Source organism: Monodelphis domestica, chromosome 4, assembly GCF_027887165.1.
Source record: "Monodelphis domestica isolate mMonDom1 chromosome 4, mMonDom1.pri, whole genome shotgun sequence".
In the NCBI taxonomy this organism is placed as follows: Eukaryota; Metazoa; Chordata; class Mammalia; order Didelphimorphia; family Didelphidae; genus Monodelphis; species Monodelphis domestica.
In genome coordinates, this window is record NC_077230.1 from 174,531,497 (window position 1) to 174,819,854 (window position 288,358).

The 288,358-nt window shown below is 35.9% G+C and overlaps 3 protein-coding genes across 11 annotated transcripts; 1 reads left to right on the forward strand and 2 right to left on the reverse strand.

The window, feature by feature from the left end:
- The first annotated feature begins 6,859 nt into the window (after nt 1-6,859).
- On the forward strand, nt 6,860-163,078 carry CSRNP3 (cysteine and serine rich nuclear protein 3). 8 transcript variants are annotated; one of them, XM_007494299.2, is made up of 5 exons: nt 6,860-6,957; nt 52,890-53,060; nt 128,434-128,693; nt 148,658-148,954; nt 151,238-163,078. In XM_007494299.2, exons 2-5 carry the CDS (start codon nt 52,913-52,915, stop codon nt 152,282-152,284), a joined length of 1,752 nt encoding a protein of 583 aa, XP_007494361.1. In that variant the 5' UTR covers nt 6,860-6,957; nt 52,890-52,912; the 3' UTR covers nt 152,285-163,078. The 8 variants fall into 8 exon arrangements, with proteins under 8 accessions (XP_007494361.1, XP_007494355.1, XP_007494356.1 ...); XM_007494293.3 differs by lacking the exon at nt 6,860-6,957 and adding an exon at nt 7,130-7,300; XM_007494294.3 differs by lacking the exon at nt 6,860-6,957 and adding an exon at nt 7,143-7,428.
- Nucleotides 163,079-211,408: 48,330 nt separating this feature from the next.
- On the reverse strand, nt 211,409-218,541 carry LOC130454087 (non-histone chromosomal protein HMG-17-like). The gene has a single exon (XM_056797220.1). The coding sequence runs from the start codon at nt 214,765-214,767 to the stop codon at nt 214,525-214,527; it is 243 nt and encodes an 80-aa protein (XP_056653198.1). The 5' UTR covers nt 214,768-218,541; the 3' UTR covers nt 211,409-214,524.
- Nucleotides 218,542-224,363: 5,822 nt separating this feature from the next.
- On the reverse strand, nt 224,364-254,615 carry GALNT3 (polypeptide N-acetylgalactosaminyltransferase 3). Of its 2 annotated transcripts, XM_056797216.1 has the most exons (10): nt 253,999-254,615; nt 243,314-243,486; nt 240,794-240,943; nt 239,656-239,890; nt 238,475-238,592; nt 234,372-234,572; nt 232,779-232,910; nt 232,398-232,499; nt 226,799-226,951; nt 224,364-225,493 (listed from the first exon to the last, which is right to left on the reverse strand). In XM_056797216.1, the coding sequence occupies exons 1-10, from the start codon at nt 254,505-254,507 to the stop codon at nt 225,371-225,373; spliced, it is 1,896 nt and encodes a 631-aa protein (XP_056653194.1). In that variant the 5' UTR covers nt 254,508-254,615; the 3' UTR covers nt 224,364-225,370. The 2 variants fall into 2 exon arrangements, with proteins under 2 accessions (XP_056653194.1, XP_056653195.1); XM_056797217.1 differs by lacking the exon at nt 240,794-240,943.
- Nucleotides 254,616-288,358: the final 33,743 nt, after the last annotated feature.

Genomic DNA, 288,358 nt, shown 5'->3' on the forward strand with positions numbered 1-288,358 from the left:
TTTAAGTATCAACTCTGCCTTTTACTAGCCATGCGACCACGACCTAGTCATTTAAATTCCCTGAGCTTTCACTTCCTGGGTATGGAATAAGAATAATAATATCTGCAGGGTTGTTTTGAAGAAAGTACTTTGATTTAATTTCTTTTTAAATAATATTTTATTGTCATCAATTACATGTAAAAACACATTTTTAGCATTCATTTTTTGGATAAATTTTGAGTTCCAAATTCTTTTCCTTCTTCCCACCCTCTCTCCTTTGCTTTCTCCCACCTCTCCCTCCTCTCTGTGATGCAATCTGATAACAATTTTACATATGCTAACATGTAAAACATTTTTATATTACTCATTTTGTGGAAGAAGGAGGAGGAGGAGAGAGACAAATAGAGAGAGAGGAAGGAAAGAAAAAAAAGGAAGATATAATAAGTTTCACTCTACATTCAGATTTCATCAGGTCTTTCTTGGAAGACAGGTAGCATTTTTCATCATGAGTCCTAGATTGTCTTGGATCATTGAAATGCTGAGAACAACTATATTATTCATAGTTGTTCAAAGAATATTGCTGTTACTATGTACAATGTTCTTCTAGTTCTGCTCACTTCATTTTGTAATCAGTTCATGCTAATCTTTCTAGATTTTGAGAAAGACACTGTTCAACTATAAAGAGCTATGAAAATATGAACTATAATTTTTAGTTACCATTTTTAATTTTTATATACAACATATAATATATAACCTAACAATAAAACAATATGTTATTCGTTATAAATCTAAAAAAATAAAATAAATCTGATTTTCTTAGAGAAACAAATTCTCACATTAACTATGTCCAAAGATCTGTCATTATTTTTATTCTTTTTGCCCCTCTCTTTCCCTCCTCCACCCTCCCCACCAAGAAGTCAGGTAATATGATATAGGTTGTACATATATTATCACATAATACATATTCTCCCATTTGTCATACTGTGAAATAAGACATATTGCTTGTACTAAAGAAAAAACTTGCATAGGAAATAAAGTGATAAATGGTATATTTCAATATATATTTGGAATCTTGTTTGTTCCTTCTGTGGTGGATTGCCTTTTTTTTTGTCCTGGGTCTTTTGGAATTGTCCTGGGATCTTTGCCTTGTTGATAATAGTTAAGTCATTCACAGTTGATTATCATACATAATTATTGTTACCTTTATTGAAAGGAAATTTTTGGTTCTCTTTGTCTATTCTGAGTTTGCACTTGTGAAAAGGGATTTTGTTCTCTTTACCTAGTTGAAGTTAACACTTTGTAATAACAATACTTAAGTTATGAGGTACTTAAGTACCCTTACTTAGTACCTCACTAGACTGAAAACAAAACTCTCTTTTGTCTACTTCTGAATTAATCAGCAAAAGCCAGTACACCCATACTTAACCCTAAAGTAAGGGAAGTTCACAAACTCTTACTCCTAGGAGGAGAGTTAACACTTTTAAAGGTCAGAAGCCAGCAAGAGACTTGGAAAAGCTCCACCCCTTTTTCTAACTCAAACAGTCAGAAACTTGTGAATTCTTTTAAAAGTTCACACCCTTAGAAATGTGACAAGGAAATCACTTTAAAAGACTGATATATATTAATTTAAGGTCGCCAAGGAATTCAGCTATGTAATTCCTAAATGAAAACTCAAGTCAGCAGTCAACCCTTTATGGAGTTTAATTACAAACAGGATGAAGAAAGGTATTAGAGATAGAGAGAGAGAGGGAGAGAGAAAGGGGAGAGAAGGGAATAGGGCTTAAATACCCCTTCTGTTTAGGCTGGGCCAAAAGGCCCAAGCCCTTAAGATAGCTGGGGTAAAGAAAGGAGATCAGTCCCTATTACTCACGTGACCAAAATGGAGAAACAGTCTCAGGGGCCTCCACCTCCAGCTTCCTTCAGAGCCAATCCTCGAAGCACCACCTCTCAGACCAAAAACTCTCCAACCAACCCCCCTCAGTCCTCAGACCCCGCTATCTTTAAGGAAACCATCCAAGTTCCCTCCCCTCAGTTCTCATATCTACCAATCACTGCCCATGTCTTCCCTGTGCCAATGGTGGCTCTAGCTTAACCCAGGACCGCCCAGAGGTCTGTGGCTTTGCACATGTCTGTTGAAGGTCATATTCTCAAATAATTAAATCTTGATCCTTTGCTGCAGCCCTTCCTAAATCCTGTTAGGACTGAGTGGGGTGGAAATTGTATTTTCCAAGACCTGATTCTGTCATTCCAAGTATCTCTATTGTATCAATTCTAAAATCAATCATGACTCAAAGAACTTCCTGTTCTATGCTTAAGCATAGGTCAAAGCCCTTTCCGTTGTTCAGCAAAAGGTTTCTGTCCTAAAGTAATCTTAAGAAGGGAGGAGGAGGAACCTCCCATGCCAATGGGGTTCACATTCCAATAGAGTTCCCACTATCAATAGGAAAATTTTCAAGTATGAAATTTCCCAATGGTGAAATTTCCAACATTTATAAGTCTAAGAAATTTTAAGGTTTACAGAAACTATAAACTTTTTTGATGAGAAATTGACCTTCAGAGTCCTTTGATAAGATTTGCCACCTTCAGAGGATGTAGCAGGTAAAATTAGTTTCTCTGCTAGAAGTATTATATTTTTAGAGGTTTATTAAAGGTTAAGAAATAAAGGAAATACAAAATAAGAAAGCACCTGTCTAGGCCCAGAGAGCCCATTCACAACCACTCACATCTTGCCTGCTAGGTAGAGAGCTGTGTGTGCTCAGAAGCAGAAGTAGGAAGAGAGACCCAGTAGGCTTTACAGCGAGTTTAAATAGAAATTTTGATCCCACACAGATGGAAACTCAGGTGAGACTAGAGGGCATCCTGGGAACTAGATCAAGGACTTCTGGGGATTGAAGTCCGGGGTTCAAATCTCCATTTTTATAAGGATGAGAGGTGTGACAATATTTGAAATTGTGATTGGCCCCTGTAAAGAGGAATGGGGATAGGAAACCACCATAAAAGTCACAAAATCCTTTTGTTATCAGTCTGGTGAAGTTGAGTCTCATGGAGAGTCTCCTGGAGATAGTCTTTGAGAGAACTTCATTGGAGACTGTAGTATGGATTCTGACTTCAACTTAGACTCTGACTCCTGGACTATTTGGTTGGATGAGTGAAAAGACTGACTCCTTTCCTAGTTTCCTAAGAGACTAGCTTCCATCTTGGAGGAGGTACAGGATTAGTCACTACTGGCCCTCCTGGATGAGGACTAGTATAGGTATTTTCTCTAACCTCTTTCACATTTCTCTACTTTATTGTTTCCTCTCTATTTTGGTAAATAAACTGCTTCCAACCATTAAATTTAACCTTTACAGTGTGCAACATTCTCCCAGATCTGCTCACCTCACTTTGTATTACCTCATTTCAGTCTTTCCATGTATTTTTGTAGTCACCTTGTTTCTTTCCTTTAGCACAAAAGTATTTCATTAGAGTAATATATCACAGTTTTCCAATCATTTCCCAATTTTGGTATACATTCCTTCAGTTTCTGAGCTGTAATTAATTTTTTTTAGTTTTTTAAATTTTTAAATTTTTTTAACAATTACCTGTAATCATAAATTTCCATACTAGTTTTCCCAAGTTATATGCTTGATCTTATCACCTTCCCTCTCTTTTCTTTCCCTTCCTGGTGCTGACAGGTCATTTGATTTGGTTTATACATGTATTATCATGCAAAACACATTTTCCTATTATTGTTGTTCATTTTTGGAAGGGAGTAATCTTATAAAATCAAAACCCTAAAACAAAATCCCAAATAAACAACTGAAAAATAGTATGCTTTTATTTGCATTCTGATTCCAACAGTTTTTCCTCTGGTAGTGGATAGCATTCTTTGTTGTAAGTCCCTCAGAACTGTTTTGGATCATTACCCTTTCAATAATATCCATGTCTATCACAGTTGATCATTCCACAATGTTGCTCTTACTGTGTACAATGTTTTCTGGATTCTGCTTATTTCACTCTGCATCATTCCCTTTCCAGCTCTGAGTTGGAATTTTTGATAAAAGTTGAAGAACTCTTTTGTGCTTGACAGCCACAAAACATTTCACATCTACCAGATAAAGGAAATTGAGGTTGATAGAAGTTAGAATATATGGTCACTCAGAACCACACAGCTAAGTTAATGCTGGATGGATATGACTTAGCTCCAGAGAATTCTGTAGTTGGCAGGTGTGGCATTTATGGGTCTTATGTTTCCTTAGTCTATTACTGCTCATGTATCTGATAAAGTTTTTAGGACACTTTGATGGGCTTAGAAGAATTTCAATATCTATAAAATGTGAATGAGAAGAAGAATGAAGAGACAAAGATGGCAAGTCAATAAGGATTTGTGCTAGGGATACAAGGAAAGACAAAAATAGTCCATGTTTTTGAGAAGCTCGTGATCTAATGAAGAAGACAATATGCAAACAACTATGTACAAACAAGGTATATTAAGAATAAATTAGATATCTCAGAGCAAAGGCATTAAAATTAAGCTTTTTATGACACATGAAACTTTATCTGATGCTTAAAGGAATGCACTGAAGACAAGAGGCATTAATGAGGAGGGAGAGAGTTCTAGCTATCAGAGGCCAATGAAAATGCCCAGAGTCAGGAGACAGACTATTGTAAGTGAGGAACAAAACAAAAATGCCAGTGTCAATGGATCTCAGGGTACTCCAGGGAAATAACACTGGAAAGAAATCAGGGTTAGGAATGGCTTGAAAAATCAAACAAAAGTTTTTATATTTGAACATGGAGATAGTGGAGTTTACTGATAGGAGTGTGACATGGTCAGATTTATACTTTAGGAAGATCAATTTGACAGCAGAGTAGAGGATGGAATGGAATGTTTAAAGAGACTTGAGACAAGGAGACCATACTGCAGACTACTGCAATAATCCAGACTTTAGGCAGTGAAGATTGGCACTATGGTGTTGACAATGTTTTAGAAAAGAAGGAGAAATATATTGGAAATATAATGTATGTAAAAATGGCAAGACTTGGTAATTGATTGGATACAGATGATGAAAGAGAGTCAGGAATCTAGGATGAGTGACTTAGGGGGTAGTGTGGTATCCTCAATAGTAACAGAACAGGTAGGAAGACAGAGGATTTGTGGAAAAGATAATGAGTTCAATTTGGATATAATGGGTTTAAGATATCTACCAGAAATTCAGTGCTAAGTGATAGAGATATCAAGAAGGACAAAAATAGTGTCTACTCTTAAGGAGTTCTTCTCCAAATAGGGAAGGCAACATGTATAAAACTGGGCACAATACAGAGAGTAGATGGAACACAGTTTTTCAGAGTGTTTCCTCACTGGTTGAGCACAGGAAAATTATCTTAAAACTTAATTGAATTAGAGAGGCTAGCCTTCACCCTTATCCTAGGTAAAATTGAATTTATTACTATGCAATACACAACAAAAACACACTAAATAAAGCTGAACATTAAGTATTTGTAGTGATGAATCTTGACCACAAAAAGAGAGAAATAAAATAGGCATTAATGTGTCAGGCACTAGGCTAAAACTTTACAACTATTATATCATTTAATCCTCAAAATAATCCTGGAAGGTGGGTACTATTATTATCCCCTCTTTTTTCCAGATGAAGAAAGAGAGGAAAACACTGAATGCTCAGAATCACACAGCTAGTAGGTATCTGAGTATGGATTTGAACTCAAGTCCTCCTACTCCAAGCCTGGTACTCTCTCCATTGTGCTACCTAGAAGCCACATGGAAGTATTTCCCTCCTTAAAGGAGAGAGGTATGCAGACTGTTATTAACATAGTCACTGTATCATTTGGTTTTGTTGAACTTTTTTTCTTTGTTACAAGAGAGGGCTCATAAAGTGGATAAAGGGATAGATCTGAGAATGACTAATCCAAAAATGAAAGGCATAAATATAAACTTTATTTTTAAAATATGCATTAGGGCATTACTGTTAATTCCCATCCTTAGGGACGGGACAGGTCAAAACAGACAGACAGACAGATGGACAGATGAATAGATAGATAGATAGATAGATATAAGCATGTGTATACTCATACAAGTATATAGAGACATCCTTACATATATACACAAATACATACATACAAACCCATACATGCCACTGGTTCGATGGATGGCTTACTTTGGGGTTCCAGGACTCAGATTCTTATCTCATCTCTGACACCTTTTATTTGACTATAGGCAAGTTATTAAGTCAGAGAGATTACCTCTCAGTACTTGTAGGTAATTCTTGAAGGTGGTGAACTATAAGCTACAGATTTGCATAGGGAGAGGACATTCTATATCCCCACACCAATAACAAACACCATGGGAACTGAAAAATAAATGAATGGTGCAAACCAATAAAATAAGAACAAAGGAAAGCTCACAAGTAGAAAAAGTTACTGGATCTCAACCTATGGTGTCAGGAGACTGATCCAGATGATTGATCAGTTGTATGATTCTTTTAACCAGGTTTAATTAAAAATATTTTTGTCCATAGTCACAATTTCTACTGTTTCTTAATTCGATGCAATTTTGTTTCCTAGGAAGAGATATGAAGCTTAGATTAAACATTGTCCTCATAGCAGTCTAGTAAAGGACTTTGATATTTGTACAAACATATAATTCAAGAATGTGTAAAACAAAGTGTTACAGATAAGGAACAGGGTTAGGATGGGGAAAGGTTTTGTTTTTCTCAGCGGGATTGTGGGAGCACAAAGGAAGATATTTTGGAGAAAGTAGGACTGGTAGAATTTCAAGCAGAATATCACTTACATAAATGTGCTAGTGATGTCATTAATTACTCAGTCTATTGTGACTTTATAGGTCCAAGTCTTTCATAACTTTGTAGGCCCTCAGTTCTCTACCACAGTTCCATTTAGCTTCCCTAGAAAATTTTGCTTCACCCCATTGACTGATGAAGAAAAACGTACACATGACTAGATAGAAGGATTTTCATGCTGGTAAGACCATTCTGATCATTAATCTTCTAATGAAATGTTGATGGCTTCAAGGAATATTCAAAAGTGACTGTTGATAAGGTGTGGTTCCCAGTGACAGAGGATTTGAGCTTGTGGCACATGATGTAACAGTGGCCAGGTGTTACATCTAAGCTACTTTTATTTCCTCATGCTTGCTTCCTCAGATAGTAAAGCTAGTCTATAGTAGCACAACAGACAGGCTTTTAACTAAGTGAAAGATTAGTGATCAATTATTAGTGAGCAGGAAGAGAAAAAATAAACAGTGTGAAGATGAAAAAGGAAAATCATCGACATGGATCTATAACTCAAGAGATGCAGATTATAGGTACTTTCTTCTGTTTTCATCACTTCTTCAATACTATCAGAGGTTTTGTTATCCACCACCTTGACACCCTCAATAAATCACAGACACTGGAAGGGCAGGGAGATGGAATGGAGTTCAATCTGCTGGAGGTAAAAGAAACAGGATCATAGGTGAAACCTGTCAATTATCTCTCTTTATAGATGGAGATCTACAATTGGGATCAAAATTATCAGTTGTCATATTCCACATAATGTTGAGATTTCTTTCAAAAGGTTAGGAAAAAAGAAGACACAGTCAAAACCAACCAGAAATCCTAGAGTCATCCTCAATCAAAGACAAACTTTTAGGGGAAAGGAGGAGAACAATAATAGAATGATAATTGTATTAACAAAGGAAAGAATACCCCATCATCATCACTCATTTTGGATATGGCAGAAATTAACATGATGTAACTGTAAACTTATTAAGAGGCAAAAAGGATAAATAAGAATAGAATAAATGTAATAAATAGGAATCATATCTTACAGTCTACATTTTCTCCTTTTTTCCCATTATTCTGCTTTTTTTGGGAATACAAACCCATGGAACACTCTTTTTAAAGAAAATTCTCAGTTTCCATTTGAATCACCTTTAATCCTGAGAGAGAGGTCCCCATGCTCTAGCACTTTTCTTGGGGGACATGGGAACCTCTTGTATTTTACTGGTGGTTTCCTTTAGTTGGTATTACAATGAATGGAAAGTTTCCTTGAAAATCATTTTAAGTAGGGCTTTCCAAATATCTAAACAGATAAATTAGATACAGGAAGATCATTAGTTAAATTCCCAGAACTCAATTCCTACTATCTGCTCTAACCCAAAATTGTGTAAGAACTGAGCGGTCACATTCTTTTGCTGCCCACTTCAACTCTGCCTAACAAATCACTCCCAGTTTAGAAACATTCTTTACCATCCATCTTCTTCTGTATCCTCTAACTCCATAAAACACTATAACCACTCTCCACCACCTTATGTTCATTTTTCTCCTTATTAAGGCTATCCCATTAGTTTTGTGAACCTTGTTTCCCTTCCCCATTATTTCCTACATCCATCCCATCCCTTTATACTGACCATTCTGTCCTAGTAAGAAAGTGATAGCAAAAAGCCAAATCTCTACATATCCATAAATCATTTCATTAACTTGTTGATCAAACATAAAATACAAATCCTCATATAGAACCAGGTTTTTCTAGTTTATGCACTTGGCTCACAAATCTGCTCTTTTATCAAAGTGCGGTTAATCTCTTCAAACTGTTTGTCTCAATAGTACTCTTGATATGATTTGGCCCACTGAAGCTCCAACATTAGAGACAGGGGAAATATTATTTTTATAGATGGCTAGGGTTGTCCACATTCACAGAATACATCCAGGGCCAGAAAATGGTCATTTGAATACTAGCTCATATACTGAAGTTAAAGTACTTTAATTCCTTATGTTACTGAGGACAAAAACTTGTCAAATACAACTTCTCCAGTTATATTTTGAAAAGGTCTAAATAACTAAGTGAAAACCAGTTTTAGATTAGAAGTTGAGGGAGGCCATTTAAAATCTTTGTGCTTTAGTTTTCCCATCAGTAAAATGGTAGGTTATATTAATTCCATATTCTCTCCTTACAAGAGTCCTGTACAAAGGTAAATTAAAGCTTTGAGTGTTTTCATAAAACAGCCAAAAAAATTAATTTAAACAAAGTGCTAGATAAATAAAATACAACAGGAGACCACTCCCTTCCCAACGTATACCTAATTGTATTTTTATGAGAGGCAGAGAATGGAAAGAACATTTTCCAGGTCTTCCTGTGTAGAATTTTTCCTTTAACAATACACTTATTAGGAGTCTCTTTATTCCAGCATTTGTTGTTCAATTATTTCCAACTCTTCTTGATCCTATGTACTTTAGAACACCGATACTCTCCATGAGGTTTTCTTGACAAATATATTGGAGCTGTCTGCTATTTCTTTCTCCAGTGGATTAAGGCAAATAGGTTGAGTGACTTGCCCAGGGTCACACAGCTAACTCAAGTCTTCCTGACTCTAGTTCCAGAGCTCTATCTACTGAACCACTTAGCTACCTCTATTCCAACATAGTTAATAGAGTCAAGTAAGACTTGGGCTAAAATCCTGCTTTTGACATTGCAGTGGCCATCACTTAAAAACTCTTTGGTTTCCTCAGTTTCTTCAATAGTAAAACCAGTAAGATAAAGCCCTGTGGTACCCACCCACCTCATGGGTTTGTTGTGAGGCTTAGATAACATAAGGTATTTAAAACATTTTTTGCAAACTTTAAGGCATTATAGAGGTACCTATGCTTACTATTATTCTAAAAAATCCTTTCTTTCCTGAATTTTTATTTTGGCAACATAATTGCCAAGCTACTGAAAATGGAATGTTCCTTGGTTTGCCCATATGCAAAAACTTCATTTATTCCACCTTCCCTAAATTTATCTTCAATGTTTTTAAAAGTTGTTTCAACATAGACCAAGTTATACTTTCTTTCTAGCCTTAGTAAGTTTTTTTTTCTATTTTTTTTGTGACTAAACTGGCTTCTTACTGTTTGTGAGGGAACAGGACGTTCTTCCCTTTGAAAGAGGTAAGAAATAGACAGTAGTGATAGACATTCAACTAGCAATGAATTTCTGCTTTGCAAATCAGTTGTTCTGGCCCATCTGTTTTGGGTTTGATTGAGTTGCTTTTCTTAGTCAGTTACATTCTAAATAGGTGCTTCTTTGTTGTTATAAAAGAAAAATAGAATCCATTGCAATTAGTACTAAAAAAAAGTTAAAATGCCTTCTATTTGTAATAGAGACATTTGGCCATTTTATCCAGTTTGAAATAGTTTTAGTTATAGATATCATACGTTGACAGGAAGCTTCTGTTACCCTACATATGTTTTAAACCCTTGCCTTCTATTTTAGAATTGATACTAAGTATCAATTCCAAGGCAGAAATGCAGTAATGGCTAGGCATTTGGGGTTAAGCAACTTGCTCAGGGTCATAGTTGGGACTTCTCTGAGGTCAAATTTGAACCCAGGACCTCCTGTCCCTGGGCCTAGCTCTCTTATCTGCTGCGGCACCTAGCTGCACCCATACATTCCATTTTTCATAAAGTTTCACTTCCATGAAATGTTGGTGAGTGATGATAAGGAATCTTACTTTAGTACATACCTTTAATGACAGCATGCCCAGTATCTAAAAGAAATTAGAATCTAAAGGCAAGCACACTGTGGTCCTCAAGAAACTGTAATAAATAAATGATTTGAATGTCATAGAAATTGTTACATACTAAATGTATTTGTATGTAAGCTCCCTGAGGTCATGGAGTAGGGGTTGTTGCCTTTAATTTTATCCAAGTGTTTGGCACTTAGCAAGGGCTTAATAAAAGCTTTTTGATTGATTGGTTGATAAATGGGATCAGATGAAAAGAGAAGCCTACCTAAAAGAACCTGGTATATGATGGATCAGCCTGGGGAAGTCAGTGGCAAACTTTGATTTTATTTTGCTCAAAAGCAAAAGAGAAAGAAGCAATAACAGGCATCAGAAGAAATGCATTTATAAATGTCAGCAATGCTAAAGCTTAGAATGAATTGAAATTAGTGATGAATATTTAGGACAATATAAAATGGCTTTTTTCCTATATGGTGAGCCAAGAAAAAAAAAATCAAAGAGCACTTTTGCCCACTGTGGAGAGGGCTCTGATAAATGAACTATGATTTGAAGGTAGAAATACTCAGTCCTTATTTTATGTTTGTTTTCTCCTCCAAGGAGGATCATCTTTGGGTCGTGTAATAGCACAAATAAACAAACAAAAAAAAGCATTGAAACCTAAGATAAAGAATGGCATAACAGGAAAATCACTAGGTGGTCTTATTTAGACCAAGTGACCGTAATGAAATAAACAAATATGAGTGATGAAGGAACTGGAATATATAATTGCTGAACTGGATGCCAGTGATCATTTTAAAACTGTGGAAAATGGAACAGGCACAAGCGACACAGAGAAAGGGAGGTGTCATCCTTATTTCCAAAGATAGGAAGAGGGTAGTCTATAAACTGCAGGCTGGTGAACTTGACTCTCTCTTGATGATTTTATGGGCTCTCATGGGATTAATTATCATCTCTATGCAGATGACTCACAGACTTACATACAGCCCCATTCTCTCCCATGAGCTTCAGTTATACATCATCAACTGCCTCTTAAACATTTCTAACTGCATATTCCAGAGACATGTCAAATTCAATATGTCAAAAAGAGAACTCATGATCTTTCCCCAAAACCCACCCCTTTTCCAAACTTCTCTAGAACTAAAGAAGCTACTATTGTTCTTCCAATATCCCAAATTCAGAAATCTTGTCATTATTCTCAGTCACCCCACATATCCAGTCATTTACCAAATCTTTCTTTTTCTACATCCACAATAATTCTTATGTCCAGTTCCTCTCTTCTCACATATCTTTTCTTTAACTTTTTGATAATTTCTTTATTTGTTTATTTTTTATTATCAACACAACTTATTTCCTAGTATCTCAGCCACTCCTCCTCCCTGCACCATTGAAGGTCATTATCTAGTAAAGAGATGTGTATGTATAGATGATGTCATTCATTCTCTGGAGGTGAACATTTGTAAGTTATTCTTCCACTATTAAATCTGTAGCTGTATAATGTTATCTTGGTTCTACTTGTTTCACTCCTTGGTATCTCATGTAGTTCTTTCCAAGGTTTTTTAAAATTAACTTGCTCATTGTTTTCTATGGCACAATAATATTCCATCACAATTATATGCTGCAATTTGTCTAGCTATTCCCCAATTGATGGGCATTCATGAGATTTCCATTTCTTTGCCACCACAAAGAGAGCTTCTATAAATATTTTGGAACATATAGGTTCTTTTAATTTTTCTCTAATCTCCTTGGGAAACAGACTCAGAAATGATATTGCTGGGTCTAAAGGTATACACAGTATTGGAAACCACTGGTTATAATTCCAAATTGCCCTCCAAAATGGTTGGATCAGTTCAGAGTTCCTTCAACAATGTGTTAGTATCTCCATTTTCCCACATCACCTCCAACATTTTGCCCTTTTGTTATTTTAGCCAATCTGATGAGTATAAGAATGCACCTTAGAATTGTTTTGGTTTTCATTTTTCTAACCAGTAGTGATTTAGAACAATTTTTTCACATTCCTATTTATGCCTTTGATTTTTTTTACCCCCAAACTGTCTGTTCTAATCTTTGACCCATTTATCAATTGGGAGATGGCTCTCATTCTTTTAATTTGACAAAGTTCTCTATATATTTGAAATAGGAGACCTCTATCTGAGAGACTATGAAAATTCTGCACCCCCTCTCCACAAATTTCTGCTTTCCATCTCATATTGGCAACATTTGTTTTATTTGCACAAACCTTTTTTAATTTAATGTACTCAAAATTATCCCTTTTTTATCTTGCAATGCTTTCCATCTCTTGTTTGCTCATGAATCCTTCTCCTATCCATAAATCTGATAAGTAATACGCTCCCTATTCTTCTAATTTGCTTACAATATCTCCCTTTATGTTTATTTAAGTCATGCTTAGTGAATGGTATAAGATATGGGTCTACGTCTAGTTTTTGTCAAACTGGTTTCCAGTTGCACTGGTGATTTTTACCAAATAGTAATTTCTTCTCCCAAAAATCTAAATCTATATTTTTTCTCAAAAAAAGTTGCTATAATCATTTATTAGTATTTATTATATGTCTGTTCTATTCCCTGATCCATCTTTCTATTTCTCAGCCAGAGCAATTAGTTTTGATAATTTCTACTTAATAATACAACTTAAAATCTCGTACTGCTATATCTTCTCCCTTTACATTTTTTCATCAATTCCTTTGATCTTTTTGGTCTTTTGTTCTACCAAATGAATTTTGTTTTTATTTTTTCCGGCTCAATAAGATAATTTTTGAAGGTAGCACTTTAACAGTAGCTTTCATCACCCCTTACCTCTGCTATCACAACACCCTCTTAATTGGTCTCCCTGGCCTCAATCTCCCCCTGCCCCAATCTGTCCCCCACACAGCTGCCAAAGTGATCTTCCTGAAGTGTTGATTTGATTGCCATTCCCCTATTTGATAAATTTTAGTGGTTCACTATTAAGTATAGGATAAAATATAAGCTCTTTTTAACTTTTAAAGCATTTCATAACCTGACCCCAACCTATCTTTCCAGTCTCATTGTCTTTTAAGTTCCCTTTCCTCATACTGTGATTTGGCCATATTGACCTTCTTTCTATTCTTGACACTTACATTCTGTCTGCTGTTTCTGTGCCTTTTGAAGAGACTGTCCTTCACACCTGGAATATACTTTATTCTGACCTTCCTCATAGCATTCCTCTCTTTTTTAAAGTCACAAATCAAAAATTACTTGCCACATGTAGTCTTTCCTTATTGACTTCAACTGCTAGTTTTATTTCTCCATGAATCTATTTATTTTGTATATCCAAATATATGTATTTGTCCACTGTGCATTAGATGTTAAGTTTCTGTGTAGGGACTAAGCCATCCTTTCTTTATGTATCCCAATTACCTTGCTCCGTACCTAACATATAAAAAGAGTTTAATAAATTATTTTATTAGGGAGGAAGTGGTGGAGAGAGAGAGGGAGAAGGAGAGTCAGACAGACAGACACACAGACACACAGACACACAGAAATAGAGAGAGAGAAGAGTTACAAAGACAGAGCCTTGGAGATAACCCAAAGTTGGGGACAGAAGTGCATAATATGGATGATGAACCCAGCAAAAGAGACAGAATGAGAAGTCAAGTAGGAGGAAACAACCAGGAGGGAGTAGTGATGCATGCACACAAACACACACACAAATAACAGAAAGGAAAGAAAATCCAAGAGGACATGAATATTGTGAAATTTTACATAAAAAAAGATGACCTTAATAGAGCAACTTCAGTCAAATGAAGTAGAAAATAAAATTGCAAGGGGATAAGAAATGAGTGGGATGGGAGTTAAGGAAGTGGAGCCAAGGTTTGCTTGTGACATTTTTAAGGAGTTGGGCTATAAAGGGGAGTATAGAATGAAAACTGGAAGGGGTAGAAGAATCATGTGCAGTTTTTTTAAGAGTGGTAAGGATTTTGACATGTAAGTTCATGTAGACTTCAGGGAAGGAGTCAGTAGATAAATAAATTGATGAGAAAAATAGTGAATAATTGAAGGGATGAGCTCACAAATATGTGGGAAAGAATGATCTAAAATTATATAAAATGGTCTTCATGAAGAGAAAGTTCTCATTAAAGACCAGATAAAAAGGAACTAAGAAAATATTAAGAAGACTTGAAGTATAGAATTGAAGGGCGGGAAGAAACTCTGTTTTGATAAAGTATTAGACAATCACTTCTGTTGAGAGAGAGAAATATGGGTTGGTAGAAGGAGTTTGAGGGGAAAATAGTTTTTGACCTGTTAGTGTGATAGAACAGGGTTTCTTAACCTTGGGTCAACAGACATTTGTGAGCATCCATAACCTTGAACGGGGAAAATACATTATTGTTATTTTCCCTAACATTTAACTGAATTCTATCATTTCTGTAATTATTTTTAAAATATTATTTTAAAAATATCAAGGGGTCCATAGGTTTCATCAGACTGCCAAAGAGATCTATCACAAAAAAAATGTTAAAAACCTCTGTGATAGAGAATCCATAAGGGAAGAGCAAAGGTAAACAATGGTAAGGGTCCAGTTGAGAATCAATAAAATAATTTTGGTATGGACCTAATCAACAAGATTTTGTTGTGGTAATATAAGTGGTAATAGGACAAAGGCAAAGAATTAAAGGGTAAATGATAACATAAGGTTGCAATTGGTGAATCATAGAATTAAGACTTCAAAGAGAGAAAGACCAAAGGAGGGATATTTCAAATGAAGACTGAATGCTCACTTGGGGATATTCTACTCTCCAGGTACAGTTAAGACTAGATGTCTCTTTTACCTCTTATATATGATAATTCTGGATCCAGTGAACATGTAGGTAAAGGAAGAAGACAGATCATATTAATATTTGTGAACTTAAAAAATTGAACCAGGACTAAGAACCTGTTACTATCTGTGGAATAATCAATTTTGCCAAGATAATCAAATCCATCCTGTCTTTTTTTCTAATCATTTTCTAATCAACAATACAGTTTGCGATAAGCTTGTAAAATAGTCCCAGTCTTATTTGATCTCTTTTATATTTTATAATATGTTCAAGGACACAAGAACCTGGAAGCTGGTATTCAGATCTGCTTTTGGTCCTGTGGGATACTTGCCATTCAACAGACTATGAGCATTATCAAAAGTCCTTGAGACGGTTATCTCAGAACTCTCTAAACACATGGACAAAAAAAGTCACAGAAGAAAAAAATAAGCCATTTTGCAGGTGCATTAACATACTGAGAAACCCCTTCAGAGGACCAAATATTTTTATTGGCATTGCAGGCTAAAATTTGCCACCAAATTCTGCTAGTTGGAAAGACTATTTTCTGCTAATGTGCTTATTAATAAGAATACAAATCAACACAATAACAAAAATTATCACCAGGGGAAGCTTTTCATTTCATAGCCCTGAAGTGGCAGACATTTCTATCCCCAGACTCTTCTAGACTCTGTCAACTGATGAGACAGAAAGAAGGTCGAACCCCTGTCCTTTTATCTCCCACTTCTTCTTGATTGGCACTGTGTCTTAATCAAGGAAAAAACCCCACAGTGAGTATTTGACCATTTAGTCCCACGTTCTCCTAACCTTCCTTCCTCTTGTATGGTTGTATCCTTTCTTCACTGCTTCACTTGGGTTTTTTCTAGGTATCTTTTCTGATCTTTACTGCCCTTGAAATTCCTCCTGGTACCAACTTTTGAAAAATGAAAATACATTCCTTTCGCCATGCAAATAAAAGAATGCATTTTCTAGTATGGTTAACCAACAGGGAAAAAAAGAATTTTTTCAACCCCATATCCAAGCCATATCATTTTCTTTTATTCCCTTTCTCCCCTTTCTTTACTGTCCACTGTAATTTGAGAGCAAGAGATATTTGGGAAGGTAGCTAACAAAAATCTGAACCAAGAAAAAGAGACTGTCTTTTGGGAGACTAATAGATAGAGTAGGACAGCGATATGGCATCCCCACTTCAGATCCAAGTTAAAGGTATCTAGAGTGGAAGTAGTATCCAATTTTCTTTATCACTGTGAGCCTTGTAGACCTAAAACTTTGTGAAGAGTTTCAGCAGCATGGCTTCAGAATCATGCTTAATCTTGCCATAAAATCCTTGGAGTGGTTCCACAGCTTTTATATAGTAAAGTAAAGTGAAAAGATGTTGCTGGCAAGTCGAGGAAGATGAATTTAAGCATACTTTCAAAATACTTTATTTGAGAAATACAAACTAAAATCTTACCAAGTTAATATTGCATAAAATATTAGGGCTGTGCAATTAAGGAGCATCATAGAATTATAGAGATTTGGAACTGGAAGGGAATGTAGAAGTCTAACCTTTTTGTTTTACAGATGAGGAAACTGAGATACAGAGAGGAGAAATGAATTGCCCAGAGTTACATAAGTACTTGGTGCCAGAGGCAAGATTTAAATTCAGGGCCTCTAATTTTAAATCCATTTTTCTTTCCACTATAATATTATGTTTCTTATACAATCAATGAAAAATGAAAATTCTCCTTTTATGAGGACACAAATGGGCAGAATTTCAACATCGAGGACCAAACTGTATATTCCTGGAATAATAGCCATATTTTCCTAATCTGAATCTAACAAATGGAATACCCCTTAGGGCTGGAGATTCTCTACCCTTTTGAACTTACTGTCATCTAAAATTTGCCTGAGGCACTATGAAGCAAGGTGAATTGCTCAAGGTCATCTAGCTCTTTTATATTAAAAGGAAAACTGTCCAACCCCCAAGGTTGGCTTATGCTACATAGTATCTCAGTAGCCATACAGAACAGTTTTAACATAGTTGTCAAAAGTTTGAATGATTGAGAACATTTTCAGTATATCCTATAAAAAATTTTAAAAAGTAGATTTACAGACAGTAACACTTTCCATGTTTTATATAGTTCCCATCTAATAGTAACTAGAGTTTAGCAATTTAGTATGGCCTCGACTTTTTTATTTGTTATTTTTTGCCTTCAAAATTGATGTAATTTTGAGTTTTTAATTAATTAATTAATGTGTTTATTGCATTAAGTTCCCAGGTATTTCCAGCACTACAGAAGGCATTATTTGACAAAATAATATGTACACATATAAAACTGTCTTGTTTGTTTCTATTGATCAATTCTTTCTCTGGAGGTGGGCGTTCACAAGTTATTCTTCCAACAATATTTCTGTGGCTGAATACAATGTTCTCTTGGTTCTGCTCATTTTGCTCTTCATGTTTTCATGTAGGTCTTTCCATGTTTCAAAATGGCTGAAAATGATAAAAAAGGAAACCATCTATGTTTGATTTTTTAAATTTGAAAATCCTATATTTGTTCTTAAACAAATAATTTTTTTCTTAGTTCACAACTGGTATTTTAGGGGGCAGTTAGTACATGAAAATATTATTTTTGACCTTATAATCAAATTAATTCTGGTTGGGTTTTTTTCCCTAGGGCTAATTGTATTTTAATATCCTTTTAATATGCTTACAGAACTGTTGTAGAATAAATTGCTATATGACTATTTAGCCAAAACCATACACATAAAACATCACTACTTTGTAGAAAGGTTAAGAATACACGATGGAGATATTTAATAATCAAAATCACTTAATATGAATTCCTTCTTTTCCCTATAAAAATTAAGTCAAAAGTGTTAAAAATACATGAATCCATAGTTATATCCTTGATAAAAAATAAGGAATGGAAGAAAGTAGAATTGAGAAAAAATTGTCACAGAAACATGGAGGAAAAAAAACATCATTCATGTCAGAAAAATCATACACTGTCATCAACAGAGAACTACATGATATCAGATCCCTGCATACAGGGATTTCACTTATTTCTTGTATTTAGTCATGTTGTATGATTAATATCAAGAATAGAGGTGGGTTTCTTGATCAGGATATTGATTTTTAACCACATGTATAACATTTTTATTTCATTAATGTAAATAACAATTAGTTTCAGTAAAATGTATTTCCTCTCTTGAAGTCTCAAGAAATGCAGACTTTTTTCCTACTCCTTGAATTTTTTTCCCATAATATTGGACTTTTTCTGGTATATGATGTTGATGTTAATGATTAATGAATGAAATTGTTTATAGAACTCTCACACTAAGGAATTTAAGTAAAATAAGTAGAAAATGAAAACTGTTTCTCTAAGTATTCATTTTATACTTTCATCAATCAGAAAATGTTTATGCAATGCCTACTGTGTGTCGACACTACTATGTTAAGTACTAGGGATATAAAGACAAAAAAGGCATTCATTAAGGGAAGAGGAAATATGTATATATTTCAGGATATATGAAATATATGCAAAATAATTATCAGGTAATTTGTGGAAAGGATAACATTTGAAGATGGGATTCAAATCAGAAATTGCCTGATAGTGCTTGATTTCAGTTGACACCATTGTTTCCTAAAATGTTTCTTTCTTCCATATAGGCATTCCACTGATGCAGAGAGCAATCATTTCATATCTTAGGAGTCTTAAAAATTATTTTTCAATTATCAAGTATTTTTTTTTCTTCTTGATACCTTCCCTTTCTACTGGGCCAAGATAAGGAAAATCCCTTGTAATAAATAAGTACAGTAAAGGGGGAAATAATTTCCTATGTTGTCCATGTCTTAAGTTATGTGTCTCATTCTATTTCTCTTGTCATTACTCTGTTAGGATGTTAGTAGCATTCTTTGTGGAATCTGGAATCATGGTTGATCATTATGTTGATCCAAAGTTCTTATGCATTTCAGAATTATTTTTTTATAATAATGTTATAATATAAATTTTACTCCTGGTTCTGCTCACATTACTCTGAATCATTTCCCCAGTGTCTTCTGGCTTTTTCTGAATTCCTTTAAACATAATAATTTCCCATTAAATTAATATATCATAACTTATTTATTTATTCTTCAATAGACAGGTTAAGACCAGAGTTTCCTGTTCTTTGATATTATAAAAAGACTGTTTATGAGTATTTTTGAAAATGGAAGTTGTTTTCCTATTTCTTTGATCTGTCTACTATAAATATATATATTAGTGGTACCACTGGGTCAAAGGATTTTACATAGCAATGTTCTAGTCATAACCCCAAATTGCTTTTCAGAATGGCTATACCAATTCATGGCTCTACCAAAAGCAGATCAGTAGTTCTGTTCTTTCTGAAGTCCTTCCAACATTTGTCATCTTCCACTTTTGTCCACTTTGCCCATTCATATGGTATGAGTTGAAATCTTACAGTTGCTTTAATTTGCATTTTTCTCATTATTAGTGATTTAAGAGTATTCATATGGCTTAGATAGCTTGAGTTTTCTCCCTTGGAAATTTAGCAGACCATCTTTAAGAATTGTGTCAAAGGCAGGTAGGTAGCACAGTGAACAGAGTACCAGATCCTGAGAAGAAGGACCTGGATTCAAATATGGCCCCAGACACTTCCCAGCTATGACCCTGGGCATTCCATTTAACCCCAAATACCTAGCTCTTCCAACTCTTCTGCCTTAGAAGTGATCCTAAGCTAGCAGGTAAGTGGTTTATTTTTTTAAATAACAATAATAATAGAATAGAACATTATTGTGTCCCTCAAAATTCAGCACCAAGGGATCAGCCTTCTGCCAGGAATGAACTTCATTAAATTTCATGGGTTTTTGAAACTGGAAGCCTTTTTCTAAATTAGTAGAACCTATTGGAAATTTGCTGGCATATTCTAGGATCATAAAATTTAGAGGTGCAAGGGTTCTTAGATATCACACAATCTAAACCCTTCACTTTCTAAATGTACAGATGGAACACAGAGAATTTAACTGATTTGCTCAATATCACAGAGGTAGAAAATAAGAGGCTAGGAGTCCCAAAGTAAAATTTGAAATTCAGTACTTTTTTCACTACTCTGAGATATGAGGGTCTCCTAAAATCCACAAGAAAGCATCTGAGCAAGATATTTGTGGAGAATCTATTCCATTTAAAATCTGGAGATAAGAGCTTCTCTAATCATATTGTTGCAAGTGTATGCTCTTGTGCCTAAGCACATAATCACACTGAGTTAAACTGAAATATAAGTGCAGCCACATTTATCTTGAATACCATGATAGGTCCCAGGAAGTAATGGGCCATCAATATTGTCACCTAAATCATTTCATTTAACATACTTTCCAACCCTTCCATGTTATCTTTAACTGGAAAAAAAATAGGGCCAAGTGTGTCTTATCAAAGATTAGAAATCAGAATACACTGTGATGGTTATATTCTTTCAAGAACTCTCCTCTACCTACCCTAAAAGTATCTATGCAACAAATAATCGTATATATTTTGTCTATTCACTTTATAATATATTTTAGTACCATCTAAGTTTTCATTTATAGATAGATTGGTAGATAAAGGATAGGTCTAGAGGCAGGAAGACCTTAGTTCAAATTTAACCAAAGACATTTTTTAAATGTGTGATCCTGGACAAGTCACTTAACCTCTATTTGCCTCTGTTTCCTCATCTTTAAATGGGAATAATAATAGCACCCATCCTTCAGAGTAATTATAAAGATCAAATGTGATTATATTTGTAAAGTGCTATGCACAGTATCTGACACCTGGTATTTGCTACATAAATGCTCATTCCTTTTCTTCCATTGTACTTTTTTATTCTGTGCCACAATTTGTTCCAGATTAGCTCTATCACCTGTTTCCACGTAAAAAGGAATTCTCACCATCTAGTCACTTTTCTGATCTAGTCACTGAGAAACAAGAATTCCTGTGTGTCTTTTCAGAACAAGAGGGCTTGCCTCATCTACTATTTTCTTTACATAGATACTTTTTTTGGATTTCTTTATGCATTTAAAAATCGGAAGAATAAGGACAAAACTCAACATTTTCTTACCTAGGTCATTTTGCATAGTAATTTATTTGAATGACATATTAAATTATTTACTTCCATTTTCAAATGACTTACATAAATTTTTACATATGCAAACCAGAAACTTTAGTTTTATTCATACCATTTAACTTATATCATTTAGAACATTAGTTTTCTGACCTCTTAAAATTTGTCATTTTGCTAAGCTAAATAGCCAGCTGCAATTAGGGATAAAGAGAAATCTATCAGTGAGCTTATTTGCTTTTAAGGTTATATTTTTGATATGATTTTGGAGCCATAGAAGTTTTTTATTTCCTTTTGGAACACTAGTTGTTATCTCATTCATTAAGGCTTATAGAAGCAACGTAAAGAATGTGGTAGGAAAAATGCCAGGTGGTTTTAAATACTTTCTCCAACAATTAAGCATTGTGTGGCCTTCGACCCATATTAGCAAACCTATGGCATGCAGTGCTAGAGCATGCCAAAGATGGCTGTTCCCCTTCCCCTCTCCATGCACATCTGAGAAAAATTCACACATGACCCGCCCTTCTGCCCAGTAGCCCAATGGGAGCTCTTTTTCCCTCCCTATCTGGGGTAAGATGGGGGCTCACATGGCATATGAGGGTTGCAGTTTGGGTACTTGATCTCTAAAAGGTTCACTTTCACTTCCCTAGAAAAATAATTTAACTTCTCTCAGTTTTCCTCCTCTAGAAAATGGAGATATACCCATAGAATTTGATTGTCATAAGAGTAAAAGAAAATGATGTAGGTCAGTTGTTAAATAAATGGCCATCATCATTACTCCTTTTTCCTTAATAGGTCAGGAATCAGAAAGAATATTTTAATTACAACATTACTAACTCATAATATTCTTTTGGGATTTCCATCCAATTTGGTGCACTTTTTTCATATATTCTCATTTACCATTCAGCATTTAGTCTTTTATTGTGTAGGAATTGATGATCTTCATTTTATAGATGGAGATAATTAGCTTCAGAAACTAAAATACTTTTTGCTTAAGTCAGTGTAACAAGCTTAGTTTAATGTTCTCTACTGCTCAAATGTTTAAAAAAATTATAAGATTTTAGGCCTAGAAGAGACCTCAAAAATCATCTAATTAAACCCTCATATCTTCCCATGTGATGTCTGATGCTTGACTTCTTCCTCTTTAATCCTAAAATTAGTACTCTTAGTGTAGCCCCTTGCCTTCAACTATTTCAGCCTTCTTCCAACAAATTCCTTCAACTACTTCCTTAGACTTCCTGCCTATCTTATAATTTCTCCCTGGTCTTCCACTGTAAAGGTCATCATCTCTCCTTGCTGCTTTGGCATGACACTTTCTTAGTTAAAATAAAATAAAATAAAAACTTTTGGCATGTACCTGGTACCCTACCTATATATCAAGACCACTTCTCACCCTCTATTTCAAAGACCTTCAGCAAGGTGCCCTTATTTCTTCCAATAGTTTGAAGTTCATATGAAGCATGTCTCCTTGGGGTACTCATATAATAGCAAATCACATTTATGTATCGCTTTAAGATTTACAAAGAGTTTTCTTCTCAGCAACTCTAAGGTAAGTTTTTAGTGATGGCTTTCCCTTTTTAAGATGTGGAAACTGAGTATCAGAGACATTAATTAATTAACATAATACTTGCCAGAGATAGGATTTAAACCCAAGTCTCTCCTAAATCCAAGTCCATCATTCTTTCCAGTCTACATAGTTGCTATTGTTGAGTCATTTCAGTTATGTCTGATTCTTCATGACCCCATTTGGGGTTTTCTTTGCAGAGACTGGAGTAATTTGCCATTTTCTTCTGGAGCTCATTTTACAGATGAGAAATAGGGTTAGGTGACTTGCCCAGGGTCACGCAGATAGTTTGTGTCTCGGGCGAAATTTGAATTCAGAACTTCCCAACTCTAGAACTGGGGCTTTGTCCACTGCACCACCAAGCTGTCTTTTCCTATAATGATAAGAATATAATAGGATCTTGGAGTTAGAATTAGAATGGATCTTAGAGGTCCAGCTTCCTTATTTTTTAGATAAGGAATGTAAGGCTCAGTAAGAACATGTTGGTTATTTGCCCAAGATCACATAGGTAATAAGCAACAGAACCAGAATTCAAACACAAGTCATTCATTTTGCTCTTAAGTGAATCCTTTATTTATTTATTGCATTTAACTTGCGTTTGTGCAAGACTATTTTCTCTTCACAAATCTCCTAAGTCTCACTCTATTACCCTCTTCCTTTCCTGTATCCAACTCCCTACAATATGCACAATTAGTATCTTTTGGTTTTTTAGATTGCTGAAAAAAGCACCCCCTTTCTCAAATTTATTGTTATTACATTGCACTTAAAGCACAGACTTGAATTAATCCAGGGCTTTAGATCTGGCTAATCTTATGACAGCTAGACTTCATTATTAGCATGGGATTATCCTGAGGGAATCAGACTGAGAAAAAGGGGGATAGGGCAAAGAAAGAGAGGTGGAAGGGAGTGCTAAGAACATCTCATTTAGTCAAGTGTGGCCCTATAAATAAACACCACCAGAAACAGCCCATCTTTCTGGACTTATTTTGTATTACTTTCCTCCATGGACTCTACATAATAACAATAAATTTCTCAATCTCTTACTACCATTTCATACCTCTGTGCATTTGCTTGACCTGTCCTTCTGCACTTGGAATAGACTTCCTTTATATCCTTCTCTTGTGTCAAGGTTCAGACCAAAGGCACTTCTTTCATGAAGCTTTGAATGATTTCCATCTCCTCAAATTTTCCTGGAGTATTTCATCAGGCTTTTTTTCCTTTTTCTTCCACTATATTTAATACCATTTTTATAATAAAATTTCATTTAAATGCCACACCTACTTCTTCTGCCATTTTACACATAGTAAATTCCCTGAAGTTGTGTTCTGTATTGACTTCATCTTTGTGTCCCCAGCTCCCAGGCAAAACATAAATATGCCAATATTTACCATAGTCAACCCTTACTTATTTTTGTTGAATGATTTTGATTAAATTGAATTGACTTGAGAATCTGGATCCTAGAAGCACATGTGATGTCACTATTTACTTTACACTAAACCCTTTATGGAACAATTACTAAATGATCCTATAATGGAGCATGCCAGACAATAAGAACATAAAGTCAAAAAATGTAAAAGAGTTTGGAAGCTCAAAGAATTAACATTCTCAGATTAGTGTAATGAAGGAGGTAATATCAATTTGCCAAATGTCTGTGACTGATTTACTATCAATGATAAGCATCGGGAAAATTTGATAACCTGGAGTTAGCCCAATCCATTCTCTAGAAGTACAAAAAAGGAAATAAAATTAAACTATGGTATTTCCTTGCCACAGGTGAGAAAATATGATTTTGAGAAACAAAAGGGGAAGAATGTCAAGAGACAAAGAAAGAAATCTTTTGTGAATTTGTGTCTTTAATACAATAAGTTACATTGAAAATGTTCTTTTAGTCTAAATTGGAAGTTTCTTCCTTAAACTGTTAGCTTGTGTTTCTCTGTTCATTTCAAATTTAAAGAAGACTTGGCTGATGAAACTGTTATATAAGAGAGTATGAACAGTTGTTCATTATGTAATGTGAGAATCAGAAATACCGCTACAGTCCTCTTGCAGAGTAGCTGAAATACTGTATCTGAATTTTGATTGGAATCATGAATATTTTGTAATTTTCTCTAATCTTGCATTAATTTAGCAGATTTGTGTTAAATCGTATCCTGAATTGAATTTCAAATTTTCCATATGTGCATTTTTCAAAATGATTTCTCATAGTGTAAGGAACATCAGAGACTTGGGTTTTCATGATGGCTCTGCCACCAAACTGGAACCTTGGTCCAGTTTGTTCAAGTCTTCTGGGTCTCAGTTTCCTCATCTTGAAAATTAAAGGTTGGAATAAATGGCCTGTAAACTTCCATTAGAATCTATTGCTCTATCTCTATTTCCCTATTCTGTCATTTGAACAGTGCTTTAATTAAAAGTAATGTAAAATATTCCTTTAAAATAGTCAAATTCCAGATTTTTTCCTTATTTTCCTTAGTCCTGATGATGGTGCCCTACCCTACTGAAAAGAACCAAGGCTCTAAAAAAATAAAAATATGAAGTTGTACTTCTATACCAATAGAAGTTCCAAAGAATTTCCTGTTCCTGTTTTACAGACATTAAAACTTTGGCACAAAGATGTTGGAATTGCTTGTCCAAGGTATTATGAGTCAGTGCTAGAACTAGGAAGAGAATTATGGTTTCATCATTTGCTCTGCTTCTTCTAGCTCCTGGTTCATGCTCTGCTACCTATCTTGAAACACCTTTTTCAGCATCAGTGAATTTGACAGACTGTTCACATTTATAATGTTAATATTGCTCTCTATAATCTCCTCTTTGTGGAAACAATATTTCTGTGATAATTGGTTTGCATTACTAGCTGATTTATATTCACGATATCTGTATGATTTTCTGATTGATAATTTCTTTTCTTACACACATTAAAAACCTACACATATAAATATACACAGATGTATACAAACTTTCCAGTGATTTTTTCCCCAACACCCCACCCCCAAGAACTTGGAAATAACTTTGTGTTTTTGCTGATCCTTTTCCTCCATTTGGCAAGCATTTCATGCCACTGTTTTTGAAGTACTGCAGTAGGGGGAAAAATGGCTGCCTTTTGTTTATTTCTCTGTACATTAGCATGATGACATCATCAATGATATTAGCCAGAATGTATATATCTTTAAGAACCCAGGTATGCTATTCAGCTTGGAGCACAATGTTTTGTTTGGTTTTCAAATAATGCCTAAAGGATTTTGTAACAGTTTTAGCAATTGGGTAGACAGGAAGAAAATGTATAGAAATACTTTGGTGAGAGAATACAAATGCCTAGACACACATACATACACACAAAGTGTCATTTAAAAATTAAAATATTTCTATCTGTGACACAAGAACCCCCCCACACTTTGAAAGATTATAAGACATAGGCATTATAACATTAATATAACAATTCTTTAGTGATAATAATGGAAGCAAATTAATTATTTTGTTATTACCCTTTGACTATTCTGTACTTCAAGAAAAAATTAAAAATCTGGGTGATACCTGAGATCTGGTGAGTAAATTAGACATAATTTTGTAGAAAACAATTTAGTGTTAATGGGAAGGTCTAATCCTAAGGTCTAAACAAGTTGATATCACTTTTCTGGATTAATTATTGCATGCTTTACAAACACTCCTACAAATATATGTGAAAGGACAGACTCTTTTTTTACTTAACTAAACACAGAGGTAATTTGTTCTTTGATCCTGAATCATGATGCTGGCTAGGTTTTTATTCTCATTAAGTAGAGGCTCTAGCTTTTGTTGCACTTCAGCTTGTGTTTGTCACATGATTTTTGCTGAGCTTAATAAGCAACAAGCTGTCAATTACTAATTCAGTTTAGGGAGATTTTGAAAAGGATAAGGAATGGTTTTTCTTTTTGTTTATTAATATTTTTGTTGAATGCAATGTGACTAAATAAACCGTATTTTGGTTTGGTATCTCCATTTCTCAGAATTGTGGAAACAAGAGCTAATTAACCCTTCATAGGCTTAGAAAGACCATTTAATTTTAATTTAATATTTATGAAGTACTAGGCCTCTGTAAATATTGAGAAATCATCACTAAAACCACTTGTTAAAATTGAAATCAGATAAGGAGTGCCATATGTTTTGTAGAGGTAGGAAATAACTGTCTAAAATAAATCACTGCAATTTTAAGAATTGATATTTACCATGTGTCAGATCATTAAATGAGGTTTTCTTTTAAAATTCAATCATTCTTCAGGAAATTGCTCCTTTTTGGAAATCTTAGCTTTCTGGTTAATCATGTAGTTCCTATATTCATCTATAAAAATAATCACAATATCACCTGTTTTCTCAAAAGTTGCATACAAGGCATATGTGTGCGGATATCATACATAGATATACATAATCTCTTGGTTAATGAAGATTTTCAATAAGGAGATTTTTATGGGAAACATTTTTTGGAAAGCTTAGCATCATACAAAAAATAAATATTAGCAGTCCGTTTAACTGTAGAAACAACATTCCTTTATTGCAGAAATACAGAAGTGCTTTTAGAAAGCATGAAACAGTATAGTGCATAATGGAAGCCCCCCTACTCACCCACTCCCCCTTAACTATTATGCAGCCTCTTATTAAAATAAAATCTAGTTAACTTCTTTTGAATTCTAGCTGAAACATTTTCTGTAATAATAAAAAATGTTGTGAAGGGATTTCCATAATTTGTGCTGCATTAATGACTTAAAGCAGCTTCATAATTTGTTATTCCTTCCTCATAGTAGACCTCAGCTGATAAAAATATCCATAGACACAGTGAAATCAGTGGCATGCCTAGCTCTCTCAGACAAAACTCCCATGTGATCACATGTAGGCAGACTCAGTGAGACTGAAGCTGTTCAGCAAGCAGTAGGTAATGAGTCTTTGTGCAGAGTGAAGCTCTTGTCCCTGAACAATAAAGCATATGGTACCAGCAATAAAACACAGTGCTGGGAAATTTAAGAAGATTCCTCTGGAAGCAGGAAGACACAGTGTCTTCGGTGATGATGGCACATATTATAAAATGATAGTCAATGTATTTTGGATTCCTATTAATAAACAGTGCATGGATTAGGACTACAACAATCTGAACAGGTCAGTTATTTTATAGATTGCTGAGACACTTTTTTATGTTTGATTGAATTTAAATGAGGATAGGGTGTTTTGTGCTGTTTCTTTAAAAAAAAACTTTGCATGTAAAATATTTGCAGCATATAAGATGACTGATGCACATGAATTGATCTAACACTAAATAAATTGTTAATGCAATCATATTTGTTAGACAAATATATCTACATAGATATATACTCTTCTACTATACCCAAAAAGTTACTCAAAACATCACAAATTTAGAAGGTGATTACAAATGAAATCTATTCATGAATGTTTAAAAATTTGTTCAAATAGTAATAGCATAATAGAAATCAAATAAAAGACTTCAAACTCATTTTCCCTGGGGCTAAATATATATGCATGTATATAAATGTATGTTATATATGTATACATATAACTACATCTATTATATATAACATACATATACACACATACATTTTTTTAGTTTAGATTTCTAAAGAATCAGGTGCTGTATAAATCAAGGATTACATATTTTTGGTGTTTTTCTTAAATAATATACTTGATTTTTAAAATAATAAACATTTTCCCACATACAACTAGGGCATTATTTTGAAAATGTTATGATCCTAACTGCCTGTTAGAGCAACATGTTTGCCATTTATAGCTTTTATAGCAGTTAAACATTTTTGTCATTTACTAGATCTTTGAATGATATAAGGATTATAAAAAACCTTGCTTCACATAAATTACTCCACATCTTCAGATAAACAAATTAACTTAATTTAAAGGGAGAAATGATTTAATTATGTTAGAAGGGTATTTTCCCATTAATTCGCCAATAAGAAGGACAGGATGTGTTTATGGATACATGAGCATCTATGTCTGCAATAGCAAGCACATTTCTCATTTCCTCTGCTTCTGAGCATTTGAGAAGTTCAATTTTTGAAACAGGGAGGTTGCTGCCTGTAGGAAGGGGAGACACTGGATAATAAAGCAATCTTAATCATATTTCCAAAGACAGATAAGCATTTTCATTTCTGACCTTAGAATTTAAACAAATAATTTAACTTAACATTGCATCTTCATTAATGTATGATTTCAATAATTATCCCAGGCTTTAAATTGTTTGATTTTCATTTGCCTTTTCTCTTTAGAAATTATTTTCACGCTACACATATTAGGTTGATATCACCCTATACACTGAAGCACATATCTTGCTTGTTGTTATCATAACTGCTTATAATATTTACACAATAACTGATAGTCATTTATTCCAGTAAATATGAAAGGAAGCAGATTGAAGCCAGGCCATTTAAAACAAAAACACAAAAGAAATCCTTCATGTACCATATTATTTCTGTACCACAGTGCTGTTAATTTTTTAGTGGAAAAAAAAAATTAGCCAACTGCATTTCCAAAAAAACAGAGAGAAGTTGACGAGAATTTTAAATCGGCCTTTCCATGTATTTAAATGAAGTATTTGACTATTTTGGTTTCCTTGGAAACCACAGCTGTTACAACTAGACTTTGTTTGGGGGTGATCGTAGGGGGTCCTCAAATAAAGAATTTAAAAACGTTTATCCCTTAATCAACATTTGGGGAAAGCAAGATTTTTGACAGCCCTATAAAATGGGTGCCCATTTTCTATAGGCTCTCCAGTGATTCAGGTATTCTGGCTGAACCGCAGCTCTACAATTTCTTACCCAGCATTCCATTTCGACTCCTGGCAGGCCTTCCCCAGCCTTATGCAAATGAGAGCAGCACAGTAGCTTTGACTGCAGAAGGGGAGGGAGGCAGAAATGAGTTCAAAGGTCACAAGGCTGGTGGAAGGCTGGAACGGTTGAATGAAAAAATGAAAAAATGTAGTCGGTGCCGCCGCAGTCTCTGGCAGATAGGCGAGGAGTTAGTTAAATGAAGTGATACCGGCTGCTCGGAGTGAAGATTGCCCAGGACCTATGCAGGCGTAGAAACGTGCCCACAGGTATCGTGAAGCACCAGCGCGCACAGTGCCTGATTTTATTTCTGTGATAGGCATGGCTTTGCTTGCGAGCAGCCGCACTTTTCTGCTTTCTTGGAAGAGGTTTGTGGGTTCTAGGATTTCTGCTCTGACTGAATTGTTTTTGTCTCAAATGCACGTAAACCGTTGGGTTTTGTTTTGGTTTTGGTTTGTTTGGTTTGATTTTTTGGTAATTAGAAACACAATGGCTAGGGCTCTTGAATGGCATTTTGTCCGGATGGAGCTGTTTGAATGAGAAAATTAAATCGAGTTTTCCGTCTCAGGCTAATGTCACTTTTCCAAAGCCTCCAGGTTTGGTGCTTTGTAAGCAGGTAGGTAAAGATCCCAACCTCATTCCTCTAGCTCTTAGGAGATGCTTTAAATTTAAAAAAAAAGAAGAGAGAAAAAGATTCCCCTCTAGACCAGAGATGACTAAGGTTAATTGATGGAGTTGTTTTAATCTGGGGGTGTTAGGGGGAGATAGAGGGGAGCTAGAGGCGGATTAAGGACTATTATACTTGAGAAAATTAAAGGTTTTTTTTCTATTTTATGTTTGGTTGTTTCAAAATTCTATATGTCTTTGATTCTTTTATTTCCCTGGTTCTTATTTTATTAAGTAATTTAAGATCTGTATTTTTATGAACTCAATATGTTAAACTTCCTGGGATTCTTCCTTTTCAGTTGAAATAACTGCTTAGATTGCAGTGATCACAACACATGAAAAGTGCTATAGGTCACTGGACGGGCTCCTTTTATCAGCATGTTTAAGTCTAACAACCATACAGGAATGTATTTCACTATAATGAACAAATAAGACTGACGAGAAGCCTAGAAATGTGTGTGTGTGTATGTGTATGCGTGTGTGTAAAATTCTTTATGAGGGCGTTTTAGGACTTCACCCCCTCTCAGTTCTAAAGTATGTAACTTAAGCTTTTTCTAGACAAGAGTCCAAGTATGGTTATTATGTCAGTATAAATTGAGACCATATGAGGTCATCACTGACAATATTGGTAATAGAAAATGGTATTCTCACTTCTATCACTTTGGTTCCCTACTAATAGTTGTTGGGAGTGGGGGGAGCAGATTTGTTGCAGAAAAGTGAAGTGGTGAAAATAATGTCTGGTCATGAAATGATTGCTGTTTGTTTCTTTATTTGCATAAGATATTTAAAGATGTTTTGCATGCAGATAATATATATATATACACATATATATTTACATACATTTGATTTTTTAATGTAGAAAAGTGTTCATTTCACTGTAATGATTGAGAACCTGGTAATTTGGCATGTTTATGTATATATGTAAAGATAGATAGATGGATACATACATAGAAAGATAAATAGATGTTAGCAAGCTCAGAAGGCAGCATTTAAAGTACTGAAGGACAATTTTGTTAAATGGACCAGATTCTCATCATTTATCACTTTTCTGGGGTATTGTGACTTTTTTCCCCCAAGATCCTAGTATTTGCTTAAAGACACGTTTAATTTCTTTTGTGATGAGAAAACAGTATAATTTCATTTTCTTCTTACACATTTTCTGGTTTTGTAAACTTATATTAATTAAGTTAAAAGTGAATGTATTCTAATAGTCTTTTGAGTTTTTCTTATGTTGGATGGAGTATGACATCTTGTTAAAATTTTTTTGCATTATTATTTGAAATATGCCTAAAATCAAAATAACAACTAATCAAGAAATTATTGTATTCTGTTTTCTTATTTGCTAATCCATATACTAAAGACTTCATATCACTATTTTAGGGACTTCATTTAAAAAATATAACTACTTTGCGCAGTCAATTTTTTTTCAATTTCTATGTAGAGCATAAACATCTGTAACTATACTGATGCTTTTAGTTTCTACCTGCCTTTGTGCCTGTGTGCCTCTGGGGGTGGAGTGTGTGGGTGGACTGTGAATGAATGTGAATACAAATTCACTTAGGCTGTCCCATTACATTAGCCTTGTAAATGGAATTGCCACCACTTTAAGGTCCCCAATAAATAATGAAAACACTGAGGTGGGGGGAGTAAGGGGCAGCAGCTCATTGTGATTCTTGAAAAATGTGATATAGATCTAATTTATGATCTATCATCTATTTATCTATCATCTATATCCATCCATTCATCTAGCTATGTATAAAATTAAGGCATCAATAGGGACAGGAAGTCTGTACATACAAAAGCAAATTTTTGGCCTGAACATCCAGGTAATTTATGTCTCAATGAAAATTCTTTCTAAAGCTTGAAATTTTTTTTTTTCAGAATTGTAAGAAGCTAGAATTTGTGTAGAGGCAGTGAGCTGGGAAAATAGGGCCCTGACTTTGTCTTTTTATTGGTATAGGCAAACCTAAGTGAAGAAACTCCCTCTACCAGTTCAGGCTGGTTACTGTTGTGAAACTAATAGTCTTAGAGTTGCCCAAGAGATTAAGTGACTTGCCCAAGGTCATACCACCTATACCTTTGAATGGTAAAACTTGAATCCAAGTCTTATAACTCCTGAGTCATGCTTTCTATACATTCTTTCACCCTACCAGTATTCAACTCATTTCTATGAGCAATAAATTGGTAGCCCAGTTATCTAAACTTATATGGATAATTTTGGTGGTATCTATAAAAACACAGTGCCTTGCATATAGTGAACATATACAAATATTTATTGAATGCTAACTGTTAAATTTCCAAAATTAAGTCTTTACTGTTTTTAGAATTATACCTTATTTTCCTTTGGACATCTATTTAAAGATTATAATATCATAGATTTAGAGCTAGGAGAATCCATAGTAGCTATCTAGTTCTTATTGATTTAAATAGAAATGTAGGTATTTTCCCCAAAAAATATTTAAGGTAGAAAATTACAATATGTTTTTTTAAAATAATGCAATTTTATTATAAGATATGCTAGTTTATGCAACTGCTACACTTGAGGAACAGATAGTATATCACACTAAAGTAGGGTAGGTATTATTTATTTGAGAATCTTTCAGATTTTTTTCAAAGATAACTTGTCTTACTGTCTTACTACCTGTCTGTCTTTGCCATCATTTGAAACTAGTAACCCTGTCATAGCCTTGGAAAAAAAATGACACTATACCGGTGACACTCACTCATATACCATTAGATGACATAGCCCAACCTGCAACCCACTTATTCCCTTCTCAGAGTCTTGTGTAAAATATTATTTTCTGAGTATTTTTTTCTGAACAAATAGCTGATGTCTCCAAAATCTAGAGATGTGGTGGGGGTTGGGAGGGGGGAAGAAAGAACCCAAAAAAAAGGAAGAAGAAGAAAATCAAATGCCAAATGTTGTTCTTCTGAACCTATACTACTACTCCACATCATATTTATCCATTTCATCTTTCAAAACAAAATTAATAAAACCTCACCATAAAAGCATTATGATGGAAAACTCAGGAGTAGGCTCTGTATACTTTCCTTCATTTTCAGGAAGCCAATTCTTCCTGTTCTCTCCATCTGCAAGCAAAGCTTGTTTCTATGCCCTTGCTTTTTGTTTTTTTCTTTCATTCCATATCAGTTTTACCCAAGGGGCTCTGCAGAATGAAAAGGAGGTAAAGAAATGTAGGTCAGCATATACTTTTGGTAGAAAATATGCCAAATACAAACTTTATATTATTTAAAAGAAGATATAAAATATCTTTTATTATTTATACATTGTACATGTTTAACTAACAAAATTAATCATTTATGTAGCAGTTTAAGATTCACAAAGATCTTTTCTCACAATAGCCTGATGAGATAGATAGTGTAAATATTATTGTCCTCATTTTACAGATGAGAAAACTGAGATGAAGGTCTATACAATAACCGTCAGAGAAAAGCTTCAAAACCAGGTCATCTGTGATTACAAGTCCAGTGTTTTTCCCACTTGCATTATACTTTTTCTATAATAATGAATTATATATTTATGTGAGTGCACATTTGGAAGGCACACATTTGAAGATGCAATAAAATTGGCCATATTCTTTATGTGATTCTATGAAAAGATGAGGTATGTTAAATAAGCTTTAGCCTGTTGAGATTTGCAACTTTATCAATATTTTAAGAGACCTGTTAGTACTTCCACCAATGTAAATCACAACTTATATGACCTGGTAACCAAAAAACATGAATTGCCAGTGGCCAACCATCCTTTTCCACTTAGTATTTACAATGAGCAAAGAACTTATAATTGGCCTCATATTCAATCTTTACAGACTTTACTAGGAGAGCCTATTAGAATTTAGGGCCAAGCCACAAGGCAAAGAAAAGGAGGACAGTGAATTATAATTTTCACAAGTTAATGAAATTAATTTTAACTAAATATGCACTTAATTTTAACAATTTTAGCATTTTATTATTTTTCTGGAATTTGCTTTGTATTACTGCCATATAGTTTTAAACATAAACTGCTAATCAAACTTTAAACTTTTCTCGATGATTGAGTCATCATTATGAACAATAGTACATTTATACCTTTAGGAGCTATTGGAATAGATAAGGTTTTTTGCCCTTATATTAAATGATGTTGAACAAATATTCATTCTTTCTCTTTCCTATTTCTCTTGTTGATACTTGTCATTTCTGATATTTTTAGTACCCTATGTTCTTTTTTTTCTAGTCCATCATAATCTGGAAAACTAGCTATCAAAGTATGTAAAATACAATTTATACAGAAAGCTAAGTAAGGAAGTGATCACTGTAGGGCCTTATTTGGCTTTTTAAACAATTATTTTCTTAATACTTTTGGCTTACTTATGTTTCCTGACTGCTTTTTGAATCCAAAAGGTTGGCAAGAGCCTGCCCACTATATAAGTGAGATATTATTGTATCTATGTACAGATATGAAATGACATCATGTTCAGTCACAAGTTGCTTTGTTTATACTTCTAGGTTATACTAAAGTAACTTCTAGCACCATTTGTTCCAAAGATAAATGATGAGTAAGCAGTATGATGTGTTAAAAAATATTTTACCTGGGGCTAGAGGAGTTGAGCTCACTTTTCCTACTTACTGCCCTGACTCTGGGCAAGTCATTTTCACATGTCATACCTTTCATTTCCCCATTTATAAAAGTATGGAGTTGGACTGTATAGCCCTCCTAGACTCCTTTTATCTTTAGATCTATGATAATAAGATGCTATGAGTACCAAGGGCCCTTCTAATCCAGACATTATAATTTTTTTAGTGTCACATGGTCTCGTCAATGGGTACTAATCATTCATTGATGCATTCATCATTCAATACTTTACAATATCTTGTAATAGACCTGGTCATATAGAGAGAGGGATAAGACTTGTATCCAAAATCTCAAGGAGTCTACAAGCAATACAAACACATGGAAATAGAATAGAAATTTAGAATAAGTGTATAAAGATCTTCCCAACACTTATTAGAATTGTTGTTTACCATAGCCTCTTTCCTGAAATCACTCAAGCATGAATTACTATATGTTTGGAATCTGAATCATGAAGTCACAGAATTAGAGATCAAAGAGACTTAAAAAGACATATAATCCCACCAGTACCTGAATTAGAATCACCCCTATAAAATTTCCATTATTTAAGTGGTCATTAAGTCTTTGCATGAAGACCTCATAGGAGGAGAAAGCCACTGATGGATGTCAAGATTTCCTATTTAATTGGTTTTTCTTTTTTTGTTTGCTTGAATTCTTGAATTCCCTTTATATTCAGCACCTAGGACAGTGACCGACACATATTAAATGTTCAATAAATGCTTGCTTAATTGACTTGAAGCTTAAATCTTCCTGCTTGTGATCTCTATCAAGTGGCTCTGATTTTGCCTTCTAGCTCCAAGTAGAATAAATCTAATCCTTTTAACAAATGATGACCCTTCAAATAACTAAAGACCTCTATTATGTTCTGTCCCCATCTATGTTTTTTCTTCTAAGCTAAATGACATCAAGTTTCACCATCTAATCCTTATGTGGCATGCTTCTTGCAAAGAATGTACACGAGAAAAGGAGAGTTTCATAATAATGAATATATTTCACTGCATTATTTTTAAATGCCAATTAATATTAATATGATGCCTTTACCTTTAATTTAATATTTTACATTTTTTTTTACATTATATTCAGAACAGCATGGCAAACTAAATAAGCTTTATTCAGATGCATTTTCAAATAGTAGAATCTGAAAAAAAATTTGATATCATTTTCCTCTAATCATTTCATCTATGTGATACTGTGTTTCCAAAGAAGATAGGATAAAATGAAATTCAGAGCTTCAGATTCCTTTACAAATCATTTTAAGAATGATTTGGTGTTTTTCATTGTGTAATTTACATGCGTTTATTTGCCCCTATCATGTCCCACATTCAAATAAATGGTCAAATCCACACCATTTTTGTAGATATTGAAAATACACATACAGTAAAACATCCCACACAAGTAATTGTCATTTCCTTTGGGATTCTTAGAGGTTCTGTGGAACTTAAAGGTTTAAGCAAACAGTGGGAATGGAGTTGCTACTGATATTGACAAATGTCACTAGGTACAAGAGAAACAGAAATGTTATTTCAAACAACTTGATCAGGACAGTATCACACTATTAGATATCTAGGTTAGAGTGTAAAACTGTAGCCTTTAATAATCTATAATCTCTTATTAAATAACAATAATAATCAGATCTATGTTTAAAGCACAATAGGTTCTCACTAAAGAATAAGTAAACCTTAGTTGACTAACCATTAATTGACTGAAAAATCTTTTTTCAATTCTAGCTGACCTCATGAAAGGCTTTTGTAATTCATTGAACTTAGTAGATTCTTAAAGTTTTTTATTTTATTCTGGGCATTTATTAATGTGAAATTTTATTGATTGATTTCAAATTGATTTTAAATCTACTGACAGGTAATGTTTCCAACCCAAGTTGTGCATACATATCTAAAAATCACATTTATCTTATTTTGTCCTTACTTGAAAAACATATATATATGTATATATATATGTATATATATATATGTATATATATATATACATATATATATATGCTTATTAGAAAGGAGTATCACTAATTTTCACTGATCAAATGCAAATATTTATTCAGTCCTTTATAGCCACCATTGTCTGAATGTGTGATGTATATAGATGGTATTATTGACTATGGAGGTAGGGATTTAAATTTTTTTTTGGATTTGAATCTCCAATTCCTTAAACAGTCCCTGGCACCTAGTAGGCATTTGATAAATGTATAATGATTGATTGATGCATAATAATAATAATGAAAATTCTATAAGGGATTACTGTGACTCCCATTGTGAAATGGAGGAAGGAAGGAAAAAGGAAAGGAACTAAGCCCTTACTAGGTGCTAGGTAGGCACTGTGCTAAGTGATTGACAAATATTATTTCTTCTCAAAACAACTCTGGTAAATAGATGCTATTATGATCCCATTCTGGGTGACATTGGTTAATTTCAATTCAGTAATATTTATTAAGCGTTTACTGTATGCTATTGTTAAGCACTGGGAATATAAATAAGAAAAAATATTTTCTGCCCTCAAAGAGTTTACCATATAATGGGGGAAGACTACAGGTAAAAGGAAGCTGAAAAGTACAGTGGGGGCACAGACTGGGAAGGTGGGTGTATTATTCTATGAAAGCCAAGTATAGCTGCTGATAGAGAAGGGAATTACCAAAGAGGTCATGAGCCCTCTATAAAGGACGATTTGGGGAAGAGTTTAGTGCCCCATCCTCCAGCCCTTCAAGGCTTAAGTGACTTTTCTAGGTACTTAGCTATTAATTGCCTGAGGCTGGATTTGAACTGGGTCTTCCTGACTCCAGAGTCTGAGCTCTTTGTGCTTTACAGTGCCACTTAGCTGCTTCTAATATGAGCTCTGCTAAGTTCTACCAAGCTTAAAAAGGTGTTGAGAATGGGCCAAGTGATGGAAAGGTTCATAACTTGCAGAATATAAAAGTCATGATGAAATGATATAAAATTAAAGTTGTTCAGGGATAGGGGAGAATTGAAGCTTTTCAACAAATTTCTGGTGTAATGGGAAGAGTGCTAAAGGTAGAATTAGAGAAGCTGGGTTTATTTCCTTGCTCTTCCACTTGTCACCTCTGTGACCTTGGAAAAACCATGTCTTTTCTCTGGGCTTGAGTTTTTTTATTTATAAAATGAAACCCCTATTGTATACGTTGATCTCAGAGCCCTCTTCCATCTTTAAGTCATAGGAACTTAATTTATTTCTTTAGAAATATTATACACTATGTCATAAATTAAAGGTGCAATTTAATAATCTCAGCAGGATTCTTTGTTAGAAATGCACTCAAAAAGTTAGTAGTCTTCTATGGAACTATTCACATTTCTGTTCTGATTTCAGAACAACCTTAGAGAAAACAGTTTTAGTGACTTTTTTTAGCTTTGTCACTTTTCTATGAGGTGTCTAGAAGTGTGTTCTTTGAGCCCATTGCAAAGGATTATTTGCTGCTTAACAGAAAACTTAGAAAAGAGATTCAACCAAGCCTCTCATGTAGATTTCATCATGTGGAAAAATGAGACACAATTATATTAAAGCTTAGTTTGTTCAGTATAAGGAGAAATCCATTTGTTCTCATTACTTTGGGTGATTTAGATATTAATATATAATATTATTCAGTGGAGGCCATTCCTAGAAAATAACAGCTTTCTTTTTTTCCCACTTCATTTGATCTTAATGCCAAGATTGTTCTCTTTATTGAAGAAAGGAGAGGGGTCAGTGTAAACCTTTAAATTCAAAAAAAGTGGGAAACCTCCAGGATTCCTTGCCTTCAATTCTCTAGGTTCAGAACTAGATAGGTAAATGAACTGATTCCAAGTACTCTGATGCTTGTAGAAAGTCACTATGGTTACCCAGGGATGGACTAGGGCTTTTTAATCTTTTTCTGGAAATTTTTCACAGGTAGAGTTAGTCTTTACATAAAATAGAATCAAGCTATATTGTAATAGAGTTCAATTTTTTGAGATTCTTTTTCATTTTAAAAATTCATACTGGAGTCCTTTTCTTTATTATAGTTCAAATTTGATAATATATAATGGGATGATAGGGTTTGGAAAGAATAGATCATTAAATGGGTTAAAAGAAATGCTATCTCTATTTGTGTCTTGTGTATAACATAGTACAGCTTAGAAACACTGAATCAATTTATGTAATATAATTGTGGAAAATTTTTAAAAGCAATTTTCTGGGATCAATATTTTCCTTTACTTTTCTATTACTTTGGCAGTAAGATTCTTGAGAAAACAATTGAATATAAATATATTAGTTGTCTGAGTTAAGTGATTTTCCATAAATTATTTGGGGGTGGAGACTGGGGGGGGAGATCTTTTAATTCTGTGCAGTAGTAAATATGATTTGAAAAGGGAAGCCTTCCTCGCCAATTTTGAGTGTCTCACAACAGTTTGAAGTTGTCTTTCATTTCTGTTATTAGCAGTTTCTAATTTGAACCAGCATAACTTTCCCTGAAAACATTGCTAAATCAAATACATATTTAATCAAATCAAATATATATGTATTTGTTTATTATTGTTTGATATCGACTAAAGATTGAACATAATTCTTTTTCTTCAGTGTTAAAAATCTATAATCTGCTTTTGGTAATAATTCATTTAAAGAACTTCCCCAAAGTGGTATTTTTCCCCATTTTAAAGATTTCCCCCCTATTTTCTTCTTGTTGTTGGCAAAAGAGGCAGAATAGTATAATGGATAGAAAGCTGTCCTTTGAATCAGGAAGACTTGGATCTTAGTCTCACTTCTTGCATTTCCTACCTGTGTGACCATGGACAAGATATTCACTCTACCAAAAATTCTTTCAGACTTTCAATTATGGAAGGGTTGTTGAGTTGCATCATTGGAGATCATTCTCCACACCATTGATAAATCAGACATTTGGATCAACAGCAAAAATCCTTGGCATATTCCTAAATCTTAAATTAGTAAAGTCTTAAAAGCAGCCTTATTTTATTCAAATATACTGTTATGATGAACATCTTTTAAATGGTTTCTTTTATTTGGGGCTTTCTGATAATGGTTTTGAAGGTAAAGAAATGCCATATCTGTTTGCCACCCTTTCATATCTTTTGCCTTTCCTTCTAGAGCCTACATCATTTTTCAGCCAGGTATTGTCTTGTTCCCCTTAGTTGCTAATCAGTAAAATGAACTGGAGAAGGAAATGGCAAACCACTCCAGTATCTTTGCCAGGAAAATCCTAAATAGGGTCACAAAGAGTTGGATATGACTGAAAAAAATGACTGAACACACTTAATAAGTGCTTATATTCTAGGCACCTTACTAAACATTGAGGATGCAGAAATAAAAATGATACAGCCCTCTGCCCTCAGAGTAAAGATTCAGACAGAGTGCTATGAGAAATTTGAAGAGGAAGATAACTGGTTTCCAACACACTTCTGAATAAAAGTATCTGGATGTGTTTGAGATGGTATTCATGCTACTGTTGCCCAACTAGAAAATCTCCACTAGTCATTAGCTGCCTCTCTCCTGCTTTCAAGCTCACTGCTAATACTAGTTGTAAACTTACCTTATGTATAAAACTTTAAGAGGAATAAAGGATTTCCCATGCAAGAATATTATTGGCATTTTACAGATGAGTACCTGGTGGCTCCCAGAGTTCATCCTCCTCATTAGGTGAGGGTTTCAAAGGATTAAAATCCATATATAATGTCATGCCCAGCACCGTTGCTGCTATACTTCATATTCCTTTTGCCCAAGATAAATATTTAAGTCACATAAAAACATACGGAACTCCCTAGAAAAGCCATTCCAAGTCCAAAATACTCTTCGAGTCTATGAACACTTAGGACCAAAAAACTAGGGTTTTGAATTTTTTTAGACAACCAGAAAACACAACTAATTGAAAAAGGACATTTATTGGAATAAAATAAGAGATAAGGTAGTAGTAGAATGTCTTTAAAAACCTGAAACAATATATCATAAAAATATAAACTAACACAGGGAAGACATGCCCAGGGAACATGACTGGAGTGAAACACAAATAGAGAACACTTGTGGCCAGGGCACATGTTTCAGCAATCTTCCAGTGCTGTGGATTCATACATTCTTTCAGGTGATGTCCTAAGGCTGTTCTCATTGGATCTTTTCCTTACTAGGTATGGTTCTCTTATCACCACTAGACCCTACTTGAGCCTCAGCTCAAATTCTTGATTGAGATGCTTCATTCTCTACCAGAGGAATGGGCTCTGTCAATTCGTATAATCTCATCATGAGATTATTCCTCAGTCTTACTCTTTTAGTGAAAAAGTTATGTGGTACTAGGTAGATAAAATTACTTGGAAACTGGACGACCTGAGTTCTGTCGTAAGATAGTTTGTAACTGTGTGATTCAGGGCAATTCGGCCTCTAATTTTTCATTGTTAAAATGAAGACCTCTAAGGGCTGTTGTGGGGAATCTAATGAGATAACGTAGTTTTTTTTGCCAACCTTAAAGTATTATATTTTTGTTTTTGTTTAGTTTCTTGGTCCCATTCAATTCTTTGTGATCTCATTTGGGGTTTTCTTGGCAAAGATACTGGAGTGGTTTGCCATTTCCTTCTCCAGCTCATTTTACAAATGAGGATACTTAGAGTTAAGTCCAGAGTCACACAGCTAGTAAATGTCTGAGGCCATATTTGAACTCAGTCCATCCTGACTCTAGAGCCAGCACTATATCCACTGTGACATCTAGCTTCCTCCCAAGTATTACATAGATACTAGCTAATATTACATTCATTGTGAACCTGGGCCAGTCATTTAACCCCAATTATCTAGCCCTTACTGCTCTTCTGCTTTGGAAGCAATACTTAGTATTGATTCCAAGATAGAAGGAAGGGGTTTATAAAATATACATTCACTATTAAAGTAGTCTTCTAATCATTGAAGGAAAGAAAAAAGTACTCTGTTGTTCTTTCCTTCTCTACAATAAAAAAACAGAGGTCTGTAAGCTTCCAAAATCTTGGCCTTCAAAGGCAAGCTTTTTTGGAATTCATAAATAGCCAGGTGGTTAATTAGCAACCTGAGACAAATTTCATCTGTCTTTGACCCTATTCCTCTTGCTAATAGAATCCATATTATTTAACCAAATACATCTCTAATAGGGTTAGAGTCTTGGGGATTCCCCTTGAATTCCCCTTTAAATCCCATGGTAGTGTTCCTGAATTCCTGAACCCATCTTTGATGCTTCTCATGAAGAAGATATGTGAATCTGAGCTTTGGCATTTCTCCTCCCATCAGTCCTTTCAAGAGTCTTTTGGCCTCCCATAGAAATTAATGGTGTGAGGTGTGGGTTAAGGTGAGGAGGAAGATGACAACTGCAAATGTAACAATTCATGGAAGGCATTGATCTCCAAGTCAGTCCTTTCTTCTAAAGTCGTCCTGCCTTTAGTAAGTTAGTGTGGCTGGTCACCAAACTCTTGGCCCTTTGAGCTATCTCTATAAACTTGTCCTGTTAAAGAGATTTATTAACTGTAAAAAGCTTAAAGAATATTACATAACATACATTCTGGCAGATGAACTGGTATATTCTTCCAAGCCTCCCATTGTTACTTGTTCACAAATCAGTTAGTTATCATTTATTGAGCCCCTACTTTTAGGCATGTGCCACATAGTATTGATCCAAATTAAAATCACAGTCTTACTGTTGCTTACTGCAATTCTTTGATGTCCTGTGCTGTCATTGTTGCTTTCCAACTGAGTAGGCTACCTTAATACCATTTCCTTATAAGCATTTATTTTTCTAGTATATCGATTCCTATATTTTGGAGAGAATTGCTGTGTATTCCTATGTCTGGAATCTGGATCAGAGATATAATCCAGTCTACTGCTTTTTGCATTTTCTTTATCCTTGGGAATCCTAAGGCATGTCCTCCTTTTTGAAAGAATATGGTTAATAAATAAAGAGGAGGATTCTTTTTCAGCATATCTGACCTGTTCACCTGTGGAGACCTAGAGAAGGTATATAAGGCGTTGGACCAATTCTTAATTAGCTATTGTCCATTAAAGATGTCTATGTTCAAGATAGGGACTGAATAACAAGCTCCTAAAGATCTATTTGTTTATTAAGCTGTCTGACCCAGCTCAGGTGGTCCCTGGTCATGAGAAGACCATGGAGATCTATATTGCTTTATTGGTTATGATGCTGGCTGAAACAGCAAACCTGATATGATCAATAAACTTATATTCTTAACAGGAAATCAGTCTCTTGAGTTAATTTTAGTCATAACACCCAGATATTTGGGAGGGGGAAGCAGATACTCTGTAAGTCGAGGCAGCTATTCCTTAGAATAGAGTCTATGCACTGATTTTTGGCTAGGTTATCCTTTCACAACAGTATTGCCTCATTCTCTTCAAGGCTCCTCCAAGTTATATCCTTCTTAACTAGCTCCATTAGGGACTGGGCTTGGGCTGCTAACATACAATTAATTTGCACCAGCCAAAAAACATAGAGCCAGCTTGGGCAGAAATCTCCAACTCCATAGCAATGCTTTGTGTTACTGAAAGAACAGGCACCCATGCTCTTTGTGACAATGGGTAATTCACCTTATCTCTCCGAGCTTCAGTTTCTTCATCTGTAAAATGCAGATAGTAATAGCATTCCTTCACAGGTTTGTTGTAAGGCTTAAATAAGAAGATGGATGTAAAAACTTGCAAATCTTAAAGTGTTATATACTACTATTATTACTACCCTTTTGTCCAATGGGAGGGAAATGAGCAAGAAGTGTGTTTGGCCTACATGAAGCACTCAGTGGCAAACTGTCAGCAGCATCTTTCACAGTGGTACCTTCCCCCACGCAAGCACCCTGGGAGATTTTACCTTGCAACATCACTGACAAATTCATGCCCTGCTGGCAGCAGATACATTAATCTCTTGCCAGATGAGCTTCTGAAGAAGCAGCCATGGTGCTTTTGAAGGGGCTATTTCTTTGTAGAATGAATGGATTTGCAGAACACGTAGAATGCTGAAAATTCAAAGTAGTGTTTGTAGTTAGGTGGTTTGCCTAAGATCTATTTTGGCAAACCATTCTACCATTTGTCCACCGGAAAGTAGTGCATAAGGATTTTCCTCTCATTTCATGGCATTCAGTGTTTTATTGTGCAACAGCCTACAATTTGCCAGAAATTGTACTATTTTTAGACTGTCCTGCCTTCTTGGTCTCTCTCTTTGAGCTTATAGGAGTTTTGCCTTTACCTGTTTTCTTTCTTTGCTTGCTTGCTTGTTTCTTCTTAAAACCCTTACCTTCTGCCTTTTGGTTCCAAGGCAAAAGGGTTAAATGGGGGTTAAATGACTTGTCCAGGGTCACACAGCTAGGAAGGGTCTGAGGCCAGACCTCCTATCTGTAAGCTTGGCTCTCAATCCACTGAGCTACCCAGCTACCCCCTCTACCTGTTTTCTTAATTCTCCTTTTCTCTTGATTCTAAACCTTGGAACTAGAAGGAAGAATACCTGGTCCAATCCCTATAATTTCTAAAGATTTGAGGTTTAGAGGGGATTAAGTTGACTAGCTCCAAACCACATAGAAATAATTTCATATCTTAATATGCCCTTTAGGATGAAATCCTCAAACTTGCAAAGACCCTCCACAATCTAGCTTCTACCTTTCTTTCTCATCTTATTTCATATTTTCACATTTTATTTACTACTCTTCTTTAATCACTCATCGTTTCAGTTTAAATATGGCCTCCTAGCTGTTTTCAATACATGGCATTCTGTTCATCTCTTGCCTATGTATCTTTGTCAAGGTAATCTTGTGTCTACAATGACAATTTCCCTTTTGAGAAATTGGGACTGTTTTTATTTGTTTTTGTTTTTTTATAACTTGCAGTGTCCTGCTTATAGTATGCACTTAATATGTATTTTTAAAACAAATTTAATTTCATTACATGTAAATACAATTTTTAATAATCATTTTCTGACATTTTGAGATCCATGTTCCCTTTCATTCCTCCACTCTTACCCAAGATGACCAGTAATTTAGGTTATACATGTACTGCCAAACATTTCATATTTTTATATTTGTCATGTTGTGAAAGAAAACACATATTACTTATACAAGAAAAAAATTCATGAAGGAAATAAAGTACAAAATAGTCTGCTTCACTTTGTATCCAGAATCCAATAGTTCCCTCTGTGGCAACAGATAGCTTTTTTCTTCCTGGATCCTTACATTGCTGATAAGAGTTAAGTCTTTCACAGTTGATCATCTTGTATTATTGCTGTGTACAATGTCCTAGTTCTGCTCAGTTCACTTTGCATCACTTCTTATAAATCTTTGCAAGTTTTTTGTGATTATCCTATTTATCATTTCTTATAGCACAATAGCATTTGATTTTCATCACATATCCCAACTTCTTCAACCAATTGATGAATATTTCAATTATTTGCTATGAAAAAAAGATCTGCTATGAATATTTTTACACAAATAGATCCTTTCCCCCATCTTTGATTTCTTTGAAATACAGACCTAGAAGAGGCTAAGGTGTATTTTTTTAGTTAAACTTGAATCTATATATTCTGGCATCTGACATTCTCAACTAATCATCTGAGGATGGCTGTTAGCAACATGGTTGTAAAGAATTCTTGGACTGAGATGAGGAAGGCCAGACTGAGAAGCATCAACAAGGAACAGAAGTAGGGTTGCCCAATTCCTTTGGCCACCCTTTGAGCATATAAAAGCTATATGTGACACAGATTTGTTTCATTGTGACTGATATGTAGAAATCATGCAGAATTCCTCCCATTCACACTTAAAACTGAAAGGGAACTTACAACTTTCTCATTTTGCAAATGAGAAAACTGAGACATAGGAATCATCAATGAATTGCCCCAAATCACTCATCTTATTATTGTCTGAAACAGAACTTAAACTTTTAGGAAGCTTTTCCCAATTCTGATATCTACAAATGGCCAAGAATTTGAAGACATTTTGAAGAGAAGCCAGGGAGATTCTTAAAGCAATGGTTCTCAAAGTGTGGTCTGTTGACACCTTGAGGGTTCAAAACCCTATCAAAGACTCTATAAGATCAAAACAATTTTCACAATAATATTAAAATTTCTAAATATACACTTCAATAAATATAAGATACAACCCACATGGCCAAAAGCTTTTTTGCAAACCCTTAATAATTTTTAAGTTCATAAACAAGACCTAGGATCAAGAAGTTTGAGAACTGCTGACTTAAAATGTTCTCAATAAAAGTTCATGAAGAAAAATATTCTGAGGTTAAAATACTCCTCCCTCGTATAGTCATTTCAGATTTATGAATAACAAAAGCGTTATTCTGTGAGAAATAATCATTGAGGTGAGGGAGGGGAAATTTAACTTCCAGTGAGTATAATATAGGTAGGTAGTGAGAACTTGTTGACTATTGGGTGTGAAATGCCACAATCGGGAAAATGGAAAATCATTCTTAGGATACTATTAAAATTGTAATAACTTCATGATTTCAAGGGAGTCTAGATGGTCAAACTTAGTTTCTCTTTCTAGAAACATTAGCAATTTACATGTATATCTGTTATTCCTTTGTGTTGTAGAGTGGAAAGTGATGAAGACTTTGTTTTAAATGGTGTTTCTACTACTTATTATCTAAGTAATCTTGACCAGTCATTTGACCTCTCTTAGCCTTGGTGTCCTCATCTGAAAAAGAAAGGCTTTGGGCAAAGCAAGCCTGGATTCCATGTCCTTCTTAGCCTTTCTTACAAGATATTTCCTCTTATCTATAATTTAATCTGTTTCTTTATTACTACCAATCCCCTTTCTCTCTAAGCTTCCTGATTCTATTTTGTCTTTAGGGAGGCTAGAAATAAATATTTCATCAATTAATTGGACTTTTAATGATAGCGTATCTCTCTTTTCCTTTCAAATCAGTATTTGAGAAGAGCAAAGGGGGCACAAGCATTAATCTTTTTTATTACTGCTCCATGAATGTGCCCAGAGGCTACTGAGCAATGGGCACATCTTATAAAAAAATAAAGAAGACATTCTGTTTGTGAGTCAGAAATAACAATTCAATTTGAGGATGTTTAATAAAGCTTTAAACTGATTAGGACTTGATTAGCATTTTCTAGGAATTGGAAAAAGACACTGGCAAGGTGGCCAAGGGGTGATTTCAAGGAACATATTGCGTTATTGTTGGTAAAAAAAAAAAAGGAAAGATTCTTAAGAGGAGTACCTCAGCTTTCCAAAAAACACAAAGCTTACCTTTGAAATGCCAGCTTGGGGCAGATGAAGTTTTAAGTACTCCCTGGATGACTTTCTGAAGTATAGTTGCATTTTGTGTTTTGTTATGCTCCCTTTGAAAATGAGTAGGGCTGCAGGTGTACCTTGCTTTATTAAGCAAGCATTCTTGGAATGTTTGTCAACAATCAGTGCACTAAGGAAAACTATAAATGGAATCCTTTTGCAGAAAAATCTTTCTTTGTGATAAAGGGACAAGGACTCATTTTTTTCCCCACATGGTCTTACATCGAGATGTTTTTTAAATAGATAGATAGAACTAACTTTGATTAATATATATTTTTTGTTATGCCTGTAACATATTTGTAGATTATATATATTTGGATATATACATACATATATTTGTTGAACTGATTTGGAAATGAATATAAATGCCAGGATTTAACATATTGGTTGTATTTTAAATGGTACATGTGTATGAATATAGGAATATGATTTAACATTACAGAGTCAAAAACAAGAATAATACTTGGAAGTGAACATGGTAGAGGAAGAAAAATGACTTCTTTTATTCAGTTGTTTTCTTGTAGTTCAATGCAGTCTAAAGATAACACATGAAAATTAAATCCTGGAAAGGCTCAATTAGACTATGAAAAAAAAAAGTATAGACTACTTACTCTATTAAAATCCTGTTTTCATGTCTCACTGTTGTGTGGGGTTGACTTTTATTTATTGAAGCTTATATATCAGTGGAGCTCTTGAGCACAAGCCAGGTAAAAGAACAACTGTTCAACAACCAACCTGGTTAAGTTCAGAGGCACTTATCACTCAAGAGTTGGCCAATAGATGGCAGTTAATAGCAATTCATGAAGAGCACTGGGGAGGTGGAATTCACATTGGCACAAAAAGAGCACCTACATCAATGACTCCTTGGAGTATTGAAAGGATTGAATTATTTATTTTATCAAAAATTAATTTAAAAAAGAGTTTTAGTCAATTATTGTGTCTATAATGGTTTTGAAGGTTTTGTTTTTCTGAAGATCCTATTTATTGCCAAGTGACTTAACATAATCAAACAAAAGACCTAAGCCCTAATCTCAGGTCTGTCACAAGCTAACCATGTATCCTTGGTTGGCCTCACAACCCTTGGCCTCCCCAATAAAATGAAGATATCAGATTAGTAAGGCCTCTGCCAGCTTTGAAATTCTTTGAGTCTATAAATCAGTCAATATTTGAGCACTTACTACATATGTAGACCTGTGTGTGTCTAACTAAAATAATGAAAAATTTTCAATACCCTTTAATACTTACTATATATAATCTGTTGGTTAACTATATTGGGCTTATAAAACAAGTGATGTTTCATGGAATAATGAAATGGTAGTATTTACTTATAGGCTAGGTGGTCTAGAGTCAGGAAAACTCATCTTCCTGAGTTCATATCTGGCCTCAGACACTGAACAAGTCACAATGCTATTTACCTTAGTTTTCTCATCTGTTAATAAGCTGGAGAAGGCAATGGAAAACCATTCCTGTGTCTTTGCCAAAAAAATCCAAAATGGGGTCAGGAAGAGTCTGACACAACTGAAAATGATTGAACAATAGTCTCAAAGAAATAAAGTGACCTGGAAGTAAAGTGATTATCCATTATTAGACAACTTATTGGCAAAATTTAATGGCTGTGTGACCTTAGAGAATTCCTTTCACTTCTCTTGACCTCAGTCTCATATCTGTAACACAAGGAATATGAATTTGATGGCCTTTAAAAGGTCTGGAAGCCAGGTCAAAATAGTCAAAAGAGCCAACTGCATTTACACCACAGAAATGAGCAAAATTACAACAAACTGGGGCTTGATTTATTGTTTTTTGATTGTCTGAACTCAAGAAAGTAATGGATAAATACATTGATTAGCAATACAGATTAAATTTTAAAATGTACTTCTTTATGTACTTTTTTCTTGAGAGCTGATTAGTAAGCATTCAACAACATACTACTGCTTTTAGGCTCTCACGTAAGTCAGTGATCCAAAATTCTACAATATTGACAAAAGACTTGGCTTCTCCAAAGACTGAAGAGAGAACCAAAAATTGCACAGCTCTTTCTTGAAATGGTAGAAGATGGATGGGGTTGGGAGTTAAGAAAATAAGGGAAAATCAGTAAAGAAGGAAAAGGCAACTAGGTGGTACAGTGGTTAGAATGCTGGGCCTGAAGTCAAGATTTATCCTTTCAAGTTCAAATCCAAATTCAGACAGTTAATAATTGTGTGACCTTGAGCAAGTCATCCAATCCTCATTACCTCAGTTTCCTCATCTGTAAAATGAGCTGGAGATGGAGATGGTAAATCATTCCACTATCTTTTTCAAGAAAAATCCAGTGAAGTCAAGAAGAATCAGACAAAACTGAGGGACAACTGAACATCAAAGTAAGGACAGTGACAGTGAAATAAATGGTTATGTTGCTGCAAGAGCTGTTAATGTAATTTATAGAATCCGAAGTCAGAGAAACCGGGTTTAAATACTGGCTTTGCTACTTTTTTTTTACCTTGCTTTTGAGTAAATCATCACTTCTTTGGACTTTAGTCTTAGTTTAGTCTCAGTCATCTTTAGAATGAAGAACTAACCAAATATTCTTACATGTGTTCTGTGAACTTAACTTTTTTACTATTTTGATTGCCATATTTCAAAAGAATTTATTTCCCTTGTAATCTTATGTGTGTGTGTATAATAAAGCTTATGTGCTTTAAACTTTTCTTTTTTCTTTTTTTTTTGCAAAGGAGTCTATAGGCTTTGTCAGGCTGCCAACAGACTGTCCATGGCACAAAAAAAGCTAAGAATTCTTGGAATAGATTTTATCTTAGCTCCCTTCTACATCTAAAATCTACAACTCTATAGTCAGGATTTAAAGTGAGTGAAACAGATTACCTGGAAGGAAATCAGAAGTTTTCATTTCAGGTGAATAATTTGAAGAATGCCCCCAAATGGAAAGTAAAACAATAATAGTAATATCTTCTCCTTTTATATTATCAAAATTTCTCCTAGTAGTCATCTCACATAATATTTTAAAGAAAAAGGCAAGAGAAAAAATAATCAAAATGAATACATTTTAAAAAGTCAGAAAATATGTGCAGTATTATAGATCCATGAAAACCTTTGCAAGTCAATCGGGTGAGGGGGTCTTCTCATATATCCTCTTTGGAGCAATTCTTCTTGTTTGTCAATCTGCAACATTTATCTGCAACTGTTTTGTCATTCTTTCTATTTGCATTATTGTAGTCATGGTATATATTGTTTTCTTGGCCCTGTTTAGTCTGCCTCAGTTCATCTAAGTCTTTTCCATGGTTTTCCATATTCATCATGTACATCATTCCTTGTATTACAGCAATATTCTATTGCATTTGCATAACAAAAATTTGTTTAGCCATTCTCCAATCAATATCACTTGTAGTATTTAAAAGAAGAACTTTCCATCTTAACATCAAAACAACTTAAGACCTGGAAAAGGGACCTGAGAAATCTCAACATAATTTCATAGACGAACAAAATCAAGGCAAAGTCACACAAATGGTAGTAAGTAGCAAAGTCAGGATTTGAACCCAGGTTCACTGGTTCCAAACACTTATGACTATATCCCCATCATCAGGATTTTATATATATTTTTTGCATTTTATTCTTCCCATATTTATTGTATAGAGATCAATATTTCTTCCTATGTAAAGTTTTGTGTTAAGTAACCGTAAAAGTTGGGTTTTTAAGGTAAGCTATCTTTGTATTTATTCATCCTATCTCAGTGGTGATATGCAGGCTTTAAACTTCAGCAATTGAAAAAAGATTCTTGCATGTTAAAACAGATCTCAGCAAGCTGGAAAAATAAGGGTAAATATAAATAAGAAACCATTCAGAAGTTACAAGAATAAAACCATCTGTTGTGTGATTGTACTTTAACTGCTAAAATTTAGATTAGTCTTGTGTGCACTCCTTTGGTAAAAATGTATTTGCATCACTTTAATGGATTATTGTGCTTCAATTTTTTTTTAATAATCTTACCTCCTACTGCACCCTCTAGACTAGAAATTTTAAACTTGGCAATATTAGGCCAATGACACTTATGAGTTTAAGTCAAATTAGATTAAAATGAAAGTGGGAGATATTAACAAAATATATAAAAATAAATAAAACAGATAATATGTTTTCTAAGTCATTATGCATCCTGCAGGGATCCTTATGTACAATTTAATGGCTCCCATTTCTGTTTGAGTTTGACATCACTGTCCTACACTATGCTCTAAGGGACTTACCCCATTCAGTTTTGAAAAACTCATGCCTTGGGGTCCATGTTGGACTTAGGGAATACATGAACATAAAGTCACAGGAATCTTGCCAGTAGTTTTACTTCTATAGGTATACTCTCTCCCTTACCTTCCATGCCTCCTTCTACAAACCACAATCAAACCAATACTATCATTATTACTAGGAAGATCATGGCAGTTTAATGCCCTATGCTTCCACTAACCATCCCCTTAACTTTCAATTGTTTCAATAAAATTTGAACAAAAAGAAAAACAGGCAGATCTCCAAGCAAGATAAAAGCAGGGCCATGCTTCCTATCAATAAAGCAGTGATTTGCCTCTATTTATGCTAAAGACCCCGTGAAGATGGACAGTTCCTCTTTTATTGGATTTTGGGAAATATGAAGTATAGAACCAGAGAGAGGATATCATAAAACTGACCACAGAAGGATAGGTTACAAAGCTGAAGTGCAGAAAAGAACATGATTGGTTAGAAGTTTGATACTGGGAGCTAGCAATAACTCCCCTTCTTCTCTCCTGAAACTAAGAATGTTCATTGCTGGAGTCCATGTACAAGACATTTGGAGAGCAAACCCAGCATCCTTGAGAGTTAGCTTGGTGGCATAAAAATATTAGGTCCCAAACTCCCTTTTCATACATTCCCCAAGACTGGCAAAATTTCTTTAGATAAGAATAGATCAGTGAGATAGCAGGAGAGCTAGATCTTTGAATTTAACCTACTTAGACCAGCTGAATCTGAACTAAGTTCAGAAGCAAAGAATCATGACTTTAGCAGTTACAAGACAATCAATTATTTGTAAATAGGATGAATAAATACATTATGTAGAATCCCTTTTTTTCACCATATCAAAATATTCCTCACTGACCACCATTCCCTACATGTGTTGTCTCCCCTTCATAGAATATAAGCCTCTTGAGAGCAAGGACTCTTTTTAAATTTGTATCCCTAAAGTTTAACACACACTTCTTAGTGTTGATAGACAGACATACATACAGACAGACAAATGGAAAGATAGAGATAGATAAATATAAATATGTTATAAACATAAGGAACTTAATAAATGCTTTTTATTTAATCATACTTGCATATAGTTTCTCAAAATTCCACAAATTCCCCTATTGGTTTTCTTTATTTTCCCAAAGATTAAAAACATTGTTATATGATATTCTACAATTAATGCATTTTTTGCTAAAAATGATCAAATAATCATATTTTAAAGTTGTTTTTTTTAAGTGATCCTGTTGATGGAAATGTTCTGCCTAGGTATCATTCCACAGGGGAAGATATAGCCCAACTCATGTTTAAAAAGCCAAATAAAAATGACTTCAGAGACCTTGGCTGTACAGTCAGCGGTCAAATGTTTCAATGCTTCATTGCTTCTGTCCCTGTTACAGGTACATGTGACAGCGTTGCAGCGATGAGTGGAATTTTAAAGAGGAAGTTTGAAGAAGTCGATGGCTCCTCACCCTGTTCCTCTGTGCGGGAATCAGATGATGAAGTTTCTAGTAGTGAAAGTGCAGACAGTGGAGACAGTGTCAATCCATCCACTTCTAATCATTTTACCCGTGAGTACTGAAATCACGTCTGGTGCTGGTTGTTTTGTTCTGCAGTGTTAAGAAATTGTGTTCGAGGGGGATGTATTTTTAACCTACATGTTATTTGAAAAAAAAAATTCTAATGTGCCTAAAAAGATCCACAGAACTATTAACTAAAGTTGAAGTATTTTTTAGCCAGCAATACCACTAATTTCTATAATATGGCTATTTAATCAACTTCTTGGATTTTTTTTCTAAAGGTCAAAAGGAGCAGAAAGGGCTCATTGCTGAGTACCAGTGATCTACATTAGGAGAAAGTGGATTTGTAAGAAATACTGGATTCTAAAAGTCTAGAACCATAGAATTTTCAAAGTGAAAGGGAAGAGCTTTAATATCAACTAGTCTTAATTCCCTCATTTTAAAGTAATTGCACATTTTTTACTAACTTCTAAAATAAACCAACAAGAATAGATGCACTTATATTTGTATCACCTAAACATGCTACCTCAAGTTTAGGGTACTCAAGGACCTTCATCCATCCAAAGACAAGTGAATGAGCCCCCACTAATGTATTTATTTTTAATTGTCAGCCAGAGGACACAATAAATTCAAAGCAAAAGTGAAATACCATATTTTAAAAGTTAACAATAGAATATTCCCCTTAAACTAAAAATACACTCTTTCACCTACCCCCCCCCCCAGTGGGAAGAGTAGATAAATCTAAATAAATATCATGTGGATAAGCACATGGATATGGAAAGAGCACAAGCAGACAGACTCAAAGCTTCTGATGATGTTACTGTTCTTCCTTCCTGACCTTGTTTCCAATTTGTAGCATATGGTGTGTCGTCTCAGCCTAGCAGCTATGCTGTCATGTAGTCAAGTCTTGCAGCATCTGCTGGTATCAGCTGGCTACTCTGTAGCATTTCTGCTCTGTTCTTATGCCCAAAAAGGTATTGGAATTGCTCGATCCTTCTTGGTTACGTAGGCATTTTCATGGGCTTCAAATCTTAAGGGAGTTTGCTGATTGCCTGAACTGCTTCTATCCTCTGAAGTGTGGGGTAGCTAAACTCTTTTTCTCTTAGTAAAGGCTATAGTCATCCTAGGACACTAAGGGAAAATAGCCAATGCCCTTAGGCTAAGATTAAGTCTATCTCTTGAACTCAATTTCTTCTTGATGTTGTCCCAAGCCCCTCTGTCTCTATGAGCAAATTCTTGTAATTCCTGTTTAGCTTTTTATTCTCAAATTGCTGTGTTTCAGAATTCCATAGGGGCTTCCTTTCTGACAAAATGCCAAGGACTGGTTCATTCTGAGGCTTTCTTTTTTTTTTTTAATCAATTCCTTCATGTAAATGAATTAAGGGTGAGGGGTGCTACCCAACCAAAAAAATCAGGTGGTATCCTTTTGAACCATTAGGGTCCTCTTCAATCCTTTCTTTCACACTCTGGCATATATTTTATATGTGTTACAGGCAAAAGACCGTAGACTTGGAAAAAGCTAATGTACTTAAAGATGTATTTAGAAGTAAAAACCCAAGGATAAAATGAAAGAGGCAATATCTAAAATAAAATAGAGGTAATGTGGCTTAGTGGATAAAAGGCTGTAATTGGTGTCAAAGCCTCATTCTGACATAATACTGGCTGTATGACAATGGACAAATCATTTAACCTCTTTGTGCTTCAGTTTCTTCATCTGTAAAATGGGCATAATATTAATTCCAGTACTCACCAGGGAGGGTCAGTACACTCAAATGAGTATTAAAATACTTTCTAAACTTTTAAATCTTATACAATCAATAAATTAAAAAAAATATTAGGTCCCTACTATGTGTCAGCCCTGTGGTGCCCCAAAGGTCTTAGTGTAATTTTAAGCTATTAAAGCTTAAAGTTATTAGAACTGAAAACTACACTGAGACCTTTGGGAGTCCCTGAATTTATTTTTGGGGCAAGACCTGTGATTTATTGGTATAGAGAACTCTTCAGTGAGAAAATTCCCTTTTTAACAATGTAATTCATCACCAGCTTTGCAACTTAGAGTTTAGAACAGTTCATGGATTACTAAAAGCTTAAGTGACTTGCTCAGTCATACATATAATATGCAACAGAAATGGGACTTGAACCCATATCTTCATGACTTCAAGGCTAGCTTTCTATCCACTCTGCCATTCTGCCTCTCATGATAATATATAGGGGCCAGATACTGTTCTTATCAAAGAAGTCCCTGTTTAGCCATGTTTTGAACGTAGTTAAGTCAAATTATGTTGTTCTGTTTTATAATATATGCATTTTTTAGTATAAATGAGACATTAGAAGTCACTTAAGAAAGAGTTATCTATAGGGAGGGAGCTGAACCCATGATTTCAGTGATATACATAAACTCTCAAATGAGGAAACTCTCAGTTCTCTTATTACCTCTGGCCTAGACTGTTGCATAACCTTCTGATTGGTCTCTGCTTCAACTCTTCCCCCATGTCGATCTATCCTCCATTCAGCTAGTAAATTAATTTTTAAAGTTTAAGTTCGACCATGTTACCTCCTCTACTCAGCTAACTGCAGTGGCTCCTTATTATCTCTAGAATGAAATATAAAGTTCTGTGTCTGGCATTAAGAGTTCTGGCTCCTTTCTCCCTTTCAGATCTTCTTGTACATTATTTTCCTCCATGAACTCTGATCCATCCATACTGGTATCCCTGTTATATCTCACACATCTTTGATAATTCTCACCTCATCTTTGGTCTTTGCCCTCACTGGATATCCCCCTGGGCCTGAAATTCTCTCTCCTCACCTTCACCTTTGAGACATCCTGGCTTCCTTCAGATCTCAGCTGACATGCCACCTTTTGCAAGAGGCTTTTCTGGATCCCCCAGCTACTAGACCCTTTCCCTCTAAGGTCACTTTTCATCTACTCCTTTTTTGGTTGTTCATTCTATTTAATTTTATTTTCTATTCTGAATTCTGTCCCTCCCACCCCTCCCTTTCCCTCACTGAGAAAAGCAAAAACAAAAAAGCACCCAAACATAAGCCTATTACAGAGTTGTATAGTTAAGCAAAACAAGTCCCTATATTAGTCATGTCTAAAAACATTTATATGGCTCATTCTCAATTCTGAATGAATCTTATAGGTACTTAAATATTTATGTTTTTCCCCTTCATAGAAAATGAGCTCCTTGAGGGCAGAGACTGCTTTTAACTTTCTTGGTATCTTCAGTGTTTAGCAGAGCGCTGGGCAAATAATAAGCACTTAGTAAATATTTGTTGACTGACTACCTTTTAGAGTCTTGTTGAAGATTAAATGAAATGATATATGTAAGTCCTTTATGAATGACACCTTTTATCATTTCTAGACACACATATTTGCTGAGGTCCTTAAAGCATGGTACTCAGAGCCAAGCCTAACTCTTTAGATGTATTCTATTCAGTGCAGAACTTAGTGGGACTGTTACCTCCCTTGATTCTGAGACGCTTCTTTCTCTTCACATAGTTTTAAGTTTACATGAATATTTTTGTCAGCAACTGATTATCTAAGCTTCCCCCCACATTTTAATCCCTTTATTTTACTTTTTTTTATTACATGTTGTTACCATTTTAAATATTTTCTGGCATTTTGCAATCCATGTTCTCTCCTTCCCTTTTACCTCCCCCATCCCCAAAACAGGAGATAATATGATATAGGTTGTACATATATTTTCATGTAATACATTTTCCATGTTGAGTATATTGTGAAAACAAAAAACATATTGCTTTCACTACAGAAAAATTCATAGAAGAAATAAAGTGAAGAATGGTATGTGTCAATATGCATTTCGACTGTATCTATTCATTCTGTGGCAGGGATATCCTTTTTAGTCATAAGTCCCTTGCAGTTGTCCTGGATTCTTGCCTTAATTGATAGTACTTAAGTCATTCACAGTTGATCTTTATATATTATTGTTGTTATTGTGTATAATTGTGGTTTTGCTCACTTTTCTTTGTATCACTTTGTATAAATCTTTCCAGAGGTTTTTTTTTTTTTGTGATCATCTTCTTTGTCATCTATTTCTCATGAATTTTTTTCAAGCCAATTCCTCTGTAGCTTTACTTATACAGTCGATTTCTTGAAAAACAGAATTTTGGATTTCTGCCTACTAAATTTCATCTAGTTTATTTGTGTTTGGGATTTTATCCTATAAGGAAAGGCAAAGAACAAGAGCATGAAAGAGTAAGAAAAGAAGTATTTGGAAGGGGGTGGTAACTGATTAGTCAACAAACAAGAAATAAAACAAAAGTTAATGAATTAAAATTCATTTTGAAAATATTGTCAGTTAATCCCAAAATCATACCTATAAACTGTATCCAACTATGACAATAGGACAGAAAATACAAATGCATTCATTTTCAAGTGTAGTCAGAATCATACAGCTGGCTATATAAAAGAAACTTTTCCAAAGTCATCCCAGATGGTTGTATGTCCCTCCACATCATAAAGATTTTCAGATAAAGAGCTTCCACAGTAAGCTTCTTACTTATCTTCCAAGTATTATGGTGAGTTAGAGCTTTTTTTTTTTTTTGCTTTAAGAAAGTAATTAATTTAAGCTCATTTTCTTTTGATTGGTCTCCAAGTCACCATCCTTACTTACTCTGTAGGAAATTAAAGATTGACATCCCAATCTTGATAAGTGTGCTAATAATTCTTGCTTTTGTGGCTTAGACATTATGTTCCTTCATAGAATTCCAAATCTTTCCTTGACCTTGCCCTTCATCTCTGACCCATGGAGATATACTCATGCAAACACATTGGCCATCTGCCCTCCCTCGAAGTTTTTACATGGTCTTTTTTCTATGTGGCCCCTGCTTCAGTCATGTCACTCTCAAAATCTTTGCATCTAGCTATATTTTTTTTATTTCCAGCCTTGTTTGTCTTGATAAGTCTCTCGAAAATATAATTTTATAGCATTCTTTCCTTAGGCTCCCTTACCCTTCTTGGCCTGTGTTTTGCTGTCATAGTTAATTATTCCTTTCATTATGCTTTGTTACATTTTAATAATTCTAAGTTTCCATAGCCAAAAGTAATTTTTGGACTATTGAAGTATGCATGTCCCTCTTGAATAAAATTAGACTATATAGATACATATTATATATCTACCTATGTATAAATTCACCATAAATAAATTTCTGAGTGACTATTTACACTTCAAAGGAATTTTTTTGCTATAGAAAAGGAACTTTTAAGTGTTTCTATATAGACCTAAGAATGAAGGAGGTTGTAGAATGTGAGGTGGAAGATGACCAAGATATTTTAAAAATGCTAATTAAGGATAAATTAAGGTGAAACATCTGATTTAATATTATATATTTAGTTGGTTTATAAAAAATATTTTTGTCCACAGCTCAGCAACATATCTATTGCCATTTGCCTGCTAAATCATGGTTATTTGATTTCTATAACTGGTTCCAGTATTAATTATAAATATTTGCTGCAACCCTTACATTCTATTTTAATATCAGTTCTGAGGCAGAAGAGCAGTAGGAGCAAGGCAGTTGGGTTTGGGTGATTTACCCAGGGTTGTAGCAGGGGGATTGAAGGGGTCAGAGTTGAACCCAGGGTTTCCTGACTCTACATCTGGTGCTCTCTGTCCATTGTGCTGCCTACCTGCCCCTCTCACTGTATTTTAAAGACCTAATAAGGATGGGTAAGGAACCCATTTGCCGTGGATTAATGCTTTGGTACTACTCTAGCTAAATAAAAATGTATCCATAGAATTATCTGTCATGGCACATTATTGAAAAAAGTATTTGGAACAGAAAACCTAAGAATGTTTTAGCTTTATGCCCCAAAAGTCCATCATAAAACTGGCCATTTTATTAAGTTATAATCATGAGAACTAATAATAAATTCTTAATTTTATTTGGATAAAAGATGAGCTTAAGAAAGTACTTGCTACCCTTGTCTAGCCTTACCCTCAGGTGAGATTAAAGGAGGTGCACATTACCGAGTTTGCCCCAGAATCTTCCATGGTGTTGCTCATGACCAGTGGGCCTTTCCCCTAATCAAGTAACACAAGGATGTGTGGTCCCAGGAGTTCCAAAGATTTAAACTAATATATATATATCTTATGAGGAAGACACTAAGAAATGTCTGAGGCCATATTTTAACCCATGTCTTACCAATTTGAGGCTCGGCATTCTATATACTCAGCCACCTAAATGTCCCCATGAACTAATTTAATTTGTAAACCACATAGCATAATAAATTGTTTGATTTTGTTGAAATATAATAAGTGAAAACATACTGTATATTGTATAACATGTCTTCAACTAATAGGACCAAAGTAAATTAATTTTTTCAAGCAACTACATTTCTGCTTGGTATATGATGAGAGATCATTTGCTGAGTGCATCCCAGAAATAAGAAATGGCATTACAAAAGAGGGGGTGTTTATAATGAAGCTAATTACTTGTTATGACAAATGATCAACAGAATTCCTTTCTATAGTTCTATATATCATGAATGCTAATGATGAACAATCTTGTACATTGAGTACTTCCTGGTGCCTGTATCCCATCAGAATTGTTATCTGTATGGAATAATTTATGAGCTTTTGGCATTTTACATGGATGTGCTTCAAGAATTTAATAAACATTTATTAGGCACTTACTGCATGCCAGGCACAGTACTTGGACACTAGAAATACAAGGATAAAAATGAAAATAATCCTTGTTCTGAAGGATTTTACATTGTATAGTGAGTAGCAGGGGAATAACTTGTATAAGAGTAAATATGGTTCTTGATCCAGGAATTTCTTAATACATTGGTCTTATATTAATCTGATCGATTCTAGGGACTCCAAAAGGTTATTTTCTTAAATTTCCAAGTATTGTTTGTGTTAGAGTTTCCACAGATGAATGTAAGAGTGTTCCCAAGCTTTCTTACAAGCACTCAAGGTAACAAATGTATATCCAGAGAGAACATAGGTTATTTCATTGGGCAGGAATTCTAGAGAATATAAACAGAGACTTAAATTTAAATAGACCCCTAAAATATACATAATAGCTTTTTGAAGGAATTCACATTCAAATGGATACCCTGTTCTGTTTCAAATTCCCCTAGAAGTGAAAATGTGCTAGAAAATAAGGTTCAATCTTAAGAAATGAAAGTGGCAAAACAACTTATATTATATAGATTCAAGAAGGTTTACATTTTTATGTCATGTATACTTTCTTCAAGAAGAGAGTTGGAAGGACTGGGATATGTGGTATTCACAGAACACCATATCAAAAAAAATGAAAGTTTATGCCTTAACCAAAGGAAAGTAACTGGTAACTCATAATTTAAGCTGTCCATCAGTGGCATGGCTTGTTCTCAGATTTGGTGAATCCTCTGTTACTAGAAAAGATTGGATAATCACTTTCTGAGATGTTGTAGATGGATTTTATTCTGTTAGATTAAATGACTTCCTTCTGGCCCTGAAAATTTTCTGCAAAGGCAACATTTGTTCATATATTAGCTTCATGCTTCCTTTACCTCAGTGCATTCTGAGAACCTCTGGAGACAATGACTTAAGTAGCTTTAATAATTGAAATTTCAACCAGGTGGCAAGAGAAGATATTGGGTTGCAGGGCTCCTACATGTCCAAAAAAGTGTCTATCCATTTTGTCTAAACAATAATAGTTAACATTTAGATAGTGCTTTAAGGTTTCCAAAACCTTCTCCATATATTATCTCTTACAATAATCCTATGACTTAGATGCTGTTATTAGCTCCATTTTATATATGAGATAACTGAGCATCAGAGTTTAAATGACTTACCTAGGGTCACAAAGTATCTGAGTGGGCTTTGGGGAATTCAAATCTTCTTGACTCCCAAGTCCAGCACCCCATAACCTATGCCATTGCCTCCCTCTAAACAAAACTGACTTCTTCATTATTGCTTTTGTACTGACTGTTCCCTTTGCCCAGGGTACCCTCTTTCCCCACCTTCACTTCTCAGAATTCCTGATTTGTTTTAAGACTCAGATCAAGTGCTAACTTCTTCATGATGACTTTCCTGTTGTCCTAGGGCTCCCCCTGCCAGAACTTCTTCATAATGATTTTGTACATATTCCATATGTACTTAAATATGTACATATTATCTCCCATTGAAATGTAAGCCCCTTGGGGACAGGAGCTTCCACTTTTGTCTTTGTATCCCCTGCCCTAATTATAGTGACACAGTAAGTGCTTAAGAAATGTTGTGGATTAATATTAAAATATAGTATCTTGTTTATATCACACATATGTATATATGGAGACACAGAAATGCCAAATATCATATGACTGTGTTTCTAATTAGTGCTTTCTTCATAAATCATTCCCTTTAATCCTTCATCAATTAGGTAGTTCTTTTGAGAACTCTTTAGTTGGCCTATTTCTTTGCAATAATGATATGCCCAGGAGTGAACATCTGTACATTGTAGTTAAAGCAGCTTTGAAGATAGTTTTTTTAAAAAGCATTAAACTCTTAGAGATTCTCCCCCCTACAAATTTTCATTGGTTCCACCACATTTATCAGAGTAACTAATGCCTTCTTCCAACTATTCTTGCCTCCTTTTTTTTTTTTAACTATTTTATTACTGAGAAAGAACTGAGTTTATATGGGGACAATGAATTAACCAAATTCCACTAATTGGTCAGCTTAGCCCCAAATTCATTTGATTCAAATAAATGACTAATATGACGATTAAAAAACTAAATGTATCAGTTCAGAGTCAAATTCGCCTAATTGATTGGTGACTTTGGCACTCTATAGACACAAACAGAGACTATACAGGCATGAGACTATTGAATATAAATTTCCCTTTAGTAAAAAAATTCCAGAAAATCCAACAATTAGGTCTTTAAGGAGGAGACTGTATTAATGTTGTAGCCATTGCCTAATGATTAGCTAGAATTCTAGCAGCATGCAGTATTAGTACTAGGATAGACTCTTAAAAAGAATCTAGTCCAATCCCCTCATTTTGTGGAAAGAAATCAAGGTACTGAGATCTTAAGTGACTTTCTCAAAGTCTCACAGTGAAATTCAGGTCCCTTCATTCCTCTAGTCTTTTTACTCCCTCACAGGAACATTTTTATTATTATTAGGTCATGACAAAACAGAACACTATTTGATTTTTATTAGATGAATTAAAGGATAGTGAAAGTAACTTGGATTTCCAACAATATTTTCCTATGTGTCTGAAATAACCAAATACATAGTAGCTTCATAGTTTCCACTTACCCAGTGATGGGTCAGTCAAGGGGCTATAATGAGCAATATAATCTTATTAAAATATTAGAATGAGGGTCAGCTGGGTGGCACAGTAAATAGCATTCCAGGTCTGGAGTGAGAAGGAACTGGGTTCAAACCTACTCTCAAATACTTCCTAGCTGTGTGGCTCTTGAAAAATCACTTAACTCTGAGTGAGAGAGAGAGAGAGAGAGAGAGAGAGAGAGAGAGAGAGAGAGAGAGAGAGAGAGAGAGAGAGAGAGAGAGAGAGAGAGAGAGAGAGAGATATTAGTTGAAATTACATGTATGTGTGTTAAAATACATGCTCAAGCATATCTATTCATAGTAAAATTTGATATATTGGTTTAGTGTCTCTCCTAGCTTCTAAAACCAATGTAAGAAAGGGATTCATTTGTACATTCTTTTTTCCTTAGGTAGTCCGAGGTAGAGGGGAAATTTTTTTTTTCAAATCTAAAAAATTAGGCAATGTTCCTTCATTGAAATGCTATTGATAAAAACTAGTATATATCATGTATTATGACATATAAAATTTACAACATGGTCATTCATGCCTAGTCATATATCAAGTAAATTTGTAATTCAAATATGGCAGTTAAAATACACACTCCAATAACTACATTATAAACTAGCTCATGATTAAGTACTATCAAAGGAGTAAGGTGTCTCCTAAATCCTATCAAGAAACTGAGATATAAGATAAAATGTGTTCTAATTAATTGTAACATGTTCGGGTAATGTAGTCATTATGTAAGGGTGATGGTCTGCTGGGAATTAGAAAAAAGCCAGTTGGTCCCGATTGTTAAGTGACTCTCATGGCCCACTATATATATATATAAGCTGGCTCTAGTCCTATTTCACTCTACATTCAGGCTGTCTTCTCACCATCTTCCTTTCCACTGCATTCTTACTCTCCACCCCATCCGCAGTTCTTTGCACATAGCAAGTGTTTTAATAGCTTCTTGGTTGAATAGAACATTTCTTCCTTACTATCTTAAGGGCAACAAAATCCAGTAGAACAAACATTGGACCGGTAGTCCTGAAACCTGGGGTCTAATCCCAATTCTGCTACTAATTAGCTTCATGTGACCATGGGCATGCCATACTATTTTCTCTGGGACTTATTTTCCTTATCTAGAAAATGAGGGTTTGATGATTATCCAAGCTCCCATCTTGCTCTTAAATTCCGTGATATTTCACAGCTACTTTAAAAAAATTATTTGACATATGATTTGTACTTGAATGTGACAAATTTTTAAAATCATTATTTTATTGAGAAAACAATAATTTGCCTTTTTTCCTAAGCAGTACATTCTCTGTAGCACATTTTAAAAATGATTGTAAATTAAATGTTATAGGTCATTACAAGCAATTAAATCTTTGCAAAAATATTTATTTAAATAAATTTCCACACATAATATGTTATAACTTTTCAGTTACTCCCTCTGTCTCTAATCCATTTTTATTCATTCATTCCAAATTAAATGTTTCTATTAAATTCTTGTAAATAGAATGAATGTATATTATACTCAACTACATTTTTCCTTTCTATTTTTATTTGTAATCCTTATTCTTCCTTATCATAATTATATTACATTAACATTTGTTTGTGTTGTTCAGTCATTTCAATCGTATTTGACTTTTTGTGATCTCATTTGATATTTTCTTTTTTTTTAAACACCTACCTTTGGGTTTGAATTCAATAATGTATCTTAGTTCCAAGGCAGAAGAGTGGTAATGGCTAGGCAGGGTGATATAACTAGGAAGTGTCTGAGGCAAGACTTGAACCCAAGACATCCGTCTCTGAGCAATCAATCCACTGAGCCACTTAGCTGCCCCTTTATTTGGGGTTTTCTTGGCCAAGATCCTGGAGTGATTTGCCTTTTCTTTCTCCAGTTTATTTTATGGATGAGGAAACTGAGGCAAACAGGGTTAAGTGATTTGCCCAGGGTCAAATAGCTAATGGCTGAATCAGGATTTGAACTCAAATCCCTTTCACTATAGCTATCTATTGCTCTATCTAGCTGTCTTTTACATTAATATGCCAGGATTTATTTACCAACTCCTATTATTAAACATGTAAGTAACATCTAGTTTTTAATTTTATGTTTTTACCCTTATTCTAATTTCCCTTCTCTTTAGCTACTATTATTCCTAAAACATCCAAATTAAGTGCATTGTACTCAAACTTGGCTACAAAGCAAGTCCCATGATGATATTTACTTTCCATTAATTCCTCAATCCTAATTTCATTTTGGAAAAATGGTGAAGACTTGAAGAAAGTGAAGACTTGAGCTGAAAAATTAGCCTTGGGCACAGAACTGCAGAGATTAACTAAGATTCTTGCTAGTAGCAGTAGAAGCAGCACAATTTATTCCACTAATTTCCAAGAGCTAGGAAACTGAAAGGTGAATGAATCACGCTAGTGTCTCTGGGAGTGGAAGGAAAAAAGTACCACTTACCAGTAGGGAAACTGAGCAGAAGACAGCTCTATTGCCCAGGACTGGAATTCCCTGCCATATGGCTCAGAGCTACCCACTTAATACCTGGGGAAAATTGGACACCATAAACTGAGTGACATGGCCATGTTGCTGTAAGTAAATGAGGCTTAGGGATCTAAGCATTTTGATTCCCTGGGCTGGGCTAGCTCTATGGAACTCTGCCATTTGGTGTTTGCTGCCAATTTCCTAGAGGGGTCAGGCAGTCAGGGAAATACTGGGCAGTGAGTGGATGACTAGAGCAGCCAGGAGAAAACATCTACAACAAGCACAACTATGGAAATAAAAAGGATATTTTTTTTTTCTTGAGACTGATAAATCAGGGAACAGACTGTCCTAGAATTTAGATTTTTTTCCAAGTCTATGATCAACACAGAATAATTTATTTCCCTAAATTATGCTCATTTTCCTTCTTAAGCTGTAGTACTTTATTGGTTTTTTCAGTCAGTTAATAAATATTTTTAAAGCTCCTATTATGTATCAGGCATTATGGGAAGGGTTGAGGATAAAAGCAAGGTAAAAGACAATCCCTGCTATCAAGGAACTCATTATCTGATGGAGGAGACTACATGCAAACAATATTGCAAAAACCAACTGTACAAATAATTAAATGGAAATAATTAAATGAGGGCAGACACTAGAATTAAAAAGGTTTTGAGTAAGTTCACCTTTTATTGTGCAGATTGCCACTTATGCATGACTGCATTTTAAAAATTTAAGTTTAATTTTAGATTTTAATTTGATTTTCTTTTATTTTCACTTCTGAATTCTCTCTCCCACCTCTTCCTCCTTCACACAGTTAGAAGGCAAGAAAAACAAAACAAATTACAAATATTATACATAACTTCATACTCCTTGTACTTCTTATCAGTGTCCTCTATAGAGGCAAATCCTTGCAAGTTAATTTGTCTGACCTATTAAGAGGTCTACCTCTAGTTTTTGTTTTTGTCTTTAAAAATTTTTCATCAGAAAGTAGCACAACACTGGGCCATCTATTTTCCTTTGCTCTTACTGTGATTATACCCAACTACATTTTTTAGATAATACTTTCATAGTACTTTTTGCATAGGAGCTGGCACTAATGGCACTAAGCTGCATCCCACTTATATAAATTAGAATCTCTCCATTGGCCTTTGGGTCATTCACAATTTTGATTAATCAGAGATTTAAGTTTTCCATAATTTATAGCCATATGGCATCATGGGAGAATAATAGTGTTAGGAAGAAGGGTTTAGTCGCTAAGTGTAGTATAGGATTATTCAAAGGGTTAATGAGTTTCCCAAGTACAATTCATTTTGTTCTTTTTTTCTTTCTTCTATACAATCCAATTCATTTCCCATCTGATGTGCCTGTCCAAGATATACTGATATATCACTCAGTGTCTGGCATAAATATAAAAATTATATACCCAAATAACTCATAAAACTGAGATCTTAGATCTTTTGTACTTGTATAGAATTAGGAACTTTAACTCAGATATAGTTATGTTTCTTAAAGCTAAAATGATATCTTTAAACTTCATGTTGAATTTCTAACAGGAATAATCCAGTAAATACAGTGAATGCTGCATAAGTAGACAATCAATATATTCTTATTAGGTTATTTGTATATATATATGTTATATATATAATCCAAGAAGTATGTTGGTATAATAAATCTTTGTAATAAATAACCTTTACATATTACAAAATGCAATTATTGACATGGAGAATTTCTACAGTTTTTTCATAGAGCTAATCAAGCCTTGAAACCTCTCTTTGGTGTCAACCATAGCTCCTACTTTTAAGGAAGTGGGATGGTTTTTGAAGTTCCCTGCCCCAAGGGCAAATATTCTTTTCATTTTCCCCTAAAATCTTTGTTATCACCTAGGGATTAGAGGGCATGAAACAGTTAATTATGGATAGTGCCTTTATTAAGGGAATAAGAATAGAATGAGTAACAACCCACAAGCCATGGTGAAAGAGGCATGACAGTGCTTTGAGGTCCAAAACAATCAGTTGAAGGCAGAGACTGTCTCATTTTGAATTTGTGTACTTTGAAACCTCACTTAGAACTGTAGTATTAGGTACTTAATCAATACTTTCTGGTGGTTGTTTAAATTGCAAAAGTTGTGGTTTTTGAACACCTACTGACTGACCAAGTTATAGTATTTGCTTTGTGAATATAAAGGCAGAGAGACTACTAAAAATTATTTGTATTTGTTTGTAATATTTAATAAGGAAGGTTTATTGGAAGAGCTGGGTTTTGAGTTGTCAAAAAGGGGGTGGGAAGCAATGTATTTGAGAAAAGAATTTTTTTCCTCACTCTTGAGGAAAGGATTGGATATAGGAAAAAGAAGATAGTTCTTCCATGAGGAAATCATAGCAAAGTTGGTGGTTTGTAATGAGAATTGTTTGGTACCATGAGACATTTGGTTAGAGGGCCTTTTCAAATCTCCTATTAGGAATTCATACTAAGTCCAAAATATCAGCAAGACTTGCTTTAAATGTAGTAAAAAAAAAAACTTGAGTCAGCATCAAAGACACTCTTTCTTCCTTCCTTCCTTGCTTCCTTCCTTCCTTCTTTCCTTCTTTTCTTTCTTTCTTTCAATTTTTGTGTCACCTTCCAATTTTTACTTTAAATTATATCAGGGCAGGAGCCATGTTTTATCTGCTCTTGTATGTTCCTTTTGGCACGGTATTTTACACAGAGTAGAAACATAAGAAATGTTTACTATTGATTAAACTAGAACATGCATCCTACTATTTTACTGCACAGCTTAAATATCTTAATAGATGAAATGGTCATGTATCAATTTTTACCATAAGGAAATGTTTTCTAATGATCAGTTTTCTTTTCTTCAACTTTATCTCATTGCTGCTATCTATGTTCACCTATTTATTTATTTTTGGCATTCAGCTTTTGCTTTTTATGACGCTATTCTCTTCCATATTGTATGTAGAAACAATTTTTAATAATCCTGACATTTTATAATCCATGTTTTTCTCCCTCCCCCCTTCCAAAGGTGGCAGGTAATATGTTATGTTGACCTATGTTAATGACCTATGTTAATAGGTCATATATATATATGTTATAATACAATGTATACTTTCATGTTTATCATGTTGTAAAAGAATATACATATTGCTTATGCAAGAAAAAAACTCAAGAAGTAAATAAAGTGAAAAATTGTATGCTTCAATCTGCATTCAAATTCCATCAGTTTCTTCTACAGAGATGGAGAGCTTTTTTATCAGGAGTCACTTGGAGAGCAGTCCTTGCATTGCTGATAATAGTTAAGTTTTGCCTAACCATTTAGCAGGACTAAATGGTAACTTCCTTTCCTTTGAACTCTGTAAATGATTAATATTCCTTATCTTAGTCATCACTTAAGGATGATCTAAAAATGCCATTTTCTAAACATATTTGAAGTGACTTTCTGTTCATTTAGGGTTTTTGTTTCCATGTCTCCTACTAATCCTTTTTTATATCATAGAAATATTGAGTCACCAACTGAATAAAGTTTATAATGTTTCTTTAATGAGTAGGCTTGAAATACTTCTGTTTATTTTCTTCCATGAAAATATTCCATGTGTTTTACCTTATTTTTAAATTCTTTTAGCTCCTGTGCAGAATTCTCTCTTTAATATTCCATATTTTAGAGTCAAAAGTCATGGGTACCTGTGTGACCCTGGGCAAGTCACTTGACCCCCATTGCCTAGCCCTTACCACTCTTCTGCCTTGGAGCCAATACACAGTATTGACTCCAAGAAGGAAGGTAAGGGTTTAAAAAAAAAAAAAGTCATGGGTACAATTCCTGACTTTGGTGCTTACTATTTGAGAGTGATGTTAGGTATTTATCTGGGCCCCAATTTCTTCACTTTTAAAATGTGGAGTTGGATGGTTTCCAATGTCCCTTCCTTTTATGAATCTGTATGCTAATAAACATATATGTGTATATATATACATATATATTTATATTCATATTTTGGAGGGGGAGAGAGAGAGAGAGAGAGACAGAGAGTTATAATCGGCAGATTAGAGATACAAAGAAGGAAGCACTAGACTAGAATTCAGGATAACCAAAGTTCAAATCCTACCTTAGACAGTTGCATGATCCTGGACAAATCAATTAACTTCTATATGCCTTAGTTTCCTCAGCTACAAAATAGGGATCATAGTAATATATTTTTTCAGGGGGTTGTTGTGAGAACCAAATGAAATAGCAGATTTAAATCACCTTCAAACCATAAGGCATTATTTAAATGTTAGCTATGATCATTATTGATATTTAAATTGTCAATCTTAGAAGTATATTGCAAATAGCTTTCTGGTCACATTCTCAGTATCATGCCATTCCTTCATCTAGACTTCCATGTAGCCAGACTTGCATGGAAGGAAATGGATGATCATCCAACAAAGGAGATTGAAAGGAATGGTCAGATAAGTAGAATAAGAACCTGCAAAAAGTAGTTTCATAAAAAAAACAAAGGGGAAAGAGAATATTCTGGAGAAAAGGAATGGTTAATAGTACCAACAGTTGCAGAGATCAAGAAACTGAAAAAAGTATACAATTTGGCAATTTAAACAGCTTGGAGAAATCCATTGGTGCAGTCACTGGATATTGCTTCTAATAGTACAGGTTTCAAACATACAACTTTGTAGATGAGTTTAAAGTATCATTATAACTGAAAAATTGTTTTTCTATCCACTGAGCTAGATGGAGAGAGAACCAGGACTGGAGATGGGAGGTCCTGAGTTCAAATTTGACCTCAGACACTTCTTAGCTGTGCGACCATAGGCAAATCACCTAACCCCAATTGCCTAACCCTTATCTTATTACTTGGAACTAATACTTAGTATTAATTCTAAGACAGAAGGTAAGGATTTTTTTAAAAAGCATTGCCTGGCAGCCAGTCTGATAAGGAGGTTCTCCAAACTTCATTCCACCTGACTCCATCTGCCCTTGGAAAATAGACATGGACACTAGGTCTGTACTCAGAGCCTTTCTAGCTCAGTGGAGCTGTCATCTAACTCTGTAAGACATAAGATGATTCATAAGAATAGACCTTTAGTCAGTGTGTTAATTCAGTAGCACTAAAACCATTTCTCCATTTTAAAAATAGAGCAAATGCATTTTCTTTCTTTTCCAAGATCTCTATTTTGTACTTGGAATCTTTTTTGTGAACGTTAATTCTATTAATATTGTATGAAGCAGAGTCAATAAGGTGAATTTAAGTGTAGTCTCAAAATATTTTAAAAATATGAACAATTGCCAGTTTTGTATTTTGGAAACTATGAGTACACTGTGTTTATATATAATTCAGTGAGCATAGAAAGTACATTCTAGGCAAAAAAAATCTATGGAGAATGAATAGCTGAATATTTGTTACTAGGCTTTTGTTGCTAACTCCTCCCCCTCCCCCAAGCAGTGGGACAAACAGAAAATAAATGTTAGTTATTTTGTATAATTTTGTTTATATTCAATACTTTGCCATTTTTCAAATGTTCATTTAGTTGGTTGTGTGTATACAAACTAGCTTTTTTTCCGTAATTGATTAAAATTCTCTTACAATTTAATCTGGATAACCATTAACCAATTAATTTTTTGAAGATGGAAAAATGTCGATGCTTTTTTAGGCATTTCTGCTATTGATAGTCTTAAATAATTTTGATTTTGAGTTCTTTCCATCAACAAATATTTATTAAATGTCTGCTTTATGCAAAGCCTTTTGCTAGATACTGAGAGATATACAAAAATCAATACTGCATAGATTTAGCTTTTAAAGAGCTTATAGTCTGCTGGGGAAGATAAACAATATGTTAAAGTAGCCATAATATCAAATAGAATATGACAAATTCACAAAATATGTGTAAGTTTTACCTTTGTATTTGTATCCCCAGGGCTTAGCACATTCAAAGTGCTTTAATGCTTTTTCACTGATTCATGAGAACTCATATAAAAAAATAATTTTTACCGAGAAAAAGCAACTGCCTGAATACAGAGGTTGAGGGGACATGACAGAGGATAGACTCTAAATGAACACTCTAATGCAAATACTATCAACAAAGCAATGGGTTCAAATCAAGAAAACATCTAATGCCCAGTGGACTTACGCGTCGGCTATGGGGGGTGGGGGGGGAGGAAAAGAAAATGATCTATGTCTTTAACGAATAATGCTTGGAAATGATCAAATAAAATATATTTTAAAAAAAATAATTTTTTTGGTGATGCAAGAAGGGAATAAAGGCTTCGTTGAAAATGTAACATTTGTCCTGTTCTTGTCTCAGAAAGGTAGACAATTTCCAGTGGAGATGACTGAGAAAGAAAATATGAATAAATATAAATAAAATATTGCCAACTTTATGTTTTAGAATATGAACACTCATATTTTAAAAAACAACATATTTAGTAGTTTAGAGCCAAAAGGCAAAGATAGGTAAGAAGGGCATTTCAGGCATAGCAAGCTGCATGAATGAGGGCACTGAACTACAAAACGTGTAGTCTTAAGTCAATAGAAACAAATGTTTGCCTTTCATTACAGTGAATACTGCTTTAGAGATTTACATCAATTCATTTATACCTCATCATAACAACAAATAAATAAAAGTAGCATTATAAAATAAGAAGATTATACTCAAAGTGAAGAAATCTAGTAATTCCAGTATTTGGATGGGGCTCAATGGAAGGAGAAGCAGAAGAGTTATTTGACATACTATGACAGTCTAGAAGTAGAAAGGAACTTCAAAAAACAACCCACTTGTTTGACAAATGAGGAAACATGAGTCTCAGAAAAGTGACTTTTCTAATGTCACATAGGTGAGTGAGGTGAGATTTAAACCCTTGTCATTTCACTTTATCTACAGCTTATTAGCTTTAACTATATTTCTATATATATACATATGCATTCTGCAGGCATAAGTCTCAGTATTTCTGTCTGAGGATCTTTGCTTTTATGATTAGAGTATTAGTAATAATCAAGGGCATTTTGATTTTTACTTCATCTTACTCCTTAGTTTGATTATTGATGCTAGAAGTGGCATGCCTTTTCTAATCTTGTTGGAAGTAATATAATAAATAACTAGAATCTTCTGTCTGTGTGAGTTTTTTTAACGAATTCTAAAGATGCTTAAAGATATAATCTTAAACAAATTATTTAATGTCCCAGGCATAAAAATAAAAACTGTTCAGAAACATCAAAATCTGATAGTGACAATTTTTTTCAATATGACCTTGTCTTAGGAAACTTAGTATCTCTGATTACAGTGTCTTATACATAGCAGAATTGTAAAGGAGTTTAGGAAAAAATTCTAGAGGCAGGGAGGGAAGAGGTTACCATAACAATCTTGTACCCAAAATAGATTCTTTGAGATACTATAAATATTTGTTAAAATATTTGATGATGTTATGTGGCCTGAAGTCTGAAAAAAAAAAAGAGTTAAGCTTTATGCTTAGTCAGAACTGGTGGTACAAAATTTAAATTAACATTGAAACTAACATTAACATTTAATGTTTACAAAGTACCTTTCCGGTCATTCAAGCCATTAGTAGCTCATGTCCCGATTATTGCAGTAGCTGGATGGTTGGTCTCCCTGGCTTGTCATTTCCTACTCCAGTCTGTCCTCTACACAGCTGATAAAGGAATCAGATTTTAATTCCTGTTTGGCATTCTGGCCTTGTTTACTTTTGTTCTACCCTCCTGAATACAATTCAAGTCAAATCAACTATTCTTAATTGTCCCCATCATTGTAACTGCCATTTTTCTCTCTCTCTCTTAATAAGACACCATAAATTCTTTCTTTATAACTATATCTCAGCAATTTTAGCTTTCCTGCTTAATCTTAACTATCTTCAAAGTCTTTTACTATGGTCCAGTGTTGCCATATCATCTCTTTCCCAGTGTTCCCTTGGCAAGTATCTTTCCTTCCCTATTACTCTATGTCATCTTTAATCAAATGTATGCTATATATTACAATCATTTCACATTTATATGCTGCTTTATGATTGCAAGGCTTTATTTCATTTGATCTTCATAACAACCCTGAAGAGTCAATAGAGCAAATATTCTTATCCCCATTTCATAGATGTTGAAACTGAGGTCATAAAGTGAATTGCTAAGATTCACCAAAATATTAAAATTTAGAAATAGTATGAGAACATAGTGTCATCTTTTGAAAATTTGTTCTTTGAATTTTATCATGTCTTTCCCAATTCTTCTTTCATCTTAAGTCTTAAGAAATGAAAGAATATTTGGTAGTGGTAATATAATTGGATGAGAGCCCAGTGTCATCTAGTTCGAAGTCCAGCTCTTAGCCTCTACACTAAAAAACGCCATTCACTGTTAAAACATTCAACATGATATCTCTGAAGCCAGAGGAGGAACAACATTGCAGAGAGGAGGATAGCTAGTGAAAAGGCATAGGATCTGAATAAAGTGCTGTGTGCAAGGAATAGCAAGTAAATTATTGTCTGCCCTGACCTTGGTGACATAATTAAGTCTATGATGCACATAGAGCACTGAGCCTGAAGTCAGGAAGAGGTGCCTCAGATACTTACTGGTTGTCCTGGGAAAGTCACTTAATCCTGTTTGCCTCAGTTTCCACATCTGTAAAATAAGTTAAGAGAAGGAAATGGCAAACCACTCCAGTTTTTTTCCCAAGAAAACCACAAATGAGGTCACGAAGAGTGGGACACAACTGAACAAAAAGTACAAGGAACAGCAAGGGGGTTATCATCTACTTCTGACTTAGGTAACACACAACCAAGTCTATGATTCATGCTCTGTTATTCTTGCCAACCCTTGGAGCAAGAGCCCTGAAAAAAAAAATCAGAATTTAAGTCATATAAGTAACCTCTAATTTATACTCTTCCCCCCTCACTTAGAAAATAATCATTTGGCATAATCACATGGCAATATCCTTTAGCATATGGATTATATTATACTTGGACATATTTAAGTTATTTCATTACATTGACCATTTCTTTTTCTTTTTTTGTATTAGATTGAATATCTTTTTTCCTTTATCCTTTACACCCAAAAGATAACACTTTTTCAAGGTATAGTTGGAATCTCTTTCCCTATTCTATGCTTATAGTCTATAGCTGTATTGTCAAACCTATGGCACACATGTTGTAATGCTTCAGAGAGGGCTTCTTCCCTACCCTCTCCACTGTGCCTGAGGACATTTCTCACTTTACCCACTCCTCTGCCCAGCAGTCCAATGGGAGCACTTCCTCCCTCTTCTGTCTGGAATAAGTGGGCAGCTCACATGTGGCATGAGGTTTGCCATTTGGGCACTCAGTCTCTAAAAGGGTTGCCATCACTGTTCTATAGGAAGATTATCCTCAACTTAAAATTTTCTTCTTTTGTAGTTCTGTAGTTTTGTAATTAGTGTAGTTTTGCAAAATCACTAATCTATTTCCCTTCTTTCCTTTTCACATCTATGATCAGATATAATCCAGCACACATCTATCTCTCTTTAGAATTGCTAGAGTATACATGTCAAACAAAAATCTCTACACCGCACCATGGCGCTTCCCCAATTTGCTAGTCCAAAACTAGTACCTCTCCCTCTTCATATTCAGCTTTGTTTCTTGATGTAAACCCCCCCCCCCCATAAATCTCTATGAATGGCTGCTCTTGCCTTCTGAGCACTTCATACCTCCATCTGACACTCTCTTTCTGCTCATAGATACTTTTAAAAATTTCTTAGGCCAGGCCTTCAAAGCTTCCTTTAAACTTTCACTTGTCTTTTCCTCTCTGATTTCTTTCCCCCCTTACATTAGGTTCACTTACTTACTTCCTCCTCAGTTTTCCTAGGATTTGGTTTCCATTCCTGGTGGATGTTATTCTGATTTTCTTGAGTCTTTTCACTGATTTATCCAATGCTCTCTCTTTCTCTGTCCTCTTTTATAGATTTCCAATAAATCTGTCTTTTCTGTAAAGTGTTCCATCATCTCCTTCAGTCAGTAAAATCTGCCTTTGTCTAGTTTGCCTCCTGGTTCTAAAGATGGCTTTCTATTCATTATTACTTTCTGTTTCTGTGTGGGTATAAGGGATAACCTCACAAAATCGTTTTGATTCTCTTTATGATGCTCCCTATATCTGAAATGATCTTCTTGATTTCTAGTCCCATCATGAAACCTCAGGTGGCTTCCAAACACGAAAGTGCATTTATCATTCCAATAATTTGATTCTCCTTTCTTCCTGAATCCTTGCAACTGTGTATGTTTCATTTGATTTTGAAGGAGTGTGGGGGAAGTTTTTAAAAACCTGGTCTTTTTTTTTAAACCCTTCCTTCTGTCTTATTATTAATACTAAGTATCAATTCCAAGTCAGAAGAAGAGTGGTAAGGGCTAGGCAATGGGGACTTGCCCAAGGTCACACAGCTGGGAAGTGTCTGAGGCCAGATTAGAAACCAGAACCTCCCATCTCTAGGCCTCACTCTCCATCCACTGAGCTACCCAGCTGCCCCCAACCTTGGTTTTTTTTTTTTTTTTGTCATAAAGGTAATGAGGTTTTCCATTTTAGCTGTTCTTTTGCCTTCTACCCATGGAAAACTTTTGGGGATTATACATTACATCTGGTAGATTTTTTTAAACCCTTACCTTCTGTCTTGGAATCAACACTGTGTATTGGTTCCAAGGGAGAAGAGAGTGGTAAGGGTTAGGCAATGGGGGTTAAGTGACTTGCCCAGGGTCACAAAGCTGGGAAGTGTCTGAGGCCAGATTTGAACCTAGAACCTCCTGTCTCTAGGCCTGATTCTCAATCCACTGAGCTACCCAGCTGCCCTCTGGTAGATTTCTTATGCCCTCTGATGTCATATTTTTACTTATCCCTTCATGTCTGTGTTGATCCTTTTTTTAAACTAAAAAACAAGAAATGTGGTCTAAAGAGACCATTCTTTTCACAAAGCCTTATTAAAAGTATAAATATGTATGCATATGTGTAAATTTAAACTATATACACATATACCCTGGATAGATTTTTTAAAATTTGAATCTCCTATCTCATCCTGCAAACAACAAGCCTGTGCCATTTTTTTCTGAACAAAGTATATTGATGCAGGATTGAGAACATCCAATCAGATTTAGCCTTTCTTCAGCTCAGAATTCCCAACCTAAAGGATCCACCAGAATCATCATTTTCCAGTAACAGAGACTATAGGCATTTGGGCAAGCTAGGTGGTGCAGGGATAGAATACTAGGCTTGGAATCAGGAAGACTCCTCCACCCACCTAAAGTGTACCCTAAAAAAGGTATTAATGGTTTTTGCTAACTCTACCTGCATATTAGCCTTGTTTGTCTCCAACATGAAAATCAGCCCCTTTACCAAATCTTGATTCTGTCCATTTTAGGTGAGAAGACTCCACAGATTGTCACTCGGCTAATTGAAGCTAGCCCAGTGTTCTTTCCTCTATACCACAGTCTATTGCAGAGGTAGTTTTATAGTTTTGACTGGGAAATGCACCTGTTGCTTTTACTGGGATTGTTAATGCATCACACAATCCCTTTAACTAAACCACAGCATTTCCAGCCTTCACTATTTTATCACTCAAGTCTATACCTTTGCATTATTAAGTGGAAGCATTCTGTTTTTGTTTTCTTCCCTCTTACAATCCTGACACCTTTTCTCTTCTGGGGGAGAAACATCAAACTTAATCCCAAGGATTTAGACTACTTAAAGTGCACTTCTAGAATTCATTTGACTTTTATGAGTCAGGATGCCTTGCGTGGTGGCTGCTCTCATCCTTTTGCAAAACAGATGATTTGAACAAATCTCTTAAGCATATTTCCTGCTTATTTCCTCCTTCACACATACTGCAAAGGTTTTTCTCTCCTATGACCCTTTTTTATTTCTTCCCTTCTCATTTTAAAAAATCTCTTTTACCCCATCACCATTTTTTTTCTGGCTTCCCTCTCCATCCAAGTTCCTATTTGTGGCTGATATTCACCATGCTTGTAACTAAGGCCAAGAGAAAAAATAGCACTCAGCACACCAGACTCCCACAGTTTGTTCCTTAAGCTTTTGCAGTTTTTCTACCTTTAGATTCATGACAAATGCCTACATCAAGGTTTCACTGTCCTCTGGCTCTTTTTTTTTTTGCCCTCTTCAATCTCCTGCAATTGCTCAGTTCCTTCCTAGCCTGCATGGCCTTGTTGGTTTCTTCTCAGTATCCCACCATTCTCACAGATAATGCTTATTTAGTCCTTAGATTAAGGGAAACAAAATGTTATTGGGAAATGGTAACTGGACTGGTGGTCAACAGAAATGTATTCTAGTCTGGCTCTGCCATAAGATATAAGTGTGCTCATGGGTAAACTAACTTTTTCACTTTATTTCCTTCCATATAAGATCATTTTTGGACTGAATGCTAGAATTTTTGTAGTTAGTAGAGCAATTTATAATTTATATGTAAAATTATAAAATGTTTATATAGGTATATATAAATAATAAAATGTTCCAGCTGTAATAATTCCACCATTCAGTCCAAAGATGATCTTATATGGAAGGAAATTAGGTAAAAAAAGCTAGTGTATGTTGTGTGTTTGTGTGTGTGTGTGTGTGTGTTCGGTTGTTTCATTTGTGTCAGACTCCTTGTGATCCCATTTGGAGTTTACTTGGCAATGATACTGGAGTGGTTTGCCATTTCCTTCTCCAGCTCAATAATGAGGCAAAATTGATTTTAAATGACTTGCCCAGGGTTACACAGCTAGTAAAATGTTTGAGGCTAGGGGGACAGCTGGGTGGCTCAGTAGATTAGAGCCAGGCCTAGAGATGAGAGGTCTTGAGTTAAAATCTGACCTCAGAGGGTTCAAAAAAATGTTTGAGGCTGGATTTGAACTCAGAAAAATAAGTCTTCATGGCTCCAGGCCCAGCAGTCTACCACTGAACCATCTAGCTGCCAAGTATGTGTATAGACATGTATATGTATATGATTTTTTACATATACACACATATGTACCTGAGTTCACATTCTGCCTCAGACACATAAAAGTTGCAGGGAAGGTGCAATCATGTATAAGAAAGAAAATTTCTTCTTCCTATAAATGAAGTCATAAGTCCAGGCTCTATGCCTATTACAGATTTATATTTCTTTCCAAATCAAAATACTCCCCCACCAAAAAACTAAAAACACTCATCCCATGCCAATTCTCCATAAAGAGAATGAGCTCTGCTTTTAATTCCTTTCTTCTGTTTTTTTACAGTAGGCTGCATTTCTGGCCCCCATTTTAATGCTATTTATTTAGCATACTTTCTATTTTGTCATATACAACTTTGTACAGATTTAACTAGTCCCTCCCAGCTTCCAGTGTGATTCTGAGTTCCTTTTCTTTCACCTTTACATCCTTTCTTCTCTCTTCATTTCTCAGGTTCTAAGCCACTATACTGTTCCACCCAAATCCTCCCGCACCTCCCTTCTCTATTGTTTTTAGTAGATCTTATTGGGAGCTTGTTGACCTCTCTCTCTCTCTTTCTCTCTCTCTCTCTCTCTCACACACACACACACACACTCAATTTCTGCAGATGTTTTTTCTTCTCCTGCTTTTCTTTTAAGTCAGACTACCCTGTTTTCTTTCCTCCACATGAGTGCTCTCTCTTTCCCCTCTCGCTGTGGTTTTCTTCCTGCACCACTTATTCATCCTTGGTGACTGTTTTCCTTCTTTTCCCCCTGCTATGACCTGAAATCCATCTTCATTTCCCCACTTGTAGTCCCAAAGCACCTTTTAATACCTTCCCCTGCTCATAGAACTCCAGGTGGCTTTCTTTTATTTTTAGCAGCTGTTAAAATCATAGCTGTTTCATTCCCTCCCCCCCCCACCCCCCTTCACTAGCTCAGCTGCGCCTGCCTCCCTTTTACTGGGAAATGGGCGTGGGCAGTTTTGGTGAATGTGAACTTCCTTGCCACAGAGGTTATATACCACCCCCTTCTGCATGCCAGGGCTGCTCTGTCCTTGTTCTCCATGCTGAAAACTCTGCTCCTAATTACATGCTGCACTCAAAGGTTGCTGGAGGCTTTATAAATAGCCTGTTTTTGGCTGTCCTCTATACCAGCTAAAATGACTATTACTAAGTAGAAAAGCACCTGACAGGTGGCTAACACCATACACCTTACCATAGTTCAGTTTCACACTTTTATTCTCCAATCCAAATCCTAAAATCCTCAGCGTTTCTTCCTGAGGCTGTTAATAACTGCTTTTAAACACGTCACAATTCCTTGGTGTAGAGCAGCCAGGATGGTGAGAGGGTAATGGAGGGAATATCAAAGGAAAAGCAGTGGTAAGAACTGGGGGATATTTTACATGGAGGAGAGAAGATTTAGGGAAAACATGATAGCTGTTTTCAAGTATTAGAAGGGCTGTCATGTGTCAGAGGGATAGACTTGTTCTCCCTGGCCCCAGAGGGTAGGACAAGGTACAAACATGAGAAGATACAGAGTCAGATTTGGTTCAACATAAGGATATGTTTCCTAAGCTATACAAAGCTGGAAAGGAATGCTTTAGGAGGTAAATGGTTCTCCCTTGCTAGAGATTTGAAATGGAGCCTGGAGCCTTTTGTCATGAATGTTGAAGAGGAGATTCCTACTTAGGGGACAGGTTAGGCTACATCACCTCAGAGGGTCCTTCTAACTGACATTTTGTGATTTTCTTTTTCCATTCCTGAAAAGAGTTAAAGCTTCTCTAGCCTCAGTCTGCTCAGTGCAGAAGATTACTTCAAAGTTACTAGCAAGTTTAGTCTCTTCCCCCCTACATTTGGATCAATCCCAGTTCATCTGCTAATACTCATATCAAATTATTTGTCATATCAAGTATAAAAACACATAGCAAGTTCTTTGCTCACAAGTCTGTGAATTATCACAGAAATGTATCATGATTTCAGGTCCAATTGAATTATTAGGGTCACTACGTATTATTTTGGTAAAATGGCTGCACTCATTCTTATTTATCCTCCCCTCAATATTAATGTTCCCTTTCCTCCCCAAAACAGCACTGCTCTTTTTTTGCCTTCTGTCATTTCTTATAGAAAGTAAAACTGACATGTCAGTAGCATTTCTCCATTTCCCTTTTTATAATCAGTCTTCTTGCCATGATGCTCTCAACACTTCAACTTAATTGTTTCTCTCCTTAAAAATTAAATGGTCAACAGCTGAAATTAACTTCAAGCCTAGCTGTTATTCTATCCATATCCAAACTCCCATAGTTTCCATTGCTTCTCTCCTTATCCCTCTTTTTTACCTTTTTTGGTTTTGTATGACTTATATCAAGTATCATAACAAAGATGAGGCAAATGAGGATCTTGACTAAGGCATGAAAACTAGAAGGGTGAAGAAAAAGATAAAAAATATTGGATCTTCTATTTTAAGTGCTGCCTTGTCTCTGTCTTCCTTCAAGTCCTAGTTAAAATCCTACCTTCTACTAAGTCTTTTATGATCCTTAAGTCTGATGACTTTTCTCTGTTGATGCTTTTCAAATTATCTTCTATGTGGATTGTTTCACATAATAGTTTACATATTATCTCTCCCATACCCTGGGAGCTCCTGGAGAGCAGGGACTATCTATTTGCCTTTCTTTTTCTCTAGCATTTAACACAGTGATTGGCACATAGTAGACCCTTAATAAAAGTTTATTGACTGACTAGAATAGCCAGTATAGAAGGAGGAGACAATACAATTATATATTCTTCCCTCATGGACAAAGTTGAGCAGTTATGCCCCAGATTTTGTCAGTGTGCTCTCTCTATCTTTTCTCCTCCATCTCCTGAACTGACTACATCAATTGCTACAGTAAATTCTGTAGTCTCCTTTGTTCACAATGTTTCTAATTCCATCTAACCATCTCTCCCACAGTCAGACTTCTCTTGAAGTTTTTTAAGAATTTTTTTCAGATAGTCAATATTAGATTAATAATTAATTAATATTAGATAGCTGTTAATATTCTTCCCATTTTAGGAATGTCTTAACTTGGAGGTACATAGTGCCTTCTCTATGGTAATATGATTATCTTATGTTAGGTTGAGGATTAACTTCCAGATTTTTTGATACACATTCTATCCACTTCACAATGCTCCCTGAATAGCACAGTAAAATCTCTCTTATCACACATGGGATGCCAAACCCACCAACTTCTGGGAAAAAAAAAAGATTCCTTTCGATATTTTCCAAGTGAGAAAGAAGTCAAATTGGGAAACTGACCACTAGAACTACTGAACTGAAGAACCCATGAAAAACTGAAAGAACAATTTCACTTTGAATCCTATGAGAGCATACTCCCTTTTTTCCCTTGAAAAATTTTTTCCTCTTTATTTATCTTCATTTTCTACTCTGCTCTTGAATGATTCCCTTGTCTATTTCATACTGCCTTCCCTGTTGGATCCTCTAATTTCTTTCTTCTTTTAGAGCTGGGAAACCTCTTGCTGATTTCCTTTGGTTTGACTCTCAGCAGCTTAAAAGGATGGTTGGCTGCCTTTCTCCTTTGTAGTTGGTGGAGTTTATTGTTTAAAACAAGGGTTTTGACAAAGAAATCTCTTGCAGGTCATGCCTTAATCTCCATACCTATACAGAGTTTAAAGTGGCCTAGAATGAGAGAAAGCCAAAAGTGGGTGTTCTATGGCTTTATTTAAAAAAAAACAACACTTTATTTTTGTGCTGGGAAATTGAAATTCCTAATTTTTCAGCTTACAATTTATTCATGATAAATATTTGCACACCATGTCTGACTTTTGTCTTTTTTATCTTATATCCTCTTTGCTTTTTATTTGCATTTATTTCTCTTGCCCTTTAGCTAACTCAGTTTTTTATCTTCATTTAACTTTTGTTCTCTTTCCCTATGTTGTACTACTTCATGACTTTGCCAACCTCTGAAAGTGTTTTATTCTCTGAAAGTTATATTACAAATTCTTGCCTTTTTTTCATTGGATATTGGTAGTGGATTGGCTGGGTGTTGGGTGCCATGGAAAATCTTTCTAATCGGTCCACGGGTGCTATGGTGCCTTTCCTCCCACTGTTCCTGAGTCCAGCCCGTACCCACTGAGGACTGCTGGGAATAAAAAATATCCAAGATGTCTTTGGAAGTCCACAGGGTAGAAGCACAAATCATAAGCATGCTCAGTCTCCTCAAGGGAATCACAGAACATTCATGTATACTTTGTGCCTTTTTCATTTCCAAGATCACAAGAAGTCTGAATGAACATGTTCAGGAAGGATTTGAAAACAATTTGCATTGCAATAATATGGTATAGACAAATAACCTTGAAAAACTCAGGACATCTGATCAACTTAGTGACCAATCAAAATTCCAGAGGACTTATGATGAAATATGCTGCCCATCTTCCCATGAAGAGGTGAGGGCACAGAGGGCAGATTAAGGTATACATTTTTTGGTGGACATGGTCAATGAGGGAACTCATTTCAAGTACTTTACATGTTTATAATAGTTTTTTTTTTCTTTATCAAATGGCAGGGAAGGAAGGAAGAGAATGCAGACCTGAAAATAGAATAAATTTGATTTTTAAAAGTTTTCATTCACACAAGGTCTTATACATTTGGTTAAATTCTAATAAATTATCCACTCTGGACTTCTATTCCTTGCCTTTGTCCCTCCTTGTCTTGTCCCTCCTCTACTTTTTTCAGCTTTCTTTTATGTGTCTTTGTCCATTAAAATGTAAGTTCCTTGAGGACTAGGTCTGCCTTCTGTTTATATTTGTATTCTCAGCGCTGTCATAATGCTTGAAGCATAGTAACCATTTAATTAGTAAATGCTTATTGACTAACTAAATATAGAACTTTACATTTTTCTTATCCCAAATGCATAATGAAGTTAATTTTTAAAACTTTCTTTTATTGTTACCTATGTGGTTCCTAGGTAGTAAGAATTTATCTGATTTCTATGGGAATACCATTAGAATACATGTCTTCATAGCACTGGATTCAAATGGCCTTTTGAGATTACCCCATTGTACCCAGATGGAAGTAGCAAGATGTAAGGATATTCATCTTCAGAAACAGGAAAACCTGGGTTCATATCCAGTCTCTGGTCATTTAATCGTATAGTGGCCTAAAACAACTTTAAATTGCAGAACAATTTCCAGTCTAAATTGGTAGAAGGAATTTCTTCACTGAGAGATTCTCTATACCAATAAAATCCCGTCAAGATCAAACAAAGTCTGTCCTATAAATTGTGTTAACCTTTTTCTAAAAGGGAAAACACTCAAATGCAGCCAGTGACCCAGGACTTCCCAAGCCTAGGGTTCACATGAACCAGGTTTGCTCCTGACCTCAAAGGGAGAGTTTCTGTCTCTGGCTCATTGCCCCCATTTGGCTTACCCCAGGAAAATCTCCCAAATTCACTGATGGTCTAGTGCCTATTATTCATGTCTTTTGGATGAGGTAAGGGTCTGACCCAAGGCCAGAAGCAATTAGTAAAGGAGATAAAGCAAGCTGCAATAGCACAAAGACAAATAAACAGAAGAATGGGGGGAAATGCTCTCCTCATGAGAGGGGAAAACTAGTCTCAGAAGAACTCCCAAGGCATATAGGCCTCTGCCTTGTATTTTTGGTTGCTGAAATTCAACACATCTTCAAAAGTGAGAAAAATCAATTTTCCAGATTTAATAGGAAGCTAGGTGGTATGATGGATAGAGTACTGGTCTTAGAGTCACAAAGACCCATGTTTGAATTCTTCCTTGAGTACTTACTAGCAAGGTAACCTCAGGCAAATCACTTAATGTCTGTGCTTCATTCACTTTCTTGATCTGTAAAAATTAGGAGGTTAGAATTGATAGCTTCTAAGCTCCTTTACATTTCTAAATTTATAATCATATAATAGGGAGCCTCTGGTATTTATTGAGCACTGAAGTGGCATAGTGAACCCTGTGCTTTAAGAATAATACTTTGACAATTATGAAAAGGATAGATTGGAGAGACGACAGACCTGATTCAGGGGGACCAATTAAAAGGCTGCCTTGTTCAGGTGAAAGCTGAAAAGGCTATGAACTAGGGAGATGGTGGTGTTATGGGAGAAAAGTAGATGAATGCAAAAAATGTTGACATAGGGTTGATAAGACCTTAGAATTGACTGGATATGTGAGGAGAGTGAAGAATAAGTTGAAGATGACTTCAATTCACCCACATGCAACACATATACCTAGAAGTATGGTGGTGCTCTTGGCAGAAATAGGGAAATTCAGAAGAGATGTGAATTTGGGGGGAAAGATAATGAGTTCTTCTATGTATGGGTTGAGTTTTAGATTTCTATGTAATATTTAGTTGAAATGTTCAGTGAGCAATTGATGATGTCAGACTAGATCTCAGAGAAGAGATCTCAGGAGAGATATATAGATCTGGTGATCTTCTGGTAGGGATAATTGGACTCCTGGGAGCTGAGGAAGTTACCAAGTGAGAGAATTCTGAGAGAGAAGAGACCTCTGGACAGAGCCTTGAAGGACACCTACAGTTGGCTCAGTATGGACAATGATCCTGAAAAGGAAACTGAGGAGTAGTCAGACTATTAATAGGACACAATAGCACAAGAGAACATTGTCACAAAAACCCAGGGAAGAGAATCAAGGAGAAAAGAGTAATTAACATTGTCAAGGTCTATATAGGAGTCAAGAAGGGCAAGATTTTTAAAAGCCGTCAGATTTAGCTATTAAGGGATCATTTGTTACATTGGAGACAGCTGACTCAGAGGAGTGATGAATTCAGAAGCCAGACCTAAAAGGGGGGAGAAGTGAATAATAGAAAAGGAAGTGTGGGCAACAATTGTAGATAGCTTTTTCTAGGAGCTTGGCTGTGAAATCAGAGAGAGAGCTCTAGGATGAGAAGAGGGTATGCTGGTTTTTGTAAGATGGGGGCAGACAAACCTGGATGCAGGGTTGTACTGGGGCTGGCTGCTACTGGCTTGCAAGGGCCAATTATATTTAGTATGAGCATATAAACCTGGAAACCAGCAAATGCTACAAAAAAAGAGTTTGATTTGTTGTTTTGTTGATAGATTTTAAAAGTGAGAAAATATTAATAATGCAGATTAAACTTAGAGCTTAAAGATTCAACTTAAAAGTATGCTCTGTGCACATTTTTTTCTGAGTGTTGCTTTATCAGGATACTTCTGCATGGATGAGTTTGTAGACAGCAGGGAATGAACCAGTGTAGAAGGAGAATTAAAGAGAGAGAACGAAATGGACAGAGGTGGAAACAGACACTAAAATATGCTTAAAGGAAGCAGGACCATTTCAGTGTGTCATACTATAGGAATGAGGTAGAAGCTGAAATTGACCAAGCTGATGCATTTTTTTCTTTTGATTGTACATTGTAATATAAGTAAGTCACCTGTGTGTTTTACATTAGGATATAACTAGTATAAACCTGGAATTTAGTAAGAAAATGACCCGCACATCACTTCTCATACTCTAGAGGTATTTAAACTATATAATGATCAAATAATAATAATACTTTTGAAGAAAGGTCATCAAATGTTATGTTACTCTTATCTTCATTAGTATTATATCTATCCAGTTTAAAACATCTAACTTACTTGATATTTTTATAGCTATCTAAGAGCAGAATGCTCAATCTTTGAGTCATTAATGCAATGGAAGTGGAATGGAAGTGATTCCCTCTTGGGATATATATCAGACATTTGCAACACAGCAAGTAATGAAACACTTTATATTGCTTTTGTCCTTAGGTGCTTCATTCACTCTTGTCCATTTTTTTCCCCTGCCACTGTTTAAAACACTTCTTTCAGATAGGAGAAATGGTCCTAATCTTAACTCATCACTTGATATACTTTGCTATGCCATAGTTAACAAAAATGTTATCTCCTCCTTCCCCAAGTTCTTTCCTCTCTGCTCCCCACCACCACCCTAGCCCTCACCAAAAAGAAAATGGTTTTGGGAAAAGAACTATTTGAGTGAATCAGACATTGATTTGCAGTTAAGAATTTAAAGCCACTTAAAACATGTATCCCAATTGTTGCTTAATGATACCAATTTAAGTGATTTAAACCATGTGATACCCTGCATTAGGGCACTTGAAAGATAATGCTAAAAAAGCAAAGCAACCAGGGTTATTCTTTATGACTTCTTTCAATCATTTAAATTACCTGTAACCTTGTTGGGATATTGATCATTAACCTTCTGGAGCCCACCAGTCTAAGTGGCTGTCATTTAACTTGGGAGTAGGGGTAAAAAAACACATAGAGATCATAAAATGTCAAATTTCTCTATCCATTTTTATTATATTTGCTTTTACAGGTCTTCTACAATTACATTTCAAATGTTTGTTTAGGTTCTCCTCCCTCTGGACTAAAAAAACTTTTTTACAGAGATAAGGTAATGTTCTGAGATACAGTATCTTTTTGTCATTCATGTTTGAACTTTCCAATGACTCTTCTTGTTCTCTTAACCAGTCATAATTTCTTTCTCAAGAATATTGAACTCTGAATGAGAGGATTCCTCCCCTTCTCTCCCTCCCCCATTCCATTTCCCTTGCCCTCTCTCTTTTTTGTCTCTTTTTCTTTGAAAGAAGGCAACAAAGATGTGATGTCATTAAACAATTTGAAGTATGATTAGGTATGCTATAGAGAAATATCTCTCCTGTGAACTTGAATTTGTCAGAATTATAAAAATTCAATTTTTGTCTCCAAAAAATCTTTTGAGAGATATTCAGGATGGGGCACATATTTGGTTGATTCTACCCTTTTTGCCTATCCCTTTATGGCCAAACAGAGGGAAGAATAGACTAGTAGCCCCTGGCAGCTGTGCTGCTCCCAGCAGAGAAGGATAACTATTCTCCCCCTGTGAGTTTGTATACCCAGCTGAGGAACCACAGGGGCAGAGCCCTTAGCAAGTATTCCCCCAGCTGTGCTCTGCAAGACCGTAGGCCCCTAATTGTCCTTACAGCCATAGAACTTTTCAAGTCTGAGAAGACTGGAGAACAGATGGCTATAGTACCTTGGGGGGATGGCAAGGAAAGGAGACATTCAAATAATTTTCTCTTCACCTCCTGATCACCTTCCTAAAAGTACTGAGGAAATTCTCATGCATCTCTATCCAAACCTTCTCATGAAGTACCAGCTAGGGGACAGAAGGCCCATAATGGTGGCTGCAGATTAGAAAACTTAAGAACCTCTCTACTTCTCTCCTACTTTTTCCTCTCTTTGCTACTACTACTACTACTTTTGATTTAATAAAGCTATTAACCAGCCTTATAATTTTAAATATTGCAGTAAGAATCTGGTATAGGAATCGAACCCAAAAAATTCAATTGGGCAAACATTTTTTAAAATCCTTATTCTGTATAATAAATATTAAGTGAGCTGTTTTCCCTTAAATAACAAGTTGCTTTAACATTTTTGTTATTTAAAAATCTGCATTTTATCCCAAGTTCTTTTCCACTGAGACAATTTAAATCTTTCTCCATACCTTAATAGATGACTTCATGAGTTATTTTAATGATGATAAACCCTACATATCATTAGTTTTCATGCTTATTGAAGTAGGAATTTAGAATGATTGGAACTTAGAGGTGATTTATCTCAAGTAGTCCCTTTATTTTACATTTGAATAAACTGAAATCCCCCCAAAAAGTAACTTGTCTATGGTCATACATTATCCTTGGCAGTATTAGAAATAGCCCTTCTGACTTCAAGTTTAAAACTTTTTTGAGACTAGTCTGTTTTGGAGCAACCAGAATAGAAGTTTGGTTTGTTTTTAAATTCTTTATGTCAACTGATTGATAATGAGTATTTGTTAAGCACCTCCCTTGTATTAGCACTATGCTAGCCGCTGGGACACAAATCCAAAGAATGAAACAATTTCAACTGGAAAGGGATATATTCCAATGGGAAAACAAATACACATGTGATTATATACAGCATAAATGTAAGATGACAAATGCAAATATACACAATATGGTTAACTACAAGTTGGTTTTGGAAGGAGAGCACTAGCTTTGGGAGTGTGGGAGTGGGGAACAGAAATGGCTTCTGGTACTTGAGTTGTATCTTAAAGGATGTTATCACAAGCTGAAAGCCCACTTCCATTAACCTTGGAGCACAAATTTAATGGGACCTAAAGGCTTAATTGCCCATATAGGGACAAAAAGAGACTCTACACTTAAGGTGTATGTCATTAATATCACAGAATTCAGAATCAAAAGACCTGACAGGCTCTCTCATTTAAATGACTTCATTTTACAGATTAATAAACTGGTCCAGTGAAATTAAATGACTTGCCTATGGCTATCTAGGGAGTAAGATACAGCAGACTGGATATAGGTCTGTGACGCTAATGCCTATGTTCTTTACACTTCTCTACCCTCAAAGAATCCCAGAATTTTAGGGTTGGAAGATGTATTAGAGGTCATCTTGACTGACCAGAACTTAGATAAATGATCCCTCCTCCTCTAACATACTTTACAAATGGTCATCATATAGGCTTAAATACCTCAAGTAAGGAGAAACCCATCACTTCTCAAGATGGTCCATTCCACTTTTGGACAGCTCTAATTGTTAGGAAGGTTTCCTGGCATCAAACATAATTTGCTGCATTGCAAATTTCACCTGCTGTTATTAGTTTCAACCTCTGGGGCAAAGAGGACAAGACTGATACCTCTTGATGTCTCATGATAGACATTCAAACCCTTGAAGACAGGCATCATATCCTCCTAAATCATCTTCTCTCTCAACTAAATAACTAAAATACCCCTGTTTCTTCAGGTATTTCTCATATACTTGAAATTCAGTTAAAAGAATGTAGAAAAAATAGAAAGAATCACTCCTAGACAGCATGTGCTTTAAAAGCCAAGAAACCCTGGGAAACTTTGGGATCTTTATTATTTTTTAAATTATCATTTATTTTAATATATAATAATATATAACAGAATATTTAGTATAATTATATAATAAATTATCATAAATATGATTAACCAAGAGACAAATTATTACATTAGCTATGTCCAAAAATCTATGGCTCATTTTTTCCCTCCCTTTCCTCTTCCCCAAGAAGACAGGTAATATGATATAGGCTGTGTACATATTATACTTTAATATATAGTTTATTTTTTTAAATAGTATAGCTGCCCAAATGCAAACTTTAGGTACTGTCTAGACACAAGGTTGTAGATTAAGTAATCTATTCAAATGGTTGAAAGTCTTGTGAATATTTTCAGAAATGTCATTTTTGAGATCTGAGAATATCTTTATTAATTTTTATTTTTTCCAGATTACAGGTTGATGCAATTTTTAATAATAATTTTCTGACATTTTGTGATCCATGTTCTCTCCCTCCCTTCCATCCCTTTGCCCTCCCCAAAAAGACAGAAATATGATTTAGGTTGTACATGTGTTGTTATACAATATATATTTCTACATTTGTCATGTTGTTAAAGAAAATACATACTGCTTTCACTAGAAAAAAATATATGGTGGAAATATTATGAAGAATGGTTAGCTTCAATCTGAAATCATATATCATCTGTTCTTTCTATGGTATTGGATAGCTTCTTTCACCATGAGTTCCTTGGAAGGTATTAATAGTTGTTATTCGCAGTTGATTATCATACAGTGTTGCTGTTACAGTATACAATATTCTCCTGATTCTGCTCACTTCACTTTGCATCAGATCATATAGGTATTTACAAGTTTTCTGTTGTTTTTGTTTTTTTTTTCTGAACTCTTTTTTGGTCTTTTTTAAGGCAAAATAGTATTTTATTACAATCATATCCCAGAACTTATTCAGTCATTACTCAATTTATGGACATCCCTTCAGTTCCTATTTCTTTCTCATCATTATAAAAAATATGCTATAAATATTTTTGTACAATAGGTCCTTTCCCCCTATTTATGATCTCTTTGGGATGGAGACCTAGTATGTATTTCTGGGTTAAAGGGTATGTATGCACATTTTTATGGCCTTTGGGGCATTATTCCAAATTGCTTTCCAGAGTGGTTATATCAGTTCAGGAGAGGTGGAGATATTGTGGATGATCAAGTCAAACAGTACAATGACTGTATCAGAGATGAGAGATGGCACACTACTGCCTAAGAGGTTCAGTTTGGCTTGATTGTGGTTTGAATGAGAGACTAATATGTTGTAATCCTGGAAAGGTACCTAGAAACAAGTTGTAAAGGTCTTTAAATGCCAACAAGAAGATTTTTTTTTATCTGATGCAAAAAGTAAATAGGGAGTGATTGAAATTAATTGAGTTAGGAATTGAGATATTTTGACCTCTGTTTTGGGAAAGTCATTTTGTAAGAAAACTAGTATTCATAATTAGGTTCTGACCCTTAGTAGCTGTGGGAAAAGAAACAAGATACTTAATTCACTTTTACTTGGTGATTTAAGGTTCACTGACATATTTTTCTCATAAGCAAGGTAAGTAGCATAATTACTTATTATCAATGTATTCCAGATACAAGTGACTTTTTAATAATCACAGAGCAAGTTAGTGTGTGAGGCAGAATGTTAAACTGGTCTCTTAACTCCAAGGCTAGCATTCCTTCCTCTATAATATGCTTTCTCAACATTGAAGAGCCTTATTTTCCTCATCTAATTAGAGAGAAATAGGAATCCTAATACCCTTCATCAACTTCACATAGTGTTTAAAGGAAAAAAAAACTTTATTAAATATCTTTTTAAATGATAAGTTATAGAAGAGTTATTGATTTACATTTGGGAAAAGTTTACATATTGGACTGGTGCTACTTAAGTGGCAAAGAAAATTCTGTATTTTCTTCTGTATTCTGGTAAGATTGGGCAGCTCCTGGGCTAGTCACTTAAATCTGTTTGCCTTGGTTTCCTCATCTGTGAAATGAGCTGGAGAAGAAAATGACAGACCACTCCAGTATCTTTACAAGAAAACCCTAAAAGGAATCATAAGGAGTCCAACATGGCTGAAATGACTGAACAACAATAACAAATTCTAGTAATATGGTAAAAACTCATCTAGAATATTACATTTAATTTGGGTACTGCATTTTAGGAAGGGCACTGATTAGCTGGGGAATATTCAGAGAGCAGAAAACAAGATATCGGTAAGGTCCCCAAGATCACATCACAGGAGAATCATTGAAAGGAATTGGAGATGTTTTGCCTGGAGAAGAGATTAAAAGGAGACTTGTTATCTGCCTATCAACATTTAAGGGCTATCTTATGTATTAGAAATTTGGCCTATTTTGCTTAACTTAATAGGTATAAGTAGAAGCAATGGTTCAAAGATGTAAATTGACAAATATAGACTTGATGTAAGGAAAAAATTCCTCCTAACAATTAGTGATCTCTAAAAGTAGAACAGGCTGTTTGGGGAAGTAGTCGTTTGCTCTCATCTGAGGGCTTTAAGTAAAGGTTGGAAAACCATTTTTCCAATTTATGTTAAAGGGGTTATTTTTCAGAAATGGACTAATGTCTCTTAAAAACTTGGTTTTTGCAACTTCCAATCTTAGATGGCAAATGAGTTAGGAGCCTTGTGACATTCATCCATTTGGTTCAATTCAACAAACATTTATTAAGTATCTATTGTATTCAAAGAACTATAGTAGATTCTGAAACATACAAGGAGAGAATCCTCTCTTCAAAGAGCTTACATTCTCTAATATTTACACAAATAATTTAAAAATATTTACAAAATAATTTCAAAAGAGAGAGAATACTTTCCAAGTAAAGGATAGAAGATCATTTGACAGTTATTTTGAAGAGGGGGTTCTTTTCCAAGTAGAGTAGATAGCCCCCAATAGCCACTTTAGTTCTGAAGCCCTAAAATTGATTTTATTAAGGTATGAAGGAGCCCATAGTAGATCAAGAGATGGGAGATAGAACACAGAGCTTTGAGTACCACATTTAGCTAGAATATAGAGCATATAAGGTGAATAATGTGGGATAAAACTGGAAAGACAGAGCTTTGTCAAAACATCAAGAGCTTTAAGGGCCTGGCTGAGCAGTTTATATTTTCTCCCAGATGCAGTAAAGAGTTAATGAAGACTTTAGAGCAGGGGAATGATATGATCAGAAGATTTTTTTTCAACTTGATGGAGGATATTGAGAAAAGAGAAAGATTAGAAGCACTATAAGAAGCAGCTCAAGCACAAGGTAATAAGAGCCTGAAGTAGGATTGTGGTTGTACAAGTCAAAAGAAGACGATAAATGGGAGAGATGTGGAGATGGAATCAACAATGTTCAACCACCTATGATGTGATATGAGGATTGGGAAAAGGAAAAAGAAGAGTCAAAGACGCATCCAAGATGGTGAATCTAGGTGTTTGGAAGAAGATTGGTATCTTAATAGTGAAAGGGAATTTGGAGAGGAATATTGGGATCTTAAGAAAAGACAAATGCTTTCCATCTTGGACTTAGGTCATTTCAATTAACCAGCCCAGACCCCTCTGGGGCTGAGAAAGTTTTATATCCACTCCCCTGAGGCTAGAATGAAAAGTATTAACACAGCTGGGTTTTCTCAATGAGGCCAGTTCCCACTGGGTGAAGAAGTGCTGCTGAACCTCTGATCCTGCCTAGGGGCTTTATCTCTCTCCAGGTAGGATTCTCCCAGGTTGGCCTTATACAAAATATAATTAAAGAGGGAATCAGGAGTGTGGGACAAGCTGGTTTCTGGGAAACAAAAACCTCAGCAGAAAAATAAAATTCTAGATGAACACTAAACTATCATCCAGGCAGCCATGAAGTCAATATAGGATTGTGGCCTAATTAGACAAAGCAGGCTAAGAATGCACTACTCCCCTCCACAACATAATATAAATGTGAGTAAATACAGAAGGAGGAATACATGAGTAATTCGGACAACGACGAATGATAAATTATAAAGAGGAAGTTCAGGCAAAGTGCTGTGAGAAATCTGTAGAAGATATCTTCACTTTTACCTGAGTATGAGTTTGGAGGAGTGTGTCAGAGATTAAGTGAAACTTGGTGGCATTTGAATTAAGCCATGAAAAAATGAAAGCACATCAACAAATGAAATGGTTTGAAGTAGGGAGAAGCCATTCCAGGCATACTGGATAGCAAAACTGAATAAATAAATAAAAACAGGAAATACAGAGTTTGCTGGAGCATAGATTATGTGAAAAGGATTAAATAAGGCTGGGTAGGTAGATTTGGAACCACTAGGAAATAATAGGGAGTCACTGATGGTTTTTGAGTTTAAAAAGTTACATGATTTTAGAGGTTCATTAAGATTATTTGAGTTTCTGGAACAATTCCTTGTGAACTGGAACGACCTCCAGGAATTGATGAAGAATGAAAGGAGCAGAACCACAAGAACCTTATACACAGAGATGGATACACTGTGGCACAATAGAATGTAGTTGACTTCTCTACTAGTAGCAAAGCAATGATCCAGGACAATTCTCAGGGTCTCATGAGAAAGAGAAAGAAATGTGGGAGTAGAAACACAGAAGAAAAACAACTGCATGATCACATGAGTCAATGGGAATATGATTGGGGATGTAGACTCTAAATGATCACCCTAGTGCAAATATCAATAATATGGAAATGGGTCTTGATCAATGATACATGTAAAACCCAGTGGAAGTGAACATTGGCTACGGGAGGGTTGAGGGAAGAGGGGAGGAAAAGAACACAAATCATATAACCATTGAAAAAATTTTCTTAATTAATCAATTAAATAAACTTTCAAAAAAGATTATTTAAGTTTCTGTTGAAGTTAGATTGGAGAAAACATAGACTAAGGATAGAAAAACCAAGTACATAGATTGATGCTTTGTTCTGTTATTTGAAATAATATAATAAAACATCTATTAAATGCTATATTTTGTGTCCAGATCTGTGCTATCCAAGGGGGATATACATAAAATAAGCCAAATAGTCCTTGCCCTCAAGGAGTTTATATGCTAATGAGGGAAGATAAAATGTAAAAAGGAATTATAAAGAGATAGAGAAGTTGAAAGGGAAGTTATTATGACTTAGTGAGTTGATGGCCTGGCAAGAAAAGATAAAAGCTCACCTATAAAAGTCTATGGTCTATAGGTGGATTCTGAGGTTGGGGAGAGGAGGAAAGAGTGAGAGATGGGAATGATGGCCATATTGCAGACAGCATGGTGATGAATTGACCAAGAAATTATTCTAATAATCAATTTTTGTTTTTTTAAATGAGGGGATGAACTAGGGCCCAAGTAGAAAGAATAGGTAATAGGTAAGATCAACAAACCTTGTTGGTTGTATTGAGTGAATGAGACAGAAGAGCCACCAGTTGACCGCTAATTGTTAACTAAATTGAATTTAAAGTTCTTGTGGAGCAATCCATGTGGAAAAGTCCTAAAAACTGTTGGAAAGACAATATTGGAGCCCTTATGAGGAGTTGGGAATGGAGACACTTGATTTGGGAATCTTTTGCATAGCTAGAATCAATAATTAAATCCATAAAAGTGAATAAAATCAATCAGAGAAAGGGTAGAGACAAGATAATAGTGTCTATGAAAGAATCTTTTAAAACACAAGGATATATATATTGAGGTTTTTTTCCTTGTCTCAGCCCTCTGTATTGTGAGATTTAAAATGGTTGAGGTCTTAAACTGTAGTGAGTTAAAATGGTGGAAGATATAAATTATGATAGATATAAGAGAGGGTGAGTAAATTTGACTGCAGAAATATGTTTCACTACAGTGTCTTGGGTTTTAAAATCAAATATAAGGTGGTCGCCAGGGAAATATTCCCAATTATTCAAATACCCAAGTCAATTGGGTTTTATAGAGATTTTAATTAACAATACAATGAGTATTCAAAGAAAGAGAGAGAGAGTAAGAAAGGAATAAGTATGAAGGGCCTCAAGCCAATATGGCCTAGACCTGAGTCTTAAAAGAGAAATCAGTCAGTTTTTTAACACTCACCACAAGGTCTGACTAAACAAGGATATTAGTGACACCAGGCCATCGTCCTTCCTCAAAGAGTCTTCCAGCCAGAGATTGTTTCAAAGGGCCTCTCTCAAGAGCCTCCAGAGCTGCTACCGCAGAGGGACAGAGCCCCTCAGAGGAGCTCCTCAAGGAGCTCTCCTTCAGAATGAGAATCAGAAATCCAGATCCCTTGCTCTTCTCTGAGCTCTTATTTTTAAGGGCAAAATCTCCTCTGTCACCTCCCCTAAGTCCTTACATCTACCAATCACTGTAGATGTTTCTAAAGGACCACCCATTTTGAATTCACAGCTGAGTAGTTTTCATCTCTTTAGTAAGTAAAAAAAAAAAATGCTGCTGTGTTGACTATTTTCATTAAGAGAAAACCTCTGAATAAGTTATCACCCTTTTAGGTTTAAGTAGTTTACAAGTTGTCCCACCTTTATAGGTACTTAGTATCTCATTGTATCAATTCTAAAACAGTCATGACTCAAAGAACTTCCTGTCCCTTCCATAAGCATGGATCAAAGCACTTTCATTGTTCAGTAAGGCCTAAAGCAGTCTTAAGTAGGGTGGAGTAGGGATATTCCCAAGGCAAGGAGTTCTCACTATCTGCTAGGGAATTTTTTAAGTAGAAGATTCCCCAATGGGGGAAAACCCTAACATTCATAAGTCTGAGAAATTTTGAGGTTTACAGTATCTAGATGGAATAGGTCATGTTTATACCTATTATACAATTTGATCTCTCGTTGCACATATAGCCCATTCTCCACCCAAGCATCTATTCATTTCTTTTTCAGGAAGCAATAATCAATTCAATATTCAATCAGTTGCTATTCAGAAAGGTATTCCAATCTCCTGCCCTATATCTCTAAATCACAATTCTTATAACTGGCAAACCAAAGCTCTCCTCTCTGGCCATTACTCCCCAATGTGTTATATACGCTTAAGAGAATGAATCCTTATTGGGGGCAGGTACAGTCTTACTTTCATATTTGTGTCTCTAACATAATGCCTGCTATAAAGAACTGGTTGATTGATTATTTAATGGAGTTAGATTTTTGCTTACCCAATACATTTTCTCTCATTTGATTTTCTTAATGATAAACAGTGTGTGTGTGTGTGTCTGTGTGAATGTACACACAATATATATGAGGTTAAGAATTACAGAATACAGATAATAAAGCTCCTCCTATTCATGAGCTTAGTTTCATTCGTAAGCAGCTTGTTCCTAATTGTTCTGTAAACAATTGAGGAAAATAGCATTGTCTAGGGGCAGCTAGGTAGCACAGTGGATTGAGAGCCAGGCCTATAGATGGAAGGACCTGGGTTCAAATCTGGACTCAGACACTACCTATATATGTGACTCTGGACATGTCACCTAATCCCAGATGCCTAGCCCTTGCCTTTCTTATGACTTAGAATTCATACTACAACAAAAGGTAAGCATTTTTAAAAAAATATCTACATACTTGGACTTTTATGCACATATTGCAAAGTAGAAATATTCAAGTCACAACATACTGCTGGGGAAGTATACTTTCATTTATATAATGACTATGTATAAAGCAAATGTAGTCTTTTTCCCTCCCAAACAACTTCTGTTGATTTCCACAGATTCTAGGACAAAAATCCCCAAATGATTTGATATAGCAGATGTTTTCTGAAATCTTTGTTATATGGGATAACTGTTATGTGGGGAGAGAAGAAAGGATACAAGGAGAGTTGTAGGTGATGTAAAAACAAAATATATATTCTAAATTTTTGTATATTTTTTGAAAGTCACATATGAAACATGTCTGAATTATCAGTGTTGAGTGTACTTTGCTCATTTTCTGAGTAATACATATTTTATGGTGCTTTTGATATCTGTGCTCGGGCTTATAAATAATGGAATTATGAAAAGAAAGAAACCTATGTTCAAATGTGTTATAGTTAAAGATAAATCAGTTGTGGTAGTGACATTTGATGTTTTAAATAATGGCTTGATTATGACAGAAGAATATTCCAATTCTTGACAACACTGAAAAGAATTTTGGTCAATCAGTTTTAGAGAGTACCTCCAAAGCTGGAGAAGTCCAGAGATGTGTGTTCAAAGGTGCTATGGTAAGGAATAACATAGAGTGAATGATACAAAAAATGAGCGAGTGAATGAATGAAAGTGAACTGTAAAGACACTGGTTATTTCCATGAAGATAGAATCAGCCAAAAAATAGAGTATTTCATTGATTTGTTAATTATAGCAAATGTCATATGACTCATAGCAAATGGAAGTTCATAGCTGGATAAAATGAAACTAATATCTAGACCCCCTAAGAAAGAAAATACAATAATTAGAGAGAGAGAGAGAGAGAGAGAGAGAGAGAGAGAGAGAGAGAGAGAGAGAGAGAGAGAGAGAGAGAACAGTAAGTAAGTTACTGGAATACAGAGTACAGCAAATACCCATCATGTCATATTGGGGAACATTGTGATCAAATGAGAATATTCATTATTAGCTGGAACCAGAGTTTCAAATTATGTGAATTTCATGATCTATTCATATAGAAATGGAAAATGTTAAATGTGACTGAATTAAAGTAGAAAACTGAAGAAACTTTTCTAAAAATTCATGAGATGTCCTTGGATCAATCCCATATACAAATCTTGATAAAAGTAAACTTTTTAATTATTTCTATTGTGGAGTCATGTGATATTTAAGAAGAGTATCCTGAATTATATGAACAAAATGTGCCTATTGAGTAGATGAACTGGATCAGTTGAAATAAATGGAAAGGGGAGGAAACAAATAATCATTTATTAAATTCCTTCTATGTGCCAAGGACTGTGCTTTATAAATATTGTAATGTACCCCCAGAAGCTGGTACTACATATTTATCCTTTAAAAATATTAAAATATCCCTGGGAAGTAGGCACTATTATCATCCCTATTTTACAATTGAAGAAACCCAAGTAGACAGAAGTTAAGTGACTTGACCAGAGTAACTCAGAAAATGCCAAGGCCAGATTTAAACTCCAGTCTTCCTGACCTCCATTCTAACCACTTCTCTATCTACTATGCCACCTACTTGCCTTAAAAAAAGGAAAGTTGTTATATTCCTGGTCTTTTGTGCTGGGAGATTTGTACTATGTGCTAGGAGAGTGAAAACACTACAATCCTCTTGACCATCACCTCCCCTCAGATCCCAATAGATATAGCCCAATACATCAAGTCTAAGGTACTTGAGAATAGAAGTACTCCCCAGACTTCTAGCTCTGCCCCCAATGTCATCATTAAGGAGAACAACTCTTGTGGAGAATGGATCTCACATTCTTGCCAACAACACCACAAATTGCCACCCATGGGCAACTTATCCCAAAATCCTAAAAGAAGTAGCACCCTCCCAGAACACCAGCCCTGCCCCCACAAACATTATCCAGGGGAGCTACCCCTATGGAGAAGGGGCCAGCTATTTTCATCAACTGTTGACCAACTGCCATTGATGGAATAAGTGAGCCAGCCTAGCTGAAGTAGTAAAGGACCCTGAGGGACAGAGAGTGCTTCAGCTTGTTAATCAAGTCAGATTATTACTGCCATGTCAATCTTCGTATCCAACTACTGACCAACTGCCATCAATGAACAGGAGTTTTAGTCCTGCCTTATGAGTAGCCATCCAGCTACCAAAAACTAGGAAAAGATTTTCCACCAATGTCCTTGGCCTTATCAAATGGTTCCACACCAGAAACAGATGTTATTTTTATCTATGGGCATTACTTGAAAGAAGATAAATTACCATGCACTTTTACTGATGTTTCCCAAGGACCATGGAACCATTCATTCTATCCAACTTTGAGTTGAAATTTCCTATATATGTTTTTTTCTCCACTAGAATGTGAGTTTCTTGAGAACTGAAACTGACTCAGAGCAGTGACAGCCTCTGCTTTTTTGTTAATTTAATAATCGCAGATAAATATTATTCAACATTATCAGACTTATTAAAGTATTTATTTCTATGGTGTGGTAGAAAGACTGCTGGATTTGGAATCAGGATAGATCTCAGTTCAAATCTTGCCTCTGACACTTAGTGCTTGTGCAAAAAAACTAGGCAAAAAAAACTCAAGTTTTTTCTGTCCCAGTTTAATCATCTATTAAAGATGGGATAATAATTCCTGTAGTAAATACTCCATAGGGTTATTGTGAGGACCAAATTAAATAGCATATATAAAGTATTTTGCAAATCATGAAGCACCATATAAATGTCAGTTATTTTTAACACACCATCAATTATTCTCTGAAATCTTTATTAAGCAGTAGCTACTCTTCAGTTAAGAAGGCAGAAGTTGGAAAAATAAGTAGTTGTAGGTTTGTGTTCTTAATGATTATTTTGAAGAGGAATTTTTCCTTCCTTCATAGACTAACAGAATGCCAAATATTAATAAATGTTTTTTGAATTTAATTGAGTTATGGTATATTTGGAGTCAAATAAACATGGCTTATGGTACTTGAAAATCTGGCCATATGATTTGGACAAACAGAGAGAGATACCACCATTTTCCCTATCTGTAAAATTTCAGTCCAAAATGAAAACATCTGTCTGTTGCATTTATGTATATTGCTATCAGGTTTATTTTCCAGAAGCTTCCTATGTAAAGGAGATTGTTGGCAACAGTATAGTGTTAGCAAATCAATAGAACTGTATATACAATCGTAATTACCAGGTTTTTATTGAAGTGAAGGAGTGGTTCAGGAATTCTGCTGACATTTTGGAAAATTAATGAGATAAATGGAGAAAGCCTTCCCTGATGAGATGATCTTTTAACACATGGGGATGGAGTGATAAGGGAAGTGGTCATGCATACATATTAAACAGTTTGTGTACAAGATACAGAGGCCCAAGAGTTATCAGCTTTAGATAATATATAAAATAAACTTGAGTAGAATAGAAGGTAGATTGGGGTTGTTCCCAACTTTATGAATAGTATGTGTTCAGAACTAAGGGACAGAGCCGGGATTCAAACCCAGATCTTCTGATTCCATGTCTAATATTCTTTCCACAGTGTCATGTTCTGTCCTATTTGTTAGAAATTAAATTAAGTACCTAGAATTATACAACTTCCTTTAAAGAAACTAGACAGCATAGAAGAGTAAGAGCACTAACTTTGATCCCAAAGAACCTCCATTCAAATCTTGCCTAGGTCATTTAATATCTGTGTTAATACCCAGTTCTCAGTTTCCTCATCTGTAAAGAAGACCAGGAAGGTCCCTTTCAACTCAAAATGAATGATTCTATAATCATGTTCCTAGTTGAGACTGATGGGCGTGGTAATAGAGGGATGCCTTATGCTAATAAGATTCCAAGCTATGTGAAAACTATATTTGTAAATCTCAATGTTATCCACTGACAGACATATTGAATTCCTTTTTCTGTTAACATTTCTCCCTTGACAAACTGTTCTGACCAGTATTTGTTTATGATCCTGCCTTCAATGAATCCTAACCCTGACCTTGAAGTCCATAAGCTTATAGATCTAAAGTTGAAAGAGTCCTTAGAGTCTTTCTAGTCCATTTTCATCCTTCTACAGATGGAGGAAGCTGAGTATCCATAAGTTTAAATTACTTTCAGAGATCACACAGATAATAAGCATCTGTTTCCTACTGTATTACATTGTCTCATGCTTTAGTTCATGTTATGGATGAAATTATACACTTTTTGTCAATTTCCTTTCCATCTATCCTCTATTGCATAGACATTATAATTATAATATTGTAAAATACAAATCATGTTAACCCTCTTAGAATAACAAGAATACTCAGTTTCTAAGTAAATTAAAATTATTTTTTTGTTCTCATTTCTCTCTCAAGTAGAGATGGTTCTAAAAGATCTTTTTATTGAATCCATTGGATCTTGGGATAAATTTCCCAAGAGAAAACCATGTTATAAAAAAGAAATGATTTTATAAATGGTGCTTAGAAGCTCAGGCTATGAAAATTTAGAGAATCTGAAATGTAGCAGAATTAGAGTACTTAAGGGCTTGGCCCTAGAGTACATGTGGAAGAAGATGGAAAAATGTTTCCTTAACTCTTCATAAGCAATGGCACAATCCTAAATAAAATATTGAAATAGGCATAGTTTTTTTTAAGTCTCTACCATTTCATGTTCCATTTAAGCACATTTTGTATTCCTCCCTTTGTATCTGGGTCCCTTAAAATGCTCTCCAAATACTTACCTTCCCACCCCAGCCCTCACAACTTCTGATGCATAAGCTTTTGGGTAGGAATTAGGAGGAAAGCAGTCTAATTTAACACATTTATATTAGTGTAAAAATGACTGATACTCCAGAGAGAGTTTTGAGGCTTTCTGAATTTGGAAGATGCTATTTGTTCACTGAGATGAATTCCTACATGGTAGAATTAACAATGAAATTTTTAAAAATTAAATTCAACTAGCATGGATAAACATATTTTTATAATCCTTCTTTGTACTTGTATCCACAGCACTTAGCACAGTGCCTGGCACATAGTAGGTACTTAATAAATAAATATTTGTTCATGGATAGATTGATTGAGGTGATAGCCAAATAGATATCAATTATTTTTTAGAGACTGCTCCAAAGTTTAGCAACTTTAAGCTTGTCTAGCTCTTCCTGGCTTCTTCCCATCCTCCAAAAATCCAAGGTTATTTTTTTGCCAGCTACTCTTCTTGGTAGTGAGAACACTGATGTGAGTAGGGCAGAATTATAGGGGGCCAGCTACCGTTTTAAGGGTGAGCCTTTTGAGCATTGTTCAGACTCTGTATATGAAATAAGGTGAGGCCAGCCTGTGAAGAGGATTGAAAACAATGGCCCTGTCCCTATATTTGATCCAAAGAATATCCAAAGAGAAAGGATTGAAGGACTGGGAATGGTTGGAAGGCTAGGAAGAGTTAAAATAATTACTAGATAATCACAGAATTTTCTAGGAACAGACTTTATTTTGGATGAAAGAGACTCTGAAAAATAAAGTCTACTCTTATCATCTCTTCAATTCCCTGCTTTGTTCCAGAGAATATCAACTCTTCAGTTGTTGAGTGAAGAATCTCCTTTTCTCTTCCTTCTTTCCGTACACTCTCTCAGCCCTGAACTTATGTTTGACTCTGATAGAACAGTCCATGTAGCCAACTGCCAGCATTAAAGCATGATGGAAAGAGGTAATTATATGTTGATAGGAACCATCACTGTGTTTTTAGGAGGATAATTAGGAATGTGTTTAATTTTCCCTATAATGCCTCATGGATTGGGGATAGCAGGATAGCAGAACAACAATGTCTAGTGCCTTTCTAGTGTTACCTTACCATGAGGACTATAGACATGTTTATAGATATACACACATACATACTCATCCACATACATACACACCACGCATATTTACAAATAGTTCTTTAAAGTCTTAGTAATTTGGTAGTGTTTTAATAGTACTTAAAAATTTTAAGCTTTAGAAAAAGTTCACTAAGACTTTTGGAATGTCACATCTATGTTTGTGAGTTGTATGTAGGTACATATATATAGGCATGGCCTATTCATGAATTTGTTTTCCTTAACTATATATTTTTGTTACATAGGATTTTTTTCCCCTCAGTGGTGGGGTTGGGGAGTAGGAAGGAAAGAAAATGGATTTTTGTTCATTGTAAAAAATATAATTAACCTAATATTAAAATGTTTGTTATATAATCTCAACTGACCTTTCATTACTATAAGACATCTTTTTACATTCTTTCACAATTGACTACATCATATCTTTCTTATGAAGTTTTCCACAAAATTTCTCCTTTTTCAGACCTATCCTTCCCCCTCCCTCTGAGTAAAAGGCCTCTCCTCCTACTGAGAAAATAACCTTTCTGTTTCCCTCCAAACCCAATTCATCGTTGCCTGTTCTCACCTTCATTGTTCTACTCTCTGATGAAGAGGTGGGAGTTGCCCTGCCTAGTCTTTCCAGTGTTTTTGTTCTTATCACTTCTATTCTAGGGGTTCCGCCATGTCCTTTCTTGCTTTTCTCATAATCAGTCAGTTCTTATTTCATGGCTCCTAAACACCATCTACACATTAGCCTGAGTCTCCCCCATCATAAAAATATGCTCTTCATTTGACCCTGCCATTCTCTCAAACCTTCATCCTTTATATTCCCCAATTTATACCCTTACTCCTCCTAGAAAGAAGAATGTCAATACAACATCCCATTGCTTCCATTTTTTCAGCTCTTACTCAGTTCTCTTTTAATCTGGCTTCCAGCACTGTCATTAAACTGAATCTGTATCCTCCAAGGTTGCCAACAGCAATTTAACAGCAATTAGGTTTGCTTAACTGCTAAATCCAATGGACTTTTCTCAGTCCTCAATCCATGTGACTTCTCTGTTGCATAGACATGCCTTGTTTTATTGTAGTTTGCTTTATTGTGCTTCAAAGATACTTGAAGGTTTGTGGTGACTCTGTCAAATACCATGTTGCCAATAGCATGTGTTCACATCATGTCTATGCATCACATTTTGGTAGTTCTAGAAATATTTCACTCTTCTATTATTGTTATGTCTCGTGTGGTGATCTGTTTGATATTACTGTTGTCATTGTTTGGGGATCCTCACCAACCTTGTCTAAATAGGACAGCAAACTTAATCAATAAAGGTTGTGTGTGTCCTGACTGCTCCACTGACAGACCATTCCCTAGATCTCTTTCTCTTCTTGGGCCTCCCTGTTTCCTGAGACAATATTGAAATTAGGCCAATTAATAACCCGACAATAGCTTCTAATAGCCTTTCTCTAGCGAATGAGTCAATTGATGTAGCAAATTTCATTGTTGTCTTATTTTAATAAATTGCCACAGCCACCCAACCTTCACCTGATCAATCAGCAGATTCAGGCAAGACCTTCCACCAGCAAAGGAAGGCTTAGGTGATAGTTAGCATTTTTAGCAATAAAATATTTTTAATGAAGTTATAAACATTTAAAAAAAAGTTTTTACCTTCTATCTTGGAATCAATGCTGTTCATTTGTTTCAAGGCAGAAAAATGATAAGGGCTGGGCCATGGAGGCTAACATGACTTCTCCAGGGTCACACGTGTAGTAAATGTCTGTGGCAATATTTGAACCCAGGACCTCCCATCTCCACCCTTGACTCTCCAATCCACTGAGCCACCTAGCTGACCCCTATACATTTAAATATATATATATATGTATATTAGTATTATACATTTAATGGATTACAGTATAGTATAAATATAATTTTCCTGTGTCCTGGGAAACCAAAACATTTTGTGTGACTTTATTGTCATGGTCTGGAACTGAACTAGCAATATCTCTGAGGTCTACCTGTATTTGACCCTGCAGATCACTGACACTTTCTGGGTACCCAGTTTCTTGATTTCATTCTTAGTGCTTTCTCTTGTTTTTCTTCCTAAATTATCACTCTTTTCCCCAATATTTTCTTACTCTTTCCCCTCACATCCTCTCCTGTCATTCCATAGAATCTCAGTGTTGAAAGAAACTTCATAGGTCCAGTAGACCAGTCAATCCCTGGGAAAGAATCCTCTCTCTACCTGGCAATTGATAATCCATCATGGACTTGGAGACCCTGGGAGAAGGCTTCGGAAAACAGATCTTTCCACTTTTGCAATAATCATAACTGTAATAACTAGAAATTCTTATCTTTCTATTGAACCGAAATGGACTTGTTTGTAGTTTCTCCTGAAATCACATAGAGCTCTAAGTGGGTTTTAAGGTCATTTACTCTTATTGTTTCGTTTTTAGATATAGAAAGTAAAGCTTAGAGTATTTCAGAGAGAGGGTACATAGCAGAGAAGTGACAGGAAAGGGATGAGAACTCGAGATTCCCCAATCCAAATTCAGCTCCCTTTCCATTGTACATAGTGCCTCTGGTTACATCTACTTCTGTTCCCTTTAGTCCAGCAGCTCTAACTACATCCTTCTGTATGACCACTCTTCAAGTTCTGACATGGCCATCTGCCTTTTAAGTCTTTTGGAAGATAATCATCTCTAATATCATTTTCATGTTGTCATTCAGTCATTAATGAAACTTTGTGACCCATTTGGAGTTTTCTTGGCAGAGATATTAGAGTAGTATGACATTTCCTTCTTCATCTCATTTTACAGGTTAGGAAATCGAGGCAAACAGGGTTAAGTGACTCGACCAGGATCACTCAGCTAGTAAGTTTATGAGGTAGTAAGCAAATATTTGAACTCAGGGAGTTCTTCCTGAATCTAAGCCCAGTGCTCTCTTCACTGTGCCACCTAGTTACCTAGTACTATTACTGGACCCTCAAATAAATTCTTACACCTTTACTTCACAGGGAAAGAAACTGCTTCAATCAGACATAAATCAGAATTGGAATAAAAGAATGTTTTAGGTTTTTTCTGCTTTTATTATGATAACATGAAGAAAGTTTTATATATATGTATGTGTGTTGTGTATGTATATAATATATTATATATATATATATATATATAATCCTAATGTCAAAAATGTCAGTGTCACAAAGAACCCAAGATAACATGAGTAAGTCACCTTTCTTTCCACTTGAGGCTTATCCCAGAAATATGGGAAAGTCTTTTAACTATAGACATCCCCCGTATACTTGTACTAAGCCCATACTTGTACATTATCTTAGTTATAACATCAAAAGGAGTTATGTCATTAGAGAAAGAAGAAACAAAGGACATCGTACACCCTTGGTAAGAAAATTAGTGTACATAGACACAAAAGCAGTTTTCCCTAGTGTCATTTATAATTAGACTGGCTTCCTAGTATGTCAAATCTCTGCTCTTCAGTCCTTCCACTACACTGCTTTTCATGTCAGTTTGAAGTGGTATCCTCCCTTGGACTTAGGAGGTAGGGATAAAGGAATGAAAAGATCCCAGCACAGGCTAGCATGCACTTTACTTAGGAAATTTAAAATGTTTTTCTATTAACCCCCGTTTAGTAGGCTTTTAGGTTATATTCTGTTCAAGGTCAGAGATTGTTTCTCTTATATGTTTTATATGCAATCCTGATTTAACTAATATTAAATAATCATAACAGATAAGTGATAGTTATCTTTCTGAGGGTTTTAACAACAGAATATTGATAATAGAAATGCTAGATTGTATTTAGTGTGGGGTTCATCTTTAAAAGATATTAAACACTTTACATTTAATTACTGGGGAAAATTAAAGGAAGTTTTTGGGAAAATGTAACTTGATTTATAAAGAATGTGCTATTTTCAGAAAGGTTTTTTAAACACTTACCTTCTCTCAGAATCAATAGAGTATATTGGTCCTAAGGCAGAGAAGTGGTAAGATCTATGCAATGGGGATTAAGTGACTTGCCCAGGGTCACACAGCTAGGAAGTATCTGGGGCCAGATTTGAACCGAGGATTTCCCATCTGTGGGCCTGACTCTCAGTCCACTGAGCCACCTAGATGCCCTCTAAGACAGTTTTGATTACTTCTCTTTTCCTTGGAAAATAACTTTGTTACATGCTTTATAATGTACAATTTTTAGTATCCTTTTCTGGCACTTATTTTATATATGCGACTCATTATTATTCTAAAAGCCCTCTTAAACTCTTTAGGTTAGATTTAGATGTAGGTACAGAAAAATAATTGGATATTAGGTCATATTTTAATGACAAAGATTTGTGCTAACTCAAAGTGTTGTTAAAAAGGGAAGAAAAAGAAAAAAGCAATTTTTTTTGTTAATCTGTCTTTTCCTCTCTGATTCCTTATTTTCTTTGGGTTTAATTTTATTTTCTTTGATATCACCTTCCTTTAAATTATAACAATAATTAAAATCCTTTGACTTAATTTCTAGTGATTGTCCAAGAATCCAAACTATTAGACTCATTTGAAATGAGTTTTCCAGAAACAAAAGCTTCTCTTAAGCCATGTCTATGCAAATAGAATAACAAAATTTGTGTAATCTGAGGATTATGTCTCTTGTGGTTTCACAAAATGTTGAAACTTAGGTAGAACGTGATTATGATCATTATCAGATGATCCACAAAAGATCCTAGAAAGAGCATTAGACTGGGAGAGAGAACCCTTAGTTCTTCCACAAACTCACTACAATATTGGCAAGTTTATTCTCACTCTCTGAGTCATAGGTTTCTCATGTGTAATGAAGAGGCAAGAATAGGTAATTTCAGAGATCATTTTATAGTTTACTTTCTATGACTATGACTTACATGCTGTATAATAATATCAAATCATCTAGTATAATGCAAGGGCCTTGAAGGCAGGACAGCTTCATCTTTGTCTGTGTAATACTTGTGGCTAGCACAATAGTTTCTTTGTGATTCATTTCCCACCGGCTGCACTACATGGTTTCAATTCCACCAGTATAATGCCCTGGTTCCCAGGATGGGTACCTACTTTTGTACCCCCAACTCCCTTTTTAGTTTTCTTGTGGAAGTTTTTTTCTATTAGACTATAAGCTCTTTGAGGGCAGGGGTTGTCTTTCTTTCTCTTTATTTCTATAATGTATAGGATAGTGTATGGCACATAGTAGGTGCTTAGTAAATGTTATTGACTATTAAATAAATGGATATAGTATAGAGATAAATACTTTATGTCAGGGCAATTACATAAAGAGTGGATGGAAGACAAACCTAGATTTGGGAGGATCTGGGTTCAAATCTAGCCTCATACTTCCTGTGTGACCCTGGAAAGTCATTTAACCCTGTTTTCCTCAGTTTCCTCATCTGCTAAATGAGCTGGAGAAGGAAATTACAAACTATTTCAGTATCTTTGCCAAGAAAACCCAAATGGGGTCAAGAAAAGTCTAACACAACTGAAAAACAACCAAAATTTATTATGAAAATAATTCTTACCTCACAGACCACTGAAAGGGCACTCTGGGATTTGAGAATCAGTGACTTGTCCAGTGGAAACCAGAGGTAGAACTTGAAACTAAGCCATGCTGACTTCAAAGCCCACTCTCAATCCATTGTGCCACAATGCCTCAGTGTGGATGCCATAAGGAAAAATAGCTTCTGTATCTAAGGACTTTCTATATACTTACTGTTTACTGTTGTATAAATGCTGTTTTAATATCTTCCTACTTAGTTTAGTAAGAGATAAATATACAAATATTGATCATAAAGATATAAGGAGGAAAAAAAAGATATATTGTTTTCTTGTCCTTTTGAAAAAGTAAAGTGATTATGTATAGAAAACACTTGGGGTATTTAAATTGTTTTTCTCATTCCAAAAGTATTCTTCAATGCATATTGTTTGCAGTGAACTGTGCTTGGTGGTTTGTTTTGTCAGAGAGAGCACAGCTAGTAAAGACTTACCTAATGAGAGAATGGGGAGAAAATGATGGAGAGCATTGTAATGGAAGATGTTAGTTAAAAATTTTGTGGTTTTCTTCTCTATTAAGTGAATTGGACTATCTCTGGCAGAGTTTCCAGCTCTAACAACTTTTGTGGTTCTTGGACCTTTTATTCTTAAAAAAGATTTTACCCAAAATTTCTAATAACAGCAAGAAGAGAAGGTAGCGATCTCAATAGATTGAACATAAACTCTAAGGAAACAGAAATCCATCTAATCCAACAATCTAGAGCCCCAGATTTTCTTTTAAAATGTAAAATCTTCTTCCAAATGGAGCTGGTGATGCAACACTGAGTCTTTAGATAATTTCCCCCTCCCCCCTTTTTTAAACTAGACTTTTAGTCAGGGTAAATAAGGGCAAATATGTTTAGAATAAAAAGCAATTGAGCTTCAATGTTTTATTCCCCCCTGACAAAATTTAAGAGCATGATCTTTCACCCCATGTTATTGTTTTACTACGATTGCTAAGTGGTCATAGAGAAGCTTCTTTTAAGTGATATCCTGACCTGGATTATCATGATGTATTAGGCTTGACAGATCTATATTGTTGAACTATATGAAATACTGTGTGGGAAAGTCATTGAGCAGGTGGAGAATCGTGTGATTCCTTCCACAGGAGTACTTCATGGTGGCATTGAGAATATGTAAAAAAGCAGGAAAATAGGTTAGTAGAGCTGAAGAAAAGCACTGTCTCCGTCTGTCACTGTGTGAGAATTTTAATCAAATGGCCTGCCTTGTGCAGCTTTATCCTGCTTTGAGATATTCCATGTCCCCCCAATATTTCTCTGGTGGTGGTAATGAATTGTATTGCCCTCTTAGTTGTAAGAGGACGAGGATTCTGCTGAGAAGCCATATGGTTCACATTTATTTTAATGTGTCTTTGACATCAGGAGAATTGCTGAGACAGCGGAGGAAAATGCTTACACTTTGGACAGCAGCCAGAATGGCGATTATTTATGTTTAGCCACTACTCCTTTTTTCAATAAAAAAAAAGAATGTTTGAGAAACATTATAGGCTTAAGATGTCACTCATATTGGGATTTTAATAAAACCAGAACTCATGTTTTATATTCTGGAAATAGATGTTGCCTTAACTGCAATGAACTTTTGCTTCTTATGCAGGAGGTTTAGTGCTGTATTTTCATAAGCCTTTGTACATGTAGGAGAAATTAAGGAAACAAGCTAGGTAGTAGGTGATACTTCTAATTTTTTCACAGAAAACTAAGGAACATTCCTGTTAGCAGCTCTGAAAATAATAATTCTCTGCATGTTTAAGGCCTTCCATCTGTATATCTTAAAGCTCTTTATAAAAGTTCATTGTTTCTGGTAATAGTTTGATGAGGTCGATGAAAATTCTCAAAATATCAGTGGGGACATGGAGAAAGTTCATTGACAATTGGAATGGTTCCTCTTTGAGAATGGTAAAAATTAAAATTATATTAGACACTTAGGTATCACAATAAATAGGTCTTCCTTACTCCAGGTCCAGTGTTCCAAGTTCATATGTAACCTTAGACATTTACTAGCAGTGTGGCTCTGGGCAGGTCACTTAATTTCTGTTTGCCTCACTTTCTTCATCTGTAAAATGGATAATAATAGCACCTACCTCCCAGGGTTCCTGTAAAGATCAAATGAGAGAATTTTTGGAAGGGGATTTGCAAAAAGCACTTGGTATAAAGTAAGCATATTTGTATAGTGCTTAGAAAGCACTATAATGCTATAAATACATTTATACAGCATTATATAATGTTAACTGTTATTTTTGATTAAACATTAGAAATTGATGTTGGTTTTCAGATAACTGGAAAAGATAATATCCTTGTGTTAAATTATTTTCTATAATTTCTTTGAAGCATAGCATGCCAACATGAAAGAGTTTCCATTTGGAAATAACTTCCAACAATTAAAAATATAGCATATTAAGGCTAAAGTATAATGCTGAAACTCTCTGGCAAGCCTCGGGTGTATTCAAAGAATATTGGCCAATTTCAAATCATGGAGAAATAAGGGAAAATTTTGTAAGCTAAAAGGAATCTTGGAAGTCGTCCAGTCCAACTCCCTAATTTTACAGGTGACTGAGGTCAGATTCACTGCCTGAAATTTCTTGTAACTAAGAATTTAGAGTTCTGGATTTTAATGTACTGTTTAGTGCCCACTCCCCTGTATATGATTTTCTAAAATGACAAATCTACAGGCCTAGAACTTTAGGCCTAGAACCCTTGATGTATATATTTCTATAGCTTAGTAAAAGAAAAAACAAAACAAAGAAAAACACAGAAATAGGCATGCAAACTAGTAACACAGATTAATACTGTGTTTTGATTTCTTTTTTTTTTTTTTGACTAATGTTATGACTGTCCTTGCTTTAATTGAATTGATATTAGGGACATATACTATGTACACCTTAAAAAGCTATGTAAAAGTGAGTTATTTCTTTTACTTAGTTCTACCTATTATGGAGAGTATTTATTGGGATTCCTGATGCTATAAAGTATTCTTCTGCAATTATATTACTATTTTAGTGAGACATCAAATTTGACAGCAGTACTTAGTCAGACTGTTGTAGCGAGTAACATAGTTTTGTTGTCTTTCCTTACCTTGTGTTTGGAGATTTTTGCTTGGAGATACAGCATTTGCTTTCATAGAAAACAGATGACAAGGAATAATTCTTATAAAGAGAAAGACCCATTTAATGTATATTATGTAAAATGAAGAATCATCATTAGCAAATAGGCGTGTGAATGAAAAGAGAACTTTCTTGGGGAAATCATCTCCTTTCATGAATTAATGTTTTTATTAATTTTTTAATTTTACAGTTTTTCAAAGGCTAAAAGGTCTGAAATTTATATCTGTTGCTGAAATGCAGTTTTCCCCATCTTTATCCCATCCTGAGCATCAGACCACTGTTTTCTCCCTCCAAAGAATTAAAATCTTAAATATGTAATTCATCTCTAGGACAGTGTTATAAAATTAAATTCAGTTTTACTTGTGCACTGAGCTCCCAAGGCTTGTCTTGTGAGTCAGATTCTCTGCAGAGAGCTGGAATCTCATAAATGAGAATCTCTTGCTGGCTTGTGAAAATGGAGCAGACAGCCTGAATGAAAGGCAACGTGATGTGCATGTTCATATGCCAAAACAAAGCTCATGTCCCAGGAGTCATCTTTTTAATTATTTCCGATTCTTGCCTTGTTTTTTCAATTGAATGTGTTGTCTAATTGCTCATCTTTTATGGAAACCTCTATGCCTAAATGTACTCTTGCACAAAATACTTTTTATCTTTCTACTTTTATCAAAGTATATACATGTATTAAAATAATAATCTAAACAAAGGGAACGCATTTTGAATTATATCACACAGGAGCTATTATGTACAAAAGACGTAGCCACCTCAAGGGTAATTCACTATTAACACTCTCTACTTATTATGAAGATGGACCCTGTTAATGGCTAAATAGGCTATCATGTCTTCCCTGGGAAAGTACAAGGCTAGTCATTCTTTTCAACAGGGCAGTGTGATGGCTAGCATTTTTATGTGGATGTGTGCATATGTATTTCACATGATATCAGATCTAGTACTTTATCATTTTTCTTTGTGGGTATGGGAGAAAGAGTGGAAACATCTATTTAGGCACACATAAAAAAAAGGCTTGTTACCATTTTTTCCATCTTTTAGCAACCTCATCTACAGTAATGTTTATCTAATTTTGCTTCTTATTTTTAAAAATGACATCTACCCTTGACAGCAAATAAACATTTTAACAAGGAACAAACAAGTACCCAAGTTTCTGACAGACAGCATCAATGTCTTCAGTGAGAGCCTGTTTGTTCCCACTTCTGTTTTGAAACATTTGTTTCTCAAGTGTTGAGGGCAGCTGTTCAGCTATACAGGCCACTGATTGGCTACCATTTGTTAGGACTCCTCCTGTACCATATATTGAACACTCTCAGGCTCACTGTTGACAGTTCATATGGAAAAGTCAAAAGATGTTTTGAAGCAATCATGGAGAGGATTAGTTGTTTCTAATAGCCTCAGGTTTTTGTGTGTACCATTCCTGTATTGCTTTTTCTGACATTTATGAGGACCAAAGATACTTAGAAATTAGATTTTTCACAACTGTGAGCAACATATTTGAAGTGATGAACATAAGGCATTATCTAGATAAAGCTAATAGTTGGAAAAGCATGGTGCATATGAGTTCTTCTCTGAAAACATTATGGTCATATGCAAAGGATGAACAGTAGGACTCCCTTTTGCAGTCATTTAAAGTTTCTTTTAGTCATAACAAATTATTAGTTAGTTCTCAGGGGTAAATATGTTTCTTTAAGTTTCATGTACCAATCAATGTGCCAAGAACTAAGGAAACATTTAAAAAATGAGACAACATTTGAATAGGGGAGATAGTACATAAGGAAGTATTTGCTAAGGAAGGGAGTTTTGACCTGGGAAATCAGTGGGATAGTTAGTTAACCTATTGGGCAATCACTTGAAATAGTCTTTCCAGAGACAATGGTAGTATTATGGTGCCCAAAGAAAGAGGTGGAAGTAGCTTAGGTATATATGATATATATGATGACTGATAAGATGGCTTGTATGGATGGACCAATGTATGGGCTGTGAAATATGATCTGGAATAGGCAGGTTTTGGAGGGAAAGATATAAAGGGTTGGATAAGTTTGTACCCATCTAGTCACCAATCCATCCTGAAAGCTCAGCCCCAAAGAAGACACATATCACTTACAGTAGAGAAAAATACATAGAGGAAATAAAGTGAAAAATGATGTGCTTCAATCTTCATTCAGAATCCCTCAGTTTCTTCTATGATGATGAATAGCCTGTTGTTATGAGCCCCTTGGAGTTGTCCTAGATCCTTGAATTGCTGAGAGTAGTTAGTTCATTAACAGTAGCTATACTTGTCTTAATACAGACAAAATTAGTTTTAGTTTCTTTGGAAGTGATATAACACTATTGCCTAATATTGACCTAAATCCCTAAGACCATCTTGATATGACCTATTGTCTAGTCCTGCTTGTCCCCAGCTTATGCTTGTTAAGCTGATTAAAAAAACAAAAACAAAAAAACCCTTACCTTCCATCTTAGAATCAATACTATGTATTGGTTCCAAGGCAGAAGAGTGCTAAGGGATAGGCAATGGGGCTCAGTGACTTGCCCAGGGTCACACAGCTGGGAAGTGTCTGTGACCAGATTTGCATATAGGACCTCTCATCTCTAGGCCTGGCTCTCAATCCACTAAGCCACCCAGCTTCCCCCTTGTTACGCTGACTTTAAAACACATGATATATATATATATATATATATATCCCAATTGAATTCTATCTTTAAATTTCTCACAATGTCCTAAATGGTCAATATTTTTTGAATCCCACTTTGGTCCTCAATTATCTTTTTCAATTCAACTTTGTGTCTCCTGCAAATTTTAGAAACATACTATGTTACTTTTTTCCCAAGTAACTGGAGGGGGGCAGGGAATCGTTAAATAGCATAGGAACAAATGCAAATCCTAGGGGTACTCCATTGGAGTTGTGGCTTTAGATTCAGAGGACCTAGGTTCTAATCTTGCATCTAATACTTCAATATGACCTTGCAAAGGTCAATTATCTTCTAGGCCTTAGTTTCTTCAGCTATAAAATATGGGAGATTAGATCTCTAATTCCCGGCTAAAGCTCTATGAGCCCATGATCCTCTTATCTCCTTCTAAATTGATATTTAACTATTAAAGTCTATTCTTTGGGTCCATCCTTTCTTCAAAATACATTTTAAATTTACTGAGGTCTGACCCCTAGCTCTCCATCTTTCCCTAAGAATTTATTGTTGTTCAGTTGTCATATCTGACTCTTTCTGACCTCCTGGACCATAGCACATCAAGCCCTTCTAACTTTCTCTATCTCCTGAAGTCTTCCCAATCTTGTGTTTGTTGCTTCCATTATTCATCTCATCCTCTGCCATCCCTTTATTCCTTTTGCCTTCCATCTTTCCCAGGATCAAGGTCTTTTCCAGTGAGTCCTCTCTTATTATGTGGCCAAAATATTTAAGCTTCGCCTTCAGTATTTTACTTTGCAGTGAGTAGTCTGAACTAATTTCTTTAAGCATTGACTGATTTCATCTCTTTGTTGTCCAAGGGACTCTCAAAAGTCATCTTCAGTGCCACAATTTGAAAGTGTCAATTGGTACTTTACTCTGACTCTCACAGTCATATATTGCTACTGGAAAAACCATAGCTATGACTACATGGACCTTGGTTGGTAAGGTGATGTCTCTGCTTCTTAGTATGCTGTCCAGATTTTCCAAAAGCTTTCCTTTTAAGGAGTAAACATCTTTTAATTTCATGGCTGGAGCCACTATCTGCAATAAAGAGAAGGGAAGAGAATAAGCATTTAAATAGCATCTCCTACTTGCCAGGCACTGTGTCATGCCCTATTTACAAATATTTAATCTTGCCAACAGCCCTGCAGAGTAGGAGAATGTTGTTGTTATCCTCATTTTATAGTAGAGGAAACTAAAGCAAACAGGTTAAGTGTCTTAAATGTCTAAAGACAAATTTGAACTTGGGCCTCCTCAATTCCAGACCTAGTACTCGCTGCATTGTGCTAGCAGCTGCAATTAATAATCAAACCCAGGAAAGCTTAAGAAATAATCTCGTGAGTTTTATAAAGGATCCTGGACAGAAATTTGAGGCACACTTGCAGTTGGGATGATATGCATAATATAAATATCATGCATATCATCAGTTGGGATGCATCAGTTGGGATGCATGATATGAATTGTGAACCAGATAAGAAACTGAGAAGAGTGTTCAAACAATAGGTCAAGAAACAAGTGAGCAAGGAGAAGCTAAGTATCTCAATGGATAAAGAGCCAGGTCTAGAGATGGAAGGTCCTAGGTTCAAATCTAACCTCAGACACTTGTACTAGCTACGTGACCCTGGCCAAGTCAATTTGCCCCAATTTCCTAGCCCTTACTAATCATCTGCCTTGGAACTGATAGTGTCAGTCCTAATACAGAAGCCAATATTTTTTAAAAAGAAATATGTGAGCTCAGTGTCATGAAAAACCTAAAAGAAGAAAATGTTCAAGTAGAGAAATTGATCATCAGTGTCATGAAGCAGAGATGTCCAGAGGGATGAGAATATAGAAAAGACCCTCACATTTGACAATAAGCAATTATTGGTAATTTGGGGGCAAGCTGTGTCGTTGAATGATAAAGTGGAAAGCCAGAATGCAAAGAGTTCTTACTGAGGAAAGAGGAAAGAGAGGCAAGTTAGCTTCATGTTTCTGGGGCTCAGTTACTTCATCTGTAAAATGACGAGGTTGTAATAAATGTTATCTGAGAGACTTTCTAGCTGTGAATCTTATGAAACCCTCCTCATAGTCTCCCTTCTCAAAGAAGGGCAAAAGATAGTTCGTGCTTTCTAGATGATCACAGTCTAGTGATTCTACAAAAATTCCTGCTATTAATTTTTAAGTATAGAGTAAAACTTTATATTGAATCAATATTCTTGGGGCATATACCTAACAATCTTTTCTTTACCTAAATGCTTTGCAAAACTTAAAAGACTAGATAAATGCTTAACATTATTTAGGAACATACTTTCCTTTGCCACTGGAGGTCCCAGTTTTAGATAATTGCCAATAATTCTCATTTGTCTAGAGTATATTTTTTTCTCCTAAGATGTCAATCTTGCCACTGTCGTCAGCTTCATAACTTTTAATTTAGCATCCTTCTTGGGCCTACCCTTGAAATCCTCTCTAGAAAAGAATTTCTTGATTTCAGATCCATGGATAGATTTGGGGGATCTATGAACTGAGAAATAATACATGTTTATTTTCATCAACTTTTGTTTCCTTTAAGTGACACCGCGTTGGCTGTGGGAGAGGTGGTGGGAGGGGGAGAGGGAAGAAAAAAATGATCTTTGTTTCCAATGAATAATGTTTGGAAATGACCAAATAAAAATTATAAAAAAGAAAAAAAAAGAATTCCTTCTTTAGATGTTTTCAAAGATCCCCTCTAAATATAATATTATGTGACTATTGGATTCACATATATGCATATGTATGTATTTATATGTGTGTGTGTATTTTAGTAAGACTTTTTTGAGCCTAGAGATACCCTCCCTATCCCCTTCTCTCCCTCCCTACCTGTGAATTCCTATCACACATGTTTGTTGTGAGGACAATGCTTTGTAAACCTGAGGATGTTATATTGTGACTTGTAGTTGCTGCTATTAATAGTATTCCACTTTTAAGTCTATCATAGAATTGTAATTCAGAGTGATTCCCTGATCCTAGATACTCCCCAAGTTCAGGAACTTAAATCATCCCAGACAAGTATGATTCCATACCCTTTAACTTTCTCAATAAATGCATTCCAGATTCTGCTCAGTGATTCTTTTCCTAGTGTTATTTATGTTATGTTAATTAAATTAAATTAAAATCATCCCTTCCCTCATAGAAGCTATGTCTAGTACTGATATAACAATAAACAAACAACTATTATGTAAAATAATGCCACATTAGAAAGTGTTCTACCAGGCATAGTGGAGGGAGTCATTTCCCATTAATACTTAAATGTGATCAGATTAAGATAATTTCTGCCACACATATCATGCTCAGATTTCCAACCCCTAGAAGGTAGTCTTAAAACACTTTGTTTAGAGGGCAGCTGAGTAGCTCAGTGGATTGAGAGCCAGTCCTAGAGATAGGAGGTCCTAGGTTCAAGTCTGGCCTCAGACACTTCCCAGCTGTGTGACCCTGGGCAAGTCACTTGACCCCCCCCCCCATTGACTAGCCCTTACCACTCTTCTGCCTTGGAGCTAAAACACAGCATTGACTCCAAGACAGAAGGTAAGGGTTTAAAATAAAACACTTTGTTTACATCTGCCCAATCAGGTGTTATTTATTTATTATTTATAAAGCCTTCAATTTAAAATTGTGCTCCCAAATTTCTTCTTGTATCTGTTCTTTGAAACTTAGAACATATTTCCCAAAGAAATAATAAATGATTATAAATGGTGGGTAGGTTTCCAGCCTTGCCCACAAAAAGCCATTTAATTTAGACCAGCAGTTCTCAACCTCTCAATTTGTAGCAATGAGAATACAAAATGCATATCAGGTATTTACATTCCGAGTCATAACTATAGCAAAATTACAGTTTTGAAGTAGCCACCAAAATAATTTTTTGGTTTGGGGTCACTGCAACATGAGGAACTGTATTGTGGGGTCACAGCATTAGAAAGGTTGAGAACCACTGATTTTGAGACAGGTGCTATTCTTACCATATCTAACCACAAGTGATAACTTTTCTATGGGAAAGTGCTTTACTATTCTCAACAGCTTCCCTGCTGAGGTCAAGTTGATGTGATTGGGAAAGGGATTCTTGAGGAAAGGGATAAATATTACCCTGTTACAGTACTTTAAAAACTGTATCTGTATAGGAGAAGGCATCTATCTAGATGAGCCATTCTCCACAGTTCTAACTTGGGACACCAAAAGCAGTTGCTCGCCCTAGGAGTAGAAGCCACAATTCGGAAGGCTCTTCATATAGCTAGATAGTTTATACATTGTATCATAGAAAAATCCCATCATTCTTGATTTTCAGATTCATTCTCGCTGAGTTAGCTTTAGTTCTGTGGCTTTAGGACTATGAAGAGGAGAAATATGTATCATTACTAGAGTGGGTTTGCATCTAATCCAAAGAACTGTAATTATAGTAGCAAGCTCTCTGCCTGGGGCAAAATTGCTGAGAGTATGAGGTATCGCTCACCTTTAATCTGTAGACCTGGCCTCTCTGGGGCCCTAAAGGCTCTGGGGACTTTCTCTCCAGAATCTGCCAACTATCTGAAATCTCAAATAGCATTCTCCCAGGATGCCAATTCAAAAATCTAGAGGTAAATTACAGTGCAGCTGTCTGATTCCATAACAAGGATGTGATCAAATTTTCCAGAGTAATGAAGAATTGTTCAGGTATTTTCTGTAATACAGGTATAGCCTTCAGGCCCTTAACAAATGTGAAAGAAGGCAATGTGTAAAATAATGAAAATTATCTAAATAACCTTGATGCCTTCTAGCTCTAAATCTCAGATATGATTCTATGAAAATAAAATTTGAAATGGCTGGATTTATCTCAATTATGTCTTTAAAAGAGTACCTGAAAGCTTTGTTAAAAATTATCTTTAAATGCTAACTATGAAAGTGAAAGAGTAAGAATATTATCCAAGGTAAATAAATTATCATTTACTCAATTCCTTGTTCCCCTCACGAGGTCATGTTATATTTCTTAACACACATACAACAATGGCTTTCTTCCTTTTCCTCACGCATGATACTCTTGTTTCTCCTCTCCATGACTTTGCACACATTATTGCCCATATTGAAAAGCACTCTCTCCTAACTTCTTGGAATCCCCAGTCAGATGGTAAGTCTCACTGATTCTGTCCCTGCCACTTTTTTTTTTCATCATGTTCCCTTCTTTTCTTTCGTATCCCCTGTCACCCATCCCAGTTCTGGTGCTCATTCTCTAACTGGTCCTCCTGCTTTCAGCCTCTCCCTTCTCTTCATCAACCCATTATTCAGCTTCCTGGCAAAATACCCTTCCAAAAAAACAAACCCAATTATGTCATTGGTCCCTTTATCAAGAAGCTTCAGTGACATCCTATTGGTTTTAGGGTAATTTATAAACTGGGAAATTAAAGCTTTCCACAATCTTGCTCCTTCCTCCCCCCACCCCAAATTATTTTATATCATCCTTCTTCACATACTTTATCTTCCAACCAACCTGACTCACTTCTGTCCCCTCAATATTGAATTTCTGTTTCTGGACCTTGCTGAAGGTTGTTATCTGTGTTAAAATGTACTTATTCCTCACCTTCCTCACATCTCAGTTATGTGGCCTTTCTAAGCTTTTCTTGATTCCTTCTTGTCTAAGTCGTCCTTCTCTCCCCAAATTACCTCATATTTAGTTTTCTGCATATATGTTCAGTCTTCCAAAACAATGTAAACTTTTTGAAGGAATGGTCATTTGGGAAAGAATATTGATAAACTCAAGAGTATCCAGAAGAGGACATTTAGGATGATGATGACTCTCGGGTTCATGACAAATTAGAATTCACTGAGGGAAGTTGGGATATTTAACTTGGAGAAGCAAAGACTAAGTAAAAATCACTTGTTAATTATTTTCAAGTGTCTGAAGGGCTATTACGTGGGAGAAAGTCTGAACTTATTCTCCTTGGCCCAAGGCCACAAGCTGGAGGGAAGACTGAACTTTGTAAAGATGTCAATTCAGGTTCATGATACAAGGGGGGGGGGAATTTAAAAATCAGAGCTATCCCCAAATAGAATTGGCTACTTTGAGAAGTTGTGGGTTTCCCCTTTGTTGGAGGTGACCATCTGTCAAGTATTTTGGAGAAATTTTTTCCCCATTTACAAATTATCCTCAAAGTCTGTAGGCTGTCTTAAAAAATTGAAGCCTAGCTAGCACTTGTATTGGCTGACCCTTGAGGTCACTTCTAACTTTGAAATTCTGTGATGTTTTTTCCCCCCACATTTTCCAAATAATTAGTACAGTCAGTTAGTTGCACACAGTGGATTCTTATTAAATATTTGTCAAATTTCACTATTGTTAAATAAGACCGTTCAGTTTAACTGCAGAGGTATAGACTGAGTCATCTTTGAAAATGTCTTGGGTTTCCACAGATTATTGTAGTATCAATCCTTAAAGAGGAAGCCTTACAATCTTTAGAATTGTTAGCACCTGGAAGTCTTAGCAAAATGACATAGAATAATGGGAAGAGGGCTCAGATGAGAGTCACATTGTATGATCTTGCTGCCAAGTAATTTTATTCTCTTTGTTTATACATCTCTCAGTTAAGATTGAGCACACCAATATCTTGCTACTTAAGATGTTTTAAAGAGAAAAAGAGAAAAAATATTTAAATATTTTTAGCTAACTGGAAAAAGTTACCTTAAAAATCATCAATGAAAGCATTGTACCAAGCTCCTCCTTTCATATTTAGCCTCTTCTTTTTTTTTAATTTTTTTTTAAACATTATTTTATTTGGTCATTTTCAAACATTATTCATTAGGAACAAAGATCACCTTTTTTTTTCCTCCCCCCCTCCCATTGGCGATGCATGATTCCTCTGGGTGTCACATGCATCCTCAACCCCAGCCCATTTACATGCTATTGGTTTCCATAGTAGGGTGTTCATTCAGAGTCTTTCCTCAATCATATCCATTCCACCCCTGTAGTCAAGCTGTTGTCCTTCCTCAGTGTTTTTACTCCCACTGGTTGTCCTCTGCTTGTGGGTAGTGTTTTTTTTTTCTCCTTAATCCCTGCAGGTTGTTCAGGGACATTTTTAGCCTCTTCTTTGAAGTCATCATCAAGTATTGTCTTCTAAGAACGTCTTAAAATTAAGTGATTTTGTATTTTATTTTTAAATTGTAATTTTTAATTTAAATTGTAATTAAATTGTAATTTATCATTAAATATCAGTACAAATGGCCACACTTGCTTAATGAATATTGATATTTAAATCTATCAAGTTCACTGCAGGAAGTACAGTTATTTTTTAGTCTTCTTTATTCTTCATCAAGATCCTTTGTAGCGGTCAGCCACGTGGCTCAGTGGAAAGAGAAACATGCCTAGAGATGGGAGATTCTGGGTTCACCTCTGGTCTCAGATACTTGTTATAACTGTATTATTGGCCAAGTCACTTAACTCCCATTGCCTAACCATTACCTCTCCTCTGACTTGGAACCAATACAAAGTATTGACTCCAAGAAGCAAGGTAAGGGTTTAAAAAAAGAGGAGGTTCTTTATAATATTCTTGGAGAGTAATCTGTCTGAGAGTCATAAAAGCAATAAAAGTAGTCCTACCCTTCGACCCCGTAATTATATTGTTGAGAATATTCAATAAAAGCATTACATTGAAAGCAACAAGCAAAGTGTTATCTATCCAGTGATTGCCTTTCTAAGATTATATGCAATTCCAAAAATCCAAAAACCCAAAACCCTATAAGCAACCAAAACACCCTGCAGTAACAGAATGGCTAAATACATCAAGGTAATGGAATATTATAATGCAATTACTGTAAGGCCAACAAGCATGAGGAAAACAAATCTGGAAAGATTTTTAAGGAATAATGCAAAAAAGGAAAAGCAGAACAAGAAGAATAGAGAACATACTAACTACAATCATATGAAGGAATATGGAAGAGAATGAATGTCTGTATAACCTCATATCACTTGGGCATTTGTTTTTCACTTTCTTTAAATGTGAATGTGTGTTTCTAGAGAATAAAATCAGATTTTTGTATCTCATTTTAATTAGAATGCTAATTTTTTTTTTACCAAATTATTTTTTTAATCAATTATAGTATATTGTTTACTGCTGTAACATGATTAGTTTTAGGAAATAACAATCCTTATGTCACTGCCTATGCAGCGGATGTTTCCATGGAACTCCTTACTGTGAAACCCAATTCTATTTATCTTCTCAATTTGGTCCAGGTTTCTCAACTTGTCCCAATGATTGAGTGTTCTAGAAGAATATCCACCAAACTGAGAACCAGGAAGCTTTTATTTTAGTAATTGAAATTACTTGTCTCTCCTGAATTTCATTAAAATGTAAAATAAGATTTCTCTCCCAGAATCTCTTCTAAGCTTCTATGATCACTTATATGTATACTTGTGTGTCTTTCACTACCATTCTTGCTCCTGATGCCTCTTTGCCTTCTTCCAGTTTCATCTATTGCCCTTGATTCCTACAACTCCACATAGACTAAAATCCCACTTGAGAGTAGTGCTATTTTAACAGAAATTGTTTTACTATAATGAAAGTTACCAGTAAAAAATTCATAGGACTGAGAGCAGATAGATGGCTCAGTGAATTGAGAACCAGGATTAGAGATTGGAGGTCCTGGGTTCAAATCTGCCTCAGACAATTCTTAGCTGTGTGATCATAAGCAAGTCTCTTAGCACCAATTGTCTAACCCTTAATTCCTTTCTGTCTTGGGACTGGTACATGGTATTGATTCTAAAATGGAAGGTAAGGGTCAAAAAACCTGAATTCATAGGACCATAGATTTAGAGCTAAAAGAAATTTCGACCATTGAAAGAGAACTCTAGCACAGGGAAACAGCTGCAATGTGAAAACCAAGTCTTCTGACTCCAGAATCAATTTTTTCCTTCCTACTATATTCTTCTCCCCTTAGAATAATTCTTATAAATATTTTATATATTTTGCCTGGTTTTTGTTTTTGTGTATTCTAATTCACCAGGAAAAAATGCTGGTGTGTTTTATCTTTCACCATTAGTTATATTGCTTAAAGAAAATTCTTCCAGTTAGTTGTTTGCCCAAGATTTCTTTTTCTTTAGAAGTAACCTTAGCCCCAATCCTTTTTGTAAACATGATTTTCTTCTCTATGGGTATAAGTACGTAAGAGATAGACAGACACACAGTTTAGTCTCTCTCATTTTTTACAAGCATCAAATTGACCCTCTGACAGCTCCAATTTCTCATTGTCACTTCGATTTTTAAAAGCTCCAGTTTCTGTCCTATTCCCATGTCCCGTGAAGTAAATAAATGAACCCAAGAATTTCTCCCTTTCTTCCTTCCCAACTGCCAGTAATACCAGTTTCTTCCATAATTTCACTGACTATTTGAAAAAGAAGTATGAAAGAAAGACTGAGAAAAATTTAAAAAATGACAATATGCGATAAAGGGACAAAAAAAGTGGGGTGGCCTGTCAGCTTGTCTTGTTTTTGGGGGGGGGCAAGTTGTTATTGTTGTTTAGTTTATGATGTGGTCTGTAAGCCTACAAAAACGTTGGATTTCCTGGATCAAAATAATAAATATTTTGCTACCTCTGTTTTAGAGTTGGCTCATGATTTCATTTATACTGATATTCTCTCAGTTAATGAAGATTGTAACCCATGTTTTCCTTTGGTCTGTTATAGAAAAAGTCATATAAAAATATCTATAAAAAACAAATCTTTTTTGGATTAAAGATAATTTGAGAATGTATGTGAATCATTCTAATAAAGTTTTTTTCCCCTGGGGATGGAACATGATTCCAGAAAAATGACAATAAAAGCTTATTTTGCTGGACTGTGCATATTTATTATAAGGAATTTGTTTTGCTTTTCATTTCATCAGTGGGATCGGAGGGGAGAGTATTAAGGTATTAATTTAAAAATAAAGAAGTGAGGGGGTGCTACAGATAGGAAGTGTTATATGCACTTTCAAATGAGTGATAGTAGTCTTAGTTTTATTTAATATTTTTACTTTATTAGTAATTTGTATATTAAATATATAATGATATTTATATAAATTATATAACATCTAAATATATAATAATTATTAGCATATAGATTTAATAACAAATAAAAATAAAATTTTACCTTAATAATAAAATTACCTTAATTAATAATAATTATTATTATTATTCTTTAAGGTTTACAGTGTTCTTATAAATATTACCTACATGGGTAGCTATGTGGCTCAGTGGATTGAGAGCTGGGTCTAAGGATGAAACATCCTAGGTTCAAATCTGGTCTCAAACAATTCTCAAACAATGTATGACCTTGGGCAAATTACTTAACCCCCATCTCCCAGTCTTTCTTACTCTTCTGCTTTGGAACCAATACCCCATATTGATTATAAGATGGAAGGCAAGGATTTAAATAGTTCCATCATAATTAATGTTGAAGTAATTTAATTTTGGGATGGGGGAAATCCCTTACATTTTCATTCTCTTTGTGGTCCTCATTCCAATTTCCTTTATCCATATTCTTAGTACTATCAGAATTGAGTCTAAGCTTTCTAAAGATTTCCAAAGATTGATATTTTTTTACTTGCTACTTCATTATGGTAAATATATTAGTTAAAATTAATATAAGAAATAATAATCAAACAGCATCTTTGTTGTTATCCCTTTCCAACTCCCCTCTATAATTTTTGCAACAATAGCTTATTTTAATAATCATATTGGTGTTTTAAGTATGCATAGTATCTTTTCATCTTTATTTTTTCCTAAAATTAATGTTGCTTTTGCCCTCTGCTCCAAGTTGTCAGTGGTTTGACAGAACACAAACTAACTCTCAAGTCACCAACCAAACCATAATAAGGGTAGTTAATTTTTTACTCTGTTGATAATAGTTCCTTGCCATAGCCAGTAACATGCAAATGTTTATGGAGGTTCTGATTAATTGTCTGGCCTTTGGTTTCTTTTCTTTCTTAATCCTGAGCCATTATTCCATTGTATTTTTCTCTCTTGCTTATCTTCTCATTTATGTTGCCAAATATCAAGATATATGTTGTCTTTCTTTGGGGATCTTTTCATGCTCTTCAGTGAATTTCTACACATCATCTTTTAGAATGGATAATGGTACATAACCTTTTTTTCTGCCAAGATATGGGTAAAATTTTTGACTAACTGAATGGGTTGCCCATTTATTTTCATGCTGTGGCCTGAGCAACAGGTCCTCTTCATTCTCTTGGTTTTTCCCATGTGAATTGTTCGAGCTCTTGATTTTCTGTTGATCTCATTAATGAAACCCTATCATATAAAACCTCAAGCATTTGGAGGGCCTTTTGCTTGTGCTTATCATTGTAAAGTGAGATGGCCAAGATTGCCTTTGGTACCCCAATGAAACAATGTATCTTTTGTTCATCTTTCCTTCCTCTTATGTCTTTTGGTTTCATTTAGAGGGAAAATGTGGTTGGGTTGGAATGATTCTATTCACATTTTTGTTGTTACAATTTTTTGGTCATTAGAGAAAGAGCTCATAACTAGAGTGCCAAACTTGAGGGCTTATATATATTCTAAAAGTTAGATGATTTTTAGCACCTATTTCCCCATACCTAGTTTTCCACAAGGGTCACTGGAAAAACATAAAAGGGGCATACGAGATTGAGGTCTATTTTGTATTTTAGTGGATTGTCATAGTTGAAGAATTTATCACCTAGTGACCAATCTATTACTGGTTATAAGTCTCCCTGTATTTGTCTCTTGCCGTAGGAAGCAAATGTAGTCTTCTATTTGGTGATAGTCAAATAAATTAGATAACAGGAAACAATGCTGTGGGTTCTGGGTTTGTTCTTTTCAGTCTTTTCTCACAAAATTTATCTTTTACGTTGCATTAAGTGTTATGTCCTGAAATTGATTTTATATCTTACCTTACAGATATAGATTATTTTTAAACCCTTTATGTCTTGGAATCAATACTATATGGTTCTACATATATGTATATAACATATGTATACATGGTACTAAGGGCAAAGCGTAGTAAGAGCTAGGAAATTGGAGGTTAAATGACTTGCCCAGGGTTACACTGCTAGGAAATGTCTGTGACCACATTTGAACCCAGAACCTCCCATCTCTAGGCCTGGCTCTCAATCCACTAAATAGCTCTCATAAATAGATTTATACTTTTTTGTCTTCTAGAAGCACATCGGGTCAACTGGGTATTTTCATTTGTTACTTCCAGATACTGATTTTTTCCCCAAGTTGTCTTCTGATAAGATCGCATCAAATGAAATCATATATGTAAAGTGATTTGACAAGCCATAAAGCCCTATATAAATATGAGATATTATTTTCTCTCCAAAGTTTCTGCCTATTGGAACTTCTTTCCCTATTCCTGAAGACCCGAGTTTCAGGGCACATGGAAAATAATGTAAATATAAATAAAAAGAACTTCTTTTTGTACACCTCTCGCTTATATGAACTTTAGTTTGATATTTAAAATTTTTTGAACAGTATAAATAAGAGCTATGAAAGAATTCTATTATCTTTAGCTTCCCTTCTGTGTTCTTTTTTACTATATAGTTTAGGTTAAATTGTTAGGTATTAAGTATTGTGGACTTTCAGTGTCATTATAGCATTTCAGTCTTTGTAGAGCTATTTTAAAATAATTTCAAATATTATTTCAATACACACTTCATTTATAGCCATGATTATGGATGCCAAAATTTTCCATTATCCTAAAGCACTCATGCAATGACTGTAATTCTGAATTCTACTATTCTATCTTCTGGTCTCAATATCAAGTCTAACATTGAGATTTTTTAATATTTTAAATCATATTTAATTAAGAGTAAAAAGTGTTTTTGTCACAGTTCTCCCATTGCTACTGGAAAGAGCATGACAGTACCCATCATCCTACTCCCTGCCTCACCTGGAATCCAATCATCATCTTTGTTGCTTCTTAAATTAAAATATTCTTCCCTAGAAGCTCCTACTCTATATATATTGTCTCTCTCTATTAGAAGTTAAACTCTTTGAGGACAAGAACTTTCTTGTTTTCATATTTGTAGCCTAAACTCTTAGTAAAGAGCTTGGTACATACAGAGTGGCCTAAATGCTTTTTTTTTTTAATCACAACATTCATTTAGTTTGACAGTCAGTCAATGCATTTATTAAGCAATTACTATGTTGGCACTGTTTGTGTGTGTTGGCACAATTACTATGTTCAGGCACTCTGCTATGCCTAAGGATTCAAGAAATAGAAAACTCGGTCCCTGTCCTCATGTAGCTCACAGTCTAAAGGGTAAATGACTATGTACAAACGAGATATACACTGAGTATATTCACTCATTCATTCTTCCTAAAAATAGGCCAGTATTTTTTAAAGGAAAATTAGGTTCTGGCATTTTAGAGTTTGGTGCTTTTTATTTTATTTCATAGTTAAAGTTGAACAGCTCTGAGTGTATAATATGAGTGCTTCTAGGGACTTCTGAATTCATTTTTCGTCTGTGGAGTATTTTGGTAAATATATTGGATATAGTTTTCCCATCTACATACACTATAATTTTTGTAAGAAATGCCTTGTAAGAGATATTTGTTATTATTGAGATATACTATCAAAATATCAATAAAGAAAGGTTAATTTAACACAAATAAAGCTAAAGATTATAGTAGAAAACTTAATCTTAAAACTAAGGAATACATTTAACCAAAATAACCTTTTTTTTTCCCTAAAAAGGTTACAAGAAAAGTTTGGTAAATGTTACCCATAACTTCTCATTCCAGAAAAAGATACTGAGATAATACAGGAATTTACCTGTCCTCTTCCCAAACCTCAATTCTGATAAAAATCCTGTAAATGGTATTCTGGTGATGTACTCTGGGATAGAAACAAAGATACCAGATGAAGGAAAAATCAGTTCAAAGTTGCATTGATCATATTTCTTCTAAGACTGTCTACTGCTATTAGTTTAACAGGGTGCCAAGTATAAACTGCCATGCTATCTTCATGGCATAATATCAGTGGAGCTCCAATATTGAGACTGGGGCTAGTCAAATTTCTAAGAATATAAATAAAAAGACAGAGAAAGGCGTGGGTGGTTATGACCTGTACTTTTGGAGGGAAGACTTTATCAATGAGAATACAGATCTGTTGAATTTTTCTTGTAGGAAAAAAATTATATTTGACTAGTATGGGCTATACCAACAGTTTGGAAATGCCTTTGAAAACAGTGGTTTAATAATATTTTTGTCAATCAAGAAGAACTTATTAAGAACCACATACCTGGCATTGTGCTAAGTGCTTATCATTAAAAAAAAAAAGACAAAAACATAGTTCCTTCTCTCAAAGAATTCATATTCTAATGGGGAGAAAGCATGCAAGCAATTGTGTATTAAGATATACACATATATACACATGCATTCATATATGTGTGTGGCACTTTAGTATACACAATGCCAAAAATGTGAATCATGCCTTTAAACTGAGCTGTTGCCAGTTTGTTTGGGGTGATAACTGAAACAGAGATAAGCAAAGTATTAAAAAGAAAAGCAAACATTTGAAAATATATTGAAGCATTCTGAATGTAATTGAAATAACAAAGAAAGGCACGAACGTATAGATATGCATATTTATGTTTATGTATATATATCATTGTTTGAGACAGAGAGGGAGAGAGGGAGATCCTAATCCATGCAATAGGAGGGCGCTAACAGTGGCAAAATTGGGGGGTGAGGGATTGAGAGCAAGATTTCTCAAAGGAGGGGGGTATTTTGAAATGATAGAATTGGTTGTTACAACAAACCCCATTAAACCAAAATTCAAGAGCCTGGGGAGAAGGGGAGTTTAATACTTAACTTACTAATGATATAAGAACCATTTGCTTCTACTTGGCAAATCATTAGAGCAGTATTAAAAATTTATCTCTTATTATCTAAATAGACTGGTGGCATCTAGAAGAGAATTTCAGGGAGAAGATAAGAAGGTGTTTTGCAATTTGAGACACCCCCATCTTAGATATGCTATTGCTAGTGCCCTCTAAGATGTGAAGGAAAAATTTTTATCCTAAAATGTAAAACTTTTAATAATAATAATAATCACATCTCATTTATATACCACTTTAAGGTTTGCAAAGCACTTCACATACATTATCTCACCTCCGAATATATGCTCTTTTCTTCTCCTCAGAGTATATTTGCCACTCCTAAGTTTTTACCCAGTTGTTTCCTTTTCTTTCAGCATCCTCAATCCTGAAACGAGAGAAGCGGCTGAGGACAAAGAATGTTCATTTTAGCTGTGTTACCGTTTACTACTTCACAAGGAGACAAGGTTTCACCAGCGTTCCCAGTCAAGGAGGAAGTACATTGGGCATGTCCAGCCGCCATAACAGTGTGCGTCAATATACTCTTGGTGAATTTGCGATGGAACAGGAAAGGCTCCATAGAGAGATGTTAAGAGAGCACCTCAGGGAGGAAAAACTTAACTCTTTAAAGCTGAAGGTAAAAAGCATTGTGGTCTCACTTTTTCTATCCCCTAAAAAAAGCAGTAGTCATTTTGAAGACAACATGGGTGCTTTGTCACACTTCCAGTGAGTAGGAGGTGGAAGCTGTGCTTTGAAATAAAGTAGAAGAGAAGCTCCTCCATTCACAGACTCCCTCTTAACATTTTATAAGCAGTTGGAACCATACTTGAATTTCTCATTTATTTTTTTTAACTAGCCAATGCATAGGAAATACTCTACTGTGGTTGTCTTCGGGTAAGAAAAATACTTTCTTAAGCTGTTCCAGGAGTGATCTTGGTCTCAAAAAAGATCACTTGTTGGATATCAGAATTCCACGAGCATACCTTTATGTCTTGTTCTGCTACTTTAAAGTAAAATTGGAAAGCTTTGATATGGTTTCAAATGGCTGTTTTTCTTTTTACATTACTTGTCTTTCTGTTTCAGATGTCACTGAGGCTATTCACCCCCAAACTGGCAACTGCTCAGTCTAAGTAATGATTCACATTTTTGCCATTATCATCATCATCAACAACAACAACAATAATTTTGCAAGGTTCAGTGCTAGTTTACTAAAGAATTTCTGTTATTACCCACTAGACTTTCTTTTTCATGATTATTTTTCCACCTGCAAAAGTTTCTGCCTAAGAGAATACTGCTTAACATTCCTCTAGCCATTTCTGGTTGACTTTTCTGTTTCCCTCCTCTCTTATCTCAGTTTATACCATCTCCATTCTATTCCCCACCCCTAAAAAAGGCCCCCAAAAAGGAGATTTTCTTTTTTTCTCCAGGCATCAGCTTAAAGAGCAATATTGAGGTAGAGATATATTCTTTTTATTTACTAATAGTAAATTAATGACTCCTATCATCTGTGTAAAGAGCAGAGCAATGCTCTCCAGAGAGTTCTTGTTTGATGGAAGGATATTGTGTTCTCTGATTTTAAATAGTGGTTATGAAGGTGATTTTTGCCTGATGCTAAATGGATTCATTGTGGCACATTTTGAGATATGCTGTGTGAGTCATTAATGTTACTAGAAGTGACACAACTTGAGTACCCTACATACACAAGGTTGTACATTGACTCAGTTATATCAAATTCTATAAGGAGGGAAGAGAACAGAGACAGAGAGCTGAAATTTAAAAACTAGTAAAAATACCACATTACAATTGGTTCTTTTTATTGTATGTAGGTGGGAAATCTGAGGAAACACTTTATTGTCTACCTTTGAAAAAATCATTCTAGGTGAAGGACTGGTTTGTTGCTGATAAGAGATGTTTGCTGATTTTCCTTGGGATAAAGAGGAAAGGAAAGGAAATTTAAAAGTCTTACCACCTATACATGAATGTGGTATAGAATGATAATGGAGTTCTAATGACCTAAATGTGATCTAATTTAAAAAATAATCTGATGAGAAGCCACATGGGAACACATGTGAAAATTACCCTCCTCAAAAATAATTCTGAATATAAGATATGTATAGTATGATAAAACATTATAGGGGAGGAGAGGTACTTCACATTCTTTAAAGATCAAAGGGGATTAACTTCAGCAATCTAATTATTTATATTGCAACGTAATTTTATAGGTTTTTATGGTTGTGGTTTTTTTTTTGTTTGTTTATTTAAGGCCAATCTATTTGTTCCAAAAGATATTTTCTGATTAATACATTAAGTAGCATGTTTTCCTGACTTTTTATATATTTTCTTCTATAGGTAAAGGGAAAGTGTTTTAATAAATTAATTAGGGTCTGATTAATATGTTCACAGATTCTATATTAATAATATAGATTTTAATTATGTATTGACATTGGGAATTATTGAGGATTATTCAAGTAATAAGGAATATATTCTTGGATATTAGCAAAATTTGTGTTACAAAATTAACTGTTAAAAATAATGTTAAAAATATATAGGTGTTTAACAGCATTTAACAGCATGCTATATCAAGGTTGTTTACTGAATGTAATTTATAGATTGTGGAATCTCATTTAGCTGATATCTAAATCTGCACAATAACAGTTCGGGAGCAATTTTACTCTTTAGTTGAAATGTTAAATTGAGCTGAAAAGAGATTCCTGGAAATCTATAAGTAACAAGATATACAAAAAACACTTTTCCCCTAAATTATGTGCCTTAATTTTTGTGTGCCAATGTTATAGCCTGTTTATGGAGAAATTATATTTTTTAAAATAGAATAAAATCTTCATGAAGGTAGCATTGTGTCCCCAATGAATAATATATTCCCATTTTTTTTTGGAAAATTTTATTTAGTCAATTTAGAACATTATTCCTTGGTTACAAGAATAATATTCTTTCCCTCCCCTCCCCTAACCCCTTTCTGTAACTGATACGCAATTCCACTGCATTTTACATGTATCCTTGTTCAAAACCTATTTTCATGTTGTTGATGTTTGCACTAGGATGATCATTTGGAGTCTACATCCCCAATCCTATCCCCCTCGACCCATGTAATCAAGCAGTTTTTCTTCTGTGTTTCTATTCTCACAGTTTTTCCTCTGACTGTGGATAGTGTTCTTTCTCATAAATCCCTCATAAGTTTTTCAGGATCACTGCATTGCCATTAATGGAAAAGTCCATTACATTCAATTGTACCACAGTGTGTCAGTCTCTCTGTACAGTGTTCTCCTGGTTCTGCCTCTCTCACTCTGCATCAATTCCTGGAGGTCATTCCAGTTCTCTTGGAATTCTTCCAGTTCATTATTCCTTTGAGCACAATAGTATTCCATCACCAACAGATAACCACAATTTGTTCAGCTATTCCCCAATTGAAGAGCATCCCCTCATTTTCCAATTTTTTGACACCATAAAGAGCGCAGCTATGAATATTCTTGTACAATTCTTTCTCCTTATGTTCTCTTTGGGGTACAAACCCAGCAGTGCTATGGCTGGATCAAAGGGCTGACAGTCTTTTATCTCCCTTTGGGCATAGCTCCAAATTGCCCTCCAGAATGGTTGGATCAATTCACAACTCCACCAGCAATGCATTAATGTCCCAACTTTGCCACATCCCCTCAAACATTCATTGCTTTCCTTTGCTGTCATGTTAGCCAATCTGCTAGGTGTGAGGGGATACTTCACAGTTGTTTTGATTTGGATCTCTCCCCAAATTGTTACTTCCCTTCTAATTTTGGTTGCATTGGTTTTGTTTGTACAAAACCTTTTTAATTTAATATAATCAAAATTATTTATTTTACATTTTGTGATTTTTTTCTAACTCTTTCTTGGTTTTAAAAGTCTTTATTTTCCCAAAGATCTGACATGTATACTATTCTGTGTTCACTTAATTTACTTATAGTTTCCTTCTTTATATTCAAGTCGTTCACCCATTCTGAGTTTGTCTTGGTGTAGGGTGAAAGATGTTGATCCAAACCCATTCTCTCCCATACTGTCTTCCAATTTTCCCAGCAGTTTTTATCAAATAGTGGATTTTTGTCCCCAAAACTGGGATATTTGGGCTTGTCATAGACTGTCTTGCTGAGGTCACTTACTCCAAGTCCATTTCACTGATCCTCCTTTCTGTCTCTTAGCCAGGACCATATTGTTTTGATGACCACTGCTTTATAGTGTAGTTTGAGATCTGGTACTGAGAGGTCACCTTACTCAGGTGGGATTTATACCAGGAATGCAAGGATGGTTCAATATTAGGAAAACCATCCACATAATTGACCATATTAACAAGCAACCCAACAAAAAAATCACATGATTTTTCTCAATTGATGCAGAAAAAGCCTTTTGACAAAATACAACACCTATTGTTGTAACAATTGAAAACACTAGAGAGCATAGGAATAGAAGCATTTTACCTAAAATAGTAAACAGTATATGTCTAAAACCATCAGCAAGCATCATCTGCAATGGGGATAAACTGGAAGGCTTCCCAATAAGATCAGGAGTGAAACAAGGATGCCTATTATCACCTTCAATATTTAACATTGTACTAGAAACACTAGCAGTAGCAATTAGAGAAGGAAAAGAAATTGAAGGTATTAAAATAGGCAATGAGGAGACCAAGCTATCACTCTTTGCAGATGATGTGATGGTCTACTTAAAGAATCCTAGAGAATCAACTAAAAAGCTAGTCAAAATAATCAACAACTTTAGCAAAGTTGCAGGATACAAAATAAACCCACATAAGTCATCAGCATTTCTATTTATTTCCAACACATCTCAGCAACAAGAATTAGAAAGAGAAATTCCATTTAGAATCACCATAGACAATATAAAATATTTGGAAATCTATCTGCCAACACAAACATAGGAACTATATGAACACAACTACAAAACACTCTCCACACAATTAAAACTAGATCTAAACAACTGGAAAAACATTGATTGCTCATGGTTAAGATGAGCTAACAACAAAAATGACAATCCTACCCAAACTAATATACTTATTTAGTACTATTCCCATCAAACTACCAAAAAACTTTTTTACTGAATTAGAAAAAACCATTATAAAGTCCATTTGGAAGAACAAAAGATCAAGGATATCCAGGGAAATAATGGGGAAAAAATACATTTCCTTAAAAACAGGATCATAGATCTAGAGCTACAAGGCACCTGAGCCAATTAGGCCAAACACTTTCCCCACCACCACCACCCATTTTACAGATACAGAAATTGAGATCAGAAGAAGTTAAGTGACTTGCCCAAGGTCACATATACAGAGTAAAAGTCAGAGGCAGAATAGTATCCTATGTCCTTTTATTTAAGAACCACTGTGTCTTCCTTATATACCCCATGACCTGATAGTTGAACTGAAATCAAATTGAATAGTGTAAAGGCATAACTATTTGTAAATTGGCAAGGAAACCATGGCAGTATAAATATTGTTATCCCTGGTGGCATAACAATTTGCAAATGTGATGAAAGTGCTCAGATACAATATATTTGCATTCTTTTATCCAGTTGATATTAAGTTGAAAGTAAAGCTTTCATTGTTTAAAAAAAAGCATTGGATTGGGGGAGATTGGATGCTTTTTTCAAGCATTTATATAATAGTGCAACATCTTAATAATGAATATTTGCAAACTTTACTCTCCTTTTGAAGGTTAGAAGGTTGGATTTGTCAGTGTGTTATGCAGGTTAGGTTGGTTGTAGTTATTTTATGTGAAAATAGAGTAGGCATTCATCTAGAGTGGAATTCAAAGGGTGAGGGAAAGAACCCAGTCCCTTAAACAATCTCCCCTGCTGATGTTTGAAATTTCATCATTATAGAATAATTCTTTCATGAGTATTATATATATATATATATTATATATATATATTATTTCATTCCTTTTGGAAAGTATCCTTAGGTACTATGAATAAATGATTCCCAACCCTTTCCTCTATCCTTGGAGATACTTGGTCCTTTGGAGGTTAGGGCGGAGAGGTCCCCAGAGAAGCAGGAATGCCAATGACAAACTTGGCCCCCTTTACAATCTTGTCCAGGACTGGACTTCTTTAAGTGTGAGAGAGAGAGAGAGATCTGGCACCTAGTGAGAGCAAAGAGGATCGATTATAACTGGTAGGTATTTATTAACTCTATAAGCACATAACCTGTAGAGTAACTCCCACAAACTAAAAATTTGAGATCTTTATTACCCATATCCAAATAGACATGCGTATGCCTAAAGGAGATTTTCTTTATGTGGGGTGGAGCTTCTCTGATATTTTATAAATACATGCTCCCATTTGCAAATTGGCAGTTTACAATCAAGAGTTAACACAGATCCCAAGGAAAAAAAGGGTTTCTAAATATTTTTATGAGAGAAAAAATGTGCAGCTGAAATGATGAGAAAATATATTGGTATCTATTCTGAATGTTTAGTTATTTTTGTTGTTTTTCAGTTTTGTCCAACTTTTCTTAACCTAATTGAGGGTTTTCTTGGCAGAGATGCTGGAGTAGTTTGCTATTTCCTTCTTCAGATTATTTTACAGAGGAGGAAACTGAGGCAAACAGGTGACTTGCCCTAGGTCACACATCTAGTTAAGAGTCTTGAGACTGGATTTGATCTCAGGAAGATGCCTCTTGACTTCAGACCTTGTACGCTATTCACTATGTACCTATTCACTATGCCACCTAGCTGCCTAATTTAGAGGTATAGTAAGCTCATAATTGTCAGTTATATGTATTATAGCACATATTATATCCATTTTCTTCAATTAATCTATTTTGAGAATGGAGGTAGGTTTGGATTCTTTTTAAGCATTGAAGGAATTTCCAGTAACAGGTTAATAAAAGAAAATAATTAAAATTCTATTTTTGTTCTGTTTCTAGTGGGGGGGAAAGCCAACATCTTAGTTTTTAAATTATAATGCTTTTCTCCTTCTAAATGAAATTAATAGATTTCTTCATCTGTACCACATTGTTAGACAAGAGTATTAGCCTTTCCAATTTTTCTACTTACCTATAGGAACATCATGTATGTCTATAAAATTAATTAAGCAATTGTTTAAACATTCGGGAAACCTTAGACTTGTAAGCATTTGTGTCCAAATCAAAGTTTTCTTTAGGGTTCTTCTATTTTTGTCTCAGAGGTTTCATTTAGCTTTCAGAGCTCTTGACTACTGTGTAAATGTTAATGACTTTTGACCCCAGATTATTCTTTATCTCAATTCAGACTTCTGATGCTCTTAGATGTCTCCTATACTTAGATTTTATCCCATTCTTTGTCAGTCACTAGGATAGCACTCTATGTCCTCATTCTAGGTCATGGATTTTTAGTAGAAACCTTATTATTGTTTTTGTTGTTATCCTTATTTTTATTCTCTTTTCTATATTAAAGAGATAATCATATCTTAAGTTTTTGTTCTACGTTATATCTTCAAATTTCTCATCTTAGATTATGTTCTTAAGGCATAGAAACACAGGTGGTGCAAAGAGTGTTGTTAGTGATTCTATAAAAGTTGCAAATAAATATTAGAATAAAAAGTCATACTGTGTTCCTTCTGCTCCCTAACCTCTCTTTTGGTCTTTCTTTCCACACCCACCAATCTCTAGCCTTCATGTCAATTTAGCCTTGGAAACCTCCCCAGTCTGAGTCCCAGAATGCTCCAGAAATTATAAGAAATTAATGATTATTAGAGTTATCAATTCATCCCATAAACTATTTTAAAACTCTTACCTTCTATCTTAGAATCTATTCTAATTATCAGTTCAAAGGCAGAAGAGTGGTAAGGACTAGTGTTAAAAGGAATTTTTTAATCTCCCTCTGTCTCTTTAGGAGGCAGTATCAGACAGGTTGGGAGTTTTATAAAATCTCCCTCTGTCTCTTTAAGAGGCTGACCATAAAAGAAAAGGTCAATTAAGAAAAAAGGGTCCTTTTCTCTCGTCTCTGTGTCAAGAGGACTGGCAGTTATTTCTGACAGTTTGGATTGTGATACTGAATTAAGAAGGGCATAGGAGATAAATGTTCATTGATTAGTTTAAGATAGATAGTTAGATAGCTAATATATCCTTAGATAGAATAGATAAAATAGGCCTGCTTTGTCAGGCAAGAAGACTCTGTCCCTGAAGGCATTTAGATTTTAGGGTTTCTTAGAATTTTAGTATAGGGTTTGGCTTTTTAGATAGAGTAAAAGATATTAGCACTATTATCTCACTTGCCTCCCTCCTATTTCCTATTTATTTCAGAATAAATAAGAGTTCATGGTATACCAAACTGCTCTGTAAATTTTATCAAACTCCTACCCAAAATTTTAACCCTTAACACTAGGCAATTGGCAGTAAGCCCAGGATCACATAGCTAGGAAGTGTCTGGGGCCAGATTAGAACCCAGGACCTCCCATCTCCATGCCTGGCTTTCTATCCATTGAACCAGCAAGCTCATAAACTATTAATATATCTGTATGTTCTCATAACAATAGTAATGGTATGAAAACTTTACTTGTATTAGAGTTACTTATTTTATTGGATGATTGCCCAGTTAATCAGAATAGTAATAATGATAACAAATATAAGTTTCATTATTGTTTTTATATCATTTCAGCCATGCCTAATTCTTTGTAATCTCATTTTGGGGTTTTCTTGGCAAAAGATCTGAGGTTTGCCGTTTCCTTTTCCAGCTCATTTTACAAATGAGGAAACTGAGACAAGTGACCCACCCAGGGTCATATAGGTAGTAAGTGCCCGAAGCCAGATTTGAACTCATGAAGATGGGTTTCTTGATTCCAAGGTCTGTGCTCTATGTACTATGCCATCTAGCTGCCCCAAATAGCTAGATAAATAAATAGAATAAACAAATAAATATGATAGAGACTCACTAAATAGCTGGTTAAAAAAGAATATGAAATAATTATCCCTTGCTTCGAGGAGTTTTTGTCCTAATTGAGTATGATGGAGCAAGAACAAATGAAACATTTGAGGATACAAATAATGTTTAATAAAATACCAATAATGTATACTATATCAAGACATATCGATATATAATTTTGACAGATGCTGGGAGGGAATGTAAGTACCTTAGGAACAGAGCTTGAGAAGATGAGTCACTATCAATTAAGCAATAAATCAGCAAGCATTTTTTAAGTGCCTACTATGAGTTAGGCATTATGCTACTAAGATACAAATACAAAGAATGGAACAATTCCTATTTGGAAGGAACCTACATTCTGACATAGGAGACTGCATGTATGTATGTAAGAATTTACACAAATATTAGGTGGCTAAATGTGAGGTAGCTAGGAAACTAGTAATTGTTCCTGATTACTTGCAATCAAGAAAGACTCATACAGACTTTGCATCTTGGAAGAAGTGAAGGATTCCATGAGGAGGGTAGATATTCCAAGCATGGCGCCATGGTTGAAGACAAAGGTATTGAAATGGGATATATGGAGCACCATATAGGAGGAGCAAAGAGGAGGCTAGTTTGACTGTACCGTAGCTGTGGGAAATTAAGTAATAGATTGGGCCAGTTTGTAGTGGATTACAAAAGGCAAATGGAGAAGTTCATATTTTATCCTAGAAGGAAAAGGAAGGCAGTGGAGTTTACTGAATGGGGGGATGATGTGCTAAAATCTTCTTCAAAGTAAACCACTTTAGTAACTGGTGTGGACTGTGGATTGGGGTGGTGACAGACTTAAAGCAGGGATAGGTATGGTGCCATTTTAGCTTTAAAATTCCATGCTTGGGGGGTGGACGGGTTATAGCTAGGTGATTCAGTGGATTGAGAGCTAAACTTAGAGAAGAAAAGTCCTGGGTTCTAATCTGGCCTCAGAGACTTCTTAGCTATGTGATCCTGGGCAAGTCACTTTACCTCAATTGTCTAGCCCTTACTGCTCTTCTGCCTTGGAACCAATACACAGTATTGATTTTAAGGTAGAAGGTAAGTGTTATTTTTAATTCCATGCTTGGGGCAATTAGTTGGCACAGTTAGAAGGATCTGGATTCCAATGTGGCCTTGGACACTTTCTAGCTGTGTGACCCTGGGCAAGTCACTTAACTATTTGCCTAACCTTTGCTTTTCTCTTAGGTTGTTACTAAGACAGAAAGTAAGGGTTGATCACCCGAGTGCAATTATCAATAATATGTAAATAGGTCTTGGCCAATGACACATGTAGAACCCAGTGGAATTGTGTGTTGGCTATGGGAGGGGGTTGGGGAGAGGGAAATAATGTGATTTTTGTAATCCTGGAAAAAAATAATCTAAATTAATCAATTAAATCAAATTTAAAAAAAAATAAAAAGAAAGTAAGGGTTAAAAATATCCATGCTTGGACAATTCAGATAAATTTTTAAAATTGTCTTCCTTTCAAAATATAACCTTAAATAAGCAATTATGTTAAAATTTCATTTCTGGCACATAATATCTATATAACCTCCAGGAAGTCATCTAACCTGCTTGGGCCTCAGTTTTCTCAAATATAAAATGAGAAGGATTAGACTAGCTGGCTTCAAAGTCTCTTACAGGATTCTCTGCTCTTATGTCAGATCTTCAATTCCACTCCATGAAGTGACATTCATCTTTTAGAGCAGTGGAGTCAGCAAGATTTATTCTGCTGGTCAACTCTCTAGTGACCTACTCACTTTATTAAGTACTGCCAGCATTATTCAATGTTTGACTTGTTTAAAGATAAGAGAAGAAAAAAGATATGAAAACCTCTTTTACTGATGATTAGACAGGCATAATGATAGGGTCAAAAGAGTTTGGTCTTTGAGTTCAGAGACACTGGGCTCAAGTTTTGAATCACTGGCTTATGTGATGCTTGGATAAATCACTTGATTTTTCTGTCTTATTTTTAATGTAGGTTAAACTGGAAAATGGGGTTTATAATTCTGGTACTACTTTCCTCGTAGTGTTTTTTGGGAGGAAGGAGGATTTTATAAATCTCAAAATGCTATAGATATTCGAGTTGTTATTTGGTACTATGAAATATGGACTTCTTCCTATGTATGTGCTTGGTGACATTCAATTCTACAAGTATTTATTGAGAGCATCTGCTATGGATTCAGAATGCTGAGTGAACCCCATTGTGGGACAGTGACTCAATCTATGGTTTTCAGAATCTACCTTTTTTCTCCTTTTGAAAAATTGCCATAATTTTGTTCATGTCTAGGCTTCCAGAAGTCCTATCCTTTTTTATATTTCAAAGAATATCAATATTTCTTCTTCTCCAATTTCTTCTCTTCTCCAATATTTCTACCAAGTTTTTATAACTCAAAGATTACCAATATTTCTTCAGTGAAAACATTTATTACTCTAGTATGTCATTTGCCAAGGTCTGGTCACTTGAAAACATTGAAAGGGCTGCCTGCTTTTTAAATCTCTCAATTTTCCATTCCCTCTTAATGTTTGATGCACCTTTTCCCATTTTTGGATAAAAGAAATTAAGTAGTTCAACTTTGCCTCTTCATTGTATCATGTGCCCTAAGTTACGATCTTATCATTTCCTTATTCTTCCTTTTTCTTAGTACCTTCTCTCGTTATTTACATAATTTAATAACTTATTAAATGAGCAGTATCTATTTAGTAACAAGCAAAACTCCACATAATTGGAATGATGTTCTGTTACATTATTTTCATAATTTTTCAGACACTTCCACTCACAATAACCAGAATTTATATTAACGTTAAGAAATCATAGTCTTTGAAATCTACCATGTAAGAGTCAGTTGAAGTAACTTGGAATGTTTAACCAGAAGAATGAAGGGGGACATGATAACTATTTTGAAATATTTGAAGGGTTTACACATAGTAGAGGAAATGCACTTTGGCCCCAGAGGGCAGGACCAGGACTAAAGGCTGTAAGAAGCAGCAAGACAAATTTAGGCTTAACTTAAGGAAAAAGTTCCTAATAATTAGAGATAAACTAATATCAAATAGACTGCCTTGGGAGGTAGCAGGTGTCCTGGATGGGATTCTTCCCATAAAAACCAAAGGACAACTTACTGAGTATAAAGTAGAGAGAAACATTTTCCATTTATGAGTTCTACTAGATAGACTCTGGGGTCCTTGCCAATTTAATCATCAGGTCATTCTGTGACTTACCCAAGGTCACTCAGCTAGCAAGCTGGACTTGAAAACAGTCTTTTTGATTCTAAGTTCATTGTTCTTTCTACTAGACCTCAAATTGGAAGCAGAGAGGGCAGTTCATACCTGCCCTTCTAAAAGGGATTTTAGTCATTCTACTCATGTAAAATATGGAAAATTGCTTCTAGCTTTATGAAGAACATAAAGAAGCTCCCTTTAATGTGTAGAAATTAAAAAGCTTTGCTTTCCTCTAAGTCTCTTATAAGAACAAAATAATTGAAACTGGGGAGAAGAATGTTGGGTCTGAATGTGGCAACTGGCCTCTACCATAAAGGCAACTAACAAGACTTTGGGAAAAGGGAGGGAATTGTGGAGGGCTATTATGTAATAAAATATGTAAGAAGAAGCATGGTGTACATAAATTCTGACTGCTACAAAGGAAGCATTTAAAGTGATCACTCAAAAGACACAGTGGATCACCTGAAGGGAAGCTGAAGGATCAGGCTGCCAGTTCAGTGTCTTTGTAGAAAAGAATACTGAAGAATTTTGCTAATGATGCTGTAGAACTTAAAGATTTGAGATGAGCACCATTGCTTCAGTAAAAGCTATCCTTTTTTGCTAATATATTCATGAAAGAAAATGGCCGTGACACAAGGCTATTAGAAAGCAACTACAGGAAAGCCAGATGTGTGAATGGCTACTGTAGCGTGTGAAGGAAAGGACTAGATTTAGAGTCAGAAACCTGAGTCAAATTCTTCATCTGCTTCTTTCTAGTGGTGTGCCCCTGCCCAATTTTACCACTGGGGCTTCAGTTTCTTCCTGTGTAAAAGAGGATTAGATTTGATAACTTCCAAGGTCTTCCTAATGAAAAGTATCATGGAAAGAACTTTCCACCTCCAGCAGTGAGATTTGGAATCGAGTTGTGTGACTCTATTATTTTCTAGCTCTGTGACCTAGAGGATGTTCCATTTCTTCCTGGAGCATCAGTGTAATCTGTAAAATGTTAACTTGAATAAATACATGTCCTACCTACCTCATCAGCTATTGTGAGGATAAAGGGACTTTATGAATATGAAAATATTTGAAGATGCCATGCAAAAATAGGTTGTAAAAAGTACAAAAGATTGTATGTGCTTATGTGTTTATATGCATATGCAGCGAGGTGGCACAGCATAGAGCACAGACCAGGAGTTAGGAGGACCTAAGTTCAAATCTCACTTCAGACATTTACTAACTATGTGACCCTGGGCAAGTCACTTAACCTTGTTTGCCTCAGTTTTCTCATCTGTAAAATGAGCTGGAGAAGGAAATGACAAACCATTATTCTAGTATCTTTGCCAGATGGGATCATGAAGTCAGAAATGACTGAACAACAATAAATGTACACACACGGCTAAAAAATAATGCACAGCAAAGCTTGGAACACTGAACAGTGCTTTTCTATGTAAATCATTCAGCACATTGATGACAGAGTAGGCTACAGATATCTGAATTTTTCACTCTTGCCAGTTTTGGAGGAGGAGGTAAAAAAATGAAGAGTGAAGTTGAACTTGATAATGATTGTATTGAAGATAGAAAGTATGTTTGCCTGTTCATATATAAAATTAGTGTTGGAGTGATGTCACATTCTCTCCTCATTCAAATCATTGGCAAGTGCACACACATATGAACACAATTCCTGCCCCTGATGACTTTATGTCATTTGAGACATTATCCTTACACATGGAAAAAATAAACAAGAACTAAAGTGATATGTATTTCATATGCATTGCATCATGAGAAAAAAACTAGAAACATGTTGACAACTATGAGAGAACAGCTAAATGTGCATGTCTGTGCATGTGTGTATGCTCTTAGATAATATATTTTTCCTAATTACATATAAAAACAATTTTTAACCTTTTTAAAAATTTTGAGTCTCAAATTCTCTCCCTCCTCCTTCACCCTGGTAAAAAAGCTGATATCATTTTTATATGTGCAATTATATAAAATATTTTTATATATGAATGCTTTTGTGGAAGGAACTTCAAATAAAAAAAATATTTAATGGAAAAAAGTTTGCTTTGTTCTGGATTCAGACTCCATCAGTTCTTTCTCTGGAAGTAGATGGCTTTTTTTTCTTTTTGGTCATAAGTCCTTTTGGATTGGTTTAGATTGTTGTATTGCTGAGAATCGCTAAGTTATTCATGATTGTTCATTGTACAGTTACTGTTGTTACTGTATAAAATGTTCTCCTGGTTCTGCTTACTTCACTCCACATTCATTCATGTAATCCTTTCTAGGTTTTTTTTTTTAATTCAACATTTTTCAGGTTTGAATGTTCTCCCCTTTATCCCCTACTCAACTGAGAAATCAAGAAAGAAAGAAAAAAGGTTACAAACATGTATAACTAAGCAAAATAAATCTCCACATTGACCATGTTAAAAATGATTGATAGATGTGTCTCAGGCTTTATTCTGAATTTGTCACTTTTCTGGCTAGCAGTAAGTTTATTGCATCATGAGTCCTTTGGAACTATGATAGGTTATTGTATTGATAAGAGTTCCTAAGTCTGAAAGCATATTTCTTGATCTTGCCTTCCCACAGTGGAATGGGAAAATTTAGAAATTCAAACATTAATGAAATGTAAGCCTCAGTATCATAGTATCTCATTAGAAGCATTTCTATACAATCCCTTCTCTTTTCTTCTCCCAAGACTCTTTTACCTTCAGGTAACAGAATAATAAAACACTTCAGTAGTTCTCCTAGGGGCAAGAACAGCCTTAGGTAACATAGAATAAGCCATGTGCAAAGGAAAGGTTAAAAACCAAGAAGTATGAAGGGGTTGAGTATAAAAAACTCATAAAATTGAATTATTGTCCTTAGCTATGGACTCTAGGGGACCGCTTATATATACCATATCTAATCAGATAAATTATTCTGCAAATCTTCCTAACTATCTACCCCATAGTTTGTGTTTTGGTAAATGGATGTGGAGAGTAATGGGCTTGAAGGACCAAAACTATATAGATTTAGAGATACCAGAAAAAAAGAAATATTTAAATATAAGAAACCAATAGATGTATCTGTTTTTATCTCTACCCATAACTAGTTGTTGGCCTTGGACATACCATTTGATCTCTTTAAGTGTCCATTTTTTCATCAATAAAATAAGGAATTGGAATAAAATGACCTCCAAAGTAATTTCTTACTACTCCAAAATTATCTGAGTATTCGTATAGGAAAAAAAACAAAACATACAGACTAACTAGAGAACAAAGGAAAACACCAAGCTTCTCTGATCTCATGGTTTACTGATAATGATAATCAAGACAGCTTCCTTTACTTAAACAAAACAGTGACCAACCCACAAGGATAAGCCTCTAAACAGAAATACATCTTATAGATTTGAACAATATTTTTCCTGCTCTTTAAGTATTAGCCAGAATTTCTAGCTGAGCCTCTCCTAAAATAATGCATCATATGCTAAAGACAAAGTATAAAACTAAATATGTTTGGAAGGAATCAAAGAATAATCCAAAGAGTTGTGTTAGAGTGGATATAACACATTGAAGCTGTCAGCTATCCTAATACTAATCTGGATGTGTCAGAAGGAGGTGGAATGTCAAGAACTTTAAATGCCAGAAAGAAAAGACCACTTAGCAAGGCCAGAGGAATAAAGGTGTTGCCATAATAATGCATTGCTTTGGAAAATGCTTGAAGGTGGCATTAGATGAATATAAGGAATGGTTTGGGGCAAGCTGCCAAAGAGCTTTGTTTTAAAGTTTTATTAATAACGATGATGAGGGTTGACACTTGGATAGTGCTTTAAGGCTCGAAAAATATTTTATGTACCTAATTTCATTTGATGTCCCAAATCAATTGAAGACAAAGGTAGGGCATTTACAATAGTAGAATTATTTGGTGGGGTCAAGCTTACAGTGTGATTAGAAGCATACAAAGAAAAATCACAGAGTGACAAGAGATGACAGGATCACAAAGGGGAGTACTCTATTGAGTTCTAGTGATTATAATTATATTGTATACATGCAAAAAGAAAACTGGAGCACACAGATAGTATAATGTTTTTGTGTTTAGAGCTTTATGGAACTAGTGGTTCTAATGAAAAGCAGACAAAAGGACAGTAAGAATGAGAATGTAGAGTGGTTGAGCAATGATAATAATTAAAATGTAAGTCCTGTATTTGAATTTGTAGCCTTGTGTTATTTAAGCACTTTCAAATTAACGTGCTAAATTTCATATTGCTACTTTCTAGAAAAAAAAATTGAAGACAAACCACAGAATTTTTAAAATATAAGTTGCAAGATCTTAAACAATATTCCTTGCACAGTCAATAGAATAGTCTGCCCTCCCCAGGCCCCTACTTTGAAAGTCTTGACACTCATTAGGTTGCACAATTCTAGGATGTTTATTTTGTAAATTTTGTGTGATACTTGCATCTCATTTTGAATGAATGAAAAAATCAATCAAGCATATTTACTGAGGGCCAAGAACTGTGCTAAGTGCTAGGAAAACATGATAATAAAGGGAAATAATTGTGAATAGCCTTGTATTAGGCATCTGTTCATAGGAATATGAAAGAAATCAAAGATTTCATGTATGCTCTTAAGTTCCTAATGTCAAACTATTTGACAGTACCAGGGACTTTGATAAAAAGAACTTTTTCTTCTTTGTCTTCAATAGATGTAACTTTGGCACCTGCTGGGGCAGTTGCCAGAATAGACCTCCACAAGTGTGGCTTTCCAGGATGATGGCTGTGGACAGAGGATTGGAAGGAAGTTTTGTTTTTTTTCCAGATAATTTGGGGTTTAGTATACTAGACTGTCTCTACCAGGATCTGAGGGAAAACAGTGGACAAAGTAGTGGTGGTGGTTAGAGATGCCTCAATTTGACTGGCATATATATTGTTTGTCATTTGAGTGGCAAGTCTGTTGATACTTGGTGGGGATAGCTGGCTTCTTCTCTAAAGGAGTTGCTTCCCTGGATGACAGTTGTGAAGACTGGACTAGAAGAAGCAGGATCTATGGCCATGGAAGATACTACCACTCCCTAAGCTTCTGTAGTCATCTTCCCAATGCTGGTGGCAGTTAGTCAGTAGTTCTGGTGATGATGAAGAAGATGGACTTCCTCTCTAATGATCTCTCTTTCAATAATGGCTAAAGGAGCTGGGCTGGAAGCAGGTCAGGTTTTTGGAAAGGCATTGCAGATCCCAAAGTTCTTGGGTTCAGGGTCCTAGGAGGCATCCATCAGGGTCTGAAAAAACAATCCTGGTCACAGTAGTGGTGGTGGTTGTTTGATGTGCCTAGAACATGCTATTTCCTATCTCTCTCAGGGTGCCCAAGATTTTAGTAGATGTGATTTGAAGGTTGGGTTGTATAGCCTAAAATCCTATCAGGGAAGTAAATTCAGGAATAAAATTTTGACAAAATAGAATCAATTTTCAATGAAAAAGGAAGGGATAGTTATCTAAATAGAGCCAAATGAATATTCAGCTAACTCTTTTAGATCTAGCAATACCACTACTAGTCCTATGGTTTCAAGAAGATCAAAGAAAGAAAGAAAGGACCTATGAGAATGTGTGTGTGTGTACATACATCTACTTATATATACAATTATTTTCATAAAAGAACTAGAAATTAAGAGAACATCAATCATCTGAGGAATTCCTAAACAAAATATGATTCATTAATATAATACTTGTTGTATTATAAGAAAATAAACCAAAAAAATCATTTCAGAGAAACCTCAGGATGCATGAAATGACTCAAATGAGCAGAATCAGGAGAAATAGTTATACAACATTGTAAATACAATTTTGGACTTCTTAAGAACTGATCAATTCAGTGACCAACCACGATTTTGGAGGACCAGTGACGCAAGATACTACCCACCTCCTGACTCAAGATGTGGAATGGGGCATATATTTTTAGACTGTCAAATTGTGAATTTGTTTCGTTGACTCTACATATTTATTATAATAGGATTTTGTAATTGGGGTGGGGAAGGAGGGAAAGAAAATTTTTATTACTTGAGAAAGAAAAATGAAGGTATCTTTTAAAAGGAAAAGAAAAATATTCAGGGAACTCATTGACTAGATTTTTAAAAGACATATACTTAAGATGGAAATAAGGACAAGTAACTAAGAGTGAATCCGGATGAGTGGCATGATGCTGTAAGAATGTCAGGAACATTAAAGCCCAGATATAACTGAGACTTATGATGAATGCTAAGGACAACAAAAATGCCCTTTCACTACATTGGGGACAATAGATCAAAAAAAGATAATTGGATTGTTGTACAGAAGGAATAAGATAATGATAATGGCTGATAGAGAGATGACAGAACTATTTACCACTTATTTTGGTATCATGTAGAAGGAGGATTAGACTTGTTCTACCTGGCTCCAGGGACAAGAAGTACTAACAGTGGATAGAAGGTGCAGAGTAGCAGAATTCAGCTGAAAGGGGTGGGGGGGATTCCAAACTACTAGAAATGTCTCCAAGTGGAATGGCTTATCTTTGTAGATAGAGAATTTTCTGTCACCAGGGGTTTTTGAGCAGAGGCTAAATTACTTTTTGGGGACTTATCTAAAAGTGGGGCACCCATTGGATTAAATAAATTCTGAGGCTCCTTCCATCTGTATGATTATATCATTCTATAATTTTATAAATTTGGAATATAAGCATTTAAGTACAATGTTATGTTGACATGACAAACATTGATACATTTTTCATTTTTGAAATTATATTGATTTTTTTCCAATTCTATACTAATTAAACTTTATATTATTGGCCTCAAAACCAGAAAGATGTGGGTTCAAATCCCATTTGTGAGCACTTTGACTTTGCAACCTTAGGCAAGTCATTCAAACCCACAGTGCTCTAGACAACCTTGAGACGATAAATTGCTGAGTATGTTTTGACTTCCATTGGCAAAGAAAGTTTCTTCATGTGGGTGTTCCCTATACCAGAGTAATCACAAATCTAGGTCTTATGGGGCCTTATTCATTGGCACAACTTTTCCTACCACAGGAAATAAACAGTTCTATTTCTCATACTCTTTCAACCTGAGGATCCTTACAAATAAGAAAAGAAATCCTACTTTTTAAGCAAACGAATAGTAAGGATGACTATACTCCAAAGCCAGGCACTCGTAATGGGATGAGAACACACATGAGAGCAGTTTTAAGGACAAAAAGATAAGTCAAAGAAGAGATTGGAGTGCAGCTATGAAAAAAGCAAAGTGCTCAAGCCATTAACATAGGCAAAATCATAAAGCCATTTTGGAATCTTTGAGGATTCCAAAGGGATCTTTGAAGATAAGTCAAGATAATTCAGTGACATTAAGAGAAATGTGCGATGGACCCTTTTTGTTAATTTATTAATTAGCAGTTGCTGGGATATCATTGTCTAAGGTTCTTACAAAGTCCCATCTGCATGTTTTATCTTTCTAAGGGCAGAGATCAGTGTTTCTTTTGTTTCCTCCTTTCCAAAAGGAAGGTGTGTTTCTCCATAAACATAATGGACTGACCAACATTTTCCCATGAAAGTGAAAGTCAAGAGTGATAAAAATATTAAAAGACTACATTTGTAATAAAATGTATTATTCATATGGAAATTATAATTAATGAAGTTTAACAATGAATGAAAATGACCAAATTAAGAGGCTAAAAATATGGTTACGTGTAAGTAATTATGTGGGGGGGGGGAAACTCATGGGATTTTTAAGTCTTGTGTGCTTAAATTTTTAACTGTTCTTTCTAGAGAAGAGTTGTTTTGCTTGGTTCTATTTGGGTTAGGTTTCTAGACAGTTCTCTTCTGTTCTTCATCAGTGCACTTATACTCTTCATTTTTTCCTATCAGAGTTCTCAGCCCTTCAGGGTTCTGGTCAGTTAGTCATGTCTGAAATCCTGCAACTACAATGCAATAGAACTTTATTCCCAGTGTAAATCTTTTCTGGTAGCCCAGTATTCAGTGTCATGGTTTCAAGGACAGTATGTTTGCTGACTTAGCTTGAGATGACTTCCATTAAGATGCTATCACCTCTGTCTGTACAAGGGCATATTTATTCCAACATCAGAGCTGCCCACTGCAAACCAGGTCCCAAAATGACATTAACTGATGGGTGTTTATAACCCTTTACCTTCCTCACAAAGCATGGGCAAAAGGTTTTAAGAACTCTTCAACTCCTGACATCAGGAGGTTCACAGTCCTAATTATTTTCATCTAACTATTATCAGTGTGTCTGAAAGACTGTAATTTTATAGTTTTAATTTTTTTCTCTGACTTTTTATTAAGAAAAAGAATGGCTGCTAAAATAATTCTTGTCTTTGGATAAAAAAGCCATTTGCTATGATTCTTGTCAAGTGATATGGAATAGTTAGTTGTTTTATAGAGAAAATAGTACTTGAATTGCCAAATACACCTAATAAAAGTATGAGCTGTAGGAATGAAATGAGCTAAGCCTCTTGTTTCCTGTTCTGTGCTCTTAGATGACTAAGAATGGTACGGTAGAGTCTGAAGAAGCCAGCACTCTTACATTAGATGACATTTCAGATGATGATATTGACTTAGACAACACGGAGGTAGACGAATACTTCTTCCTGCAACCCCTGCCAACAAAGAAACGAAGGGCGCTGCTTCGAGCCTCCGGAGTGAAAAAGATTGATGTGGAAGAAAAACACGAGCTGCGGGCCATTCGCCTATCACGAGAGGATTGTGGCTGTGACTGTAGAGTATTCTGTGATCCGGAAACTTGTACTTGCAGCCTTGCAGGCATCAAGTGCCAGGTAAAGATCTGTGCGACAGGGATTGGGAAATAAAGAGATTAGAAACCCGCAACTAAACAAGCAATTGTATCATGTGTAATGAATTGCCAAATGTAGAAGGAACTTGCACCAACGGGCACTCAAGGGCAGGGACTCAAGTGTGAAAGTGATGGATGAGATTTAGGAGACAAATGTATATAGAAGATGGCTGTAAATGAACAGTAGGACATGTGGAAAAGTTTGGAGTACATTTACCATTTAATTAACATTTAGATGTTTATATATACTTCGAATTGTTTTTTACAGCACTTAAGAATTTTTTTCTTGGTATTTAATCAGATAGCCTGAGAGATCATGGTAATCCCTAACATTTAAGTTTCTAAATAATATGTGATATAGCCCGGTATAGTGAATAGAGGGCTCAACTTGGTGTTAGAAGACTTGGAATTGAATCCTCCTTCAGACTCCTTCTAGTAATGTGGCCCAGACAAGTCATTTAACCTCTGTGGGATTCAGTTTCCTCATTTGTAAAATGAAAAAGCTTTCCTATGATCCCATGAGCCTTTGATTCTACTATTAATGTGTTTGGTGGTCTAATCTTCCACATAGTAAGCAAGTGATATTTCATTAAAACTAACGTGCTTTAATGCAAGGAATACAAGACCAAGGGTCAGTATACCTGGATTCTGTTTCTGTTTCTGCCACTACATATATGACACAGGATTTTATTCATCATTAAGAAGAGAACACTGGACCAGGTGCCATCCAACTCTGCCATTCTCTATTACTGTTTCTATAATTACTTAACTCTCAATTTTGTAAGGAACCTTGGCTTCCCCAACAGGGAAGACAATAATGTGAAGGTTGTTCCTACCCCTTCCCTACCAATGAAAGGTGACTCTTAATAAACACTGCCTGAAGGATGCACAGGGGAGAAACCCAGATGGGGGTGGGGGGAATAGGCAATGAAAACTAATTCAGTGGTAGAAGTTTTTGCTATGGCAGAATGAATGCATAAGAACTTGTTCCCCGTCCCTTCCCACAAAAGAAATAAAAAATATTTCCCGATGCTTCCTCCTCCTCCGATGACTCCTGCCTCTTCATCCCACCACAGGTGAGGTAGTGACAGCCAGGGCCACATGGTATTTTTTTCTGTTCTCTGAAAAGCTAAAATAAAGTATAGAATCTTGTCAGTAAATACTACTGAGTTTCTGGGCCTTAATTTATTAATCTGTCAAATGAGGGAAGTTGGACTAGATGGCCTCTGAGGCTCTTTGAAGCTCCAAAGTGGTGATCCTATGAGCTGGTAAGGGTTTTATGCACAGAGACATGGAGCAACGTGGGGGTGTGGGGAAAGGGGTTGTAATGATACAGAGTCTTAGGCCTTGAAGGATTTAGCTATGTCATTTATGTTTGAGCACTCACATTGTACCTATGACTGTCCAAAAGTCTTGGGAAATTAATAAGTTAGAAAAATCCTTGGCTTTGAGGAGCTTTGCAATGTTACAAAGGTCAAACAGTAGAGAGAGAAAACAAAAGTAAATAAGTATATGAGGCAGGTACATGAATATACATAACTGCAAATATTTACATATATTCATGTTGTAGATATATACAAGGCCTGAGGGATCTGGGAATGGAGAAAGAAGAAAACCAAGGAAAGGTGATCAAAGTGGTGTTAATCTGGAAAAATCCTTTCTCTTTTGTGAAATGTGTCTTTAGTCAAGTTGGGGAGGGGGGAGAGGGAAGTGTATGTGCAGATCAAGACAACTGGCTTTGATGAATCAGAGGAATAAGAAAGATTGAATGAAAAGAAGAGCACATAAAGGAAATATGGGAAGCACTGAGAAAGTAGGAGAGGTGGAAGGGCAGCATTGGAAACAAAGTGGATGTCCATTGATTGGGAACTGGCCAACCAAAACTGATAGATATTTAATGGAACATTATCATGGTAGAGGAAATGACAGAAAAGAGGAATTCAGAGAAACCAGGGAAGGTAGATATGAAACAATGCACATTGAAATAAGCAGAACCAAAGGATAATACATGAGGCTACAATAATACATGGGGCTACAATAAATCATAGCCTCTGGACCTGGCTCTTAATCCACTGAGCCACCCCACTGCCCCCTTTATTCACTTTTTTAAAAGTGTGTTCTGGTTTGCTAATCATCTGCTTTGATGTCATTTAAATTTACCTGAATCAAGATTCACATTCTGTCATAGAAAAGACCCGAGTTGTTTAATTTATCATGTTTTCCTAATATGTCCTCTCCCTCTTTTCTTTTTTTTTTTTCCTAACAGGTGGATCGGATGTCTTTCCCATGTGGTTGCACTAAAGAGGGATGTAGTAATACAGCAGGTAGGATAGAATTTAATCCTATCCGAGTCCGGACTCACTTTTTGCACACAATTATGAAACTTGAACTGGAGAAAAACCGAGAGCAGCAAATTCCGACGCTGAACGGCTGCCACAGTGAGATCAATGCTCACACTAGTTCTATGGGCCCTGCTGGCCACCCTGTGGAATATTCAATTGCAGAAAATTTTGAGATTGAAACAGAACCCCAAACAACAGTGATGCATTTGCAGTCTGCAGAGGAGTTGGATTGCCAAGGGGAAGATGAGGAAGAGGAAGAAGATGGGAGTAGCTTTTGTAGTGGAGTTACAGATTCCAGCACACAAAGCCTAGCACCAAGTGAATCAGATGAAGAGGAAGAGGAGGAAGAAGAGGAGGAAGAAGATGAGGAAGATGAGAAAGGAGATCATTTTGTGGAAGGTCTGGGCACCCACACCGAAGTTGTGCCTCTTCCTTCAGTTCTCTGCTATTCTGATGGCACTACAGTCCATGAAAGCCACTCTAAAAATGCCTCTTTTTACACTAGTTCTTCAACTTTATATTACCAAATAGACAACCATGCCCCAGGCACCACAAATCAAATTCCTGAGAACTATTCTGAAAGAGATACTGTTAAAAATGGTACCCTTTCTCTGGTGCCTTACAGCATGACATCAGAGCAGTTTGTTGACTATGCCCGACAAACAGAAGAGAGCTATGGTAGCTCCCATTACCCATCTGCGAATCCCTCCGTAATAGTCTGCTGCTCTTCGTCAGAAAATGATAGCCATGTGCCATGTAGTAGCTTATATCCTGAACACAGGCCAAACCACCCGCAAGTGGAATTTCACTCTTATTTGAAAGGTCCCTCCCCAGAAAGATACGTTTCCACTTTGAATGGCGACAGTCATATAGTTGAGCATCCTGCTGAAAATTCCTTAAGCCTTTCGGAAAAGAGCAGATTGCACGAAGAGTGTATCAAGTCATCAGTGATTGAGACCGTCCCCGTGTAGTAGATTAAGTTGTCCCAGAACCACCTTCCTATATTTAAATGCACTGTAATTTAATTGGATTTCCTAGACTCGGCATTGTTTTAAACTGTGGACCAAGAAAACTTGGACTATGGTTAATGTTCCAGATGCTTTTATTTCTTCTTTCTAGCTTTTGGGACAGTGGCATTGCACAAATACAAGTTCATACAAGGATTTTGAAATAAATCAGACTTTTTTGATACAAAAAAAGCTAAATTTAAAAATGCATATTTCAGTCACTGACCTGTCAAACTCTGTGAAACCTACCAACTTGTATAGATCAAAGCTCCAAGTTTTTTGATTATCGGGCCTGTGCAAGATTATTAACTAATACTTGGAAACGATCAGATTTAGAGTCCTAATTTTCAAACTTATCTGAAGTTGATGGTGACTTTTTAATGTAAAAGTAATTATTGTAAGAAAAAGATTTAATTGTTCATATGTATTTTATTTATGGTAGTTTAGCAGATCATGTTTTGATGGAAATTAACCTATGTTCATTTTAACTTAAGAGCCACACCAGAGCATGCCCACATGGATTGCATCTAGCGTTCCATCTACATTTTTATGAACATTACTAATCGATCTGCAAATACTTTTCTTAAAGGTGAACTCGGCCTATTTTTGCTATTTTGAACAAATAAATGAATATATTTGTGCAGGTCCATACACAATTTTCTCTAAAGGTAAGGGTTAGGACAATCCTCCTGCTAGGGTCTGGATCAGTGCCTTCCCACAGTTCATTCCAGGGAAGGAGGTAAAAGGAATTGCCACTTTAGAAACAACAAAAACAATAAAAATGGCATTGTCTTTGTTCTTAGCTTGTCTACTAGCACCTTTGAGCCCCAAACCCCCATGTGGAAATGCACTTTAGTGCCCTTGGCAGTACCTGCTAAGGTGTAGGGACTGTGAAAATTTTAGGGGGTTAGGGGCTGGGGTAGAAAGAAAGCTGTAATTATTGTGGGGTTTATATGATGCAGCAGTCTTAGAAAATATTTTTTGTGAAGGATTAAATAAAGATTTTCCTCAACCAGTTTGGGAATCTAAATCAGAGGTCAATAAGAGCAGAGTTATAATGCTGTCAGGTTATAGAAAGCATGAAATGGACATGAATGGTGTAAGCTGATTTTTTTTCTATAAAAAGACCAATCTTTGGAAAAATGATGTTCAGAGAGATTTCCATTTTGGAATTAACAGATTGATTAGGGACCATCACCCAAATATTCAACTAGGCCTTAAGTTTCTGAAGCATTGTGAATTTCTCTTTGCTGGGACAATAGCAGGAAAATCCAGAATGCATTATTTGCATTCTCATTACCTCATGTTCCCTTAACTTATTAAAGGGACAGACATAGAATCTAAAACATGCACTCCTGGCCTTTAGATTATCTGCACTTGGTTTGCTGGAGAAGGATTTTTAGGATCCCATTTTTTCTGTAAATTGACTTAGGTAACTAAATAGTGTGCACTACCTTTCTTTCAATGCAATATGACACTTCCTAATCTGTTGGAGTATTTTGTCCTATTGATATATGAAGTATCCTATGTTATATGTCTGTTTAAAAATGTAGATTTGCCTTGCTGTTCAATGACTGCATTGCTTCTTAATTTTTATGTCTTTCAGACTTAGGTGTTTAAGGATATGGATTTAAGCATATTGTAGACTTTCGACTCTGTAGATTTCATTCAGTAGCTGTCAAATATGCTTGAATTCCAGCAGACAACCCTTGCTGAAACTTGGTGGGGAAGGGAGGGCTTAGGTAATTTGTTTACTTGGCAGCTAGTTCTTTGAAAATTAAATTATTTCTCCCTCTCCCCACTCACTGTACACACTGCCCCCTTCATAAACACATCCTGGGCTAAACAGGTAGGCATTTCTCTCTCTATCCAAAGGGTCCTTGGATTTCTTTTTCAGACAGGGAAGTAATATGGGCTAGTGGTATTTCTTTAATAATCAACCCAGACCATTAGACTTCATATATTTATGAGATCCATTAAATTACGTTTGGCAAAGTTTCAGTTCATAGTGACTAATACCTTTGTTTCCTTTCTATAGTAAGAATCTTAAAGAGTACAGATCCCAGGAGAAAATGTAAGGGATTCCTCAAAGGCAAGGGTCCCTCAAAACTCAGCATACAAAAGTATTTTAATGGATTTGAGAGACTATTAAATATACCTTTTAGTCTCAAAAAAAAAAAAAACCTTCAATGTCCACAGAACACAGCCTAAGACTTGTCCTTTGAAGAAGCTATAAAGGAGATCTGTGATCTGGGACAAGGTTGAAGGGACAAAAGGAAGCTTGGCTACTCACCTGAGAGCTATTTATAGGACCATTTGATTTAGTGACACTTAACTTTCTGAGGCAACTGATGGTTATGCTCTTTATCTAGTTTCTATCTTTGAGCTTTGCTTCCAAAGTGATCCCAACTCAGCAGCTGCTTATGGGTAGGGAATCAGGGGAGAGTACACAATGACCCTGTATGTAGGTAGGAGAATGATCCCTTCCTATTCTCCAACAGATTGTCCATATTTTCACCATCTATCCCCACTTTACCTCATGTCCTCTCCCCCCCAAAAAAGCCAACAACATACATTAGCAGCTTCCTGCCATTCTCTTCCTTTCTCTCCCTCATCAGAGGTACCAGCTGTCAGATATATATGACTAGTAATACATACTTTCCTCTTAAACTCTTATCTGATCTCATGATCTGAAAAAAAGTCATAATTTTTATATGGACTAGCATTTTTGGAAATATTTGATCAAAGATATTTGCAGAGAGAAATAGTTAAAATATATAGATACATTTATGCCATGTGTCTATATAGCATCTCACTCTTGCTATACAAGTATCACTTCATCTGCTTCTATGTTGCTTCTTTTTTTGAGTAAAGTTAATAGGCACAGATTTCCCACTGCCTTTTCCATCCATCAATAATTGCTTTATCAACAGTTACTGCCTACATGCCAAGAAATTTAAATATTTCTTCAAAAGTTGTTGTTTTTTTCCTTTAATGGGAATCATGTGGGAGCCAGCCCATTGGGATATATTTGTACGATCCTTAGTCCTGAGATCCAATAACCTGATCAGCATCTGTTGTGTCACCTCAACAATTGTTGTTCAGTCTTTTTCAGTAATGTCCAACTCTTCTTACTGAACCAAATAATGGGCCCCCTTTGCCACAGTCTTTTAGTCATTCACAGCCCATTGTAAAGCTTCTTTCTGCAGACCTTATTTTACTTCCAACCCTGTGCCTTTATATTGGTCTTTACCTCTCAGTCACAGTCAAGACTGATTTACAGTTCTAGTGGCTGAAGCAATATTTGGCGGTTCCTGGGGAAGGAAGAGGGGGAAGGAAGATTACTGTTTTATTCTTTATTTCATCTCTTGACTATTTAGATGAAGATATATGATTGAGATATAAGTAAAACCAGTCTGTCTCCTGTATCCTGTTAGATGAGTGATACATTTCCCCTTTAAAAAACAGTTGTTTTATCTTGGTTAGAGAAATCATCTCTTCCCAGCAGGCTGGCCACAGATGAGAGGAGGAAAGTACCTGAAATGGAAAGCCCCTCTACCAAGTACAACCCAAGAACTCATTTTTGTATTTTAGTCTCCATCTGAACACATATAAATAATGAGATGAAGAAATTACCTTTAGTTATAGTATTGTTCTCCAATCTACCTTCAGTGCCATATGAGCCCTTGACCAAATTTCATTTTGCCAGTCAACAAGCATTTATTATATATTTACTATGTGTCCAACACTGCTAAGAACTGGAGAAGCAAAAAAAAAAAGGCCAAAATAAAAAGTCCTTTCCAGTCCTCAAAGAATAATATATATTATATATACATATTAGTAGAATATAAATAACTGGGTACATACAAGATATATACAGAATATATGGAAGACAATCTGAAAAGAGAAGACATTAGCAACTAGGGGAAGAAAAAGTCTTGAGAAAGGCCTCCCAGAGACCATTTCAGATGAATTTGGGAAGAAACCAGAGGACAGAATGTCCTCTTCAGTTCAGAGCTGCAGATTTTAAAGGGACACATTCTTTGTTCTTACTTTTTGTTGTTGTTCAATTGTGTCATGTCTGAGTCATTGTGATCCCATTTGAGGTTTTCTTGACAGAGATACCAGAGAATTTTTTGCAATTTTCTACTCCAGTTCATTTTACAAATAAGGAAACTGAGGCAACAGGGTCAAGTGACTTGCCCAGGGTCATAGAACTAGTGTCTGAAGCCACATTTAAACTAGAAAATGAGTCTTCCTGACTCTGGGCCACATTCAACCCACTGTGCCACCCAGCTGCCCTTTTCTTATGTTTTAAAGGGAAGAAAATATTACTCTCATCTAGAAGACCAGGGATGTCTCCTATCAAATTTACACATACCAGGTATTGCTAGTTAAGTATTAAATGATGAGATAATTTACAAAGTTTATTTCTGAGAGAAATTTGAGGTAAAGAAATGCCATAAAATCTTATCTTGCAGGTTTTGTTTTAATTATAGCATTATAATTTTAATTATTTTATGAAACGGTGTTCTAATAAACATTTCCTTTTAATTCTATGCATATCCTAAAATGATGCCTCTTTAAAATAGAGACATGCAGGGTACAAGTACAAGGAGTTTTCTTCCCCCTGAGGAAAGTTTCATGAATCAAATCTGGCCTCCTACAAAAGTCAGGGCAAATGAAAATACATAAAAGAAGATGAAACTATTTCTACCAAGCTGTTACTTTAATGTTGGATCTACAAGTGACATTAAAATAATACAGACCTCTACTAAACTCTCTCAAATGAACGCTGAGTCACACACAGCAAAAACCTAGGAAAACATTCCAGGAAATCTCAGAAACAGCTTGGAATCCTTATAAAACATGCATTTATAAAACAGCTCACTAAAGGTAACAAAACCCTCATTCCAAAGGCACGAGCTTGTTGTTTTGCACTCTTACCTTTGGCACCTACAGAAAGGTGCTTTAGCAGGTGGCATCAGTCACATCTGGAGAGATCACATTCCTGCAATCTAAGCCAACCTTTTAAGAATTACAGAAAAGTCCCATGAGGAATGCTTGTGTCTTTTAAAAATAGTTTTATTCTACTGGCAATCTAAAATGTCCAATGGCCATGATTTTCTTAATTGCTGGATTATTTTATTGACCCAAGAAGCAATCATGATCTTAAATGGCTTGTAATCATCAAGAACTCACTCTGAGAATGCTTTCTAGGTGGTTGGAATGGATCTAAAGGCTGTATCTCATTCAGCCCCTCAAAAAGCCTTGCTCCCTGAGAGTTCTGTTAAAATCCTTATAAGATTCTTTTTTGCAGGGGTAGAATTTTTAAATCCCCACACCCCAAACCATCCAGGTATGTGCAAATAAAACCACTGCTCTGGTCAGATGCTTTTTTACACTGAAAAGAGTTTATTGAGTACGAAAAACAATAACTAGAAATTTCAAAAACAAACATAAGGTTGGTTGTGATAAAACATCTTTATCAGCTGTAATATGAGGAGTTGGAAAAGATCTTGGCAAAGAGATGGTTGACTTGACTTGCTCTGAACTTTAAAGCCTCCTCTTGAAGGACTGAAGATAGCATCAGAAGAGGTCTATTAAAAGGTTAGGACCAGAATGACAGAGTATTAGAGATAGATGGTATCTTAAGAGTTCATATAGTCCAATTACTCCAAACCCTGAGTATCACATCTGTTTCTTAACAACCATCTCCGTTATTTCCTGCTCTTGACAAATCATTTGATGATCAATTTCAAAAGCTCAGAAAGATTATGGCATATTCCTTAAATGATTAGTGAAAGTCATATAGTAGAAAAGGATGCTTTCTTCACATTTTGCCTAGTCTCCAAAATATTATGTAAATGTGTCCTAAACTGGTATCCTCTAAAATTCAGTTTTGCTAACCCCATTTATTAGGCTTGCTTTGGGGAGACACCCATAAATCTGGCAATGGTGGTGAATATAAATATTTTTCTCACTAGGCTGAGCTTGAATATGTCATGTGGCCTGGGTTTTATCTAGTGTTTGACAACTTTTCACTGGTCTAAATTTCTGCTGTTTGTGTGAGCAAGTACTTAACTGGTTTTTTCACTCTGAGAGTTAATGAGGCCTTATTGGGCAGTGTCATAGAGGGCAAAAAGGTGCATCAGAAAGGGTCCAAATCACACGTCAGTTTGAAGTTCTTTCCTGTTGGGGGGGTGGGTAGGGAATTAGATACAAATTTATAAAATCTAGACTATGAAGTAATGGAAAGATCTTGTCACCTGTGAATATTCATTTTACTAGTGGCAACTAGAGGTCACCAACAACTACAGGGTAATTATTTTTATTAGGTAGTTTAAACTTCCTTGTAAATTCAATAAAAATATATTTTGTGGGATCATTTTCTTTCATCTCCAGTAAAAATGCTGCTGGAAATCAAGAGGCAAATGAATGGTAATTAAATTCATATTTGATATTCAATGTGCTAATTATATAATTCCTTTCTTGGATCACTTTTTATCCTTGCGATGATAGGGTAGTTAGTGGAATAGCAAACATTTAAGGGTGGATGTGAGGCTTTTAAAGTATTTTAAGACTCAAAAGTAAATTAGAAGAAACCAGAAAAACCATAGATTTATGATGGATTTAGGTTATGGGTTGGTTTAGGTTGTATGTAATTAATTCTAGTTCAAGAAGAGTCTTTCTTGAATCTCTTTTTTTTCCCTTTTCCTCCTTTGGCTTCCTCCCAATCTTCTCATATGGTTTAGGATTATCTGGAGTTATTTGTGAGTACACAGGAAAAAATTGGCAATCATTTGGCCAATTTAGAAAGTTTGGCTGCAGAAAATTTGAAGTGTACTGCACCATCCAGTAGGACAGCAGGCCACCTTCTCAGCATTGTGGGATTTTTTAAAAAGCAGGAAGGGATTCTAAAATATTCAATTCAAACCTCTCAGGTTACAGGTGAAGAAACTTGAGGGTCACAGAGGTTCAATGACTTGCCCGATGTCATATGGTTAATTAGTATTAGAGCCAGGATCCAAAACTAGGAAATCCTCTGATTTTTTTTCCCCTAAACTAGGCTTTCTACATATTATTGGAGCCATTCAAAGAAAGAGCCTTAAGATCTCTGGTCTTGTATATACCATTTGTTTGGTCAGGTTTTAGAGCCTCATAACTGGTTTGAATCCTTAGACCCTGTTTTATTTAAATCTCTTTACTACTTTGAGCCTGTTTCCTCATTCGCCAAATAAGAATAATAATACTTGAACCTACCTCACAAGGGGTGCTGAGTAAAGTGTTTTGCAAACTTTAAATCACTATATAAATATTATTATATTTACCATTACTGTTATTACCCTTTGCTTTTTTAGTGGCACTGGTCCTTTTCCATCCAAGCCTGCAAAATTTACCTTTTTAGAACAAAAATTCATTGAATCACTATCCTTCCAGTTTAAGCCCTACTGACTCTTTGACTACTCTGTCTTTTATTTGCATAGTGAGGAGAAAATATATATACAAGCATAGCCCAAAACTACATTTTCTTAAAGGGAAATTTATTTTTTAAAACCCTGAACCTTTAAACACGGGAATAGTATTTCCTCATTTAAAACATAAAACAGTTTAGACTCTGATAACCAAGCAGAAATGTCTGTGTATTGTTCTTAGGGGGCTTGCTGCTAACAAACTTGGCTTTGCTGTTGGACAGGAATAGCTATTTGTTAAAAGTGATTTTATCTGTCCCACAATCTAACTAGTTCCCCTATCAATCAAGTTCACTCATTTGAAATCCTGATTAATTAGACACTGACTATGCCACAGGGCCATCTTGGAATAGTTTGGCCTTTTCCAGGTTGCTGACAATGGCAAGCTGTGTATGAAATAAGGGACCATTTGGGGCCCTTTGATGCTCTTCAGATCTTCAAAAGCTAAGGCTGGAAGAGATTTCTAGGGGTCATCTGGCCATCCATCTACCTCCAGGGAAGACTGTCTCTCAGGCATGCATGACCCGAACAGGATAGATACTCATCTATTCTTACACATCTCCAGGGAAGGTTTCCTTGGTAACCCAATCGTTTTCCTTAGTTTCTTCCTACAATTGGAAAGTATCTGGGCTAGTCTTTGTGGACTAGGCACCTGGCAACAGTTGTGGTGATTTGGGCCATTGTGTCAGAGTATTGAGAATAAGTGTTTTACCCACAATCATTTTAGGATTCTATGGACCAACCAACAGATTCCTTTTTCTCCCTAATAAGAGATGCTAGTGCTGATACAATGGCTGGTGATCTCAAGCTCTTTCAGCAAAGTTATTGCCATTTGATGATTGGGGAGCCGTCAGGAAGAAGGATTGTTCCAGATTCCCCAGGGGGAAGCCAGTATCCCAGCCGGGATCAGGTGGCTTGACTTTTAAGCTAGACTGTTTTCCAAGACATTACCAACACAAAGACTGAGCTTTTCTTGGCCCTCCAGCTATAGAATAGGTGCTCCTTTATTAACCTCCCTTTCATCTGAAACAATTCCCAGCTCTCTCTCTCCTAGGGAGACTAGACTAGTTTGTTTGGTTTGGGGTTTTATTGGGGGGGGGGGCTGGCAGGAAGGGAAAGAATAAAATCTCCTGAGACACAGCAACCAGCTAGCTCCCTCAGCCTCTTTGTCTGCCAGTTAGTTAAACAACAGCAGCCTGCCTTCTCTGGGTTCTTGGAAATGGTTTGAAAAGCTGTCATGTTGAGGAGAGCTGGAAAAGGAGGGAGAGGTGCCTCCAGCGACCCAGGGTGGTGACTGCTGACTACATGATTTGACAGACGCATTTCTGCATGTTTAGAGATACTGGGATAAAATTTTCAAATTCAGTTTCAACACATGGTCAAGCAAGGACTAGTCCTTTTTTTCAAAGTCCCATTAAAACTGGGGTTCTTAACCTTTGTGTCCTGAACCCCTTTGGCAGTCTGGTGAAGCCAATGCTGTTTTTAAGGATAGAAAATAAAACCTGTATTATTACAAAGTAAAACCATGATATCAAAATAGTTGTCAATTTTTATAAGTTCATGGATCCTAGGTTAAGAACCTCTGAATTTAAAAAATACATTTTCCACTATAGAAATGAGATCTGTTTGGAATCAAAGCATTAATGCTGGTCAACCATGTCAAAGAAGAGAGAAACACCCCCTCCGACTCTCAAAGTATTGGATTATTTTCCTGTACCTGCTTCTCTTCCCCAGCAAACACCTTGATGCCCTTGTGTGAAACTAGCCACAGCTCTGCTTTGAATACCAGTGCACATAAATTACCTTACCTGCTGAAAAACCCCCAGAATTCTCTACTGTTCCTGTAAAGACTGTTTAATGATTTGGCCCTTGTTTTAATGGACTGTAGGCACTTCTCTGAAAATATATCTGAAGTATAGTTTGTGAAACATGTTCCAAAGTGTTTGATGTAAAATAAGCTCTAGACATTTACGGTACAGAAATAAATAGTCAAAAAGCTGTAGATTGCAACTCTGGTTCCTAAGAGCCTCTGCCGTTATTGTGTCTTAGTAAAGTTGATCTGCTTTCTCTTTATTTTCTTGCATTTCTTGTGTACTAGCCTTTTAAGAGAAAATTATTAATACATATGTACTGGTTAATGCCTGTTAACATGGAACATGGCATTCTGTGATTTCCATGTGTTTCGCTCAGCATCCCAGGGTATAGAAATATCAGTTTGGTAGGAAAAGGTCACCTGATATTGATCTTCAAAAATGCATTTCCCCCCCCATCTGAAAAATTGCACGGACAAATGTCACCAACTGCAGTTGTTTTTACCTTCGGTGGTCTGATTTTTAAAAATATCTCTACATTCCAGATGGGGTGGCCGCCATTGTCAAGGGATTCCACTAGCAGCATGTATATAATAGTAAATCAAAGAAAGGCTCCAAGGCACTGTGAGGTCTCCTTCCGTCTACAGAAACCGATTGCTCAGATTTTAGGCACTGCAGCATTTCCTCCACACAAGGGAAGTCCTCTTTTCACAGACTAGGCTTATTTGGTGGAAAATTGGTGGGTTTTGGGTTTTCAGTGTGTGTGCGAACACAAACACTCACATTCACACACACACATTACTTTTTCCTTTTAACACAACCAAAAAACTAGAGTAGTACAAAGTATTTGCCATTATGATTAGCTTGTTTTTCTTTTTTTATTGTTGTTCAATTATTATTACTTCAAAGTATTTGCTATTATAATTAGCTTGTTTTTCTTTTTTGTTGTTCAATTATTATTACTTCTGTAGATATGAATAGTACCATAAGAGCTGTTTTCATTACTGTTACTTACAACCTGCTGACTTCTAAGAGGTGAAAGGGACAAATGTTAAACAAAAATCCATACCGATAGTCATTTTACACTAGAACCTCATGTTATATGTTATACATTAGATTGATTTCTCTTGTGCATAAGCTATAACATCAAAGATGCCAAAGGGTAAATGAAATAAGCTACAATAATATTCAACAGAAGTTAACCTGGACCTTATGTTGTAATAATTTATTCATATTAGCTGTAGTCTTCTGTATTTATATTTTCCGTATTTATTATGAATGATATGAAAAATTGATGTATTTATTGTGGCTTATTATTGCAGTGTATATATTACAAATGAGCATTTTTAAGTATTAATCTGATTTCTTTTGTTAGTGGCACTTGTATTATGCTGTACTTTTTATTATATATTGTACAATATATTGTCCATTTGTTTGCAGCAAAGTAAAACAGGTTTCTACATTATATCAACTACTGCATCTCTGAACTTTGCATCTTTTCCAACTTCACTCTTAAAAATGCAGCATAACACTTAGGTCACCTGCAGATGGAACTCCCTTTGTTGTGGATTTTTTTTTTATCTTAAAACTTTTTTCATGATTACATGATTCAGGTTGTCTCCCTCCTCTCTTCCCTCCCTACACCCAGAGTTAACAAGCAATTCCACTGGGTTATACATATATATATACATGATAAACATATATATTCATCATCCCTCAAAACCTATTTCCATATTATTCATTTTTGTAATAGAGTCAGCTTTTAAAACCCAAACCCTTTATAAATAAGTGATAAATCACGTTTTCTTCTGCATTTCTACTGGCACAGCTCTTTCTCTAGATGTGGATGGCATTCTTTCTCATAAGTCCCTCAGAATGCAGACCTCCCTTGGTGCAAAACTTGTGGGTCAATTCAATTTTGGTCATTATTACTTGATTTTCATGTAATTTTAGAAATCTTTTGTCCCCATTTTTAAAATTTTTAATTAGAAAGGGACTCCACAAACCAGACCTTCTGCCCAGCTTCCTCAACTCTCAACTGGGTAGGCTGTAAAGAAATGTAAAAGCCCTGGCCTAGGTTAGTTCTCAACTCCAAAGTACTTCCCTTGGAGTGGATTCTTTTGGAAAATAGAATGCAAAGTGGAAAGTTGACCGCTTGATGTTCAAAAATCAGGCCCAAGGAATTAGTCACTTCAAGAATTTACAGTAATAGATTTGTGACTGGTTTTGTTGTTCTTGCCATCCCAATGGGTAGGAGGAGGAGAAAATTTGAAACCAAAAACAAAATAAAATTGAATTTAAAAAAATTTTTTAAAAAGAACTTAGGCTTAAGTGAAGAGTTGGGATGTAAGCTTATGATCTAGCGAAGTATCATGTGCCAGAATAACTAATTGAGAAGAACAAATGGCAAGGCTTTCAGAGAAGGGCTTATTAGTGTGAAGAGTGACTACTGAAGCTCAGAATCTCCACTGAAGAGGGAGGATTTGAATGAAGTGTTATTATATAGTATATAAGATATAGAGGGGTTACATTCAGATTGGAGGAATGACATAATGAAAAGCTCCAAAGCAGGAAAAGGCTATATTCTTGGGAGTCCCAGAACATGGGACTAGAGCAAAGAGATTTGCCATTCTAAAGTGGTGGGAGATAATAACAGTGATGATTCCTGTCACTTACATAGAGTTTTTGCTTTGGCAAACTGTTTAACGTGTTTTTTGTTTTTTTTTCTCCAGTTAATCCTCACAACCCTAGAAGGCAGGTGCTATTATTATTTCCATTTTACAGATGGAAAAGTTGAAACTGAGACCAGTTAAGTGACTTGCCCATGGTCACACAGCTATTAAAATATGAAGGGGCATTTGAACTGAGCTCTTCCTAACCTCAAACCTGTTAATTTATCCACTGAAATGCCTATTGCAGGACCAGACTGTGAAGGCTTTTAAAAATTCTTAGGAAAAGTTTGGTTTTTACCTCTATAAGTAAGTTGGGAGGGTAGTGAGACCCCTTTGAAGATACCCGAAAAGATGAAAGCAGTGTTTTAGAAAGATGAACACAACAGTAATATGCACTATGGAGGTCTGGAGTCTGGAATCATGAGGCTATTCCCAAAGCCTGGGCAGTAATCCAGCCATAAAAAATGAAAAGATCCCAGACTTGGGATGTCATTAGGACTAGAAGGAGAACAAGTCCACAAAGACATTTCAAAGGGAGGAACAACAGCCTCAGTTGGCTAGATGTGAAGGAAGTAACAAAGAGAATCCCAACGCCTTAAATCTAGCATATCAGAAGAATGGGATTGCTAGTACAAAAATCTTGCCTGACTCGGTGACCCTGGGCACTTACTCTCTTTGCCTCAGTTTCCCTCATCTGTAAAAAGTTGAATTTAATGACTTCTAATACCCTTTCAGCTCTATCTATGAATATGAATTTTGGGTCAGGTTAAGTTTGAAGTGATTTTTGGACATCCAAGTGGAAACTATTTTATACACATAAATTATAAGCAAATTTTTTAAAAGTAGCACTAGAGATATGAGAATTTAAAAGTTTAAATGAAGATATATATTTGGGAATGAGTATTTATTGAGTGTGTATTCTGTACACTCTAATGGGACAGCTAGGCAGCATAATAGATAGAACCAGTCCTGGTTATATGACCTTGAGCAAGTCACTTATCCCCATTTGCCTAACTCTTGCCCTTCTGTCTTGACTAGGACAGAAAATAAGGGTTCAAAAGAAAGGACATTTAGGAAGTGACACAAGAGCAGACAAAAACATGGTCTCTGCTCTTATGGAACTTATATTCATGAAGATATTTAAGGCACATACAAAAATCTAAGAGGTCCAAGTGTGCTTGTAAAGTCATAGAAGTCATGACAGTAAGAGAAAGATTAAGCATTTATTAAGTACATACATTGTGCCACACACTTAACACATCTCTCATGTATCCACATTCTGATGTAAGTGCTATTACTATCTTCATTTTAGAGTTAGGGAAACTGAGGCCCATGGACAATAAATGATTCACCCAGGGTCACACAGCCAAAATTGAACTCAGGACTTTCTGACTCTAAGCCCAGTGCTATATCTACTGTCCACATAGATCTCTAGAATGCTAGATCTGGACCTACGGATAAGACCCAAGAGGCTTAGGGCTGTATGGGATCTAAATGAAGAGGAGAAAAGAGGATGTCTCCCCTGAGGCAGAGGCAGGAAGTCTCCGCAGCCAGGTAAGGAGAGAGTTCTAGCAAGAGCATTTGGCTAAAAGTAAGAGTATTTATGTACCTGTAAGTCCTTGCCTACACATTTTGTGACAGGCCCCTCTTCACAGGATCTTCCGTCTCTGGTTCAAGGACTGCATAGATATCTGTGTGCAGAATGAGTCATCGCATCATTCTTCTGGAATAAGTTTTTCCAAGGCACTCTTCTCAGCTTCCAGTTAGCATCTCTTTGGGGGAGGGAAGCAAGGTTCCTCCTCTGACAATTACCCGGATGTTGGCCATCACTGTCACCCCAAAGCCAGCACGTCAAGACCCTTGCCTCTTTAGCAAGCCAATTACTTGAGTCATTCAAATGGAAATTTTATTTTTGCCTGAATTAGCTAGAGAATTAAAGTAGAAGTAGGGCTTTTCAATTGAATAATGGCAATAATTGCCTCACTTAACCGGGAGAAACCCGGTGGCTGGGAAGGTGAGAACAGTTTGAAAAACACATTTGCCTGACAGCTGAATTTAGCCTATAAGCCCAATGGTTACTACCTCTTAGGTGGGTAACTAAGCCAAGAAAACCAACCCTCTGCTTCAGAAGAATAGGTTCATCCCTTTCTTTTCCCTTCCTGGCCAGCTCTAAGGCTTCTCAGTATAAGTGTTCGGGAAAGACTGGAGAAAGGAAGAGGCAGCATGTGAGTCAGGTACATGAGAACAAACAGATCTAAAGAGGTTTTGAGAGTGAAGCCTGGGTGAGTAGATTTGAAAAAATCATCCTCATAGTTGTCATTTAGATAAGGCAGCTATGAGACAGGCACTGTGCTAACTACTATTGAGACAGGAGCATAAAATTAAGAGTTTAAGGAAGGTTGAAGATAGTTTGGCAGAGGCTAGCATGAGCACATGCTAGGAACTCTGGAGAGAAGATTCTGGAATTCGGTGACAGAGGAAGGTACAATGGTCCAAGGCACTCTCTTCCTGTCCCGAGGCCTGGAGGGAGCTGCTTCTCACTGCTGAGCCTGTCTAACCAAGCCTGTTGGTGAGAGAAGGGAAACTTTTGGAATTCCTTATCAACTCTGACTAAGAAGAAACTTTATCCAGAGTCCATTGTTGTGTAAGGGCTGAGGTGTTTTCACCCCAGACCCAGTCCAGCCTGGGTGGCCTCAGTCACCTTGAGTTAATCCTTATCCTTGGGAAAAGGGGAGGATTTTAGTGTCAGGTAGCATAGAGAGGATTTCGGAATATTTAGTAAGAAGCAGGGAGTGTTAGGGAGCATCAAGATCACAAAGACTCCATCTCGAGATGGGCTTAGGGGGAAGAGGGAAATAAGAGACTTTAGAGATTAGAGGATGAGATCAGAGCATCCTTCCTAAATCCTCCCTCCTTAACTTTTTTGTTTAACTAATAAACCTGTTACTGTCACACCAAGAAGTTTTGAAGACTGGTTTGAGCTCTGGCCCTAGTGTGGTAAAGCCAAATTTTCCTTATTTCACTAAAGGGGACTGGGGTATCCCTTGATGGATAACGATATCCACACACCTCAGTTTACCTGAATATTTCAATACTTGACAATTTTCTCATGATCCTCACAACAACCCAAAGTGGGAAGGGCCGTGTTCCTTTCTTAGAGGCCTTTAAGCAGAGGCTGAATGATCACTTGGGCAGCTTGTTAACAGTGAAACTTCTTTTTGTGTAGGGTAGGTGCTATTATTCCCATTTTATAGATGAAGAAAGCAAGGCAGGCAGAGATGAAGTGACTCATCCTGGTCTTTTAGACTCCAGGTTCCATTTTCTATGCACTCTACTACCTACTGCCTCTATAACATTTATTATAGGGTGAAATAATTTTTTTTAAACTATTAATAAAATCAAAGCAGTCAAAGGACAGAGAGCAACATTCTTGGTGTAGGTCCTACATAATATTAGCTTATCTTATAGGAAAATGATTCATTTGTGTTTAAACTTTGGTAACTTGCCAATGAGAGGCTGTATATCCAGAAAGTACTGAGGGTAGAGATTGGAAATGGACACAGTCAGATTAGAAAATAAAATTCAACAGACTAGTAAAAATATAAATTCAGTAAGCACTGACTGTGTTCACAACAAAAGAAATGGAAGCCACTGGCTCAATTCTTTTGACAAGTTTCTATTTGGGAAACTATAGTGACAAGTGGGGGAGGGGGGAATGGAAATTAGTGACTAACCCTGAAATCCAACTGAAAACTTGGTTTTCTAAGCTTTTGTTACCTTATTTTAACTTTGCAATGGCTCCCTCTCCTGGGCAGTCTGCTGAACTTTCTAGAGGATTCTTTAATCGGAAAATTTAAAAAAAAAATTATAGGATCATACATTTAGATTTGGGGTTAAAAATCAGATAGTCCAACTCTCTTCGCATTTTACAGATAAGAAAATGGAGGACCAATTAGGATATTCAAGTGACTTCTCTAGGTCTGAGCACAGAGTTTAAAACCTAAATACACAATCTACCCTAAATTCTCTAAATTCTGGGGGATTTCCAGCTATACTATGATATAAAGACTTGGGATAAAAATAAAGGGGCTATTGAGATTTTAAATGTATTCTAAAGAATAGTGTATATTTTAATACTGTCCTAATAAAGTACATTTTGTATTCAGAACAATAAAATAAAAGGAAGCTGACTTAAAAAAAAAAAAAGAAAAAACCTTTAGACTACCAGGATTCATCATAGTTTTGTGTTGAATTATAACCAAAAACTATTATAGGGATGTAACCTTCAATCACTGCTTTTGAACAAATATACCAAGAAATTGGAGAAAGGATTCTCGAGCAGCTATGGGTAGGACTAGATGGGCTTTGGCTTTCCTTTTAGTGGTGAGCATGACATCTGAGCTGGACAGCACTGCAGAGGGCCACAAGTCCAACATATATACAAAAAGAAGTTTCACTGTTAACAAGCTGCCCAAGTGATCATTCAGCCTCTGCTAAAGGCCTCCTAGAAAGGAACATGGCCCTTCCCACTTTGGGGCAGGTCTAATTATTCAGCGCAAGTTGCTTGTGTTGGTCAGTCTTGCCAATCGGGTCCAAATCTATATGCTCCCATTTGGGGTCTTCTTTTCTTTTCTTTTTTATTTTTTAGAATCCATACTCAATTATCAGTTCTAAAGCAGAAGAAGCGTCAGAGCTTAGGCAAATGAGGTTAAGTGACTTGCCCAGAGTCAAACAGCTAGGAAACTTTTGGGGTTTTCTTTTTTTTTTCTTTTAAAATATTTTCCCATGGTTACATGACTCATTTTCTCTCCCTCCTTTCTTCCTTCCTTCCCCCCTCCTGGATCCAGCAATTACACTGGATTATACATGTGTTATCACTTTATACCTGTTTCCATATTGTTCCTTTTTGTAACCGAGCATTCTTTTTAAAACCAAAACCCCAAATCATATACTATTTGGGGTTTTCATGGCAAAGATACTGGAGTGGTTTGACATTTCCTTCTCCAGCTCATTTTATTGAGGAAACTGAGGCAAACAGGATGAAGTGACTTGCCCAGAGTCACAGAGCTAGTAAGTGTCTGAAATGTGATATGAACCCACATCTTTTGATTTCAGGCTCAGTGCTCTATCTACGGCACCTCCAGCTGCCCCAAAGTTTTTCATGACTTCGAGCCTATGTTGTAGAGGCATGGAGAGAGAGAGGAAAAAAAAAAAACTTGTAAACCAAAATGCAAGAAAATGGAGACCTATCTGTCAATCAAAAGAAATAGTTTCTAAAATGGAATATTCCCAGGAGTTGGCTTTTGAGCTGACCAGGGGCAGGGGACTGGACTTGGAGTCACTCTCTCAGGAGGTTGAAACCTGGCTAAAAGACCCTGGTGGGGCTGACTTGGTTTTTGGGGTTCTCTGACTTTGGACAGTTGAAATTGACAAGAAGGAGAAACTTGGCTTTTGAGTTGGTGATCTATTTAAGCGTTGAGCTGGCCAGGAGAAACTGAGAGACTTTGAACTTTGTTTTTCTCTCTGGGGTTGAAGCTGAGAAAGGAGACAAGGCAGGCTGAAGGAGAGATTTTGAACTTTGTTTCTCTCTGCGGGTTAAGCTGGAGACCTTGTTGATTTTGTGAAGAAGAAGAAAGAAGATTTTAAAAGGCTGTTGTCCTCCATCTCTGACTGTCCCTTCTGTCAAGTTGTGACTTCCCAAGGCCTAACTAACAATCCTCATTTTGATTAGGGACATCCTCATCCCTCTCACCTCAGTTTCCCATCCTGTTATGCCAATAAACCCCCTTATTTGAAAAGGAAAAGAAGTTCACTCAGGGGAGAGGGAAGAAGGCAAAGGCTTGGAGAAGAATTGGGAGGTGGGGGAGGCAAGGGAGGAGAGGGTTTGAGAAGGGGGAAGGAGGTTAGAAAGATATACTGATCCATCAGCTATCAGTAGGGATTAGTAGGCAAAACCCCAATATAAACCCTAGAACAGTATCCCCTGTATAGCAGTTCCCTTGTGTAACAGTTCCCCTGTGTACCAGTATCCCTGTGTGGCAGCATCCCTCTGCATTTCTCATTTCTACCTCCATTACAAATAAGCAGTTTCAGGTTCCCTTAGTAGCTCTAGTCAAAAGCAAGAGGACAGCAGTCATCGCAGAAGAAACAGTTCCCATCATTTTACCTTTCTATTTCAATAAGTAATATTTTCCATCAGTTTACATATTCTCTATTTCAATCAGTAGTAGTTTCCTCAGTTTACCTCTCTATTTCAATAAGAAATAGTTTCCCATCAGTTTACATTTCTCTATTTCACCTAAATTGATCTCTTTGTAATTTCCACTCATTGTTCCTACTGTCCTCTGGATCCCAGCAGGGCAAATCTGATCCTTCTTCCATATGACAATCTTTTAAGTACTTGAAAAGAGTTGTCCACCATGAGCCTACTCTTCTTTAGTTTAAACATCTCCACTTCATTTGACCAATCCTATTTCTTTCAAAGCACTTACCATAGGAGGGTAGACAGTCCTGCTGTTTCTCCTCTTCTGGAGAATTCTTTAGACTCTGAGGTATATTGTATCGAGTACCCTCAGTCCTGGCAGATCTTTCTCCTGTAATAGTCATGTTGATATTTGGAAAAAAGTTAAAAATAACTCGGAGCTAACCCCGGTAAATATAACAGACAAGCAAATTGAGTAATTATTATATAGTTGGTATTAGCTAAAAGTACCATAAAGCCAAATCTGGTAAATATAAGAGGCAATCAAATAAAGTGTAACTATTTTAAAAAACCTAAATATAATCATAAAACATATTTTTTGTTATGGCTGATATAAACCAGCTTTGTTTGTGATAAAGTTTCAAGATATCAAATGTGAAGGGGCAGCTGGGTGGCTCAGTGGGTTGAGAGTCAGGCCTAGAGACAAAAGGTCCTGGGTTCATATCTGGCCTCAGACACTTCCTAGCTGTGTGACACTTAACCCCCAATGTTCTTGTGTTTTGCTGTGTATTGCTCTTCTGCCTTAGAACCAAAACAGTATTGATTTGAAGATGGAAGGTAAGGGTTTAAAAAAAAAAATTTAAACATGATGTAATAGAGTAATTATGTCAAACTCAAATTAAAATGGGGACCACTAATCTGTATACAAGGACCCCTACAGAGAAAATATTTTAATTGCAAGATGTATTATTATCTTCATTTTATTGTATTTTTAAAGTTTTTGTTAAATATTTCCCAATTGCATTTTTAATCTTGTTAAGGAATAGCTAGAAGTATAGTGAGTTTCATGGGTGACACCTCTGATATACAATACAAGAACTGGGTAGGAAAGCCATTCAAATCTCATCTCTGGCACTTATTAGCAGCTGGATGACCCAGGGCAGCTAAGCTATTTAACCTCTGAGAGCTTTAGGCAACTCTCTTAAGACTGTTATGGATGAATTGTGATCTTCAACAGTGATATGTTTGTTTTTTAAAAATCAGCCAGATTTCTTCATAGAAGAATATCAATAAAAGTTTTCTATGTTTATTGTTATCAAGAAATCAATTTAGCAGTTGTTATGAGTCTAATGCTTGCTAGGCTATGAACTATGATTAACAGAGCCAGGGTTTACTAGCCAAAAACACAATGACATTGACATCTTTATACCTTAAAAGTAACTTTAGTTTTATAAGGTCGCTGTAAAGTAAAAGATTATTTATTCTAGAACATCGGACTATATTAACTTAGTTTCTACATATTTAAGTTGTTCCTCCTACATAGGTATTTGGTGTTTTTTTTTAGTTTAGTTTTATTTTTTAATAAAAGCCCTTGGGTCTTAGTATCTATACTATGTATTGGTTTCAAGGCAGAAGAGTGATAAGGGCCAGGCAATGGAGGTTAAGTGACTTGCTCAGGGTTGCAGAGTTAGGAAGTGTCCAAGGCCAATTTTGAAACCAGGACCTCCCATCTCTGGGCCTGGCTCTCAACCCCTGAACACCTAGCTGCCCCCCTAAATAGGTTTTTAAAAATTATTCTTTGATGTTAACAACAAAAAGGTGCCCTCTGTAAGTAATCCTTTAGGTGATTTCTTTTCCTATGGGAAACCACTAAGCCTAACTTATCCCCCCGAACCCCCCGAAAATGAAGGTGTCAGTAAAGAAGTCTGGTATAGTCTTTTGGAAACAACTCACATAGTTTGAAGTTGAGTTTCAGGAGTTTTTTGGGGGGGGGGTGTTTAAGAGAGACCTTAGAAAAGGTTCCGCTCACCTGATTTAAGCTTTTGTGCACCCTCAGTGAGTATTGTGATTTAGCTGAGACAAATTGCATTGACATAGAGACTTTCTGACTTTGGTTTGGAGAGCAGGCACAGTAGAAGTGAAAAGAGCCATGATCCAAGAGCCAAAGTCTCAGGGTCAGGAGGTTTAGGGAGCTCCCAGCTGCAAAGGGGGAGACCACTGATGCTGTGATGGGACTGGCAGGGCACTAAGTGCAGCTGGGAACCACCCAACATTTTATAAAGAGAGATGTCAGTGAAGCCCAGCAGCAAGTGGGTAGTCTCACCTAATATTAGAGATAAATGATTACTCACCATGAACAGTCTGGAGGCAAGCTGTCTTCCCTATTTTCTCTTCTCCTCACTTTCTTCCTTTTCCGCCTGGAAATGGTCTTACGTAGAATGGCCACTGCGTGCAAAGCCTGGTGCTCTGGCCCTACAATATCCAAAGGACCTGATCCTTGCACTCAAGGAACAGAAGTTCTTTTCACATTTTAATTCACATTCATTCAACTGGGGAACTGGCCTAGCTACCACTTCCTCTGGAAAGGCCCCAGTGGTTAGAGAGCCTCTGTACAACCACATAGGAGGTGTTCTTAAATGTATTCTCTCATCTGAAATTGAAAGTACAGCAGATAATGTATGTTGAATCCAAAGCACAGCCAAGGTATTGCTGCACAACTAGGGTCTAGCTAATACTAACTGATCTTTCTCAATTTAATGATACAGTGGGGCAGGCCTCATATTGGGCCAGTTTATTCCAGGTAATAACCATAACGGAACACTTAAAACCTGTCATTTATTTTTAGCAAAATCTTGATCAAATCCCTAGGATTTAAAGGAAAAGAGACTTAAACAAGCTGCTAACAATGAGAAGCTATCAAAGTAGCCAATATACACTTTCAAAGGGAAAAATGTGGATCTGGATTTGTGAGGTTGTCTGGAAAGAGAAAGACAGAAACCAGGAGAAGGTGGAAGGAGCCCTGGAATGAGTCAGAGAATCTTGGTCCTGTCTGACTTGGTGGTTGTTGGTGAGGCATTATTCAGTCACTCATGATTCTTGGTGACCCCCTTTGGGGTTTTCTTGGCAAAGGTACTGGAGTGTTTTGCCATTTCCTTCTCCAGCTCATTTTTACAGGATGAGGAAACTGAAGCAAACAGGGTAAAGTGACTTGCCCAGGGTCACATGGCTAGGAAGTACCTGAGACCATATTTGAACTCTAGCCACTGATCTACCTAGTTGCCCCACACATAAAAACTACATAAAACTGTAGAAGGCTAGGAAGAGGGAAGAGGAGGACCCAGGGTAGGACCTGTTTAGTTCTTTAAATCATTGGTCCTATCAACATTCCAATTAATTCCTGCTGATGTAGAGACTGGACCAGTGATTTCACTGATATAGGAAAGGAAGGAGAAATAGAACAAATAGAAAATTATACCCAGACAAGGTAAAGCAGACAGTCTCATCGACTGATGCCAAAACTATTTGATGACCTTAGATAAGAAATGCTTCATATTTCTTTAACAATTGTAAAAGAGCTAGCCATCTCTTCTTTCTTGCCCCAGCACTGGGAAAGTTGTCTCATTTAGGTAATAATTCCTGCCAGTTGATTTCCAAATATTCCCCCAGAAATTCCCAACTTTTCCTCCTTTTTTGATCTTCAGATGGCTGGCTGTCTAGCCTTTCATTCTTCTATGTTTACATAGGGTGTTGGTTGTTGGGACACCCGTTTTCCCAAGATAAATCTTTTGGGGGGAGTCACTTTCTGTCATGTCTAAACTATTAGAACTAACCAAATATTTTCTTGCAGTCTCTCAAGTTATATGATCTTTAGAAAGTGAAAGGAATACTGTCTATAATAACTGGGTAGATTTGCTCAAGCCTCCATTTTCCAGGATTTTCTGATATATAATAATAATAATAATAGTCCTTTGGGACTATAAAATAAGCGTAAGAAACTTGGACTTACCAGCTGAACCCTGTCCAACTGAACCAACTGGACCTGGGTTGAAAATCAAGACTAAGAACCTTTTCAGATAAGATGATCATTATCTCATGGGAAGGGTCTCCAGAAATGTCCAGAAAAGCTAACTCTTATCAGCCTATCTCCCAGAGATCGCAAAAGCCACTCCAGTGTTCTATTACACCTATCCCTCAAGCAATAATTTCTTGTATTTTTTTTCCTCTTCATCATCTTTTTTTTTTAAACCCTTACCTTCTGTCTTGGAGCCAATAAGGCAGAAGAGTGGTAAGAGCTAGGCAATGGGGGTCAAGTGACTTGCCCAGGGTCACACAGCTGGGAAGTGTCTGAGGCCAGATTTGAACCTAGGACCTCCCGTCTCTAGGCCTGGCTCTCAATCCACTGAGCTACCCAGCTTCCTCCTCTTCATCATCTTTTAAAAAATAAATGTTGTCTAAATGTTGTCCTGATTCATACTGGTTCTGCTGAGAATACATTAAAATACTTTTTGCTTCTCCCTTCATGTCTCTCACTCAGTTTGACTTTAGTCCATGAGGTTAGTAAACACCAGGGAAAGAAATTGAGTTGATAAACTCCAGACTCATCTTTGGGTTCTCCAGGAACCCTGATTAAGAAATTCCCCAATTGGAACTCCTAGATGAAGAAATTCCCTCTGCCAGGATAGGTCAGCACCTCTTCTGCACTTCAGAGTTTTGGAAAGTTGCCCAAGCATTGAGGTTAAGTGTCATGCCCAGGGTCACAGAGCCCATTGTATCAGAGCCTTAAACTCTGGTCCTTTGACTTCCAGAGCATAGCTCTCCCTCAGCTTCCTCACTTTCTGTGTTCACCAAGTTAAATTATTTTCTCTAATCATTACACCATACTGCCTCTTGCATTATTAAACTTTGTTTTCAACTTAGAAAGTGCTAGTGTTTCTCTTGAATAGATAAAATGCCAATCGCACAAGTAATGCCCTTGGAAGTTGTTAAACTTGCCCCTAATTACCCAGCTGACAGAGGAACCTGCCCCTCCCCTGCCTGGAGCAGTGCCTTTTCTGCTTTCCTTTATTAGTTTTATTTCAGGGGCTCTGATCCTTGAGAATTGCTGGGTAGCCAGAAGGGAAGACAGTTCTTACAAACAAGCTTCTCCAGTAGGCTGACTAATCATGATGCAATAGGATTTTAAAAATCCCCTTGTGGCTCTGAGGCCTTAGTCTGTTGCAAAATTGGAAAGGTAATCAGTCTGAAGGGAATAATTACCTGATTGGGGAAGGTAGGCTTCACCAACTTTGTTGAGAAGAGACTAAGGCTCTGTGCCTTATGTGTATGAAATAATAGAATCAGCCCCTACAAAGTTTTCAAAAGGAATTCCTGATGAAGATGCCTATTTAGAGGAGCAGTCATTTCAGAGATTAATCAGTAGTAACTATGGTTTTTATCTGTTTCTTCCTCCTTCCTCTCCTATGTTGCAAAGGTAGAACCTGAACTCGGCTCCAAGGCAGCTAAGTGGGGCAGTGCCAGTCCTGAAGTCAGGAAAACTCGCCTTCCTGAATTCTAATCTGTCCTCAGACACTAGCTGGGTGACCCTGAGCAAGTCACGCTTCCCCTTAATTGCCTCAGTTTCCTCCTCCATAAAAGGAGCTAAAGGAAATGGCCAAAAATGGCAAACCACCCCAGTATCTTTGCCAAGAAAATCCAAAAGGGGTCACGAAGAGTCTAACATTTAAAAAAAAAAAAATCGAACAACTTCTGGGCTCCAAAGCATGCCCCTTTATTACTACCAAAAATAGCACCTGAAGCCATCATCATTTTTTCTCCAACCACCATTTTTTGGAAATTTTGGCCTGTCTTTCTGAATTTTCTCTTTGCAGCTAAAGTCATAAGCTGCCTATTTTTTTTTTGACCTTTCTATTATCTTGAAGTACATTTACATTATTGTAAAAAATAAAATAAAATTTTGGCCTAAAACAACCACTAAAATCTTAGGTGTAGTAAGAGCTCAGTGGCTCTGAAATTTCATACAGTTTTACTAGGTCATGTTTTACCCTATAACACCTATTTACTCATTATTCCACTACCACCACCCAACCCCTCCAGCTTCCCATTTCTCACAGGATGAAGTGCTCATTTCTTAGCCTGGTATTCAAGGTCATCTGTAAATTCTTTCCCCTCTTTACCTTTCCAACCCATCTCACACAATTGCTTTCCCATAATCCTCTACACCAGGCAAACCAATCAATTCATCTTTTCTTAGAAAGACCAGGATTAATCTCTTTCCTTTCGGGCTTTGCTCACATAGTTCCTTCCTTCATGAAATGTTCTCCCTCCTCTACTGGTTGCCCTTCAAGGCCTACCTCAAGTCAGATTTCTTCTACAAATTTTCTACTACTTTGTTTATTACTTAAATGTTAAAATTATTTTTAATTTAAAGAAATAACTTAAATATTTCATTTCCTCTACAGAATTTCTCTTACTTTAATGAACTTGGTTCTATTAACTTAGTTCAGTCTCTTCTTTAGATTAAGGACAGCATGATTAATATTTTACTTAAGGCAAACTATGATTTTCCTTCTCTAAGGTTTCCTCTTTGATGCCCATAATCTGGAATAGAATATGGCTCAATGAAAGCCCTTACCCACTGTGTAATTAAATTTATAAGAACCAGCTAGTACATTCTAGGCATTACTTTTGCAGCAATAATAAGCGTATGTTTCAGAGTAATTACATACCCTCAGTCTTTGCTCTGCATCCAATGACTTTGCTAAGAATAGGTCCCAGGTGGCTACCCTGAGTTTTGCCAGCTGCAGGGTCTTCCCCAAGGGAGAAGATGGGTGGTTGCTGGAGCCACCCAGCTCTACCTACCCAGACCTAAGGCACTTTTCCTCTGCACCCTCATTTGGTTCTTAACAATAAGAGGTAGTCTTTGAACATGCCCTACATCCCTGGGGAACCTCTAAGTCTCTTGAGCTTTGGGGTTTTAACTTTATTTTATTCACACTACCCAATGCTAGAACTTCTATTAAAGTAATAAGAGGATCAAATGGAAGTTTCAGGAAGACAGTCCCGTTGTAATTTGTGTTTTACTGAACCATATACCAACCTGCAAAGTTTACTCCTTTGGAGTAAATAGCAGCAAAAGCAGAAGGAGCTCATGGCTGATCACCAAATAGGTCAATAGTTTCAGGACTAAGTTTGTCACTTACCCAGGGTGAAGTTTCCTTACAAAATATGGAGAATTTTTGGCAGGTAATAACTTCTTTTGGTGAACTACAGATCTGTTTTATTTGGGAACCTGAAGACATTCTTTGTTCATAATTTCCTGTCACTGTTTCTCATTTGAAGACTTCCATGACTCTCTGATTTCTGCATTCTTTCTTTCTTAGTGGTGGTTTCTAACCCTCAGGAAAGCAGGTCTCTGTCACAGCTGTCCTGCCACATGGGTCCCAGCCCCAAATCCCTACATCCCTTCATATAGGCTGTGGTCAGTACAGATACCCAACCCAGTACCCTCAGATCCAATACCATTTGAGCCAGGTCAGCAGAGATGACTTTATCTTGTCTATCTAGTGACCATCCATCTAGATGGAATCATCTCCAACCTCACTGGAAGATCAAAGTATAATTCTGTCAAACAATGGGATTTTGTATTTCACTGTATATCACTTGTATCATTTGGGTAACAAGTATTATAAAACTGGTGTCTTAGAAAAAGGGGCATCTCAGATCATGAAAAAAGATCTGAGGTCCCATTCATTAAAGGAAGTCAGATCTCTTTAATAAATAGTTATTTACTCTCTTTAATAAATAGTTATTTACTCAGAACTCTACCTCAGTTGCCTTTATTGTAGATTGGACAAACTTTTGACACCCAACCTACTGCTATGAGCAAGTCAACCCTGTTCATTAAAAAAAGAAAAATTTCTCAATTGATTCTCCATAAAATTATCACTCTCTTTCCCTTTCTCAGTTAAATTTGAAAAACAGTCTACATTTGTACTCTCTTCTCATTTCCTTCTAAATCCTCTTCAAATAAGCATTCAACCAACCTCATTACTCAAATGAAATGTCTTTTTTTCAGTCCTCATCTTTAAACTCAGCAACAGGATATGATACTGTTGACCTCTGTCCTCTCTTCCTGTATATTCTCTCCACTTTGGGTTTTCATGAGACACCTCATTCTCACTATTCCTCCTATCTTTCCATTTCTTCTCAGTTTCATTTGTTGAATCTTCATTAATGCCATGCCAATTAACTACAGGTTTTCTGCAAGTTCTATCTTGGACCCTCCTCTCTTTTATCTCTACCCTCTACCACAAGTTGACTTTATCATCTCACCTGTTTTGAATTATCATTTGTATGCAGATAATTCCCAGATAAATATATCCAGCCCTAGTTTCTCTCCTGAGTTCCAATCTTGCATTACTATCTATTGGATATATACCATAAGTGTCTCGAACTCAACACCTGAAAAGTAGATCTCATTTCAACCCATCCCTCTACCAAATTTCCCTATTATGATAGAAGGAAAAAGGGAAGGAAGGAAGGAAAATGGAACAATCTTTTATTAAGCATTAGGCACTGTCCTAAGACATCATCATATTTCTTTTTTTTAATTTTCAACTTTTTATATCAATACAATTTTTAATAATTATTTTCTGACATTGTACAATCCATGTTCTTTCCTCCATTCCCCTACTGAGACTCCCTCTCCCAGGCAGCAGGCAATATGATATAGGTTGTACATGTGTACAATACATATTTCCACGTTCATCATGCTGTGAAAGAAGACACATTTTTCACACAAGAAAAAAATTTGTGAAGGAAATAAAATGAAGAATGATATACTTCAATCTATATCCAGGCTCCATCAGTTCCTTCTCCGGCAATTTGGATAGCCTTTTATCATATTTCTAATTACCCCAACTGAAACCCTGATGTTATCCCTGACTCCCTACTCTTCTTCACTTCAAATATTTGCAGATCATATCATTCCTTTCTTTTTTTATTTCTCATATATTCACCCTTCTCTTCAACCACTGAACTAAGTAAGGCCATCAAATCTCATGATTGGACTATTTAAGAAACCTCTTAAATGATCTCCTGCTTCAAGTTGCTCCCTCTTTATCCTTTTCCCAAAATTTTCCTCCATACAGATGTAAAAGCAATATTCTTAAACTATGAGTTTGTGAATGACACTTCCTTAGTCAATCGTCTCTAATAACCCCCTGTTACCTTTGGGATAAAATTCCTCTGGTTGGCATTTAAAGCTTTTTATGTTCTGACTTTTTATACTTTTTCAGTTTTTTTACACATTATTCTCTATGAATTCTAGGTTCAATAAAAGCAACTTTATTGTGCCAAAAACATGACCTCCATTTTCCATTTGAATGCTTCACACTAACTGCCCCCTACCATCCTTGGAATGTTCTCCCTACTCACCACCATTTCTTAGAAGCCCTGGTGTTCTTCAAGACTCAGCTGGTGTCATCTTCTTCAAGAGACCTTTCCTGCCCCCTAACCCCAGATATTAGTACCTTGAATCTACCCCGTATATATCTTTATATACCTATAAATGTGTTTATATGTAGGTTCACATGCAAGAGGCAATAAATTCCTTGAGAGTAAAGACTTTCGTTTTTGTACCTTAATCTCAATTCCTTAGTATAGTGCCTACCCATACTGGTACTTGATTAATGCTTATTGATTGAGCAATTATCCCTGAGGAAAGACATATTTCAGAAAGTACAATTGACGCAGACCATATAATCATACCCCTAGAAACGAAAAGGGATTTTGGAATTCATCTAATCCTATCCCTTATCATCTGTGTGAGGAAACTGAGACCCTTAAGAGAAGTCAGAGACTTGACTGATGTGGTAGATAGTCTGTATCAGAGACAGATTTCATACCAAGTCATCTGTTTTCAAGTTTATATTATTAATACAATAATTCTAGGAATACTGTACTACCCAGTTATCTCTTCACAAATAACATTATCATGGGGAATTAATAACCTAGAGGCCAATCTTGATATCACATTTAATACTTGTATTTTGCTTAATTAAGTCTTTTCATGATGGGAAGGAGATAGTCATCCTTTCAGTTGTCACCAGCCGGATTGATGGGCAGTATTTCCCATACCTCATTAGAGAAGTTCCTTGGCACCTTTTAACCACAGGTGCTAGCCGCGATCCACTGAGAGATCTTAATCTTTAACTGGTTAACTTCAAGCCAACAAGTGTGTCTCTGGAGTATGGCTTGAGAAGATAGGCTCTTAGCAGAAAAGGGAGCAAAACTCATCACCAGTAGCAACTTATCCCATAGGCAACTAAGATAGACAATGCATAAGAGTACCAGACTTGAATTAAAGAAAGCCCGAGTTCAAATCCTACCTCAGATACTTACGAGCTATGTGGCCTTGTACAAATCACCCTCTCAGCCTCAATTTCCTCATCTGCAAAGTAGGGATAATGGCACCTATTTTTTTTACAAGAATCAAATTATCTTCACATACATACAAAGTTCTAAAAGCCTAAAAAAATCACTATTGATGTTAGTTATTGGCAATTGTAAGGCTATGGAAAAATTGAAAGAATCCTAAGCAAAAGGGTGGGTACTCCTGACTTAAACACTTCCCAGCTCCTAAGAAGGTTAGAAGTTGGTGGCTCTGTCAAGATCCTTTGCTTACCACCCTTGTGCTTAACCACCAACTGCCTGAGAAGAGAACAATCTATTCTCCATATAGCGTAGTTTGCAAGAAGGGAGATACAGATAAGGAGGCAGGCACTAGACAGTCTTCCTGTATCACTTATTCAGTGTGGTTTCAATATTTTGCTTTAACTAAATTTCCAAAGTCAATCTCTCTCTCTGTCTCTCTGTCTCTCTGTCTTTCTGTCTCTGTCTCTGTCTCTGTCTCTCTCTCTCTCTCTCTCTCTCTCTCTGTCTCTGTCTCTCTGTCTCTCTCTCTCTCTCTCTCTCTCTCTCTCTCTCTCTCTCTCTCTCTCTCTCCACACACACACACACACACACACACTATAAACATACCTCCCTGTATTCAAAAGTAAATAATCCAAAGCTGAATACAATTGGGAGGGAAACTGTGTAATTATTGTTGGGGAATAGAATGGAAAAATGATGTTTCAGGGTTACAGAATCACAATCAAAATTAGAAGGAAACTCAGAGTCCTACCAGTCCAACTTGTGCTACAAAAAGAATCCCTCTAAAATATCTCCCAAGGAAGCTTTTGACTCTTGGATAATTCTAATTGAAGCAGCAAGGTAAATGCAGTAGATAAAACATGCCACCCTGAGTAAGGGGGTATGAGTTCAAATCTGACCTCAGACACTTAATGGTTTTGTGACCCTGGTCAAGTCATTTAACCACTTCCCACCTTAGTTTGCTCATTTGTAAAATTAAATTTATTTCCCAGGATTGTTATGAAGATAAAATGCAGACCTTATCTCATTAAATAAGTGCTAGCTATATTGTTATTATTATAAGGAAGGTGTTTCCCCTCCCCCTTTATAGCAAGCCCAAATTTGCTTCAGTAGAGACATTGCTTCTATTTGTGTAGTTGTAGCCAACTCTAACAAGTCCATTCCGTCATCTACAAAACAGTCCTTAAAATTCTTGAAGACAGCTATCATTCCCCCACCCTAAGTTTTCTTTGCTTCAGTTCCTTTAATTGAATGAACCCCATATGCCATGAATTTGCTCTTTCTTGAGGACACTTTTTAGTTTATGATATCATGGGAATTAGATCTGGAAAAGACCATGAGATCATCTAGGCCAACACCCTCATTTTACAGAAGAGGAAAATGAGATCCAAAGAGCTTTTAAGTGACTTGCTCACAATTACTTCATTAGTGCCCAGAACACTTACATACTCAAACTAAACATAGTATTTCTGACATTGCTGGTGTGGTCTGGCCAGCAAGAGATGCTATGGTATTATCATCTCCTTCATTCTAGACACTAAACCTTTTAAAAAGACAAAGTTTAAAGGGCAGCTGGGTGGCTCAGTGAATTGAGAACCAGGTCTAGAGATAGGAGGTCCTGGGCTCAAAGCTGGCCTCAGACACTTCCTAGCTGTGTGACCCTGGGCAAGTCACTTGACCCCATTGCCTAGCCCTTCCCACTCTCTTCTGCCTTGGAACCAATACTTGATAAGATTTTTGTAAAATAAATAATTAAAGCTAAGTATATGTCATATTAGGTGGTTATTACTTTGTCATACTATCAAGATTTATTGAGTTTGTAATCCACTAAAAGTACCAATTGTATTTCAGACAAACAGAAGTCTAGCTATATATGAGTTCATTTTGGTTCTGCCTATTGAGTTTCAAATGTCTAGAGGATATTTAGATAGAGAGTCAATAGGCAGATGGTAATATAAGAATACTGGTATTCAGAATGGAAATTAATCAATTAACATTTATTAAGTTCCTTCTATGTGCCTGGCACTGTGCTAAATGCTGAGATTACAAAAAAGAGGCAAAAAAAAAAAAAAACACAGTTCCTGCCCCCAAGGGATCACAATCTAATTGGTTAGATATGACAAACAAATAATTGGTTAGATATTTTGGAATAATCTACATGAAGATGATAACAGAACCCAGGGTAGCTGATGAGATTCCCACCAAAGAGAATGTAGAGAAGAGGCCTTGTTCAGAGCATTAGAGAAATACATGGAACTAGTGATCAAGAAGAAAGAAATTAATTCAGTCAAAAATTCTGAGGAATAGTCAGAAAGAGGAGAATCGAAAAGGCACCGCCACTGAAGTCAAGTAAAAAAAGGGTGCAGGAGAGGATAATCAATGATATCTAAAGCAGAGAGGTTAAAAAAGTTAAGAACCAATAAAAAAAAAAGAGAGAGATCAGTTCATTTTGTGGCTAAAAGATTCATTCAAGAAACTGGGTATATTTGGCTTGCAAATAACCAACCAATGGGTATCATAGGGAATAGGGTGTGTACCTGTGATTTCGTTGGTATAGGAAACTCTCGGGAGAAGAAATTCTCTTTACTAGAATAGGTTAGCAGCACCTCTGCTACAATTTATAGTTCTCCTCAAAGGGGATTGAAGAAACATGTCATCACAGAGCCATTCTCATAGGCTGGCTCTTCCTATGTGTAGTTAATTGATTTAAAGAATACCAATCTATATTGTTCCTGCTTTCCCAAGCTGGCCTCCTTTCACTTGGCAGAAAAGAAACCTTTCCTGTCTGCAGGGTCAGAGACATTATTACTTCCTGCTCCCTGTACCTATTTTCTGACCTGTCTTGCCTGCACATGTGGTATAACACCCTGAGAAGACTATCTTAAAGTGAACCCCTAGTGATGTTAGTAACCCATCTGAATTCATTCATCAGTGCTTAATAACCTTCTACTCAGTCATACTCTCTTCTTCCCAAAGATTATAGACCCCCCAGTTGCCATTAATCAGATCCTTATCTCCAAATCTCACTGATCTCATCGTCTCATCCTCTTCAGCTCAGTCCTCCACAAATGTACCCACTGATGTTATCCATGTGCTCTTTGGAATGCCTGCTCCACAAATAACAACTTTGCTTTGATTTGTTAATAATAAACTTCTTTTTTCCAGATCACATGTTGATAAGATTTGTTTTAAATTTAATTTTTATTTTTTACACATCAATACAATTTTTAATAATTACTTTCTAAAATGTTATGATCCATGTTCTTTCCTTCCCTCGTACCTCTCCTCCCCCCCCCAACAGGGCAGATAATATGATATAGGTTGTACATATAAACCATATAATACATATTTCCATGTTCATGTTTTGAAAAAGAGACATTGCTGACACAAGAGAAAAATTCATGGAGGAAATATAAGAATGGAATGTTTCTATTTGCATTCAGACTCTATTGCTTTCATTTCAAATTCTTTTCTTTCCCATTCCTTCCATCTTCTGGCTCTCATTGAGGTCTTACTCCCTCCTGATGATACAGCCTTCCTGGCCACCCCTTCCAGTGCACAGGTTGAGGTGGAGGAGTTGGTATATTCCTTACTCCCATAGCCACTTCTAACCTCACCCTCTATCATCTTCAATCATTAACTACCCCTCCTTTAAGGATCACTGAGGCCATACATCAATCTTCAGATATTGTCCTTCTTTCATTGGTGAGTTTAGTGCTTAGCTTATAATCTTTCTCCCCTCCCCAACTCCTACCTTCATACTAGAAAACTTCAACTTTCAATGATACTTCCTCAAACACCCTTACCTTCCAGTTCTTCAATTTACTTATTTCCTATGATCTACTTGTCAATCTGTAATGAAAAAGATACTGGTGATAAATTGTAACAGAGGGGATACTTGTAACAGAGAGCTGCTTCTAGTTGTAATAAAAGGGATACTCTGAAGATAGTGAGATAGTAGGAGAAATCTCAAGGTGCCTAGTTGTAATAGAGAGATATTAGAGGAATACTTGAGGGTGTCTATCAATTCCCTAGATGACTAATTGATTAATATTTTTTCTACCCTTCTCCCTCAAATGCCACCTGTTTTCCACTCTCTCCATCCTGCCTCCCTTTCCCCTCCCCCGGTCTTAGTCAGCCACCTTCTAAGTAACTCAGGGGAACTATGAGATTTCAGAGAAATACTCTTTACTCTTCTTTTCTCAAGTAAGGGGGTTTATTGGGGAAAACAGTACAAGGATGGAAAATGAGGTGAGAGGGATGGGGTTATCTCTAGTCTATAAGAAGGGTTAGGAGGATTTTGGGAAATGCCAGTCCTGTCACAGCTGTGACACAAAAGTCTGTCAGAGAGATGGGAGGACAATCTTCTTTCTTCTTCCTTCAAACTCAAGTCTCAGACATCAATATCTTCTTCACCACAGTTAGCCACCAGCCAAAAGTTAATTCACAAATTTCTCCATCAGCTCCAAAGCCACACCAGTCCCTCAGCCTAGGGCAGAAGCTAACAGGGGTCCTGATCAGAGCTTCTTCCCCATTCATCCTGACTCAAAAGCCACCAGGGTCTCTCAGCCTCAGGTCAGAAGCTAAGAGGGGTCCAGTCAGAAGCCTCTCTGCCTAGCCCCCAAAGCAAGCCTCTTCTTCTCTCCTCTCTCCAAAACCAAGAGAGAGTGTCCTTCAGTTCAGCTGTGGGGGTTAGCTTCCAACTGCCTTTTCCTGGGAATATTCCAAATGGAACTTTTTATTGACAGATGAAGTCCTTTGCATGCAATGCAGATTATCTCTTTTACAATTCCTCTGTTTTTTTCTTAATTTTTGCAACCAGCAAAATTAATGATACTTACTTTTTCTATAACTCTATCTATCTAGTCTTAACTCTGTACTATCTGAAATATTCTTTTACCCTCCCAAAATAACAAAATCCTGACTTATCTTAGCTATTCTGTCTACCTAGATGCTATGCTAAGAGTGGGTATAGGAAAATGGTTTAGGTAATAGGGATTTATATGAACATAGTTTTTATAACAAATCATGGAATAATTTTGAAATCATTCCAACAATTTTACTAACATTCAGAATATGCAATTGTCCTATTTCCTAATATCTATAAATTTTACCAAGAAAATTCCTACCACTAACAAATACTAACGTATAATAACAATACAACCTAACTTCTATACTTAAGAACTTCTATGTCTGTCTCTACTTTCCTAAGACTTGAACAAGTTCACTAAGCTATCACTAATGTTAGTAATTAGAATATTAATAAATTATTCTAATAAAGTTAGTTTATTAGTAAATTAGTATTTACATGTGTACATAGTTTTATTATTATAGATTTACATATGTACATCCATCCTAAATTTCTGTGAAAACTCATGCAGATAAAAAATATTTTAGTCTGTTTGAATTTTCCACAAAAAATTTATATCAGTGTGTCTCTTGTTATGCAGCTATGCCGTACTTTGCATACTTACCCATTTCATGAGCTATCTTCCTTTTCTATGTGGGATGTGCATGCATATATGTGATGTTAATATGTATGATGCATTCTTACATATCTTCATGATCAAAAGTTCCAAAATTTCAAAGTCCTTCCATGTCCTTTCATGTTGATTGTATAACTCTGTCTTCCTCTCTGGTCCTTTGTCTGGTCAGAATGCCAGTCTCTGGTCTTCTTTCAATTTTGATTGAAGACTTGTGTTCTTCCATTCCAGAACAAACTCAGGAACAACACGAACATGCATGTGTGTAAGGTTTTTACATGTGAGTGTCTATAAGATTGAAATTTACATTTTCATGGAAATATGAATGCTTATTAGAATTAATCATTCTTCATATGCATAAGCATTACATGTGATTATCTTCATGTATGGGAGTAAGCTTTACATGTGTACATCTTCATGCATGTAAATATTACATGTAATAATCTTCATGAGTGGAAGTAAACCTTTCCAGATGTACATCTTCATAGGTGGGTGTGAGCATTGTGCATAAGTTCTCAAGATTTTGTCAAGAATAGTGATGTGAAGGTTTTTTTTTTCTAATCTTTTCACTGTGACTTTTTTACAAGATTTATTGTATGGTTGGGGTGTATGGAGTGCTCAGGGAGGAGGAGTATCTCTGGTATGGAGAGCTTGTCGTGCCCTTCTAAGACAGCTTTCCAGCCTCTGACTCTCACCTGACACCCAGCTCTCACTTGTGGCTCCCAGTAGCTGCTAGCATGCAGCAGCGGCCACACCCCGGGCAACGGCTTCAACAGGCCGGCTAAACCTTGTGAGGGTAGCCATCGGGTCATCGACCCCTGGTGAACCAGGGCTTTGCTCACCCAGCATGTGAAGACTGCTTCGGTGGAACAGGTGGAAGAAACCAACAAGAAGGTTCAACGGCTGAGATGGCGATGCAGCAAAGCACTGTGGAGTGCTATGGGCGTGTTGGAGCACAAAAGACAACATGGCCACCCAATGCAGCTGAGGAAGTCTCCAAGTGTAATGATTTTTCAGACCCAGGCTTCGAACGCCGAGAGAGTGGGACTGTCTCTGTGCATCGACTTTTCCACTTCAATCTCCTTCATGCACAGGTGTTTTTGTGCACACTCATCTACATCACAGATGAAAGCTCACAAAGACAACCATCATCCTCGGTTACTGAGAGATGAGTAGTATTGTATGGTTACTGTAACTATTTCTTGGAGATAGAATTTAGAGAATTATGTATTCATTTGAAATAACATTATTTCTTTCTGTTCTGTTATTGTGTGAATGACAGAGACTATGTATAAAAATATATAGAGGCTTTTTTCTATGGCTGCTAATGTTTTCCTTTTGTCTGTGTTCCTGGCTGTATGTGCGTCAGAAGTGCTATCCTTTTATCATTTTAACATGTGCAGTGCTCTCTTTTCTGTACTCTGGTGGCAAGTATTCTCATGCGCTTTCCTTTGTTTTCATAGACTTTCATTCACAAGACCAGTTTTTTTAATATCTTTAAGGGCTATATCCATGTTGCTGTTCATGAGTAGGGCTTTTTTTTCCCCTCAGATATCATCTGTTTGTGTCTTTACTGATGACATGATCATATTGTTTGTATAGTGTTGTATCTGAAACTATGAAGTAATATCTTCATGGTATACCCTCTCTCTCTTCCTTCCCCCATTAGAGACTGTTTTAGGATGAAGATCGAGAAATATGGATAAACTTTTTCTTTCAGGTCTCAACTACAACTTGATGTTAAAGTCTTGTTAGCAAATTCATCCAATGTGAATCTATGCTTCCATAGCATTTTAGATGTTTGTGTCTGTCCTAGTTATGAAGTTAAAGTGTCATGCTACCAGTTTAGGAGTGTTCTTGTTGTTGAATTACTTGTTCTTCTTTTGCTAGAATATCTTCTTTTCTATGCTACCCAAGACTAGTCTTCATTCTCACAAAGTTTTGTGTAGTATATTACCCTATAGAACTCCAACTAATCTTGGTTTCACTGTTACAGCATGAATGGTACCTGTCATGTTTTTGAAGTTAAAGAATAGAAGTGAAATTGTGCATTTATCTCTCCTCCTCCAGTTCTCAATATGTTTCTTGATATTCTCCTTCCCATTCAAAATGTGTACCTGTACAAGCCATGTAGTTAACTTCTCTATAAAGTCATCTTCATTATCAACCCCTAATCTTGCATAAAGTTCTTCCAATGGTATGCAACTTGTTCTGTGCCCAAAGAATATCTCATCATAGTCTTGGTGAGATTTTGATTGCACTGGACCCAGGTATTCAATTTTCTCATTTGTGTCCCACACATCCCCTTCTTCGTCTACCTCTTCATAAAGCTTATAAAATTGGTAAGGCTTTTGTTATAAATCATCTTCATCCATTATTATTACACCTTCTGGTATTCCTTCTGATTCAGTATCTGAATCGGATTCACTAAATCCAATCACTATGTTCTTGGAATTAATAACTCTGGCTTTGTGTTTTGATCTATGCCTATGTCACCAGCTTTTGTCTTTCCCAAATCAGTTTCTCGTTGTTTCTCACTACTAAGCTTTAGAATTTCTTGCAGACATTCTATATAATTAATAATCATAGGTACATCTGAATATTCCCCTTCATCATCAGTAAGATGTGTGCCTTCATTCTGTCTCAAAATGCATATGTATGTTTCTGGTTTTGTAGCTAAGGTGTTTATAACCACAAAATCATTGTTCATTTCTTTGCTACCCTCTGCCAGTTGTATGTGTGGCTCCGCTAATCCTTCTTGAGTTGATTCATTTCCTATGATGTCTTCATTTGAGGTTGTATTCTCTACTACATTAGGACATGAATTCAAATCATAGGTGTTGTTTATTTCACAAAAGTCTACTTGGCCAGATTCCCCTCTGTCACTTAGATCATTGACTTCAACTGAATCTTTGGCAGTTAGTAAGACTTCCATTCTGTCCCCATATTCAAAGTTAACTGTTATGTCACCTCCATTACTTTGAATATGATTATTGTTTTCAAAAGTAATTTCAGCTCCATTTTCAGTTAATTTAGTCTTATCTTCATCACTAATTGCTGGATGGAAGGTATCAGCTTCTGGATTCAAATGAGATGTCTTTTTCTAAGGGTATCCATGCCATAAAGCTGTATACCGAATTAACTAAGTTTGGTGGGAGGTCACCTGTGAATGGTTTTAAAGCATTGTCATCTTTAGCAACAATAACCTTTAGGGAATTGAAATTATTTGTCTCTATATCTGTCACTAACTCCTGCTTGGGTTTCTTGTGACTTTGTCCTTTTCTTTTGCACAATTCAATCCCATTATCCATTCTACACTGGAAAAAGTTCTCTAAAAATGTTTTTATTTCATTGACACTCTTTTCCTGTTTGGTTACTATGCAGCTTTTCTGTAAGTCTCTTATCTCATTTGTAATTTGTGATATAATTTCTTTTATTTCTGCATCAATTTCTTTAATATGTCTCTGCCTTTCTCTCGCTTTATTGCAATAGCTATCACTCACAGATTCACTTTCTTGCACTGAATTTTCACCATTTCCCAACTTTTTTCTATTATTTTTAACTGTAGCCTCATTCTCACTATTTCTTCTATCTCCAAGTGCCACACTATATATCTTAAAGGGCTGGCTTCATAACTCTTTCCTAAAGGTTGGGCTCCAGTTTTTATAGCCTGTTGCATCTCATGCAAGTCTGGTGCTTGCTTTGAGGATTTTAACATGCAATGAGAACAGCAATTGGACTTTTTGTACCTAGTTTGTGTATCTTGTGTGAGAAGAAGCTCTCTGTTACAAGTATCCCCTCTGTTAACAATATATCATCAGTATCTTTTTTTATTACAAATCCCAGTTCAGCTGTACAAAGCTGGTCATACCCTTGATCTTGCCAATACATACAAAATGTATCACATGTATTCATAAACTCTGAAATTTTCTTATCAAAACCTATCATCATTCTACTTTTCCTTCTGCTTTGCAACCCCAAACCCTGTTCATCATCTTCCCCAAGACCTCCAATCTCTGAACCCCTTAGTTCTTTTGCAGTCCATCACATCTGTACCAGCTACATTTTCTTCCCTTCCTCATGTTGACCCCTTGGAGAATCAGTTGAAATCTAGTCTTCTCTTGAATCTTTTGCCCCTGTATCCTATCACCAATTTTGACCTTCCAACTCTTATGCACATGTTGCCAAATGAAACTAGAAGTTTTGAACAGTGGCAGTATTGTAGCCAGTGATGTTTAACCGAGATGAGATTATTGGCAAGGGAAACCCAAATGAAGCTAGGGAAAGATCACAAAACCATCCTGACTGGTTCTTCATATAAGACTACAAGTTTATGTTACTGAAACCGGGGTCTCACATCAGTAGGGCAAGCAATCTTTTCTACCTCCCTAATTGATTCACCATCCCAGCAGGTTTTTCAAGATTTTAATCTCTCCTCAAATCTTCTCCCTGCCCCAACTCTGTTTCTTTCCTCCTTTTCTCAAATCTCCCTGATATTTCTATCATTTTCTTTGCTTTTACGCTTGTCTTATATGAAAAGGCTGCTCTTTTCCTTGTTAAGGCAAACCCATCTACATGCACAAGAGACTCCTTTCCAATGCCCTTCCAACATCCCCACTCTTCCACTTATCTTTATCTATCTACTGGATATTTCCTTACTGCCTACAAATACGCCCATGTCTCCTCCATCCTCAAAAATACATCCATGATCTGGGACAATTATAAATTATAAAAAATTAAATAAAATTATAACAAACATGATTCACCTCCAGAGAAAGAACTGTTGGAGTTGCATGCAGATCAAAGCCTACTATCTTTCACATCAGTGTACTTATGGTATTATTGGGGGGTTTTGGTTTTGCATGAGTGAGTTCATACAAAGGCCAATATGGAAGTGTGTTTTGCATGATAATAAAAATAAAATAAATACTTAAAAATACATTCCTGCTGGCTATTGTCCAGCATCTCTCCTCCCTTTTGTGACTAATCTGGTTCTTTTTCCTTTTAGTCTCTATAGTCTGGTTTCTGATCTTATCATTCTTTCGCAACTCTAAAGTTATTAATGATTTTTTTAATTGACAAATTTAATGGCCTTTTCTCAATCTTCTATTTTTTTTTAAACCCTTACCTTCTGTCTTGGAGCCAAGTAAGTAACCTTAACCTCCTCTGACCTCAAAGTCTTATATATCTTGAACTCATTATCTTCTTCTCTTCCCCAAATGTTCTCCTCTTCCTAACTTCTCTAATACTATCAAGGGTTCCACTAGTTAGCCAAGCAACCAATCTAGGTGCCATTCTAGATTCTCATGCTTCATAGGCAATCTTTGCCAAGTCTTTTCAATTTTACCTTTGTAATATCATTCACATATGCTGTCTTCTCTCTTACGCTACTACCACCCTGGTACAAGCCCTCATCACTTCACATCAGAACTATTGCAATACCTACTATTGGGCCAGTCTTTCTCTGGTCCAGGAAGTTGTCAAGTGATTTTCTAAAGCATAACCCCTATCCATGCCACACTCTTTTTGAATAAACCCCATTGGTTCTCTATCACTTCCAGGATCAAATATGAAATCCTCTGTTTGGACTTCAAAGCCCTTCACAACCAGAGAGGAGAGCTGATCTTGGAAGAAAAGCAAGGCTGGCTTTTTAAACCTAGTCTGATACCAAAAAACTAAGCCATTTTCCAATTGATAAATGGGCAAGGGACATGAATAGGCAATTTTCAGAAAAAGAAATAAAAACTATTAATGAGCACATGAAAAAGTGTTCTAAATCTCTTATAACCAGAGAGATGCAAATCAAAACAACTCTGAGATATCACCTCACATCTATCAGATTGGCTAGCATGACAGCAATGGAAAGTAATGAATGCTGGAGGGAATGTGGCAAAGTTGGGACATTAATGCATTACTGGTGGAGTTGTGAATTAATCCAACCATTCTGGAGGGCAATTTGGAACTATGCCCAAAGGGTGATAAAAGACTGTCTGCCCTTTGATCCAGCCATAGCACTGCTGGGTTTGTACCCCAAAGAGAAAATAAGGAAAAAGACATGTACAAAAATATTCATAGCTGCACTCTTTGTGGTGGCAAAAAAAAATTGGAAAATGAGGGTATGCCCTTCAATTGGGGAATGGCTGAACAAATTGTGGTATCTGTTGGTGATGGAATACTACTGTGCTCAAAGGAATAATAAAGTGGAGGAATTCCATGTGAACTGGAATGACCTCCAGGAATTGATGCAGAGTGAAAGGAGCAGAACCAGGAAAACATTGTATACAGAGACTGATACACTGTGGTACAATCGAATGTAATGGACTTCTCCATTAGTGGCAATGCAGTGATCCTAAACAACTTGGAGGAATCTACGAGAAAGAACACTATCTACATTCAGAAGAAAAACTGTGGGAGCAGAAACACCGAAGAAAAACAACTGCTTGATTACATGGGTCGAGGGGATATGATTGGGGATGTAGACTCCAAATGAACATCCTAGTGCAAACATCCACATGGAAATAGGTTCTGATCAATGACACATGTAAACCCCAGTGGAATTGCACATTGGCTATGGGAAGGGGTGGGGGGATGGGAGGGAGGGAAAGAAATATGGTTCTCGTAACCAAGGAATAATGTTCTAAATTGACTAATTAAATAAAATTTTCCTAAAAAATAAAAAATAAATCTAGTCCAATCCCTCCTACTCCCAGTTTCTAATTGGCCAGAATTTCCTTCAGTTCCTGTTTTAGGGGACTTGTCATCTTCTGGGATTTCTGCTGGTCAGGACTGCCACACTGCAATACCATCCTAACAATACGCAGGTGCAGGTAAGGGATTCTATATTTATGTTAATTTAACATAATCACAGATTAACATCTGTAATGTATTTTTATTTTCTTTGTTAAACATGTCTCAATTCCATTTGAATCTGCTTCAGGCTACACTAGAGAATTCTGAGGACACTTGTAGCCTGTGGGCAGTGAATCTGATACCTTTGGCTTAGAGCTTTGAGAATTTAAATAACTTTCCCAGGGCCACACAACCCTTATGTATCAGAATCAGGATTGAATCCAGAGCTTTTTGGCCCCAAGACCAACCATCTATCTCCTAGTAGCTATACTTAAAGGATTATCTGGTTAAGGAATTAGACTTGTTTTGCTTGATTCCAGAAAGCAGCATCAGGAATGGCAGTTTACCATGAAAAAATGATTTGATTCTGGACAGAATTAGAATGGGTTTCCTCAGGAGCAGAGGATTTCCTCATTATTAGATGTTATGAGATGGAGCTTGGATAAAATACTTATTGGATATGTTGTTGATGCATTAATGTTTTAGATATGGGTTGGATTACTGCTGGCCTCTGAGGTTCCTTCCAATTCTACTATTCTATTGATCTTCCTTTTGGTACCCTTCTCCTATCTCCTTGAACCTGAGTCCTTAGAATCACAGTTTCCTCCTTGCTTCTTCAGTCTACCAATACAGTACCAGTGTTGGTGCAGGTTTTCAAGTTCTTGTGCCCAAACCACAACTTAAAGCTGCTTGTGATTCCCCCCACGTTACCCAAGAGAGAGGAAGGAGGGCATGCTTGCTATGGGGGGAGGGTGCTGGACAGAGTGGGGACAGAGAAGGCTCCCCGAGTGCCGCTCGGCAATACTTTGCCAATGCTGCTATAGACCCACCAAAGAGAGTCAAACTCCAAAGTTAGCCACCCAATGGGATGGAGTGAATAGACTGCTGGGCTTGGAGGGAGGAACATTTACCACCTGTTTGACCCTGGCCAAGTCACTTGATCTTTGGATATCGGTTTCCTCACATGTAAAACAAGGAGATTGGACTTGGTGAATATTTTTAATTCGCTCATAGCTCTAAATCTATGATCCTATTCCAACCAATCAAAACTCCATTTCCTTCCAATAGCTGTTTCAGGAAGATGTTAGGAGGGAACAATCTGGTGGAATTGATTCACACTAGTGTGTGAATTAACCCTTAACCTTTGCAGGGGTATTTATATTTGGAATGATAACATCTCCCATTTCTACAGCACTTTAAACTCTGTAAAGTTCTTTACAAACAAATGTTACCTCATTTTATCTTGACAACAACACTAGAAGGTAGGTGTTACTATTATCCTCATTTTTATAGATGAGGAAATTTATGCAGATGGAGGTTAAGTGACTTTCTCAGAGTCACACAACTAATAAGTGTGTTAGAACTAGCAACAGCTGGAGATCTGCTTTGATTTGAGTGAATTTCATTAACTTGGTTGAATCTCTAACCCCTCTAGAGGCCTACACCAACAAAGGCTAGATGTGCCTTTCCAAACATTTTCTGGTTAAAATTGAACTAGGGCCTCTAAGGCCACATTTGAACTCAGGCCTTCCTGACTCCAAGCAGAGCACTCTATTCATTCAGGATATTAAATTAGGGAAATCATTAGTTTTCTTTTAATTTAATTAATTATTTAATTAAGAATATTTTTCCATGGTTACATGATTAATGTTCTTTCCCTCCCTTCCTCTCACTTCCCTCCCATAACCAACAAGCAATTCCACTGGGTTTCACATGCATCATCTATCAAGACTTAGTTCCATATTACTAATATTTACAATAGAGTGATCATTTAGTCTACATCCCCAACCACATCTCCATTGAACCATGTGATCAAGCAAATGTTTTTCTTCTGTGTTTCTACTCCCACAATTCTTGGTGTGGATAGTGTTCTTTAGAGAAATCATTATTAAAAAAGATTCCAGAAAGAATTTTTTATCTAATGATTGGAACTTCAAGCTGGAGACCTAGTAAAAGAAAAAAAGAAAAAAAACCAGCAGAAGGAGAAAAAGTAATATTTTTTTTTGGCCTGTAGACTGTAGATCTGCCTCCAAGTTAGCTCTCCTAAACTGTCCTATTCTCACCACTTTTTCTCCAGTCTGAGCTCCTCAAAAAAAATCCTCAGTTTTTCCCCAAAAGGTGGAATAGTGAGTCAGTGACATGAAATGCACTTTACCTATATTATCTCATTTGATCCCCATAATGATGCTGTGAGGGTAGGTGGTATTACTGTTCCCATTTTATTCTTTTTTTTTTAACTCTTAGAAAGGATACTAAATATCAGTCCCAAGGCAGGAGAGTGGAAAGGCTGGCCAATTGGGATTAAGAACATGCCCAGGACCATCCAACTAGGAAGAATCTGAGACTAGATTTGATTAGATTAGATTAGATTTGAACCCAGGATCTCCCATGATGCTATATCCATTGTGCCACCTACCTGTCCCTATCCTTATTTTGCAAACAAGGAAACTGAGGCTGAGAGAGGTTAAGTGACTTGTCCCAGGACACACATCTAATTAGTTTCTGAGGCAGGATTTGAACTCAAGGATTTCTGAGACCAATTCAAAAAGGCTGTTCCCTAGATAAACCATACTTGATTTCCCCCAAATGCCCTGCTTCAGGTATCCATCTGTCCTGCTTTAAGAAAATCCATTTCCTTCCCATGGCAATCATTTTTAATAACTCCATTTACAGAAATTTCCTTAATGCCCAACTTCCCAGGGACCCAGCTTGGTAAAGGGAAGCACACCTGTAGTCCCTTATCTAATTCACATCTCTGTGATTTCATAGCCCTAATGAAACAGCTGGAGATCAGCACTGATTTGAATGAATTTCATTAACTTGGTTGAGTATCTCAACCCCCCAGAGGCCTACATAAACAAAGGCTAATAGTGCCTTTCTATAGACTTTCAGTTTAAAATTGGACTGGGGCCTGTGTGTTGACTCAAACAGATGCTCAGCAATTTAGTGCAATGTTTTATGTTGACCCAGCACACCCATCTCCCCTCCCACAAATACAACAGTAGCTATCTTTGCCCCTCTCCGAGCCCCTGGCATTCCAGGAGGCTCCAACTTCAAAGGGGGTGCTACCCCCTCCAACATTCATTGTTGACCTAATTTAATTCCCTATGAAATATTTATTGAGCATCCACTGGGCTGAGCTCACCTTAAGTGTTCACACAAAGGCAAGTCCTAGTGGGCTAGTTTTCAGTTAATCAAAAGCATGATTCTGAGTCTGAAGGATGGCTGGTATCTGGCAGGAAAGAGGTAGAATTTAAGGAATAATCAACAAATGGAGAGGGGAAGGAACATGTTGAAGTAAAATATGAGGAAAGACAGAATTTTTTCTTCCAGAGTCAAGTTGGCAATGGTGTGTAGAAAAATAGTGTGGTGTGGTAGAAAAAAAACAGTAGCTGTGGGGTCTGAGGAACTAGATTCAAATCCTTTCTCTGTCACTCATTGTCTGTATGACCTTATCATCTTCTCTGGACTTCAGTTTTTTTCAGTTGGAAAGTGAAAGAGATTTGACCAGAATGATTCTAAGGTCACTTTCAGTTCTAAATCTATAATTCTGTCATTTTTCCTTGATTCCCAGATATACTTTCAACTTGACCATATATTAATCAGTCAGTCGATAAGTATTTTATTAAATATATATTACATACCAGTTGTGGTGGTAGGCACAGGGAAGAGAAGTAGAAAGAATGAAATTGTTCCTGTTTATATTCTAACTGGAGAGAGCCATTACATATAAAAATATTGTTGTTTAGTGATTTTATTTCTGTCCAACTCTTTATGATTCCATTTTTGGTTTTCTTGGCAAAGACACTAGAATTGGATATACCATGGGTATTCATGACATGCTATCTGTATACATACAGAATAATAATCATAGGATCATAAGTGCAAAGCTTGAAGAGACCTCAGAAGTCAAGCTCAGAGTCAGAGGTCTTGAATTCAAATCTTAGCTCTAAAGCTTTCTACCTGTGTGACCCTGGACAAGTTAGTTCCCATCCCTCAATACTTAAGATCCCTGACCTTTATAGAATGGATGGGCTACTGTAATTACAAAATTTCATTGTATAGCTTACCAGTATCTATACAATGTTATTTTGTGGGTTGTCCACTTGAAATGGAGGCTAGGGACTGAGGAAATATGGGTGGAAGGGTTTAAGCATTAAGGGGAAAAGAACATGAGGAAGGAAGAAAGACAGAGACAAAGGATTCAACAACATAGGATTCAGTTTATCTTGTTTCTCTGATGGTAAAAGAAAGAGAGCCACATGTGAATCCAGTTTTTATTGCAGAATCAAGGACTAGAGAATGGGAGGTAGTTAATGAACATGTGACATGGCAGAAAATTTAACATTGGCTCCATTAACAACCATCAGATCAAAGAGGTAGAGACTAAGACAAAGTAAAAGTCAGGGCCCTGCTCAGAGGTCCATTTGACCTTTGGACTGTAGGCTTGGGGAGTGTTTCATAATACCATATGATTATAGTTTCATTTTGTTACAAGGAACAAGAAATCAATCATGTGAAATATAAGAATTTTATCCATAAGTCTGGTACATGAGCAGATTTCTCATAAGAGTCAGACTTTGGGTACATCTATAATATTTACACGATTTGTTCATGCCTGGATCCCAACACATTGTTTGAAAAAAAGTTAATCTCTTCACCCAGCAGCCAACTATCTGATGGTATTTCTCTTCGAACTCAGATAAGACTGGTTTTGAGATGGAAGATATATATAATGTCAATCAATAAGTATTTTATTAAATATACATTACCTGCCAAGTGTGGTAATGTGAAAGGGAATTATTTATTCTCTTTGTCTATTTTGAGTTAACACTTGGTTAACACTAACTTAAATACCCCTACTTAGTACCTCACCAGACTATGAAGTGTGAATCAGACTTTCTTTTAGTACCCTTACTTAATACCTCACCAGACACTAGGAATGTTCACAAGTCATTTGCTAAAGTGGGTAACAAGTCAATCAGGAAATTGTGAATCCTTTTGATAAGAGTTTATACTTCCAGAGGACAGAGGAGTAGTTCCCACAAGACACTGACTCCTGGGCAGTGCTAGACAATTTGAAAGCTGTGATTGACCCCTGTGAAGAAGAAAGGACAGGAAGTCACTATAAAAGCCCTGAATTTCTGGGGCTAACAGTTGGCTTCAGGAGTTGTCCTTGACAAGTCATTGTCTTCAGTTTGAACTGCCTCTTGGAGGGAACTTGGGTGAGTGAATAGTTGGCTTTCCTTTCCTGACTTCTGGAGAGTGATTAATTCTGGTCAAGGGTTAATAAGTTGTACCTGGCAGAATTGAGCACTGGAGCAATATTTAGTGTGATTGGCTAAATATCTTCTCTACCATCTTTTTGTATTTCTCAACTTTCACTCTCTCTACCTATCTTGTAAATAAAAACTATCCAAAGTCATTTTGACTTGAGCTATAATATTTTAAATAAGCATCCACCATATTATTTAGAATTTTCATATATTTTAATCAAACCCTTAATTTTAATTCCTTACAGTGATAAGCATAGGGAACTGAAGTAGAAAGAATGAAACTGTTCCTGTTTATATCCTAACTACAGAGAGAGCCATTACATATAAAAATATTGTTGTTTAGTGAATTTAGTTCTGTCCAACTCTTCATGACCCCATTTTTGGTTTTCTTGGCAAAGATACTAGAGTGGTTTACTGTTCCCTTCTTTAGTTCATTTGCATATTAGGAAACAGATAAACAGCGTGTAATAATGAAAGTAAAATAATAAATATAATATTAATTTTTTAAAAATTGTTGTGATCGCCACTTATAAAATTAACTCTTAAATCACAAGTCTGTTAGAAGCTCTTAACAATTAAATTTTAATCAAAATGGAGATAAAGTAAAAAGAGGAAAGTATAGGAAGGAGAAAGAAAATATCACCTAGCTAAAATATCCTAACTTTGATCAATGACACATGTAAAACCCAGTGAAATTGAGCATTGGCTATGGGAGGGGGGTGGGAGGAGAGGAGAGAAAGAACATGAATCATGTAACCATGAAAAAAATTTCTTAATTAATCAATTAAATAAAATTTTAAAATAAAATAAAATACTCTAAGCAGAATCAGGAAGCCAAAATCCAAAGCCCACCAAGCTGCCAAAGTCTATAAAAACCCTTGAGTGCACAGCAGGCACAAGAGCTCCTCCTCTAGCCTGTGTTCCACCTGGGCTCACCAACAGAGAGGGAGCTCTGCCTCCCACACCACATGTTTTTCTTCCTGTCCTCCTCCATCACTCACAGTACACATGCAAAATGGGATGCAGGGTAGGACAAGCTTGGGGAGTGGATTCTATCTACACAAAGGTTAAAAGTGATTTGCCCAGAGTGAGGTAAGCTGAAAATTAGTATCCAAGGCCAAATTTGAATTTGTGAAAATGAGTCTTCCTGATTCTAGGCCCAGCACTCCATCCACCTTGCCACTTACCTGCTCTACAAAATATAAACTATGTTTAAAATATTTATAGGCATATATATATATAATTATAAAACATAAATATATAAACAGCATGAATATAAACTGAATAAGTAATATATACAAAGTAGTTTGATATAAGATCTACTTAGAGGGACATCACTAGCAGCTGGAAGAGGGATCTGAAAAGGTTTTATGAAGAAGATAGTTACACCTTTGATTTTTTTTTTAGACTGGCTCTCTCTATCTTTCTTGAAAGAGCTACTCATTTGCCCAGTCCTACTCAGAATGGCATAAAAGCTTTGAACTGCTCTCTTTCTGACCTTGCTTCCTTAAGCAAACTGGGCTTACCATATTAATGTCAAATTTAGGGTAGGCACATTTTATCTTCACAATAATCCTGAGAGATAGGTGCTATTATTCCCATTTTTATAGATGAGGAAACTGAGGTAGGCAGAAGTTGTGTTGTTCCCATCATACTATTCAGCCCACTATAGCCCAGAATTCTTGAGCTCAAGAGATTCACCAGTCTTAACCTCCTTAGCACCTAACTTTCTATTTAAATTCCACCCAGTCTAGCTTGAACTTCATCTTAGATGAAGGAAGGAACTCAGTGGGGGGGGAGATGTGAAGAGAGGGCATTCCAAATGCATGGGTCAGCCATTGCAAAGGCATGGAGAAGAGTGATAGAATGTGGTGGGTGAGGAGCAGAGAGAAAACCAGTTTGGCTGGATCAAAGACTGTAGGGAGGAGAGTCCACTGCTAAAGGTGTTCTTGACCTGCCCAAACTGGTGTTCTCTTGGTACTGTCTCCAAGTACCCAATCACCATGTCAGGATGAAGCAGCAGATTAAGACTAGTGAATTATTATGAGCTCACAATTATAGAAATTTTCTACTTACACAATATTTTTCTCATAACCTTTCAAAGTATAAAATTCCTTGAAAGTAGAAAATCTTGTTTTTATATTAGTATTCTATTGCCTGGCACGATGCTTGGAAAATTATTAGTTTTTAATAAATGCATGTTGATTGATTGAACACTGTGAGGTAGATGTTTCTACTATTGTTATCCCCATTTTATAGATGAAAATACTGAAAGTAAGAGAAATTAAGTGATTGTGCCAAGATCATAGAGCTAGTAAGTGGTCCACTGAACTACATGAATCCCTTGAGAATTTTACTATGAAATATATGTATTTTAAAAGGAATTTATCTTTCTAACCAGGGTCAGTCTAAGGTGAAACATTTGATTCCTATTCTAAAATATCTTCCTTCACTGGATAGGCAAGTTCTAGAAATTTTACCTTGGAGATTCAGGCCTTTGATTAAAATGTAAACAGCCCAGGGAAGATCTGAAATTAAGCTCTAGCCACACTCAAAAGGTTTTAGTGTAAATAGATGTATTGGGACATTTAGAATTGATTGCTGAGGGTAATACTGACAAATGACAGGGAGGTGACTGGTGAATAGAGAACCCAGTCTGGGAGTCTGGCAGCCCTGATTCACATCCTGTCTCTATACTGTCCTAGAAGCCTCAGAAAGTTTCCCAAACTCTTAAACTCCCAAAGAACCTAAGTCTCAGAATAGTTGCTCAGTTGCTTTAGTGGAGGGTATTTTCTTACTAGAGTTCCTTACAATGAAATCACAAGTCTTACCAATGAAATTACACCTGGTCTATTGATTTCATTTTTAAGATTAAAATAAAATTTCCAGATTCTTCCTCTTCTTCTCTCCTCTCCTCATTCACTGAGAAGGCATGAAAAGCAAGCCCATTACAAATATGTGTTATCCAACAACAACAACAATAACAAATTCACATAGCCACTAGGAAGGAAAGAAGGGAGGAGTGAAAGAAAGAAGGAAAGAAAGGAGGTGGGAAGAAAGGGGAAAGGAAGAAAGAGGAAGGAAGGAAGGAAGGAAAGAAGGAAGTGTGAAAATAGGATTAACTCTCCCCTATTTTTAGTTAATCAAATTAAGAACTCAAAGCACCCATACATACCATTAAGTTTAAGAGTTCACAAGTCATTTACTAGAGTAAGTTCACACTGCCAAAGGCCACTGCCCCTATACACCTTGGGCAGTGACTAGGCAAATTGAAAGACTGCAATTAGTTTCTGGGAAGAGGAGGAGTGACAGGAAGTGATGTGGAAAAAGGAGCATAAAAGAAGAGACCAGCATGGTCTAGGGACTATTCCTTTCCTGGCCTTTGAAGAGGTTGTCTGAGATTCCTGCTTTGGCTTTGGAGGAGATTTTTTCTCTGGATTGACTGAGATTCCTGCCTTGACTTTGGAGGAGGCTGCATTGGTGAAACCTTGACTGAGGATTACCAGGGAAATCCACTGGAGATAGAGACTTGGGGGAAGCCCCTGCCAGTGGCTGAGCCAGACTTCACTGAAGAAGGGCTAGTGGGCTTCTTAAGGATCTGTCTCTTATCTTCATTTTTCTACTTTCACGCTTTCCCCTTCTTCGTAAATAAAAGCTGCTAAAAATCATTTTCACTTAAGCTATAATATTTTAAAATTGGAGACCACAATATTATTTTATAATTCATATTTAATTTAAAAACCTAAATTTATATCTTATGGAAGGAAGGAAGGAGGGAGGGAAGGAAGGAAGGGGTGGAGGGAGGGAGGGAGAGGAGAAAGGGAATATGCTTTTATCTTACTATGAGTCCATCACTTCTCTATCTGAAGGTTGATAACATGTTTGCTTCATCATGATTTCTTTGTGGAACTGTGATTGATTGTGGTATTAGTCAGTTACTCATTCTTTCAGTTGATTATACTCACGATATTGTTTCTGTACATATAAATTGTTCTCTTGGTTTTGCTCACTTCACTATACCTTAGTTCATACAAATTTTCCTAAGTTTTTCTAAAACTATCCCCTTTTTTTCTTATAGAACAATATTCCATCTTATTCATATACCATACCTTGTTCAGCCATTCTCTAATTAATGGGCATCCTCTTAATTTCCAATTCCTTGCTACCACAAAAAAACAGTTATAAATAGTTTTGTCTATATGGGTTATTTTCCTCTTTCTTTGGTCTTTTTGGAGTATAGACCTAGCAGTGGTATGACTAAATCAAAAGGTATGCACAATTTAATAACTTTTGGAGCATAAGTCAAATTTGCTTTCTAGAAGCGTTGGATCAGTTCATAGTTCCACCAAGAGTACATTTGTTTTCTCACAGCTTCTTTAGCATTTGACATTTTCCTTTTTTGTCAATTTGGCCAATAGGAGCTATGAGGTAATGCCTTAGAGTTGTTTTGATTTGCATTTCTTACATTATTAGTGATTTAGAGCACCTTTACATGTGACTATTTTAACTTGAAAATTTTCCTTTGAAAACTGCCTATTCATTTCCTTTGACCATTTATCAATTGAAAAACACAAATATGATTAAAAAAAAAAAAGGAAAGCCAAGGTTAGGTTGATGGAAATGAGTGATGAGAGCAAGAGGACCAAGAGAGAAAGGAAAGAAATAAGGTGTAAAGGAAGCTAAAAGTAGGAGAGATGAACCATCTACTTTACAGTTTTTCTAAAACTTCTAGCCTGGGTTCTAACTCTCATGGGGTTGGGTTGTTTTATTTTTTAAAAATATTCATAGTTTCAAGTGAAAATGTATACCAAAGGTCAGTTACAGCACTATATTTTAAGTAAGTGGGCCTAAAAATAATAACCAAATAGAAAAGAAAAGGAGGTAAACACAATCACTAGCATTATCCATTGGAGAGATAAGAGATGAAAAACAATTGGTGCACATGAAAAATAAAGATGCCAACTATAAGTGTCATCAACATTGTGATTGTATCCACACATAAATATTTTTGGCTTTATGTTTAAGGAGATGCCTATGTAGAAAAACATGTTTTATTTTTGGTTTTTGTGGATTGTGGACATAACTAGGGTATGTGGAAGTCAAAGCAAAATGCTACTGGATGCTCTGGAACAGCACTGGTAAACATTTTCAAGATTGTGTGCCCAAACTGCAACTTCAAGCTGCCTGTGAGCCCCTTCCCCCATTACTCCAGACAATAGAGGGAGGATGGGCTTGCTTTGGGCAGCTGGAAAGAGGGACAGAACATGCAAAAATAATGTCCTTAGGTGCTGTGAAGAAGGGGAACAGAGAAGCCCTCCCTCAGCCACTCTAGCACCTTCATCAACATGGCTCTAGCCTATGAACTAGGTTGCTACAAAGAACAAGGCTTTTGTGACTTAAAAGCCAAAATACCAAAGTCCAATAATTCAGAATTTGAAATTTGATCCATCTCAAATGCTCAAACATTCTCCCTTATATTCAACAGTTCTACTAATCCCCCTTTCTCAAACTTTCTTTGAAAAGTGGGAATTTAGAAATAGCCAAGCACTGGGAAGAACTTGTAGTCAAACAGGTCCAACTCTTATCATAAAGAGGAGGAAAAACAGGTCTTAAGATTGACTTGCTCAAGGCCCCACAACTAATTCTCAGTCAGGACAAGAATACAGATCCCCTGTATGAAAAACATATAATCCCCATAACTTCCTCATTTCCTACCAAGTAAATGTTTTTTGCCCTCAGAATAATATAAATACTTGTACTTATTCAACCTTTGTTCTGTGACACTTGTAGCACTATAAAGCACCCAGATTGGTTCATGTTCTTTTTTCCTTAAGCTCAAAGAAAGGTCAATGAATCACTGTAGTAGTCCAGCGAGGGTAAATAATTGCTCAAAACCAACTACTCAAGCCATGAGGCCAATGGTTTCTTCAGTTTCTCTGGTATATGCCTGGGATATATTTCCTTTTAAAGGCTACTGGTCAATGAGTGAGTCAAAGAACAAATCACAGAAATAATTAATAACTATGAAATAATATACCAAAATTTCTGGAATACAGCTAAACCAGTCCTCAGGGAAAAAATCTTATCTTACAAACCATGCATTAACAAAATAGAAAAATAGAGGATTAGTGAATGAACTGAATATGCATTTTTTAAAATTGGAAAGCCTGTAGCAAATAAACCTAAAATAAGAAAAATGAAATATAAAAACTGGAGAAAAATAGATAAATTGGAAACAAAAACACAGGAACAATATATAAAACTAAAAGCTGATTTTTAAAAAATTTAATAAAATTGACAGACTTAGCTAACTTGACAAAAGAACAGAAAATCAAATCAATAAAATCACAAAGGAGCAAGATGAAATCATAGGAAAACCAAAATATAAAGAATAATCATAACATATTATGTATACATATATGCTATTAAAACTGATGACTCAAAGAAATAGAGGAATACTTTCAAAAATAAAAACTACCTAAGTTATGAGAAGTCTAGTGATCTTAAATAATTCAATCTCAGAAAAGGAAATAGAGCTAACTGTAAAAGGCACTACCAAAGGGGAAAAAAATCTCCTGATCCTGACGGATTCACAGGAAAATTCTTTTAAGATTTAAAGAAAAATTAGTGCCCATACTGCATAAATTATTCTCATAAATTAAGAAGGAAAGCACCAGACCTAAAGGTTGCTGGCCATCACAGGGTATTCATACAGAGATGCACTTCTCCCTGCCAAACCTCTCAACCCATTACCACCATTACTGAGTCTGTGCCTTCAAACAGTGACACTAAATGAATTCAGAATTTAATGTAGGGCATAAAATGGGATATTAGTCAACATAGAAAGAAATTAAACCAATGCCCTGTACCTTACCCTTAAGGGACTCTTCTTTTTTTGCTTCCAGCTTCGATGACTTTCCCAAGTATTAGGTTAACATACTGTGATCATATAGTTTATTGAACATAGCAAAAAAAAGGGAAAGGAAGCCTCTCTATAGGCCCATCAGTTTTCAACCATTTCATAATAATTTTTCTGCTTGTTCTCCCAGACCTTTGGGAGGTAGAGAAATTCCTGTTCCTCTCCATTCTCTTGGCTAATAGGAAGAAGTAAGTGAAGTGCATGTCTCCTTTCCAGACCCTTCTGAACATCAAGAACTAGAGCAAGAGGGGGGAAAAAAGAACTAGAGCAAGGAAAATCAAAAGGACAATTAGAAATTAGTCCTCTGGTCCCATGAAAATCACAACAGTTGGCTGTCTTTTGGTACTCAGGATCCTCTCTAGCCACAATTACCACCACCATCTTTGCTCCGGGATTAGAATCTATCTCCAACAGTTTTAGTCATCAGCCTATTGAATTCGGGGCTGTGACAAACACAATCTCATTGAAGTCTGGTAACCCCAATCTTAAAGCAAATGCCTTTCACCACAAATAAGATACTCATATAACAATCAGGAAGTTTCAGGGTGGCAGAAGGAAGTAAGAAGCAGGGAACCAGCATACTATAACAATTAAATTTAGGTTTTGACTCAATAATATGAGAGTTATAGAAGTGGTCACTGTTTCGAAAAGATTAGCCCCTAAATCAAAATGACTATTAGCAGTTTTTATTTGCAACAAGGTAGAGATAGTGAAAGTGGGAAATGTGGGAAGGAAACAAAGTCTAGTCTAGACTACCAGCCCTAAATGCTGCTCTGGTGAAGTCTGGCTCAGCTCCTGGCAGGGGCTTCCCCAAGTCCCAGTCTTCATGTGGATTTCCCCGTAATCCTCAGCCAGAAGTCCCAGTAGTGTCTTCAGCCAGAATTCCACCAAAGCAGAATGACTCCAAGGAAAAATGTGTCTCTTTAGCACTACTCACTGGCCCCGAATTCAAGGGAAGACCGTCTCCAAGGGACCAGCCTCTCCAAAACCAAGGAAGTCAAGAGAGCTCAGACCATGTTGGTCTCTTCTTTTGTGCCCCCTTTTTTCCATGTCATTTCCTGTCTCTCCCCTTCTTTACAGGAACCAATTGCAGTCTTTCAATTTGCCCAGCACTGCCCAAAGGGAGCAGTGCTTGTGGCCTTTGGGGGTGTGAACTAGTGAGTGACTTGTGAGCTCTCTTACCTAATGGCTAACTAAGTACTAAGTAAGGATACTTTAAGTTCTTGATTTGATTAACTAAAAATAGACAAAGGGAGAGTTAACTCTGTCTTCACAATACAGATATCATATCTCCCATCTGAATGTAGGTACACGTTCTCCAAGGGGGAGGAGGAAGAAGAAGAACTCATGACCTTTCCTCTACCACCTCCATTCCTAATCTTTCTCTATTTCCAGGAGTGCCACATTCTTGTTGTATTCCCCATGGCTATCACCACACCTGGCACAGAATAGATATTTAATACATACTCTGTTGATTTATATGCTTGAGTAAGAAGTGATTATTGAAAGATAAATGCTGAATTTGTTTCTCTTTATTCTGTTAACTAACAGGTGTCTATATCATTGTCCCTCCATACTGTTATTAATTTTAATACCTTATTTTTCCTAATTATATGTAATAATTTTTCAATCTATTTTTTCCAAAAGTATAAGATGCAAATTATCTCCTCTATCTTGTTATTAAACAATAGTAGAACGTATTGACTTATGCATGTACCCATTTGTCTGGCCAAAACAAATATAAAGACCCTGCCTCTTTTTATTGGCTTGGAGATCAATGTACACAGTCTTTATTGACTTAATGTGGGGTGGGTCTAGGAAGATGCAGCCTGAGTTGATAAACAACATAGACTTGGACCTCAAAAGGATGTTAGAGGTTATTAGTAAAACATTCTCATTCTACATATGAAGAAAATGGGATCTTGAGAGATAAAGCATATTGTACAAGTAGTAACTGAATTGAAGTATAAACCTATCCTTGGGCTTCAAATGTAGCATTCTCCACTGGACGAGGTATGTTGCTTCTGAAAGATGCCTTACAAAATGACCAATGACCACTTCAATCAGTGATCTGGAATAATTGACACTGACTTTGTAGATTTTTCTTCCTTTACTGAGAATAAACTCAACTGGACAACAAAGGGGAACTGGGTTGTTCAACTTTGACCCTTGTTCCAAATGATATGTAATGAAGAATCAGAGGAGCCGAGTTCCAATCCTACCCCAGATACTTAAAAGCTGTGTGTGCCTGGGCAAGTCACCTAATTGATCTCAACCTCAGCTTCCTCAGCTTTGCCTTCTGAGAAAAGTAGAACAAGTCTAAACCCTCTTTCACATGGTAAACATTTAGATACTTGAAGACAGCTATCATGGCCTCTTCCCCACCTTCACCTGAACCCCTTCATTCTAGGCTAAACATCTCCCATTCTTTCAGCTGATTCTGTTTTTGGGGGGGAGTGATTTTGTAAATTATAAGCATGATGGAAAAACCAAACTTTCAACATACAAAGTAAAACAAAAAGGGGGAAATTATATGTGAAACTGGATTTCCATGCAATTTTTTTTTCCTACTACATAAGTTTTTGGGAGAAGATCTAATTCTTTCACATGGTCTTATCAACACTGGTGGACGTGGTAGTGTCACAGTGGATACAGTGCTGGGCCTAGAGTCAGGAAGACTGGAGTTCAAATCTGGTCTCAGATACTTACTACCTGTGTGACCCTGGCAAAGTCACTTAACCCTGTTTGCTTCAGTTTCCTCGTTTGTAAATGAGCTGAAGAAGGAAATGGCAAACCACTCTAGTATCTTTATCAAGAAAACCCAATGAGTATTCCATTACAGGGGTCATGAGGAATTGGACATGAATAAAACTAAATAACAAAAATGAACAATACTGCCCTAATTAGCTGTGTCCCCTCTTATCTTTCCTTCTGCTCCTATTATTTTAGTAATTCATCGATGCTCTTATTTTTATTTTAGTATTATCACTTTTTCTTTTAACTTCCAATTAATTGATTCCTCCTCACCTAAAAAAGGAAAGATGAAAAGCCCTAATTTCCATTGTCGTACAAAACAAAACCTCATGTTGACTGTCTCTGAAAACTGATGTCTCATTTTGCTCCTCTCATCCACCACCTCTCTGCCAAGAGATTATCTTTTAATGATGTGGTCTCTCAAAGTATCTAAAGCACTGGAATTACTGTCCCCTATACATTCTCTAGGCTAATGTCCTTTCTAATGGTGGCACCCAGAACTAAAAATAATCCTCTAAATGTAATCTAGAAAAAGTAGAGGACAGTAGGACTATTACGTCCCATGCTCTGGACACTGCCTTTCAGTGCAGCCTAAGTTCATCTGAACTTTTGTGGCCAAGTCAAAATAAGATGCCCAAAGTGACTCATATTGAGTTTATAGTTTACTAAAATCCTCAGGTTATTTTCATTCTTTTGTGTCAACTACAAACTAATGGCAAAAAAAAACAACCCAATAACAAATCTTATAGTTATTCATCTCTACTAAGATTATAAAAAACTGGGTTAAATGACTTGCCTAAGGTCACATAGCTAGGAAGTATCTGAGGCCACATTTGAACCCAGGACTTTCTGACTACTCTTATGCTCTGAGCCAACTGACTGTCCCTAAAAATCATCTTAAGGGAGAAATATTATAACCTCAATATCCTTGAACACAATACTAAGGGATTTGGGGGAAAATTATTATTTTATAAAAATCTTAGGTACCTCTTCTGAAATCTCATTTTCTAGTGATTTATTTCCGAAATTTCACATCGAAAACAGACATTTCAGTAGTTATGTCACATTAACACAGGCAGAGGGGAACGCTTGACATAGCATTGCTAGTTTACTATTAAATAAATGTTCTGGGCAAAGGTGGAAAAGAATCACAAAAGCTTCTTCTCCTTGATTTGTGACTAAAACCAAAGAGATGCACATTACACTGAGAGAGGCCCAGAGGTCTTTAAATCCTGGATTCCTTACCTTTTTATGATACGATTGTAAACTAGGTTATTGCTTTTCTAATGAGGGAGGTTGACAGCTGTTAAAGGTAATGTTGAGAATACTACAACCATTTGGATTATCTCAATTGCTTTTAGATCTCTTTAAGAAGGAATATATTCAGTGTTCACAATACTTTTATCCAGCCATTGTAGAAGAAGTAGAATTTATTTATTTAGGTTTTATAGTTTTATCTTTATTTTATTTTAATAACAAATTTACACATAAGTTTTCCAGAGTTATATGATTCATGTTGTTTCCCTCCTTTCTTCCCTCTCAGCTCCTGGAGTTGACAAGCAATTCAATGTGTGTTGTGCATGTGAAGAGGTAGAGTTTTTTTAAAAAGTAGAGGGGATGAGCAGGTAGGTGGCACAGTGAATAGAGAACCAAGCCTGGAGTCACAAGGACCTGATTTCAAATCCAGCCTCAGACACTTACTAGCTGTGTGAGTCTGAGCAAGTCATTTATCTCCATTTGCCTCAGTTTCCTTATATGTAAAATGAGCTGGAGAAGAAAACAGTAAGCCTCTCCAATTTCTTTGCCAAGAAAATCCAAGATGGAGTCACAAAGAGTCAGACTTGACTGAAATGAATGGATGACAATAAGGAGAATGGAGAGATCCCTGGACCTGGAATCAGGTGCATAAGTTCAAATCTTTTCTCTTCTATTTCCTACTTGTATGACTTTGGGAAAATCATTTAACCTCTATAGGGCTCAGTTTCCTCATTTATAACAAGATGATCACTCTGTTACTATGGGATGGAGTTGCCTAAGAGTGTTTTGTCAGTTTAAAGAGGCATGAAATAAGCAAGAGAAAAAACATAAACTCTGACAAAGGAGAACGTGGTGACGGATTCCTATGGCTTGCTATGTATTTGTCACAAGCTACGAATGAATAAAAAGTGAACTGGAACATAAACAATTCAAAAAAATAAGTGTTGAGACCAAAATGTCTTAGTGTCACCTTGAGGCATCTGGCAAACAGCAAGTGAGGCTGGCGGTTGCATACTTAATCGCAAATGTGAAAAATTCCTGAATCTCAGCTTCAGCTATCACTCAAAGAGGCGATTTAAAAGAGCTAGTTGAGAGATTGCCTAGTAGCTGTCACAAATGTAGAAACATTAACTCTGCTGCTTAGATGACAGTAAATATCCACGCTTTCATCCGAGCAGGAGCTCTGCCCTTTGCTTCAAGAAACAGCTGAGAGAAAACCTTTGATATAGGTTGAGAGTAAAGTGTTTGAAGTTCTAAATAGTCCTCCTGTACTTAAACACAAACAGTGTCTTAGATCTTCTAACAGTTACAGTTAGGTGGAAGAGAAACATGAGAATGCAATATGTGCCAAAGGAGCTAAGCAAGAAAGATAAAGAACAGACTCTGCCCACTCTTCTCCACTTTCTCCCAAGTCCAAAGAAAGGAGGTGTGGAGGGGCCAACAACGTGTCTTTGTACTACAATTATCAGCACCTGGGAGGGCACCAGGATTTCTTCCCTAGGCACAGCTGGGTTAAATGTGTTTGCCATACCACCTGGATTGAAAGGTTAGGGGATGACGGGAAAAGCCAGTCATCCTTCATTTTATAGGCCATGGAGCATATTATACGAGTTAGTTCAACAACTAGAAAAAAAAAATAGATGAAAATTAGATCAGGATTAAAAAAAATTCCCCTAAATCTTCAAGACCATGAAATGATATAATACAGATGATTATAAGTTCCTTCGGGCCAGAAACTGCCTTTTCTGCAGGACCTTGGGCACTGCACTGCAAATAGTAAATGCTTCATAAATATTTGAGTGAATGAATGGACATTATTATTCAAAGTAAACAGTGCCCACCTAGTTAAAGTTATCCTTTAAAAAAATGAAGGCCACACCCCACAAAAAGCCCCAAATAGAGAGCAGACCTAAGTGTAAACGGTCACCTCATAGAGGTATTTTTTCAGATCTATTGTGAAAGGGAGCATTTTTAACCAAAGGATAAAGGGGATCTTTCCATATAAAACAGACCATTTAAATCAAAAGGATTAAAAAAGATTATGCATAAAAAATGATAACAGCTTGACCAAGAAGAGAAGTTGACCAATTGGGAGAAAAAATGTATATGAGAAATGTCTGCTAAAAGCATGGTACTCAAAATATAGAGGGAATGGAAACCCAAATGTCAAAGTAAGAACTATTCCCCCAGTACCTAAAGAGGCGGCATTGTGCAGTGGAGGGATCTCTAGAATTAGAAGTTGGGGAGACCCAGGTTAAATCCTGCCTCAGACATTTAATGGTTCTGTGACCCAGGATGAGTTATTTACCTCTCTAAGCCTCAGGTTTCTCATCTGACAAATGAGAACTGAATGGTCTTTAAGTCCTTTCTAGACCAAATCTATATGATCCTAGAAAGGGGATAAGCAGTTTTTTAAGAGAAATGAAAAAGATCAAAACCATATATCATTAATAACAAAAGAAACAATTTAGAGATTTGACCTCATATGTAATATAAGGTAGGAATAGGGAATTGATCCAACCATTCTGAAAAATTAATTTGGAATCATGTAAGTAAAGTCACTCTATTGTTCATATCCATTGACTCTACCCAAGGAAGTAAAAGAGGGAAAGAAAGGTTATAGAAATAGAAATATGCAAAAAAATAGTTATAATAGCCCTTTTTGGAGTGGCAAAATAAAAATAAAATGGTAGCTCACTGATAGAGAAATGGCCCAAAATATTATGGTAAATCCATGTAATATAATATCATGCACTATAAAAATTTTTTTAAATAAGAAATTCAAAGATACATAAGAAAATTTGTGTGAACAGATGCAAAGTCAAGTAAATAGAACCAGGAGAACAATACCAATAATGACTTTGAATGAAAATAACAGTAAAGAGCAGCTGAACCCAAATTATAATAACTGAGCTGAGTGCCAGAAAGCAAATTAAAAAAAAAAAACAATATGAGCAGAACATACACACTTCCCCTCCTTTTAGTAACAAGAGACTGCATATTCTGTCAGATGTTATCTTTTTCTCATTCAATTTTTTTCATTACAAGGGAATTGAAGATGGTGGAGGGGTACATAAGAGAAGTTTGAGTATGATGGTTCTTTCAATATTGGGGAAATTACTGATGTAAAAAAATGTCAATTAAACTTTCCAAAATTAATTTAGGTAGCATATGCAAAATAATTCATTAACTTTAAAAACATCAAGGGAAAAAGATAAAGCTTCAGCCTTTCTTTTCTTAGTATTTTATTTTAGTTAAAATTTCCAATTCTGTTCAAAGTTTATGTGTACTTTTGAAATTAACCATCTTTCCAACCAATGAGGAAAATTTAAAATTACAAAAAAATCAAAATTGTGTTTCTATACCACTTTGTTGCCAATGCTGATGTATGATGTATGTGCATTTTGAAGTTAAGAAATTATTGAACAAAACAAACAAGTATCGTCTCAAAAATCATTCTCATGATCTTTGCAGTTATGAAGGTATCTTTAATTTGCATTGGCACCATTGACTTCAAAGGATGCCAGACACATGACATTTTCCCTCAAAACTTCCTGCTCCCTTCTTTTGACTTCAGTACTCATGACAAGGATGCTACAAATCACCTAGTCACGAATAAATGAAAGCTATCATATCTTTTGATTCCACAACTACAGTGTCTCTCAAATCTGTCTCCTCTTTTCTATTCTGATACAGTACAGATACTCATTACTTACTTGGACTATTGCCATCATTCCTAACAAGTCATTTTTCTTCTTTCCTTCATCAGATATATCTTTATGATTTTTGCCAGACATAGATCTGGTTATACCATTCCTTTTTGCCCAAAGCACTGGGTGGGTCCCCATGACCTACCAAATAAAGACTGAACTTACTTGATTGTTATTTAAAACCTATCAGGATGTGACACTACTCTACCCTATTCTACCATATTCTTCTCTTGGTTTTTACTCCAATCAAACTGGCCTATTCTTTATCTATAATAAATACGTTCCAATTTGCCACTTTTATGCCTTTGTTTTGTATTCTTTACACTTGGCATGCTTTATGCACCTCTTTTTTACCTATTCATTTCACATATCTATCCTTTTACAGAGTCCAGCCAAAAAGCCACTTTCTTGAGGAAGTGTTCAGACTTCACTTGGCAGTTTGTATTCCTCTTAAGCACTGGTGCATTATTTTATATTAGTTATTTCCTCATATGAAACTAAGTTTTTTGAAGGCAAGGACCACATCAGATCTAAATTTTATATCTCTCCAGAGCCTAACATAGTTCTCCATTAATTTTTCATTTTTTATGCTTCTCTGTTTATAGTGATTTAATCATGTGCCCAATATCTACAGCGCCCTGATGACATATAGATAAAAAATTATAGCTTCTGCCTTATATTCTACTGGGAAGAATAAGGAATAACAAGAGTGATGATGAATAAATAAAATATATAATAAATGTAACACATAAATAATAGTGGCTAATAATAGCTAATATTTTTATGATGCCTTAACATTTGCAAAGTGCTTTCCAGATGTTATCTCATTTGATTTGATGAATATGGGTAAATGTAATAGAAGGTAGGGTCATTTAGAGAACAAGGGTTAATGGGCTAGGACAGTGATGGCAAACCTTTTAGAGACAGAGTACCATACTCCATCCTACTCCCCCAGATGGAGAAGTCAACTCGATGCTTATGATAGATAGGGAAGAAGTACAAAATTTTAAAGATATCCAGTCCTATTCCTACTGGACAAGCTGTGGATTTCAAGGTTCATACCTATGCTTCTGGTGTGTATGAATCCCCTCTTGATATTCAAGAGAAGTCCTCTCAAAAACTAGAAGGGGAAGAAATCTCCACCTATTTTAACCAGCTTCTGAGACAATCTATCTGTAACATCTGCCCTATTCTCCAAAAATAACAATAAAGCTTACTGTGTTCTAACAATGTAGCTTAAAAAAAAGGTAAAACAAAATTCTTCATTTTAATAAAACTTAATCAAAAATAATATTTCAAACTGTAGAGTCACCAAAAGTACACAGTTCTCAGAAATTCACACAATTCACTCGGCATCTCCAGCACCTACAAGCTTTCTATGCCTGGTGTTTTGACATCTCCATTTTCTGCAGGGTTGCTCCCACCATTATTGTCAGCCTTCTTCCCTTTTGGTAAATTCTTTCCCTTCTTTGTGGGTGTCTTTTTGGATTTGGGTTCTGGCTTTGGTGGGGCAGATTTAGCAGATAACCATGCAGATCTCCTCTGCGGTTTGTCCTTAACCTTGGTTTTGTCTCCCCTAGCATCTCCTTCAGCCTTTCTCTTGGGCATAGTGGTGATGATGAAGGGGAGAAAGGAGGGAGTAGCACAGTCTGGGATACAGGTTGTAGCAGTGGCAGCAGCCCATCCTTGGGTCACTCCTGTCTCTTTTTCCACACACTAAGCCTATTTTAATCTATTCATATATTCAATCTTTTGAAGATAATGAATCCTTCATATACATTACTTATTCTATGTAATAGTACTTTAACTTGTCCTCAAGTTACTCATTTAACACTTCAAGATTACTCCTTTATTTGAGTACTCTGAAACTAGGGCATCAAGTCTGTGTTGAGCACTTCTCATGCATAACTTTATGGACTTAGGTCATATTCCATTGACAGACCCTGTAGTCCAATTCTATTATTCCTGGTCCATCTCCATACAGTTACCTCCCTTTTTATTTTAGGTGTGCTGCTTTGACTTTTCTATAGTTCTGCGTATAGGAAGAGACGCCATAGTCTTCTAGAAAAATGCATCCTTCCCACAAGCCTATGAAAACCAGTCCAGGTTATGATTCTACTCCTGATTTTGGTAGGAGGGGAATCTTTGCAGTGTAACTGCTAGGAGAATTTCAAGACAGACTGGACAGAGGAAGATTAGAGGAGGATGCCAGAAATGAGAGAAAGGGAAGTTGGGTCAGGAAGGTGTTCCGAAGAGGCATTTAACTTCTGCAACTGATAGGAAACATTCCCTCTTTTGTGTAGAAAGCCACAGCTACAAACATTGACTTCCTTATCTATCAAATGTGAGGTTGGACTCGAAGACCTTCCTTCTAAAAGACTACTTTGGGGTAACTAGGCTACAAAAGATAGGAAGACTCATCTTAATGAGTTCAGTCTGGCCTAAGACACTTTCTAGCCATGTGACCCTGGCCAAGTTCTTTTTTGTTAATTGAAAATTTGTATTTAATTAATTGAGAATATTTTTCCATGGTTACATGATTCATGTTCTCCCCCACCCCCTCCAGCCAACACACAATTCCACTGGGTTTTACATGTGTCATTGATCAAGACCTCTTTCCATATTATTGATATTTGCATTAGGGTGATCATTTAGAGTCTACATCCTCAATCATATCCCCAACAATCTATGTGATCGAGCAAATGTTTTTCTTCTGTGTTTCTATGCCTCTGGATGTGGATAGCGTTCTTTCTCATAAGTCTGGGCAAGTTCTTTAACCCTATTTGCCTCTGTTCATCATCTGTGAAATGAGCTGGAAAGGAAATATCAAATCATTCCTGTATCTTTGCCTAGAAAACCCCTAAAAGGGTTAGGAAGAGTTGAACACAACTCAAAACGACTGAACAAAAACTCCACAGAACCAGTGCTGAAATAGAGAATCCCAAGTAAAGAAAGAAATGGCATAAAGGCAAAGCTTAGAGTAGGAAAATAGCTTTATGGCTAAGGAAGTCTCTCTCACTGGCGTGAAGGGAACCTGCTGGGGTCTTACCTGTGTCCCTGGCCTGATGGCTTGATGTCACTTGAGTGGATATCACTAGAGTGAGCTCCAGCTTCAGCATAGGGCATGAGACTGTGGCCTACATATTTGATCTGGAGATGATTGAGATTGACCTGGAAGGGAGGGGGGGGGGGGGAGGTTAAAAAGGTTTGAGACTAGGAATGCTGCTCTCTCCATTATCTTGGACCTTGGGGAGAAGACAGTGGCTGAGATAGATAGCCATGTGGAGAAGCGCCACCGTGCTGAGAGTTAAGCCTTTTCTAAGGCTTAAATCTAAAATCTAAATCTAAAATCTCTCTACTGCTCTGCTCTCTATTTCAAGTAAATATTAATGAACTCTATAGAAGCTAAGGACCAGAGTTTTCATTTAGTTTTAACACACTGAATCAAAAGGGGAAAGCAAGAGCTGCTTCTCTGATTGTCCCAGTCAGAAGCCCAGGAAGGAGAAGAATCCTATAGAAATTTCTAGCTGGGAGACCACTAGAGAAGTACTTTCTTGATAGATTCAGAAGCTATTCTGGGGGGTGGGGAGGGTGGAAAGGTCACAGTTGGGGAGGACAGTGTTCAAGGCAAAACAGGGACAATGCCCTGAGGAATTTAACCCTTGAATCTCCTGAACTTCTGCCCTGGGGCCCAATTATCCAGATTGCTGTCTCACCTCATCTACTACTTCAGGCAGGTCTCAGACATACCACTCTACTCTCCAGTTATTTTCTCGAGTCTCACTGGCCATCCAACTGCCATTATCTTACCCTCTCTTCCATCACCACCCCACTTGTCATTTAAACATTATTGATGCTCAATAATAACATTTGTATACGGCCTTACGGTTTGATCTTCACAATTCTAACCACTGTATATACATTGTTCTTACTCAATCTATTCCTATTTAAGGTGTTAAATATTAATTCCAGTCTGAGGATCCTCCTCTTGAAGACAGATCCTAGAGACTATATGTTGGTATAATTATAAAGGGGATGGGGCAGTATGGGCATACAGCAATATAAATATATACTTTATCTTGTCAATGATCCAGCCTTTCTTCCAGGGTCTGGATGAGTAAATCGGTCAGGTTGAACAGTGATTTTGAATTTGTCAATGCTGGATTTTTATTTTTTGCCCTGCATCTGTTTCTTATGTAGTGTTCTACCTTTGAAAGATTGCAGTTTGACTCATAAATGAGGTTAGTAACTTAGAAATTCAATGTAGCTGTTTCCTCCCAGGCCCCAAAGGCAAGATGGCTACCCTCTGGTCTGGAGCTCTAAAAAATACAAATCTGACTGCTTTGCTCTTGATAACAACAGGTTTGATGAGTGAAAACAACAAGGACTGGGTGAGGATGGCGGGCTGAGGGGTCCTTAGGCTATTAACTCTAAGCTTTCCCACAAACTAGGAGACTTTCACAAGTCTCTCTTCTGTGTCTTGTATGCTATCTGACAACCCTTCCTGACTGCTGTTTCCCAAATTCCCTGTCTGTAGCTGCCTAATTTTAGCCCACCCAAAATAGTTCTTGGTAAGGTTGCAAAGATAGTTGGCTGGATCAGGGGTCTGGTGATCTGATCACCACAGACTCTAGACTCAGCCTGTTGAGGAAAAGTAGCAGTTCAGATTAGTCAAGCTGGGTGTTTCTCTTCCAAGTAGTCAAATAGAAGCCGCTCAGGTCAGGAAATGCTGGCAGGAATCTAGTGGATCTGACAGGATCCAGAAAGAGTACACAGGATACTCTGAAGCACCATCCGAGGAGTGGAAAGTCTAGGAGCTGAGAAATCTCCCAATCTCCCAAAAGTCTCCCCCTAGGGCAGGCAGTTTAAGCCCCCTCAGAAGCTTCTCTCAGAATTCCCAGAGTGCCTCATGAACATTCTGTCCCTTGCACTCCAGCACGATCCTGTATTTTTACTCTGCCACACATTGCATTTTTCCTTTTTCCTTCAGTCTTTCCTTTCACCTGTTAAAACATCTAAGAAATACATTGTCACTAGAAAGCATAGAAATAGGAAGAGAGTGAACCCCAAAAAGCAGAAGAGGCAAAAACCAAATTCTTCACTTCTTTAAGCTATGTCCAACTTTTTGTGATCCCATTTGGGATTTTCTTGGCAAAGAAATGGGAATGATTTTCCAGTTCCTGCCCCAGCTCATTTTACAGATGAGGAAAAAGAGGCAAACAGGGTTAAATGACTTGCCTGGAGTCACACAGTTAATAGTGTTTGAGGCCAGATTTGAAAGCCATGTTGAGACCAGACTGGACTGGTTGCTTGTTTACTGGTGGGAGAGAAGTGACTTCATTGGAAAAGTAGAATTAGGAGAAAGTATCCCCCTTCTTCCTGAGATCATATCTCTAAGAAGCATAGCTTAAATTTTTTCTAAGATGATAAGATGGACAAGGGGTTTAAATGTAAAGTCTTATCCCTAGGTTAAAAAATTATCAATTCTACAAGGTCATGATAGGAAAGGTGTGTCTAATAGAAGTCTGTTTGAAAAATGATTGAGGATTTTAGTGGCCTGAAAGTACAATGATATGACAAGAAAAAAGGCAGACACTGAGTCAAAGACTATAGAAGTAATGGTCCTACTGTATTCTTAGTGAAGACAAGGGAAGTACTATGCTCATTTGTGGTTGTCATATTTTAGAACCTATGTGGAAAGCTGGAAAACATAGAGAAAGGTAACTAGTATGGGGAAAGGGCTTGGAGTTATGCCATAAGGGGGTCCACAGAAGACTGTTTAGTTTGGAGAGGATGAATTTAGGGGAGCATGCTCTAAGTACGTAAATGACTGCCCTTAGAAGAATTGTTCTGATATTGTTCCCAGAAGATAAGTAGGAATAATGAAGTTGTAATAGGCAAATTTTAGGTTGGAAATAAGGAAAACCTTTCTTAATAGCTATCCCAAAGTTGAATGGGCTGCCTCAAGGGTTAGTGTTTTTTCTCAAGAAAGGTACTTAAGCAAAGGCTGAACTTCGATCATGTATGTTGCAGAGTAGATGCCAGATCAAAGAGTCCCTGAGTTTTCTTACAAGTTTAATTCTATGACTTTTCATATGCATAGGCCATTTTAATATCATTTGCCAGTTACTGAGATTTCACTGGGCACATATCTCCCTCAAATCACAGAATCAGAGTCCTCAGGGCCTTTTAATATAAACTGCACCTGAAATAAGAACCCTCTACATTGCCCCCAAGTGATCATCCAGAACCACTTGAAAAAATGAGGAACATAGCATTTTCAAGGCTTGTTGTGAGCAAAGTATTTCTAAGCTTTAAAATGTTACACAAATGTGGGCTGTCATGATCATCATTATGAATGACAGTAAGCAGCAAGTCTAGTGATCCAAAGACATTCAACATTCTTTAGAATCAATTCAGAGATGATATGGTTGGACAAGTCAAAGTACCTTGTCTGATCATGTCTATTCTTTAAAAAAAAATAGAAATATAGACAGGATTTGGACTTGTCAGGCACATCAGGCATTTCTTGTATGTATGGAAACAAAAACAAACCAACAAAAGAGTAACCTTAAAACATGGTGACTTTTCTGTTGGGTATGGGGAAGTTGTGGGAAACCATCAAGGAAGAGCTTTATGAAAGTCTAAATATACTGTGGCTTACATTACAAAATTTTATGAATTTGCTCTCCCAGATAGTAATGTGCAGGCTTACTTTGTCATCCTACAAAAACATGTTTAATAGTATTATTAAACCCTGATATTATAAACTCTAGCCATCACTTATAGCATTGTTTCATTGGAAGGATATGTTCCAAATTCCAAATGAAAAATGAGGAACACTTTTCTGCCTTACATCCCACTGAAGTCTAGAGAAGAAATTCACCATTCCATGCCTGTTGTACAGTTCCCTCTTCCCACACATACATATGAACACGGGGCACACTCAACTGTAGAAGTGCTCTAGGTACAGGCAAGAGATTTGACTCCTGGGGATGAATTTTAGCAAGGAGTTAGAAAGGTAGGGATTTTGATAGTTGCAGTAATGACTATCAGGGTTCTGTGATAATCATATTTGTTGAAAATGGGGAAGGAGCTTCCACTCTCTCAAGGTCAGTAGAATAGGTTTTGGGTGGTGGGGAATAGAAGGAAGTTGTGACAAATTCTGACTCTGCCACTTGCTGTTTGATGTTGAGCATTAACTTATCTGGGCCTCAGTTTCCTAATCTGTAAAATGAGCAGGGTAGGCCAGATCACCTTTAAATCTCCTTAAAGATGTAAGTATATTATCCCATGGAGAGAGTACAGCATTTGTAGAGATATGTTTTCCATTATAAGAATTTTAATTCCCACCATTAATCATGTTCAGTACTTTACTCATCCTACCAACTTGCCCAGTATAAAGGTGTGATTCACACCAGCAATCTGTCAGTCTTTTGGTATAATGGCCATTTGTGATGGGTCTCACTTTGGTGAATAATACTATGATTTCACTTGAATTCTTCTAAAATTCTCAAGCAAATGCTATCTGGTTCCAATGAATAATTTTCTATTAACCACCTGTACCAAGAGTCAGAATTTTAGGGAATTCTTCTAATTCCAAAGATGGCATTCTCTAATAAAATTATCTGCATGAAAAATGGAAAATGACAAGAAGGCACCTGAACTAGCTAAGAACATGATTTCTCTCCTAACCATATTTAACAATCTTTAGACTTTATAAAGAGGTTGCCAAAACTACTTGCATTGCTGATGCTAAAACAAAAATTGGGGCCCTATAGATGAACTAAACTGACTTAAGATCATCTTTGACTGTCACAAGATGCATCTTAGCCTCCAAATGGCAGTAAAAATCGAGTTCTGAAAGCTGTAGATCTTAACTTACTTACTGCCATGAGAGGGATGAAAAGGTTGCATATTTTTTTACCTACAATGAGAAGTAGCCCAGAATATTTTCAGTTTTAATGGCAGTATTAAAAAATATAGAGAGAATGTGTTTATTCCCTCAGTGAGGGAAAAATAAATATCTACTCATATTAATGATATGGCTGAGTACCAGTATGTCTCATACAAAAGATCAGGAGGGAAATTCTTCACGTTACCCACTCCTAGATTCACTGATTACTGGCACCTACAACTGTATCTCTCTCTATATCTGATTAGGGCAACTAGATAATGAGTGGATAGAATGCTGAGACTGGAGTCTGGAGGATCTGAGGTCAAATATGGCCATCGATAATTATTAGCTGTGTGACCCTGGGCAAGTCACCTACTCCTGTATACTATAAAAATAGACTTGAATCCAGGACTTCAATCCCCAGAAATCCTTGCTCCACTTCCCCAGAGTGCTTTGTAATCTCACTGGGTTCTCACCTGGGCCGAGAGCAAAATCATTATTTAGAGGTCTCCACCCACGGCGGGTGCTCTTCTCTTCCTGGCTCCTGCTGGCAAACAGACTCGTCTTATGATGTGAGTGAAATTTGGGTGGGCCTCATGGCCCACCTAGCATGCGCTTCTCTTGCTTGTATTTTCTTTAATCCTTGACCTTTAACAAACCTCATAAAAGTAATACTCCTTGCAGAGAGAAACTAATTTCTACCTGCCTCAGTTTCCCTAAATTTTAACTGTTACAGTTTCTCAGTTCCTCATCTGTAACAAAAAGTGAGTTGGAGAAGGAAATGGCAAACTGCTCCAGTATCTTTGCCAGAAAAACCCTAATGGGGTCACAAAAAGTTGGAAATGACTGAAAAACAACAAAAATATACTTGGTTATCAGAACAATAAAAATGTGATAGTGTTTCTCATTTCAAGTTTGTATTTTTATTTATTTTTAAAATTTTTTATACTCCTTACCTTCCACCTTAGAATCAATATTGTATCTTGGTTCTAAGACAGAACAGTGGTAAGGGCTATGCGATGGAAGTTAAATGATTTGCCCAGGGTAATACAGCTAGAAAGTGTCTGAGGTCAGATTTGAACCTAGGACCTCCCATCTCTAGACCTGGCTCTCAATCCATTCAGCCATCCCCCCAAGTTTGTATTTTTAAACAAAGTTCAGTCACTAATGTTAAATAAGTTTTAGTTTCTTCACTTTGAAAAAAAAATTTTTTTTCTGGGTGCACACGATAATGCAGAGCTGCAGAATTAAGGTTTTAGAATATTGTATTGAAGAAATAAGGTTCCTAAATAAAGGAATAATGTAGATAGATGGTGTTATGCATAATTGGGAACTCTCTAGATACCCAGTTGTTGTCTGTTGGTAACTCAGCTTCCCTTTTGTGAAAGGAAAGCAGGTTCACTTTCCCCCACTAGGCCAGTACACACAAAAGCCTTAGGGACTGTGTTATAGGGAAAACAGTTTCTCTATTTATTAGAAATCAAGGTTAGGATGTGAGGATTAAACATAAAACAATCTAAGTCCCTCTCATGAAAGACACTTCTGTTCTTCCAAGCTATACTACCATCTCCCTGTTTCTAGCTAGACGTTCCCCAAAAGCTGACTAAGCTACCTGGCTATAATCCTCAGACTCTGGTTCAGTTATTTCTCCCAAAAGTTGGCTCCAAAATCTGCTAAGAGTGGACCCAACATGGCTGAGTCCATCCAGAAGCAGCTCTTCCTCCCCTAGCTTAGAACAGGAAGTGGCAGTTGTTCCTTCAAACTCCTTCCTCCTCAGCCCACTGCATTCCAGAACACTCTCCAGGGTTCCTTAAGCCAAATCTTAAGCCTAGCACTTTGGAGACAATTTCCAATCCTCTCAATCTTACTCTTATAAAAATTCAACTCTTTATAATCTCTTTACTATAGTATATACTGCCAGACATGATTGATGTTTTGGTTGGTTTTTTGGATTTTTTTTTTGCCATCTTAAATCTTTGTGATGGTAGGCATTATGGTGTCTTCCTGGAGTTGGAGCAGCTGAGAGGAATGAATCTCACGTTTGGAAGTTTGAGCTGCTATACAACTATAGTTGATTGGGTGTTAGCAAATGAGACTACCTAAGGAGGGGCAAACTGCCCATATATCAGAAAAACACAACAGATTAAAGCTTCCATGAAGAAAAGTATTACCATCAAGTCTACAAGTAGCCACTGTATTTCTGGATCAAGGGAGTTAAATTGTCAAAAGGGATGGCTTTCTGAGCAGTAAAGAGGGATATATTTGGTAATGAAGGAAATGAAAAACAAAATATACGAATAATATTAAAATAAAATTGGTGAGTTTTAATATATCTTCTATTAAAATGCCTTGATCATAACCCTACATTAACTTAATCAGTGGCAAACAACATTTAGCACTCAGAAGATTTTATATTTTAATTCACACCTCAAAAATATGAGTAATGAACTGTGACAGAAAAAGACTGATATTAGTAAGCACATTTTTGAGTCACCTTTGATAAATGCTTAAACTTGGCTGAACACATAGCAAGAGTAATGTATAACAAATAGACAGGTCAATGATAACAGCAATGATAAAAAGTGTTTTCAAGAAACCTCAAGGAACATCTTCTGTCAGTCAGTAAATAAACACTTATAAATCACCTATGTGCCAGGTACTGTGTTAAGTACTGGAAAACATATGAAGTGGACATGCATGAAGGAATTATAGGAGGACATGGACAAGAATCATGCAGAAGGAGGCGAGGATGGGTTGCAATCCATAGTGCATTAGAGTATATTAGTGAGATTGTAGATCCACTGAAATTTTGAAGTATTTAAAAATATTGCCTAAAGAATATAAACAGTGATCACTACGTTAAAAAGCTATTTAAGGAAGACAAATGGTTTAAGTAAAGTATCTAACTTTTTCAAAATAAATATAGATATATCCATGTACCTACCTTTCCCCCTCAAAAGTGCAATAGATAGCATTAGTCATTACCATTTTTATATTACCCTCTCCACTTTAAACCAATAAAAATTTAAACAAGAGTTAAATTAAGTTTCTGGATATAATATAGAAACCAGTTCTAGAAACTATAATTGAATATAGATTCTTCTTACCCTTTTATTATACCTATCGTCCCCTACATATGGATGCGACCCCAACCTACCAAAATAATTCTGAATTTATCAAAATTCATATTTAATGATTCTTCAAACTACAAAAGCATAGCAAAAAAAATCTCATTTGGGGGGACCCTTCCCCCTCTATCATTTTAAATATTTAATCCAGCCAAGAAAAAGTCACAAAATTAAAAGAGTTGTATTGAGGATTTCTTTATTGTGTTTTCCAGTAGACAAAAAGAAATAAAGATTTTCTTATAAGAAAAAAAGGGATAAAAAGGACATTTTGTAATTGAACCAGTATTCAGTAGCAAATAAAATCTAGTGTTCAAAAAACTTGTGAATTTTGCATTTGAATTTAAATTTCACAAACATACAAGATTAATGAATTATAGTAGAAAAAGACATCAACATTAGAAAGCACCTTTTCCATAGAAAGTAATTTATGAAAATTTTTTTAAAAATGTTGCTTAAGGAAAACACAGTAAGGTTATTTAAGACAGGTCATTTAAGGAAGACATAAGTGCTTCAAGAGGAATCGGCACTGGACTTGAAAACATTAGTGTTAAAAATCTGCCAAGACTCTGAAATGCTAAAAATATTCCTCTACCACCTTATTCATGCGATGTCACTTTTACTGAAACACTTGCCAGACAAAGGCAAAAATCAATTACTGGCATTTTTAAATAAAAATATAAATCCTAGACTACAAATTTTCCTGGTTTGCACACCATATATAAAGGTCAATACTTGACCTTCATTGATCAATTTTTAAGTCATTAAAAAAATACAGTATCAAATCTATACTACCCTCCCCAGAAATTTGAGGAAATATATATCTTTAAGTTGTGAGAGTATGCATATATCTGTATACATCTTTGTTTAAAGATATGACACACAAACACCACCTTATTCTGCAAATTAACTTTCAGCATACTGTAAACATCTCTTCCCTAAACCTGGACATCTGAAAAAATAGTCTTTGGTATTACTAGTTATTATTGTGCTTTAAAACAGAACCTTAAGGGATTCCTGTAGCAGTGATGCCACTTGCACATTTAAAGATATAAATAAGGAAAAATGCACTTGGAATAAGTTATATTTAGCTGCTTTTGCATAATTTCCCAAAACTACAGTGTATGCCTAGTCACAGTTTTATAAGAAAGTATACCTCTTTTTTAAATTCCCTAACTCTAAGTAACACTTATGCTTGATGGACAAAATCCCACTTCTGGAATACATCTGATGGATTACATGGCACCAAGCTTGGATGCTCTCCATTTCCCGTAAGACACCTGTGTAGTGATGGATTATATAGTAGATGATCCTGGGATGAAGATAAGAAAAGAGACATTCAGTTTCATGCTGATCAAAGAACAAACAAATTTCAAATTCTTCTTGTGGCAAAACAGTGAATCTCACATCACTCTTAGGTATGTTGCCTCATTTGCTCTCTAGCATAACATAAAAACTTTTACAAATATTTTTTGTGGTTCCTCAGTTACTTTAGAGTTGTATCATTTTGATCACTACAGTATCCTAAAATGTACATGAAGGTATTATATTAAAGAATTAAAAAAAATCTTAGCAACTCTAGGACCAGATAATCAAGGAAATGTATCTGAAGGAGAATGCAGTATCAATTAAATTATATATCCTTAAGGCTTGACTTTTTAAAAGTCTTTTTATACTATCCCTGAAATAATGAATTTATTTTACATAAGATTATTGATTTAGACTTTCATGTTAGAGTCTAATTCTATAGATGGCTTTAAAAAGGCACATCAAACTATAAAGGAGAAAAGGCGTTTATTACTAAGTACGTGAGTTTAGTAAGAATGGCACCTATTTTATGTAAGTTGGGATGATTTCTCTGTAAGGAGACAGAGAAGGTCTTTCTCAGGATTATCATTGGTTGGGCTTTCTTGTAATTAGAGGTTGGTTAACTGACCCAGTCTACAACAAATTGGTGTTGAAACATTTAGCATAATTTGTCTTTGAAAATGCCTTTCGGACCAAAGCACCTGGCTGCCATGGCGAATGAGAAAGTAGAGAATAGAATTTTATTAGCAACCTTTCTAACTTTGAAAACAGAATCCTTTTAATCATTCTAAGTTGCTTTTATTTCATTTAATGATCCACAAATGTGTTACTGTATTCTAACCAAGGATCATAATCATTTAAAAGGTCTGAACTGAACCTTGCCCAGGAAAATGAAAAATTGTCAAGTAATTCAAAGGCAAGAATGAATTTTTTTCTCTTATCTGAAAGAGAAAAAAATCAAGAAGGATGCATAAAATATCAAAGTATTGCCTCTAAGCATACAGAAAATATTTACCAGAATACATCTTGAGGTTGTGAACTTCATAAATTAAAAGGTATGTAGATATTGATAGAAAGTACAATGAAATAGAAACATGGGTAGAAAAATTGTGTAAGCTTATCAGTGTAGCAATAACAAAAATATGTCTAAAACATTTTATGAGTAGTGGTGACACCAGCATAGTAATTGATATGGTAGAAAATTTCTCATGGGTATTATAAATAAAGAGATATTTCACAGTTTCCCCTATTGTGTAAATGCTTGGAGACTAACAAAAATAATTCCACAAAGGAATAAATTAACAAATACCTTTCGAATTTCCCATTTTTGTTCATCAACGGTAAATGTTTTCTGACCTTTGTAGCTACATGCCTTCATCTGAACCGGGCCTTGAAGAGCATGAAGACATAACTCCTTCTGGATGCTATGCCTAATTTCATGCTGTTCAGAGTATTCAAAATACTATAGAGAAAAGAAGAATTCTATTAGATACTAAGCAGTGACATAAGAATGATGGTTCCATTGCAGAACAAAGTACTTTAAATAAAAATAAGCCTATTTTAAATCACCAGCTTATTTTGTGACCAAGCAAGATGTCAAGGGATTTGGGTTCTAACTTACCTCGTTTCCTCACTAACTAGATAAATTTAATTCAATTTCCTTATCTGTAATTTCTTCATAGTTTAGTATCTGAAATTTAAGATATTTCTCAAGATATCTTTGCTATCTTAAATTTCCTTATCTATAAAACAAGGGAATTGTTTTATGTAACTTCTGACATCTCTTCAATTCCTAAGATTCAATGATCCTTTTCCTCTCCTTTTATTTCTCAACTACATAAATAATCCAGTAAAATATGTGATTGAGAACATACCATTTACAAGAAATCTTAACAATTATATTACAAAAGAAGATATAATCTAAATCAGACCATAACAAACATGGATCCCTTTCAAGGGAGGTAATATCTGGTTCATATTATTTTAATCCTAAGATATAGGAAGACCAATGAGAAAGTTGGACGATGGTGAACAGAACCCTAAAAAACAAGTGAATTCTTGGTGCAGCACCAACACCCACAAAACATTTGTTGATCTTTCATTTAAAAATATCCTGTCCACACTTATTAGCAAAAACCTTGCAAAACTTGATGCCTACCATTTAATAAATGGCAAAAAAATTATGGCATGAGAATGTAATGGAATTTCCTATGCTGTAACAATGATGAATACAGAGAAACTTGGAAAGTAAAGAAAGCCAAAGAAATGATAGACACATTTATGACAGAAATATAAGTAGAACTATAAAACTTTTAAAAAAATGTATATTATAAAATGACAAAACACAAGCTTGGCCCTCAATAAAAGAAGAAGTTGGGTGGGAGGAAGGGTCCTATGGCTATCGAAAATTCTACATGATACAGGTTTTTGATATACTAATGAGTTTTGCTAATTTTTTTCTTCTTTATGATTCTTACTTTAAGAAATATTTATCTTAATAAGTAATTTATTACATAATATGATAGATTCATTCCTGGGAGAGGGAGAGATTGGGAAATCTGTGTTAAAGAAACAAAGGAGATCAATAAAAAATATTTTTTTAAATTGCTACTTTTTTTTTTAAACCCTTACCTTCCGTCTTGGAGTCAATACTGTGTATTGGCTCCAAGGCAGAAGAGTGGTAAGGGCTAGGCAATGGGGGTCAAGTGACTTGCCCAGGGTCACACAGCTGGGAAGTGTCTGAGGCTGGATTTGAACCTAGGACCTCCGGTCTCTAGGACTGGCTCTCAATCCACTGAGCAACCCAGCTGCCCCCAAATTGCCACTTTTTCAAGTAGTTCTGGTTTTTTAATTTTCATGTCTGTTTCCACTTATTTGGTAAAAAAAACGTTTCCATATTAATCATATTAACTTTTCAACTGATTGGAAAAGTGCTTTCTTTTCATTAAGGCAAAACTAGAATGACAAAATAATACAAGTGTGGCTGGAAGGGGCTTTAGTGACTTCTGAGTCCAATCCTCTCATTTTACAAATAAGGAAAGTGAATGTTAAGTGACTTGGGCCAGAGTCACAAAGCTAATAAGCATCTAAATTAGGTAGGATTTAATCCCTTCTTGCCTCCTATCAGGTCCTCTGTTTACTATATTATAGGGCCTCTGAAAGGCTTAAAATACTGGTTGTGCTTTTGAAAGAGGGATTTTTTTGTTGTAGTTGCCTATATGGGGGTATTGAGGGGCAGTAGCATAGATAAGTAAATAATCAGTTGAAGTAAGAAAGACCTGGTCTCAAGGCTTGCCATTTCAATATCCTAAGCATCATTATAGGAGCTCTTTGCCTAGCATTTGTGATTTTTTTAAACACTCTGGAGACTATATTTCAATACAATTGACTTCCTTTATAAACCTGTGTTTTATCTTATGCACTTAAAAACATTACTATGAAGAGGAGTCCATAGGCTTTATTGACTGCCAGACAGGCTCATGATACAAAAAAAGGTTAAGACAGCCTGCTTTAACACCATGACTTAAATAGGAGTTGCTGAACTGTGCTGATTGAAGCAAGTTTTACCCAAAATTCCCTACAGGAACTCAAGTCACAGGACTGAACCATCATGAGCAGTTTTGTTAAAAGATAAGACAAGATATCTTTCATGCCTTAAGAATACAAAGTGCCTCTCTTTGGGAGTTCAGAGGAAGGAAAAATTTCTTCTGGGTAAGGAAAGAAAGGATTAGGGAGGATTCTTAAAGAAACTATCATCTGAACTAATTTAGGATGGAAGAAAGGAGGAAGAAAAGGATATTCCATGTGGAAAGAACTTCATGTATCAAAACTGCAGAAAAAAGGAAAATAGGGATCACGTTCTGACAATCAGTAAATAATCTAATTGGAATGGATAGCATAAATTAAGATCAAGAGGACTGTGGAAAAATATCTGACATTCTTTTATAAAAGAATTAATTTTAGAAAACTTCTGGGTCACATGACCAATAAGATAGAGAACTAGGCATTTTCTCTGAATCTCATGTACTCTCAAAACCTCTCTGAAACAGAGATTGTACACCAGAGATAAAACAACTTCAGATGTCTTTGTAGGTCTAAAGTCTCCAAAGTCAGGAACCCCCTAAAAGGTAATAAAATCTATGAACTTTGCCTGACTTGGACTCTCTCTGCAACTGTTCCATGGCAGCAAGGTTTTCTTAGGCAGCCAGACCCATGGACTTACAAAATATACAATTCCATGTCTCAGCCCCCCACCTCCTCCTCCTCATTTAAGCACCACCGTGATGCAAAAATCTTTATGGGAGAATGGAAGAACAGAAAGAAAGAGGCAAAACACAAGTCCAGGCTTGAAATAAGGCTAAACTGCAAACACATATCCACACAAACTCAGAGAGACAAACTCCAAATGACAGAAATTGGCCCAAGTTGCAATAGCATCAGCACATCTGTGAATTCTGTACTGTCAGACCAGAGAACTGAGGAACAGAAGGAACCCAGCAGAATTCTATGTTGTGGGCTGAACAGTATTCCACTAATCTTAAAAAAAAAAAAAAAAGAACCCAGAATCAAGTTGGGTTATTCTCCTCAAACTCATTTTGGTGCAGAGGGCTAAGCTAGTGAATCACAAATTACCTAGCACAACAGGAGACTCTTTGACACAGAGAGATCTAGTCCCAAAGGGAATTATCATCAGAAATCAGGAATATATAAGGTAGAAAAATCATAAAATTCCCAAAGATCTCAGAAGTAAAAAAATTCAAAGATCTTGAGCATAAGCATATAAGCCAAAAGGGAAAATATTAATAGCAGAAGGAAATATGACCTCCAGATCTAGTAAATGTGTTCAGATACCAATGAATAAATATTGCAAAATAAAGGAAAATAATCCAACATGTGATGAAACAAGAGGACCCTGTGGGTTTTGAGGAGAACACGGATTTGTAAGAGCAGAATTTACGACCTGCACAATAAAAATAATGGGCAGAATAGAATATGAATATGTGATGGTCACCAAAAGAAACAAAAAAGAGGACAACTGATTAGGAATGCAAGTATACAGAAGTAAAGGATGAAAAGCAAAAATACCCATACCCCAATAATATTAAAAGAAAACGTGCCCTCTATTAAAGCAAAACTTATTACTACTGAAGACAGGATAGAGAGAGACAAACCAAGAAATACAGGTTCCTAGGGGCAGCTCGGTGACCTAGTGGACAGAAAACCAGGCCTGGAGACAGGAGGTCTTGGCCTCAAATATGACCCCAGAAACTTCCTGGGCAAGTCACTTAATCTCAGTTGCCTAGCCCTTACTATTCCTCTGCCTTGAAAACTATACTTAGTACTGATTCTAAAGCAGAAGGTAAGGGTTTTTTAAAAGAAAGAAAAAAGTAAAAAAGTCTTGGTCTCTCAAAAGAACACAAATCAAAAAACCTAAGCACCATAAAGCAAGAGAAAATTTCCCAGAATTTCTGAACAAAGAAGTTAAAATGTCAACTGTAAGAATCTGCAACTCAAGACATATGGTGATTTGATTTAATCATTCAATTCAAAACAACAAATTCTACAAGCAATCAAGAAATATTTTCAAATACAGAGGAAAGGAATTCCTACACCCACCAATAGGAAGGAATGGAATAATATATTCTGAAGATCCTGAAAATCTGAGCTTAACTACAAATGAAAAAAAAATGGATATTAAGCAATAATAAAGGCATTCAAAACATTTTTAAAATGATGATTTTTAGTGCATCATATTGTAGTTGACGTAACAACCTGATTTTTAAATATATTAATTATTTATATCTTCTAAAATGAAAGTGCTGGGCCAAAATTGAGTAAGACATCTTTCCTGAGTTCAAATCTGGTCTCAGACACTTATTATCTAATCTATGGGCAAATGGTTCAATCCTGTTTGCCTTAATTTCCTCATCTGTAAAATGAGCTGGAGAAAGAAATGGCAAACCACTCCAGTGTCTCTGCCATGAAAACCACAAATGGGATTATGAAGAGTCAAGACAGGACTAAAATGACTGCACAACAACAACAAAATGAGGTGGGAATGCAAGGTGAAAAAGGTAATGCTGAGGCAATCAATTCCTGGTTTTCCATTCTTGGGTTCATCATTGACTAATTGTTTTCCTTAGTCTCTTCAAAATTTATTCTCAGCTATATTAGATTCACTGGTATCAAGAGATGGGGACTAGGGCCAAACCAGGTTAAGGTAAGTTGAATGAGAGGAAAACTGGGTGGTCCTGAGGGGAAAAGACAGAACTTTTATCTCTTTAGGTCTCACATTTTCAAAGCTTCACACTTTTTAAACTAGACATTACAAACATTTTCCTTGCATGCCCAAAGAGATAATACAATTTTGCTAACAGCTACAAAGGTCATGGAGAAAAAAATTAGTGAATATATTTTTACAAAGTTTTTCTGTCTTCATTTTCCTCAATAAATAGAAGTTTACCCAATTTCTGCATAGGATAATTTCCTTCAAAACCCAGTCTTTGTAATTTTCTACTAGTTTCATGATAACAAGAATAACTTTAATAAGCCATTACTAATAAAGTATTTTAAAAAGTGAACTATAATATTAATAAAAATGGAATGGATTAATCTCAGTTATTTTCTCATTTGGGATTTCTGCAGGATGGATGGGCAAGCAAGTTATATAGGTACAAGCTGCTGCTATGATCAAAGAAGCAATATGTAAAACAGTATATTCCTTATACTTCAAATACAAATGATCTAATTTTATCTTAATTCACATATCCACAAAATGGATAGTGCCCAAAGCAAAATATGATCCTGATCATGAAATATTAGGCTATAGAGAAAAAGCAGCAATATTTCATTTACACAAATATACATATGCTGATATGGACAATACATTCTTTAATGTAGCCCTTTACCTGATTTCCTCCAAGAAAATGACATGTATACATAATTAGTGGCTTGCCACCTTGGTTGTTTTCTCCAACATCCAAACATAAATGGCGGCCTATATTTTGTATCTGAAAAAAAATTTTCCCCAAATTAATCATATTTAAAATTCAAGAAATTATTTATATATGAGTTCAATTAAGATAAAAAACAATGTGAATGAAAAAACGCCAGATTGTTAATTATAAATTTTTCTTTTTAAGTAACCTATCAACAAGGTCAACATTCCTGGGTACCTGTTCCATGGTCAACAACAAATCAGTCAAAAAAAAACCCACAAAATTTCAGAATTGGAAGGGTGTCTGAATGGGTTTAATGAGTATTCAATGAGGAAAAAAGAAAATACTTACATATCCAGATATTACAGGATTAAGATCTGGCACATATATTTCTGGATAAATATTGTTTAAATACCACGTAAAATTTTTACATTGGAGACGGTGTCTTATATCAAGTCTTTTTGAAATATCTCCATAGGCTTTCTGCAGGAAGATATGAAAAACAATTTAAAAAAACCCTATAGGACATCTTATATGAATGTAGAACTAATTTTAAATTTTAAAATATTCTTTTTTTGGTTTCTCAAAAACTCTGGGCTACCATTGAGATTCAGATTAATTGCACTAACTGGCGTCTAGCTGACAATCTGTCTTCACTGAAGAAATCTATGATGTTTCAGTGACTGCAAAATCATGACAATGCTTGCTCTACTATTAAAAGTGACAGAACTCTCAACCAAAGACATTCACTAAAATGTGTAGAGTATGAGATGGAAGGGACCTTACAGATAAATTGGCCTACTCCCCTTTATTTAACAGCTTGTGGAAATGATTTGCCTAAAGTCAAGTGACAGATAAATGATACTGTTGGAATTTGAATGGAGCTTTTGAGACCAAGTGAATTAAATTTGGAGTGGCCATAATTTATCAGGTTTATCTATAAAGTAATTTTTAGTAAGATCAATGAAATACACACTTCACTAGATATAAATAAAAGCATTTATAGACTCTAACTCCCTCCTATTTACATTTAAGAATGCCAAAATAGTAGGATTAGAAGCTAATCAACATGCAGAGGTCTTTGAAGGATAGTAGAAAAAAGAAATTTATATTAAATCTTATTACTCAAAGTATTTATTTAAGCATAGATATGTTCTCTCTCCCCACCAAAAAAAAAATCTAATAAAAAACAAGTATCATCACAACTCAAAGATATCTCATCTATCATATCTCAAAGAGATCTGAGCAATCTAAGCAGATCCAAGATATATAGTTTAGTTTGCTAAGCATTCAATTTTATATTGGGTAGCTGCATTTATTTAAGCATGAAATGGATGTGCAGCGATATGGCTAAGGCTAATTTGTTCATATCTCTCTACTAGTCCATTAGATCCATGAGGCAAGTGTCCTGTCTCATAAATGTTTATATTTCTACCAGTGCCTAGAACAATACTGTGTATGTAGTAAAAGTATAACTTTTGATGAATTAAATTGAAACTATGGTGTCAAATTCAATATGTGAAAACTTTGTCACAAAGTTTGAGGGACTTTTGAAGAGAAAATATGCTATTCTTGAAACTTCTCAACTGGAAGTGACTACTTAGGATATGTGCAATTCACTATATATGTTCATCAGTGTTTGAACTCTGCAGTTTGAGTAAGAGAAAAGATAATAATGTTGCGAACATGCTATATCTTTGCCATGCTACACTAACTCTGAAATGCTGATTCCAGTTATTTTGCATAAAGAAAAAAGATTTAAAAATCTAACAATATGTTAAAGTAAAAAAAAACACTTCTTTTAAAATTGTCTTTCTATAAATGAAGCAATGATGCATTTGACTGGGTTTTTTTAAAAAGCATCTTTATATAACAATTTGTGGTTAGGAAGATTTCAATACTGAATCTGATGTGTGCAACTTCAATTTTTCCCACAAAACCTACCTGTTTGACAATTTTTGCTGCTTCTGTATTTCTTCGATAAAATATTTCTTTAAATTCATCCATCCAGACTTCTGCAAGACGAACTTGGTTACGAGCAATCACCTGAGTGCCTTTTGGAAATGTATGAGGGCTTTTGCTGCGAAAAACATGTCCAACAACAGAGCAAGGCATAATCTCCAACTGCCCACCACATTGCCATACCTGATAATTAATGATATTTTGTATAAATTCACAGTATTTGGAAGAATTTAAATGTAAAATAAAAATCAAAGTGGTTTTCAACTTTATCTCTAACCTTTTGTCAAAAACCATACATGGAAGGGAGGGGGGAGATGGACATCCCACTTCACAAATGGAGTTATTCTCCCAAAATGATGCCATCTTCTTGAAGTCATTTTCATCATTTTTTACAAAATAATCCAGTCTCTAGTGGCAACTAATCATGCTTTTTGTTTTGGAAGGTCATCCATCTTGAGTTAAATTATTCCATACAAAACCTCTCTACATTTTCATTACCTGTTCTCTCCTCCTTTGTTCCAGTTTCTGAGAATGAAGTTTCCCTTCTCTTTGCCAAAACTTTCCTATGCCCTTAGTCCCACCCCTCCATAACTCCACAGAGAGTATGACCCCTCAATCATTCCCTCTGTTATCTTCAATATCTTCCTCCCCTTTGGCTCCTTTTTCAGTTGCTTCCTATAAGCATACTTTGGCCTCCCTCATGTTCAAAATAATTTAATTCTGCAGTCCTCTCATATTATTGTCTTGTGTAGAATCACACTTGCTGCCCTCACATTTTTACCACTACTCCCTTTTCAACTCCTTTTCAACTCTCCCCTAAACTCCAAAATATTGGACCATCACTGTCAAGATATTTCCTGAATATCTCAAAACTTAATCTGTCTATAACTGAACACATTTCCCCATTAATACAAGAGGGATCAGAATTTAAGAATACCTCTTAGACCCAAGATGCAACAACTGACCTAATATTTTTTTAATCCACGAAGCAAAGAAAATAGAGACAGTAGGATGGACATTTTTTATTTTAAAATTATAAATTTTTGTGTCAATGGACATTCTTTGTCCTTTTCATGTTAAACGTGTTTTTTCTTCACATTCCCCTTTTCTCTGGTGGGCAACACCATCCTCCCAGTCATCCCTGGCTATTCCCTCTCCCTCAATCCCCTATTTAGTTGCTGTCCAAGTCTTATTGATTCTAGTTCCATTCTCTCTCGCATCTTTACATTTCTCTACACTCCCATTGCTACCACCCTAGTACCTCATCACCTATTGTCTTTTGTAATATAATCTCAATTTACCCTCTCTCAATTACTACTTACAGAATTCCCAAGATGACTCTTCCTAAGGCATAGGCCTAAAAGTGTCACTTGAATAAAAAACTTTTATTTTTATTTTTTTTTATCAAAAACTTTTAGTGATTTCCTACTGTCCAGATAAACATTCAAGACTATGTATAATCTGACTGCTACCCACATGTTGTCCCTTCATGAAATCCACAATCCTATCAAATTGGCCTGTTAGCTATTTCCCAAACTCAACATTCTATCATTTGTCTCTGTATGACTGCAATTCATTCTTCATTTTCACCTGAAATCTTCCTACAAAAATCAATTCAGATCCTATCTTCTCCATGAGTTCTTCTCTAATGGCCTGCCTACCAAGTTTGTGTGCTCTCTCTCTTTAAATTTTCCTAATCTTTTGTCAGAGTTCTCTTTTCCCTTTCATGCATGTATATATTTTATCCATGGATATTTTGAGTGTCTTCAGTAGAATATAAATATACTTTCTGAGGGCAAGAATTATTTGTTTCCCTCCAGAGTCTAGCTTAGTGCAGTATATATAATCCATGTTTAACTCACAGAGCTATAATTCACATGTTTATACTGAATGAACATCAATATGAACATCTAACAACCTACAAAGCCATATGCCAGTAACCAAACATTGCATTATGTTGGACTGAAAATTCCAACTCTATTTTGGATGTTTTATATAAAACCTCACAAATATAATTTCTAAATTATTCTATTATGCATTTATTTATGCATTTCCTCTATCAACAGGGGGTATTTGTATAGAATTTTAAAGTTTGAAAAATACTTTATATCTGTTCTCTTATTTGAGCCTCATAATAACCCTTGAGATAGATTCTACAGGTATAGTTCACATTTTCAGCTAAAGTAACTGCACTTCAAAGTGATTAAGTGGCTTGTCCTTGGTCACAGAGATAGTTAATGTCAGAGGAAGGACCTAAACTCGAGTATTCCTGATCTCAGGCTCAACACTCTAAACATAATGTCATGGGGCATATCTAGCAGCAGGTCTACTTATAATCAATAGAAAAACAAAGGGTTCTTCATCCAGTCATTGACACAACTCTAACTGGTTATCATAAATAAATGGTATGCTTAATGGAAGCATAGGCTTAATAACTTAAGCAGATCAAGATGTTAGTTTCCTTTTTTTTTAAATCATGTAGCAGTAAAAAAATTGTTATTTTTATTACCATGAGGAAGTAATGTATGAGTTGTAAAAAAAAATACCCAACTTAAGTTGAAAATTCTCAAAATATTTTTCCATGACATTTTGTATTAATGAATGATTCAATTGTCAATGTAAATATTTTTTTCATTACATTTTTTAAAATTTTGTCTCCTTAGACCAAAGACCCTAAATAATAAGCACTCATAAATCTAGTTAGTTATAAATAAATATTTACAGGTGAATTTTAATTATAGAATCCTACTTTAATGTATGATTGCTGGCAAAAAGCCTTATAAGTAGATAGATTTACATATTGATATTAGTTCATTCAGTGTAAACATGTGAATTATAGTTCTATGATGTAAAAGGTAGTTCTAGAATTTCATAGGATGAGAAAAAAACATTGTTCCTGGGTTTTTTTTTTAAGTCCTTAAATTATAACTTTACAATCTAAAGCAGCTGGTGATACAATGGATAGAGTGCTGGACCTAGAGATGGAAAATTTAAATTCAAATCTAGCCTCAGGCACTTACTTGCTCTATGACTCTGAGCAAGTTACCCAACTTCTATTTTCCTTTCTTCAACTATAAAATGGAGGTAATAATATTATCTACCTTGCAGGAGTTTCATGAGGAACAAATGAGACGATATTTATTTTAAAAAGCACTTAGCACAGTGCTTTGCACATAGTAGGCATCATATAAGCTTATTACCTTTCCTTCCCATTATGAGTATTAAATTTAATAAAATAAATATAGCAAAATTCAATATGAAATAATAACCCAATATTACTCATATGAACATCTTCAACTAAAATATATGAAGCATAAAGAACTTTTAAAAAAGATTTATTATTGTCTCTATATCATATGATGCTTTGCCATTTATGAAAAACATTCACATTTTCCTATTTGATCCATATAAGAAGCCTATGAGGTAGGTGGAGCAGGTATTATTATCTGTCTTTTACAAGAAGCCAAGGCTTCCTGATCTGTAAAATTGTCTGTCCAAGGCCCTCTCATTATGAAACGATATAATGGAGACCCAAGTCCAGATCTTCTTCCATTTCCCTAAACACACCAGCTGAAGAAGTGAGAACAAATCATGACAAGTACTGAAAATAAACCTCACAAGGAGAAACTAATCAACCAAAAGCATTAAGTGCTTACTATGGGCCAGAGCTGCCACTTTGCTTCTTATATGAGAGTTAGTACTCTAAGATCTACACAGAAAATAGCTAGCTTTGTTCAAACAACTGAGTCATATAACCTTTAAAATCTTATATAATCATCTTTCCATTCTGATTCCTTTGGCAATCAATTTATTTCCTGAAGCATAATAATTTGATATTTATCTTAGTTCTAAGTGCATTAATAGAGATTATTACCCAAACACAGGGGCTTAATTCTATATTCTCCTGTACTTCTGCAGCAATAAATAAATATATCAAATTATGTCTTTAAAAGAAACGTTTTTTCTTCCAAAATTTCTAGCACTTAAGTTTCAAGTGTATGCAACACATACATTATAATCCATTATCAATTGATTTGCACAAATATATCCAAATGCTTAATATATTTAATTTCCACTAAACTTACTCTGAAAGACATTTCTATATTTTCTCCTCCCCAGATTTTCATTTCTTCATCATAAGTTCCAATATATTCAAAATATTTTTTTGATATAGAAAAGAGACCTCCTGCAAAAGTGGGTGTTCTGCAAACGAAAATTTAAAAACAACATAAAACAATAATTAAAATCCAAATTTTTTCAGAGCTAATGAAACTAAAAAGAAGTTAAAGCTATTATAATTGTGAAAATCTCTTCAAAATCAATTTTTTGCAGGAAATATTCAAAGATGCTATATGCACTTACTTTTCACTAGCCATCTATGTTTCAATCATAGCATGAGAGCATGGTCCAAGTCTTACCTACACCATCTATGAGCTTTAAGTCCCAGCAAATTATTTCCCTCTTTTGAATCTCAGTTTCCTCATCAGAGTAAAATGGGCCTAATGCCTAACATTACCTACATCACAGGGTTGAGAAGACTTTATACATGATAAATCATTATGCAAAATTTGCATTATTATTTATACAAATATGTATAAAGATATAAAGATCAAAGCAGAATAAATCAAATAACCACCAATCACTGACATATAATATAAAGAAAAGGAAACATGATTTTCCCACTTTCCCAATATTGGATAGAAGCTTCAATTACTTACTACTACTATTGAGTTGGATCAGCAGTGCAGGGCAGGTAAGACTATTACAGGGGGTAACTGGGTGGCATGGTGGATTGAGAGGCAGGCCTATAGACGGGACATCCTAGGTTCAAATCTGGTCTCAGATACTTCCTAGCTGTGTGACCCTGGGCAAGTCACTCAACCTCCATTGCCTGGCCCTTACCATTCTTCTGCCTCAGAACCAATACACAGTATTGATTCTAAGACAGAAAGTAAGGGTTTAAAAAAAATGAACACTACATTTTGGAGTCAGAAAATCTGGGCTTGAGTACCAGCTCTGCATGCCATTTGCTAGAGATGTGACTTTCAACAATTCACTTCCCCTTTGGGGAGCCATGTTTCTTTATTTGTAAAATGACTCTATAACCACATAACCATGACTATAAAACTCCATTCTCTCTATAAATCCATGATCTTGTGACCCTGTAAATCAGGAATAACACAAGTATAGCAAGCACAAATAAATATTTGTGGAAGAAATCAATCACATCTGTATACATTTATAGAGATAAGATTTGGTTAATCACCTAATTGGATAGGTTTCATCTTTTCTTCTTTGTTTTTCATGATCAGGAAGAGATTCCCAGCCAAATGATAAGCTCCAGTCAAAATTTCCACGGTTATGGTTACTCCCATAAGGAGAAGGTTTGCTGAATTCAAATGTAGTGAGATCTATGGATGCAATGTCTGGACTCACAACTGCCGTGTAGTTCTCAGCTATTCTTGACAACAAAGGCTCTAACCAACCATAAAAGCATTCACCTGGTGGGAACAAGGTTTTAATTACTTCAAAAAAGATCAGAGGTTTTTTTAATCAAGCAGAAAAAGTAAGGATACTATAATTACATTTTGGATGTTACTATATACTTAAAATTGACTGCTGAGTTTTTTTTGTTGTTGTTGTTGGCATAATAAGCTCCTTAAAAGACAAAAGATCTTAATGTAAATGCTCTGAATTATTATTGATCTTTAAATTGTACTGAATTCATAAACCCAAGGGTTAATATAAGTATCTAGAAAGGAGGCAGGCAGGGAGGAAGAGGTGTACTCAAACATTCAAGATTGATAATAGTAAAATAGTAAAGAATGCAAAAAACATATGCTCCTGGAAGAGATGAGAGAATAAAGCTGGTTCAGGATAAAAGCAATTTGGCACAAAGACAAGATTGTTGATGATGGTTATAAAAAAATACAACTAGTAATTAGTTTATATTTTTCATAACATTGGTAAAGTAAGGAAAGAGAGAAAGAATGCAAATCTAGTATCATGTATAAAGATATTGACAGGGAAGTTTCTTTGAAAGCTTTGTAAATCTTAAAAATAATATAGACAAAGGAATTATTATTTCCTGAAGAATGTGCATTGAAAAATGAAAGCTCATTAAGAGAAAGGTTAAGATTAGCTATTGGAATAGACTGGATAGTAGCCGGTTCAAGCACTACAGGGAACAGAGTGCCATATGACGAAGTGGTATGTCAAGCCTTTAGCTTAGATGTCAAGGCTATCAGTTTCCTTGTAGAGGGGTTGGTCCTAAAGAAGAGTCAACAAGACTAGTTATTCCCTCTGAAAGACCCAAGTTAGGTAATTTTTTTGAAAAGGATATAAAGAAAAATAGATTCTCTTTAAAATATTTAATGTTAGAAGAATTAATTATCGATACTTACAGTGGGAATCTAAAAAGGTAAGTGTTTCAGCAGTTGCTACTGATGCTCCTAGCAATCGGGCATTGATCAGACCTTGTCTTTCTTTTTGTCGAACAACTTTTACTATTTGAAATTGCTTAATATATTCATCTAGTTTATCATGTAAATAGTCTGTAAGAAAAACATTCTATTTAATGTTTAAGGATTTATTTTTCACATTTAATACTTAGAAATAAAACACCTGAAATATAAATTTAAAAATACAAATGATATGCAAAATAATGCAAAACAATAAAAAAAACCCTAGTCCTAAGACATTGCTTTAATAATTAGAGTCCTTCAAATCAAGGGAAAAAAAGCAAATGTTTTACTCTCCAATTCAACTCTTCACAGCCGAATAAAAATCAACTCACTAAATTTTTTTAGCTCTAACTTACCTACAAACACAAAGAATAGTTTTCCTCTATCTTTCATATAGATTAATGGCCAATGCTTTTGGGGAAAAAAATGAGAGGGGCTCAGTGCTGGTTGAATGGCTCTCAAATGAGGCCAGAAGAAAATGTTTAGATATCAAGAGATTTTACTAAATGACAGATGAAATATATTTAGAATTAAAGGAGCAAATTCTAATAAGTCTTTTTAAAATTGGGATCAAAACAGAGGACTTAGAGCAAAAGGATGATTAGAGAATCTAGAATAACCTTGTGACTTTTCCAACCTGATGAAGGAATCAGAACTGCAGCACTCTGGGAATAGGGCTTCCCAGAAAGTGATCTCTAGATAGGTTGTCAGAAGACTTATTAACACTGAATTAACTACTAAGACTTGGAGCCTTGCAAAATGAAGTTTCCAAGGTACAGTTAGTAAGAAAGTACATGTTATTAAGACTAAAGAAATATGTAGAAATATGCCCACTATAAAAACTAGTCATCCAAGCTAAGAGAGGTCTCTTGGATAAAAACTAAGACAAACAAGTAATGGGAAAAATTACCAAATTTTGTAGCAAATATAGTCTCTATTTAGAAACATTTGCCCCAGTCTTCTCAGACAGTTTACTCTTGGTTACTTACTAATGCTATATGTTGCCTTCCTATATTAGTTCTAAATTTTCACAATTGTATCAATGAGATATGAAAACATGGAGAAGGAGAATATGTATTTTAAAACACATATGTGTATTGAATTGTTTATTCTATCTCTCATTAAAAAGAACAACAAACAACTCCTAAAAACATGAAGTGGGATTGTGGAATAAAAGGAGTAGAAAATTAAGCATATGTAAACTGTTCTCTAAATACATTAGAACTGGTTTCCAGTAACAGAAATAGAAATTGTCAAGAAAACAAAATTGTAAATGTGTTCTACTTTAACAAAATAAGAATTTACAAATAGTTGTATTACAAGTGTTTAAGAATTATATCTCATTTATTTATTATTTGGGAAGAAGGTAGGATTCCCAATCTAACTCATGCTAAAAGTATCACAGCCACTCACAAGCCTGGTCCCTCTACTTATTTGTACTAGAAACTTTTTACCTGCCAGTCTGATGGCTACCCACAACTGGAGGTTCCCAATGCTAGTGCTGGACTTGGTACATACACCCAATACTTTTGTCCTACTACTATAGCTTAGAACTCCCTAATCTAAGTGACCTAAAAATATCAGTCTCCTTAGTCATCAGCTACCATTTTTTGGCTAACTTTTTAAAGCAATCATAGCAGGTTTCCTTTCATAAAAGCATTTCCCCATCAATGTTAAAATTTTTTTTGAAAATTTAGATTTCAGTGGAACAACATTTCAGTTCATGGTTCTAACTCCATAGTTAACACTATTGGTTTGGCTATGCCTTTTTTGGAATGTATTGCTATTAAACTCTTGTATTGTACCTTAATTTTAACATCTTTATATCCCATCTCCCCAATTAGATTATGTAATCAAGCAGAAAGCAAGGATAATATTTTATACTTCTTCCACAATCGACAGGTAGTTACTTTCTTGAACATGTCTTCAACAGATAATTATAAGCCCCGATATTTTCTAGAGTTGGAAGAACTTTTAGAGACCATTTAAACAAGCAATTTTTTTAATCAGATGAAGAAGCTATGAAAGGAGGAGGCTCAAAGAAATTAAGTGACTTGCCCAATATCACAAAGGTGGACTGATTGCATAAAGTTACAGCTATCATTTAGACAAATTTAGGGTATTCTCCCAAACTATATACTCCCACAGGAACCATTGAAAAACCTGGAAAGAAGGAAATCATCCCCAAACTGATTATTTTTTCCCCAAAACATTTGTTTCATTATATTTAAACAGTCCTGAAGTTGTAAGGAAAGATACACTTTATAATTTTTCTTTGGTCTTCCAAGTACTCAAATGTTTATTCCTACTGATAGCAATCTTCCTTCAATATAGGTCATTCAGAAGAAGATAGCAAATCTCTGAGAAAGTAAATTGAACAGTGGATAACTATTTCTATTTAGATTTTAGCCAATCCCACACAATCTTATAAAGGATAATCTAATTGCATTTTTTTCTTACCGTCCTCACTGGCATCATCTACCAAAATGATTTCTTTCAGCAGTATGGCTGGTGAAGAATAAAGCACACTGTGGACAGTTCTAAGCAGAGTAGACCATGCTTCATTGTGAAAAATTATGATGACACTTGTGGTAGGCAAGGAAGGACAGCGCTTAAATTTTTGCTCAATACATCTGGAAGTTAAAAAATAGTCTAAGTTACAGATTTCACATTGTACCCCAAATCTAACATTATTTACATCTGTATTAGGGATTTTTTTCACTTATAATCATCTCTGAGGACTATATAGGTATTGAGTATTTTATAACATTTGCTAGCCTCCAAACAGATGAATAAAGAATTCTTCTAGAAAGAAATTTTTGCCCAAGAAAACACCAAATCCATGAAAACCTAACTGTCAACATGAACTGTGTACCAAGTAAGATAGCAAATGACTAATACTTCAGTCAACATAATAATTACACAGTTAATATAATTATTGCTTAGAGTAAAAATAAGCTATAAATATCTGAATAATATTAATGATTCTTCCCCTCAAAACAACCTGACTTTTTCCTTTATTTAAATGTATACATTGTTAAATATTCTATTTAATAATTAAAATTTTAGAATACAAGTCATTTAAAAACTAGTTGTTAAAATGTTATTTTGCAAGCTGACAATAGTTATTCTCTTTACATTCTAAAGAAAAAGATGCTGATTATTCTCAAAAATTTCTTAGATCAAAAAAATACTAGTCCAAAAACAGACACTCAAATCAGATCACCATAGTATACTTCAGAGTTTGAAAGGATTTCAGGAAATCATCTTACTGACCTAAAACAGAAATCTCTACAACATATCTGTTAAATATTCCCCAATGAGTTCTATCCATATGATTCTCACATCTGCATATTCAGCCATAATTTCCCTCCTGAATTCCAGTTCTCCATCTCCAACTACCTAAAGGACATCAACTGGATATTTCAGAGCTATATTAAATTCAACATTTCCAAAACAAAAATTATCTCACTTCCCTTCTGCCCCACATTCTTTGCAACTTGCCTGTTCTTTTGGTGGCACCACAGGTGGTCACCCAGGAAATCTAGGAGTCGCACTCAACTTTTCATTAACCCCTACTTCCTATACATCCAACTGAATGTCAAATTTGTCAAGTACCCCATCATCGACCTCTCTTACATCTGTCTCCTTCTGGCTTCCTACACCAAAACATAGAGGTGTATACAGACACCTTCAGCTCCTTTTGCCCAGGAAAATCCTAATTGCTCTCCATACATCTAGATACTCCCTCCCATTATATATTGTTGCCAAACTTATTTCTAAACTTCCAGTCTGACCATACTACATTCTGCTCAAAAACCTTTAATAATGCATTTTAAATAGATCCTCAACCCAGCAATACCATTACTAGATCTGTATCTCAAAGAGATTTTCAAAAAAAGGGGAAAGGACCTATATGTACAAATATATTTATAATATCTCTTTTTGTACTGGCCAAGAATTGGAAATTGAGGGTATGCCCATCAAAGTGCTTGCCTTCTCAAGGAGAGAGGAAAGGAAGGAAGAAAAGAGAGAATTTGGGACTCAATAAAAAAAAATGATTTAAAATTGTTTTAACATGTAATTGGAAAAAATAAAATCAACAAATTTTTAAAAATTAAATAAAGGTACATTAGGAAGTAGAAGGAAAAAGCACTCTTCAAAGATATGGAGCCAGGAAAAGGCCTCATATAGACTGTAATCTTTAGTTGAATCTTGAAGGAAATCAGGAATTCCAAGATGAAAGCTAAAGGTATCACAAAATAATCATTGTAACACTCTTCAAGAGCTGGAAAGTGTTGCCCATCAATAGAAGAACAGTTAAAAAGTAACCTCTAGTCTAGTAGTAATAGCAAAGGAATATTAATCATGTAGCAAGAAATTACAAAAATGAGGAATTCAGACAAATATGGGATGATTTGTAAGAATGAGTGCAGAGTGAAATTAAGCAGAACAAGAGAAACACACTATGACAACAGCATAAATGAAAAAATAACCAAAAGGAATAAAGTTAAAGTTGGATGAAATGAAAAGTCAATTGACAATGGACAAAAGATATTAAAACATACCTTTCCTCTTGAGCCAAGAAAATACTAAAGCAAAATATTATATACATTTTCAGAGATAGTCATTCCAAAGAATTTCTGGTTTAAATATTCCTTTTTGTTTTAAGATGTTTAATCAGTGAGGGCTGGGGATAAAATCACCATAAAAAGACAAACCAATAAAATGTTTTGTTTCTTAAATCTGGTCTTGATAAGGTCTTTGTAGACCCATATCTGACTCTTTAGATACTTCTCATTTTCTTCTTTCAGGAATCATTTTGTGATTGCATCATCAAAATTTAGTTCTTAAAAACTTCTCATTCCTTTTTTGAGCCTACTTTGCTTTAGGATTGTTAGACCATGGAATCCTACAGATTTTGTCTCTGAAATGTTCTTTGAAATATAGGGTACTTACTTTGCCTAAATTCTAACAAGATCTCTGAGATAGTGTGGTACATTATTCCCAAGGTTTCTACCCTTTCTATTTTGAGATGCAGTTCCTCTTGGTTGAAGCAGCTCCACACTAGCTCTCCCAAAACTGTTTTCTTAACTATCTGAAGGACAGATTTATTAAGAATTTAACAAATGCTCTGCCTTCCATAGAGGGGCCTCCAGCGAAGTTTAGATAGTCTAAACTCCTCATCTCAACTAAATCCTGCCCCTATTCCAGATTAACGTCAAGAATATGCATCAGCATGCATCAAAATTTGGACACTAATGCATTGCTGGTCGAGTTGTGAATTGATCCAACCATTCTGGATGGCAATTTGGAACTATGCCCAAAGGACACTAAAAGACTGCCTGCCCTTTGATCCAGCCATATTTGCGTTTGTACCCCAAAGAGATAAGGAAAAAGACTAGTACAAGAATATTCATAGCTGCACTCTTTGTGGTGGCAAAAAAATTGGAAAACAAAGGGATGCCCTTCAATTGAGGAATGGCTGAAAAAATTATTGTATTTGTTGGTGATGGAATACTATTGTGCTCAAAGGAATAATAAAGTGGAGGAATTCCATGTGAACTGGAATGACCTCCAGGAATTGATGCAGAGAGAGAAGCAGAAAAGAACATTATACACAGAGATTGATACACTGCGGTAAAATCGAATGTAATGTAATTCTCTACTAACAGCAATGCAATGATCCAGAACTATTTGGAGAGACCTATGAGAAAGAACACTATCCACATGCAGAGGAACAAATGTGGGAAAAGAAACACAGAAGAAAAACAATTGCTTGATCACATGGGTCGATGGGGCTATGACTGGGAAAGTAGGCTCTAAATGATCACCCTAGTGCAAATATTAATAATATGGAAGTGGGTCTTGATCAATGACACATGTTAAACCCAGTGGAATTGTGCATCAGATACAGGAAGGGGGTGGGGAAAGAGGAGGTAAAGAAAATGAGTCTTGTAACCATAGGAAAATATTCTAAATCATCTAATTAAATGAAATTTAAAAATAAATAAATAATTAAAAAAAAAAAAAGAATATACATCATTGGGAGCAGCTGGGTAGCTCAGTGGATTGAGAGCCAGGCCTAAAGGCAGGAGGTCCTAGGTTCAAATCTGGCCTCAGACACTTCCCAACTGTTTGACCCTGAGCAAGTCTCTTAACCCCCATTGCCTAGCCCTTACTGCTCTTTTGCCTTGGAACTGATACACAGTATTGATTCCAAGATGGAAGGTAAGGATTAAAATACAACAACCAAAAAAAAGAATATACATCATTCATTTACTCCCATTGACTGGATAGTCTATATGTTCCTACTCCCCTCTCCCATTCCTTTTACCTAATTTAACCTAATGTTCAATAATTAAAACATTATAAACTAAGCATACTAGAAGTTTATAATTTATTTCAAAGAAACTAGAGAAACTGAATTGGTGTTAGGGGAGTGGAGAAACTTCTTGCAAATAAGACCATTTTCATAATTATACAAAGAACTTTTTTTAAAGAAAACCTAGCACCACAAATTTCAATGACAATAAAATTGTAATATCAAAGACAAACCTTAATTGATTTTTCTTTTTTGTTACTACCTGTCCCTTAGTCACACTTTTCATTCTAACTTTTGTTTGCATGTTGTCCTGCCTTCAATGGATGTTACTACACTACTTTTGGTGTTCATGGCATAAGATTATGTAAGCCCTGAATTTTTTTCCTTTTTAGTAACTAAATCCTATATCTTATATAAATCTGGCAAGGCCTTTGTTTTGTTTACCTCCTCAGTATGACAAGTTTAACTCATTTTATAAAGTTCTTTCCCAATTCATCAGAAAGATCTAATTTACATCATCTCAGAGTGGCCTGGGCCTGGAGCTAAATCCTAAAGTGACTAAAGTACTTGGAAACAAACTTTTGACTTTCAAGCTACATCAGATCAATTCTTGATAGCAAATTTTTATAGGAGGATAGGAACTAGATTTTTATTTAATACAATGAAGTTTCTAGGTGAGGAACACCCTCTACCAGAGCATATTTGTACCTTCTCTGCAATTTATAGACTTTGGGAAATACCAAGGGAACTAAGATAAGTGAATTCCCCAGCCACACTATCAGTCAGACAAGCATTAACATATACAGAGCCAATATATACAAAAGGTAGGAAGGACTATGTTTCCCTGGCTCTGATGCCAAGTATCTGTCCATTACAGGGAAATAACAAGGGCACTGATGGACTTATGAAGGAAAAGGCTATCTACTACACAGAAGGAAGTGACAGAATCTGAATGCAGATTTAAGCATAAAACTTCACTTTATTTCTTCTATGAATTTTTCTCCAGTGTAAGTAATATGTCTTTCACAATATGATGACGTGGAAATGTGTTGTATCATAACACATATATGACCTATATCATATCACCTGCTCTTTGGGGGAGGGGAGAGGGTTGAGAGAGGAAAAGAACATGGATCACAAAATGTCAGGAAATGACTATTAAAATTTATATTGACATGTAATCTGGGGAAAAATAAAAAAATAAACTTGGAAAGGGTAGGGATTTGGAGGGAGGAAAAGGAAACATTACTGGAAGATTAGCTGGATACATCTGAATCTCTAGTGCACTGAAAAAAAATGAACTATCAAATTTGCAGATTTCACAAAGCAGTGGCGCAGGTGCAGAGGCAGCACAGGGAGGGCTGCTCCATTCCCCCTCTCCACAGCACCCAGGGACAGTTTTTGCATGCCAGATCCCTCTGTCCAGTCACCCAATGAGAATACTTCCTCCCTCTGATGTCTGGGGTAATTCAGGGGCTCACAGGCAGCCTGAAGTTGCACTTTGGATCCCCTAATATCAAAAACGTTCCCCAAAGCTGAGTTAGAACATGGAGCCAGATCCAAAATGATGAAATTTAACAGGGATAAATATAAAAGTTTATACTTAGATTTAAAAATATAATTAGACAACATTCTCAAGAAGAACAAAGTGTTTTAAGGGACTACAGCCTCAATAAGAAATGACAATGGGAAATGGCACTAAGAAAACTGTTAGTTTACACTGAATTCAAATAAGAAGTATCCAGGACTAGGGACAATGGTAATGAAGCTAGGTGATGGAGTTAAGTGATGCCAGGCTCAGAGTCAGGAAGACTCAGCTTCCTGAGTTCAAATCTGACCTCACAATTACTAGATGTGTGGCCCTGAGCAAGTAACCTCACCCTGTGTGCTTCAGTTCCTCATCTGTAAAATGAGCAGAAGAAAGGAGCAAACCACATTACCAAGAAAACACTAAATGTGATCACAATGAGTCTATAGTTAGAATTAGGGAAGAAATAATTCTGCTACAGTCAGTCCATGTCAGAATCCTACAGACTCCAGAAGGAGAACATTTTGGAAGGATGTTGGAGAGATAAGAGTATGTCCTAAGGAAGGCAACCAGAAGGAATTTATATTCTATGATAATTGAAGAAACTGGGGATATTTAGTCTTAAGAAGAGAATATTCAGGAGGGACATGATAGCAGCATTTGATTTAACTGAAAGGTTGATATATGGAAAGATTAAATTACTTCTTGTCTCCAGATAGCAGAATTAGGAGCAGTAGGATTAGTAGTAGGAAAAGAGGTAAATTCAGATTTGGTATAAGGAAAAATTTACCATTATTAAGAGCTATGTATACGTGGAAGATGATGCCTTAGAAGTCTATGGATTCCCCCCTTGCTCTTGAGTCTTCAAGTAAAAATTGAATGACTACTTATAGGTATGTTGAATGAGGTATTCTAACGCAGATATGGGTTGGAGTAGGAGGCTTCTAACTTGGATTCTGGATTGAAGGCCAAAGTAGTGTGACTCAAAATTAACAATTCCCTCTTTTATTCTAACTATAATTTAAAAGTAATGGGCTTTCCTAAATCAAGGACCCATCCTATTTAAATGCAGAATATATAGTAATGAAAAATAATATGGACAAAAATGCAAGCCTGACTTTTTAGTATGACACATGGAAAACACGAACAAAAATGCCATAAAACTCCATATTATAGATTTTTCAGGACAAAAATGTAAAAGTCTGGTGTTTTTATTGTTTTATAAGTATTCTCTGTGTTAAAAACAAAAAATGTTTTTAACACAGAGAAGTGTTTAGAACAGAGGGAGCAGTGATGAGAGTTTTTAAATACTAATACCTCACATAACTCATTCATACAAAACTAAACAAAAATACACATATACACTTGAAAACTAAAATAAATATGAAAATTTAAACTCATTGTCTTCTAAAAATCTTACCATTTTCTTTTACTGTTAAGTTTAAGCTATAATTTTGGGTATTGTGCCTGCAGCTTCTAAATATAAGTAAAAAGTAAATATGTAAGCATCAAAGCCAATATTTTCACCAAATTTCGCTACAGGATCAATTTTTCTCAGACACTGCATAGCTGTGGGACCCTAGGCAAGGAACTCAAGTCTCACTGCCTAGCCCTCATTCTTCTGCCTTAGAACCACTACACAATATTCAATCTGTGATCAGATGGAATGAATGGGTTTACGGAAAAAAAAAAAAGGAACCCATTTTCAATTTAAATAATTTCCATGGAACAAAGAGTAAAAAGTGCTTCTTTTTAAATAATGTTTTTAAATCCCACATAAATCCTTTAAAGTGGCAAAATTAAAATAATATAATTTGTTACACATATACATTTTTGAAATTTACCCCTGAAACTGGGACCTTTCAGTTCCCACCTTGAAGAGGATCTAAAGATAGTCATCTTTTTTGATGGATTATTAGGTGTAATAAAACAATGAATTCTTCAAATGGACATTAGCAGACACTGTTTGTTATTTTTCACTCGTTTTTGCTTCAAAGTAAACTAAGAAATTAAATTTCAATTGAGTTAGTACTGAACAATCTGGAATTGTTGGATATCTATGTATTTTTAAATAATCAGTAATTGTTAAATTAATGATTAATAGCAACAAAAGCTAATTTTACACATAGAAGAAGAAAATAGGGAAGGGTTTGGGGTAATAGAAAGCATGATTTCTCAACATTATGCTGGAAATGTGCCCATTTCAATCAAAAAAGATACCATGATGAAAAGTGAAAATTTATAATGACAAGTTTGTGGAATGGACAATTTCTCTCTTAAACACGAATCCCAAATCAGTAGCATGAAACAGTAGATGTCTTCATACTAGCCTGCAAAAAGCAAACTGCATTCCATATGCTGTTTTACATATATATATATATATATATATATATATATATATATATATACAGATATGCATATGTGTAGATGCATGTGTGTGTGTGTATAAAGAGAACGAAAAAAAAGAGAAAGCTAAGGGAGAACACTTAGAAAATGTGGGTACTTTGAGAGTCACATTTTGAATGCTGAAAGATATTTTGAATGTTTTTATTCTCAGAAAAAGGCAACCCCTACTTCCACAGCCCCTAATATCAGAACTAAAACATTCTATAGATCTTCTTTCATCTCCTTATAACATTCCTGTAAGAATTATATCAATTGACATAAGATCATAAAGAAGAGACTAGATAGAGAAAAAAACAAAACAAAACAAAAGAAAACCATCTTGCCAACTTCAATTTCAAGTGTAATACTGGTTTAAGGAGAAAAATCTAAGCAGATAGGTCTAGGTAATTAGGTTTCCCCACCCCCAATCTATTTCACTGCCAAAAGTGAATGCTAAAACAGGAAAGGCAGGGGTGTGCACATTATTTGCTTACATTTTATACTTATCTTGTACCCTTAAACTCAACAAGTATACTGATAACAATGGTATTTATTTTTTAAACCCTTGCTTTCTGTCTTGGTAATAACTCTAAGACAGAAGGGCAAGGCCTAGGCAAAATTTAAGTGATTTGCCCAAGGTCACAAAACTAGTTAAGTATCTGTGGCCACAACTGAACCCAGTTCCTCCCTTCTCTAGGCAGAGCTCTCAATCCACTGAGCCATCTAGATGACCCAAGGTATTTATTCTAACAATTTTTTAGTTTACCCAATAACCTTTAATATTACCTCATTCATATGTGAAAAACATAGGAAACTTCCAACAAGAATGACAAAAGCTATGTATGCAAACTAATCAAACTACCAGATATAAGGCTTCCAAAATTATTTTTTATAAATCTTATCGGGCAGAGAAAATAACTCCAAATATTCATTGGCACAAAAGGAAATGGATTTCAAGAAACTGCAAGTGACTATTAAATCTTAGAGGCCAAAACCAAGATGGAAATAACTGTACCAGGATAACCTGAAAAAGGAATTTTATCAGATAAACTACAAAGCCTATTAGTATTATTCTTGTGGGATTTTTTACATCTTCTAAAAGTTCAATTATACTTAAATACCTTTATTGTCAATATTTCTGTGAGATAGGAAGATATGTGATAGATTGTCTTCCCTTTATAATGAAATGTTTCACAAACCTGTATACACACTATATATATACATATTTATACATATATATATATATATACATGCTCATATTATAGCTAGAACACTATTAAGTTATATATCTGTAAATGTATTTATATGCAAACACATAGAATATTTATATGAATATATATAAACATATATATATATATCAGACTACAGAGTTCCTTCTAACATGAATATGAGTTTGTGCAAAGTGTGTGTTTACAGTGTGTTCAGATTTGTGAAGTATTTCATACATATTAATTCGTGCTAGAGATATATGTCATATATATTGTGAAAATGAAACAAGAAATAAGTTCTGAACTTTCTGCCACTGTGTTGGAACAAGCAGCAGTGGGAATATCAAGGGAGAAGAAATTGTCAAGACTGACAGTTGGTGGGGGAAGGGGCACCTGGGAGTGGCAGTTGGGTCTTGTGACTAGCACTTCCTTCCTGCCAGGCCTTTCTTCCTTCCTGGTGTTGGAGGTGGGAGGAGTGTTGGCTTCCCAGGCTGGATTTGGAGTGTCTCTTCTCGGTTCAGCCCAAAGACACAGGCTCAATCAACTCTTAAGATTAGAACTGTTCTTGTTGCTTTCTGTCTACTGCTAAGATTCTTAAATTGACAAAACTAAGAAGAGGATGGGTGTGGGAGAAACCCTCCACCAGCCTATGAGGCCGGGCCTCAGCTCCAAGCTGAGGAAGGCTCCAACCTTATTTAGGGACATCCTTTGTTCCTCTTTCCTGATACCTCTAAAATCCGAACTGGTTATTAAACTTTATCTTATTTGAATTCGCAGTCAGATAAGTGGATTATCTTTTCTGAGGCATAGAAAGAGCTGAACATCAGTTCAGTCATTCAATGACAGACAGTCCTTATCGGACCCCTGCTGCTTCTTCTCGGCAGGGGGCATATCCTTTGCCTCACTGAAGCATTATTCCTTCTCCCTTAAACTCCTCCATACCCAGCTACAAACCTTCCATATCCCTCGTTTTTCCAATTCCCCATCTTCCTCAATAAATATAACAATACCTTCCAGTTCTAATAAACTATGAGCCAGATGAACCTAGAATTTAGTCTCTTAGTTTCTAGGCTATGTGTCTTTAACTTTCCCCAAAAGTGAAACGGTGAGCTAGAATTGGAAAAACCTGTGTTCAAAGCCATCCTTATGAGACATTTACGAGCTGTGTTATCCTGGGCAAGTCACTTAACCTTTATCTGTCTCTGTTTCCTCAAAAAGAGGATAATAATAGCCTCCAACACTCAGGGTTGTCAAGATAAAACAGAATTACTAAAAATGCAATACCATTTTTAAAGTGCTACAAACCTTAAAGCACTATATAAATGCTAGCTATTATGATTATGGATTTGAAGTCAGGAAAACTTGGCTAAAACACCTGCTATGTGTGTGATTCTAAGCAATTTGCTTACCCTTTCTGGAATTCAATCTCATCAGTAAAATGGAAGTGGGTAGGGTGGACAACAAAGGAAAGGGGTTGGATTTAACAACTCCTAAATTCTAATATTCCTTAAGCTCTAAAACTTCAGTACTATGTCATTATTTGTAATAACAGCAACAACAACAAAAGGTTACTTATATATTGAGCTTAAAGCTATTTGTCAAAAAGGTGCCATTAGACATTAGCTGAAATTTCTAGGTGTTGACTTAAACATTCTAAGATTGTTGTGAATAGTAAAACCACAGATTGTCTTCCACATACTCAGGAGGTCGAGTGTCTGGTCCAAGGTCTCGGTGCAACGAAATCCGGTCACTTACAAAAGCATTAAAACAGTGTTTGATTTCCCCTCTCTCTTTTTCTTTTTGTTCTTCAGGACTTAAATTGTCTGGCTTGAATGGTTTTCCAGAAGCACCAGGGGCATTGGAGTCCTGAGGTGGGCGATCTAGAAGAGGCTTCAATTCAGCTGCTGTGTAATATCCTTGCAAACATGGTCTATTCCCAGCATCATTATTTTCTCTAAGAGGGGCTTTTATCTGCAATTTGGGCATTGCATCTTTAATATTGTTCACAGCTTCCAGCATTAGATCAAACATCTTGTTTTTATTTTTCTCCATCCCTGATATATCTTTGGAATCTTGGACACTTACTTCTCTTTGCATTAAAATCAAAAACACCATAAAGAAAAAAATCACCGCACCAAACTTCCATAACTTTTTGTGGTGAAAAAGTTTTTTACAGAATAGTTTTATCAGTAGTCTTAAGTGAGCCATTCTGACATTAACAGTTTGTCACTTGAAAAATAACAGTTATAACTTCCTCTATTACTTGTGTTCTTTATCATAGATTTGCTTGCCAAAAGGCTTCTTGAAATGGTAATACCTAGGGGAAAAAAATAGGTAGCATTAGTATATATGCAACCTAAAGACAAATCAAGATACTTTTTTGCATTTTGTGATTTCTCACAAAGCAATAATGTTTGGGGAAACCTTTCTCTTTCTTTTTTTTTAATAAAGGAATAAATCCATTTAATTTATTACCAAAAGATAATCCAATTGGGTTAATTTTGGGGGACAGGAGTTCCAAAAGAAAACATGTAATTATGGGTAAATCAGCTAAAGATATGAAAAATAAGTAAATAATAAATCTACATTCCCAAACCTGGGTGGGAGGGTCTATTATTATCTCTGTTTTACAACTGAGGAAACTGAGGCAGGTAGCAATTAATTAACTTACCCAGGATCACATAGCTGGTGTTTAATAAGGATTTGAACTTGAGTTCCTTAACTATGCCACTCACTCATGGATTTAGTTTTAGAAAGTTAGGGATGGATGGCCCAGAATCTAAGAGAATAAATTCTAGTTTAATATGAATTAATATAAACTAGAATAAATTCTAGTTTAAAATAATATATATATTATATACAATATAATAAAAATAAATCTATATTTCTAGCCCCCACATTGCTATGATCAGGACAGTTCTAAACTCAACACAGTGAAAGCTATCTTTTAACTATTATTAAATGAGTAAAGAGAATTCAATCTGCCTAGTAAATAAACTTGTTTATTCTTTGAAGCAATAATAAAGATATGTTTTTATTGGTAGCATTTGCAAAGCTTGAAACTATAGAGAAAGATGAGGAAAAACAAATTCATGAATCATGAGACTTCCCTACACTCAGTACACTCCCATGGCTCTACATAGCTTCTAGAACAACTCATTAACTCATCTCCTTAGTTTTCAAAGCCTCCAGTGCCCAGTCTGAAGTCAAGAAGACTCTTCTTCCTGAGTTCAAATCTGGCCTTAGACACTTACTAGCTGGCCCTAATCAAATAACTTAATCCTCTTTACCTCAGTTTTCTCGTCTGTAAATGAGCTGGAGATGGAAATGGCAAACCACTCCAAAATCTTTACCAAGACAATCCCAGATGAGATCAAGAACAGTCAGACATGACTGAACAACAATGACAACAATCTGGCCCCAACCAATCATTCCAGTCTCACTGAACATTAATCTTTCTTTTAAACTCTGCAGTCCAGCCAAACTAAATTATCTCTGTTCTTCACCTGTAACACTACATGTGCCATCTCTATGCCTTTGCACTGACTGTCCCACATGCTCAGAAAGTACTCCCTTATTATCTCTGCATTATAGAGTACTCTTTCCTTAAGACATAGGTCAAGTACCATCTTCTGCATGATCTTTCTTTCTTTCAATGACCTTTCTTGATCTTCCCAACTACTAGTTCTCTCCCTCTCACATTACCTTGTATTTAACTATTTTGTATACATATTTACTTTCTCTTTAAGTTGTATGTACTCATGTGTACTTGTTTCTCCCATTAGAATGTAAGTTCCTTGGAAATAGGAATTGTTATAGTTTTTTTACTTATATTCTATTTAGTACTTTCACAATGCCTGGCACAGAGTAAGCAATGAATAAATACTTGAGGGGTTTTAAATTTTGTTTTAGAATTTAGGTTTTCAACAGATGCAAACACTATCTAGACAGGCATTTTTTAAAAAATGGGTTTGAGCTTTTCAAAAGCTTATTACCAGCTAAAAGGCTTAGGTTCAACATGTCTATTTTCACAATAGGTTTGGGTCAAACTGTTCTGCCAACATGAACATGATGAATCCCTGATTATGACAGTAGATATGTATAGAACAAATCTAACAAGCACCATCTTCCAGGAAGCAATTCTGGGAAGGAAGTAAGCCATTGATGAGCCTGTTCTGGGTCATCTAGTCAGGAAAACTAGAGATTCTGTCACAGCTGCTAAAGGTAGTTTGATGAGAAAGAAGAATTAAAGGCAGGAGAGGGCTGGAGCCAACTCTAATCAGCTCTAACTGATTTAAAAAATTGAAGCATGAATGTTTACAGTTTGGAAATTAGAAAACTACAAATCAGGACTCAATTTACAGAAAAAATATTAATAATGCAGTTTAAACTTAAAGGTGTTATTTGTGTACATTGCCCCCAAAGATAGTTTATTAACCATATAGCAGTCCATCTACCTTTGCATAAAGGCCAATATTAATACCCCCCCCCCAAAAAAAACACCAACTGCCAAAAAGGCATGAAAATCTGTCTTTTTTTTTTGCTCTTGTCCTACATTAACTTTAAAGTGTGTAATTAGAATCTTTTACCCTAAAAACTATGATCCCCAGCAAAACTCTGATTCTCAGCACCCTACTCACTTCCTGTCATTATGTGCTGATGTAGAAAGGATATAAATTGGGTGTAGTTCCTTCCATCTCTGATTCTCTTTCCTTCCTGTTGAGGTTTTGGTGGAGGGGGGATTTTTGAGTAGAGAAACTTAGTCATGTGGTTCTGTTTTGTCAGATAACAAACTTTAAAAAATAATACTTGAAGTATTGGACATTAATTTAAATCCTACATTTATGGCAACCAGAAGTTGGATTCAGAACCCTTAATTCTCTCTGAGTAGATTAGTTTGAAAAGAAATCATATTTCTCTGCCTCTCCCCCACCTCCATGGGGAACTCTCTTCAAGGTTTTCCAGGCATTGCTGCTGCTGATCCTATCTCCCTGTCTGGGTGGTCCCAGGCGAGCTCCTCCAGCTCTTCCTCTGCCTGCTGCTGTTACTGCTGCTAACAAGCAGGGAGTCCTTGGAGCTGTTCTCCAAATAAGATGGGAAAGTATAAATCCCTTTTTCCCTTATATTGCCAACACCTGAGTATGTGCTAGATGCTTGCCTTGGAAGCCCGAGTGTGTTTCCTTTAGGCAATAAGTAGTCTCCTAAAGGGCTTTTACCTGAGGGGAGCTTCTACCCTGTTAACTCCCTATCCATGTGGCAAGGGAAGCAAGCTTCTCCCTGGTGTTTTTGCCCCTAGTGTGGAGAAGGAAGGTTACTCTTCCAAACAGGAAGTAGAATTGCAAGCATGGCCCACTCTATGGAAGAGCTGTGCATTACCTATCTCAAACAGCTCCCAGTTTTAGGATGTATTTTCTTCCTACCATTCCTGGGAGCAGTGGTGCTTGTAACTAGTTTGGGTAATCCTATAATCCTCCCCCCTTTCAGGGGAGAAATTAATCTCCCTACACCCCCTTGCCATTCTGGCCTACACAGTCTCTACAATACATTCAACATGGGATTTCTCCATACTATGTTCAGAGCAGAATTCTCCCTCACTATGGGAGATCCCAGAGGTGTGACCAAAAGGAACTTACATGGATGATGAAACCTTAAAGAGTCTGGAGGTGGATTTTAAGCCTTTTCAGACTCCATTGTTTTATGGAAATCTCTGTTAACGGAATTGGAAAAAAAAAAAACCAAACAACTCTTGAATTCAGTGCCTGTATCCTGTTACATTTATTGTATTTGCTGATTGCTTGTTTTAAGATTTTATTTTGTTTGTTAAGTTCTGTTACACTGAACCACTTTAAGCGACTATGTTTTGACAATTAGCTATATATTCTATTGCACTGTTTTTATTTGTACCTTTCTCCTATGACTGGACTGGAGAAGATACCATTGTAAAAGTATCTTTGAGTTGTTTGTAACAAGATGTAAAGGTCCATTTAGTAGCTAAAGTGAAATGCTATAACACTACTTCTTGCATCCACATTAAAATGGATGAGACATATAAAAGACATGCCTTTAGAGATGTTACAGTCCCATGCTAAAGGAGAGAGAAAACCCAAGGGGCTGGTTACCCTGTGATGTGTTATAGTCTCATAGTTTTCCTAAGGGGCATGACACCCCTAAATGGCCCCCAAAATTGAGCATTTCAGTCAAGATTAAAAACCATGAGCTTCAGTGGCTACCTGAGTGGATCTGAGTGTTGGTCAACACCTTCCTCAGGGGGGATTGTATAACTATCATAGGGATTGCAATACCCTCCTCAGAGGAGACTATAATCATAGGGGTTGTTTAATTGTCATAAAACTAAAAAAAATCTTTTAAGAAAGAAACATTTCAGGGAAAGGAACTCAATAACTCTTTGGATATAGAAGATGAATTGTTTAAAGTAGGCACCATGACGATGTCTGAAGAAACCTCCACAGCATCAGAAGACCCAGAATGAACCATGGAGTATAATTGATTGAACTGTGGGGGGTTGTAACACATTTATTTTGTATGAATATTTTTATGCCAAAGGGAACTTCCCCCTAATTAGATTTTTTTGTCAATGGTCCTAACAATCATTGGTTTTGTTCTCTTTCCCTTTTACTGGCAAATTATTGTAATTTATAAGTTAGTTATGTTTACATGATCAACTAGGGAGACTAGTCTCCCAAAGGATCCCAGGAAAGAGTGTGTAATTAGAATCTATTACCCTAAAAACTATGATCCCCAGCAAAACTATGATTCCCAGCACCCTACTCACTTCCTGTTGCTACATGCTGCCGTAGACAGGATATAAATTGGGTGTAGTTCTGTCTCTGGCTCTTTTTCCTTCCTGTCAAGGTTTTGGTGGAGTGGGGAACTTGGGGCAAGTAGAAAAACTTAGTCATGTGGTTCTGTTTTGTCAGATAATAAACTTCATAAAAATAATACTTGATGTATTGGACATTAATTTAAATCTTACAAAGGGAAGTATTATTTTCAAAAATGGAATTGTTCCAATTTAACAGACATTAAGAACCTTGCTTAAGACACTCAGTTTCTCAATTCTAGGCATTTTCACTAAATTTCCCTCATGACCAGAATTCAATCTTTTCATCCCTGCCTCTTGGCTTCCTCAAATCTCATTCAACATCTCATCTTCTACAAGAAGCCTTTTCCTGATCCCTCTTAATTCTAGTATCTTCCCTCTGTTAATTATCTCCTTCCAAGTGAAGTCATAATCTACTTCTTTCCATTAGTGAGACAAAGGATTCTTTTTGAGGAAGGAAACAAGTATATATGAAATACCTACTATGTGAGGGCAGCTAGTTGGCTCAGAGTCAGACCTGGAGTTGGGAGGTCCTGAATTAAAATTAGACCTTGGATACTTCCTATTTGTGTGACCCTGAGAAAGTAATTTAACCTGAACTGCCTAGTCCCTACCACTTTTCTGCCTTGGAACTGATACTTAGTATTGATTCTTAATGGGAAAGGGTTAAAAAACCTACTGTGTCAGACACTTTGCTAATTGCTAATACATTTGATTCTCCAAAGGTAGGTGTTGTTATGATTCCCATTTTATAGTTAAAGAAACTGAGAGACAGCAGTTAACTGTTTTGCCCCAGGTTTCACAGCTATAGTATCTGAGGACACATTTAAACTTAATTCTTCCTTACTCTAGACTTAGTACTGTCCACTGCACAATCTAACTGTCTCTTTGCAATATAAAATAATCTTTCATTCTCAGGTAAAATTCTAGTGAGATTATGTAGGGTCTAAAAGACCAAGCCAATAAGTTTATATTTTATCGTTGATGATACAAGAAGCCAGTTAAGGTTTCTGAATGGAAGAGAGATGTGATCAGAACTTTGTCCTATCATTGGGGATGGGGGAGCCCTAAGGAAGAGAGGATGGCACAAGAAGAGAGAGGGAGATTAAAGAGGGTGGGGCCAGACAGAGTCAGACAGAGACAGCAATATTGAAGTTTCATATGGGAAATAAGTTGAGATCTTAAATGCTGAAGAAGAGGTTCATTTTGGAGAAAAGTACGGTAGTGAAATCCTATTAGTAAGGACATTGGTAAGATTCACACCCTATTAGAAAGAATTCTAGAGCTAAGAAAGTATGGAATTTGGTTCTCCACAGACTGTTTTCTGAATAGCACCCTAAATCCTGCACAGACATCAAACTCTTGAAGATTTTAATAAAATACTCTATTTGATACAGAGGGAAAATTAAATATAGGCTTTCTAGAGCTGTTCCCCCCAGATATTGGCAACATGTAACATCAAGGAACACGTTAATGGTAAATTACATTTACATTAAAATTATAAATATAGATTTTTTCTATTGATATATTATAAAATTTGGGATGAATCAAAAGGTTTGCCATTTCTCATTAGGAAAAGGTTGGCAGCCCCTGGCCTTTGGCTAGTATCCAATCCTGCTGATTTCTTAACACCCTGTAGACTTCTTATAAAAAAGGAGGCCTATCTGAGTTCAGACACTAAAAAACTATCAACTAGTGAAAACTCAGGGCAGTTGAAAATGAAAGCCAGATGGAGTTGGCACAAGAATAATGACCTAAAAGGATTTAACTCACAGAAAAGGGCCAGAGACTAAAAGTAATGCAAATGAGGCATTAGGCTATTACAATTCTGTAATGCCATAAAAAAAAAAACCCATGAAAAATGTTCTGTAGCCAACACTTTATTCCCATTTCATCCATATTTTATAATGGTGAATTTAAGTCAAAGAGTAATCACGCAAGCTAGCCAAGATTACACAGTAAGTGGGGTGATAAAAGAACCTTAATTCAAATTTTGCTTCTATTTTTCTACTTGTATGAGCTTAGGCAAGTACCAGTCTTACTAATTTCAGCTTTCTAACCAATGAGGGGATGGGTTCATTCAGTTGTCCTCGATTGTAGCCTTTTGTTCAAAATCCTATGCTCTCTAGTTCCTATAGCTAGACCTGAGGAAAACAATTTGCAATATTCTTAGAATGTTATTTTATGGGGGGGGGGGAAGCTGTATCATGCTTCATATTTCTCTAAGTAAATATATACACACATTTAAACATATGCACATCATCTCAGGCAAAAAAAAAAAACATGATAATGCCTACTAGGCACTGAACCAAATTCTGGAATTACAAAGACAGACAAAAACATGATTCTTTGCTCCTAAGGAACTTGAATTCTTTTCATTAATTTTATTCTTTATTTTTCAATTAAGATGCATTTACTTTCTCTTCCTCTCATCTACTCCCATTTTCTCTATCCGCTCCCATTCCAATAGGGGGGGAAAACCCTAAAACTCTTAACAAATATACATAGTCAAGCAAAATAAGTTCTTACAAAGGTTAAATCAAAAAATATGTCTTATTCTGCATCTGGAATCCATTACCTCTGTCAAGAAGTGTCTCAATATCTCTTCTCTAGAATTATGGTCATTTCAATGATTAGAGTCCTTAGATCTTTCAAAGTCATTTGTCTTTATAACATATCTTTTTGTCAAATGAAGCCTTCTCTACTTGTGGGGAAGAGAGGAAAAAAGGACAGGAGTTACCTGGGTATTTTAATCCAACAAATTATTTTTAAGAAATAGTGTCTGTTATTGTATGTTATTTCTTGTTATTGCTCATTTCACCACGTATCAGTTCAAATAAGTCATCCTGAGTTTCTTAGAATCCATCCCAATTTATCATTTCTTATGTTATAATATTTATATATCATGTTGTACAATTTCCCTAATTTTGGTTTCTAGTTCTATACCACTACAAAAATAGTATTGTATATATTGGTCCTTTTCCTCTGAATTTTATTCAGTCTCTATAAAGGAACTCACATTTGAATGGGGCAACAACTTGTGAATAACTATGTACATACAAGACTGAAAAATAGATAGAAGAAAGACAGTAAAAGGAAAATAATCTCAGAGGGCATGCTAGAGTGGGGTAGAGAAGGGATGAGATGGAATGGGATGAACACCAATAAAATATTCCCAAAGATAAAGTAGAATTTGTTGAAGGAGGCCAAACAAAAAAGAAGGCTGAGCTGAAGTAAGAAGGGAAGGTATTCTTGGCATGGGGGCCTATGAGTAAACAGATAAGGAGTAAGAAATGGAGTGTAATATGTGGTAAGTAGGACAGTGTAGCTGATAATAAAGAAAACTGGAGTGGTAGAAAGGTCCAAATTTTGAAGGACTTTAAAAGCTAAGCAAAGCATTTGTATTTCATCCTGGAGATAATAGCCAATGGAGTTTGAGATTGGGGTAGAAGTGAATGGGTGATATGATCACATCTGGGATTTAGGAAAATGACTATTGCACATTTTATAGATAATTATTTTGGTTAAAGAAGTCATGAAAGACCTGGCAACTGATCAATAATCTACCACAACAAGTAATCTACCACAACTCTAAAGGACTCACGATATAAAATGTTATTTACTTCTGGATAACTGATGGTCTTTGAGTACAGACTGAAGCATTTTTTAAAATTTCCTTTAATTTCTTTCTTTTCCTTGCTTTTAAAAAAAAGAATATAGCTAAAATGGAAATAGGTTTTGCATGACTTCATCACATCATAATGGAGATCATATTTCTTGCCTTCTCAGTGGGTGGAGGGAGAAGTAAAAGGAGGGGGAAATATGGAACTGAAAATAAAAATGAAATGAAAATCACAGATACATCTAAGTGGAAGACAAATTTGAGTGGAGAAAGAACTGAAGCAAGGGAGACCATTCAGAAGTTTATTACAATAATCCATGAAGACTTACAACATGATAAAAGTCCTTAGTGTGAAGAAAGTTGTAAAAGGTAGAAATGCCAACACATGAAAAAAGACAAAATATTTGGAGTAAATGTGAGTGAGGATTTGAGAATGAAAACAAATTTGGGTTTCTCCATAATTGGTATCATCATCAGTAATAGAAAGTCAGGAAAAGGGTTCAGGGCATTTGAGGGAAAAGATTCTGTTTTAGACATTTTAACTTGGTGATGTCATGGAGGTACACAGTTGTTGTTAGCCTAAAGACAGTTGGTGCAGGACAGGAGCCTGGGAGAGTCTAGGGCTAGATAGAAAGATCTTGGAATCATCAGTATAGAGAGGATAATTAAATCCATTGGAGCTTTGGAAATCACTAAGAGAAATAATATAGAAGAGAAGAGGATCTAGGATAGAGAAACACTCAGAGTTAGTATTACCTGGATGAAGATCCAGTAAGAGCCTGGGGACTTGTTAGATAGGTAGGAAAATAAAAGGTGAGAGCAGTCATGAAAACCTAGAGTGGAGGTAGTGGTATCCAGGAAAAGAGGGTAACAAAAATTTCAAAAGCTGTAGATAGGATGAAGAATGAGAAAAGACCATTAAATTCATCAACGAAGAGATCACTGGCAACTTTACACAGTAGTTACAGTTGATTGATGAAATCTGAAGCCAGAGAGGGTTTAGAAACAAGAAGACTGTACACAATAGATGTCTTCACTCTTTCTCCCCTTATTTCTTAACTCTTTGAGGTCTGATTTCTGACCTTATTATTCCAATGAAATGTCTTTATCCAAAGTTACAAATGATCTCCCAACTGCCCAATCTAATAGCCTTTTCTCAAACTTCATCCTTTCTGACCTCTCTGCAGCATATGGCATTGCTGATTACACTCTTCTCCAGGATCTTATCTTTTTGTCATGGTTTTGGTGACACTGTCTCTTGGTTCTCCTACTTTTCTTCTGTGTCTTCTCTGTTAGATCATCATACACATCATGCCCTAATACTGGAAGTATAAGGCTCTGTCCTGGGTCCTCTTCTCTTTTCCTTCCATACTATTCCACTTGTTGCTCTCATCCAGCTTCCATGATTTCAATTACAATCTGTCTGCAGATGACTATCAAGATCTACTTTTCAAATCCAAACACGTATCAACCTCAATCTCACATTGTCAACTGTTTTTTTAAAGACCTCAAACTAGATGTTCTGTAGAGACTTTGATCTCAAAACTTCAAAAACTTATCTTTTTTCTTCCAAATTCTCTCCTCTCTACCTTCCAAATTATTTTAATGCTACCACCATTCTCACAGTTAACCAGGTTTGCAGGTGTCAGCCTGACCTCACTCTTATCCCCTTCTCATATCCAATCTAATACAAAATCCTCTAGATTTTAACCTCATCATTTCATGCCTGGTCTATTTAGCAGAAACTTATTGCCACACCAGAACTACTGCAATAGTGGTTTCCCACAAGTCCCTCCTCATTACAATCTATCTTCCACTTATCTGTCAATGGGATCTTTCCAAAATACAATCTACCAGTCAGCCTCAGCTATTCAATAAATTCCTATTACCTCCAGTATCTACTAAAAAAACCCTCCACTTGGCTATTAAAATTCTTCATAATTTAGAACCTTTCTAGCCTTTTTAGCTCTTATTCCCCATCTCCACACTCTGGAATCCTATGACATTGGTCTGTGCTATTCTTTATACAGAACCCTCCTCCTCCCAACTGAATGTTTTCACTGGCTGTCCCTCATGTCTGGAAGGCTTTTCCTCATCTCTGCCTCCTGGCTTCCCTGGCACCCTTCAAGTTTCAGCTAAAGTGTCATGTTCCACAAAAAGCCTTTCTCCATCCTCCTTAAATTTAGTGCCTTCTCTCAAAGGCTACTTTCACTCCCCAATTTAATCTGTATATATCTTGTTTTTACATAGTTGTTTTTGTGGTGTCTCTTCTATTAGACTATGAGCCCCCTGAGAATAGTAGGCCTATTTTTTTTGTTTTGTTTTGCCTCTTTGTATTACCAGAGTTTAGCAAAGTGCCTGGCTCTTAGTAGGAACTTAATAAATACTAGCTGACTAAGTGAGAAGGGAAGGAGAGATATAGTAGGAATATAGGATCAAATAATTTTTTTTAGGATAAACTACATGAACACAATTTTAGACAGTAGGGACAAAGTCAGTAGATGGAGACTGAAAATTTGAGAGGGGAAGGATGATAGCAGAGGCAATTTGCTCCTCTGAAGCTATAGTTTCATCGGTGAAAATATTCTCCACACCAAGGCAAATTAGCAACTCTACTTACAGATTTGGCAGGAAAATTGAGAAGATAAGTAACTTTACTGTTGGTAATCTAACTAGAGTACATCAGATGTAGAACTTGAACCTTATTCATTTGAAGACGTCACTATCCATTACATCATATTTCCTCTCATATGAAGTTACAAACAGAGGTTAAATGACTTGCTCAGGGTAACAGAGTCAGTTAGTATCTGAAGCTGGACTCTCAGGCCAGTGTTCCATTCACTGTATCACCTGACTTCCTCTCTCTGAGCTCCCATCATCTACCATCAAGTACTTATTGCATCTAATGTCCATTAGGCATCTCAAATTTATCATAATCAAAATGGAACTCATCATTCTTTATTCAAAACAAACCCTCTTTCAAGTTTCATTATTTTTATCCAAAGGCATCATCATCCTTCAAATAAACCAGGCTCACAATCTCATGGTCATTTTTGACACCTCATTTTCCTTCAACCCATATACCCAATCAATTGCCAAATCAGGTTAATTTTACTTCCATGATACCTTTCATTCCCTTCTCAATAACTCATATGCCACCACCCTCATGTAAACTTATAAATAGGGATTGTTTTGTTTATTGTATTTGTATTCCAAGAGTCTAGCACATAGCACTTAACAAATTTTCATTGACTTTTATTTTTCTCCTTCCTAGATTACGCATTCATTTCCCTACTTCCAATTTCTCTCTTCTCTAATCCGTCTTCCACAGAGTTACTGAAATGATTTTTTGAAGTGTACAGATGACTGTTATTCATATACTACTTAAAGTCTGTTTTTATAATATACCTACTCAAGTGGTTTCCTGTTACCACTATGATCAAATACAAATTTATGTTTGACAATTCCTCCATGATCTGGCTCTAAGCCACATTTCTAACTTTATTACATGCTACTCCCTTTCCAAAATCCTAGGGTTCAACTATACCGGCCCACTTGCTGTTCCTCATATGTGACACTCCATCTCCATTCTTTTGCACTAACTTTCCCCATGCATGAAATGTATTCCCTTCATTCCTTTACTTGTATTAGAATGCCTTGATTTCTTTAAAACTCACTTCAAATCCCACTCTGTCCATTAAGTTTTTCCAGAACCTATAATTTCATCAGCATAGAAACTCTTTCCAACAAATCAAATTAACAGCTCTCCCCTCCAGTTCCAGCAGCTAGGTAGGACAGAAAAGTCAGGAAGATTCATCTGCTTGAGTTCAGATCTGGCCTCAGACACCTACTTAGCTGGATAACCCTGGGCAAATAACTTTACTCTGTTTGCGTCAGCTTTTTCATCTGTAAAATGAGCCAGAGAAGGAAATCCAAGTATCCAACAGACCAATCCAGTATCTTTAACAAGAAAACCTCAAATGGGATCACAGAGTCAGGCACAATTAACAATAAAGTCCAACTGCTATTGACTTCTTTCCAAAAATTATTTTGTATTTATTTTGTATATATGTATGCATGCACATATATGTGTGTATTGTTTCTTCTGAAAGAATGTATGTTTCCCAAGAAAGGGACAGTTTCAATTTTGTCTTTATGTCCTCAGCATCTTGCATATTGTCTGACTCCTGATATATGAATTCTTAATAAGTACTAGGTTGATTTTTATTTATGGGATGTTAATATAATGAAGACCAAATCTACTGTCTTTAGAAACTTGGGCCCTTGTTAAACTATAACATGGACTAGAAACTAAGAGGCCTAGACAATTTTCTATGACTCTCTCCCACTAGCACATTAAAAAGGGGGGGCTTATGGGATGTTTATATTTCCTTTGTAATGCAGGAAGAGTATAGTTCTGACAGGATGAATTATGACCCTGGTTAAGCCAAAGAATGGAAAAAGCAAGAGATATCAGATGAGTAAAGACTTGCTCAGTGATAAATGACCAATAGACCCTAACAGGGTACCCTATCAGAGGTCCTATGCTTTAGGGAAGGGAAAAAGAACATGAGAGTTCTAAGCCTGAGATCTATTGAGGCTACAGATTCAGTTTTAACAGTATGGATTTGTGAAATGTGTAGCTGTCCTCCAGGCAATGCTGCTTCTCCAGTCCAGACTGTCTATATGGGTTCTAAAAGAATGTGAAGAGGATGGATGAACAGAATCTCCCAAGAGGTCAGCTTCCAGGCAGATTTTGAAGCTTATTTGAAGAATGTAACCCCAAACAGCAGGTTCATGTCAAAGCTATAACAGGTTATCTTTGTATACTAGAGATGACTGAAAGATAAATATTTGTTTCAATACATTTTCTTGGAAAGGTTTTCTTCAAATCCATACAAACTTGACAACTGCAAATCATAATAGATCAGATGAGAAGAGGACAAGAAGAATGCCTTAAATGATTTTAATGCCCATGTAGTAAAACTAGATCATATTAAAATAGACATTCTCTCCTATCCTAAAAAGAGATATTAATTTGTGCCTTGATTTTTTTTAACCACATGGTGGCAAAAATGACAAACTATGAGTAAAATATAAAAGTCTTGCCAGTCCAACTGCATTACTATGGCAATTTTGTAAAAATTATTTAAAAGCGATGTTGCATCCCCACTTTTATCACAGAATGGTAAAGCTGAAAAGGAACTCAGAGAATATCTAGCCCAAGTGTTAACTGTTCTGAGCTTTTTTTTTTTTAATGCGTTTATAATTATATTTCAATCATTGGTTTCCTTTGCAATCCCATTTATTTTATTTCATGCATTTAAAAACATTTTGAGATGGACAAAGTAGTCCATGATACACAGAGAACTCAAGAACTTCTATTGTATCACAACCACTTCATTTTGCAAATGAGCAATGTGGTCAAAGAAAGTGACATTTTATTTCCCTAAATAACACAGCTCATAAGTAGGAGAGCTAGGACTTAAACCCAGGTATCTCAACTCCAAATCCAGTGCTGCTTCTCTACCATGATGCCTTCAGAAAGAGTTTTTAGTTCTTGTTTTTGTTGTCTTTGTTTTGCAACAAGAACAATTTGTTGTCCTTAATTTATTTTTAAGTAAATTTCCTCTGAGCACTTGAGAGTCAATAAAAAGGTAAAATCCTATATTGAGAAGCTGAAAAAGCCACATGACCCTTAAGAACAGATAATGAATAAGGCCTTCCTCTTTTCTCTAAGAATGGGGATGGACTTGGGTAGGAAACTATGAAAAATACTGTCAGACCCAGTTACTGTATGGGTTGTTTTTGCTTAGCTGTTTTCCTGTTAGAAAGGAAGGTTCATCTGGGATAAATGTGGGCTGGAGTGGGGATAACCAGAAATGACTGGAATATAAAACCCAAAATTCAAAGTTCAATGGATTAGATGCATGATTTCATTTTAAATTTAATTGGCACAGAGCTTATGCACCCTAATTTAGTTTGCAATGGCTACCTAAAGAATGTCATGCAAAGAATATGGGCAATTATACTATACAAGTATGTTTAATATGTTCAAATACATAGGAAAATAAGAATGCAGATTAAGAAAAGTAGAGTATGGTAGATAATATGTCATTGGAGCTTTGCCAGATTCCCATAGCTTTATCATCTGGATTTCTTAATTTAATTTAAAAGCCTTGATCTGCTAATAAACTCTTAAGTGTGTGGGCAGAAATTTTATTAAGTGTCCCAAATCCCCCTCTGAAAGTGTTTGGGGAAGTGACGGGAAGTAAATTCTGCTTGCATTGGGATCAAATTTCATAGTGATTTGGCCATGTGGTTTGTTAATTCTGATTACACCAGAGACTCTACATTTGGATCACCACCTTTAGCTATAAGGAGCAAATGGTTCAAGGATGTTACAAACAATATAAGTAATAAAACCATGGTTGTAATGAAAGCTGAATTAGGGAGAGATGGGGATTGCAAAATGGTACAAAGGGCATTCTTGGCCCAGTTTTCTACAATTCAGTATTTTTGTGTATCACTGAAGCAGAAGCAAACTCATTTTGCATGTATCTAACTATCAGAAAGAGAGTGACTTTTTAGACAAAAGTCTCATGTTTACAAAATAGAGGAAGAATAGGATGGTATCATAGGCACCCAAAGTATTGCCAGGTAAAGGCCATTCTATATACAGATTAAAATATGACTGGTGACCAAATATCTAATATCTCAGATGCAGAGATAAAAAAATCAATATTAACATTATTTTTGAATATAAAAGAATCAGCAAGACCCAAATTCAACCAAGGATGGATGAACCCAGAGTCAGCCAGTTTTGAGCAGAATAAAATGCATTCCTTCCTGTTTAACTATTTTATTACCTGTCACATAATTTTCAACAATGTTCATGGGTACCATTACCACTCCTGCTGGATATAGAAAATATTTTATATGAAGATATATATACATGTAGAAGGATCATCGAATGAACAGGCTGTTATTAAAAGTAAAATATCCCGAAACCATCTATATAATAAGAAGTTTGAACAGCAATTACAACTAATATCCTAGCGGTCAGATTCATTTGCATAGAAGCTACTCCACTGAGGATCCAGCAAAGGCAGGAAACTTAATTTTAAAAAAAGTCATTCATATCTTCAACTTGGATGACTATAACAATGTTGTTGTTTTTTTAATGCTTGTATCTATTCTACTTGAAAGATTCATTCAGATGAAGTAGAGGGCATTGTTTTTATTTGCATTTTCTTCATCCTTTGGCATCTAGAGAGGTATCAACTGATAGGGAGATAGAATGAAAAGAAATATGATTTCAACCGCAGCCCCCAGAAAGCAGCACCTAGAATAACCTCCATAAATTGCAACCATTTTGCTAAAGGCAGCTTTAGTCCAAAAATAATGATAGAGAAGCTACTAATACATTAACTCAACCCCTCACCCCCATTGTCCTCAGGAAACAGGGAGGGGAGGAAAGAGAATTTTTCAAAAAAAGCGTCTTCTGAACCTCAAGTTAATTTGCCCATCTCCAAGCATAACTACCACAAGAAAAGGTATAACAACTTTGGTGTTGATGAAAATCCTTCAAGATTAAGTATTTGACAAGAACAGATAAAGTCAATTTAACTTACAAAGAATAGAGCGGAAAAACAACAACAATGAATAAATCTATTGTAAATCTGAGTATAAGTAGTATGGTCTCAGGGAAAGAATGTTAGATTCAGTATTGAGAAGACTGGGTTTTCAAATATTGCCAGTGTGGCCTTTAAAGCAAATCATTTATAATCTTTCTTTAGCATTTTTTTTAACTTGTAAAATGCAGGTGGATTAGATCACCAAACAGGTCCTTTTCAATTCTAAGTTTATAATTTATTCATCTTATCATACCTAAACATAGGTCAGTGATTTGAATGGACATGGGACCTAACTTCATTATTCATTCCTTTGATTAAGAACTTTAAACCCTTTTGAAAATGCAAATGTTCTCTTGGAGGAGTTACACAAATTATTTTCATCCTCAGTTTAAGATTAGAGTTTATCATTTAACAGGGGCCCAAGAAAACAGCACGCCTGGCAATTTTTTTTTTATCGTATTCTGAGAACCCAAGTATTTTGAGTTCCCTGTGTTCTCTGTGGTGGGAAACATCCAAGAAATAATGTGAGAACACTGGGTCTCCTGAAGAACAAGGTACTAAAATGGGAAAGGAAAAATAGCAGACAAACTTGCCTACTTCACTATTTGTCACAAAATGTTTATGTGAAACTAAGTAAAGAATTCACCAAATAGTCCATTTGTTTGTTGCACAATGTGGGGGAGGAGCACTTATTTAGGAATTGGTCCCATAGTAACTTTCAGTGGTTGGGGTTTTGGCCAGGTAAAGAAAGTCTCATTTAGATTTATACCAATTTGGAGTGCTCCTTTAGTATTTATCCTTTTGGATCACCTGATGTCATCACCTGATTGAATTAAAATATAATACAATATAAATTATAATGGAATATATTAAGGCAATCAGTTTGAGCAAAAAAGTAAGGCTCCCCCAAAGCTAATTTTTATGCAGCAGTTGCAAAGTGATCTAATAATCTTTGGGGTTAGGACAGAAGGTAAAGCAGATTTGTTATTAATTCTTAATGCATAGTTGAAATTGTCTATCAGTTTTTCCATAGGTTTCAGCTAGATAAGATTTAGTGGTTGTTCAGACATGTCCAACTCTTTATGAGCACATTTGGAGTTTTCTTGGCAAAGATACTAGAATGGTTTGTCATTTCTTTCTCCAGTTTATTGTATGATTGAAGGAACAAAAGCAAATGGAATTAAGGGACTTGCCCAGAGTGAAACAGTTAGTGTCTGAGGGTATATTTGAACTCATCTCCCTTCTAGGTCCTGTTCTCTATCCAGGGCGCCACCTACTGCCCCTAGATGAGATACAAGATGTTTGTTTTTTAATTTTTTTTTTTTTTGCATTTACACATCTCTGAGTATTTGCTGATTAGTTTGGCAACTTACATCAGTATTTATAAAACTTGTATTTATCTGCAACTTGTGCTTCAGAATCAGCACACTGAGGAGGTTGAAATATAGCTCAATTCAATAACATTTAATCTGCAAGGTACTCAGGTGCTAGGGATACAAAGACAAAATTGAAAATAGATTGCCCTCAAGGATTTATATCTAAAAGGGCAATGCATCAGACACATAGATACAGTATATATACAAAGTGACACAAAGTAATTACAAGAGGAGGAAAACACAAACATTTATGGTTAAGAAAGGTGTAGCCTAAGAAACAGCACCAGAACTGTGCTCGAAAGGAAGCTCTAAGATGGTACAAATGAATACATGTGATCTAAAGTAATTCCAAGGAATAAAAATGGAGACTTTGGTTCAAGTAAAAGCATAAAAGAAAAAAAATGAATATAAATAAATTTCAAAAATATTTGTGGCATCTGACCTCAGACACTTCCCAGCTATGTGACCCTGGGCAAGTCACATAATCCCCATTACCTAGCCCTGACCATTCTTCTGTCTTGGAACCCATACACAGTATTGATTCCAAGATGGAAGGTAAGGGTTTAAAAAATATTTGTGGCAGAGTACTGAAATCCCAAGTACTAAGGGTTAAAAGAGTGAAAAAGCAGAATATGGGGTGGTATAACTAGGTCCCATCTTCTATTTTTGGCAGTGGTCAACAGCTATTCTTTCCCTTTGCTTGTTCCAGCCAACAGATCTTGATACTTTACTTTTTACCGAGAAAAAAATGTGCAAAAGAAATCTATGAAAAAAATTCCCGATTTTCATCTTTTAAGTTGTGTGTACAAAATCACAAGTAAATGGTACTTTTTCATAATGCCCTTAACACACTGTTAATAATTACAAAATCTAGGGCTATAAATATTTTACATACAGCACTGGCTCTATGTGAATACAGTTTTCAAGATACTGTATAGGGAAATAAGAAGAAGTCTTGCCTGGTAGCTTGCTGAACATAACTGCCATTTTCTGTTCTAAATTCACTGGTTAATAGTTTAGATGTGTAATTCAAGGTACACAAAGAATGAAGCATTGGCAAAAATTTGCCTACTTCATAGTAAAATCACACAAAAGTGTAATGCTAGCCTATATTCATATTAAATAAATGTTAAATCATTGAACTGAGATATATCTGTTTTTGTACCTATAGGTGTTCTGTACAGACCAAAAGCTTTTAGATTACTTTTCTACAAAGCCTGGCTCTCTAGTGCTAAGAACCATTTATGGTATTCTAAAGCTTAAGCAATATGATGAGTATGATTTAAAATGAAACCTCAGAAGACTTGTGATTTGGTTAACTTTTATTGGTGGCATTTGGAGGAGTTGAGAAATTTGACCCTTTTAAAGACCTTGTGTATTCAGTTTTACCTTTCTTATTTTAAGCCTTTAAACACTAGGTAGAAGAACGTGGCATATGATTTAGGTGTCAAATGTTGCCCATATTCCAGTTAAGAGTAATTTACAACAGTATTTACAATCTAACGATTCTGCTTAGAGAGGGAGAAAAATTCAAGTCTCCACATTTGGGGTAATTCTATTGAAGGGGCTCTCTGAATGTTAAATGTATATGCTGTTAATAAAATTTAGATGAAAATGAGAGGAAGGGAAGAGAAAGTGGGGATCTGTGTGTGTGTATACCATCCCACTTACATTCTTTTTTAAAGGAAACCCTAAAATGTATTTGCTCCTTTTCAGCAACCTTTGCAAATATGACTTTTTTTTCTCATAAACCATCCATCTCTTTTCCCAACTAAAATGACATAATCTACCCTACTTCCTTTTTCTCTCTCAATTCAAGCTTTGCTAAACACTTTTTTAAATGAACAAAACAAATGGGAGAGCTTAAAAAATAAAAAAAAAAATCAGTGGGAAAGTGTGTATGAATAGATGCTTATTTTTGAAGCAGATTAGCAAAATCCATGGACCGGACTTAAAGAATGACTCATAAAGAAAGGGGTTTCACACTATTGTCACGATGGGTTACTGTTCTATCAGTCATTGCTTTATTGTAACTTAATGCATCTTGGTATCTTGCCACATTGACATTAAGTCAAATCAAATAATGCCATCTGCAGTAAGTGAATTGTGTTAAGATTTCCCAAATTAGATGAAGTGCATTACATTAATACTAACCAGATGATTTATACGTGGAGTGGTATATGAAAACACTTCCTTCCCAATAAGATTTATGAACCATCTAGGATCTCATTCTGAAAAGGTTTTATACTTGGTGATTTTTCATGTGTCAGAGAAATTGATATTATGACTCAAATTTCAAAGATTAAAGGCATGCCAAAGGATAGTTTAGAAAGTAAAGATGTACAAATTATGTTACTATCCAAATATATTAATGTTTTACTTTGAATGACCCTTTTCTTGTTCTGACATCAAGAATATGAGGTCCAAGTTATAATTCACAAGCTTTATGAGATTCCAAGCATAATAAGACACTTGGTGAATTTAGTATTAAATATTTCCCTGGGAGAAACAACAAAATCTCTGCTTTTCCCTCAGAAGATTGATGATCTCCTCCCTCTCCATAATGATTTGGGAAGTTGGAGGGAGAGAAGAGACTCAAGAACTTTTAAGTTGGAAGGTCTTCCTTGGCTCAATATTCCATTCTGCAATTCTCTCAGTCTGTCCTAATGTGTTTAGGCACCTCCTGTCCTTTGCCTACTTTGAACAGTTTCTTATGATTTAATAATGTTTATTTCTCCCATAAAGTACAAGTCAGAAAAACCAATTCTTTTTTAATTCCCATCATTCTAGGTTCATATGTTACCTTTGAATTTCCTATGCCCCTCACCTACTTGAATAGCTCCCAATGTCCCAAATACTTCAGTTGCCCTCAGCAGTGCTATCTACATATAAAACTAGGTCCAAAGACAGTTCTATATGGCCTCAGAGTCACTCATTCTCTTCTTACCTCTACGGAAGAGGTTCTTAATTTTTTTTTTATTTCATGAACCCATTTTGAGATCTAGTGAAGCCAAATGCCTCCTCAGACTAATGTTTTTGGTAGGAAAAAATAAAATGGATAGGAATACAAAGGAAAGCAATTATACCGAAATACAGATATTGATATTTTTCAAAAATAAGTTCTTGGACACCAAATTAAGGACTCCTGCTCTAGAAAGCAACCAGTGGCTATGTCCTTTAAGTTCTCTATAAGCAATTATGATATTGAACAGCTGTTTTAGGATACAAACAGCAGTATTTCAAATCTTCCTCAAAGCAATATGGAACTACTACACTAAAGAAGCTATGCTGGATGACAACCCAGGGTCACAGTTGACACCTCTGCTGTTGTCCAGGCACAGGTTTTTTAATTCTTCCTTGGCTCAAATTAATTTCTCATTCTGTAAAGATAACTTCCTAGGGCAGTGATGGTGAATCTATGGCATGTGGTCACCACCACCACCACCCCCAGAGTTCATAACTAGAAAGGCAGAGGGGCTTGGTCAGAACTACCCTCTCCCCCTCTCCACTGTGCCTCATGACATTTTTTCATATCTCCCAACCTATTTCCAGACCAACAGGAGCATGAGATGGGGTAAGGTGGATAGTTTACAGGCAGCAGAGCACTCAGGCCACTCTCCTCCTCCTTTCTACACTCACTGTGGACCTTCCTCACTTCATCTATCCCTTTGCCTAGCAGCCCAATGGGAGTGCCTTTTCCCTCCCCTGTGGGGTAAAGGGTGAGGAGAGGCACTGCACTTGGTCTGGGGGTGGGGCAGGGTCCAGCACTCCATCTCTAAAAGGTTTGCCATCATTGTCCTAGGGTGTTCCAGTATAAATGTCACTTCTCTTTTGGTATTGTGCCAACTCAAGTGATTAGGGGATTGAAACTATTTTTAATCCAAAATTCTCTCCATTTAGGGAAGAGAACAAGCTTTGGAATTGTCACATCATCCCCCAAAGTAATTTGTCCTCAATCAAATTTTCTTCTTTTAAAAATATTTATCCTAATGTATTTTGATCATAATATATAATACACAAATAATAAATATAATACATAAGGTGTGTTATATTTAGTTTTTTCAAATTTCACAAAAATTTGAGTTCCTAATATTCAAGGTACTGTAGATGTCAAATGAGACAGAGTCCCTGATATCAGGGTTTTTAAAAAAGTGGTCAGGAATATAAAATGCATAAAGAATTACATTAAAAGGCAATGTGTGATGATGAGTACAATATGGAGTGTGAATCCTAAAGAAAAAACCGAATACTTCAAGGCTACAGGAGAGAGATGTTATGAGTTTAGATAAAATGTTGGATCTTAGCTTTGAAGTGGGGGAGGGAAAGAGAAAAGAATACAGCATTTGTTATTAAGTGCCTACTACTTGTGGCAGCTATGTGTCATAATGTATAGAGCACTGGGTCTGGAGCTGCAGAGTTCTGATTTCCTAAATCAAGTCTCAGATACTTATTAGCTGTTGTGACCCTGGGCAAGTCACTTAACCTGCTTGCTTCTCTTTCCTCAACTGTAAAAAATGGAGATAATAACAGCACTACCTTCCAGGGTTATTGTGAAGATTAAATAAGATAATAGTTGTAAAGTGCTTAGAACAGTACCTGGCACATAGTAAATATATAAATGCTAACTATCATTAGTTTTTATTACTAAGCACTTGATAAATATTTCATTTGAGGAAACTGACACAAATGAAGGTTTAATCACTTGCCCAGGACCATAGAGTCAATAAGTTTCTGACTCCAAATTTAAAGAATGAGTAGGATGGACTGGTATTCATATGGGGAGGTCATTTTAGGCATGTGGAATCAAGAGATACAGAGAGGAAAGAGGGAGAAGTCAAATTCTGCTAGACATAGGATGGAGGGGGATAGAGAGGAGGGGGAGTAAAGCTAAACAATTGGAGCCACATTATAAAGGGACCTGAATATTAGCTAAAGGAATTTATACTTTTTTCTTCAGATAACAGAGCCATTCAAGACTTCTAAGGAGAAGAGTGATGTGATCATAGTTATACATTGGAGAAAGCAATCTGGCAAGGTGCACATGGGATGGATTGGACATTGAATAGACTGGAGGCAAGGAAGATCTGGCAGTGATAATCAAACTAAGATAATGATGGCCTGAAATAAAGTAGAAGTGGGAATGGAAAGGACATGACTGCTACCAGAGAACTGATTACATGTAAGATGAGAGCTGGATCAAAGAGGGCTGAGATTTCTAACCTAACATTAGAGGAATTGAGTATATCCATTGACATGAAAGAATGTATTACAATTTTACTTTGAAATAAAAGTTTTCATCTAATCACTATTGTCTTTTGGGGCAGGAAAAGGGAAGGGAACACATATTAGCAGTATGACAAATCACTTAACCTATTTCTACCTCAGCTTCCTCATCTGTAAATTTAATAATAGTATCCACTTCCTAGGATTGTTAAGATAAAATGAAATAAGTTATTTTTATATAGCCCTTTAAAGTTTGTAAAATGCTTTACAAATATTAACTCATCTATTATCTTCATAACAACTATAGGTGGGTGCTAGGTACTCACATTATCCTCATTTTAAAGATGAAGAAACTGAGACAGACAGAGGATAAATGACTTGCCAAGAATTATAGAGCTAGTTAAGTGTCTGAGACCAGGTTTTAATTCAAGTCTTGTCTATTCCACTCCAGGTGAAATGTTTTGTTCACTACATCACCTACCTGCCTTGGCACCTAGAGCAATGTGTTACCAAGGAAATACTTAAATGTGCATTCAATGTTTACTAATAAAATGGCACATATAAACTGGTCATATTTCTTGGTTTCCTAACCCCCCCCAGTTTTATGGAAAACATTGCATTCCATTTCAATGGAGGGGAAAAAAAGGACTTTTCAATCTCACCTGCCTAAAATACATGGCATCTGGATGACATCCAATTAAGATAAAGTCAAAACTTTTTAATTGTTGAGATAATTCAAGAAACTAGTCAAGTCCTCCAAAAGAAATGTTATATTAGGTCCTGAGAATCCTTGAATCTTAGCATTAATCAGATTCTAATGGAGCAGTTATCTAGTCCAACACTAACAACATCTCTAGCATGCCCTACAAAATCCATTTGTGTTTTCATTGTTTTCTCTCACAATGGCTAAGCAAAAAAAAAAAAAAGCAGATTTTGAAAATGGTTATACAAAAGATTGCCATAAAAAATGCAGAAAGTGACTGATTGTACCATCAATCTAAATTGTGTTTCAAAAGGATGGCCAACAAGAGAGTTTAGTTTTAGGGAGCATAATTAAAACTACAGTAGAAGATAAGACTAAAAGTTATAAAAATCAGTAGTGAGAAGGGAAACCTCAAAAGGAATAAAATATAATCTCATTCATCAAAATGACATCCAAAGCAAAGTGCTGGGTCAAAGTTACAAAGTGAAGAGGATATCCACATTACTGAATTTTTCTGTTACCACTGGTATCATTTAGACAAATGGAAAGTAAATTGAATTAAAGAAACAAAAATTATAATCTACACATTATGAATTTTAACAAAAAATGACATACATACTTTGTGTTAAGTGGTTACTTCTTAATCTACATAAGCATGTTACTTCAATCATTTTTTCAGCAACCATTAATTGAACACCTATGTGCAAGGCAGGAAGATGAAGTAAACAGAAAGCTAGAGAGCTTACTTTCAAAGCAACAAGATATTCAAATTTTGCCTATGGCAATACTAGCTATGGGGTCTTATCATGCCATTTATCTTCTCATCATTCCAGGAAACTCTCTAAAACTATGATTTGTACAACAGTTACAGGCTTACATTGGTAAACTTAATTTTTCCTTATTGGAAATTTCCTATAACCAATGGAGGTAAAAAAAGTTCACAGTAAAACTGTGTGAAAAAATGTCAATGAGGTGAAATAATACTTTGATAAAAAATAAAAATACAAGTAAGATAGGACATAAAATGGGTACTGGATAGAAACTTACAATAAGATCTCAATAAAGTATAGTGGAAAGAGTATTAGGAGAACAGAAGTCAGGAGAACTCAGTTCTAGTCCCTGTTCTGCCCCTCCTTAGTTTCTGTGCCTTTGGGTAAATCAATTAACTTTTTCTGGCTTACAGTATTTTCATTTGAAAAATGAGCAAAACTGGATGGTCTTTGAAGTCTTTGTTTAGTTCTAAATTCTATAAGTCCATGTGAAGTTTTTAAGGCCCAATTATCCCAATAAATGGAAAGTAGGTAGCATTAGTGCCATCTTCCAGATGGATGGAAGGAGGCACAGGTGTTATTGCTCACTAACTCCCTCATATCCTAGCTAATAAAGACTTATTACATTTCTCCTATACATAGGATAGAGACAGCACAACAACATCTGGCTCAATTCCCAAGGGCAATAAGATTTAGATTTAACCCAGTAAAACTTTTTACTTTATAAAAAAAAAATTCCTTTTTGAGCAACTAATGAGAGAAATGTAAGGGAGCAAAAGAGTGGTTTATTTGGGTAAAGTAGGAAAACCATGATGAGAGTATTCTGCATAATTATATCATGCTACAGTGCTGTGGTTAGTTTTTAAATTTTTAATTGCACTTTTAAAATTGTATTTGGACCCCAAGGCACTTTACATTAACAAGTGTAATTTAAAGTAAAATGCTAGTAAAATGCAATAAATTCAGGGCAAAGTACTGAAAATGGCATAATTAGGAATTTCTGTGCAAAACTGATAGGATAGTTGAAGCAATCTAAGGATATCCAGTATAAAATGCATAATTCTGGTAATGGTTAAACTAAGATGTATTATTCTTGTGCTACTGCTATAGTTACAGAACAACAATAATAATAAAGTCCAGTTACTGAATGCCTTAAAAACATAGCTCTCATAGCAAATAGCAACATATTGAATTGAGTCGGATAGGCATCTTGAAATCAGGCATTCTCTCTTAGATTTAAATAGCAATAAATATTTTTTAAAAAGTAAAATGTATTTGGGCCTTAAGGCAAGTGTATCCTTTCTGTTATGCTTTACAAATTTTATAAATATGTTACTTCGAAAAGGTCATCTAAAGACCAAAAGACTTGTCAACCCAATGGGATGTTGAAAACGGAAACGAATTTTCTGTAGAAATCAATTACTTAACAACAGTATCTACTGCCACAGTTTAAGTGAAGTACCACAACTTCACCCTGAAATCTTAGGGATCAGCACTAGGCAGTTTTAGGGTGGGGGAGGTATCTGGGCATGGGCACACCCAGCATCAGACGTGGCAGTATCCTGAAAAAGTTTTTGTGAACTTTTTGAGTCATAAGAATACCACATGCAAACAAGAGCAACAATACGCACAGCCCTTAAGTCAACAGGTTCTTTAATGAGATGGTGTGTGGTTAGTGCGTGGCAGTTGGATTTCCTTCCTCCTGCCAAGAAGAAAATAACTCTTCCCGATAAAACCCGAGAGTGGGTGCAGCTTTAGTTCGGGGAGCCCACCCAGAAGAGTACTGTGGGGATGAGAGGTGGATTGTCAGCATCCAGACCGCAAAGGTCTTTCCAAATCACTCAAGAAACCACTTAAACGCTCAAAGCAGCCAAGATTTCATGCCCACGGGTTGTCTGGGGTCCAGTCTGGAAAGCTGCACCGCCAAGCTATCCCTTACCAGGCACTTGGGGCTTTGATCATAGAAGACACTGGGGTAGGAGACGACCCACCTGTCCTCCAGGTGGAAGACAACGCCTTCATCTTGCACTCCCTCCCATCAAGAAAAAAGCCTGACCCCAAACCTTTTCTCCTAGGGACATGGTATATGTGAGTGGGTTTCCTTAAAGGTTCCGGGGATCCGCCGAATGGTTCAAAATTTCCAAAGTTGCGCCTGACCCTGGCCCTCACTGTCGGAGTCGGACAGTCAGAAGGGGAGTCACTTGAGGGTAGGCATTAAGAGGGAAAGAGAAGTGGTGTTGAGGACCTCAGTCATCATTAAGCCACCTTTCCCTTCTCCTCCAGGAATGGGAAAATGGGGGAGGGGGGGAAGGGCCCCCGACTAGAGCTAACGCCGACCCCAACGGGCCTCAGGGCACGACCCTTCGGCCTTTGCCCCACTGATTGCTCTTCTCAGCATTTCAGGGGACCCTAGAGGCTGCTGCCTCTGCGCTTCTTCCCTAGCCCTACGCTCGCTCGCCTTCCTCCCTCTCTCCCGCCGCGCTGTCCCAGTCAGCTCACCTGGGCTGGCAGCTGGAAGAGTCAGCGGTGACACGGTGAGCTGGAGGTGGTTCAGGCTCCAGGTGCAGGTGGCTCGCCGCCGCGGCTTCGGTTGCTACTGTTACGGATCCAGAATGAGCTTCGGCTCCTCCTCCTCTTCCTTCTCCCTTCCCTCCCGGCCCGCCGCGTTGCCAGGAGAGGCCGAGCCCGGACTCCGCTTCTTCCGGGCGGCTCCCAGGTGAGCTCCAGCCTGCTACGTCGGCAGGGGCTACCCCCCCACCCCCAACTCCACCCCCCCGTTCTCTCCTGTACTGCGCTTGCGCACCAGCCACCTGCCCCGCCCTAACCCTTACCTGAGTAGCCCAGGTGAGAAATAAGGAGGGGGCCTGGGAGAGGAAGGGAGATCCTCGCCAATAACCTTCACCACCGGCTACGTACCGCCTCCGCCACCACAGCAGCTGCCACCGCCCTTCTCTTTCTCCACCCCCGCCCTAGGCTACCCACCGTGACGGCTCTCCCCTTCCACCCTCCGCCACCGAAAAACTTGTCCAGACTTGGTGGCAATAGTCACTCCAGGAGTCGAAACGGCAGGTCCAAGGTCCGCAGGATCCCTACTCTCCCGTTTACTCTGTGGCTCTAGTCGCCGGATAGAGTATTTGGGAGAGAGAGAGAGTGTGTGTGTGTGGGGCGGTGCTCCTTGGTTTGAGGATCCTCTTTATCTTCAGCAACAGACTTGAGGCGTCTGGATAATTGAAGATCCAGTGGTTTCTGCAGCAAATTCAGTTCATTTTCTATTGAAGGCAACTGCCAGTTTCGTCTTTTCTTTCTTTCTTTTTTCTTTTCTTCTTTGTGTGTGTGTGTGTGATCACTTGACTCACACGCAGTGCAGCTAGTGGTTTCCGCTGCTGCCGGCTGTCTCAGCACCCTGCGGTAGGGATGCTTTACCTCCCCCAAAAGTCTGTCCAAAAGGAACGTGTGGAAGGAAGGACCACTGAAAGTTGGGAGGTAGGGAAGAGGTTGTTTTTTTTTTTTTTTAACCAAGGTATCCCAGACTTTCTTGTCCCGGGTTGCAATTCCAAGGGGATAAGAATGACAATCTAAGAGAGAGCAATTAGGAAGAGATTACCCCTGGTTCTTGAAAGGGAACCTGTGGTTTCCTCTTTATTTTGTGAAACAAGTCTCATCTAGATTCACGTAGAAGTTTAAAATCTAATTTGGAAGGTGGAAGGAAGCTCATACTCTAAGAAGATGCTTTTAAAAGATATTTATTTTTAAAAGCTTTCTTTTTTCATTCGTATTTTATGATGGTACTTAAATTGGTTTTTGTTATTTTGCTCCAGTGCTGGTATGATAAACATGACCACACCTTTAAAGTAGAGCTTAAAATGACCTTTATAGCTTCCTGTTAAACCTACTACCTCTTCAGATATGTGGTTCTATGTTAAAAGTAAATAGGAGTATGAATAGAAATGGCAGAAAAGACTAGCAAATATATCTTGTTTTTGGTGAAGTGAGCCATTAAAACGTATATGAATTTATTTTTCTTAATACTTTTCACTTCCTTGCTTGCCATGTACAATGTCATCCATAATCCAAGCCTAAAATGGTGTTGGAATATTAAGCCAGGAACTAAACATTTGACTAGTCTAAACTGCAGTTTTTAAATTCCACAGTACCATCTATAAAATTGGATCTAAAACATTTCGTTTTAAAAATTCTCAGTTTTTTGCATTCAAGTAGTTGTTTTCTGAGGGTTAAATGAAAATACCCTGCACAGTCTCCAGGAAAGAAAGAAAGAAAAATTAGGAAGGAACACAAAAGAGTGAATAAAGAAGCCCAGGGGGGTGATATTTAAAGAAGAAAACAAAAAGTTTTCTTGGACAATTATTGAAAATTAATTGGCAAAAATAAAACTAAAATAGATAATTTATTTTTAAATAGATAATTTAGATGTTACTAATTGCAACATTCTTATCCATATCAGTTTAGAAAAGCAACAGTTTAAATGTAAAGTTTTATCTGATTTACAAATAAAATTATAAACCCAGAGTATATTAATATCTTAGAATTTTTTAGCATCCTGAGTTTAATTGGCTATAATTGTTTTTAAGTGTCATCCTATTAAAATTTAGGATGTGAATTTGCTTTATTTGTATTTAATCACAAAGATGAAACTATTCTCAATTATTCTTAACAGAATAGTAACTTTTTGGTAGCTTATATTTAGTTTATAAATACACAGATTCTAACACATTTTAGGCTTGGAGATAACAAGCAAACTTAAAAGGATTTTATAGGAGAGCTTGTTTCCCAACTATAACAATAATACCCCTTTGTGCTTTTGTAAGAACAGAATTACATAGAGATCAGTGATGTCATTTATTTAGATATTTGTAGGTTTGTTTTAAAGACAAAGAGCACAACTCACTCATGCCTATACTCATGCAATTGTTTTGGTTTATCTTCTCCCATAAGAAGACATTATAAAAATAGTTGAAATCAAATAGAAAGTTCCCTAGAGCAACAATTTTATTTTATGGGGCACAAATACAAGATAAGAAAGCATAGCACAGGTTAGAGACAATCCTCTACTTCAGATATGTTAAAATAAAGTACTATTTTAAAAGAATGATTGGTTAACTAGAATCTGTAGGTTTTAGGCCCAAAGAGTAGTTTAACCATGAATATGTTACATTCTTATTTAAGATTTGAAAATCTTCCCAATAGGGTCCTGTAGGCAAATGAAAGACAATGACAAGAAACTGGCATTATATATTAGTGAGTTTTCCTTCATAAAATAAAGGGGGTAAATGAAAAGGAAAAAAATAAATAACCAACTAATGAGATTCAATGAAAAACTGAAAATTGCTCATTATAATATATAATGAAATGCATATAATTTTTCAAGACTTCTGTGACGATCTAGAAGAAATTTTTACCTTTCTCATGGCAGTAAAAATGTACATCTAAGAAACTTTAGCAAACAATTCCATTCTGTAAAACCTTTATGATATATCTACTTGAGTTTTCACATTATATTTGTGGGCATTTTTATTTTTTTTCTTTTTTATATTTTATTTGATCATTTCCAAGCATTATTCATTAAAGACATAGATCATTTTCTTTTCCTCCCCCCCACCCCCCATAGCCGATGCGTAGATCCACTGGGTATTACATGTTTTCTTGATTTGAACCCATTGCTATGTTGATAATATTTGCATTAGAGTGTTCATTTAGAGTCTCTCCTCTGTCATGTCCCCTCAACCGCTGTATTCAGGCAGTTGCTTTTCCTCGGTGTTTCTACTCCCATAGTTTATCCTTTGCTTATGAATAGTGTTTTTTTCTCCTAGATCCCTGCAAATTGTTCAGGGACATTACACCGCCACTAATGGAGAAGTCCATTACATTCGATTATACCACAGTGTATTAGTCTCTGTGTACAATGTTCTCCTGGTTCTGCTCCTCTCGCTCTGCATCACTTCCTGGAGGTTGTTCCAGTCTCCATGGAACTCCTCCACTTTATTATTCCTTTTAGCACAATAGTATTCCATCACCAACATATACCACAATTTGCACAGCCATTCCCCAATTGATGGGCATCCCCTCATTTTCCAGTTTTTGGCCACCACAAAAAGCGCAGCTATGAATATTTTTGTACAAGTCTTTTTGTCCATTATCTCTTTGGGGTACAGACCCAGCAGTGCTATGGCTGGATCAAAGGGTAGATATTCTTTTGACTCCCTTTGGGCATAGTTCCAAATTGCCCTCCAGAATGGTTGGATCAGTTCACAACTCCACCAGCAATGAATTAATGTTCCTACTTTACCACATCCCCTCCAGCATTCATTACTTTCCTTTGCTGTTATGTTAGCCAATCTGCTAGGTGTGAGGTGATACCTCAGAGTTGTTTTGATTTGCATCTCTCTGATTATAAGAGATTTAGAACACTTCTTCATGTGCTTGTTAATAGTTTTGATTTCTTTATCTGAGAACTGCCTATCCATGTCCCTTGCCCATTTATCAATTGGAGAATGGCTTGATTTTTTGTACAGTTGATTTAGCTCTTTATAAATTTGAATAATTAAACCTTTGTCAGAGGTTTCTATGAAGATTTTTTCCCAGTTTGTTGTTTCCCTTCTGATTTTAGTTACATTGGTTTTGTTTGTGCAAAAGCTTTTTAATTTGATGTAGTCAAAATTATTTATTTTACATTTTGTGATTCTTTCTATGTCTTGCTTGGTTTTAAAGTCTTTCCCCTCACAAAGGTCTGACATGTATACTATTATGTGTTTACCCAATTTACTTATGGTTTCCTTCTTTATGTTTAAGTCACTCACCCATTTTGAATTTATCTTGGTGTAGGGTGTGAGGTGTTGATCTATTCCTAGTCTCTCCCACACTGTCTTCCAATTTTCCCAACAGTTTTTATCGAATAGTGGATTTTTGTCCCAAAAGCTGGGATCTTTGGGTTTATCGTATACTGTCTTGCTGAGGTCACTTTCCCCCAGTCTATTCCACTGATCTTCCTTTCTGTTTCTTAGCCAGTACCAAATTGTTTTGATGACTGCTGCTTTGTAATATAGTTTAAGGTCAGGGACTGCAAGGCCCCCATCATATGTGTTTTTTTTCATTATTTCCCTGGATATCCTTGATCTTTTGTTCTTCCAAATGAACTTTGTTATGGTTTTTTCTAAATCAGTGAAGAAGTATTTTGGTAGTTCAATGGGTATGGCACTAAATAAATAAGTTTGAGTAGGATGGTCATTTTTATTATATTGGCTCATCCTATCCATGAGCAGTTAATGTTTTTCCAATTGCTCAAGTCTAGTTTTAGTTGTGTGGAGAGTGTTTTGTAGTTGTGTTCATATAGTTCCTGTGCTTGTCTCGGGAGGTAGATTCCTAGGTATTTTATTTTGTCTAAGGTGATTTTGAATGGGATTTCTCTTTCTAGTTCTTGCTGCTGAGCTGTGTTGGAGATATATAGAAAAGCTGATGATTTATGTGGGTTTATTTTGTATCCTGCAACTTTGCTAAAGTTGTTGATTATTTCAATTAGCTTTTTGGTTGAATCTCTAGGATTCTTTAAGTAGACCATCATGTCATCTGCAAAGAGTGATAACTTGGTCTCCTCCTTGCCTATTTTGATGCCTTCAATTTCTTTTTCTTCTCTAATTGCTACTGCTAGTGTTTCTAGTACAATGTCAAATAGTAGAGGTGATAATGGGCATCCTTGTTTCACTCCTGATCTTATTGGGAATGAATCTAGTTTATCCCCATTGCAAATGATATTAGCTGATGGTTTTAGATATATACTGTTTATTATTTTTAGGAATGACCCTTCTATTCCTATGCTTTCTAGTGTTTTTAATAGGAATGGGTGTTGTATTTTATCAAAGGCTTTTTCTGCATCTATTGAGATAATCATGTGGTTCTTGTTGGTTTGCTTGTTGATGTGGTCAATTATGTGGATGGTTTTCCTAATATTGAACCAGCCCTGCATCCCTGGTATAAATCCTACTTGATCAGGGTGAATGATCCTTCTGATCACTTGCTGGAGTCTTTTTGCTAGTATCCTATTTAAGATTTTTGCATCTATATTCATTAGGGAGATTGGTCTATAGTTTTCTTTCTCTGTTTTTGACCTGCCTGGTTTTGGAATCAGTACCATGTTTGTGTCGTAAAGGGAGTTTGGTAGAACTCCCTCTTTGCTTATTATGTCAAATAGTTTGTATAGTATTGGGATTAACTGTTCTCTGAATGTTTGATAGAATTCACTGGTGAATCCATCAGGCCCTGGGGATTTTTTCTTAGGAAGTTCTTTGATGGCTTGTTGGATTTCATTTTCTGATATGGGATTATTTAAGAATTCTATTTCCTCTTCTGTTAGTCTAGGCAGTTTGTATTTTTGTATATATTCATCCATATCACCTAGATTGCCATATTTATTGTCATATAATTGGGCAAAGTAATTTCTAATGATTGCCTTAATTTCCTCTTCATCGGAGGTGCTGTCCCCCTTTTCATCTTTAATGCTGTTAATTTGCTTTCCTTCCTTCCTTTTTTAAATTAGATTGACCAGTACTTTGTCTATTTTGTTTGTTTTTTCAAAGTACCAGCTTCTTGTCTTATTTATTAAATCAATAGTTCTATCACTTTCGATTTTATTAATTTCTCCCTTAATTTTTAGGATTTCTAGTTTGGTTTTCTGCTGGGGGGGTTTAATTTGATCGCTTTTGAGTTTTTTCATTTGCATTTCCAATTGATTGATCTCTGCTCTCCCTAGTTTGTTAATATAAGCATTCAGGGATATGAATTTACCTCTGATTACCGCTTTGGCTGCATCCCAAAAGGTTTGAAAGGATGTCTCGCCATTGTCATGTTCCTCGATGAAATTATTAATTGTTTCTATGATTTCTCCTTTAACTAAATGGTTTTGGAGTATCATATTGTTTAATTTCCAATTGGTTTTAGATTTGGTTTTCCATGTACCATTACTAATCATTATTTTTATTGCCTTGTGATCTGAGAAGGCTGCATTCATTATTTCTGCTTTTCTGCATTTGTGTGCTATGCTTCTGTGACCTAATGTATGGTCAATTTTTGTGAATGTGCCTTGTGGTGCTGCGAAGAAGGTGTATTCCTTTTTATCCCTATTTATTTTTCTCCATATGTCTATTAATTCTAATTTTTCTAAGATTTCATTCACTTCTTTTACCTCTTTCTTATTTATTTTTTGATTTGATTTATCTAAATTTGATAATGGTTGGTTTAAGTCTCCCACTAATATGGTTTTACTGTCTATTTCTTCCTTCAGTTCTCCTAGTTTCTCCATTAGAAATTTGGGTGCTATATTATTTGGTGCATACATGTTGATTAATGATATTTCCTTATTGTCTAAAGTCCCTTTTAACAAAATATAATTACCTTCCCTATCCCTTTTAATCAGGTCTATTTTTGCTTTGGCTTTATCAGATATCATGATTACCACTCCTGCCTTCTTTCTGTCAGTTGAGGCCCAGAAGGTCTTACTCCATCCTTTAATTCTGACCTTGTGGGTGTCAATCCGCTTCATGTGTGTTTCTTGAAGACAACATATGGTAGGGTTTTGGATTCTAATCCATTCTGCTATTCGTCTACGTTTTATGGGTGAGTTCATCCCATTTACGTTCAAAGTTATGATTGTCATTTGTGGACTCCCTGGCATTTTGATATCCTTCCCTAATTCTAACCTTTTCTTCTTCAGCTCTACCTTTTAGTCCAGTGATTTACTTTGAATCAGTCCCCCTTGTCCCCTCCCTTGATGTTTCCCTTTTTAGTCCCTCCCTTTTTATTCCCTCCCCCTCCCCCCTCTTCTTCCCTCCCTTTTTTGTTTTCCCTCCCCCTTCCCTCCCTTGGTTTTCCCTTCTCCC

What these genes read in the sequence shown, in the direction of transcription:
- LOC130454087 (XM_056797220.1), bottom strand. Translation starts at nt 214,767, where the DNA reads ATGCCCAAGAGAAAGGCTGAAGGAGATGCTAGGGGAGACAAAACCAAG.
- CSRNP3 (XM_007494293.3), top strand. Translation starts at nt 7,246, where the DNA reads ATGAAAAAGGAAAATCATCGACATGGATCTATAACTCAAGAGATGCAG. An exon ending in CACTTCTAATCATTTTACCC is followed by an intron (nt 53,061 to 128,433) that starts GTGAGTACTGAA and finishes CTTTTCTTTCAG; the next exon opens with CATCCTCAATCCTGAAACGA. An exon ending in TTAACTCTTTAAAGCTGAAG is followed by an intron (nt 128,694 to 148,657) that starts GTAAAAAGCATT and finishes CTGTGCTCTTAG; the next exon opens with ATGACTAAGAATGGTACGGT.
- GALNT3 (XM_056797216.1), bottom strand. Translation starts at nt 254,507, where the DNA reads ATGGCTCACTTAAGACTACTGATAAAACTATTCTGTAAAAAACTTTTT. An exon ending in CCAGACACTCGACCTCCTGA is followed by an intron (nt 243,487 to 253,998) that starts GTATGTGGAAGA and finishes TTTAACTTCCAG; the next exon opens with ATGTATTGAGCAAAAATTTA. An exon ending in AGATGATGCCAGTGAGGACG is followed by an intron (nt 240,944 to 243,313) that starts GTAAGAAAAAAA and finishes TTTTTCTTACAG; the next exon opens with ACTATTTACATGATAAACTA.